Source organism: Callithrix jacchus, chromosome 16, assembly GCF_049354715.1.
Source record: "Callithrix jacchus isolate 240 chromosome 16, calJac240_pri, whole genome shotgun sequence".
Classification (NCBI taxonomy): Eukaryota; Metazoa; Chordata; class Mammalia; order Primates; family Cebidae; genus Callithrix; species Callithrix jacchus.
In genome coordinates this window covers 25,478,944-25,736,288 of record NC_133517.1, presented here as the reverse complement: position 1 = coordinate 25,736,288, position 257,345 = coordinate 25,478,944, and the positions used below count along the sequence as shown (strand labels likewise).

The following is a 257,345-nucleotide window of genomic DNA, read 5'->3' as shown; positions in this document are numbered from 1 at the left end:
CTAAGTTCCTCTCCTGTAAAATGGAGTTGATAACAGCCGTCTCGTAGGATTGCTGTGAAGATTAAATGAAGGCCTGGCACAGTGGCTCATACTTGTAATCCCAGCACTTCGGGAGGCTGAGGCAGGTAGACCACCTCAAGTCAGGAGATCAAGACCAGCTTGGCTAGCATGGTGAAACCCCCTGTCTCTACTAAAAAATACAAAAATTAGCCGGGCACGGTGGCTCACGCCTATAATCCAGGCACTTTGGGAGGCTGAGGCGGGTGGATCATGAGGTCAAGAGATCGAAACCATCCTGGTCAACAAGGTGAAACCCCGTCTCTACTAAAAATACAAAAATTAGCTGGGCTTGGTGGTGTGCGCCTGTAATCCCAGCTACTCGGGAGGCTGAGGCAGGAGAACTGCTTCAACCCAGGAGGCGGAGGTTGCGGTGAGCCGAGATTGTGCCATTGCACTCCAGTCTGGGTAACAACTGCAAAACTCCATCTCAAAAAAAAACAACAAAAAAAATTAACCAGGCGTGGTGGCGTGTGCCTGTAATCCCAGCTGCCCCGGAGGCTGAGGTAGGAGAATCACAGGCGAGGCAGTTAAAACTCTTACTTTTATTTTCTTTTTGTTTCTTTTCTTTCTTTCTTTCTTTTTTTTTAAAGACAGAGTGTCACTCTGTTGCCCTGGCTGGAGTGTAGTGGCATGATCTCAGCTCACTGCAACCTCTGCCTCCTGAGTTCAAGTGATTCTTGTCCCTCAGCCTCCCAGGGTAGCTGGGATTACAGGTAGGTGCCCACAACCACATTGAGCTAATTTTTGAGATCAGCCTGGTCTTGAACTCCTGAACTCAAGTGATCCGCCGGCCTTTGGCTTCTTTATATTTATTTATTAATTTTTTTAGATGGGGTTTCACCATGTTGGTCAGGCTGGTCTTGAACTCCCAACTTCAGGTGATCCACCCGCCTTGGCCTTCAAAGTGCTTGCATTACAGGCGTGAGCCACCATACCCCGCAGAAGGTCTAGCTTCATTCAAGCCATGTGGTATGAACAACTGGTTTCATATTGTTGCAAAGAACCAAGTACAGAGTACAGGGTGGCTAGAGATACTTCCTACAGCCTGTTGTCTCAGGCTATAGGAAGTATCAGGAGCCGTGTTCACAAATGAAGTGGCAGAGTGGAGACAACAACCAGGCACACGCATAGCCAGAGAAGGAACAAAATTCAGAACTCATGCCTGGCCAGGCATCACGAGTTAGCAGAAAACTTGCAAGTATTGAGATCTGAGTAATATGAGGGAATTTCTGCTTCTTTATTCCATTTACAGACCTAAAGCTTGTTGGACATTATTTCTTTCTACTCAAATTTTTATTCTAGTAATGTTAAGATTAAAATGTTATCAACAGTTTTGACTGGATTATGCTCATACTTTTTTTCAAAAAGAATATTAGAAAGACAGGAAGCAGGCTCAGAGCAATGACTCACACCTATAAGCTCAGCACTTTGGGAGGCCAAGGTGGGAGGATCACCTGAGGTCAGGAGCTCGAGACCAGCCTGGCCCAACATGGTAAAACCTGGTCTCTACTAAAAAAACAAAAAATTAGCCAGGTATGGTGGCGGGTGCCTGTAATCCCAGCTACTCGGGAGGCTGAGGCAGGAGAATTGCTTGAAACTGGGAGTAGGAGGCTGCAGTGAGCTGAGATTGCACCACTGCATTCCAGCCTGGTGACTCTGTCTCAAAAAAAAAAAAAAAAAAAGTATGGCTCAAATCTGTAATCCCAGCACTTTGGGAGGCCGAGGCGGGTGGATCACGAGGTCAAGAGATCGAGACCATCCTGGTCAACATGGTGAAACCCTGTCTCTACTAAAAATACAAAAAATTAGCTGGGCATGGTGGTGTGTGCCTGTAATCCCAGCTACTCAGAAGGCTGAGGCAGGAGAATTGCCTGAACCCAGGGGGCGGAGGTTGCGGTGAGCCAAGATCTCGCCATTGCACTCCAGCCTGGGTAACAAGAGCGAAACTCCGTCTCCAAAAAAAAAGTAGAAGTGTGAAAAATCCAGTGTTCCTGCCAGGAGCGGTGGCTCATGCCTATAATTCCAGCACTTTGTGAGGCCGAGGTGGGTGGATCACCTGAGGTCAAGAGTTTGAGACTAGCCTGGCTAACGTGGTGAAACCCCATTTCTACTAAAAATACAGAAAATTAGCCGTGCGTGGTGGCGCGGGCCTATAATCCCAGCTACTGAGGCAGGAGAATCACTTGAACCCAGTAAGCAGAGGTTGCAGTGAGCCGAGATTGCATTGTTGCACTCCAGCTTGGGCAACAAGAGTAAAACTCCATCTCAAAATAAATAAATTAATTAAATTAAAAATCCAATGTTCCAATCTGGGCCTGTTTTGGGTAATAGCTTCATGGTAGAAGGACTCTGATCAATGCCATTAATATGCACCAGATATCCCCCTGTCACCGGCACATCTGTTTGGCATTCATAGAGTGATAGTTATTGCCTGCTCTCTGCCCCTGATGGGAAGCTAACTCCCAAAGCTCTCATTTCTCTACCCATCACCTGGGGTAAGATAAAGCCACAGTGGACTGTGTATTTGGGAATTACGTTGGCTCCATGTGAGAACTTTTCTCCAAATCGTGGCTAGACCATTTTCTAATTCTAAATTTATGTTACTCTGAGTCCTAAAATGGTTGAAAAGAAACACTGTTTAGAATTGTTTCCTGTATATCCCATTAAATAGCATCAACATAAATTAAAATGTGCTGCTTTCTTTCTTTTTTTTTTTTTTGAGACGGAGTTTCGCTCTTGTTACACAGGCTGGAGTGCAATGGCGCGATCTCGGCTCATCGCCATCTCCGCCTCCTGGATTCAGGCAATTCTCCTGCCTCAGCCTCCCGAGCAGCTGGGATTACAGGCACGCACCACCGTGCTCAGCTAATTTTTTGTGATTTTAGTAGAGACGGGGTTTCACCATGTTGACCAAGATGGTCTCGATCTGCTGACCTCGTGATCCACCCGCCTCGGCCTCCCAAAGTGCTGGGATTACAGGCTTGAGCCACCGCGCCCGGCTCTTTTTTGTTGTTGTTGTTGTTGTTGAGACAAGGTCTCCCTCTGTCCCCCAGGTTGGAGTACAGTGGCACAATCAGGATTCACTGCAGCCTCAAGCTCCCCAGGCTCAGGTGATCCTCCCACCTCAGCCTCCCAAGTAGCTGAAACCACAGGGGAAAGCGACCACACCCGGCTATTTTTTTTTTTTTGAGACGGTGTTTCCCTCTTGTTACCCAGGCTGGAGTGCAATGGCGCGATCTTGGCTCACCGCAACCTCTGCCTCCTGGGTTCAGGCAGTTCTCCTGCCTCAGCCTCCTGAGTAGCTGGGATTACAGGCATGTGCCACCATGCCCAGCTAATTTTTTGTATTTTTAGTAGAGATGGGGTTTCACCAAGTTGACCAGGATGGTCTCAATCTCTTGACCTCATGATCCACTCACCTCGGCCTCCCAAAGTGCTGGGATTACAGGCATGAGCCACCGCGCCCGGCGACTAATTTTTTTATTTTTAAGTAGAGATGGGATTTTACAATGTTGGTCAGGCTGGTCTTGAACCCCTGACCTCACAATCCACCCGCCTCAGCCTCCCAAAGTGCTGGGATTACTGGCTTGTCTTTCTTTTTTTTTTTTTTGAGATGGAATTTTGCTGTTGTTACCCAGACTCCAGTCTGGGTGCAATGGCACGATCTTGGCTCACTGCAATCTCTGCTTTCTGGGTTCAAGCAATTCTCCTGCCTCAGCCTCCCGAGTAGCTGGGACTACAGGCGCACGCCACCATGCCCAGCTAATTTTTGTATTTTTTAGTAGAGACGGAGTTTCACCTTGTTGACCAGGATGGTCTTGATCTCTTGACCTCATGAGCCACCCACCTCAGCCTCCAAAAGTACTGGGATTATAGGCGTGAGCCACCACACCCGGCTGACATAGACATTTCTAATCCCTACACTTTACTTGCTTTCCTATGAAAATTATAAACACAGATTTGTTCAGATCTTCCTGAGTCAGGTTTATACAAACAAGTTAGAGTGAGAGGTGATTTAGTGAACTGGAAGGAAAGTGAATGGACTCGACAATCACTTTGTTTCTCTGAAAATATATTTGCTGGGGGATGTTACACAGGTGGTTTCAGAAGCTCATCAGGCTTTCCAAAATTTCCCTGTGCTTCCCAAAAGGTCTTTTCTACTTTAAACCTATTTTCTCCAGTAGTAAGGGAAGGTCTAGAGAACCCATCCATTGCTGCTGCCTCAACAGCTCATTGAAATAAAACCAGGATGGGGCTCCGAAGCTTCCACATAAAAAATAGCATGGCAGCTATTATTGCCTATTTGTCTCTGATGCCGTGTGTTTCTTTAATGCAGCAAAGAAACTTTAAAAAGTATGTGCAGAAGACATGAAGCATCTACCTAATGAGATATCTGATGTGTTAATTGTGAGTAGCAGCTAAAATTAACTGACTAGTAGTCTTTGTATTCCATTTTATTGGTCAGAAATAAACAGGTTGGTAGTTTTTTTCAACAACATCAGAGCAGGGAGGGCGGAGGAGACAGTGCAGCAACAGAGAAATGTATTATATTATTCTTTTTTTTGTTTTGAGACGGAGTTTCGCTCTTGTTACCCAGGCTGGAGTGCAATGGCGTGATCTCGGCTCACCGCAACCTCCGCCTTCTGGGTTCAGGCAATTCCTGCCTCAGCCTTCTGAGTAGCTGGGATTACAGGCACGCGCCACCATGCCCAGCTAATTTTTTGTATTTTTTTAGTAGAGACGGGGTTTCACCATGTTGACCAGGATGGTCTTGATATCTTGACCTCGTGATCCACCCGCCTCGGCTTCCCAAAGTGCTGGGATAACAGGCTTGAGCCACTGCGCCTGGCCCTATATTATTCTTTACACACTTGCACAGACACACAGCGAGACTACCAGAGGAAAAAGTATCACATTTAAGGGTGCTATTAATGGCAAATAATGGCCATCAATAGACAGTTTAGGGAAATGAAAGCAGAAAAGGCCTGCAACATATGAAAAGATGCTCAATTTCACTCACAATGAAGAAAGTATTTGTGGGTTAAACCTCCCTGGAGATATTATAATGTCTTATCTAACAGGCTGGCAAAAATTCAAAATTTGGGCAACACACTCTGTGGGTAGGGGCATAGGGGAAGTATAACCCCTCCGGAGGTAATTTAGCAACATATATTAAAATTACAAATGCACTGATGGGTTCATGTGGCAAGGGTGCTTTTAGGGATTTCTCCTAAATGATCCCGTTACATTCTAAACAAGCAAGATGATTAATATCAGTATGACTTCTTCTTCTTTTTTTTTTTTTGAGATGAAGTTTCGCTCTTGTTACCCAGGCTGGGGTGCAATGGCGCGATCTCGGCTCACCGCAACCTCCGCCTCCTGGGTTCAGGCAATTCCTGCCTCAGCCTTCTGAGTAGCTGGGATTACCGGCACGCGCCACTATGCCTAGCTAATTTTTTGTATTTTTTTAGTAGAGAGGGGGTTTCACCATGTTGACCAGGATGGTCTCGATCTCTTGACCTCGTGATCCACCCGCCTCAGCCTCCCAAAGTGCTGGGATTACAGGCTTGAGCCACCGCGCCCAGCCCAGGCTGGTCTTGAACTCCTAATCTCAAGTGATACACTACACCCAGCCCATCTATAGAAACTTTTAAATTAACTACAGCACATTCAACAATGGAGAAATGAATGGGGAAATACTAGGCACAGTGGCTCATACCTGTAATCCCAGCATGTTGGGAGGCCAATTGGTGGGCAGGTTTCTTAAGCCTAGGAGTTCAAGACCGACCCAGGCAACATAGTGAAACCCCGTCTCTAACAAAAATTAAAACAGAATTGGGCTGGTGCAATCACTCATGCCTGTGATCCTAGCACTTTAGGAGGCTGAGGCAGACAGATAACTTTAGCCTAGGAGTTCAGTATCAGTCTGGGCAACATAGTGAGTGTAAGGGCGATAGCCTTGCTGAGAGCCAGATGAACCACACCCACCCCTCTCTATGTCTGATAACAGTTTATCAGGCAGAACACATTACTCAGCATCTGGCTCCTCCATGCGGGCTCCTCTCACCCACTTCTGCATTCTGCCCCCAGGTCTATATTCAGCACTAGACTAGGCACTCTCCGCACCAAGCTATGCATTTGAACCTCAGCACTAAACTGTGCACTCTCAGCACTAAACTATACAGTTGAACCCGTGAAAAATGAAATCCTGCCAAGCCTTACCCAATGGCAGCCCACCCCGTGCATCCTAGGCCAGCCCCTCCCCCAACCCCCATAAAACCCCCTGCCCTGAGAAGTCAAGCGCGACTTCTCCGGCCCCCTTTCCTTAGGACCACAGAAACTCACCCGGGAGATAAATAAATTGGCATCTGATTGTTCTTATACTGGCTTCAGTTTCCTCATTTTAAACTCGGCAGTAACCATTACAGTGAGACCCCCATCTTCAAAAATAATTAAAAATTAGGCCAGGCACGGTGGCTCACACTTGTAATTCCAGCACTTTGGGAGGCTGAGGTGGGCGAATCTCAAGGTCAGGAGTTTGAGACCAGCCTGTCTAATATGGTGAAATACAAAAATACTAAAAAATACAAAAATTAGCCAGGTATTTTGGCACATGCCTGTAGTCCAAGCTATTCGGGAGGTTGAGGCAGGAGAATTGCTTGAATCTGGGAGGCAGAGGTTGCAGTGAGCCGACATTGCACCACTGCAATCCAGTCTCGGTGACAGAGTGAGACTCCATCTCAAAGAAACAAAAACTAAAACTAAACAATAAAAAAAGAATGGGAAAGCTTTATATGTACAGACATTTAAAAATCTTCATGATGCATATTGGTCCCTTTTAAATTTTGCCAGGACCAAGACTTTCCAAGAAAAAAAGGTGCGAAATAATTGTTGTGGTATTAAAGTATGTGTACAAATTCTTGATACTTCTCCTTTCAAGAGGTGGAGCCTAATGCCCCTCCCCTTGAGTAGAGATTGGGCTTAGACGCTTGCTTCTCATAGAACGAGAGAAGTGATGATGTATGCTGTAGAGACTCCATAAAAAGCACTAAAAGCACTATAGCTTCCTCCTTGCCCTTTCTGTTGTATCACTCACTCATGGAAGCCAGTTACTATGCCATGAAAACATGCAGACGGTCCCATGTGTCAAGTCACTGAGGACTCCAGCCAATGGCCATGTGAGCAAGTCCTGTTTGGAAGCAGGTCTTCTATCCATGGTTAAGCTTTCAGATGACTGCAGCCCTGGCCAATAGCTTGACTGAAACCTCCCATGAGACCTTCGGCCAGAACCACCCAGCTGAGTCATTTATGGATTCACGAGAAACTCCATCTCTACTAAAAATACAAAATTAGAAACTCAGAAACTGAGAGAAGTAATAAATGTTTGTTGTTGCATGATGCTGAGTTTGGGGAAACTTGCTATGTAGCGATAACTAAGAGTGTTAAGCAGGCTACTTTTTGTGTAATAAAGGAGATAACAGAATACAGGCACATCTTGTTTTATTGAGCTTCACAGATACTGTGTTTTTTACAAATTGAAGGTTTGTGACAACCTTCCATTTTCTTTTTTCTTTCTTTTTTTTTTTTGGAGACAGAGTCTTGCTCTGTCTTCCAGGCTGGAGTGCAGTGGCACAATCTCATCTCACTGCAACCTCTGGCTCCCAGGCTCAAGCGATTCTGCTGCCTCAGTGTCCTGAGTAGCTGGGATTACAGGCATGCACCACCATGCCCAGCTAACTTTTTTTTTTTTGAGACGGAGTTTCGCTCTTGTTACCCAGGCTGGAGTGCAATGGCGGGATCTCCGTTCACCACAACCTCCGCCTCCTGGGTTCAGGCAAGTCTCCTGCCTCAGCCTCCTGAGTAGCTGGGATTACAGGCACGTGCCACCATGCCCAGATAATTTTTGTATTTTTAGTTGAGACGGGGTTTCACCATGTTGACCAGGATGATCTCGATCTCTTGACCTCGTGATCCACCTGCCTCGGCCTCCCAAAGTGCTGGGATTACAGGCATGAGCCACCGCGCCCGGCCCAATTTTTGTATTTTAGTAGAGACGAGGTTTCACCACGTTGGTCAGGCTAGACTTGAACTCCTGACCTCGTGATCTGCCTGCCTTGCCTCCCAAAGTGCTGAGATTACAAAAGACAGCCACGGCGCCTGGCCCTATGGGCACAATTTTTCATTGTTGTTTTGTTTTGTTTTTCAGAGAGAGGTTCTCATTCTATTGCCCAGGCTGGAGTACAGATCATAGCTCACTGCAGCTTCGAACTCCAAACTCCTGGGCTCAAGTGATTCTGCTGCTTCATAGCTGGAATTGCAAATATGAGCCCCTGTTCCTGGATAATATACATGTACACATTATACATATGAAAGCTGAAAGAGGTAAGGAAGCTGCAAAGAAAAGTGTGAAGCTAGCAGAAGTTGCCATAAGGAAGGAAGCCATCTCTATAACATAAAAGTGGAAGGTGGGTCAGGCACGGTGGCTCACCCTCTAATCCCAGCACTTTGGGAGGCCAAGGCAGGTGAATCACCTGCGGTTGGGAGTTTGAGACCATCCTGACCAACATGGAAAAACCCCATCTCTACTAAAAATACAAAATTAGCCAAGCATGGTGATGCACGCCTGTAATCCCAGCTACTCAGGAGGCTGAGGCAGGAGAATCACTTGAACCCAGGAGGCAGAGTTGCAGTGAACAAAGATTGTGCCATTGTACTCCAGCCTGGGCAACAAGAACAAAACTCTATCTCAAAAAAAAAAAAAAAAAAAAAAAAAAAAAGTGGGGGTCTAGGCACAGTGGCTCACACATGGAATCCCAGTTCTTTGGGAGGCCAAAGTGGGAGGATCACAAGGTCAGGAGTTTGAGACTAGCCTGACCAATATGGTGAAACCCCGTTTCTACTAAAAATACAAAAATTAGCTGGGCATCACTTGAACCTGGGAGGTGGAGGTTGTAGTAAGCCGAGATAGTACCATTGCATTCCAGCCTGGGCAACAGAGGAAGACTCAGTCTCAAAAAAAAAAAACAAAAAAAAACCTAGTCCAAAAGGGCAAATAGCATTTTTTTGGTTTTGGTTTTTTTTTTTTTTTTTTTTAATTTTATTTATTTGTTTATTTTTTTGAGATGGAGTTTCGCTCTTGTTACCCAGGCTGGAGTGCAATGGCACGATCTCGGCTCACCGCAACCTCCACCTCCTGGGTTCAGGCAATTCTCCTGCCTCAGCCTCCTGAGTAGCTGAAATTACAGGCACACGCCACCATGCCCAGCTCATTTTTTGTATTTTTAGTAGAGACAGGGTTTCACCATGTTGACCAGAATGGTGTTGATCTCTTGACCTCGTGATCCACCCGCCTCCGTCTCCCAAAGTGCTGGGATTACAGGCTTGAGCCACCGCGCCCGGCCTGGTTTTGTTTTTGTTTTTGAGACAGGATCTTGTTCTGTTAACCAGGCTGGAGTGCAGTGGTGCAGTCTTGGCTGGCTGCAGCCTCAAATTTCTGGGCTCAAGCAATCCTCTCATCTCGGCCTCCCAAGTAACTGGGACCTCAGATATGTCACCATACCTGGCAATTAAAAAAAATTTTTTTTGTAGAGACAGGGTTGCTCTATGTTGCCTAGGCTGGTGACTCCTGTCTTATATGAAGTTCCTAGGATAGTTAAATTTATGGAAGCAGAAAATAGAATGGTGGTTGCCATTCTAGTTGGGAAGGGGGAACGGGAGTTAGTGTTTAGTGGATATGAGTTCCCTTTTGGAAAGATGGCAAAGTTCGAGAGATGGATGGTGGTGATGGTCGCACAACAATGTGGATGTATTTAATGCTACCGAGCTGAACACTTAAAAGTGCTTAAAATCACAACTGTAGCTCCCATTATTTTCCTATACATATCAATAAAAAATGGTTAAAATGGTAAATTTTATTTTATTTTATTTTTTGAGACGAAATTTTGCTCTTGTCGTCCAGGCTGGAGTGCAGTGGCATACTCTCAGCTCACTGCAATCTTTGCCTCCCATGTTCAAGCCATTCTCCTTCCTCAGCCTCCCAGGTAGCTGGGACTATAGGCAGGCACCACCATGCCCGGCTGATTTTTGTATTTTTTTTAGTAGAGCAGGGATTTCACCATGTTGGCCAGGGTGGTCTCGATCTCTTGACCTTGTGATCCATCCACCTTGGCCTCCCAAAGTGCTGGGATTACAGGTGTGAGCCACTTCGCTCAGCCAGCCCTTGGTTTTCTAAACAAAACTATAATACCAGGAGACTTTTTGATATTGAGAATTTCCAATGAAAACAAAAATCCATTATCATGAAAAAACTGGTAGGTATCTCACTCACTCATTTGTCAATGCAAAATAAGAGACCAAAAAACTGTAGATTTCTAATTCCAGTCAAGCCTATGCTCTTCATAAAGGCTCCCTGTCACCTCTCTCTGCAGCTCTCCTGTGATCACAGGTAGTTGTCAAGTTGAAAATGGTAAACGACCCTCAACCTTTGCTGAGAAACATTATCTATTCAATTAATGGCCCATAAAATGATTTAGGTAAAAGACAAGACTGAAATTTCTTCTTCCAAAGGAGAAAGACGATACTGTCTAATTTACCAAACTTCAAGCTTTTAAAGCTTTTAGGAAATGTAAATTTCTCTTGCACAGAGTTATAGAGGAAACCAGGAGCTATAAGGCAAAGAGAAACTATATTCTAGAGGTACATTCCCTTCTGCGTATGTGACTCCTCCCTCCTGTCTGCCTTTCTGTAGGCAGATTGCTAATTTAATTTGACAAAACATTGATATGGAATGAGGCAAACACTCTGTGTATTTAAAAATTAGGCCAGGTGCGGTGGCTCATGCCTGTAATCCCAGCACTTTGGGAGGCTGAGGCAGGCAGATCACAAGGTCAAGAGATCAAGACCATCCTGGTCAACATGGTGAGAAACCCTGTCTCTACTAAAAAATACAAAAATTAGCTAGGCATGGTGGTGTGCGCCTGTAGTCCCAGCTACTTGGGAAACTGAGGCAAGAGAATCACTTGAACCCAGGAGGCAGAGGTTTCAGTGAGCCGGGATCGTGCCACTGCACTCCAGCGTGGCAACAGAGTGAGACTCCATCTCAAAAAAAAAAAAAAAAAAAAAGATAAAGGCCGGGCACGGTCACTCACGCCTGTAATCCAAGCACTTTGGAGGCCAAGGTGGGCGGATCACTTGAGGTCGGGGGTTCAATACCAGCCTAACCAACATGGTGAAATCCCATCTTTAAAAAAAAAAAAAATTAGGTTAGGCGTGATGGCTCACGCCTATAATCCCAGCACTTCGGGAGGCCGAGGCAGGTGGATCATGAGGTCAAGAGATCGAGACCATCCTGGTCAACATGGTGAAACCCTGTCTCTACTAAAAATACAAAAAGTAGCTGGGCATGGTGGCACGCGCTTGTAGTCCCAGCTACTTGGGAGGCTGAGGCAGGAGAATGGCTTGAACCCAGGAGGCGGAGGTTGCGGTGAGCTGAGACTGTGCCATTGCACTCCAGCCTGGGTAACAAGAGCGAAACTCCGTCTCAAAACAAAAAACAAAAACAGGCCGGGCTTGGTGGCTCAAGCCTGTAATCCCAGCACTTTGAGAGACCGAGGCAGGTGGATCACGAGGTCAAGAGATGGAGATCATCCTGGTCAACATGGTGAAACCCCGTCTCTACTAAAAATACAAAAAATTAGCTGGGCATAGTGGCCCGTGCCTGTAATCCCAACTACTCGGGAGGCTGAGGCAGGAGAATTGCCTGAACCCAGGAGGCGGAGGTTGCGGTGAGCCGAGATTGTGCCATTGCACTCCAGCCTGGGTAACAAGAGCGAAACTCCGTTTCAAAAAAAAAAAAAGTAAAAAACCCCCACAAAACAAAGCAAAGAAACAAAAAAATCAAATACGCCAGACACTGTGGTTTATGTCTGTAATCCCAGCATTTTGGGGAGACGGAGGTGGGAGGATCCCTTGAGCCCAGGAGTTTGAGACAGCCTTGGCAACATAGTGAGACCCCAATCTTTATAAATAATAATAAAAAATATTAGCTGGGTGTGATTGTACACCTCTGTGGTCCCAGCTACTCTGGAGGCTGAGGTAGGAGGATCACCTTAGCACGGGAGTTCAGGGCTGCAGTGAGCTGAGATCATGTCACTGCATTCCAGCCTGGGTGACACAGTGAGACCCTATCTCAAAAAAGAACAACAAAAAAAAATTAAATGTAGAAAAATGTGACATTCATAAGGAATATACGCAGACCCTTTGCTCTTTATCACATACACTGTAGATGAATAAAGTTGCATAATCGAAACAACCTGGCATGAAAGGAAAGTGTGTAACACCCCCAGATGGATGGTAGGAAGGCACCACTGTGAAGGGAGCATGGTATGGACTCTGGAACTCTGTATATGTGGTTTTTTGGTTTTTTTTGAGAGGGAGTCTTGCTCTGTCACCCAGACTGGAGTGCAGAGTCACGATCTCAGCTCATTGCAACTTCCACTTCCTGGGTTCAAGCAATTCTTGTGCCTCAGCTTCCTGAGTAGCTGGGATTACAGGTGCCCACCATGCCCAGCTAATTACCGTATTTTTAGTAGAGATGGGCTTTTACCACATTGGCCAGGCTGGTCTCGAACTCCTGACCTCAAGTGATCTTGGCCTCCAAAAGTGCTGGGATTGCAGGTGTGAGCTACTGAACCATGCCTGTTTTTTTATTTTTAAAACATTGGGTTTCACCATATTAACCAGGATAGTCTTGATCTCCTGATCTTGTGATCCACCCACCTCGGCCTCCCAAAGTGCTGGGATTACAGGTGTAAGCCCCCACATCAGACCCCCTGTTTTTTTTTTTTTTTAATATGGAATGCTTCACAAATTTGTGTGTCATCCTTGTGCAGGGGCCATGCTAATCTCTGTATCATTCCAATTTTAGTAAATGTGCTGCTGAAGCAAGCACTGTTTTTTTTTTTGAGACAGCAATTCTCCTGCCTCAGCCTCCCAAGTAGCTGGGACTATAGGCACATGCCACCACACCCAGCTAATTTTTTGTATTATTAGTAGAGACGGGGTTTCACCATGTTGGCCAGGATGGTCTTGATCTCTTGACCTGGTGATCCACCTACCTCGGCCTCCCAAAGTGCTGGGATTACAGGCTTGAGCCACTGCGCCCGGCCTTTGTCTTTTTTTTTGAGACGGTTTTGTTCTTGTTGCCCATTCTGGAGTGCAATGGCGCAATCTTGGCTCACTGCATGTCTGCCTCCTGGGTTCAAGCCATTCTTTTGCCTCAGCCTCCCAAGCAGCCGGGATTACAGGCATGTGCCACCACGCCCAGCTAATTTTTTGTATTAAGTAGAGATTGGGTTTCATCATGTTGGCCAGGCTGGTGGTCTTGAACTCCCAACCTCAGATGATCTACCTGCCTTGGCCTCCCAAAGTTCTGGGATTACAGGCATGAGCCACTGCGCCTGCGTGGCCTGGATGTCTGTTTTAATGAGACTTAACTTTATCAACATCTGAAGAGGTTCTTTAATTCAGGACCTTAAAATAACATCAAAAGTGTTTGTTGAGACCACGGCGGTGGCTCACACCTGTAATCCCAGCACTTTAGGAGGTGGAGGCGGGTGCATTACCTGAGGTCAGGAGTTCGAGACCAGCCTGGCCAACATGATGAAACCCAATCTCTACTCAGTACAAAAAATTAGCTGGGCGTGGTGGCACATGCCTGTAATTTCTACTAAAAATACAAAAATAAGGAGGGCTTGGTGGCAAGCACCTGTAACTCCATCTACTCAAGTGGCTGAGGCAGGAGAATCCCTTGAACCTGGGAAGTGGAGGTTGCAGTGAGCCAAGTGCAAGTGCCATTGCACTCCAGCCTGGGCGACCCAGGAGACTCCATCTGAAAAAATAAAGTGTTCTTTGAGAATGTCTGAACTACACAATGCAGTAAGACTTCTGTTTTCTGAAACCACTGGCTTAAGCGTGAATGTATATATCACAAACACCGTGTTGTGTGGCTTTGGCATTAAGCCCTAATTCATCCTGAGGCAGCTGTGGGGCCCTGGACTGGGCATGTCCGGAGACGTCTTTGTCAGTCACACCCAGAACCCTGTGGCTGCCCTGGTTCTTTACTGGCTCTTTCTCTGCAGCTCCCTGATGGTAGGCACTAGATCAATACCAACCATTTCTCTCTGCAGTTGCTCAGAGCTCTGAAGAGTTGAGGTGTGCTCACTTTTGGAAGTCCCTGCTTCATCCTGGGAGGGTTGGCGCCTGGCTGCACTCTCTGCAGCTGTCTCATCTGATGTCTCTGAGTTCTCCTGAGCCAGGTGCTGGTGTGGGGGGGATGCAATGGAGATACTGCTCAATTTTCGGATACTAGCACAGGGCAGCTTCCAGTTTGAATTGTACCTGAAAAATCCTCTTTCCCAAAGAAGGAATTATAGACTTTGGAATTCATTCAGTCTTTTTTTTGAGATGGAGTCTCGCTCTTCACCACGCTAGAGAGCAGTGGCATGATCTCAGCTCACTGCAACCTCCGCCTCCCGGGTTCAAATTAATCTCCCGCCTCGGCCTCCCTAGTAGCTGGGATTACAGGCGCCACCACTATGCCCAGCTAATTTTTGTAGAGACGGGTTTCACCATGTTGGCCAAGCTGGTCTTGAACTTCTGACCTCAGGTGATCCACCGGCATCAGCCTTCCAAAGTGGTGGGATTACAGACGTGAGCCACCACGCCCAGACTCTTTTTCTTTTTCTTGTACCTTTGTCAATACTGAGCCTAGTATTTATTTCATTCTGGGTTCTCAACTGCTGCTGCTGCTGCTGGGGGTGGAGGTGGGCGATAATGGGACAAATAAGTCCTCACCCAGAAGCTTCCTCAGTTATTAACTATTCTCTCAGGGGACTGCCCCAGGAGTTCTTTGTCTAATGCTCACCTTTCTGAGGCTCCATGTAGGTCTTTATAATATGAATCCAGGGCCCTGATCATGCTGACACCGAACTGGTGTGTTCTAACCACAGCTTTAAAAGCTTCATTGGAATCATAATGGCCAATACCCAGGGAGCACTTACTTTGCGGCTGACTTCCTGCCGATCTCTTTCTGTGCTTCAAGTATTTTCAGTCTCACCCCTCTGACGTGATATTATTATCGTCTCCCATTTTATAGATGTGGCAGCTGAGGCTCAAGGTCACACAGCTGGTGCAAAGCCAACCGAAATGGGAACTCAGCCCACCCCATCCCACGATGCTACCCTTTGCTACAGTGGACCCCTGCCTGGTTCCAGAAAGGCCCTCGTGTTGGGAAGCAGGTTTCCGTTTTCCCACAGTCCAAGCCCCTATTTCAGCCTCTACTGAGATGTTGGTGCCTGCAGGCAATATTCTTCTTTTTAATTGTTGCTAAATGGTTGTCTCAAACCCCTGTCAGGTTTCTGTCGCTAAGAAGCTTCCGGGACAGCACGGAAATCTCAGACTTCCTTCCTCCTGTCTCAAGGCCCAGAGAAGAACCAGCTGGAATCCATCTGTTCTGGTCCTGCTTCCTCCAACCTGGGCCCCACGGGGGTCTTGCGGGGCCTGTTAGAGCTGAGGGCACCTCACAAGCTGGAGGGTTCCTAAAGCGCCTCTTTCTTGCACTGGTTTCTTTTTTTATTTTGTTTTTTTGAGATGGAGTCTCACTCTGTCGCCCAGGCTAGAGTGCAGTGGCAGGATCACGGCTCACTGCAACTCCACCGTCCAGGTTCAAGCAATTCTCCTGCCTCAGCCTCCTGGGTAGCTGGGACTACAGGCGCACTCCACCATGTCCAATTAATTTTCGTATTTTTAGTAGAGATGGGGTTTCACCATGTTAGCCAGGATGGTCTTGATCTCTCGACCTCATGATAAGTGCTGGGATTACAGGCACGAGCCACCGCGCCCGACTCTTGCACTGGTTTTATTGGATGGCAGGGCTTCTGAGCAGTTTCTGCTCCCATAGAAAGTTCTACCCTCCAGTAATGTCACTAAATTATGCATCTGCTAGAACTTAGTAAGAGGCCTCCTTCCCTCCTGTATTGAAGGGAGGGAAAGATTTTGTCCTCTGTCAGAATTCCTCTTTAGGAGTGGGAATACAACAGGGAAGAAGCCTTGGCCTCTTCCTCAAGGTTAGAGGGTCTGACCCAACACAAAGCAACATGCATTTGGACTCAGTTTTCATTTCAATAAAGAGGTGATGATTTTCCAAAGTGACATATAATCATTAACCTAGTTGGATTGGAAAATGGATCTCTCTTTGCAGCTTCTATGCTCAAACCACTTCATCACACTGTTGTCTTTGCGTAATTTCAATTAGAGTGTAGACTGTCTAGCAGAGTATCATGTCCCCAATGATACGGTGGCTGGATGAAGGACGGGAGAGTTGAGGGAGTTGTGTAAATCATATTCTGTTTCCTACAACGTTTCCTAGAGTATACTGTTTCCTCGGTTTGCGTGTCTGTGGGTAAGCTAGGGTGCTTGGTGACTCACATCCGCTTATACATTCAGATCTTTGTGAGAGAGTCCTATAACGCTGAAGTTCAGCCAGGTATGCACAAATCTATACATTTCGCCAGTAGGATAACATTTGACTGAAACACTTCTTCAAGGACCAAAGACTTTACCCTATCCAGGGAGCTGAAATACAATTTTCCCAAAAGATCTGGTTTACTCCTAAGAACCACATTACTGAATATCGAGCCTCAATTGTCAATTTCCTGGGAACCTGGGGAAAAGATATTGTGATTCTTTGTCTGTCTCTGTCTATCATGTGTGTAGACTGTGGTGCAGAAGTTCAAAAACAGAACAGTTCTTTCAGTACTCTGGCTGCACATCCCATAGACCCACAGGGGAGAACTAAAGCTTGTACAAGTTTATGCTGTTAAAAGATTCATGTTTTCGGCCGGGCGCAGTGGCTCACGCCTATAATCCCAGCACTTTGGGAGGCCGAGGCGGGTGGATCACGAGGTCAAGAGATCGAGACCATCCTGGTCAACATGGTGAAACACCGTCTTTACTAAAAATACAAAAAATTAGCTGGGCATGGTGGCGCGTGCCTGTAATCCCAGCTACTCAGGAGGCTGAGGCAGGAGAATTGCCTGAACCCAGGAGGCGGAGGTCGTGGTGAGCCGAGATCGCGCCATTGCACTCCAGCCTGGGTAACAAGAGCGAAACTCTGTCTCAAAAACAAACAAACAAATAAATAAATAAAATAAACAAAAATAAAAATTTGAAAAAAAGAAAAAGAAAAATTACTATTATTATTTTTTATCTTCTCCACAGGTAAAGAAGGACCTTGTCTCTGTTATATATGCATATTCAGTTATTGAGTATATATAAACTGAATATTCAATATTCGGTTATGGAATGCATATAAATTTAGTTTATATATATATATATTCAATAACTGAATTGTCTGTTTTCACATTTAAATGATATAAAACTAAAAATGTGGCTGAGTGTGTGGCTCATGCCTGTTATCTCAGCACTTTGGGAGGCCGGGGTGGGTGGATAGCCCTAGGTCAGGCGTTTGAGCCAGCTTGGCCAACATGGCGAAAGCCTGTCTCTATTAAAAATACAAAAAAATTTAGCCAGGCCTGGTGGCTCACACCTGTAATCCCAGCTACTTGGGAGGCTGAGGCAGAAGAATCACTTGAACCCGGGAAGTGGAGGTTGCAGTGAGCTGAGATCACACCATTGCACTCCAGCCTGGGCAACAAGAGTGAAACTCCATATCTCAAAAAAAAAAAAACCCTGAAAATTCCATTTCTCAGTTGCACTGGCCATATAGCCAGTGCCCAATAATCACATGTGATTGGTGGCTACCATATTGGATCACGTAGATGAAGCGGTTTTAGTTGGTTAGAGGCGTTTAGGAGTTTACTAATAATGTGAAATAAAAGTCCAGTATTTTGTTTTTTTTTTTTTGAGACAGAGTTTCGCTCTTTTTACCCAGGCTGGAGTGCAATGGCACGATCTCGGCTCACCGCAACCTCCGCCTCTTGGGTTCAGGCAATTCTCCTGCCTCAGCCTCCTGAATAGCTGGGATTACAGGCACACGCCACCATGCCCAGCTAATTTTTGTATTTTTAGTAGAGACGGGGTTTCACCATGTTGACCAGGATGGTCTTGATCTCTCTTGACCTCGTGATCCGCCCGCTTTGGCCTCCCAAAGTGCTGGGATTACAGGCGTGAGCCACCGCACCCGGCCAAGTCCAGTATTTTGAACAAGGAAGTTTACAGTTCTGTTCTACTCCATTTTAGTTAAACTTTACCTGAAGTGTTTCACTCACTTCTAGGTAGTAGAGTTTAAAGGGACAAAGACAAATTGAGTGCGTATGTGTGCGCTTGGGTGTGTGAGTATAGAAAGTGGCCCTTGGAACAGGGGTGAGGCCAGGGCTTGGGAGCCCACACAGGATGGGTCGGTGTATGATGTAATGGACTGATGACTCCTGGTGGACAACTTTTTCGACTCCTGGTGGACAACTTTTTCGGAGACATATGGTACATTTCTGAGGGCAGAATGGCTTTTTGAGCTGGATTCCCCTCATAGTCCCTTTCAACTCTGATTTCATAAGTTCATTCCTTTTACTAAGGGTCCATTCAGGATTCGTTTTGGGGGAGAACAAAGTAAAGTTAATGAGTTAGAAGGGACTTTATTATTATTAGAGACAGATTCCTGCTCTGTCGCCCAGGCTGGAGTGCAGTGGCGCCATCTCGTCTCACTGCAGCCTCCTTAACCCAGGTTCAAGCCATTCTCGTGCCCCAGCCTCCTGAGTAGTGGGATTACAGGTGTGTGCCACTACGCCCCGCTAATGTTTTGCATTTTTAGTAGAGATGGAGTTTTGCCATTGCCCCCTGGCTGGTCTCAAACTCTCGACCTCAAGGGATTCACCCGCCTCGGCCTCCCAAAGTGCTGGAATTATAGGCCTGAGCCACAGTGGCTGGCCTCACCCTTCTCATTTTCTAGATGAGAAATTAGGGACCCTAAGAAGTCAGGTGCCTGCTGAAGGTAACACGGTTGTTTGGCCTTAGAGAGGTGCTTGGAAGTTGGCACTTCTCCCGCAGGGGCATGGGTTATGTCCTCTTTGGGTGGCTGAGAGCCTTGTTAAAGGGTGAATTTTTAGACGAAGGCACAGGGAGCGAGGCTATGGTCTTTCTCTTTTACTTAGAATAAAAGGAGTCATTTCATAAGCTGCATCTGTGCCTAGTATGATTCCTGAAAGGTCAATGCGTTCTTTCGGTTGAAACCAGTACATGGGTGCCACCTACAGGATTTGTGGAAAGAGACGTTCAGCATTTTCCTATCATACACTTGACTTTCAGTACAAAAGTATTAGACATTCATGTAAGGCAGTCGGAAAATTACCATTATTAATATTCAAATCAACACTATTAACATTCAAAACAAATATTAATATCAAATATTAACTTTCAAAACTTGAATATTAATATAGAATATTAATATTTAAAACTAGTGGTTTTGCTGAGGGAAAATGTATAGCCTAGGAGACCTAGGAGTGATGGAGAAGGCTGTGTGCCTCTGGGATGTGACATCAGGACCATCTTAAGACTCTTCTTCCCTATAAGGACCATGATTTACCAAGGCTTTGCTCCTTTGCCTCTTAATTTCTTCAAAACACTGTTATTTAGGCTGGGCGTGGTGGCTCACACCTATAATCCCAACACTCTGGGAGGCTGAGGTGGGTGGATCACGAGGTCAAGAGATCGAGACCATCCTGGTCAACGAGGTGAAACCCCGTCTCTACTAAAAATACAAAAATTAGTTGGGCATGATGGTGCACACCTGTAGTCCTAGCTACTTGGGAGGCTAAGGCAGGAGAATTGCTTGAACCCAGGAGGTGGAGGTTGCGGTGAGCCGAGATCGTGCCATTGCACTCCAGTCTGGGTAACAACAGTGAAACTCTGTCTCAAAAAAACAAAAAAAAAACAAAACACTGTCATTTAGTGAAATACAATTCCTAGGAAGTATTGCTTGAGAGAGAGAATGGGCTGGGCATGGTGGCTTATGCCTGTAATACCAGCACCTTGGGAGACTGAGGCAGGTGGATCACTTGAGGTCATGAGTTTGAGACCAGCCTGGCTAATGTGGTGAATCCCCGTCTCTACTAAAAATACAAAAATTAGCAGAGCGTGGTGGCAAGTGCCTGTAGTATCCAGCTACTAGGGAGGCTGAGGCAGGAGAATCCCTTGAACCCAGGAGTCTGAGGTTGCAGTGAGCTGAGATGGTACCACTGCACTCCAGCCTGGGCAACACAGCGAGACTGTTGAGACAGAACGGAGTAATGAGAACAGCTCAGGCTTTTGACTTCAATACAGACTTGGGTCTAAATTCCGATAATGATGACATTTAATACATGACCACTGCCCTTAGTGTCTTCATCTGCAAAGAGAGACTAATAGTGTTTACCTTGTTGGGTAGACAGAGGACTGAAGATACACAAGGTTCTAGTGGCAAGTCTGGAAGTGCTACAGGGCTAACAGTAATGATTTTTTTTTTTTTTTTTGAGACGGAGTTTCCCTCAAGTTGGAGTGCAGTGGCACAATCTCAGCTCGTGGCAACCTTTGCCTTCTGGGTTCAAGTGATTCTTCTGCCTCAGCCTCCCAAGTAGCTATGATTACAGATGCCAGCCACCATGCCTGGGTAATTTTTTTTTTTTTTTGAGATGGAGTCTCTCTCTGTCACTCAGACTGGAGTGCAGTGGTATGATCTCGGCTCACTGAAACCTCTGCCTCCCAGGTTTAAGTGCTTCTCCTGCCTCAGCCTCCTGAGGGGCTGGAATTACAGGTGCGTACCACCAGGCCTGGCTAATTTTTGTATTTTTAGTAGAGATGGGGTTTCCCCATGTTGTCAGGCTGGTCTCAAACTCCTGACCTAGTGATCCGCCTGCCTCCCAAAGTGCTGGGGTTACAGGTGTTGAGCTGGCCTATTTTTCCATTTTTTTTTTTTTTAAGAGACGAGGTTTCACCATATTGGCCATGGGCTGGTCTCGAATTTCTGACCTTGTGATCCGCCCACCTCGGCCTCCCAAAGTGCCGAGATTATAGGCGTGAGCCACTGCGCCCGGCCTATTTTTCCATTTAAAAAGATAAAACCTAGGTGTCCATTGCTATCCTTATGCATGGTAGTTGTCAGTTCAAAGGGCCTGTCACCACGAATCGTTATGGTAATCTCTCCAAAAGCCTGTGTGAACACCTTGGGTGCTTTGTCAGAGCTCCACCCTGCAATTTTCACCACTCATCTGGAGTACTTGGTCCCCAAATCTCAGAGCAACCAATGAGGCTGGAGAATTAGCCTGGACTAGCTGAACAAATATACCGTGATCTATTGATTTAAGCCTGAATCCAATTTTTCCATCTTAATCCTTACACAAAATGACTTCACGTATCCCTTGCTTAATTTCCGCTCTACGAATTCCAGCATCATTACCCTACAGGAGCCACCATACAGATCAAGGTCTTGCAACCAACTGCCTCTGAACTGGTGCACCAGAAGCCATGCCGCATTTGCATGTATTTCTTCTTCATTTACACGCCGGCCTAGACATGGAGAGAGCTCCGGATATAGTTTGGGTTAGAGATTTCCATCCTGAGAGATGGGAGCAGAAGCTTGAGAAAACTGCTGGTTTGGCAGGGTTTGCGGAAAATGCAGTTGGAGCCTGAATTACCTTGTCTACCTTCAAGTCTTCAAGAGATAGAGAGACATTTTTGCAGGGTTCTTCTAACCCACAAGGATCGGATCACCGCCGACGCAGCCGCCTCCGGCACCCACCCTCAAGGACTTCTGAGGTCAGAGGGTAGGAGAGCCGCACGCGTCTGAGAACCGCCCCCGAGGCGCATCGCGGCGCTGCCTAAAAGAATTCTTCGCAGCTGGAAATATTTTACACGTTTTTGACGACGTTCTAAGGGGTGGCTCGTTGGGAAGGGCTGCGGAAGCTGCAAGGATTTCTCTGGGCAATTGCAAGCCATCTCCTCCTATGCAAGCATACCTTTGAATTCCTTCGGGCTTCCATTCAGAATGTTGTCCCAAGCCCCTGCGGACAAGTTCTGGAGCTAGCCAGGCAGGACATCTAACCGCCAGATTTTCCTCAGGAGTGAGTGACGCTGCTGTTCTTTCTACCTATACCAGAGCGCCATCTGCTGGACACACCCAGGAGTAATTCTCAACACTCGATATTTGGAATTGGCCCTTTCCCTCATTTGTCAGGAAAGATGATCCCTTTTCCTCTTGTGGGAGAAAGGCAAGTATTTCACTTCCTCCTGCTTTCCCTCACCCCTCGTCCCTCTCTTCCACCAAGACAGAGCTCTTCCCATGAAGCGAGTATTTCTGGTAGAAAGGTGGCTCTGAGCCGGTGAGAGACCCTGTTTTGTCCTGTTGCTGAGCCCAGCTTCCAGGTGACCTTGTTCACACTGAAGTGACACCGTGCAGACCACTGGCTCCTTGGGAAGGGTACCTGGGAACTCTAAACTTATTTGCATTGGGATGGAATCTTTACGAAGGATGAGGTTAGAGTGCAGAAAGTACAGTCAGATGGAGGGCAGAAAACTCCCTTTGAGAGTCGCTCATGATGGCTCATGCCTGTAATCCCAGCACTTTGGGAGGCTGAGGCGGGTGGATCACGAGGTCAGGAGTTCGAGACCAGCCTGGCCAACATGGTGAAACCCTGTCTCTACTAAAACTACAAAAATTAGCCGGGCATGGTGGTGGGCGCTTGTAATCCCAGCTACTCAGGAGGCTGAGGCAGAGAATCGCTTGAACCCAGGAGGCCGAGGTTGCAGTGAGCCAAGATAGTGCCACTGCACTCCAGCCTGGGTGACAGAGTGAGACTCTGTCTACAAAAAAACAAATCAAAAGCAAGCAAGCAAGCAAACAAACAAACAAACAAAAAAATGTCTCCCTTTGAGCTTTTTAGCAGGCAGCCCGAGGAGGACGGTGTGATCAGACGAAGAGCAAAGCTGTCCTAACTTGCACTGGGGTGTGAGGCTCACTCATTAGCAACAGTTTCATTGGCCGGGCACGGTGGCTCACGCCTGTAATCCCAGCACTTTGGGAGGCCGAGGCGGGTGGATCACGAGGTCAAGAGATCGAGACCATCCTGGTCAACATGGTGAAACCCGGTCTCTACTAAAAATACAAAAAATTAGCTGGGCATGGTGGCGCGTGCCTGTAATCCCAGCTACTCGGGAGGCTGAGGCAGGAGAATTGCCTGAACCCAGGAGGCGGAGGTTGCGGTGAGCCGAGATCGCGCCATTGCACTCCAGCCTGGGTAACAAGAGCGAAACTCCGTCTCAAAAAAAAAAAAAAAGAGTTTCATATCACACCCTGTTAAACAACTGACATGTCCCTTTTGAGCAGTTGAACATGCAAAGATCAAACTGCAAATGTCAGGAATCTGTGGTTCATGGTGTGGATCTAAAAATAAACTGGCTACTAAGGGGAAGTACAACTATCCCTGGGCTGAAACCAAAGATAATTTCTACTGTGTAGTAGAGGATGTCATATTGTGCAGTGACCAACATCCTCCACAGCGTTCTTGTGATAAATAGGAATGCCAAGTGGTTATTTCTTTTAATATTTCCTCATTGTAGACTGAAGTCATGCTACCAAAGCATAATTCACTAGAAAGAATTCGAGGGTGAGGCAGGGTTGTGTTTGGTATAAAAAGAATGCAGTCCAAAACACATCAGGAGGAGGACTATTCTGGCGAGGTGGTAAGTCACTGGACGTTTGCCTGGGTACATTTTCTTCCATAGTAAACCTTCCAAGCTGATTGAGGACACTATTTTCAGCAATGGATTATCCTCTTTCCTAGTTGCTAAATGATCATTTTTATTTCTTAATACTCGGCAAAGACCTACTCCATTCCACTTAATGAACACAGGATCTTTCTGACCTTGAGCAGAAAATTAGATTATTTAAATCAAAATGGAGAATGCTGAAAAATTTGTGGTCTTGCAGGGAATGCAGAAGGTTCATAAGGCAATGATTGAAGAACTCTAAGCTATTATGCTGTTTTCATCATTTGATTGATGATATATCATCTAATGGTGGGTAAAACACACGGAAGGTCATGTTGATTTAACCCAGACAAGATCATTTGTCCAGGCTCATCTTTTCAAAAATAATCAGTGATGGGGTCTCACTGTGTGGCCCAGGCTGGGTTCTAACTCCCAGGCCCAAGCAATAGTCTCACCCTAGCCTCTGGAATGGCTGGGACTATAGGCATGAGCCACCTTGCCTGGCATCAATGATAATTCTTTTCTCTTTCAAAGTGAAGGAAAGGCTGGGTGTGGTGGCTTAAGCCTGTAATCCCAGCACTTTGGGAGTCTAAAGTGAGAGGATTGCTTGAGCCTCACAGTTCGATACCAGCCTGGGCAACACGGTGAAACTCCATCTCTCCAAAAAATACAGTAATTATCCAGGCATGGTGGCATGTGCCTGTAGCATGGTGGTGTGCATCTGTAGGCCCAGCTGCTCAGGAGGCTGAGGTCAGAGAATCACTTGAGCCCAAGAGGTCAAGGCTTCATTGAGCCGAAATCACATGACTGTACTCCAGCCTGGAGTGATCTCCTGCCTCTGAAAAAAAAAAAAAAAGAACGAATTGCCTTAATTTGCATATTTGTTCTTGTGGAGGTTTTACATGTCTGAATTGAGGCTTTTTTTTTTTTTTTTGAGATGGAGACTCACTCTGTTGCCCAGGCTGGAGTGATGGGGCCTAATCTCGGCTCGCTGCAACCTCTGCCTCCTGGGTTCAAGCAATTCTCCTGTCTCGGCCTCCCAAGTAGCTGAGACTACAGGCATGCCACCACACCTGTAATTTTTGTATTTTTAGTAGAGACAGGGTCTCACCATGTTGGCCAGGCTGGTCTTGAACTCCTGACCTCAGATAATCCACCCAGCTTGGCCTCCCAAAGTGCTGGGATTACAGGTGTGAGCCACTGCACCCAGTCGAGGCTGGGTTTTAAGTGGACGGTCCTACATCTGAATGTGGCTTGCATAGGCAGTGTTGTACAGAGGAACCACATTGGGGTGTGGGTCTTGAAGACATGGAAGAGAGGCCCACCAGAGGATTTCCAAATAATAGAGACAAAGCCTTCTTAGGAGGGAGGCTTGAGAGGGTGGCGGGGGCAACATACTTAAGAGGCAGGAATTAATTCTGGGGATAGAAGGGAGAAAAACATCACAGATATTCAACAGATGTCACAATGGGAGAACTATATGACAAAATTCATATAAAGTGCATAGTAAAATGCTCACTAAATGGGCTGGGCTGGTTGGCTCACACTTGTAATCCCAGCACTTTAGGAGGCCAAGGAGGGCAGATCATGAATTCAGGAGTTTGAGACCAGCCTGGGCAACACAGGGAAACCCTGCCTCTACTGAAAATACAAAAATTAGCTGGGCGTGGTGGCAGGTATCTGTAATCCCAGCTACTTAGGAGGCTGAAGCAGGAGAATCACTTGAACCTGGGAGGTGGAGGTTGCAGTGAGCCAAGATCACACCACTGCACTCCAGCCTGGGCGACTGAGTGAGACCCTGTCTCAAAAAAATAAAAAAATAAATAAATAAATAAAATTGCTGAATAAATGTTAGTTATTATTATAATTATTATATTAAATATAATAATATATTTAGGCCAGGCATGGTGACTCATGCCTGTAATCCCAGCACTTTGGGAAGCTGAGGTGGGTGGATCACCTGAGATCAGGAGTTTGAGACCAACCTGGCCAACATGGTGAATCCCCATCTCTACTAAAAATACAAAAATCGGCTGGGTGAGGTGGCTCACGTCTGTAATCCCAGCACTTTGGGAGGCTGAGGTGGGCGGATCATGAGGTCAGGAGTTCGAGGCCAGCCTGGTCAACATGGCAAAACCCCCGTCTCTACTAAGAAAACAAGAACAACAAAAACATTGGCAGGGCATGATGATGGGCGCCTGTAATCCCAGCTCCTCAGGAGGCTGAGGCAAGAAAATCACTTGATCCCTGGAGGCAGAGGCTGCAGTGAGCTGAGATCACACCATTGCACTGCAGCCTGGGCAACAAGAGCAAGACTTAGTCTCAAAAAAAAAAAAAAAATTAGCTGGGCGTGGTGGCAGGCACCTGTAATCCCAGCAACTTGGGAGGCTGAGGCAGAAGAATTGCTTGAACCTGGGAGGTGGTAGTTGGAGTGTGCCAAGATCACATTATTGCATGCCAGCCTGGGCAACAAGAGCGAGACTTTGTCTCAAAAACGAACAAACAAAAAATATATTTAATACATATACTATTTTAAATACAATCAATATATATCACATCTATAATATAAATGTAAATATTATAATACATTCTATATGTAACATAAAGATAACAATTATAATAGTTTGCAATATATAATACATATAATAAAAAAGTTATTATTGAGTGCTCTTTACCACTTCCCCATCTTTACCATCTGTGCTCTTTACCACTTCCCCTTTTGTTTCAGCTAGAGTGCTACACTTGTTTTCTTTCTCTCTCTCTTTTTTTTAAAGATGGGGTTTCTCCATGATGGACAGGCTGGTCTTGAACTCCTGACCTCAGGTGATCCACCCACCTCAGCCTCCCAAACTGCTAGGATTACAGGCGTGAGCCACCGCACCCGGCCTTTCTCTCTCTCTCTCTTTTTTTTTTTTTTTTTTTGAGACGGAGTTTCACTCTTGTTACCCAGGCTGGAGTGCAATGGCGCGATCTCGGCTCACCGCAACCTCCACCTCCTGGGTTCAGGCAATTCTCCTGCCTCAGCCTCCTGCGTAGCTGGGATTACAGGCATGCGCCACCATGCCCAGCTAATTTTTTGTATCTTTAGTAGAGACGGGGTTTCACCATGTTGACCAGGATGGTCTCGATCTCTTGACCTCGTGATCCACCCGCCTCGACCTCCCAAAGTGCTGGGATTACAGGCTTGAGCCACCGCGCCCGGCCTTTTTTTTTTTTTTTTTTTTTTTTTTGATAAGAGTCTTGCTCTGGTGCAATCTCAGCTCACTGCAACCTCTGCCTCCCGGGTTTAAGTGATTCTCTTGCCTCAACCTCCTGAGTAGCTGGGATTACAGGTGCGCACCACCTCACCCAGATAATGTTTGTATTTTTAGTAGAGACAGGGGTTTCACCATTTTGGCCAGGCTGATCTTGAACTCCTGACCTTACATGATCCGCCTGCCTCAGCTTCTCAAAGCTCTGGGATTACAGGTGTGAGCCACCGCGCAGCCAACTCCTATTCTTGATAAACATCAATAAATATGCCTTTAGGGATAATAAACTGACATTTTAGGGTATAGCCAAGCACACATGCAATAATACTCAATTTCATATATGCTGATTTAGCTTTTAAATATATTTGAAATTTGAAATTCAATAAAAGCCAGATGACCAACTTAAACATTTTTTTTCTACATATATGAAAGGATTGGTATAATTGATAATGCAATTGCTTTTACAAATCACTAAGAGATGACAACTCTTCCAATAGAAAAATAGGCAAAGGACAGGATGAGGCAATTCATGCCAAAAAAGGAATAAAAATGGCTAATAAACAGGTAAGCAGTGTTAACCCTGACAACAATGAATTGTCTTTTTTTTTTTTTTTTTTAGAGACTGGGTCTCATTATCTTTTTTTTTTTTTTTTTTTTTTTTTGCGATGGAGTTGCGCTCTGTCGCCCAGGCTGGAGTGAAGGACTCACTATCTTACCCAGGCTGGTTGAGAACTCCCAGACCAAGTCATCCTGCTGCCTTGGCCTCTCAAAGTGTTGGGATTAGAGGTGTGAGCCACTATGTCCAGCTGAACTGTCATTTTTATTCATAAAATTGGTGAAATTGAAAATGATCATTATATCTCTTGGTAGTGAGAATGTGAAAACATGAGCAATCATACACTGTTGTTGGCAGCATAAAATAATTTAACCTGTTAATAAAAAGCAGAGCTGTTTTTGGAGGAAAGTTTATGTGTATCAAAAGCCTTGCAAATTATGCAAAACTTTTCATATTTTTTTTTTTTTTTGAGACAGAGTCTTACTCTGTTGTCCAGGCTGGAGTGCAGTGGTACAATCTTGGCTCACTGCAATCTCTGCCTCCCGGGTTCAAGCAATTATCTGCCTCAGCCTCTTGAGTAGCTGGGATTACAGGCACCTGCCACCACGCCTGGCTAACTTTTTGTGTTTTTAGTAGAGACTGGGTTTCACCATCTTGGCCAGGCTGGTCTTGAACTCCTAACTTTGTGATCCACCTGCCTTGGACTCCCAAAATGCTGGGATTACAGGCGTGAGCCACTGCGCCCAGCCAGGAATTTATTTTAAGGAAAAGCTATTATCCTTATATTTTCATCTAAATGCAAAGATGTGTGTATAAGGATTATTGTTGCAGCTATCTTTATGATAATAAACAGAAACAGGTTAAATACTGGCTGGGTGCCGTAGCTCATGCTTAAATCCTAGCACTTTGGGAGGCTGAGGCGGACGATTCACTTGAACTCAGGAGTTCGAGACCAGCCAGGGCAATGTGGTAAAACCCCTTCTTTACTAAAAATACAAAAACTAGCCACATATGGTGGCATGCGTCTGTAATCCCAGCTCCTCAGAAGGCTGAGGCATGAGGATTGTTTGAAGCCAGGAGGTGGAGGCTAAAGTGAGCTGAGCTCTTGCCACTGCACTCCATCCTGATGACAGAGTAAGACCCTGCCTCAAAAAAAAAAAAAAAAAAAAAAAAAAAAGAAGCAAGGTAAATACTTAGTAATAGCTATTTCAGTTATTATTGTCAAAGACACTATTGTTTAATCAAATTGAAAGATTTTTCTTTTCTTTTTTGAGAAAGGGTCTCATTCTGTTGCCCAGGCTGGAGTGCATTGGCACAATCATGGCTCACTGTAGCCTCAATATACTTGGTTCAAGTGATCCTTCTGCTTCAGTCTCCCAAGTAGCTGCAATTACAGGCGTGTGCCACTAGCTTACCTAATTTTCATATTTTTGGTAGAGACAGGGTTTCACCATGTTGCCCAGGCTGATCTCGAACTCTTGGGCTCAAAGGAGTCATCCGCCTTGGCCTCTCGAAGTGCTGGGATTATAGGCATGAATCATAGCACCTGGCTGATTTTTCTTTTTCTTTCTTTCTTTTTTTTTTGAATGGAGTCTTGCTCTGTCACCCAGCCTAGAGTGCAGTGGCGCGATCTTGGCTTGCTGCAGTCTCTGCCTCCCAGGTTCAAGTAATTCTCCTGCCTCAGCCTCCCAAGTAGCTGAGATTACAGGCACCTGCCACTGCGCCCGGCTAATTTTTGTATTTTTAGCAGAGATGGGGTTTCACCATCCTGGACAGGCTGGTCTCGAACTTCTGACCTTGTGATCCATCCGCCTCCCAAAGTGCTGGGGTTATAGATATGAGCCACTGTGCCCAGCTGGTTTTTCAAATAATGTCAAGGTCAAAAATCAGTGCATAGAATGGTATCTGTGCTATGATACTGTGCTTGCTTAAGCAGAAAAATGTGTGCATATGGGCATAGAAAAATATTGGAAGCACATGGCTCAAAATGTTAAATGCAATTGCCTTTGCGTCTAGAATTACAGGTGATTCTTTTCTTTTTTGGCGTTTCTGAAATGAGCATGTTTTATATTCTAGTTATTATTGCTACATTATAAACCATTGCAAACTTAATGATGTAAAACAACAATCATTTTATTATGTCAACAAGTTTTGGGATCAAGAATTTGGAAGGTCAGAGTAGGGATAGCTTGTTTCTGCTTCATCCTGTCTTAGACCTTAGCTGGGAAGTGACTCAAAAGCTGGAGGCTGGAATCATCAGAAGGCTAATTTGCTCACCTGCCTGACACCTGGGCTAGGAGGACATTAAAGACTGGTCTGATGCCAGGTGCATCGGCTTATGCCTGTAATTCCAGCACTATGGGAGGCCAAGGCAGGTGGATCACTTGAGGTCGGGAATTCGAGACCAGACTGACCAACATGGTGAAAACCCATCTCTACTAAAAAAAAATACAAAATTAGCTGGGGCGTGGTGGTGCATGCCTGTAATCCGTGCTATTTGGGAGGCTGAGGTGGGAGAATTACTTGAACCTGAGAGGCGAAAGTTGCAGTGAGCTGAGATTGCATCATTGCACTCCAGCCAGGGAAGGCAACAAGAGTGAAACTTTGTCTCAAAAAAAAGAAAAAAAGACAGAATCTCTGACATCAGAATCATCAAGGTTTAGGCTGGGAGTGATGGCTCATGCCTGTAATCCCAGCACTGGCAAGTTACTTAGGCTCAGGAATTTGAGACTACCCTGGGTAACATGGTGAAAATACAAAATACAAAAAATTAGTTGGGCATGGTGGCATGGGCCTGTAGTCCAAGCTACTTGGGAGGCTGAGGCATGAGAACTGCTTGAGCCCCCAAGATGGAGGTTGTAGTGAGTCGAGATTGTGCCACTGCACTCCAGCCTGGGCAACACAGCAAGACTCTGTCTCAAAAAGGAAAAAAAAAAAAAAAAAGACTGGTCTGCCTCATGTAGCCCCTACCTGTGGCTTTTCCATGTAGCCTGGCTTCCCACCAGCATGCTGGCCTCCGTGTAGTCTGACTCTTCTGACAGCTCAATAGAAGTTGAACTTCTGCAAGACACAAGCCAATCCATACTTCAAGTCACAAACTCATCCATATTTAAGCCATGTATATTCAATTTGAACTTCTACAAGTCTTAAGCCTGTCCATATTTATGGGGAAAAGGACACAGACACCACCTCTTGGTAACTTTGTGGGAAAGTAGAATGGGAGACATTGTTGCGGCCATCTTTGGAAATACATATATATTACTTTTGTAACTGAAAAAAAATCCATAAATATCCTTGCAATTTAAAAAAAGCTTATAAAATACCTAGAAACCTATTTCTCTGAGGTATGGACTGCAGAATCGTTTTGCACAATGAATTGAGAAGAACTTTCCTAGGTTTTGGGAAGAAGGACATCTGTGTGCTGCTCCTTGTGTCCTGGGTGAGGGTGTTGTCCTTGAGATACTCCTGTGTGTGGGTTCGAGGGTAGATGGGGAGCATGAGGAGGCGGGATTGCCAGATACAACACAGGACATCTGTTCAATATTTTTTTTTTTGAGATGGAATCTCGCTCTGTTGCCCAGGCTGGAGTGCAGTGGCACCATCTCAGCTCACTGCAACCTCTGCCTCCTGGGCAAGCAATTCTCCTGCCTCAGCCTCCTGAGTACCTGGGATTACGGGTATGCACTACCATGCCTAGCTAAGTTTTGTATTATTAGTAGAGACGGAACTTCACGGGATTGTTGGCGAGGCTGGTCTCAAACTCCTGACCTCAGGTGATCCACCTGACTCGGCCTCCCGAAGTGCTGGGATTGCAGGCATGAGCCTGCCCAGCCCATTCTGTTAAATTTTAATTTTAGATAAGTAACAAATGTTTTGTGTAAGTAGTATATCTCAAATATTGCATGTGCTGTACTTATCCTAAATAAATTTTCTTTGCTTATCTGAATTTCAGATTTAACTGGGTATCTCATATTATTGTTTTTGCTAAATCTGGCAGTCATAATTGGGGGCAATTCTGAAGACAAGCTGAATGGCCATTGACACCTTCTTGTAACTCTCCCACTGCGGGGCAGTGACAGGAAGAGCTCTGGCAGTGGTAAGGAGATTCTATTTTCAGCGTGGGCATCAACACAGTCTGAGAATAGAACAGGGCAAGGGATGGGTGAGGGAAAGAATGTTTTCCAGTATGTGATGGGGGATCTGCCAGGGGGGCTGGAAACCTGGACTTGATTCCTGGACTTGCTAAAAACTCACTTTGACCTTGGACAAGTCATTAAATCCCTCTACGGCCAAGTTTCTTGTATAAATCCTACTAGTCCAATAGAGGGTTCTTGGGAGGATGAATATGAGCTGAGTAAAGCTGCTTTGAAAGCCTTAGAAAGGAGCCCTGGGAAGGACATTTAAAGCATTGGTGCTAGTTCCCTCATTCTGTCCTGGTCAGCACAGGACAACTGAAGGGTTTTCTCTACAAACTTTTCCTGGATGAACTCACATCATTGTTTTTATTTTTCTTAGAGATGGGTCTGTCTTCATCACCCAGGCTACAGTGCAGTTGTGAGATCATTGCTCACTGCAATCTCAAATTCTTGGACTCGACTGGGTGCAATGACTCATACTTGTAATCCCAGCACTTTGGGAGGCCAAGGTGGGTGGATCTCGAGGTGAAGAGATTGAGACTATCCTTGCCAACATGGTGAAACTCCATCTCTACTAAAAATACAAAAATTAGCCGGCGTGGTAATTTTTGTGGTGCTCGCCTGTAGTCCCAGCTACTTGGAAGACTGAGGCAGGAGAATTGCTTGAACCCGGGGGCGAATGCTGCGGTGAGCCGAGATCGCACCATTGCACTCCAGCCTGGCAACAGAGCAAGACTCTGTCTCAAAAAAACAAAACAAAACAAAACAAAACAAAAAAACCCCAAAACTCCTGGGCTCAAGCAGTCCTCCCACCTCAGCCTCTGAGTAGCTGGGACCCCAGGGATGAGCCACCACACCCTGCTATGTTTTAAATTAAAATTTGTTTTTGTTTGTAGAGACAGGGTCTCACTATGTTGCCGGAGCTGGTCTCTAACTCCTGGTCTCAAGTGATCCTCCCACCTCAGCCTCCTAAAGTGCTGCGATTACAGGAGTGAGCCACCACACTTGGCTAATATTGTTTTTAAACAAAATTATGAAGCCAACATGTTACTGCTTTTCAAAGTCAATCCCCTGTTCCTCCTTGGACTACATAAGCCAGGACACCAGCAGACGTTTCTGCCAATTAAAGAGGTAAATGTGCTGTGTCCTCAACGACTGCTTTTTCTTCGTCTTCATTTATCTACTATGACTAGTCTGCTGTGGAGTTCACACTAGTTAGATGCATAATGTGCTCTAAAAAGCTGTGTTCTTTTCCTTCTCTCTGCTAAGATGCAATTCCAGTAGCTAAAGTAAGACTAGTGAATTTATGCCTGTTTCCAAATAGAGATCTGGCCAATGACAAAGGTTTTTTTTTTTTTTTTTTTAAATTTTTAATTTACTGGTTGCTAACTAGAAAAGGATCCTGCATGGCTACAGTCTGACATAGTTCTGCACAGCAAGAGGGAGGGAGGCAGCTTGCATTACTAATAAGAGGAAGTCATTTTTACATAATTTTCACAAAGATAGAAGGGTCTTCGATTTTCTTTTCCCCTTCCCTCCCTCCCTCCCTCCCTCCCTCCCTCCCTCCCTCCCTCCCTCCCTCCCTCCCTCCCTCCTTCCTTCCTTCCTTCCTTCCTTCCTTCCTTCCTTCCTTCCTTCCTTCTCTTTCTTTTTTTTTCTTTCCTTTCTCTCTCTCTTTCTTTTTTACTATTCGTACGGTTTGTGATTTAACTAGCGCAAAATCTCTCTCTCTCTCTCTTTTGAGACAGAGTTTTGCTCTTGTTGCCCAGGCTGGATTGCAATGGTGTGATCTTGGCTCTCTGCAACCTCTGCCTCCTGGGTTCAAGCCTCAGCCTTCTGAGTAGCTGGGATTACAGTTGCCTGCCACACACCTGGCTAATTTTGTACTTTTAGTAGAGATGGAGTTTTATCACGTTGGTCAGGTTGGTTTTGAACTCCTGACCTCAGGTGATCTGCTCATCTCGGTCTCCTGAAGTGCTGGGATTACAGACGTGAGCCACCACGCCCAGCTAAAACCTCTGTTGACTAGGAACCAGTTTCTGGAATCTTCACATTAGCCCCCCACTAAGTCTACATTTTAGCATTTAGTGCATTGTTTATCAAATACTCAAGTATCTGCTGACTACTGATTTAGTAAAGCAAGCCACTCTTAAGAAAGTCACATTGTAAGTTCATTAAAAATGAATAAGTAAAAACAGTCTTAAGTATCTCCTGAGGTGGCTATACATTCAGCTCAGTTCCTTACTTTTGTATTTTTTATTTTGAGTGTAGCAGCTGCATTATAAAGAGAGAATGCATAGTGAGACTTTGTGTCCAGCGCTGACTCAAGGCTGGCAAGATCCCCAGGATTAAATGCCCATGTATTTTCACTGTATAGGTACTTAATCAGCCAAGGGAAATGCTTTTGTTATAAACAAAGTTTTTCCCCATAGTTAAATAAATAAAAATTAAAAAAAATTCGGAGGTCGGTCGAGGTGGCTCACGCCTGTAATTCTAGCACTTTTGGAGGCTGAGGCATGTGGATCACAAGATAAGGAGCTGGAGACCATCCTTGTCAACATGGTGAAACCCCATCTCTACTAAAAATAAAAAAAAAAATATATAAAAAAATTAGTGGGGTGTGGTGGTGCTTGCCTGTAGTCCCAGCTACATGGGAGGCTGAGGCAGGAGAATCTCGTGAACCCAGGAGGCAGAGGTTGCAGTGAGCTGAGATTGTGCCACTGCACTCCAGCCTGGTGACAGAGTGAGTGTCTGTCTCAAAAAAAAAAAAAAAATTCGGGATCCAGTTCATAGGCTCATTTCACAGAAATTTAATTTAAACAATTGCATGAATAACATCTTCTTCATAATCACAGCTTTACCATATGCTAGGCAACATGAATATTAACGCTCTCCTATTGCCATGACAACAGTGATCCAGTAAAACACTTGCAAAAGTCATATCTCATTGAAAATACGTATCGGATATTTGAAAGTTGTTTGATGATGAGCTAGACGCTGCTTAGACTGTACCTTGAGCGCACAAATACTGTTTGCACATTAGGTCCCATGGAGGTGGGACCTGGTTCTCCTTATTGTCCAGGCACTGATAGATAATTGAGTCTTACTAAATATTTGATAAACAAAGTAAATAAACTGAAGAGTAGTATTTCTTAAATTCATCTTTTTTTTTTTTTTGAGACGAAGTTTCACTTTTGTTGCCCAGGCTGGAGTGCAATGGCACATTCTTGGCTCACTGCAACCTCTGCCTCCTGGGTTCAAGCAATTCTCCTGTCTCAGCTGCCCAAGTAGCTGGGATTACAGGCATGTGCCACCACGTCCGGCTAATTTTTGTATTTTTAGTGGAGACGGGGTTTCATCATGTTGGCCAGGATGGTCTCGATCTCTTGACCTCGTGATCTGCCTGCCTCGGCCTCCCAAAGTGCTGGGATTACAGGTGTGAGCCACCGCGCCCGGCCAAATTGAGCTTATAACTAAGGCTTAGAGAGGTTAAGTAAATTCCTCAAGATCACACAGTAAGTGACGAAGTCGGGATTCCAATCCCAGGATCCCAGGGCCCATGGCCTTAACTGTTACTGTCAATTGCCTGTTGTGGTTAATTGCTTCCTTAAATTATACATTCATTCATTCATACATACATACATATGTACATGTGTGTGTGTATACAGTCATGTGTTGCTTAATGATGAGGCTATGTTCTAAGAAATGAGTTATTAGACAATTTTGTCATTGTGTGACCATCACAGAATGCACTTACCCATTTAGATGGTAGAGCCTACTACACACCTGTGCTCTGTGGTATAGTTACACGCTTGTATAGCATGTAACTGTGCTGAATACTGTAGACAACTGTGATGCAATGGGATGTGTGTATCCAAACTAGAAAAGGTACAGTAAAAATACAGTATAAAAGATAAAATATGGTACACCATATTTTAGTGTACCTCTTGATCACAAGGTCAAGAGTTCAAGACCATCCTGACCAACATGGTGAAACCCCGTCTCCACTAAAGTGTGTAGAAGCACTTAACCATGAATGGAGCTCGCAGGATTGGAAGCTGTTCTGGGTGAGTTGAGTGACTTTATTATAACAAATCATTTAATAATAAATTATTATTACTAGTATTGTTAATAATATAAAATTTAATTTATAAAGCAACACTCTTCTTTCTTTTAAAGCCTCTAGCACTCAGCAGTCCCAGGAGTCTCTTATCCAAGTACTAACCAGGCCTGACCTGGCTTAGTTTCTGAGATTAGAAGAGATTGGCTACAGTCGAGGAGGTGTGGCCGTAGGCAAATACTCTTCTTTCTTCAATAATGAATTTACTTAGCTTACTATAACTATTTTTTTTGAGACAGAGTTTTGCTCTTGTTGCCCAGGCTGGAGTGCAGTGGTGAAATCTCGGCTCACCACAACCTCCGCCTCCCAGGTTCAAGCAATTCTTGTGCCTTAGCCTCCTGAGGAGCTGGGATTACAGGTGCCTGCCACCACACCTGGCTAGTTTTTGTATTATTAGTAGAGACAAGGTTTCTCCATGTTGATCAGGCTGGTCTTGAACTCCTGACCTATTAGAGGCATGAGTCACCGCTCCTGGCGTTTTGTTCTTTCTTTTTTTTTTTAGACAGAATTTCACTTTTGTTGCCCAGGCTGCAGTGCAATGGTGCGATCTTGGCTTACCGCCTCCTGGGTTCAGGCAATTCTCCTGCCTCAGCCTCCTGAGTAGCTGGCATTACAGGCATGCTCCACCTCGCCTGGCTAATTTTTTGTATTTTTAGTAGAGATGGGGTTTCACCATGTTGGCCAGGCTGGTCTTGAACTCCGGACCTCAGGTGATTCACCCACCTCGGTCTCCCAAAGTGCTGGGATTACAGGTGTGAGCCACCGCACCCTGCAATATTTTCTTTTTATTTTATTAAATAGAGATGCCAGGGTCTTAGCCTATTGCCCAGGCTGGTCTTGAACTCCTGGACTTAAGCAATCCTCCTACCTTGGCCTTTCAGAGTGCTGCGATTACAGGCATGGCCAATTTTCTATCTTTATGTCCTTATTCTATAAGCTTTTTTTCTATTTTAAAATTTTTATTTTTTAAATTTTTTTGTTAAAAATGAAGACACGTAGGCTGGGCGCGGTGGCTCATGCCTATAATCCCAGCACTTTGGGAGGCCGAGGTGGGTGGATCACGAAGTCAAGAGATCGAGACCATCCTGGTCAACATGGTGAAACCCCGTCTCTATTAAAAATACAAAAATTAGCTGGGCATAGTGGTGCGCGCCTGTAATCCCAGCCACTCGGGAGGCTGAGAATTGCCTGAACCCAGGAGGCGGAGGTTGCGGTGAGCCGAGATCGTGCCATTGCACTTCAGTCTGGGTAACAACAGTGAAACTCCGTCTCAAAAAAAAAAAAAAAAAAAAAAAGAAGACACAAACAAATTAGCCTAGGCCTACAGAGGGTCAAGATCATCAATATCACCATCTTCCACCTCCACATCTTGTCTCACCGAAAGGTCTTTGGGGTACCCTAGCAGCTGTCATGCATTTCTATGATAACAAAGGTATTCTTCCTCTGGAATACCTCCTGAAGGACCTACCTGAGGCTGTTTTTACAGCAAACATTATTATTATCATTATTATTTTTTGAGATGGAGTCTTGCTCTGTCGCCCAGGCTGGTGTGCAGTGGCGCCACCTTGACTCACCACAACCTCCGCCTCCCAGGTTCAAGCTATTCTCCTGCCTCAGTCTCCCCAGCAGCTGGGATTACAGGCACGTGCCACCACGCCCGGGTAATTTTTTGTATTTTTAGTAGAGACAGGGTTTCACTGTGCTAGCCAGGATGGTCTTGATCTCCTGACCTTGTGAACTGCCTGCCTCCATGTCCCAAAGTGCTGGAATTACCAGGGTGAGCCACTGTGCCCGGCCAGTAAATTTTTTTTATAAGTAGGAGTACACTCTAAGATAATAATATCATAGTAAATACATAAACCAGCAACATAGTAATTTATCTTCATTATCAAATATTATGTACTACACATGATTATATTTGTTATACTCTTCTGCTGGCGGCACAGTGGGTTTGTTTATACCAACGTCACAACACACATGAGTAATGCATTGTGTTATAATGGAGTTTTCAGCTCTATTATAATCTTATGGGATCACCAAGTCCATGTTATGGGAACATTATGGGAACACCATTTAATGTTTCACCACATTACTGAATACTGTAGGCAACTGTAACACAATAGTAATCATGTTCATATATCTAAACATGTCTAAGCATAGAAAGGTACAGTCTAAAATACAGTATTATAAGCTATAGGACCACTGTCATATATGTGGCCCCCAATGACCCAAATGCTGTTATGTGGTACATGACTATAACTTAGTTCTTTGCCCATTTTGTTGTTTCTCATGAAAATACTTGTACAAACAGCCTTAGTGAAGAGTATGAACATAGGCTGGGTGTGGTGGCTCACACCTGTAATTCCAGCGAGGTGGCTCAAGCCTGTAATCCCAGCACCTTGGGAGGCTGAGGTGGGCGGATCATCTGAGATCAGGAGTTAGAGACCAGCTTGGCCAACATGGTGAAACCCCGTCTCTACTAAAAATACAGAAAATCAGCCAGGCATGGTGGCTCACGCCTGTAGTTCCAGCTACTTGAGAGGAGAAGTGCTTGAACCTGGGAGGTGTAGGTTGCTGTGAGCCAAGATTGCACCACAGCACTCTAGCCTGGGCCTCAGAGCAAGACTCCCTCTTGGGAAAAAAAGGTATGAACATGAGTATAAGATACATTTCTTTTTATTTTATTTTTTAGGATACATTTCTAAATATGAAATTGCTAGTTCATATTTGGAAATCATGTGTTTCCAAATGATTTCTCCAAAGAAGTTGTATACATGCCATCCAGCATTGGCTGAAACCTTGTTAGGTGGTGCATGACTGTGTACATAATGTTAAATGTGTTAGAATTCAGAGATATCGCATGAGATTTGCGTGCTCAGAAGAGGTTGGGGAAGAGGCTGGTATTTGGAAAGGGCCTTGAAGGTTGGAAGGAGTTTAATAGGAATACTGGAAATGAAGTATCTTGTTGGGGATGAGGTGTGGAAATGGGGCTGGATCAGCCGAAGTGAGGAGGTGGGAAAATGCTAAGTGTCACAGGGGATGAGTGAGAGATAAGACTGGAGGCTGGGTGTGGTGGCTCATGTCTGTAATCCAGCACTTTGGGAGTCCAAGGTGGTGGATCATGAGGTCAGGAGTTCGAGACCAGCCTAGCCAATATGGTGAAACCCTGTCTCTACTAAAGATACAAAAATTAGCCTGGTGTGGTGGCATGCACCTATAATTCCAGCTACTCAGGAGTCTGAGACAGGAGAATCACTTGAAACCAGGAGGTGGAGGTTGCAGTCAGCCAAGATTGCACCACTGTACTCCTGGGTGACAGGGCGAAACGGTCTCAAAAAAAAAGAAAAAAGACTAGAAAGGTAGGCTAGGAAAAGACCCGTAACCAGTTTGGTGTTATATTTGCTGTTGTGTATACCAGTATTTCTTGTATGCTAATAAAAAGTAATATAAGTACACTTAACAGCAGTGCATTATCAATAATTACAGCATACTCATTTATCAGAAGTGTTCTGGGAAATAACAGTTCTTTTCTCAGTTTTTTAATCTTTTGGTCTGAACCATGTCAAGTGTTTTCTGTTACTCTCTTAAGGACAAAACTTCTTCCCATCTGTTTTATGGTTGTTAAACTGTTCTGCGGCTGACGGAGAGATGGAAGGGACACACGACCTGCCCTGGTCACATCTGCCTGGTGCGGCTGCCTCGGCTTCCTCTCTCAATGGATCTGCCGGGGTCTCCCTTGATTTCCTTGGAAACAATACAGTGATGTGGGCTCCAGCTCTGTATTACTTTGGTTAGGGAAGCCAGGTTGGTCTTAGTAGTCAACCTTTTCTATAAACAATAAAGCAAAACTAATGTCCTTAATGGCCAAATTGGAAGGGTTGTTAGCTACTTGCCACACTGACTTTTGAGATAAAAAGTAGTTCTGATTATTGATAACTGCATTCCTGGGATTAGAATGAGGTTTCAATATTTTTATATCAGAAGGATGGATCAGGCGTTAGTAAGGAGGGAAGGTGAGAGCTGTGTTTGAAATCTACATAAAACTTACTTCTACATGAAAATACTTTAAAAAGTTTTCGTTGTCTAAATATGGACTGGCCGGTATAGTGACTCATGCCTTTAATCCCAGCACTTTGGGAGGCTGAGGTGGGAGGATCACTTGAGGTCAGGAGTTTGAGACCAGCCTGGCCAATGTGGTGAAACCCTGTCTCAACTAAAAATACAAAAAATTAGTAGCACGTGGTGTCAGGTGCCTGTAATCCCAGCTACTCAGAGGCTGAGGCAGGAGGATTGCTTGAACCTGGGAGGTGGAGGTTGCAGTGAGCCAAGATTGCACCACTGCAGTCCAGCCTGGGTGACAAGAAGGATACTTTGTCTCAAAAGAAAAAAAAATCAAACTGCATTTTATTTTATTTTTTTGAGATGGAGTCTCTGTCACCCAGGCTAGAGTGCAGTGGCTCATTCTCAGTTCACTGCAACCTCTGCCTCTTGGGTTCAAGCAATTCACCTGCCTCAGCCTTGTGAGCAGCTGAGACTACAGGCACCAGCCACCATGCCCAGCTAATTTTTGTAGGTTTAGTAGAGATAGGGTTTCACCATATTGGCCAGGCTGGTCTTGAACTCCTGACCTTGTGATCTACCTGCCTCAGCCTTCCAAAGTGCTGGGATTACAGGCATGAGCCACCTTGCCTGGCTGTTTTATTTTTTAGATGAAGTTTCACTTTTGTTACCCAGGCTGGAGGGCAATGGTGAGATCTCTGCTCACTGCAATCTCCATCTCCTAGGTTCAAGTGATTCTCCTGCCTCAGTCTCCTGAGTAGCTGGGATTACAGGCACACGCCACCATGCCCAGCTAATTTTTTGTATTTTTAGTAGAGACGGGGTTTCACCATGTTGACCAGGATGGTCTCGATCTCTTGACCTCGTGATCCACCTGCCTCAGCCTCCCAAAGTGCTGGGATTACAGGAGTGAGCCACTGTTCCTGGCCTATTTATTTATTTGTTTATTTGAGATGTAGTCTCGCTCTGTTGCCCAGGCTGGAGTGCAGTGGTGCAATCTTGGCTTACTACAACCTCTGCCTCCTGGGTTCAAGTGATTCTCCTGCCTCAGTCTCCCAAGCAGCTGGAATTACAGGCGCACACCACCATGCCCAGCTAATTTTTGTGTTTTTAGTAGAGAGGGAGGTTCCCCATGTTGGCCAGGCTGGTCTTGAACTCCTGACCTCAAGTGATCCACGCTCTTCGGCCTCCCAAAGTGCTAGGATTACAGGGGTGAGTCACCGCACCTGGCCATGTTTCCTTTTCTTTTCTTTTTTAATTCTTTCCTCTAGTGTTGAAACTGAATATGTTTCCTTCTCATACTTTTATGGTTTCTTCTTCTTTTTTACACTTAGATCTTTGATTCATTTAGAATTTATGTAGGATAAAGTAGGGATCTCTTATTTTTAATTTTTATTTTCCAGATGGCTACTCAATTGTCACGATATTATTTATTGGGTAACCTATCTTTTCTTTGCTTATTTGAAAGTCCACCTTTACCACAAACTTAAATTTTCTTCTTCTTTTTTCTCCCACATTCCTTGTGAATATACCTTTACCATATACTAAATGTCTATATAAGTCTGAGTTTAGGTTTTACTCTTTTCTGCTCTATTGATGATTCCAAACAAATCTGACAACTTTTAAGGGATTTAAAAAATGATTTGGAATTTAATTGAAACGCAATGTTTTCTATTATTTTAGACAATTAAAATAATCAAAAATTTAAGAGACTTGATCTGTGATTTATTACTATTCCACAATTAACCTTTTGTTATATTCAATATTTTGAACCCAACTTTATTAAAAAACACCTCCATTTTGACTCTCTTAGTGAACATTGTGGGTTCCCATGGGAACATTAAGCCAGAAAACAAACTATTTCAGATTCGTTTTACTCAGTCTTGTTTGCTGTTTTGTTATTTAATATTTAAATATACATATTTGTGTAAAATTATTGCTGTCAGCATAATTCCTCTGCACTTTATTGTTAAAGTAGCAACTTTGAAATATGCCTCCATTTACTTTTTTTTTCCCCAAGTAAAACATTTCTTTTGGGGGGGGAGTACGGAGTCTTGCTCTGTTGCCAAGGCTGGAGTGCAGTGGCTCGATCTTGGCTTACTGCAAACTTTGCCTCCCAGGTTCAAGCGATTCACCTGCCTCAGCTTTCCGATTAGCTGGGATTACAGGTGTATGCCACCACACCCAGCCAATTTTTTTTGTGTGTGTTTTTAGTAGAGATGGGGTTTCACCTTTTTGGTTAGGCTGGTCTCAAACTCCTGACCTTGTGATCCACCCGCCTCGGCTTCCCGAAGTGCTGAGATTTACAGGTGTGAGCCACTGTGCCCAGCTCAAGTAAAAACATTTTGAAATTATGGTAAAATATATGTAAGCGAAAATTTACCCTTTCCAGCCTTTTCTTTTTCTTTTTTTTTTGAGACAGAGTCTTACTCTGTCACCCAGGCTGGAGTGCAATGGGGCGATCTCAGCTTACTGCAACCTCCGTCTCCTGGGTTAAAGCAATTCTCCTGCCTCAGGCTCCTGAGTAGCAGGGATTAAACAGACATCAGTTACTGCACCCATCCCATTTCCAGCCATTTTTAAGTGTGTATAGTTCAGTGGTGCTAAGTACATTTACACTGTTGTGCAACCGTCAGCACTAACCATTTACTTTTTAAAATAAATTTAAAATTCATCTTTAAAAAGGCAGAGATAAGCTTAAAATGGCATGTTGAATTCTTGGGAAGCAAAAGCCAGTCAGTAATTTGAAGCTGACATGTACGGCGTCTCCCTGGAAGACAAATGTGTTCTATAAAAGGAATTTGTTTCTTGGCTCTAAATGGCAATACATTAAATTTGGCCATTTAGAAATTGATCTGAAAGCTGATTCTTAAACTCTCAGATTCAGCATGAGCTCAGAGGCCAAGCTGCGGCCTCAGCTCCTCCTGTTCTTAGGACAACAGGACATGCCAGTATCCTCTACTTAATCACTGTAGCCTTTGTGAAATTGTCCAAGGCCTGGAACTTCTCTTTTTTTTGATGAGGGTCTCTCACTGTTAGAGAAATGAAGAATGCCTCTTTCACACCTCCCTAATGCTGATCCCTGCCCCCTTCTCACCTGGCTGCATGTGTCACTCCTATTCAATGAGCCAATTAATCTGGGAATATCTTTTTTTTTTCTTTTGCATGTAGCCACATGCCATGGAGCTCCAGAAGTAGAGGTGCTAGGACGCCATATTGTGGTGCACTGCCGCATAAAAGGTGCTATTCAGAGCAGACTCTAAGGGCTATCCTTCTGAGTGTAGAGGCACCTTTAAAAATGGAGTGCTTTCCTTCTTGGACTTGTACAGTGACATATGTTAATGAATGGGGCAGAAGAGAGTCAATTAAAGGAAGTCGTGGCCTCCCTCAGCAGAATCAGCGCTCAGGTGGTCCTTGCTTGGAGCCAGATTGGGAGCAGCTGTGTAGTTCTTTCTCAGCAAAATCCTAACCCTTTGCACATTGAAGAGGCTGCTTTTCAACAGACTGCTGCGATAATGGAACACGGAAGGGGCGTGACTTGCCCATTTTCCTGTAGCGATTATACTTTATTTCATGCATCATTTTTGGCTATGCTTATTGCATAACTTGTCTCACAAAACTTACAAATCGACATTATTGTGGAAAATTATAGGACATAACAGATTATAAGTATTACTGGAATTAATATTTGAATGAGAAAGGAAGGAAGATTTCCCCTCTCTCCACTTTTGCAACCATGCTCAAAGAAGCTGGAAAGAAAAAGAATTGGAATGAGCATTGATCCAACTAAGGAAAGTCATTAAGTGCAAGAAACAATGGCAGCGTCTTGGTCATTTTTTTTCCTGTAGATAACTTGAAGCTAAATTGATCAGTTCTTCTTCCTTGTAAAATGAGAACAGTAATAGTATCTTTCTTATAGGGTTGTGGTGAACATTAAGCAAATGAGCAGACAGTGCTCAGAACAGTGCCTACAGTGGAGTAATCTAAGTGCTAGTTATTGGGATAGGCATTATCATTCTTACATCATTTCTTAGTCTATCTCTAAGTATATTTGGGGACATTGTCATTTTTGAGAAACTCTTATTTTTCTTCTATTTGAGCATTGCTTCCATTTGTTTAGAGGAAAAAGGTACCACACCCCCCCATCTCACCATAAAACAAAACAGCAACATTACCACACATTATATTTTGATTTGAATCAGAGATAGAGATTATATTGCTTTCTTTTCTTTTTCTTTTTCTTTTTTTTTAGACAGAGTCTCACTCTGTTGCCCAGGCTGGAGTACAATGGCATGATTTCGGCTCACTGCAGCCTCTACCTCCTAGGTTCAAGTGATTCTCCTTCCTCGGCCTCCCAAATAGCTGGGATTATGGTCATGTGTCACTGCCACCACACCCCGATAATTTTTTTATTTTTAGTAGAGACAGGGTTTCAGCGTGTTGGTCAGGCTGGTCTTGAACTCCTGACCTCAAGTGATCCACCTGCCTTGCCCTCTCAAATTGCTGGGATTACAGGCGTGAGCCCCCACACCCAGTCTGCTTTCTTTTCTTTAATAAATATAGTAATTCTTTATTTAAGCGCATTTGCTCATAGAAAGATATTTTGGAAGAGAAAATGAGTCCTGGAAAGTTAGAGTTGGAGAGTACCTTTTCTTTTTTTTTTTTTTGAGACAGAGTTTCGCTCTTGTTACCCAGGCTGGAGTGCAATGGCGTGATCTCGGCTCACTGCAACCTCCGCCTCCTGGGTTCAAGCAATTCTCCTGCCTCAGCCTCCTGAGTAGCTGGGATTACAGGCACGCACCATCATGCCCAGCTAATTTTTTGATTTTTAGTAGAGACGGGGTTTCACCATGTTGACCAGGATGGTCTTGACCTTGTGATCCACCTGCCTTGGCCTCCCAAAGTGCTGGGATTACAGGCATAAGCCACCAGGCCCAGGCAAAGTAAAGAATCTGGAGTTTGTTCTAGGTGGAATGTGAAGCCATTTGAGGGCTTCAAGGAGAAGATCATGACCTCATTTGCATTTTAAATTGGTCTAGTTGCTGAACAGAGAATGAATTATAGTGGGGGGCAAAGAGTGGAACCAGGGAGTGGGGTCAGGACCCTGTTGCAGTGGTCCTGGTGACAGAGATGATGGGTGTTAGGGTCATGATGCAGGAGAGAATGGTCACTCTGGGGACATGCTGTGGTCATGGAATCAACATGACATGCTGATGGCTGGGTGTTGGGTGGAGAGAAGGAGAGGACTCAAGAATGACCCTCAAATTTTTGGCTTCAACAACTGGATCAACTCTGAGTTCATCTAGTCTAGTAATTCCCCAGTTTAAATTTAATGAACCACTGACATACGATGAAATTGGTGTGATGAGCATATTGATGTTATTGCTTCTTTTGCCAAGTAAATTTATTACCAAAGCCATAACTCTCATCATCTCCTGCCACCATCATTTCCTAGAAGAGAGGATACTCTAATAATGAAAAAGGAGGAAAGGTTAATTTTGAGCAATCATAGAATTAAGAGTAATCCTTTTAATTCAATCAAGTGAGTTCTAGGGAAAATTTGTGACCTTGTTCTTTGCTTTTTTATTGTTTTGTCATTGATCAGTAGAAATGCTGTCATACCTGGAAAGGTACTTGGGAACCATCAGTCTATTTGATCCTTCCAATCCAGACAGAAATCCCAGGTCTGGCATCCTGGACAGTGCTCTTCCAGTTTCTGCATGAACACTCTTCATGAAGGGGTACATCTCACTAGGCAGCCCATTTCATTGTGGAAGAATCCTAATTAATAAATTAATACATGGTCCCTCTGCCACCTCCATGCCCTTCCCTTGGCCTCTGGAGGTACAAGGAGTAAAGTTAATCTCCAGCATCACAGTCTTTCAAACCTATGAAGAGGTCGGTCATGTCTGCCTTCTGAAAGGGCAAACATTTCTAGCTCTTTTAAATAATAATTCCCTCTTGAAACGAATTCAGAGTATATAAATAACATGGTGTATTAGTCCGTTCTTGCATTGCTATAAGAAACTACTTGAGACTGGGTAATTTATGAAGAAAAGAGATTTAATTGATTCACAGTTCTGCAGGCTGTACAGGAAGCATGGCTGGAGAGGGCTCAGGAAACTTACAATCATGGCAGAAGGTGAAGCAGAAGCAGATATATCTTCACATGGTGGAGCAGGAGAGAGAGAGAGAGAGAGAGAGAGAGAGCGCAAAAGGGGAAGTGCTACACACTTTTTTTTGGTTTGTTTTTGAGACAGAGTCTCACTGTCACCCAGGATGGAGTGCAGTGTCATGATCATGGCTCACCGCAACCTCCACCTCCTAGGTTCAAGTGATTCTCCTGCCTCAGCCTCCCGAGTAGCTGGGATTACAGGTGCCCACCACTATACCCAGCTGATTTTTGTATTTTGTTTTTGAGACAGAGTCTTGTTCTGTCACCCAGGGTAGAGTACAGTGGCACAATCTCGGCTTACTGCAAGCTATGCCTCCCAGGTTCAGGCAGTTCTCCTGCCTTAGCCTCCTGAGTAGCTGGAATTATAGGCACCTGCCACCATGTCCAGCTAATTTTTGTATTTTTAGTAGAGGCGCGGTTTCACCATGTTGGCCAGGCTGGTCTCAAACTCCTGACCTTGTGATTCACCAGCCTTGGCCTCCCAAAGTGATAGGATTACAGGTGAGCCACCATGCCTAGCCAATTTTTGTATTTGTAGTAGAGACAGGGTTTCACCATGTTGCCAAGGCTGGCCTCAAGCTCCTGACCTCAAGTAATCCACTGGCCTTGGCCTACCAAAATGCTGAATCATAGGCATGAGCCACTGCACCTGGCTTGCTACACACTTCAAAACAACCAGATCTCGGGCAGGGCGCAGTGGCTCAGCCTGTAATCCCAGCACTGGGAGGTTGAGACCGGCAGATCACCTGAGGTCAGGAGCTCAAGACCAGCCTGGTCAACAGGGTGAAACCCCATCTCTACTAAAAATACAAAATAAGCTGGGCGTGGTTGGTACGTTCCTGTAATCCCAGCTACTCTGGAGGCTGAGGCAGGGAGAATCGCTTGAACCTAGGAAGCGCAGGTTGCAGTGAGCTGAGACTGCACCATTGTATTCCAGCCTGGGAAACAAGAGTGAAACTGCGTCTCAAAAACAAAACAACTAGATCTCATGAGAACTCACTATCACAAAATAGCAAGGGGGAAGCCCGCCCCTGTGTTCCAGTCGCCTCTCACTAAGCCACTTCTCCCATGCTGAGGATTATAATTTGACATGAGATTCAGATGGGGACACAGAGCCAAAAAAAAAAAAAAAACAACCACATGGCGACTGAGGTTCCAAGGGCTTGCTGCTCTAGAAGTCACCCAGTAGTCATTCTAGGGGTGTTTGGTATCTGTCTCATTGTCTAGTTTCACACACAGGAGAGAGAATACTGGAGGAAAACCATCTTCCTCAAGAGGATTTAAAGGCGAGATACCTGGATATTTATTCTGGAATTGAGGCAGGACGAGGAATCTGACTGCATACAGAGATCTTGATCTCATAACTCTCTCGAATATTAACATCATTTGTTTAAGAGAGACCTGGATTTAGAGGATGAATTAGTTCATGTTCAAAGCTTTAGGGCTTAAGAAGAATCTGGCCCTGCTCATTGTGATGAATGTTAGAGAGACTATTTCTGACTTAACAGGCATGTAATTTAGAACTCATATTTAAGAAAGTACCTAGCGTCATGTCTTGCTACTTGGTGAAGGTTTATTTCTTCTCTTTCCTTTCTCCCTTCCTGACTTCTTTTCCTCCTTCCCTTCTTCATTCTTCTGATTTGAATCTGTTAAGAGAACACTGCTAGAGTTCATTTTTTTTTTTTTTTTGAGACGGAGTTTCGCTCTTATTACCCAGGCTGGAGTGCAATGGCGCAATCTCGGCTCACTGCAACCTCCGCCTCCTGGGTTCAGGCAATTCTCCTGCCTCAGCCTTCTGAGTAGCTGGGATTACAGGCACTTGCCACAATGCCCAGTTAATTTTTTGTATTTTTAGTAGAGACGGGGTTTCACCATGTTGACCAGGATGGTCTCGATCTTTTCACCTCATGATCCACCTGCCTCGGCCTCCCAAAGTGCTGGGATTACAGGCTTGAGCCACCTCGCCCGGCCTAGAGTTCATTAAATATCTCAAGCATGTCAGAGCACCATCTGCACTGGGAAATATCTGACTTCAACTTGGTAGTCCTTTGACCCTTATATGCTTAATGACAAAACTATGTTCCATTAAGTAGTTTTCTTTTCTTATGTATTTATTTATTTTTGAGACAGAGTCTCACTCTGCCATCCCCTCTGGAGTGAAATGGTGTGATCTCGGCTCACTGCAACCCCCAGCTCCGGGATTCAAGCGATTCTCCCACCTCATCTTCCCAAGTAGCTTGGATTACAGGCACCCAGCATCATGCCCAGCTAATTTTATTTTATTTATTTATTTTTTTGAGACAGAGTCTCGCTCTGTGGTCAGGCTGGAGTGCAGTGGCAAAATCTCGGCTCACTGCAATCTCTGCCTCCAGGGTTCAAGTGATTCTCTTGCCTCAGCCTCTCGAACAGCTGGGATTACAGGTGTGTGCCACCACACCCAGCTAAATGTTGTTGTATTTTTAATAGAGATGGGGTTTCACTATGGTGGCCAGGATGGTCTTGATCTCCTGACCTGTGATCCACCCACCTTGGCCTCCCAAAGTGCTGGGATTATAAGCTTGAGCCACCGCTCCTGGCCGGGTAGTTTTCTAAGAATGCTATTTCTAGGTTGTATACATATTGGACTTCAAGAATCCTAAATATATAGATAGAGTTCGCCTAGATTAGATATTTGCACTTAATAGTAAACAAACTCATAGGCAGAGGATGAAAAAAAAAATTCCACCTGGACGTAGTGGCAGATGCCTGCAATCTCAGCACTGTGGGAGGCTGCAGCGGGTGGATCAGCTGAGGTCATGAGTTTGAGACCAGCCCGAGCAACATGGTGAAAACTTGCCTCTAGGAAAAATACAAAATTAGTCAGGCGTGGTGGCACATGCCTGTAATTCCAGCTACTTGCGAGGCTGAGACAGGAGAATCACTTGAACTTGGGAGTCAGAGGTTTCAGTGAGCCAAGATTGCGTCACTGCACTCCAGCTTGGGCAACAGAGGGAGACTCTGTCTCAAAAACAAACTAACAAACAAACACAACAACCCCCCCCAAGCCCCCTCAAACACCAAAAAATTCCATGCAGGAGACAGAGAGAGCTCCCATAAAGTAATGGTGGGTCTTAGCTTTTCCTTGACCAGGATGGTATTTCCTTGTATTTCTGTTTGTTTTTTATTTTGGGGTGCTATGTAGTAGAGTTTTTTTTTTTTTTTCCTGCTCTGTTGCCCAGGCTGGAGTACATTGGCACAATCTTGGCTCACTCTAACCTCCACCTCCTGGGTTCAAGCGATTCTCCTGCCTCAGCCTCCTGAGTAGCTGGGATTACAGGCGCCTGCCACCACACTGGGCTAATTTTTGTATTTTTAGTAGAGATGGGGCTTCACCATATTGGCCAGGCTAGTCTCAAACTCCTGACTTTGTGATCCACCTGCCTCGGCCTCCCAAAGTGCTGGGATTACAGGCGTGAGCCACCGTGCCCGGCCTGTAGTGGAATTTTTAAAGGCCAGGGATGATTGTATATTTCATGTGGATAATACATTTTGCCAATATAAAGCGTGCCTTAAACCTTGTGACTGGTATTCCCCTTTTCCAGATGTTAAACTTGAACTCCCTTTTCGTTTTCCATAATGACCTGGCCTGTCTATCCCAGTGTTCCTGGTTAATGTTGGTGGGTGCTTGTTGACGTTTCAGAGGGGAGCAGGGCTTGGGGAGGGCGAAGTGGCCAATGCCAAATGAGCCTCTTCTAACAAAGCTTTCCTGCCTTCACTCTCCGTTCGCCCTTTACTCTGCTTGCACTCTGCTGTCTGTGCATGCTTGGTGAATATATTTAACTGTGGACATTCTGTCATTGGACCTGAAGCTGTGTTTCCTGATGACAGGGTTTTTTCATACGAACACTGCGGAAGATTGCAGTCCATCCTCTGATTAACTTTCATGTGTAGGGAACATTTTCTTTGGCAAATGCTTCAAAGTTGAACAAACCACCTCCTCTCCTGAGTAATCTGCTATTATTCTGTGCTTTCTGTCCATGCAAAAATGCTAATTCTACAAATCAAATGCAATATCAAGTACATGGTAGCTACAAAAAATTCCATTGTAGAGAATCGGGGGTCCAGTTAACTGCCAATAGGATATTTACCATTATTTATACTTTTAAAATTAAAGTTATTATTATTATTGCCAGGTGAGGTGGCTCACACCTGCAATCCCAGCACTTTGGAAGGCCAAGGCAGGAGGATCTCTTGAGTCCAGGAGTTCAAGACTGGGCAACATTGTTAGACTCCATCTCTATTAAAAAAGTTTAAAAATTAGCTGGGCATGGTGACATGTGCCTGTAGTTCCACCTACTTGGGAGGCTGAGGCAGGAGGATCAGGAGGTCAAGGCTGCAGTGAGCCATGATCGTGCCACTAAACTCCAGACTGGGAAACAGAGCAAGACCGTGTTTCAAACAAAACAAAACAGAAGGCTGGGCACAGTGGCTCACGCCTATAATCCCAGCACTTTGGGAGGCCGAGGCGGGTGGATCACGAGGTCAAGAGATCAAGACCATCCTGGTCAACAAGGTGAAACCCCATCTCTACTAAAAATACAAGAATTAGCTGGGCATGGTGGTGCGTGCCTGTAGTCCCAGCTACTCAGGAGGCTGAGGCAGGAGAATTGCTTGAACCCAGGAGGCGGAGGTTGTGGTGAGCCGAGATTGTGCCATTGCACTCCAGTCTGGGTAACAATAGCGAAACTCCGTCTCAAAAAACAAAACAAAACAAACAAAATAAAATAGATATATTAACTTGTGAAAAAAAAAAACAGATTACAGCATACTATATATGACTTTATTATAGTTTTATAAAAAATTTTACATCTTCCTACAATTTTGAACAGGAACATTGCAAAATATTAGCAGCAGTCATCTCTGATCATTTTTTCCTTCTTATCACTTATCCATATTTCCTAGATTTTCTACTTTGAGCACACATTTTGTTGGTAATAAAAATAAGAATTTCTTGGCTGGGCGCAGTGGCTCATGCCTATAATTCCAGCACTTTAGGTTGCTGACATGGATAGATCACCTGAGGTCAGGAGCTCGAGATCAGCCTGACCAACAATGGTGAAATCCTGTCTCTACAAAATATACGAAAATAAATAAATAAATAAATAAATAAATAAATAAATAAATAAATAAGCCAGGCATTGTGGCAGGCTCCTGTAATCCCAGCTACTCAGAAGGCTGAGGCAGGAGAATCGCTTGAACCTGGGAAGTGGAGGAGGCACTGAGTCAAGATCTCGCCAGCCATTGCACTTCAGCCTGGGTGACAAAGCAAGACTCTATCTAAAAAAAAAAAGTTTCTTTTTTTCTTTTTATTTATTTATTTTTTTAAAGATGGGGTTTCACCATGTTGGTCAGGCTGGTCTTGAACCCCCAACCTCAGGCGATCCACCCGCCTTGGCCTCCAAAGTGCTTGGATTACAGGCGTGAGCCACTACGCCCGGCCAAAAAAAGAGTTTCTTAAAAAATATTTTCTAGGTATTTCTGAAGCTCTGCCAGAATACATCAATTTATTAATAATTTTTATTTTGATTTTTTGAGATAGCATTTTACTTTGTTGCTCAGGCTGGAATTCAGTGATGTGATTATGGCTCACTGCAGCCTCAACCTCCCAGGCTCGAGCGTGTTCCCACCTCAGCCTCCCAAGCAGCAGCTGAGACTACAGGTGTATGCCACAATCCCTGGCTAATTTATTTTCATTATTATTTTTTAGAGACAGAGTTTTGCTTTGTAATTGAGGCTGGAGTGCAGTGGCGTGATCTTGGCTCACTGCAACCTTCACCTCCCAGGTTCAAGCGATTCTCCTGCCTCAGCCTCCCAAGTAGCTAGGATTACATGCCACCACGCCTGGCTAATTTTGTGTTTTTAGTGGAGATGGGGTTTTACCATGTTGCCCAGGCTCGTCTTGACCTCCCAGGGATTTGAGATGCCATGGAGGGAGGGGGCCAGGAAGCCAAGATGGTTCTGTTGCAGTTGGTCACAGAACACACTGTTAAAACACAGCATTGTATACATAATGAACTGTTAATAGAAATATATACTTATGAGGGCAAGGTCACAAAATAGCTTTTGTCTGGGTTTGGTGGCTCATTCCTGTAACCCCAGCACTGTGGGAGGCTGAGGCAGGAGGATTGCTTGAGCCCAGGAGTCTAAGACCAGTCTGGGCAACATAGTGAGACCCAATCTCTATTTTTTAAAAAAAAGGCAAAATAACTTTCAGAGTGTCTAGTAATGATATATATTTTTTCTGTTTAAGATATATTTCACACAAATATGCTTCTTCTTCTTCTTCTTTTTATTTTTTTAGACAGAGTCTTGCTTAGTCGCCAGGTGCCAGGCTGGAGAGCAATGGCATGATCTTGGCTCACTGCAACCTCCGCCTCCAGGGTTCAAGCAATTCTCCTGCCTTGACCTCCCGAGTAGCTGGGACTATAGGCACCTGCCACCATGCCTTTGTATTTTAGTAGAGATGGGGTTTCACCATGTTGGCCAGGATTGTCTCCATCTCTTGACCTGGTGATCCGCCCGCCTTGGCCTCCCAAAGTGCTGGGATCACAGGCATGAGCCACCGTGCCTGGCACAAATATGCTTCTTATATCTCCCTAAACCTCCCAGCTGGAGTAACTCATTTGCGCATTCATTTAATATTTTTGGGCATGTAGCATGTGTTGGGCACTGTGCTACATTGTATGTACCTGTTGGGTGTGTACCTGTTGGGCGCTGCACAACTTCTCAAATTTTGGAATCAGATGAGACACAGCCACCTTCATTTATTGTTCCACACTGTGAGGTTTTTTTTTTTTTTTGAGACAGGGTCTAGCTCTGTTGCCCAGGCTGGAGTGCAGGGGCACCATCTCGGCTCACTGCAGCCTCCACCTCCGGGTTCAAACAATTCTCATGCTTCAGCTCCTGAGTAGCTGGGATTACAGACATGTGCCACCATGCTTGGCTAATTTTTATATTTTTAGTAGAGACAAGGTTTCACCATGTTGGCCAGGCTGGTCTTGAACTCCTGACCTCAAGTGAGCCACCCACCTTGGCCTCCCAAAGTGCTGGGATTACAGGTGTGAGCCACTGTGCATGGCCTGATTTTTTTTTTTTTTTTTTTTGAGACACAGTCTTGCTTTGTTGCCCAGGCTGGAGTGCAGCGGTGGGACCTCGGCTCACTGCAGCCTCCACCTCTGGATTCAAGCGATTCTCATGCCTCAGCTCCCGAGTACCTGGGATTACAGGCCTGTGCCACCATGCCCAGCTAATTTTTTTTTTTTTGTATTTTTAGTAGAGACAGGGTTTCACCCTGTTGGCTAGAATGGTCTGGATCTTCTGATTCTGTGATTCGCCCACCTCAGCCTCCCAAAGTGCTGGGATTACAGGCATGAGCCACTGCGCCCGGCTCATGATTTTTTTTTTTTAATATCAAAGCAAAAAACCTAGCTTTGAAAAGGTATGACATCACTGAAACGAATGTAGCTGTCTAATGTTGAAATTGTGAAATGCCTCAAGTTAGCAATTTGCCTGGTGTCTGACAGATACCAAATGGCTTCAGAAAACCTTAAATATTCTGTTCACTGTGGTGCCACAGAGTGTCTATAATGTTCCAGAACAGAATCAGCTCTTTAGGGATCCTTGTTCATGTAGGATTACTAATTCCCTAAATGAGCGCAAACTGCCATTATCCTTAGACTTGTTCAATTAGTTCACTTAGGATGCTTGAAGGGTAAACCCTTGAACTCGTCTTTTATTTATTTATTTTGAGACAGGGTCCCACTCTGTCACCCAGGCTGGACTGCCGTGGCGCAATCTTGCTTCACTGCAACCTCAACCTCCCATGTTCAAGCAATACTCCTACCTCAGCCTCCTGAGTAGCTGGGACTACAGGGACAAGCCATTATGCCCAGCTATTTTGTATTTTTTGGAGAGACAAGGTTTCTCCATGTTGTCCAGGATGATCTTGAACCTTTGAGCTCAAACAATCCTCGCACCTTGGCCTTCCAAATGGACTTTTGAAAACGCTGAATGAGGCTGGGCATGGTGGCTCACATCCGTAATCCCAGCACTTTGAGAGGTGAAGGTGGTGGGTCACCTGAGGTCAGGCGTTTGAGACCAGCCTGGCCAACATGGTGAAACCCCATCTCTACTAACAATACAAAAATTAACCAGGTTTGGTGGTGCACCCCTGTAATCCCAGCTACTGGGGAGGCTGAGGCAGGAGAATCACTTGAACCTGGGAGGTGGAGGTTGCAGTGAGCCAAGATTGCGCTATTGCACTCCAGCCTGGGTGACAGAGTGAGACTCACTCTAAAAAAAAGAAAAAAAAAAAAGAAAGAAAATGCTAAATGATTCTTAAACTTCAGGATGTCATTAAGTTTCAGATTTTTTCCCCCCTTTTCTTCAAGCTCCTAATACATTAGGAGAAATGAAACTTCAAATATTGGAGAAGGTTGTTTTTGAATTTGGCAGTTTGATAGGCATATGATAATAAAATGAAATAATATTGGAAAATTAACATGGGTACCTTTTATTTATTTATTTTTTATTATTTTTTTCTTTTTTAAGGTGGGGGTTCCACCATGATGGCCAGGCTGGTCTTGAACTCCTGACCTCAGGTGATCCACCCACCTCGGCCTCCCAAAGTGCTAGGATTACAGGTGTGAGCCACCGCGCCCGGCCTGGGTACCTTTTTTTAAGGTCTTCACTCTTTACTGCCTCTGTCCCAGTAAAGGAACCTTAGTCATTGAGAACCACATTGCACAGACTTGACAGACAGAATATAAACACGTGCAGCCACTTACCTTATGTAGCTCAGCACATATAGAAGCTGCTGTTCCCTGCAGGGAATGGCTTCCCCCAGGTTAGGCATGCCAAGCCCATGCCCCCTAAGTGGATTCAGAAGTGCGTTGGACTTGTGGCCTGTCCAGCCAGGCTCTCTGTGGTGGTTTGGGGTTCGCTGTTGAGTCAGCCCAAGAAGGATTCCCAAGGCTACTCTTGGGAAGGGTAAGTTGGGTAAAGTTGGGAGTGGCCTGAAGATCTGGTCTCTCCCGTAGGAGAGGGCTGCACAGAGGCTCTTCCTGAGTCTGGGGGACGGTATGAAGTCAGGCTGTGCAGAATGGGGCAGCTTCAGCTCTGTGGCGAGAACTCCTCCTTGTAGTGTCCTGTGAGAGACTCCAGAGGTGATCCGGTGGGGTAGGTCCTCCTCCCACTTCGGGGCTTGCTCTCTGGCCTTCGGGGTGGCCAAGCCTAGCTTCGAGTTTCCTTGTCTCCCCTTCCTCACTATTCTCTGAGCCCCGGTTTCTCCTTCTCCAGTAAGCCAACCTTGTTCCCACCTCAGGCTCTTTGCAGTTGCTTTTGCTATAGGCTTCTGCTTTCTAAATTTATTTTTCTATTTTTCTTCATATTTATTTATTATTTTTTGAGACAGAGTCTCACTCTGTTGCCCAGGCTGGAGGGCAATGGCGCAGTCTTGGCTCTCTGCAACCTTCACCCTCCAGGTTCAAGCAATTCTCCTGCCTCAGTCTCCTGAGTCGTTGGGATTACAGGTGTGTGCCACCACACCCGGCTTATTTCTTTTATATCATTAGTAGAGATGGGGTTTCACTATGTTGGCCAGGCAGGTCTTGACCTCCTGACCTCAGGTGATCCACCTGCCTTGGCCTCCCAAAGTGCTGAGATTATAGGCGTGAGCCATTGCGCCCAACCTATTTATTTTAATTGACAAATAGTAATTATGTATATTATGGGGTACAATGTGATATTTTGATCTATGTACACATTGTAGAAAAATTCAGTCAAGTTAATTAACATGTCCATTACCTTACCAGCTTATCATTTTTTTTCTTGTGGTGAGAATGTTAATTTTAGCTGCTTTTTTTTTTTTCTGGGACCAAGTCTATTGCCAAGGCTGGAGTGCAGTGGTGTGATCTCAGCTCACTGCAACTTCTGCCTCCCAGGTTCAAGTGATTCTTCTGCTTCAGCCTCCTAGTAGCTCAGATTATAGGTACATGACACAAAGCCTGGCTAATTTTTTGTACTTTTAGTAGAGATGGGGTTTTGCCATGCTGGCCAGGCTTGTCTCGAACAAAGTGATCCGCCCACCTTGGTCTCCCAAAGTGCTGGGATTACAGGCGTAAGGCACTGCACTTGGCTCTTTTAGTGGTTTTGAAATATACATTATTAATAATGTGGGCCAGGCACAGTGTTCATGCCTGTAATTTCAGTACTTTGGGAGGCCGAAGGGGTGGATCACCTGAGGTCAGGAGTTGAAGACCAGCCTGGCCAACATGGTGAAACTCATTTCTACTAAAAATACAAAAATTAGCCAGGCGTGGTGGCATGTGCCTGTAATCCTAGCTAGTCAGGAGGCTGAGGCAGGAGAATAGCTTGAACCTGGGAGGAGGAGATTGCAGCGAGCTGAGTTCGTGCCACTGCCCTCCAGTCTGGGTGACAGAGCGAGACTCCATCTCAAAAAAAAAAAAAAAAAATATGGTTAGCCAGGCGCAGTGGCTCATGCCTGTAATCCCAGCCCTTTGGGAGGCTGAGGCAAGTGGATTGCTTGAGACTGGGAGTTCAAGAGCAGCCTGGGCAACATAGCAAAACCCCATCTTTATGAAAAAAAAAAAAATTAACCAGGCATGGTGGTGCATGCTGCTAGTCCTATCTGCTCAGGAGGCTGAAGTGGGAAGATCACTTGAGCCTGGAAGATTGAGGCTGCAGTGAGCTGTGATCCTGCCACTGCAAACCAGGGTGGCAGAGCAAGACCCTATCTCAAAAAAAGACAAAAAACAAACAAAGAAACCAACCACTGTGGTCATGATGCAGTACAGTAGATTACTAAATCTTATTTCTTCAGTCAGAGACTTAGTACCTTTTGATTAATGCTTTCCTTCTGCCCATCCCTCCGCTTTCCCTCCAGTCTCTAGTAACTACCTTTCTACTCTCAGTTTCTATGTGTTTGATGTTTTTAGATCCCGCATATAAGTGAGACAATATAGCATTTGTCTTTTCGTGCTTGGCTTATTTCACTTACCATAATGTCTTCCAGTTCCATACATGTTGTGACTGACAAAAACTTCCTTCCTTTTAAAGACTGTATACTATTCCACTGTGTATATATACCACATTTTCTTTCTCTCCCTCCCTCTCCGCCCCATCTCCCTCTCTCTCTCTTTCTTTCCTTCCTTGGTGGAGTTTTTGTTTTTTTTTTTGAGACAGAGTTTCACTGTTGTTACCCAGGCTGGAGTGCAATGGCACAATCTCGGCTCACCGCAACCTCTGCCTCCTGGGTGCAAGCAATTCTCCTGCCTCAGCCTCTCGAGTAGCTGGGACTACAGGCATGCACTACCATGCCCAGCTAATTTTTGTATTTTTAGTCAAGACGGGGTTTCACCATGTTGACCAGGATGGTCTTGATCTCTTGACCTCATGATCCACCCGCTTCGGCCTCCCAAAGTGCTGGGATTATAGGCGTGAGCCACCGCACCTGGCCGGAGTTTTGCTCTTGTTGCCCAGGCTGGAGTGCAATGGCGCATCTTGGCTCACCAAAACCTCTGCCTCCTGGGTTCAAGCGATTCTCTTGCCTCAGCCTCCTGAGTGGCTGGGATTATAGGTATGCACCACCATGCCCGGTAAATTTTGTATTTTTAGCAGAGACAGGGTTTCTCCATGTTGATCAGGCTTGTCTCAAACTCCTGACTTCAGGTGACCCACCCGCCTCAGCCTCCCAAAATGCTGGGATTGCAGATGTGAGCCACTGCACCCAGGCTTCTTCTTCTTCCTTTTTTTTTAAGAGACAGGGTCTTTCTCTGTTGCCCAGCCTGGAGTGCAATTGTGTGATCTTAGCTCACTGCACTCTTGATCCCCCTGGGCTCATACAATCCTCCCACCTCAGCCCTCAGCCTCCTGGGTAGTTGGGACCCCCAGCATGTGCCACCAAGCCCAGCTATTTTTTGTATTATTTTGTTGAGATGGGGTTTCATCCTGTTGCCCAGGCTGATCTTGAACTCCTGGGCTCAAGCAATCCACCTGCTTTGGCCTCCTAAAGGGCTGGGGTTATAGGTAGGCCTGGCCTACCACATTTTCTCCATTTATCTGTTGATAAATACTTAGATTGCTTTCATATCTTGGCTATTGGGAATAACCCAGAAATGAACATGGGAATACAGATATCTCTTTGACACTGTGATTTCAATTCCTTTGGGCATATAATCAGAAGAAGGATTGCAGATCGTATGGTAATTCTAATTTTAGTTTTTTTTCTGGAGGAAATTCCATCTGTTTTCAAAATTGCTTCAATGTAAGAGCTGAAACCATAAAACTATTAGAAGAAAAGCTCAACTTTAATCTGGGTAGTAATTTCTTAGATAAGACTCCTAAAGAACAGGCAACAAAACAAAAATAGACAAACAGGGCTGGGCACAGTGGCTCACGCCTGTAATCCCAGCACTTTAGGAGGCAGCGGTGAGTGGATCACCTGAGGTCAGGAGTTCAAGACCAGCCTGGTCAATAGGGTGAAAGCCTGTCTCTACTAAAAATATAAAAATTAGCTGGACATGGTAGCAGGTGCCTGTAATCCCAGCTACTCTGGAGGCTGAAGCAGAATTGCTTGAACCTGGGAGGTGGAGGTTGCACTGAGTTGAGATTGTGACATTGTACTCCAGCCCAGGTGACAGAATGAGACTACATCTCAAAAAAACCCAAAAACAAAAGCAAAAACAAACAACCCAAGACAACTGGGATTTCATTAAACTAAAAATCTTCTGCATAGCAAAGGAAACAATTAATAGAGTGAAGAGAGAACCCATGGAATGAGAGAAAACATTTGTAAACCATACATTTGATTAGGGGCTAGCATGCAAAATATATTTTAAAAAGTCAAACAACTCAATAGCAAGAAAACAAATAACCTGATTAAAAAATGCTCAAAAGCTGGGCGGGGTGACTCACACATATAATCCCGGCACTTTGAAATTACTTGAGCCCAGGAGTTTGACACCAGCCTGGGCAATATGGTGAAACCACAGTTCTATTAAAAAATAAAAATAAAAAAGGCCAGGTGCTGTGGCTCACGCCTGTAATCCCAGTGCTTTGGGAGTCTGAGGTGGGAAGATCTCCTGAGGTCAGGAGTTTTAGACCAGCCTGGCCAATATGGTGAAACTTTTTCTCTACCAAAAATTCAAAAATTAGCCAGGTGTGGTGACATGGGCCCATAATCCCAGCTACTCAAGAGGCTGAGGCAGGAGAATCACTTGAACCTGGGACGTTGCAGTGAGCTGAGATTGCTCCACTGAATGACAAAGTGAGACTCCATCTCAAAAAAAGAAAAGAAAAGAATGCTCAAAGGATCTATATAGACATACGAATAGCTAATAGATACATGATAAAAAGTTTAACGTCTCTAATCATCAGGGAAATGCGAATTAAAAACCACAATGAGATATCACTCATGCCTGTTAGGATAGCTGCTATCAAAAAGATATACAGAGCCAGCATGGTGGCTCACACCTATAATCCCAGCACTTTGAGAGGCTGAGGCGGGTGGATCACCTGAGGTCAGGAGTTTGAGACCAGCCTGACCAACACGGTGAAACCCCGTCTCTCCGAAAAATACAAAAATGAGCTAGGCATGGTGGCAGGTGCCTGTAAACCTCGGAGGCTGAGGCAGGAGAATCCTTGAACCCCAGAGGCAGAGGTTGTAGTGAGCTGAGATCGTGCCATTGCACTCCAACCTGGGCAACAGAGCAAGACTCCATTAAAAAAATATATGTGTGTGTGTGTGTGTGTGTGTGTGTGTGTGTTGGCGAGGATGTAGAGAAGAGAGAACCATTGTACACCATAGGTGGGGATGCAAACTAGTTTAGCTTTCTGCCACTTTTAGATATTCACATGGTCAGTTCCATTATTTCACTCAAGTTTTGCCTCAAGTGTCACTTTCTCAGAGAATCTACCTTGATATCTCCCATCATCCCTTTTGGGCACAATGTCCTGTTTTCTTGTCTTCAAAGCAGTTATTTTGCACATTTATATACTTATTGTCTTTCTTCTTCCACTAAATACAATCACCAGAACAGCAGAGTTCACACCTGTCTCATTCAGTGTTGCATCTCCTGTGTCTAGAACATAAAAGATTCTCAGGCTGGGTGCGGTGGCTCACGCCTGTAATCCCAGCACTTTGGGAGGTGGAGGCAGGCGAATCACTTGGGGTTGGGAGTTCGAGACCAGCCTGACCAACATGGAGAAACTCTGTCTCTACTAAAAATACAAAATTAGCTGAGCGTGGTGGTGCATGCCTGTAATCCCAACTACTTGGGAGGCTGAGGCAGGAGAATTGCTTGAACCTGGGAGGCAGAGACTGCAATAAGCCGAGATTGCGCCACTTCACTCTAGCCTGGGCAATAAGCGCAAAACTCCATCACAAGGAAAAAAAATAAATAAAAGATACTCAACATGTGTTCCATGGATGGATGAGTAGATAAGCCTCTCGGGAGTTGAATTGCTCTAGAAGACTGTCCAGGTCCATTTTGGGAAGAGAGGCACGAGAGGATCTAGCTTTAGTGACTTCTCAGAGCCTAGGGAACTTCTCCATGATGTGAGGTAAAACAAGCCCCCTTTTCCCCTTAGGGTCTGATATTGTAGGTGGGCAGTCTGCCAATGGAGAGAACTACTCAGCTGACTTCTCTTGTAAGTTCTTATTTGGGATAATAGCCTAGCGTCCAGTGGGACGTGTGTGTGAGTGTGTGTGAGAGTGTCTGGCATCTCAGCTTTGTCATGATAAAGCTTCTTTCTTCTTCCTGTGATGGAGTAGGGGTGGAAACTTTACTGTAAGAAATCATCTTGGGGCCTGCCAAGGGAGGTGAAACAAGATGGAAATATGAGATAGGCTAGTGTACAAGACCACAGTGTGGGTTCTTGGGGGTACAGAGGGTGACCTCTTATCTCCCCTATCTGTATTGTGGGCTTTGTTCAATGGCAAACTTCTAGTCGAATTTCTTGGTAGCCATAAGAAAAACCAATCATAGCCAGGTATGGTGGCTCATGCCTGTAATCCCAGTACTTTGGGAGGCCGAGAGGGGAGGATCACTTGAGGTCAGCAATTCCAGACCAGCCTGGCCAACATGGTGAAACCCTATCGCTATTAAAAATACAAAAATTAGCTGGGCACAGTGGTGGGTGCCTGTGATCTCAGCTCCTCGGGAGGCTGAGGCAGGAGGATCGCTTGAATCCAAGAGGGGGAGGTTGCAGTGAGCCAAGATTGCACCACGGCACTCCAGCCTGCGACAGAGTGAGACTCTGTCTCAACAAACAACCCACGAAAACCAGTCATAAGCAAGAACGTTATATCAGAAAGAGAAGGGGAATAAAAAAATAAAATAGAAAGAGGTAAAAAGCTAGAGGAATTAAAATCAAGAATCATCTAAGAAATAAATAAAAAAAATCCAACTAAGGGCTAAAAGTTTAAGACAGGTAAAAGAGTAAGACCTTTTGAAAATGAGAGGTGATATAAAAGAGTTAAAATAAAGGACATGAAAAGCTAGAAACTGAAGTGAAAAGGTAAGTATAAAAGTGAGAAAGATATGTTAAACATAAAGCTACAGAGTTGAGAATAAAAATAGTTTTTTTTGAAAAAAGTGTCAAAATTTAAAAAAGAAACTTTAAAAAGTCATCAAAAGATAAAAAATAAGAGTTTAAAGTAAAAGAAAAGAAAGACAAGTAGGCACAAGAAATCTAAAAGGTGACAAAACTTAAGAAACCAATTATTGCTAGCAGCTGAAATGGGAGAGAGGCTGAGCTTCTACTTTCAGGGCAAAGGGCACCTGACCTCCGGAAACAGCCACTCCAGGGCTGCCAGCTACCCTTAGGGAATATCTCACACTGGCATTTGGGTAATGTGCTACATGTGTCGCTCAGTAGGGCATGAGTCTTCCTGGAGTGAAGTTGGGCTAATCAGGTACTCTGAAGTCTAATGTAAGGCTTTAAAAACGAGGTGAAGAATTCAGCCAACCTTCATTGTGCAAAATTGAGAGCCTTCAAACATTTGTCACAGGAAGTCATTGGGTTTGAGAAATATTAAACCTGAAAATATTTGAGACTAAAAGCTACAGAAGAGCTAAGAAGCTACACTACTGACTAATCCAGAAGTGAAGTGTTATGTAAGAGCTTCGTTTGGCAATGGGAAGTTTAGGGAAAGGAACAGCTGGGTGGGAGAATTTAAGAATACTTGATAATATGTAGTGAAGGGGCCGGGCGCGGTGGCTCACCCCTGTAATCCCAGCACTTTGGGAGGCCGAGGCGGGTGGATCACGAGGTCAAGAGATCGAGACCATCCTGGTCAACATGGTGAAACCCCGTCTCTACTCAAAATACAAAAAATTAGCTGGGCATGGTGGCGCATGCCTGTAATCCCAGCTACTCAGGAGGCTGAGGCAGGAGAATTGCCTGAACCCAGGAGGCGGAGGTTGCGGTGAGCCGAGATTGTGCCATTGCACTCCAGCCTGGGTAACAAGAGCAAAACTCCGTCTCAAAAAAAAAAAAAAAAAAAAAAAAAAAAAAAAAAAAAAGTAGTGAAGGGTTAGAATATAGGAGGGTGTGTTTGGTATTTTAATAGGAACTCTTGTCTCAACTGACTTAATAAGAAAAGTGGATCACCTCAAATAAAAATAAATCTGCTTTTCTTCTTGGATTTGTTAATTAAATGACTCAAAGTCAAAGGCAGTATCAAGGACTCATTCTCTTTCATACTCAGTGAGTTGGCTCTGCTGAGTATGACTTTTGTTGGTTTTCTTTATGGTCCACATGACTGCTCTATTCCCATCTTTATATACAGATAAAATTTTTTTTTTTTTTTTTTTTTTTGAGGCAGAGTCTTGCATCATTGCCCAGGCTGGAGTGCAGTGGCACAATCACAGCTCACTGTAGTCTTGACCTTCTGGGCTTAGGTGATCCTCCCATCTTAGCCTCTCGTGAAGCTGGGACCACAGGTGTGTGCCACCATGCCCAGCTATTTTTTTATTTTTAGTTTTTGTAGAGACAAGGTCTCTCTATGTTGCTCAGGCTGGTCTTGAACTCCTGAGTTCAAGAGAGCCTCCTGTCTCGGCTTTCCAAACTGCTGGAATTACAGGCATAAGCCATCATGTTTGGCTCAGAAGATAAGTGGTTGAAGAGGAGCTGTCTCTCCTCTTTTTTTGAGACAGAGTCTCCCTTGTCAGCCAGGCTGAAGAGCAGTCACATCGTGTTGGCTCACTGCAACCTCCGCCTCCCAGGTTCAAGCGATTCTCCTGCCTCAGCCACCTGAGTAACTGGGACAACAGGTGTGCGCCACCAAGCCCCGCCAATTTTTTATATTTTTAGTAGAGATGGGTTTCACCATATTGGCCAGGCTGGTCTCAAACTCCTGAACTTGTGATCTGCACGCCTTGGCCTCCTAAAGTGCTGGGATTACATGTGTGAGCTACTGTGCCAGGTAAGCTGTCTCTTTACCAGTGGAAAATCTTTTTTAGAAACCCTCCTTCTTCCCACTGCAGACTTTCCCTCTTGTCTCATTGGTCAGAATCGTGCCACATGCTCATTATCTAAACCAATTATTAGTGAGGGAAATAAGAGTCTGATTACACCAGTCATGGTTAGAAGAGTCTCGACTCATCTGAAATAATGGGTGTGCGCTACCCAAATGAAATCAAGATACCATTAGCAAGGCAGAAGGTGGAGGCATGACTGTGAATGCAGGCAACCACCAGTGTCTGCTTGGATGTCTGACTGTGGAATGTTTTCAGATTTGACGAGAAGTCAGGCTCTAAACATTTTGTCCAAAGACTTAGTATTACAAATGTGACCACTATGAGAGAACAGCTTGTCAGGAGCCCGAGAAAAGAACACTCCATATGGTTGGAGATGGCTTTAATCATTTCTGCTTCACTCTGAATAATATTAGTCCTCTTCCATTGCTCTCCAAATCTTTTTTAAACCTTTTAAATCATAATTGTGGCTAAGCTCAGAATTTTTCTAAGTTTCAAATGGGTAGGAAAGAACTTAGGAAATAATACATTCTGTGTGTACTGAACTCCAGGAAAAGAGCAAAATATGGCTTCAAATTGCTGACATTATATGATATATCTGTAAACCAGAAATGGTAAAAATAGTGTGAAGTTAGCCAATCTCTAGGGCTCACATCCCAGGCAGCCGAGCGTGGTGCCGTCATCCAGGGAGGAAATGGTCTCTTAAAGGGGACCCTGTTTTTATGCCTTCCATTAGCCACTGTAATTCTGTGCAAAAGCCCTCATGCAGACAGTATGAACGCAGCAGATATAATTAAATGAAACTTAGGAAATTAAACAGAAAGAGATTTCCCCCCATATGAAGTCATTTATATAGTTTTTTTGGGAACCTTTTTCCTTTTAGCTGTGTTTAGTTTCCCACTATATTTACCCAGCATAAAGTGTTTTTATTTATGTGAAACCCATAGATTTATTTTGTTACGAAGTCTATGGGAAGTGTGTGTGTAATGTCATATTTGTTTGTTCCAACCTTGACGTAGTGAAAATATGAGGATTGGAATCTGAAGGCTTGGAATGTGTCTCAATTTGGCCACATGTTGCCATGACTTTATCAGTTAGGTGAGATAATACTTCAAGGGCATTTATCTCAGGGCCTGTCATATGATGATTACTCAATGCCAACCACTATTAAATCTCATACATTCTATGGTAGGTAGTAGGGTTATCCTTACTTTACCTACAAGGGGATTAAGGCTCATAGATAGCAAGTAATTTATTCATAGGAAGTGGCAGAGCTGGAATTTGAGCTTTTAAGCAAGTGAGGTGACACCAGACAGATATCCCTTTGAACCTGTTTTCTTAGCTGCATGAAGAAGATATTGGCTGGGTGCAGTGGCTCCCTATTTCCTCATGGTTACACTTCCTTGGGTAACAACTGCAATAATGTTGAGAGTCCCAGTTCCCTTCTGGCTCCTTCCCTTCCTCCACTGGGTGCTCAAGCCCTTTCTTGAAGTTCGCAGCTTCAGGAGGGGCTATTCACAGCCCTTTTCCTTGTATTTCTATCAGGGTCCCCTTCTTTTTGCTCTTATTTTTTAACTGCTTTTCTTATTTTTATTTATTTCTATTTTTTGAGATGGAGTCTCGCTGTGTCACCCAGGCTGGAGTGCAGTGGTGAAATCTCATCTCATTGTAACCTCTGCCTCCTAGATTCAAGCAATTTCTCCTGCTCCAGCCTCCTGAGTAGCTGGGACTACAGGCATGCGCCACAATGCTCAGCTAATTTTTACATTTTTAGTTGAGATGGGGTTTTGCCATATTGCCAGGCTGGTCTCAAATTCCTGACCTCAAGTGAGTCACCCACTTTGACCTCCAAAATGCTGGGATTACAGGCGTGAACCACCGTGCTGGCCCTGCTTTTCCTTTATTTGTTTGTTTGTTTATTTATTTATTTATTCTTCACAGATGTATTTATCTGCTTTTCTTGCAGTTGGTGGGATTGAAGGAAGTTCTTGTTCTATACTCACTGATTATATCCACTTTCTAGGACTTTGAAAAGTAACCCACCACTTTTGGGGACAAAGCTTATTGGGGCTAGGGACTGAAGTCATATGAAGGACACCACTCAGTCTACAGCCTGATGCATTCCTTGCTGGCTACTTATTCACTTAATAATTTGCTCTGATGTGCCCATGTGTTCACCATGGTCATTGTTATTTTTTCCTTCTTGTATCCCAGATATTCCCTCTGGTATCACCTTTTTTTTTTTTTTGGAGATAGGGTTTATCTCTTGTTGCCCAGGCTGGAGTGCATTGGTGAGATCTTGGCTCACTGCAACCTCTGTCTCCCAGGTTTAAGTGATTTTCCTGCCTCAACATCCCAAGTAGCTGGGATTATAGGCACCCGCCACCATGCCAGGCTAGTTTTTGTATTTTTAGTAGAGACAAGGTTTCGCCATGTTGGCCAGGCTGGTCTTGAACTCTTGACCTCAGGTGATCTGCCCACTTTGGCCTCCCAAAGTGCTAGTATTACAGGCATGAGCCACTGCGCCTGGCCTCTTTTTTTTTTTGAGACACTCACTCTGTCACCCAGGATGGAGTGTAATGGCATGATCTTGGCTCACTGCAACCTCTTCCCCCGCCAGGTTCAAGCGATTCTCTGGCTTCAGAGGAGATTCTCTCCTGAGAGGCTGGGACTACAAGCTCCTGCCACCATGCCCAGCTAACTTTTGTATTTTTAGTATAGATGGGGGTTCACTATGTTGGCCATGCTGGTCTCAAACTCCTGACTTTGTGATCCACCTGCCTAGGCCTCCCAAAGTGCTGGGATTGCAGGCATGAGCCATCGATATCACATTAAAAGCCTGATATCACATACTTTTGACTTGGAAAGTAAAGCTATGAAAACTTCCTTTAGTGAAGATTTGCTGGTGGTAAATTCTGTCTTTGTTTGCCTGAAAATGTCTTTATTTTCTCCTTGTTAAGGCTACCTTTGGTCAGTATAGAACTCTGTCTAAATTGATAGTTACACTTTTTCCGTAACATTGAAGGTATTCCACAGCTTTCTGGCTTCCACTATTGCTGCTGGGAAGATGGCTGTCCTAACTCTGTTAAAGTAAATTTGTCTTTATTCTTGGATAACTTAAAAACTTTTCGGGTTCGTTTTGGCCTACTTCTATTTTATTATGATGTATTTATTTATAGATTTGTTTTTGTTTATCCTGCTTGGAATACATTGGGTTCCTTGAATCTGTGTATTGGTATATTTGATTATTTTGGAAAATTACCAGCCATTCTTTCTTCGCGTATTACCTCTCTTGTGTTTTTCTTCTCCTTTGCTCCCAGAACTTTGATTAAATGTGGGTTAAACCTTCTCTCTCTATCCTCCATGTTTCTTCCCTTCTCTTTAATATTTTACATATTTTTTTTCTCCAAGCTGTAGTCTGGCTTCTGATGTACCTTCTAGTTCATAAATTCTTTATTTATTTTGCTTTAAAACATATGCAGTGAGCATTAAATACTGTCATTGTGTTTTTTATTTCTAGAAGTTCAATTTTGTGTTTGTGTGTTGCTAGTGTTATTTGCTTATTTATTGAAACAGAGTCAAACATTGAAACATTCCCCAAGAATATCTTAAAAGAATTGCAGGACAGGTGCATGGCTTGTGCCTGTAATCCCAGCACTTTGGGAGGCCAAGGTGGGTGGATGATGAGGTCAAGAGATTAAGACCATCCTGGCCAACATGGTGAAACACTGTCTCTGCTAAAAATATAAAAATTAGCTGGCTGGGCATAGTAGTGTATGCCTATAGTCCCAGCTATACTGGAGGCTGAGGCAGGAGAATCCCTAGAACCTGGGAGGCAGAGGTTGCAGTAAGCCGAGATTGCACCATTGCATTCCAGCTTGGTGACAGAGCGAGACTCCATCTCAAAAAAAAAAAAAAAAAAAAAAAAAAAAAAAGAAAATCGTAGAGAGCCCATACCCCGATTTTGTGCTTGCATTAAATGTTCTCAGCTTTGCACCTTATCACCTCATGTGTTCTCTCTTTTTTAGGCCAATACTATTCACATATACCAAAGAGACATAATGCATCTCCTTTTCCTTATGCTTCTCCTTATGCTATCACCCACATAGGCCTTATCTGTAACTCATTTTTTCAAAAGTTAATCACCCCTTTAATCCCAGCACTTTAGGACTCTGAGGTGGGCAGATTGCTTGAGCCCAGGAGTTCAAGACCAGGCTGGGGGGCAATATGGCGAAACTCTGACTCTGCCAAAAATACAAAAATTTAGCTGGGCATGGTGATGTGCACCTGTGGTCCCAGCTATTCAGGAGGCTGAGGTGGGAGAATCACTTGAGCCTGGGAGGCAGAGGCTGCAGCGAGGTGAGATCACACCATTGCACTCCAGCCCTGTTGACAGAGTGAGACCCCATAAAAAAAAAAAAAAGTTGGGAGCGTGAAAGAAGGGCTGCACATCAACGCTCTGAGAACAGCAAACAGTAACAAATTTGAAACAAATTTGAATGAGAGTCTACTCATAAGAATTCTAGCAACGGGTAATTTCTCACTGGCCTATTTCTCACCAGCAATTTTCTCCTAGGCCTTCTCTCATGATTTCTTTTTTCATTCTTCTTTTGCATTAAGAGCCTTCAGCAACTTTAAAATTTATGTTCATTTTTCATACTGTACAGTTTTAGGCCCCCAACCTTCCGACAAAGCACCTCCAACATTATCTTCAAATATCCAAGAATTCACGAAGATGTTTTATTGATTAAGTCTGAGCTGTGGTTTAAATATTTGTCCCCTCCAAAACTCATGTTGACATGTAAACCCCAAAGTGGTAGTATTGAGAGGAGGGGCCTTTAAGAGGTGATTGGATTATGGGGGCATTCATGGATTAATGGGTTATCACGAGAGGCCTGGTGGGCTTATACAAAGAGGAAGAGAGACCTGAGCTAGCACGTTAGCCCTGCATCACCTTGGGACTCTGTAGAGAGTCCCCGCCATCAAGAAGGCCCTCTCCAGTTGTGGCACCTAGACCTTGGACTTAGCCTCCAGAACTGTAAGAAATAAATCCCTTTTTAAAATAAATTACCCAGTTTCAGGTATTTTATTATAAGCAAAATAAAACAGACTAGGAAAGTTGTTAAATTCCTTCTTTAACATAATCAAAGTTTTGTTTTTTTTTTAGACGGAGTTTCGCTCTTGTTACCCAGGCTGGAGTGCAATGGCGTGATCTCGGCTCACTGCAACCTCCGCCTCCTGGGTTCAGGCAATTCTCCTGCCTCAGCCTCCTGAGTCGCTGGGATTACAGGCACGCGCCACCATGCCCAGCTAATTTTTTTGTATTTTTAGTAGAGACAGGGTTTCACCATGTTGACCAGGATGGTCTCGATCTCTTGACCTCGTGATCCACCTGCCTCGGCCTCCCAAAGTGCTGGGATTACAGGCTTGAGCCACTGCGCCTGGCCCATAATCAAAGTTTTAAGGAGGCTTTCCCTCCCTCATCAGCATTTGTTTTTTTGTTTTTGTTGTTTTTTTTTTTTTTCAAGATGGAGTCTCTCCGTGCTGGCCAGGCTGGTCTCCAGCTCCTGACCTCAGGTGATCCGCCCACCTCGGCCTCTCAAAGTGCTGGGATTACAGGCATGAGCCACCGCGCCCAGCCTCAGCATTTGTTAATAGAAGGAAATAGTATAAAGTTTATCTGCCTACTGACGTGAATGGTAGTGTCACTCGTTTTTACTTATAGGGATAATTATTAGCAATTGGATTTTTTGTTGAAAATAGACTATTTCCCCCTTCTCATTAAAATAAATAAATATATACTTATGTGTGCATGAATGTATATATACTTGTATACCTCCCCCTCTGAAAGATAACCTAGCAATATATCTAAGATTTTCCTAAAATCTCCAGTTTAGACTTACTACAACATCAGAATAAACAGGTGACAGAGACTGCCAAGTCCTAAGTCATGGATGAGTGATTTTATTTTATTTTTTTGAGATGGAGTCTCTCTCTGTAGCCCAGGCTGGAGTACAGTGGCTCAATTTTTTTTTTTAGATGGAGTTTCGCTATTGTTACCCAGACTGGAGTGCAATGGCACGATCTCGGCTCACTGCAACCTCTGCCTTCTGGGTTCAAGCAATTCTCCTGCTTCAGCCTCCCAAATAGCTGGGACTACAGGCATGCACCACCATGCCCAGCTAATTCTTGTATTTTTAGTAGAGATGGGGTTTCACCTTGTTGACCAGGATGGTCTCGATCTCTTGACCTAATGATCCATCCACCTTGGCCTCCCAAAGTGCTGGGATTATAGGTGTGAGCCAACATGCCTGGCCCAGTGGCTCAATCTTGGCTCACTGTAACCTCAGCCTCCTGAGTCCCTGTTCAAGCAGTTCTCCTGCCTCAGCCTCCTAAGTAGCTGGGATTACAGGCATGTGCCACCATGCTCAGCTACTTTTTTTGTGTGTATGTGTGTTTTTAGTAGAGATGGGGTTTCACCAGGTTGGCCAGGCTGGTCTTGAACTCCTGACCTCAGGTGATCCACCTGCCTTGACCTGTAAAAGTGCTGGGATTACAGGTGTGAGCCACCACACCTGGCCTTCTGCTTTTATCCCTTTGGGCAGAGATTAATTATATGGTCACATCTAGCTTCAAGGGAGCCTGGGAAATATAGCCTTGATTCTGGGCATTCCTGTGGCCTGCTAAAAATTTGGCAATCAATTATATGGTAGAAGTGGAGATTGGATATTAGTGTCTCTATTATAGCACAGAGCATCAACTCATTAACTAATTTATTTGTTCAGCCTCCTACCCTGTGCCAGGCACCCTGTTAAACACTGAGAATATAAATTGGATACAACACGGTACATTTCCTGGATGAATTCAAATTCTAGGAATCTTCTCATATTTTGAATGTCTCCTAAGGGCTTTTCCAACCTCTTTGGTCTTGATTCATTGCAACCCAATGTTAGCTTTTTTTTTTTTTTTTAATTGGCTTGCTTAGAACTGCATGGTCTTGACCACTGTCAATTGTGCATTCAGACTGCATCTTTTACCTTAAAAAAAAAAAAAGCTTAAGAGTTCTAATGCGCAGGTTCTGAGCAATGAACATGGAGTTCTTTGTTCTTCTGCTATCACTGTTAGGATGTTTGAATTATTCTATAGGTATCCATCATTCTGGAAGTAACATTGATACATCCACATCGGTCCTGTACTGAGAAGCAAAGCAAAAAGTCCTGAAGAGGATTAAATGGGGCCCTTTATTTTTAACTTTATACAAATTTGCATTAGACCAGCGTTCATTAAACGAGTAAAAATGCTGCATACTCAGTGACGACAGGATGCATTTATAAATGGGTTAATCTCTGTGTCAGATGAGGGATATTCTGGGAATCTTTTGCCAAAACCCCTCAAGCTCAGATGTATGGTGAGTGAGTTAGGGCTTTTATCCTTTTCTAGGCTGACTCATGTAATTCTAAACTCTGATAACAAGGGATATACAAGGGAAGGGGTTGTTTAAAGTGAACAAAAGTTTTTGTTTAACATATGTTTCAATCATGGGTTTCATCAAACTGGGATGTTTCCTCTTATCAAAAATTCCTCAAGCCACTGAAATATTTGGAATATCACTTAAGGTTTATGAGGTTGACTTTGGTTAAATAAATGCATATCCTATTAACATTCAGGCACTTTGTATTCACAAATCATTTTACCAGTAATTCTGGTTTTCAGGGATTTTTTTTCCCATTTCTTTTCTTCCTCTTGCCTTTGTTTTACTTTGCCTTCTGAAATGTTTTCTGCCAAAAATCAGGTCAGCTCTCAGATGAGAGGTGAGGGAGTTGGGAAGACGAGACATAATTACACTCTATATACCAATGCCAACTCAGTGACACTTTGACAACTGCCCAGTTTAATCTCAGAAGTATCAAATGGCTAATGTATTTTGGAAGGCAAGTATATCAGGACGTTGGAAAAAAAAAAAAACTAATTTAAAACATACCTAGGCTAGTCTTGTCATGCTCTGTCCCCCAGGCTGGAGTGTGGTAGCATGACCTCAGCTCACTGCCACCTCCGCCTCTTGGGTTCAAGCAATTCTCCTGCCTTAGCCTCCCGAGTAGCTGGGCTACAGACGTGGGCCACCATGCCCGGCTAACTTTTATATTTTTAGTAGAGAGGGGATTTCACTATATTGGCCAGCCTGATCCCTGATCTCCTGACCTCAGGTAATCCTCCTGCCTTGGCCTCCCAAAGTGCTGGGATTACAAGCATGAGCCATGCGCCCGAACTAGACCTGTAATTTTTAACATTCGTGGTGATATGTGGTATGAAAACCACAAATTGCTTATTAAATACATTGCTTTAAAAACGATTTTTAGTTTTCTGGCCAGGAGTGGTAGCTCACGCCTGTAATCCCAGCACTTAGGGAGGGCTGAGGAAGGTAGATCACCTGAGGTCAGGAGTTTAAGACCAGCCTGGCCAACATGGGTAAACTCCATCTCTACTAAATAGAAAAAATTAGCTGGGCATGGTGGTGCACACCTCTAATCCCAGCTATTTGGGAGGCTGAGGCAGGAGAATCGCTTGAACTCAGGAGGCAGAGTTTGCAGTGAGCCAAGATCACTCTACTTTACTCTATCTCAAAAAAAAAAAACATTTCTAGTTTTTTAAGAAATAAGAATAATAGTAATATAAAATCATATAGAATGTTTCCATATGAAAAATCTTTTTATGATTTAGCACAAAATGGCTTTGTTAACAAAAACAATACTACATAATATTCAATTCCAAGATTTAACCCTTTGGGACCTGAATGTTGGTTTATTTCCTTTTCTCTATTGTTTTTTTAAGACAGGGTCTCTCTCTGTCACCCAGGCTGGAGTGCAGTGGTATAATCTCTGCTCACTGCAACCTCTCCTTCCTGGGCTCAAGCAATTCTCCTGTGTCAGCTTCCCAAGGAGGTGGGACTACAGGTGCAAACCACCATGCCTGACTAATTTTTGTAATTTTAGTAGAGATGGGGTTTCACCATATTGGCCAGGCTGATCTTGAACTCCCGACCTCAAGTGATCTGCTCCCTTTTGTCTCCCAATGTGCTGGTATTATAACGTCACTGCACCTGGCCAAGAGTTTGTTCTCTTTAAATTGCTGACTAGTAGTCCATAATCTGGATGTAGTATAGTTTGTTTAACCATGCACCTGTTGAAGGACGAATGGATTGTTTTGAGGTTTTGACTATTATGAATAAAACTGCTGTGAACATTGGTGTACAGATTTTTGTGTGTACATAATTTTCATTTCTCTGTCATAAATGTCCAAGTGTGCAATTGCTGGATCAGATGGTAGTTGCTTGTTTAGCTTTACTAGAAAGTGATTGCACCGTAACACAGTCCCACCAGCAGTGTAAGAGGCTCAGCTTTAGACATTCTAATAGATGTGCAGTAATATCTCATCAAGGTTTTAATAGAATTTTTCTAATGACTAAAGATGCTGAACATCTTTTTATGTGTTTTAAAAATTTTATTTATTTATTTTTTGAGATGAAGTCTCACTCTGTCACCTGGACTGGAGTGCAGTGGTGCCTTCTTGGCTCACTGCAACCTCTGCCTCCTGGGTTCAATTAATTCTCCTGCCTTAGCTGCTGGAATAGCTGGGATTATAGGCATGTGCCACCGGGCCCAGCTTTTTGTGTTTTTAGTAGAGACAGGGTGATGGGGTTTCACTGTGTTGGCCAGGCTGGTCTCGAACTCCTGACCTCAAGTAATCTGCTCACTGTGGCATCCCAAAGTGCTGGGATTATAGGTGTGAGCCACTGTTCTTGGCCTTATGTGCTTCCCCCCACTTCTTCTTTCTCTTTCTCTTTTTTCCATAGGCAGGTCTTCTTTGGTAAAATATCTTTCCAAATATTTTGCCAATTTTATTATTTGGTTGTTTGTTTTCTACTATTGAGTTTTAAGAGTTCATTACATATTTTTATTAAAGTTTTTTTACCAAATGTATGCTTTGAAAATATTTTCATAAAAATATTATGTTTTTATTCTTTCTAATCAGTGTCTTTCATAGAGAATTTTTTTTCACCACTAAGAGTCGTACGAGAGAAGATGTTTTTATTATTGAAATGCAACTTACTGGTTTGTTTTTTATAGATTATGATTTTGGTGTTACATGTAAAAAATATTTGCTTTACCCAAGGTCATGAAGGTTTTCTCCTAAATGTCTTATAGTTTTAGATTTTATGTTTAGGTCTATTATATTAGTCTGTTCTCACATTGCTATAAAAAACTACCTGAGACTGCGTAATTTATAAAGAACAGAGGTTTAATTGGCTCACGGTTCTGCAGGCTCTACAGGAAGCATGGCTGGGGAGGTCTCAGGAAACTCACAATCATGGCGGAAGGCAGAGGGGAGGCAGACATATCTTCACATGGTGGAGCAGGAGAGAGTAAAAGGGGAACTACTAGACATTTTTAAACAACCAGATCTTGTGAGAACTCACTCACTATCATAACAGCAAGGTGGAAGTCCACCTCCATGATCCAATCACCTCTCACCAGGCCCCTCCTCCAACACTGACGATTACAATCTGAAATGAGATTTGGGTGGGGACACAGAGTCAAACCATATAATCTATGTTGTATTTTGAATTAATTTTTGTATATGGTACAGGTATCTACAAAAGTTTATTTATTTATTTTTGAGACAGGGCCTCACTCAGTTACCCAGGCTGGAGTGCAGTGGCACAATCTCATCTCACTGCAGCCTCAACTTCTGGGCACCAGTGATCCTTCCACCTCAGCCTCCAAAGTAGCTGAGACTACATGCCTGGCTAATTTCTGTATTTTGGTTTGTAGAGATAGGGTTTTGCCATGTTGCCCAGGCTGTTCTCAAATTCCTGGGCTCAAGCAATCCACTCGCCTAGGCCTCCCTAAGTGCTGGGATTATAGGCAGGAGCCGCTGCTCTTGGCCCAAAGTTTCTTTTGTTGCATATGGATATCCAATTATTCCAACACCATTTGTTGAAAAGACTATCCCAGCTCTACTAAATTGTTTTCATATCTTTGTTGAAAAGCAATTGTTCATTTAATTGTGTGTCTGGTTCCGGACTCTCTGTTCTGTTCCATTGATTTATTTGTCTGTTGTTATACTAATACTACATGGTCTTGATTAGTCCAATCAGATATTATACTATAGTGTGTATTCTTCTTTTTCAAAGTTGTTTGGCTATTTTAGATTCTTGGCATTTCTTTATGAGTTTTAGAATCTGTTTGTTAATCTACATAAAAGCCTGCTAGGATTTTGATTGGTATTACACTGAATCTAAAGATCAATGTGGGGAGAGTTGATATCTTAACAATCTTGAGTCTTTGGACCCACAAAGAAGTTATATCTCCCCATTTATTTAGTTCTTCTTTATTTTATCTCTGAAATGTTTTGTATATTTTCACTGTACAGGTAAAAATTTTGTCAGATTTATCCCCAAATACTTAATTTTTTGAGTGCTATTGTAAATGATATTGTTTTAAAATTCTAATATCCAATTACTCACTGCTAATATAATAAAATTGACTATTGTAAATATATCTTGTATTTTCAAACCTTATTAAATTTACTTATTAGTTCTAGTAGCTTTTTGGCAATTGCATCAGATTTTCTACGTAGATGATCATTGATATGCTTTGGCCATGTCCCCACGCAAATCTCATCTTGAATTGTAATCCCCATAATTTCCACATATCTAGGGAGAGACCTCGTGGGAGGTGATTGGATCATGGGGATGGTTTCTCCTACACTATTCTTGTGATAATGAGTTTTCACAAGATCCGATGGTTTTATAAGGGGCTCTTCTCCCTTCGCTCCTCACTCTTCTCTTTCCTGGTGCCATGTGAAGAAGGTTCTTGCTTTCTCTTTGCCTTCCACCATGATTATAAGTTTGAGGCCTCCCCAGCCATGTGGAACTGTGAGTATATTAATCCTCTTTCTTTCTTTTTGTGAACAATTATTTTATTAGGAGAAATTGAAGAAACACTGTTTTAACAGTTTAAAGTAATCAGCATCAAATTAACCTTGCTTAGTCCTGTTCTCAACTAGCAGCTAGTCTTCTGACCAGTCCCATGACCAAGTCCCCACATTTGTCACCAACAGCATAATATCTGACATAGCCATCTTTGAGTATTTACCTGGAAGCCTCTTAAATAAATTATGCAGTCTTGAGTATTTCTTTATAGCAGCATAAAAACTGACTAATACAATCATTTTGCCTGCAAATAAGACAATTTTACTTCTTCCTTTCCAATCTGGAAACTTTAAAATTTCTTTTTCTTGGAACCTTTCCAATCTGGAAACTTTAAAATTTCTTTTTTTGGACCTATTTTATGGTCTAGAATTTCCAGGCAAAGTTGAATAGAAATAGTGAAAGCCGGCATTCTTGCCTTGCTCCTGATCTTTGGAGAAAAGTGTTCAGTTTTCCACTATTAAGTGTCATGTTAGCTGTAGGGTTTTTTTGTAGATGCAGTTGCCTGTGCTGCTAGAGCCTGGGTCCTGGGGAAGCTGTCTATGCTGCAGTGACCTGCTCAGCAAGCACACCTGATCCAGGAAACAAAAAACACTTTCTTCCCGCAGTGTCTCGTCTATGCCCCCAACTGACAAAACTTAACATTAGTCAGCTGACAAAGAGAAAAGACATAAAGGGCCTATTCCTCATTTTGTAGGTTAGTCAAGGAAGGGCAAATATGGAGCCAAGAGGCAATAAATTCCAAATTGGAATACTGTCTTTCAGGGATTACTATCTGTCATTACTTCATGTTCCGTATCTTGCAGACTGTTGTTTCATGTATTTTGTCCACTGTTTGGTTGCTTTAGGCAGGAGAGTAAATCTGGTCTTTCCTATCCCATCTTGACTAGAGGCAGAAGTACCCCCTGTACTACTTTTTTAAAAAGTAATTTCAGCATGCCATCTGTTTCCTTCTAGAGCCCCAATGGATGCATGCGTATTTCTCCTATATTTGTATATGTAGTAGTTAGGTTGAATGGTTTGCTTAGACTCAGGTTAAACACTTTTTTTTTGCAGGAATTCATTCACAGGTCATGTTGTGTATCTCATGTTGCCTCATAGGAGGTTGTTTCACTTCTAGGCATGCTAACTTTGATCACCTGGTTAAAATGATGACCATCAGATCTTACTGTGATAAAGGGACTTTCCCCTTTACAGTTAGCAAGGAGTAATACGATGGGGTGACACTTTGGCACCTTGTGACTGTCCTGTTGCAGAAACATTTCACCTGGTATTTTTTTAGCGTGCACTAATGATCCTTACCTGAATCAACTCTTTATTAGGGTTTGGAAAACAGTAAATTTCCAACTCCCATATTTATTGGCTAGCATTCTTCTGTAAAAGAGAGCTTTCCATCTTCGGCTCGGGATGAAATGTTGATTCTCCTTAAAAAGATAGCGTAAATGCGTATTTCTCCCCATTTATGACTAATTTTTAGGGAAGTGAGTTAGTTTAACAGTCACCTACAGTGACGAATGAGTTTTCTTCTCTCTCCCTCCTTTTAGTGTTACTATGGCATGCATTTGATGTGTCCAATATTTAAGAGTAAGCTATAGTTATACTCTAAGAAAATTCTTGTATTGTTCCGAATTTGGCCATGGATATGCTTCCAGTGGTGTCTGATCCTTTGCATGTGTCCCCTTAACCCTTTCACATTAATCTTTAGTAGCATCTTTGTTTTCTGGAATTATACACCCATCTTGTTCATTCCTTGACCTACACCTGGAATCACTGTTTCTTCAAGGAGTCTTGAAGAAAAGTTTTTGGAAAAGGATCTGAGTGCTAGGTGAATGTGTTAGAATTCTCCAGAGAACAGAACCAGTAGGATGTGTGTGTGTGTGTGTGTGTGTGTGTGTGAATGTGTGCGTTTATTATGGGAATTGGCTTATATAATTGTGGAGGCAGAGAAGTCTCATGATCTGCCTTTGCAAATGGGAGAACCAGGAAATGAAACAGGAAATTTACTACCAGGAAGTCATGCTCTAAAGAGAAGGCAAAGGTGTGGCTGGCTGGACAACATTTTGCTGAAGAGATTATATGTGTATATCTCATAGATTCAATCAGCCATCTGAGCAGAAGCCAGGAGTAGAAATGTGATTATCCAAGAAGGATCTGTGAAAAACCCTCTTATTTATTGGTAGAAATCTCTATGGCATACATAGGAGGTCCACAAGATTTTTGAGAATGTTATATTCAGTAGGAACATTGCCAGCTTGGATGGAAAGGGACAGAGGCTGGGCTAAATGAAAGAAAGCTGTTGGACTTCCAACATTCTACAAGCAGGAAATGAGCTGATACAGCCACTCAGTTGCAAACATGCTACTTTCAAGGAAAAGAAGGAATGACTCCAAGGATAGAGCCTTGGGCTCAGAGAATGAAGCCACAGGCACAGGGGCAGAGGCCAGAGAAGCCATGCCTGCTGACGCCTGTAGAACCACGGCCACAGAAGGTTACTTTGTGGTCTTGAAAACTAATGAAACTTGTTCTTTGGGTTTCAGATTTGCTTGGGACCAATGACCCTTTTATTCTCTTCACTTTCTCCTTTTACAATGAGAATGTTAAAAAGTGTTATCTCATGTCTGTCCCACCATTGCGTTTTGGAAAGAGATAACTTATTTTCTATTTCACAGGCCCACAGATGGGGAAGAATTTTTCCCCAGGATGGTTCATATTGCAGAGTCTCACTCAGACCTGACTTAGATACCAAGATTTGAAACTTTTGAGCTGATGAGATTTTGGACTTAGAGTTGATGTTGCAATTGCTGACTTTTTGAGGATGTTGGGATGGGTGAATGTACTTTGCAGGCAGGACAGATGTGAATTTTTGGAAGTCTGAGGATAGACTATAGTGGGTTGAATAAGCCCTCCTCAAAAGATATATTTATGTCCTAATCCCCCATACCTGTGAATGTTACCTTATTTGGAAATGAGGTCTTTGCAGATGTTCTTAAATTGAGGATCTTGAGATGAGATTATCCTAGATTATCCAAATAGGCCCTAAATTCAGTAACAAGTGTCCTTATAAGATTCACACAGAGGGCAGAGAAGAGGAGAGGGCAGCGTGACTATGGTGGCAGAAACTGGAGTGATTTGGCCACAAACCGACGAGTGCCTGGAGCCACCAGCAGCTGAAAAGGAAAAAAGAACAGATTGTCCTTCTGTTTGAGCTTTTGGAGGGCGTGTAGCCCTGCTGACACCTTGATTTTAGACTTTATTTATTTATTTGTTTTTGAAATGGGTTCTCCCTCTCACCCAGACTGGAGTGAAGTGATATGAACATGGCTTACTAAACCTCAGCCTCCGGGGTTCAAGCAGTCCTCTTGCCTCAGTCCTTCTGAGTAGCTGGGACCACAGCCGTGTGCCACCACACCTCGCCAATTTTTTTGGGGTAGAAATGAGGTCTCACTATGTTGCTGAGGCTGGCCTCGATCTCTTGGACTAAGGAATCTTCCTGCCTCATCCTCCCAAAGTGCTGGGATTACAGGCATCAACCACCATGCTCAGCTCCTTGATTTTAGGCGTTTGGCCTTGAAAACTGAGGGAAAACAAATTTCCGTTGTTTTAAGCCACCCAACATGTGGGGATTTGTTACAGCAGCAGCAGGTCTCAGTTGTGTATGATGTTATTTATATAAAATGTTACAAAGCCAGTTACAAAGGTATCAATATTGTATGATGTTATTTGTTTAAAATGTCCAGAATAGGCAAATCTATAGAGACAGAAAGTAGGTAAGTGGGGTAGAGAATGGGAGTGACGGCTAATCAGTAAGAGATTTTCTTTTGGGGTGATAAAGAAAGATATTTTCTTATAGTGGTGATTGTTGCACAATTCTGTGATTATTGGTAAGTTTTGTTCTTCATTATTTACTTTTTTAGAGATGGGCTCTTGCTGTGTTGCCCAGGTTTATCTTGAACTCTTGGCCTCAAGTGATCCTCCTGCCTCAGCCTCCTGAGTGGCTGGCTTGCAGGTGCAATCCACCACACCTGGTTCTGAATTTTGTACTTCGTCTTTTGACAAAACCAAGTGGCTTGTGGAATGAATGTTGTGCTTTAAAAGGTTAATTTTTTGGTATGTGAATCATAATTTAATAAAGCTGTATAAAATATTTTGGCCAAGTATGGTGGTTTACACCCGTAATCTCAATACTTTGGAAGGCTGAGGTGAGATTGCTTAAGGCCAGGAGTTCAAGACCAGCCTGGGCAACATAGTGAGACCCTATCTCTACAAAAAATATAAAAAATTAGTCTGGCATGTTGGGGCGCACCTGTGGTCCCCAGCTACTTGAGAGGCTGAGGTTGGAGAGGAGCACTTGAGCCTGGGAGGTCGAGGCTGCAGTGAGCTGTGATTGTGTCACTGTACTCCAGCCTGGGTGACAGAGCAAAATCCTGTCTCAAAAAAATATTAATCTGGTTTTCTTAACTTATTGATTTTACTTACATGTTGTTAAATTGGAAACTAAAAAAATAAGATTAACAAATTTATTTGCTCGATCCTAGTAGACACATAAAAGGGGTAGAAAATTCCAATATCAATATTATTGCATCATTACAGCAATAAAAATATGAGGTGAAGTTTCGATAATATTTTAGGTAGTTCTTTATTTTTAGACTACATCCCACTAAAGAAGGTACTGTCCAAATAGGTGTCTAAAAATTCCTCGAAATACATACTTGCTTTGTGTCAGTATGTTGCTCATTGGATATAGAATTAAGTTTTCTTTTGCCCAATTTTGGGATTTCTTTCCCTTTTTGATGTAATTTTATCTATTTCATGAACATCAAAACTAAAAAGCCATATTCAGAAAACTCTTACTTCCATCTCTATCCTTCTCCTGTTCCCCATTTTCTAACCCCCATACAGCTAACACTATTAGTATCATTTCTGATGTATCTTTCTAGAGTTTCTGGAAAAATAAGCAAAATTAAAAGCACACATATATAGTATGTGTATATATCTTATGGATATATAGTCTTATTTTACTTCTTTTTTTCCCTTCCTCCCTCTCTTCTTCTCTTTTCTTTCTTCCTTTATTTAAAAAAATTATGTAGAGTTCCCATGTCATTCAGGCTGGTCCTGAACTCCTGGGCTCAAGTGATCCTCCTGACTCAGCCTTCCGAAGTACTGGATTTACAGGTATGAGCCAATGTGCCCAGCCTATCTCTTTTCTTACATAAAAGATGGCATTTTATGTACACCGTTGATAGGGTTTGGCTGTGTCCCCATGCAAATCTCATCTTGAGTTGGAGTTCCATAATCCCCATGTGGGACCTGGTGGGAGGTAATTAAATCATGCAGGCAGTTTCCCCCATCCTATTCTCATGCCAGTGAGTTGGTTCTCATGAAATCTCATGGTTTTATAAGGGTCTTCCTGCTTCGCTGGGCACTCATTCTTTCCCTTCCCGCCATCATGTGAACAAGGATGTGTTTGTTTCCCCTTCTGCTATGATTGTAAGTTTCCTGAGGTCTCCCCAGCCATGCTGAACTGTGAGTCATTCAAATCTTTTTTCTTTATAAATAACCCAGTCTCAGGTATGTCTTTATTAGCAGTATCAGAACAGATCAATACAACCGTGGTTGTATTAATTATACATTTATTTTCTGCTTAATATATGCTGGACACTACCCTTAACAATACATAGAAATCTTACTTATTTTTTCCATAAGGGCCTATACTTCATTGTGAGGGTAGTTTATTGAGTCAGTTTTTTATTGGTGAACATTTGGGTTGTTTCTAGTCTTTTGCTGTCACAAACAACTCTGCAATTACTATCCCTGTGAACATTTTGTTTAGTATTTATGTAGATTCAGGACAGATTCCTAGAAGTGAGATTGCTGGGTCTAACGGCAAATGCTTCTTTAATTTATTCCTGTCAGCAATGGGTGAAGGGGAGAAAGGAAGCAAAACACACTGCCATGTGTGTACCTATGCAACTGTCTTGCATGTTCTGCACATGTACCCCCAAACCTAAAACGCAATAAAAAATTAAAAAAAAAAAAAAAGAAAAGAGACAGCTAATTTTTCCCCAGCCTTATCAGCCAAATGAATTGTCAAGCTTTAGATTTTTGCCAGTGTGACATGTAAGAAATTATATCTCACTGCATTTTGAATTTGCATTTCTCTTATGAATTGGGGTTAAGTATCTTTTCCACATGTTAATAAGAAAATGACCTGTGTTTTTCTGAGATGTCTTTATGTTTTGTTTTTTAGAGATGGCATCTCACAATGTCACCTCGGCTGGTCTTGAACTCCTGGCTTCAAGTGCTCCTTTTGCCTCAGCCACCTGAGTAGCTGGGACTACAGGCTGTTTATGTTTTTAAAAACTTTTTCTATAGGTGTCTTTGTCTTTTTTTTTTTTTCCCCGAAATACTTTTTTTTTTTTTTTTTTGAGACAGAGTCTCGCTCCATCGTCGGGAGCCATGCTGGAATGCAATGGCCAGACCTTGGCTCACTGCAACCTCCGCCTCCCAGGTTCAAGCAATTCTCCTGCTTCAGCCTCCTGAGTAGCTGGGACTACGGGCGCGAGCCACCACTCCCAGCTAATTTTTGTATTTTTAGTAGAGACGGGGTTTCAGCATGTTGGCCAGGATGGTCTACATCTCTTGACCTCGTGATCCGCCCACCTCAGCCTCCCAAAGTGCTGGGATTACAGGCATGAGCCACCTCGCCCGGCCTTTTTCCTGTATATTCATTCGTTGTGATGTAAGTTGTAAATATTTCCTTGTAGATTATCATTTATCTTTTAACCTTTCCTTACTGTTTTTGAAATGGCAAAAATAATATAATAAAAATTAAAGAAAAAGTCATATTATTCCATGGCCTCAACATAACTATTTTTATTTTGCAAATCCCCTCCTAGATATACCTAGATTTATGTTTAGGTCTAATTAATTATAATTACTGGTCACATCTTTCGGATTCTGCTTTTGTTACTTAAGATTAGGAGATAATCCACTTGGATGGGTCTCATTCTAACAGATTAATTTGTTGACACATGGCAATTACTTAAAATCAGCGTGCTCAGGTGTCTGGAGTTCTGATTCACTTCTGCACTTCTCAAGGTCACTGGAAATTGCAGGAGGGAATCAAATCCTCCCCAGCACTTGGAAGGCTGAGTCAGTTCTGTGGCCAACAACTGGATGCCAGACTGCCATTTGGAGTTTGAGGGCTAGTTAATTCCAAGGCTTTTATGTCTGTCTACAGTCACCACCCACAAGTGCCAGCAATCGGAAGACTTGGTCCATCCTCCCCTGTTTTCTCATTTTAATACGACTGCTGCTTCCAACATGTACATAGTGATCTATCTCTCTCCATGACTCCTCTCTTCCTCCTCCCCTCTCTGAGTCTTGGCCTTTTATAAAGAACATCACATTTATAGTTGTTAATGGTATGTAGATAATTTATTGTGTTTAAATGTGCATAATATAATTTTTCAACTGGTAGTAGAGGAGGTTAGCATTTTTGTCTGTAGGTGCCCTGACTCCCTACAATCTTGCTTTCAATATATATATATATATATTTTTTTTTTTGAAATGGAGTTTTGCTCTTGTTGCCCAAGCTGGACTGCAATGGCAGAATCTCAGTTCACCGCAACCTCTGCTTCCCGATTCTCCTGCCTCAGCCTCTCGACGAGCTGGTATTTTCAGGCACCACAATGCCTGGCTAATGTTTTGGATTTTTAGTAGAAACGGAGTTTCATCATGTTAGCTAGGCTGATCTTGAACTCCTGACCTCAGATGATCTGCCTGTCTCAGCCTCCCAAAGTGCTGGGATTACAAGCCTGAGCCACTGCGCCCAGTGCTTTCAATATTTTTCTTTGGTAAGTGCAAGGTGACAAGATTCAGAATTCTCAATAAATAAAAACCCCAATTATATGATTTTTTTAAAGCTTAAAAGCTCTTTTGATATATTATAAACACCTTGGGCATCTAAGTAATCTGTAGAAAATACACTGAACTTGTTTTTACCTCTTATTTTTAGAATGACAGTTACAGAAGGATTCTAACCTTATTTTAATTTCAGTGCATTTCTCATTGTCCCTTTTTTTCTTCATGTAAAATAGGAGAATATATGTATATATACACACATATACGTATCTGGGGAGTGATTCTCCTGCCTCAGGAGAACTTAAACTAAAAACTGAACAGCTTGTCTCAAGTGTTTGTGAAGACTTTAAATCTTAACCTTCACTCAAAATCTTGAATTGTCTCGGTAGGTGAAAAAGATAATGGACCACAAAACAGCCTGTGTCTGGCTTTGCATCTGGCACCATTTATCTGTACACATACACGTATTTGTATGGATATATACATATATCTTGGGGAGGTAGTTTTTTAAAGATGACAGTATAGGACACACTTCTTTTCCCGGTGCCTCTATTTCTTCTTTAGTCGCACTATTTCAGAAGAACTTTGAAAGCTATGGTACTATTAACAGTGGGGCTACCTCTCTAGAGTATGCCATTGTCCCCAAATGCTTGAGTACATTATTTTGCTGGACTCCAGACGGTTATTTCTCTGATAGCTTAATTAACAGAATTTGTCAAACTTTAAAAACGCTGAAGATCTTGTCTAAAGTGTTTGCAAAGACTTTAAATCTTAACCTTCACTCAAAATCTTCTTGAATTGTCTCGGTAGGTGATAAAGATAACGGACCACAAAACAGCCTGTGTCTGGCTTCGCATCTGGCACCATTTACCTGTACTTCGACATGGGCAGGAACTGCTTTACATATGGACCTAAGCGTTTGCAAAGGCTTTTTACAATTTTGCTTTTCAAGGTCTAAGGTGTTAATTGGGAGATTACTGTGGTAATCCAGTGACGATAATCATTATCCTGAAAAATTAGGGAAGACTTTTCTTCTAACCTGCTTACAGTGCTCTTAATTAAAAAGAAGAGCAGATGATGTGGCTATTTCTATCTTAATGAAGGTTCATTCATTAGTACCACTGAACAGCTTTGCTTTAAAAATGACTGGGCCCATTCGCCAGTTTGTTAAATGGCTGTTTTTATTTCTGTCTACGCTGTATAAACTACGCACTGTGATTTTTATAACCTAAACGTAATATGTTTTTCCATTGATGTTCTTGCCTGGGGCATTCTCCTCCCTGGTATTATAATAGCATCCTATTTTTGCCTCTGCAAATTGATGTAAGAGTGGATGAAGAATGGAAAATAGGGCTCTTTTGTTTGAGGCTACTTAGCAGTTATCATGAGTGTATAATTTCTGGAACTAGGCAGAGCCAAAGGGCACCCTAAACCCTTTAAAAACACCAGAAAGAGATATTTTTCCTTTGTTGCTCTATCATTACTGTGGGGTCATGACATTTTCTGCTCACATGATTAAAAAACTCACAGCTGCCTGGGAAGTCCACCTGCCAAGGATAAATGGTTTGAGACAGTGCATGACTTCACTGCTTACTGTGCAGTGTAACCAGCTCTCACTTTTTCAGGCTAATGAATGTTAACCGAGAATCCCCTGGGGTTTATTTGAGCCACGAGTTTTAGCCTTCTACTCTCTTGAATGTCTCATGAGCACTGCTCACAAGAATGGGTCACAATGAATGAAGTGGAGTTTAATTTCTTTCATTTCCCCTGACCTCACTCCTAACTGGCAGATTCAAAAGATATTTCCCCATGTTATCATTGGTCTCCTCACCCATTTGAAAACATGGTAAGAGTTTCTTCCAAAAGCTTCCTCCTCTCTGCTCTGGTTCTTTTTTTGTTGTTGTTTTGAAACAGAGTCTCTCACTGTTGCCCAAGCTGGAGTGCAGTGGTGCGATCTCGGCTCACTGCAACCCCTGCCTCCCGGGTTCAAGCAATTCTCCTGCCTCAGCCTCCTGAGTACCTGGGATTACAGGTACCCGCCACTATGCCCAGCTAATTTTTTTTTTTGTGTTTTTAGTAGACAGGGTTTCGCCATGTTGGCCAGGCTGGTCTCAAACTCCTGACCTCAAGTGGTCTGCCTGCCTCAACCTCCCAACCTGCTAAATTACAGGTGTGAGCCACTGCGCCCAGCTTGCTCTTGTTCTTTAGGACTTGTTACTCAACAAATTTCCATTTATCCTTCTGGCTGCCACAACATCTACTTTGTCAATGTCTCCTTGAGCAACAGCTTCTAATGGCTGAAAATCCCAGGGGCTCCTTGATCTCCTTGATACCCTATGGGAGTTTGGACAGTGGGATCAGTTGCCATAGATGCAGGGACTACCTGTGACAATCGAATCAACTTGCCTGCATTTGTCTCCCACTTTGCGTACCTCCCTGATTTAGGCAGCTTCTCCAACTGAAGTCTCGCAGTCTTTGAATCTCATTTCCTTGGGGCTTTGCTCTTTGGAGGGCCAAGGCCATCCCTTACCATGCTACCACCTGCCAAGTCCTGTCTTAAGCACTGTGGACACAGAGATGAATCGGATGCTCTCCCCTGAGGAAGAGGACGCAGACGACAAACAAATGAGAAAATCATGTTCTGCTGAGGATGCGGAGTGCCTGGTGGGGGAATATGGAGGGTGTGGGTCAACTCCTGGTGGTTGCAGGGAGAGCTGTGGTTAGGAGAGGAGGTGGCTGCTGTGCTGTCTTAAAGGATGCTAGTGGGTTAGTTATGCAGACAGTGGGGAGAAGGATAGTCTAGGCAGAGCAAAGCTTGTAGGAGAGTTTAAAGAACAGAAATAGTTTAATATGGTGCAGCACAGGAGGTATATGTGTGTGAAACATATCGAGTTGCTGTTGAAGCAGAAAGAGGGGGTCACATGGTGGACAACTTTATATTTCTCCCGTGGGCAAATGGGAGTTATGGCGGGAGGGTAGGAGGGAGATGGAGGGGATGCTGTGATGAGAATGTATTTTTCTTTTATTAAAATGTATCTAGCAGCATGTAAGAAGATTGGAGAGGAACTCAAGGAGAACAGAGGGCTTAGAATAAGTTATTATAGTGATGCAGGAGAGAGGCTTGAGAGCCTCCACATGGCAGCAGTAGTAGGAAAGGAAATAGCAATGGGTAAGAGAGATACTGAGAACGCAGAGTGCTATGAGCGTGAGGATGGGAGTAGTTAAGGAAGAGTAAAAAAAAATCAACCATAGGTCTCACCTGACCAGATCAGTGGCGACGTCTCCATTAATATGCCTCACTTTGTGAGAATAAATGTCTTAAAAAATTGCCTGCAGATAGAATTTTATAAGCATATTTCTTCTGGTAAACAAAATTAGGCTTTTCCTGTAATCCCAGCACTTTGGGAGGTGGAGGCGGGTGGATCACCTGAGGCCAGGATATCGAGACCAGCCTGGCCAATGTTGCGAAACTCCATCTCTACTAAAAATAAAAAACTTAGCCTGGTGTGGTAGTTGTAAACCCAGCTACTTGAGAGGTTGAGGCAGGAGAATTGCTTGAACCTGTGAGCCTAGATAGTGCCACTGCACTCCAGCCTGGGCAACAGGGTGAGACTTGGTATCAAAAATTTATTTATTTATTTATTAAATTGACAAATCTTTAAATGTGTCCCAGGGATTCTGGCATGTTGTGTCTTTGTTCTTGTTGGTTTAGAAGAACTTCTTTATTTCTGTCTTCATTTCATTGTTTATCCAGTCAACATTCAAGAGCCAGTTGTTCACTTTCCATGAAGCTGTGTAGCTCTGAGTTAGTTTCTGAATTCTGAGTTCTAACTTGATTGTGGTCTGAGAGACTGTTTGTTATGATTTCCGTTCTTTTGCATTTGCTGAGGAGTGATTTACTTCCAATTATGTGGTCAATTTTAGAGTAGGTGTGATGTGGTGCTGAGAAGAATGTATATTCTGTGGATTTGGGGTGGAGAGTTCTGTAAATGTCTATCAGGGTTGCTTGTTCCAGGTCTGAGTTCAAGCCCTGGATATCCTTGTTGATTTTCTGTCTGGTTGATCTGTCTAATATTGACAGTGGAGTGTTGAAGTCTCCCACTATTATTGTGTGGGAGTCTAAGTCTCCTTGTAAGTCCTTAAGAACTTGCCTTATGTATCTGGGTGCTCCTGTATTGGGTCCATATATGTTTAGGATCATTAGCTCTTCTTGTTGTATCGATCCTTTTACCATTATGTAATGTCCTTCTTTGTCTCTTTTGATCTTTGCTGCTTTACAGTCTATTTTATCAGAGATGAGAATTGCAACTCCTGCTTTTTTTTGCTCTCCATTTGCTTGGTAAATCTTCCTCCATCCCTTTATTTTGAGCCTTTGCGTGTCCTTGCATGTGAGATGGGTTTCCCGGATACAGCACACCGATGGGTTTTGGCTTTTTATACAATTTGCCAGTCTGTGTCTTTTGATTGGTGCATTTAGCCCATTTACATTTAGGGTTAATATTGTTATGTGTGAATTTGATACTGCCATTTTGATGCTAGCTGGCTGTTTTGCTCATTAGTTGATGCAGATTCTTCATTTTGTTGATGCTCTTTAGCATTTGGTATGTTTTTGGAGTGGCTGGTGCTGGTTGTTCCTTTCTCTGTATAGTGCCTCTTTCAGGAGCTCTTGTAAAGCAGGCCTGGTGGTGACAAAATCTCTGAGTACTTGCTTGTTCGCAAAGGATTTTATTTTTCCTTTACTTATGAAGCTCAGTTTGGCTGGATATGAAATTCTGGGTTGAAAGTTATTTTCTTCAAGGATGTTGAATATTGGCCCCCACTCTCTTCTGGCTTGTAGGGTTTCTGCCGAGAGATCTGCTGTGAGTCTGATGGGCTTCCTTTTGTGGGTGACCCGACCTTTCTCTCTGGCCACCCGTAGCATTTTCTCCTTAAATTGACAAATCTTTATAGACAGTTTATTAGGTGCATAATACTTTGGTAGATGCAAAGTTGAGGATTTATAATCTCATTATAGAAAAAGGCATACATACATAAGATTTCCTGACTGTGAAATGAGATGGAATGAAATTAATTACTAAAATGCTATGTATGGCCAGGAGTGGTGGCTCATGCCTGTAATCCCAGTAGTTTGGGAGGCTGAGGTGGGTGGATCACTTGAGGTCAGGAGTTCCAGACCAGACTGGCAACATGGTGTAACTCTGTCTCTACTGAAAATACAAAATTAACTGGGCACAGTGTCATGCGCCTGTAATCTCAGTTATTTGGGATGCTGAGACAGGAGAAACTTTTGAACCTGGGATGTAGAGGTTGCAGTGAGCCAAGATTGCACCATTGCACTTCAGCCTGGGCCACGGAGGGAGACTCTGTCTCAAAAAAAAAAAAAAGCAATGTGTATTAAAAATTTTTAAAAAGATTGCTATGTGCAATAAAGGAACCATTTAAAACCATTTATAGAATAGCAACTGTTAAAAAAACCTAACTGTGCTCCATCCACTGTAGACTCCCATTAAAAATTAAGTCATAGTAACAACATCAAGGAAATAATAGGCTAGCCTTATTTTATAGCACAAAACAGTTTTAATGCTGGATAGGATATTGAAAATCACTAGGGTCTGGTGAGTCCCAGCCTTGGAAATTCAGGGAGGGAGAGGCTGTTACAGTTTCTCCTTTGGGCATTTAAATGGAAATTCTTCCTAGGATGTGCTAGTGGTTTTGTTCATTTAAATAATAGGACCTAAACAAGGCCTTAAAAAAGTAAAACATATAGAACAAACCTTATATGAAGCTATGGAAACAGAATAGATTATTTTGCTTAAAATAGAACACCTGTATTTAGGAGTTTTTAGACTGGAATGACCTTAACATTTAAGGCAACACGGTAGTTTTAAGTCTGATCATCAGTCTTCACGTTCTATTCTTTGTCTCTAAACCACTCCATGGGCTTAACTGTGTTGCTGTAGAAGAATAAAATTTGAATGTAAACAATACATTTTCTACTTCAGGATTTGAGAACATCTCTCTTCTTCTCTCTGGCCAGCAAACCTTTTAGAGCGTGCACTACTAGTAATCTACTGTAATACTGTTCGTGATCGTTCGTAAAACTGAGCAAGGAATGGGCCAACGTTGAGTTCTGGTCTAACCAGAAGACCAGGAGATTCCTGGTCTAAGGCCAAATCTACCTCACACTCACTGAGCCTTGAGACAAGCTGTAGCCTCTCTCTTGTCTTTAGGTTCATCTGTTAAATGAAGAGATTAGGCTGGAACAGCAATTTTCTACCTTGGATGTACAGCAGAGTCAACTGGGAAACGTTTAGAAAATACATTGGCAGGCCCCATTTTCAGAGATCCCAGGCCTTCACAACTTGAAAATCTTATTCTACAAAATTCTACCTCTTGAGAAGCTACCTTAATGAGCCTCAAGCAATGTCAGGGACCATCTTCACTAAAAAGAATACAAAATTTAGGCCAGGTGCAGTGGCTCACACCTGTAATCCTATCGCTTTGGGAGTCCGAGGCGGGGTGGATCACTGGAGATCAGGAGCTCGAGATCAGCTTGGCCAACATTGTGAAGCCCCGCCTCTACTAAAAGTACAAAAATTAGCTGGGCATGGTGGCAGGTGCCTGTAGTCCTAGCTACTTGGGAGGCTGAGGCAGGAGAATCGCTTGAACCTGGAAAATGGAGCTTGTAGTGAGCTAAGATCGCGCCACTGCACTTGAACCTGAGTGACAGAGCGAGACTCCATCTCAAAAAAAAAAAAAAAAAATACAAAGTTCAGTATAAAAAAGATTTATTGGCCAGGTGTGGTGGCTCATGCCCGTAATCCAAGCACTTTGGAGGCCAAGGCAGGCGGATGACCTGAGGTCAGCAGTTCAAGACCAGCCTGACCAACACGGTGAAACCCAATCTTTAAAAAAAAAAAAAAAAGATTTATTTAGAATGAAAAAGAAATCCCGGCCAGGCGCGGTGGCTCAAGCCTGTAATCCCAGCACTTTGGGAGGCCGAGGTGGGTGGATCACGAAGTCAAGAGATCGAGACCATCCTGGCCAACATGGTGAAACCCCGTCTCTACTAAAAATACAAAAAATTAGCTGGGCATGGTGGCGCGTGCCTGTAATCCCAGCTACTCAGGAGGCTGAGGCAGGAGAATTGCCTGAACCCAGGAGGCGGAGGTTGCGGTGAGCCGAGATCGCGCCATTGCACTCCAGCCTGGGTAACAAGAGCAAAACTCTGTCTCAAAAAAAAAAAAAAAAAAAACGAAATCCCAACAAATTACACATTTTTAAAAAGTCAACGAATTCATCAGACATAAAAATCCAGAAATATAAGATAACATTTTTATTAATTAACTACCAGACATGATTTGTATACTTTTTTCTTCTATATTCTTTGATTGCTTACTCTTCCGTTGTTCCTTCATTTAACAGCAATTTCGCAGTATTTTCTTATCTATCTATCTATCTATCTATCTATCTATCTATCTATCTATCTATTTATTTTTCATCTTTGGCTAATATGCTTAACTTTGGAATTTTTGCAAAATTTTCTATAGAGACAATAAAAAGAAAATTTAGTCTTTTCTTTTGCGGTTGATTTTTAAAATTATTGCTAGTTTAAAAGTTTATTTCAACTGGGAGCAGTGGCTTCTGTCTGTAGTCCCTGCTACTCAGGAGGCTGAGGCAGAAGGATCTCTTGAGGCCAGGATTTTGAGCCCAGCCTGAGCAACACAGTGAGACCCTGTCTCTGTATTTTCAAAAATTTAAAAAAAAAGTTTGCTTTAGCTTCACACTTCGTTGTTGGCAATATCACGTATATTTTCAGGATTGTTGTCAAATTTGGGAAAAATCTCTGCTAAGATTTTGTCATATGTGAGCTGTAACATTCAAAAGGAATTTCTAGCTTAGTACACGTAATGGTTAATTCTGTGTGCCAGTCTGACTGGGCTATGGGACGCCTAGAAATTTGGCCAAACAGTATTCCGAATGTGTCTACAGGATTTGTCCAGATGAGTTTAACCTTTGCATTGGTAAACTGAATAAAGCAGGGTGCCTTCCCTAATGTGAATGGGCCTCATCCAACCAATTGAAGGCCCAAATAGAACAAAAAGGCTGAGTAAAAGGGAATGCCTCTGGCCAGACTGTGTGAGCTGGGACATTCGTCTTTTCCTGCCTACGACTGAAACTGAAAAATCAGCTCTTCTTGGGTCTTGAGCTTGCCAACTTTCAGACTTGGACTCGTACCATCGACTCCCCTGGTTTTCAGGGATTTGGACTCTGACCAGAACTATACTACCAGTCTTCAATTTGGCAACTATAGATCTCAGCACTTCTCAGCCTCCTTAATTATGTGAGCCAATTCCTCACAGTACATCTCCTTATATAAATTATATGTCTCTCTCTCTATATCTATATTTGTACCTGTGTCTGGATATCTATATTTCCTTTGGTTCTGTTTCTCTGGAGAACCCCAACCAATACAGTACACTTGAAAACTTACTTCTTTTCTTTCTTTCTTTTTTTTTTAGAGATGGAGTCTCACTCTGCTGCCCAGGTTGGACTACAGTGTGGCGCAATCTCAGCTCACTGCAACCTCTGCCTCCTGGGTTCAAGCGATTCTCCTGTCTCATGCTCCTGAGTAGCTGGAATTATAGGCATGCGCCACCACACCCAGCTAATTTTTGTATCTTTAGTAGAGATGGGGCTTTCACCATGTTAGCCAGGCTGGTTTTGAACTCCCAACCCCAGGTGATCCACCCGCCTTGACCTTCCAAAGCACTGGGATTACAGGCTTTAAAATTACTTCTCTATGCATCTGTAAAGAGAATTTGACCACCTGAAAAGAGAACTAAGTCTGAACTCTGAGTAAGGTTTTGGATCTTATCCAAAATTTTGTATTGGCAGAGCAAGATCACACAAGTTCTAAGCACTGTTTAAGAATATGCAGTGGATTGTATAAATTAAAATTTAATTTTGGGTCATTAGAAACTTACAAAGGAGGCCAATTCAACTGAAGGGAGACATGATCATTGTTAAGGCAATATGATTTTTTGGAGCATACTTGTTTCATGGGAAGTCTTCCATGTAAATATTGAATCATTACAGTGCTTTTATTTGCAAGATCCACTAATCAAAGGTGTTTTTTGAAAGGTTGATGGTTGTAAGAATTCTGGCAGGAAGCCAAGATGGTGATGGCTTTGCTCACCATCAGCTGTTTGACTGTCTTCCTTGGAGGAAGCTGGAGGGTAACTCCAGTGAGGTAGGTCTATCACTAATAGGGCTGCTTGAAAAGGAACATTTTGGAATGTCTCTATCCTAACGAGTGCTGCCCCTTTCAAAGTAGGATGCTACATGGTACTTTCAATACTGCTGTTAGCCCCAGTGGTTTTGGCATCTTTTGGAAGAAGCTTCAGCTCTTATGGCACAATCTTTAGAATACCGTCAGTGGTTGACACCATCTTTGGGGTTGGATTTTATTCTTTGGGGATTAAAAAGATTTTCAGAGCCAACAACACAAATAAAGTGTCTGATCAAATCTACTAACTACTTTTTCTCAAAAAGCAAAATGTGACTATAAAATAATTAACGTGCTAATTGCCGTTAGACACATGCTCATTTCAGTCTGAAAACCAAAAAGGTAAAGCTTAGACAGGTTGAATAACATCCCTGCCATCACACAGCCAGTCAACGGCCAGCCTAGATTTTCAGCAGGTTTGTCTAGTTTCAGAATCTTGCACTAATTGTGTTATATGAAAGACCTGGGAAGATCTAGGTTTGAACCTTGTCTCCACCACTGACCAGCTGTGTGACTTTGGGGCCATTACCTAATCTTTCAACCCATTTCCTCTTCTACAAAATGAGATAATGATATTTATACCCTTACGGGCTTGTGAGGAACAGAGATCATATATGTCAAGTTGCTGTAAAAAATGGGACTGGCACTATGTCACCTCATCCTTGCGGACTCTGCCGCCACCTGTCAGTAAAACTTTGGGAAATTCCTTATCTTCCTTGGGTTTCAGTGTCTTCATCTTTAAGATTGGCATATGAATGGCAGGATAGGAATGGAACTAAATCAAGTGATGTCAAACTTAGAGGCTCATGGGGAGGAGGCCAGGTGAGGGCTTTGAGCCCAATGTGACAATGCCAAAATTCAAAAAAATCCAGAAATCTGGAGTTTTCATCTGAAATCTCCCAATTTAAAAATTTTGGTAACTAATTCAGAAAACTAAAAAAATTTTGCCAAAACAATTCCTAAATTCTTTTCAATCTAAAGTCTTTTGATTTGACATCAGAAAACAACAGTGCTTCAATACCTAGTCTTGACTTACATAGCTGAGCCCAAGGTCATGCTTCAGGCTTTTGCCTGTGTTGTTCTAATAGCTTTGAGAATGGTCTTTCCACCTGCAGTTTCCATCCTATTTCAATCCCTCCCAGCTATTCCTGAAAAATCAATCAGTTTTCATAAAGTCCTGCATGATCCTGTTCCTGTTCTGCTTAGAAACCTTTGATGAGTTTCTATTGCCTACATACTAGAGTCCAAACTTGTTGGCTAAGGGGAATGGTGTTTTCGATCTTCCTGTTTTTCCCATTCACATACCCTAACTGTCCCAATGATTTGAGCATCTCTGAGACATCCTGCCCAAGAGTGCTTCTGCTTTGGTCTCCTTTATCAGGGTTGCTTTGTCTCAGAGGCTGTGGGTTTCATTCACAGATGTGAAAATTCTGCTTACTCTTCAGGGTCTAACTCAAGTCTTTCATCTGTATGTAGAATGTTTCTCTTCATGGGTTTTGCACCTTACAGAAGTCAGAGTCTCAGTCTTATAAATGCAGAAGGCTGATAGCATTTTGTCTTGGAGGCATATGAATAAGCTAATCTTATTAGATTTTCAATAGCTTGGATTACTTGTCTGTTCGTGGTTTTGCATATTTGTCATATATGTTTCTAAGACTAGTAAAAATAGTTTCCAAGACTTCAGACCTTTCTTCCTAGGAGGATATTTTTTTTAGGGAAGATTGAGGAAGGATGCACATAATACAGAGAGAAAATGCATGTTTTCATTTACCTATAAATCTCTTCTTTTTATTTATTTACTTTTAAGGCAGAGTTTTGCTCTGTCTCCCAGGCTGGAGTGCAATGGCACAATTTTGGCTCACTGCAACATCTGCCTCCTGGGTTCAAGCGATTCTCCTGCCTCAGCTTCCTGAGTAGCTAGGATTACAGGCATGCATCATCACGGCACCTAATTTTGCATTATTGGTAGAGATGGAGTTTTGCCATGTTGGCCAGGCTGGTCTTGAACTCCTGACCTCAAGTCCTCAAGTGATCTGCCCGCCTTGGCCTCTTAAAATGCTGGGATTACGAGTGTGAGGCACCACACCTGGCCTTTTATTTCTTCTTAGAGCACATTTCTTTTTCTCTTCTAGAGTTGATTCATCCCAAGTCTAACGTGAGCTAATTTTCACAATATTTCTTTCTGGTTCAAAAAAATCACACTTGTCTTCTCATGTGAAATTTCTCAAATAATGACAACTAAAGGAAGAGAAAAAGATCTTGACATTTAGATGTTGTATTTCTACTGACGTGACTGTTTGCCTGGTCATTTCTTGACGCTAAACCCAGACTTCAACAGCTTTAATTTTCACAAAGGGATTCACACGAGACAGTTCATTTATCATTCAGATCTCATTATCTGATGACAGGTTCTGCAGCCTCCAAATGGAAAGCTGAATCCTGTAAAATCACTCTCTTGATGTTCCAGGTGGTACATTCTACTATGGGGTTATTTTGTATTCATCAGTTACAACAAAAGAACTAGAATAATTGTCATGTATCCCTGAAATCCAATGGAGCATAAATGTCAGGCCCAAAATACAGGCACCTGTGTATGCATATGCTGAAGCCAATAGCAGTGATGAGTGAAGATATAGCACTTCGGCCAGGCATAGTGGCTCAGCACTTTTGGGAGGCTGAGGAAGGCAGATCACCTGAGGTCAGGAGTTCAAGACCAGACTGGCCAACATGGCAAAACCCCGTCTCAACTAATAAGACAAAAATTAGCCAGGCATGGTGGTGGACGCCTGTAAGCCCAGCTACTCAGGAGGCTGAGGCAGGGAGAATTGCTTGAACTTGGGAGGTGAAGGTTGCAGTGAGCCGAGATTGCACCATTGTGCTCCAGCCTGGGCAACAGAGCAAGACTGTCTCAAACCAAAACAGCACTTCATCCTGGCTTTTGAAGTTTTTCTGTAATCAGATAATTATAAAAAAATGTAATCAATAATTACATTATTGGGTAATGTGAGAGGGAATTCAAATAGATTTTGTAAAGAGCTCTTTCCAGGTATCTCAATATAAAGAAAAGGCTGTTTGAAAAGATATGCTGGCCAGGCGTGGTGGCTCACACCTGTAATCCCAGAATTTTGGGATTATATGCCAAGGCAGGCAGATCATGAGGTCAGGAGTTGAGACCAGCCTGGTTAACGTGGTGAAACCCTATCTCTACTCAAAATACAAAAATTAGCTAGGCATGGTGGCAGCTACTCAGGAAGCTGAGGCAGGGGAATCACTTGAATCTGGGAGACAGAGGTTGCAGTGAGCCGTGATCATGCCATTGCACTCCAGCCTGGGCAACAAGAGCAAAAGTCCATCTAAAAAAAAAAGAGGTTATGCTAAGGGAAGTCAAGCTCAGTGGTGCACACCTGTGGTCTCAGCTACTCAAGAGGCTGAGGTGGAACAATTGCTTGAGCCCAGGAATTCTGAGCTGTAGAGCGCTATAGCGATTGGGTGTCTGAACTAAGTTGGGCACCAATATGGTGACCTTCTGGAGCAGGGGCCATCAGGTTGTTTAAGGAAGGGTGAACTGACTTCGGTCAGATGTGGAGCAGAATCAGTACTGGGACTGTGCCTGTGAATAGGCACTGCACGCCAGCCTGGGAAATATAGCAAGAGTTTATCTCTCTCTTTTTTGAGACAGAGTCTTGCTCTGTTGCCCAGGGTGGAATGCAGTGGCACGATCTTGGCATACTGCAATCTCCGCCTCTGGGATTTGAGTGATTCTCCTGGCTCAGCCTCCTGAATAGCTGGGATTACAGCCATGTGCCACCATGCCAGACTAATTTTTGTGTTTTTAGTAGAGACAGTATTTCACCATGTTGGCCAAGCTGATCTTGAACTCCTGACCTCAGGTGATCCACCCCACCTTGGCCTCCCAAAGTGTTGGGATCACAGGAGTGAGCCACCATGCCTGGCTGACCCTGTCTCTTACATTTAAAAAAAAGCAAGAAAAAGAAAATACAGGACACTCTGAGTGAGTTCCCTACCTTTCTATAATATTATTTAGACAGGGTGTCCCTCTGTCACCCAGGCTGGAGTGCAGTGTGCAATCGTGGCTCATTGTAGCCTCTAGCTCCAGGGCTCCAGTGATTCTGCTGCCCCAGTCACCCAAGTAGCTGGGACTACAGGTGCATGCCACCACATCTGGCTAATTAAAAAATTTTCTTTAGAACTGGATTTCCCTTTGTTTTCCAGGCTAGTCTTGAACTCTTGGCCTCCAGTAATCCTTCTGCCTCAGCTTCCCAAAGTGGTGGTATTACAGGTGTGAGCTACCACATCTGGCTCCATGATTAAAAAGCTAATATGTGATGTTTGCGATTTGGAATCTCAGGAAGCCAGGTTTGATTTTATCTGTCTTTTGCAAGACAGGCCATCAGAGAATGAGGCTAGGTTTTCTCTATCATCACTAACAATCAGATATTTCTCAGCCTTACCAATGGAATGTAGGCTAGAGAGGGCCTGTGGTGCTCAGAGGGTGAACTTCGAGGGAAGCTTGTTCCAGGAGTGGCTCACTGCATAGTAAAGAAGAGGCAGGCAGAGAAAGTTTGGGAAAAAGTCATGTGTTGGAAATGAAACCAGAGCTAGTGACTCTAAGGTTCAGCAGTCCTGTAACAGGCCAAATCCTAGACACTGGAGATCTTGGCTGTATGGTATAGCTTATTTTGTATTTTTATTCAAAAGCTATAGCATGTATTCTTTGCATTTGGATTGCTTCATCATACTTAAATATCATACTATAGAGTAATGTTTTATCTTAATCAATGGATGAGCTCCTAAAATCATCATGGCATCTTTTTTTTTTTTGGAGAAAATTGAGCAAGAGAGGCAGGAGTGTGGGTTCTGGAGGGAAGCTGCTCTGAGTTTGGCTCTCTCTCCATACTTTCCATGCTGTGTGATTTTGGGCAAGTTGGTGATTGGCTCCAAATCTCAGTTCCCTCCACTACAAAAGGGTCTGGTAATACCTCCCTGATGGTGAAGATGAAATCATGTTTGTGAAATATGTAGTGCTAATATGGTAAATCAGGGGGTCTTTTTTGTTTTACATTTGTGAATACTTGAGTGGTGGTGGAATTATTGATAAGAAGGGGATTCTGGTGATTGAAAGGTGAACAGACAAAAACAACCAAATACTGGACCCCCAAAGTTAGAATATTTTGTTGGCCTGACAATTTTCTAGATGGGAGCTAAACGTAGAGAAGTGTGTGACCTTCGTGAAATAAGAGATACAGGGTCCTCTGCCCTCTGACAAGCAGAGAGAGAAAAAAATATGATTCAGAGGAATGCAAAGACAGCATGGCATAACTATAATGATAGTTAACATTTAAATTTTATTTATTTATTTATTTATTTAAAGATGGGGTTTCACCATGATGCCCAGGCTGGTCTTGAACTCCTGACCTCAGGCGATCCACCCACCTCAGCCTCCCAAAGTGCTAGAATTACAGGCGTGAGCCACCACGCTGGGCAATGATGGCTAACATTTAAGTGCCTGCCTTGGCCCAGGCCCTGGTCTGTGTGCACATTCAAAGCCTGTGTTGCATGCGTTATCTCATTTGATGCTTTGAAATAGGTACTGTGTATAACCACAACTTGGAAACTGAGAAAAAGAGCTTTAGGGAATTTCCCAAAGCCACCCTGCCATAAATGACAGAGCCAGGACTAAATTTAGGTAGTTTGGCAACAAAGTCCACTTTTTCTCTCTAATCCTTAAGACATGTGTCATTTAATTGGCATTTTTTTCCTTCTTAGTGGTCCATGAAATAACAGTGCATCTTAAAGTTGAGAGTGTCTTGCTTGTAATGAAAAATGATATAGTGACACCCACAGACTCACCACAAAGATTCAATCATGTTGGTTTGCTATGAAGTCCTTTAAAATTGTTTAAAATGAATGTATTTTTTAAGAGGTGGGAGTCTTGCTGTGTTGCCCAGGTTGGTGTTTAACTCCTGGCCTCAAGCAATCTTCCTGCCTCAGCCTCCTGAGTTGTTTGGATTACAGGCTCCAGCCACTGTGCCCAGCCAGAATCTTTGTTTGTCATCATTCTTTTCTGTCTGTCCTTCAAATGAAGCAAGCCTTCTGAAGAGGGGTGGGGAAGTCAGGAAGGATAACAACAAGTCTAAAATGATACATTTATAACTGTTAGAGCATCCATTCTTTTCCAGAATATAAGGAAATGATAACCTGCTGCCCTCCCATCTTTGTAGAGGGATTTCAATAGTGTGTCATTGCAGTGATTGTGTTGTTTTGTATTGTCTTGTGTTAATTCTTCTTCTGTGCTCTGGGATAAGATTACCACATTCAGGTTCCCCTGAAACGCGGATCTTTCTACAGATCTAGGAAAGATGCATGTCCTCAGATAGGCAGCGGAAATGCAGAAGGTAGGATGGAGAGAGAAATTGCAGCTTTCTCTGGGCTTTGCTCGCTGGATCTAGATTTTGAGAAATCTGCAATTCTGGGTTCTCCATGAAGTAGGTTCTAAAAGGGACTTCTGCTATAGAGAGGCAAGCTGACAGCAAGGCAGAGGGACCTCAGACTGTGATTGATTAGCTGTAATTTTCTAGCTGATGACCTAGTATTTTGATCCTTGTCCAGGGGCAGGATAGAGCAACCATTCTGCATTTTTAGGCAGAAAGGGATTCACTACAGGAGGTTAGCGCTTACAGAATATCCAGAAGACCTGGACACACGGTCTCTAGGTTGAGTCACCAGGAGTGATGCTATAACACTGCAGACCCATCCTGTCAGGAAAGCAGGTGCTTCTGCTACAATCTGCAGGGTGAGGAGTCAAAGGCATTCACTGGTCTCTTGACTTCAGGACATCTTGTGGTGGATCTTGTGGGGGCTGAATCACATCTTGTGGTGGCTGAATCCAGAAATCAGAAAGTGGCCAATACTGCAACTGCCTCTCAACATCTAGAAGCTGGAATTTGGACAGAAGAATACCGAAGCAGAAAAATGCCATGTCTCCATGACCTGCTTGCTGGCATAGACAGCCACAAAGGATATGGTCTGTGCCTCACTCTGCCTTCCCAAACGGGCCAGAGTACACCAGTCCTTGTCCAGGACCTGATATGCAGGGAATCTGGAAAAGGCAGTTTTATAGCTTTTCAGACTCTGCTATTTAAGAAAGAACAGAAAGGTAAGAAGTGCACACTGAGTGCCAATCAACCACATCTAACAGTTAGTTTTGCTTCATCGTATGAATTTATTTTCCTTTCTTAGCCCTTAGCCTTGAGGAAAGACCTGTTTAAAAGCTCAGACCTTAGGCCAGCTGTACGGTAGAGTGTAAGTGGAGCTAATATCTGAGTGGGAGCATCAAATTAGGCAGTGCCGGTCAACAACTGTGTAGGGTCTAGGATTTTACTCTTCTTCCAAGACGACAAGTTATCCTGCTAGGGTTTCATGGATATGGGGGAGAAAAGACTCCAGGATCAGAGACAAAGGATATTATTATTTATGGAAAAAGAAGCAGCCGGAGGGTGAGAATGATGCTTGTGCCAGCTCCCCATGCCCCACAAGTCCCACGGGTGATGCAAAGAGTTCATTATAGATGCCTGTGCATGCGATGGGTTGCATCATGGGAGAGGAGCACTGAGCTTGGAGGATACATTGCTTTTCAATAAGCAGAAGCAGCAAACCTCTTTGCCCAGGGGAGAGCATTACCTCATCCCTCCAGGTTGCTGGCTGCAAACACAACTCTGAGAAATGGCCTGGGTAAAGAGTGGTGTGACATTACTACACTCACATACACACACAGACAGACAGACAGACACACACACACACAGACACACAGGTTTTCATCCTTGGCTCTTGGCTTATAATAGTCACTTGTTCTGATGTTGGGGCATTGCAGACCTCAGAGCCAGGTCTCAGGAAACAAATCTTTCTGACCTTCCCCTGCCCTCTCTTCACCTGCTCAAGGCAGTCTTTCTGACTGGAGATCATCAGACTCTCATTTCAGATAGAGTCTTGTCCCATGCCCTGAAGGCACAAATACTGCACAGAGAGGCCAAGGAGAATATGGACAGACAGGCCTTGCTGGGTTTCCCCACTCAGTCTATCAGTACTAGATCATCTACTTTTTGTCCAATCACAGTCTGGTGCGGTTGCCTTCAGTCCTATCCATCCAACGAAGTCTCCATAAAAGGCCCAGGAGGACGGGCTTCAGAGAGCTTCTGGGACAGCTCAACAGGTGGGGGTTCCTGAGGGGCGGCGCACCTCGAGCGAGTCTGGAAGTTGCGTGCGCCTCCCGCATGCCTCCCTTCTATGTGCCTCTTCATCTTTATCCTTTGTTTTAAACTGGTAAATGTAAGTGTTTCCCTGAGTTCTGTGAGCCTATCCAGCAAATTAATCAAACCCAAAGAGGGGCTGTGGGAATCGCAAACTGAGGGTAGATGGTCAGAAGTTCCGGAGGCCCAGACTTGCAAATGGTGTCTGGGGGCGAAAGGAGGCAATTTTGTGGGACTGAGCCCTCAGCCTGTGGGATCCGACACTATCTCGAGGTGGATCGTGTCAGAATGGAATTGAATCGGAGGATGCCCAGCTGGTGTCTGCTGCGGAACTGATTGCTTGTTTGTTGGTGCGGACGCCGCCCCGACATCTGACCACAGATGACACTTCTGTGTTGATTGTTGCGGAATGAGAGCAGAAAACAACACAGTTTGAGTTTTTCCACAGTCAGAAGTGGTTAGGGCTTTGCGTTCTAGGTACACCCAAGAAAAACATGTAGAGATGCTCACAGCCATGGAGGAATGGAGGACTGCCTCTCCTAACCTGCTTCCCATCCGACCTCATTCTTTTCCAGGCCCAGGTGGCAGGCCCAAGTGGTAATTATGAAACAAGGGAACGTGACTTCTTTTTTGAGACAACTGTCTTCTCTTCACAGGGAAGTTCCTCCCCATTACTAGCCTTGGAATATCCGGCTTAATTATTTTTTGTTGTTGTTGGTTTTTGTTTGTTTATTTTTTTGAGACAGGGTCTTGCTCTGTTGCCCAGGCTGGAGTGCCTTGGCTTGATTACAGCCTATTGCAGTCTATACCTCCTGGGCTCAAGTGATCATTTTGCCTCAGCCTCCCAAGTAGCTGAGATCACAGGCACATGCCACCATGCCTGGCTATTTAATTTCTTTTTCTTTTTTTTAGTAGAAATGGGTTCTCAAGGGATCCTCCCACCTCAGCCTAGTAAAGTGCTGGGATTACAGGTGTGAGCCACAGTACCCAGCTATGCTGGCTTAATTATATGAAGGGAGGTGGCAGTTTCTTTAAGGCCCTGACTGATAGGATCTTGACTTCTCCCGACTGCCTACCAGAGGTGCTGCTCAACTGCTCTACTCCCTCCTTTACAGGGAGCTATGTGTGCAGATGTTCATGGAACTGTGGTGTGGGACTTGCAGTGCTAAGTCTTCGTTTGGACTGGTCACTATACTCCTTTAGCATTTGCGGGGCCCTCGAGCCACAGGGCTGGAGTGATTGCCTGCGTTCAGTGTATCCCAGGGCCAGATCTATTCCTCCCCTGTTTTGCCCAACCTGAAACTCACTTCTAAGGAAGGGTATACATGCCAAGTCCTATTAAGGGGCTACCTTAAAGACACAGTGTGTCTCCTCTTTTTTTTTTTTTTTTTGACATGGAGTTTTGCTTTCATTGCCCAGGTTGGAGTGGAATGGTGCGATCTGGGCTCACCACAACCTCCGCCTCCCGGGTTCAAGTGATTCTCCTGCCTCAGCCTCCTGAGTAGCTGGGATTAGAGGCGTGCGCCACCACACCTGACTAATTTTGTATTTTTAATACAAAATTGTCCGTGTTGGTCAGGTTGGTCTCAAACTCCTGACCTGAGGTGATCTGCCTGCCTCGGCCTCCCAAAGTGCTGGGATTATAGGTATGAGCCACTGCGCCTGGCCTCAATGTGTATCCTCTTAAACAAACAATACCTAATTCAATTATGGTACTGGTAACTATGTATTATGTTTTATACCCACAAAATATTCTGAACCAAAAACTCAGTTCTTGTTGTATCTGGGAGACCTCTGAAGTGAACCCTCTTTAAGGAAGAAGGGAAGGGAGGTGGGAAAAGGCTCCCTTCAGCTTTCTTCTGCCCATTCTCCAGGATAGTCAGATTTTAAACCTGTAGACTGCTCTAGGAATTCCAAAGGCTATTCTCTTGTTACATGAAGATCAGTAAAGGAGTCATTTATGGATAAGCTTGATGGCTTAGAAGAAGCATAGCAAGCCTGAAAGTTTGAAGAGGGTTTGCAGTCAGATGCTTCTTCTCCCCAAATCCCAAACAAGCCAGGTGTTCTGGTCAAAGTAACTATAAAACATTGAGTGAAATAAACCATAGGGGTAATAGAACCCCATGATGTGAGTCCATTTCTTTCTATTAATCAGATGATTAGGGCTAATGAGGCATGCTGGTCTTTTTCAAAGTCATATTTAACTGGAAAGATAAAGCAAAAGAAATGTTTCTTGCTGAACGTTTTCTTCTTGTTTCTTATGTGAATAGCTGATTGGATCTTTTAAAATTTTGTCTGCAATTCATGACCTTTCTATTAGTGGCAATAAAAAAATCCATAGGTTCTTATGGTTGCGTCTACTTTAACTATGGTAATTGACTATGAATAAACACAGTGTGTTCCAGGGACATGATTGCTTGATTTTCAAGTAGGGAAGTCCTGTGACGGCACCCGACGCAACGCATTGAATTTGCTGATGTCTGGAACTGAGACTGAAATGAGAGAATGAGGCACAGAGCTTGGAAGGAGGTGATAGGAGGTAGGTTGATTCTGTTTGGATTTGGAATAAGCTCAGAAGAGTATCTGGGTACATATCTTTGCCCACTTTTTCAGCAGTGGAGGACTAAACTCTGGGCAGGGTGGCAGCTGGTCCTATTGCCTGTTTGTAGAAAAGTGACTGGGACTGATGGCTATCTCAAGAGAAGGAGACAATGGCAGGGAATGAAGAAATGCCTCGGTTGAAAGGTCAGTCTTGCCGCTACCAGAAGATTGATGCTGTCTCAGCATGGACTTCAAGTACACACTGACTGTTCTTTTCGGTCAGCTGGCCTTAATTGTTCTCTAAGGATCAGCTGTAGATACAATGGTTGTTGAATTAAAGGGAGATAAACAGCAGAATCAAGGTGCATTGGTGAGTCAGGATGCCAGGGGAGACAGTGGAGAGTCAGGGTGAAGACGTTAAGGAAGAACATGGTCTTTTGGAGCACATTCGTTCATATTGTCTACAAACTAGCTGTGTGCCTATATAAAGCTACTTAACCTATCTACACTTGTCACATCTGTAAACTGGAGACAGTGCTCTCATTGGATAAGGCCAAGGGCCAGTGGAGGGGTCTCGACCTGGAAACCGTGGCTGGCATAGTCACTGGCACTTGTGAGCAACCTCCATTCCTCCATTAGAGCGCGTTACCCTGCTCTGTCAATGGTCACCAGTGCCCTCAGATAATCTTTTTTTTTTTTTTTGCAGTTATCATCCTGTTTGTCTTCCCTGCAGCCTGTGTGCATTTGACCCTTTCCTTCTTACAGCCGTCTGCTCTTTTGGCTTTTCTGATTCGTCCCATACCTCTCTGACCCTTGCTTCCAGTCTCCTTCCTTTAGCTGTTTCCTCTCTCCCAAGGTCTCTCCGCAGTTTGGATGATCTTCCCTATTCATCTCATCCTTTCTCATGCCGCCTTCGGGCTGATGACCTACTGATCAATATTCCTAGTCCAAACCTCCTGTGTGTCCCAATGGCTTATGCGACATGTAAACTGGGATGTCCCCCAAACATTTCAAACTCAACACATCTAGATGAAAGTCATCCTTCCTCTTAAGCATGTTTCTCTCCCTGTGCTTTTATTGGCTATCAGGCACCTAGTCACCCAACTTGGTGCTAGAAACTTGGGGGTCATCCTACCTTGACCTGTTTTCTCCTTTTGGATTGCATCAGCTGCCCACTTCCCTCCTCTCCATGCCCCTGCCAATGCCTCATCACATTTTGCTTTCACACGGCCTCCCAACCTGCTTCTGTCCACGCAGTGTGGCCTCACATCTATCTACCTATTACTGTCAAAGCCAGCTCTCTGGTGAGGAAGTCAGAACGTCACTGCTTCCGCGGTATTGACAATACACAACTTAGGAAGCCCGTTGTGTCCTTTCCTACTCAGCCACTCTTGGAGTGTGGTCCTCTGCCCCAACCCTGCAATTTTCCCTGCAGCTCATCCACCTATTGACTGGCAGCACAATGCCCCTGTGCCTCTCTGTTCTTCCTGCTGCGTGGAAATGAAGGCTAATGGATATTGGCTTCTCCAGTAGCAGGTTACACAGCACGTCCCACGTTGTTTTAAGCCATTTACGTGAGTATTTCCCCCACAAGCCGGAGGTTTCCTCCGACCAAATATCTTGTCTTGTTTATCTTTGGTCCCAGAACCTACTATGGTGAGTGAGACATGGTGGGTGCCCAAGGCACTGAATAAACGATCAGAAATGATTTCTTTATTCAGAGTGGGCTGTCAACCTCAGCCGCTGACTTTTCTAGAGACCGGCTCCCTCAGGGTTTCACGCTCCTTGGCCCTCGCAGCCGCGCAGGTGAAGGGCAGCGGGGGGGGGGGGGGCTGGCTGCGGAAGGGCTGGGCTGGGTGACTGCCCTCGCGCCTGCGCCCTCGGCTGCTCTTCTCCGGGCGCGTCTCTGTGCGCGTGTGTCTGTTTGGAGCGGAGGAGAGGCTTGGGTGACAGGCGAGGGGTGGGGGGAAGAGTTCAGTCTGAGTCGCAGTCTCATTCACTGATTTCTCTCCAGCTGGACGGAGGCTGCCTCGGCACGCGGCTTCCAACTACTCCCGTAGCTCAGTACCCACTCCAGCCGCTCTACTCAGCCAGGCAGACAGACAGACAGACTCGCTAGTGAGTAGCGGCGACTTGAGCGCCCGGGCAGCGCGGAAGGCTGTCGCTGGCGGTCTGGTCCTCCCACGGTGTGTGTGTGTGTGTGTGTGTGTGTGTGAGATGGGAGCGCAGGGGGTGTCCCTGGGATTCCACGCCTGCTCCAAGAGCTCCCTGCCGGGATCGGCGTGTCCATCCGAGTCTGCGCTGCAGTGAGGGCGCTCGCCCAGGCAGGGGGTTCGGACGCCCCCTGCTCGCGGAGGGAGTTTGCCGGGATTCCCCCGCTCCGCAGGCAGCGGCTGGTGGGGTTCCCCAGGAAGGCGCCTGGGCAAGGCGGCGGCGGGGAAGCCCGGGATTGTGAGTGGCTAGCAGGCCGGGAATCTGGGAGCGGGTTTGGCCCAGCACAGCCGAGGAAGACGCCGGAGCGGCCACCCTTGGCAGCCCAGCCTCTCCGCCGTTCTCCCTGGCTCTTCCTCCTTTCTTTTCTCAGCAGCATCACAAAGGCGCGCCGCAAAATGAAACCCAGTGCAGCGAAGCTCGGCCCTCTCCCACCTGGTGCATATTCCGCCCCCAGTCCCGGCCCTGGGCTGGAGGAGTGGAGTGAGGGTCCCCAAGATTAGGGGCGGGGGCTTACTCCAGGGGCACACCTGTTTTTGATTTTCGCTGAATTCAAGCTGGATGAGGGATCGCGAGAGCGGTTCCAACACTTACACTCCGGTGTGTGTGTGTGTGTGTGTGTGTGTGTGTGTGGTTTGTGGCCGCGCACGCGCGCCCGCTCCCCAGGCCCACGCTCGCGGGGTGCGCTCAGTCAATAGCACACCTCCCCGCCGGCCCGCGTGCGCCCAGCCGGCTCCGTGGGCTCTTCGCGCGCGCTGTGACAGCGTGCCTGCATCTCTTTGTTTGGTTGTGGCTTCCCTAGCTCTCCGCAAAGAAGGAGGATTTTCGGCTTCGCTTGATACTGCGCGCTGGGACTTAGTGCGGGCCACAGCCTCAAATGCCCCTGGTATTTGTAATTGAAGAGTTCTTTCGGGCAGAGGGTTATTTTTAGTGTTGGAATAAAGAGGCAAGCATGTTGACCTTTTTTGCTGCTGCCTTTGGCTTTGAATGCGTGTCTCTGGTGGAGCAGGCAGATTCGAATCTAGTCGCGCACACGTGCCAGCGCACACCGGTGTGCATACACATTTCTACACAAGTAGTTTACCCCCACCCTCTTCTTTCCTTTTTTAAAAAATTGGGCCAGGGAATACATTGTGTGTCTGTGAAAAAGTTTCCTTTGTTCTTCTGGGCATTTTCTATTTTGAGTAATGGAGTAGGAGTACGAAAAGGTTGCAATTAGTTCACTCGAATAAAAGACATTGCCTCTGAGTCAGAGCTGCCAGGTTGATATTTATTAACATATAAAAGCAAATGCACTGTTTAAGGCAAAAGGGGCGGGGCGAGGGCAGGTCCTCGGCAGACAATGAGGGAGAGTCTCTGCCAACTGCCTCCTGCTTATTGTTCCGGGACTAGAGACTGCAGCCAGTGGCTGCCTGGTCTTCCCGGGCTCAGCTCCTCGTTCGCTTCTCCGTCCCTCTCGGGACCGTTCGGGGTCACCTAACTCTGGCCCCTGGGGCACCGGGACGGCAGCCCCAAGGCGCAGCCGCTCATCGCTGACCGCTCTCTCTCTCTGCCTTGCAGGTTGGCAGCTTCACTCCCGAGGGTGCTGGGAGCCTAGGCGACGAGGACCCGGCACCCCTAGTTCAGGGAGGTGGGATGCGGTGTGGACAGCAGCGCTAAGTACTCCCCACTCCCAGTGCGAGGCGCACTCCCTCCTGGCCTCAGGCCGAGCAGCGGCAGCGGCGGCGGCGGAGGGGATGAGCCCGGGACGCGTGAGGCGCCTGCCTCAAGCTACTGCCCGGAGGGGGACGCTGAGCAAGGCTCATCGCAGGACCCCGCGGACCCCTGTCCCCAGTGGCACACGGCTGCGGAGCCTTGGAGCCGCGTCTGTGGTCAGGATGCACTAGGCACCTCCTTGCTGGTGAGGATGTCCTGCTGCGAGGCCCTGCGACCCCAGCCCCAGTCCCAGTTGGGCAAGACTGAGTGGGCCCGGCTTCGGCCCCTCGTGCCGGTGGATGAAACGTTTCGGAGTGCTTGGGTGCCGTCAGCTATCGAATCTGAATTCTAAGCGCCATGGACGAAGGCACTGGACTGCAGCCCGGGGCGGGAGAGCCGCCGGCCACCGCAGGAGCTGTTCAAGAGAGATGCGAGCCGGAGACCCTCAGGTCTAAGAGTTTACCTGTCCTCAGCAGCGCCTCCTGCCGGCCGAGCCTCAGTCATGCGAGTGTAGACGCCAAGCCGGCCTTCGGCTGTAGGGATTCTTCGGGCCACCAGGAGTTGAAACAAGGCCCGAACCCGTTGGCCCCCAGTCCCTCTGCCCCGTCCACTTCGGCGGGGATGGCGGGGCTCGGGGACTGCGATCACAGGGTGGACGTCAGCAAAACCTTCTCGGTGTCCTCTGCCCTGGCCACGCTCCAGGAGAGAAGGTGCCTCTACGTGGTCCTCACGGATTCCCGTTGCTTCCTGGTGTGCATGTGCTTTCTGACCTTCATCCAGGCGTTAATGGTCTCTGGGTACCTGAGCAGCGTCATCACCACCATTGAAAGGCGCTACAGTCTGAAGAGTTCCGAGTCAGGGCTGCTGGTCAGCTGCTTTGACATCGGGAACCTGGTGGTGGTGGTATTTGTCAGCTACTTTGGTGGCCGGGGTCGGCGGCCCCTGTGGCTGGCCGTGGGTGGACTCCTCATCGCCTTTGGGGCAGCCCTCTTCGCCTTACCTCATTTCATCTCGCCCCCCTACCAGATCCAAGAGTTGAATGCCTCGGCCCCCAACGACGGCCTGTGTCAGGGTAGCAACTCCACCGCCACTTTGGATCCTCCTGCCTGTCCGAAGGACTCGGGAGGAAATAATCACTGGGTCTACGTGGCTTTATTCGTTTGTGCGCAGATTCTCATTGGAATGGGCTCCACACCCATTTATACTCTGGGACCAACCTACTTAGATGACAATGTCAAGAAAGAAAACTCCTCCTTGTACCTAGGTAAGACTTTCCTGTTCTCTCAGATACATTTCACTCAAGCTGAAACTTACTTTCCTTACAAAAATCAAAAGGAAACATTATCTTTCACATTTTCACGTATATTGAACATTCAGATTCACTTTATGCTTTAGCCTTGATGTGGTGTGTTTTCAGTTTGGGAGAGAATCAATTAGTTGAGAGTTCTCAAAACTAATTTTCAGACTCATACTTCATGTTTGTCTTTTCCCAAGTAACATAAACTTTAAACTGTGGGCTGATGCTTCTCTCTGTTGCTACCTACCTTTGGAAAAGCTCCAATTTGTCAAGTTTATATTCTAATACACTTGTTCAGGGAGCAATAGAAGTGCCTTGTGTGTAAAGTTTTGAACGATTTCCTGCTTCTATCTGCTGCTGCTTCTGATTTCTGTCCACAGCATCAGGGATGGTGGCGTGGCCACACTACACGCATCATGCTTTATTGACTTCAGACCTGTATTTCTGTGTGTGTTTTTTTTTTTTTTTTTTTTTTTTAAGACAGAGTCTCACTCTGTCACCCAGGCTGGAGCCCAATGGCATGATCTTGGCTCACTGTAACCTCTTCCTCCCAGGTTCAAGCGATTCTCCTGCCTCAGCCTCCTGAGTAGCTGGGATTACAGGCACCTGGCATCATGCCTGGCTAATTTTTGTGGAGATGGGGTTTCACCATCTTGGCCAGCAGGCTGGTGTTGACCTCCTGACCTCAGGTGATCCTCAGTCTCTCAAAGTGTTGGGATTCATGCCTGTATTTCTTATATGTCACCTGCATCACTATCTAAAAACAACAATAAAAATTTGAATGATGTCAAATGAAGAAGCAACGCCACAGGTCATAGGTTTATCCAAAGCTATTTTTTATTGCTGTCGAAGACCCTCAATTATATCAACTTGGGAGAAGAATCCATTTTTATTTCTGAAAAGCTGTGGCTCTGGGCTTTTGGTGTGTTGACTTGCATAAGTCAGCACCAGTGGATGGGGTGCTTAAGTTAAGTACAGGGGGCTCATGTGAGGCTAGGCAGCAGTTGCAGAGGGTAGGAAAATTTATATCCTAGAAATTCCAGGTTGTCAGCACCTCCCTGTAGTAGCTGGTTCTACAAAACTGAACTTCTAAGGGATGTATTTGAATCTATAAGAAGGATCAATGACTGTCATACCAGATGAGATTTTTGTTTTTCTGTTTCTCTACTGGAGTGCACCCTGAGCAAGCTAAAGGATTTTACTTTATTAAAAAAAAAAACAAAAAACACCTGAGACTGGGCGCAGTGGCACAAGCCTGTAATCCCAGCACTTTGCAAGGCAAAGGTGGATGGATCATGAGGTCAAGAGATCAAGACCATTATGGCCAACATAATGTTGATTAGTTCCTCATTTAAAAAATATGAAATTTAATTGGGCATCTCTACTAAAAATACAAAAATTAACTGGGTGTGATGGTGTATACCTATAGTCCCAGCTACTTGGGAGGCTGAGGCAGGAGAATCGCTTGAACCTGGGAAGCGGAGGCTTCAGTGAACTGAGATTGTGCCACTGCACTCCAGCCTGGGTGACAGAGCGAGGCTCCGTCTCAAAACAAACAAACAAACAACAAACCAACCAACCACTGAAATGGGAGCTGGGTGTTGTGGTGCGCACCTGTAGTCCCAGCTACTCAGGAGGCTGAGGCAGAGGATTGCTTGAACCCAGAGGCTTGAGACCAGCCTGGGAAACAGTGAGACCCCATCTAAGAGATGGTAAACTAAAATGGTAAATAAGCAAATATTAGCTATATTCAGCAATTTATTAGCCATGTGCTGATAGAATCCTTGATTTGGGAATAGTAAGATCCTCAAAGGACAGTGAAAATGACATCCAATGTAAGAAGGCTAGGTTTTGTCCTCAGTATAGTTACTGTCCCCAGAAGCTATTATAGAGGGGAGCTTAAGACCTCAGTAATCCTCAGTAACTGTCCCAATTGGTCAGGATGAGAGTTTTATAACTAATTTTCATTACTACATGCAAATATAAAGAAATTTTCTTACTGGGTAGAGAAGAATAGCTTACTTATTACCTTGCCTCCGTGTTTTCTAACATTTATTAAGACAAAATTTTAAACACACAGAAAAGTTGAAACAACAGCATAATAAGCACCAGTATATCCATCACGTAGATGCAATAATTGTTTATTTTGTCATGCTTGCTTTGTCAACCTATGTGTGAGTGTATGAATATATGGAAATATATTTTGGGGGATGAGAGGCTAAGCCTTCTAAAAGTGATTGCAGACACTGCTAGGGACTCTTCTAAAAATGAGGATATTCTTTTATATAGCTGAAGGAACATCAACATCCTAAGAAAGTTCATAATCATTACCTAATATTAAATATTCAGGCCATATTCAGATTTCCTCAATTGTCCTCTGAAAGTCTTTTATATTGATCGATGGATTGATTGAGACAGGGTCTTTCTTTCACTCAGTCTGGAGTGCAGTGGCATAATCTCAGCTCACTGCAACTTCTGCCTCCCAGACTCAAGCAATCCTCTCACCTCAGCCTCTCAAGTAGCTGGGACTATAGACCTGTGCCACCATGCCCAGCTACTTTTTTGTGGAAACAGGGTTTCATAATGTTTCCCAGGCTAATAATAATAATTTTTTAAATGAGGAACTAATCAACATTCATTCATGCAGTGCATTTGGCAGTACCTTGTTCCTCCATTCCCTGTATTTCTTTTATGGTAGAAGATCAGCCTAGAGGCTTGACTAAATTCAGACAAAACGTTTTTGGTCAGACTATATCAGAGGCGATGCTGGGTGTTTTATATTACACGCACCTTGCCGTTAATTAGTGGTATTAAGCATAATCATTTGGCTGAGTGAGTGAGTGGTGGGTCTTTCCATTGTAAAAATACAGTTCTCACTTTGGAAATAATAATCTGTAGAGTGATACATCTGTAGAGTGATACCTGGAATCTGTGTAAATATGCCAGTTATTTTTCATATTCTTGCTGGTCTTGGTTCTATTTACTTTGAAAACTTGGATCTTCCTTCCATCCCACCCTTGGTAGCATCGATGCAGACATGCTTTGTCAAAATTACAGGCAGAACCCTATTGAAAGGGAGGACATCCACGTACAAGAGCCCTGAGATTGAACTTTTCTGGTAGTGGTTGCCCACCAAGAAGAAAAACAGCAAGTGAATATGAAGTGCATATTCTGTGCTAGGTACTCTGCTAATTTTGGGAAGATGGAAAATGAGACACAGTCCCAGCATTTGAGGTGTTTTTAGTGTTAGGTCAATACTGCCGATTCAAGGCTGGGGAGTAAAATGACGTGAGCAAGGGGAGGAAAGCAATAGAAATGTTATTCACTTTCCTCCATCTTTTCTTTTTTAAAGATGTTGATTAAATTGCTTTTTTCTGGAAAAAAATTTGATGAATGCAATAGGACACATTCTTTTCAAAATTGAGAGAATTCTGCTTCCTATTAAGTGGATCTCAGTAAAAGCTACAGTAGTTTGAGTATCAGAAATCTCACATATATTATTTCACTTAATGTTCTCAATGAACTTACCAGGTGGAGATTTTTTTCCCCTGTGTAACAGATGAGGAAACAGGCTCAAAGAGTTTAAGTAACTTACTTAAGGGCCTCAACCCCATGCCTTTCTGACCCCGGGGCCCTTGAGCTTCCTTCTACAGTGCATGACTCCTTGGCAAGAAGCCCTGAGAGCCAATGGAAACCGAAGGATGTGCCAGGTTCAGTAGAGTTTTCCAACAGCACAGAAGAATGCAGAATGCAGAATTGCGTTGAAGTTGTCAAAACATGATCAAAATAAGATTATTCTCTAAACCCTTTAAAGTAGGTTTGATAGACCTACCTCTGTACAAATTAGAATCAGAGACTATTATACCCTTAGAACATGAGCAGTATTGACCAATTATGATGTGAGACCTTTCCCAATACATAACAGGTTAAAATACCTTTCTTATTTTTCACAAAGCTATTCTGTATTATATTTTTCACCACCCATCCCTTTCTTAACCTTCCTGTTCATCTTTCTAATTTCTCATTATAACCTCAGAGGAAAGAAAAAAGATCAGGTAGTAGGTTAGTAATTATCGGCAGGAACAAATATCTGTAGTAACATAAAAATCATTGAAATGGAATGTAAGTATATATCTTTTTTTTTTTTAATTTTTTATTGGATTTTAGGTTTTGGGGTACATGAGCAGAGCATGCAAGACAGTTGCGTAGGAACACACATGGCAGTGTGCTTTTCTTTCCTTCTCCCCTTCATCCACATTTGGCATTTCTCCCCAGGCTATCCCTCCCCACCTCCCCCTCCCACTGGCCCTCCCCTTTTCCCCCCAATAGATCCCAGTGTTTAGTACTCCCCTTTCTGTGTCCATGTGTTCTCATTTTTCATCACCCGCCTATGAGTGAGAATATGCGGTGTTTCATTTTCTGTTCTTGTGTCAGTTTGCTAAGGATGACGTTCTCCAGATTCATCCATGTCCCTACAAACGACACAAACTCATCATTTCTGATTGCTGCATAATATTCCATGGTGTATATGTGCCACATTAAGTATATATCTTAATCTTTTGAAACTTCCATGTTAACATTCTGCAGCCTTAAGTGTAGAAGAGTTGTGGTCATAGATGAGATACAGAAGCATTTATAGCAACTAAATGCCTTAACCTCTGCAAGGAGAGAGGCTTAGGGTTGTTGAGGAGCATATAGAAAGCTTTGGAGGTATTAATGAGAAGGAAGGTTAGAACTAGACCATAATTTGTAATTATATCTTACATATAAAGGGAGAGAGAAAAAGCAATCCTTTGGGGGCAAGAAATTCATGATTCAACAGGGAAAAGAGTAAGAATGGCAAACTAGGTGGGAAAAGGAGGAAAAGGACGTATTTCTAGAATATGAAGCATCAACTCTGATTTGCTGAAATTCAGTATCATCAATGGTTGGCATGGGTCACCCATCAATTAAGTGGAGTGGGTGCCGGCTCTTCCACTAACTGTCAGCGCTGACTTCACCTGGCAGAGAAGGGCTAGAATTGGCCCCATGTCTTAGAAAAAGCACCGGATATAGAGGCAGAAAAATTGTACTTTAGTCCCACTCTACCAGAAACTGGTCATGGAACTTTAGACAAATCCTTTGGCTTCTCCCAGCCTCTATTTCCACATGGCGATTAGCACATTTGTTTCTCTTGCTGTAACATTTTGAAAACCAAGTGGGATTCCGTGTATGCAAATGTGCTGCAAACTGTAAGGGATGAGGCTCTGTTCTGTCCAAGTAGAATTCAAACTCATCCTAGGGTGTGGGCAGAGAGGGGAGTGAGAGATAGTTTGCTCTTTCCAAGTATGAAAAACCTTAAATATATCTTTTTTTATAGTTAGAAAAAAGAAAACAAACATTGTGTGGGAAATTCAAACATTGTGTAAGAGAGCATTCCTGGGAAACATTGTACAGAAACATTTTGATCAGTGTTTTAGTAATGTTATAACCTGATTAATTGAATTTTCTCGGGACTCAAGGTTTTATTATGAGAATTTTCTGCAGCCAGCATTTGGAGATCATCTTTCTTTACTGTATTGAAGTAATGCATATTTGCATCTAGCATAACATAGTGAAATTTCCTTTGAAGTTTGAGGGGCCTGTAGTTTGCCATTTCACCCCGTGGGTCTATGTTTGTCAACGTGGACTACGGCAGGATGTATGGCGAACAAGGACAGGTCCCAGGAGATGCTTGGAAGTAATCATTATTGCTTTTATTTTTTATTTTATTTATTTATTTCATTTTATTTTGAGACCAAGTCTTGCTCTGTCCCCCAGGCTGGAGTGCACTGGCACTGTTTTGTCTCCCTGCAACCTCTCCTTCCCTGGTTCAAGCCTCTGCTTCCCTGCCTCAGCATCCTGAGTAGCTGGGATTACAGGCACCCACCACCACGCCCAGCTAATTTTTGTATTTTTAGTAGAGATGGGGTTTCGCCATGTTGCCTAGGCTGGTCTCCAGCTCGTGACCACAGGTGACTCACCCATCTTGGCCTCCCAAAATGCTGGGATTATAGTCATGACCCACTGAGCCTGGCCATATTGTTTCTCTCTCTCTCTTTCTTTCTTTCTTTTTTCTTTCCTTCCTTCCTTCTTTCTTTCTTTATTACTTTCTTCTTTCTTTTTTATTGAGAGAGTCTCACTCTGTTGCCTAGGCTGGAGTGCAGAGGTGTAATTATGGCTCACTGCAGCCTCAACTTCCTTGGGCTCAAGTGTTTCTCCTAAGTCAGTCTCCTTGAGTAGGTGGGACTACAAGTGTGGACCACCATGCATGGCTAATTTTTGTATTTTTTGTAAATATGGGGTTTTGCTATGTTGCCCAGTCTGGTCTTGAACTTCTGGGTTCAAGTGATCTGCCCTCCTTAGCCTCCCAAAATGCTGGGATTACAAGTGTGAGCCACTGTGCCTGGTCTATTCTGGCCTACTTCTCCTTCTTCTCTTTCTCCCTCTTCTTCTCCTCTCCTATTCTTTTTCCTCCTCCTCCTCCTCATTCCCCTTCCCCTTCCTCCTCTTCCTCCTTCTTTTTCTTCCTCCTCTTGTTCTCCCCTCCTCCTTCCCTCCTCTTCCCTTTATCCTTCTCTTTCTCCTTCCCTATCCCCTTCCCCTTCCTCCTCTTCCTGCCCTCCTCTTCCTCCTTCTCCTCTTCTTCTCTTCTTCTCTCCTCCTCCTCCTCTTCTTCTTCTTCATTTCTTAAATTTACTTTACTTTCATTTAATTTTTTGAGAAACAGTCTCACTCTGTTACCCAGGCTGATCTCAGCTCACTGTAACCTTCACCTTCTGGGTTCAAGTGATTTTCCTGCCTCAGCGTTCTGAGTATCTGGTGTGTGCCACCATGCCTGGCTATTTTTTTTTTCCTTTCTTTCTTTCTTTTTTTTTTAAACATTTCTTCAGTCTTCTAAAAGTAGAATGAGCTTCGAATTAGTTGAGTTGGGTTTCTTCAAGATTTTATAGTAATAGAAATAGCTATGTTAGAAATATTTATAGACATATATATAGACATGATTTTAATATATGTACAGATATATTTGCTCTTTTTGATATTTTTCCAAATATGAGAAATATTGTATGGAAAAATCTTTTTTAAATTTTATTATTTTTTAAAAATACTTTTTTTTGTAGACACAGGGTCTCGTTATGTTGCCCAGGCTGGTCTAGAACTCCTGGCCACAAGCAATCATCTTGCCTGAGTCTCCCAAGGTGCTGGGATTGCAAGTGTGAACCATGGTGCCCAGCCTGTGGAATGATCTTGATCAGTATTTCAGCAGTGTTATATAGAGCAATCCCCAGATCAATGTCGATATGATTTTATTTATAGTAATGTGTACAGTGAGAGATACATACGTGTGCACTGTTCTCTGGAACCATATAACCATGTGTACCAGTGGTTTGACAAGTTAGGAGTTTCTTTGTCTTGAATTATATAAGCCAGCTAAGGTGGACAGTCAGGGGCTGGCACAGCCTTGAGTGCTGCCAGGTCCCTCTTCTCTTACTCCTGGGCTGTTCATAGTGATGGCTGCCATGTCTCGGGTATCACGCAGCTGTTTCCACAGAAGGGAAAAGTGGAGGAGGCAGAGCCTGCTTCCTGTAGAGGATGTCCTATTGGCCAAACAGAGTCCCCTGGCCTATTCCAGTTAACATGATTTTGAGAAGGCAGGTTTTAGATTTTCCAGGTTATATGGGAGAGGAAGACAGGTGAGAGGAGGGTGGAGTGAGTGCCGAATGGCTTCCGTCATATCGACCACACTAGTCACCTTCACGCGATTGCCCTAGTAGCCAGAAAATTCAGGACTGTTTGTTTTGTTTTCGAGACAGAGTCTTAAAATGTCACCCAGGCTGGAGTGCAGTGGCATGATCTTGGCTTACTGCAACCTCCATCCCCTGGGTTCAAGCGATTCTCCTGCCTCAGCCTCCCCGAGTAGCTGGGACTACAGGTGCGTGCCACCATGCCCAGCTAATTTTCATATTTTTAGTAGAGATGGGGTTTTGCCATGTTGCCCAGGCTTGTCTTGAACACCTGACCTCAGGTGATCCACCCGCCTTGGCCTCCCAAAGTGCTAGGATTACAGGCATGAGCCACTGCGCCTGGCCGAGAACTGTTTTTTTCTGACGAGTATTAGCAATTATCCTAAGCACCCTGTAGTATTAGTTTTTCTGATTCTTTTTGTTGGGATTTTAAAGAAGCTCAGTAAATAGCACCTCTTTCTTCACCTTGAGTTCTGAGTTAATTGAGAAATATGACAAAGGGAGCACATGGAGGCCAAAACATCACTTTTAAAAACTGATAGAATGTAGCTCATATCTTTTTGCCGGTGGACTTTCTAATAAGAGCTGAAATAAATACGCCTGCCCATCTAGCCATGGGCAATGGTAGACCCAAGCAGTGTGGTTGCCTGATGTCTCCCATGGGGAGCAGGGGGTGGCGGTGGTGTCTAGGTGGGACTTATGCCAGAAATGAGCAGGACTACAGTTTCACTCCCCATGTGCATATGTATTCCCAAGGGGTGAAAAAGAGGAGCTGGGCTGAGCATGCTCAGTTTATTTCACATTCATCAGTCACATTAACCCCCTTCTCCCTTCCCAATGAGGAGCAGCAGATGCAGAGAAAAGGTGAGAAAGGAGACATCAAGAGTGGGAATACACATTGTCTCCTAAGACTAGGAACCCATTTAAAAATGCTGCTTTAATTTTGTTGTCTTGTTTACAATGTGCTTACTTTTGTAAACCACATAAAATCCTTTTTGGAAATAGCCTCCTTGCAAATCATAAATAAATAACAAATAATCTCCACTGAAAACTAATATGAGGCTGAATGATGATGATTGAGGGATTTGGAGGGATGATTTCGGGACACAGAATCACCTGGAGTGATGTGGTGCCATGAGTGGAAGACTACACAGCATCAGCTTCTTGTTAGGGTGCTCATAAGTTTTGAGTGTGCTTCAGGGAGCTAATTTGTGCCATAGCTATGTCTTCTGTACAACAGCAATAATTGAATTTTGATCAGCTGTGTGATGGTCATTTTTGGCCTCTATGACAAATTCATCTACGATGCTGGGAAACAAACCCATTTCAGGGTCTAACTGCAAAACAAAGGATTTTACTGCCTCTCTGTGGAAAAGACAGTGGGTGCGCATTGATTCATTCAGCCCACCCACAAATAACAGAGAGCAGCATTTTTAGTAACATTTATCATACAGTTTTCAATCAGGGTTTTATTGATCTCTCCTCTCATGTTGCTATGAATTCTGTTACCTGTGTGGTCTGAAACCGTCCTTCTGAAACCTGAATGTGTATGAGACTCAGGGGATCTTGTCAAGATGCAGATTCTCTTCCTATAAATCTGGCTTGGACCTGAAAGTCTGTGCTTCTGTTAAGCTCCCAGGGGAGTCCATCGCTGCTGATCCAAGGGCCACATTTTGAACAGCAAGGACCGAAAGACCAGAGACATTTGGCCCCTTTCACTGGCAAGAAGTCTCTCTCTCTGGATTTGGGGTTGGAACTACTTTTGGTAAAATCAGGGGCTAATTGCAGTTCTACTTCATCAGGAAAAATATCTTTACTGCATTTGTGAAAGTAGATGTCAGTTTTGGGTATTCTATTTCTTAGAATTTCACAGTTGCATCATATGATCACTGATATGTTCGGTGAGATAAATGACCTGAGGTGAATGGTGTCCATTTTGATATTCACCAGAAGAAAACCACTTTCTGTCTACTCCCCACTCAGAAGGCTCTGTACAGTTGGGTTTCTCCCTTTTAGTAAAACTCTGAATGTCAGAGATGAGTCTGCAAGCCATGTAACCCTAGGTGAGCTCACCTTCTAAGGCCCCTTGATGGGGGAAAAGCAAACAAATCCACATACTTGGCTCTGCTTTTTTTCTTTAAAGACAATCTAGAAATGTTAGCAGTGAATTGGGAGTTTGGTGACAGACAAATGTAAGGTCCATATGGAAATGATTTTGGAGAATAAGAATCAGAAGTTTTTCTACTGCAAAGACTTGATCACACAGAGAAAGGGGCATGCTGGCATGGTTGGCTGAGGTTCTCTCCAGGGGTGCTATTCAAGCCAAGATGTTTCCTAGAGATCATCTCACTTGATCTCATTTGTCAAAATGATAATTTGGCAGGCAAGAAAACCCAAATTCCAAAAGGTGATTTGAGCAAGGGAAAACAGGATGGTGGCTCCTCAAAAAATTAAGAATGGAGTTATCATATGATCCAACAATCCTAGTTCTGGTATAGATCCAAAAGAATTGAAAGCAGAGTCGTGAAGAAATATTTATATACTGGTGTCCATAGCAGCATATACACAATAGCCCAGAGGTGGAAGCAAGCCGAGGGTTCATCAGCAGAAAAATAGATAATCAAGAAGCGATATCTAAATAATATTATTCAGCCTTAAAAAGGAAGGAAAGTCTAGTACACAACAGGAATTAGCCTTGAGGATGTTAATGCTAAGTGAAAATAAGCTATTCGTAAAAAGACAAATACTATATCGTTCCACTTATATGAGAAAGTCAAATTCATAGGAATAAAAAGTAGAATAATTGCCAGGGGCCAAGGGGAGGGGCAAATTGGGAGGGAGTTGTTCTTTAATGGGTTTAGAGCTTTATTCACACTTTTGCAGATGAGAGAGTTCTGAGAGATCTGTTGCACGGTGATGTGAATATGCTTAACACCACTGTATACACTTCTACACGGTTAAGATGGTTTTAAAAATTAAGAAATCCGTCTTGGTTATACAGTCAAATTGACTTGAGTCTGAATGGATATATGGACCATAAATCCATCTGAATTAAAAAAAATTATGATATAAATGGAAATTTTGAAAAGTTCAAGTCTTCGGGGGTAAAGTCACTTCTCCCAGCCTATGCAACATTCTAGCCCATGTTAAATAACATGAGTCTGTACTTCAGTTATTAGAATTGTTTTCTCAAGTGTGTGGGAATTTCAAGTCATTTTTTGGGGGCATACTTTTAAAAAGAAGAAATAGGAATTTGGGAAAAGGAAAATGAAGGCTAAGTGGATTTTTATGGTAGGCATGTTAAGATTAAAGTCTTCAGGGAGAGAAAAGAAGGTGAAGAAAGGTACCTGTGGGTTTGCGTTGTTCCACAGTGTGTTTCTGGGGAAAGAGATCGGAATACTTGGAGGTAGAGACTATGGGTTCAGGTCGATGTGTTCTGCTGTGTTGGGTGCTCCTGCAGTAGCCCGCGCTTGCACCTGTTTCCTGTGTTTTCAGTTTCCTTTTGCTGGAGAAAAAGAGATGGGGGTCCCACAGCTGCCTGGTTCCCTCCTCAACCACCATTTGCAATTTTACAATACTCAGGTGTTGCAGGTTCTTCACTGCCGTTCTCGTGGAAACTTTGTAAGTTTCAGGTCATTCTAAACTAGTGGTTCTCAATCAGGGATGATTTTGCCCTCTGGAGACATTTAGCAATGTCTGGAGTAATTTTTGATTGTTACAACTTGGAGAGAGTCTATGGTATTTCATCGTGTTTAGGCCGGGGATGTTACTAAACATCCTATGATGTCCAGAAGAGCCCCCAATATCCAGTAATTATCCAATAAAACATCGCCATTAGGGATGCTCTAAACTTTTTTCATCTTAAGCTTTGAAGTTACTCAATATCTTGAGTTCCTTGTATCTTGGAACTGAAAGTCAAAATCTCTAGTTCATAAAATCAGCAAAGTATTGAATATATATGGATGGAGGAGACTTAGGAAAAATATCTCTTTGTAAATAAGAAAGTCTTTTAGCAAGCAAGGGATAGGAAATAGAAATTAACTGTGTGTTATTCGTTGCTACATCGTAGATATTGTAGTATCTATACTATACTGTGCTGTTAGTAGTTTAGAGAAGATACTATGGTGTGCTCCAGTGGATTATTTTTAGTGGGTGCAAAAATATCAGGGCTTTCCTGGTTTCTAGAGTTACTTTAGTTCCCATCAGCTTAAAAAAATTTAACCATGGGGATTTTCTGGACCATATTTTTGGAGTTGGAAATACTGGAATCCATGAAGAGAGAATGATGTAATTTTGTGTGTGTGTGTGTGTGTGTGTGTGTGTGTGTGTGTGTTGATATCGTAGCTCTCTTTTAGTTGTGGTCACTTTAGGCAAAACATCAAGACAAGGAATTCTGGAAAGCTAGAAAGCAGTTAATCAGCAGTCTAAAGCAGAGCTCATCAATGAAGTAAATGGACATCAAGAGGAGCTGTAGGATAGGTTTAACGAGGAGTTATAAGACCTAGAATTTTTCTTAAAAGTAAAGGAGAGCTTAATTAACAACAAAAACCCTACAACTGTGATATGGTTTCACAGGTGGAGGTCTAACAAGGGCTATTTTAACAGCAAATTTTTTCAAGTGTTTAAAATATGCCAGGCATTGTGTTAAACACTTTAATTTAAAAAATTATAATTTGATAATTTATAACAGCATAAATTTATGGGTACAAAGTGATGTTATGATTTATGAATACAATGCAGAATAATGAACAGGCTAATGAACATATCTATCATTTCAAATACTTAGCATTTTTATGGTGAGAATATTTGAAATTCCCTTTTAACAATTATGAAATGTACCATGCTCTATTAACTATATTCAACATACTGTGCGATAGAAATTTTAAAAAATTTCTCCTGCCTGAAATTTTGTACCCTTTTAATCATCATCTCCTCACTTCCTCCATCCCAAAGCCTCTGTAACCATCGTTTTACTCTCTGCTTCTATGAGTTTGATTGTTTTAGATTTCACAAGTGAATATGATTGTGATGCTTCATAAGTGAGAACAGGTGATGTTTGTCTGTCTCTGCCTGGGTTATTTCACTTAGCATAATGTTCTCTGACACCATGTATTTTGTCGGAAATGACAGAATTTCCTTCTTTTTTCTTTAAGTGGGATAGTTTTCTATATCCCACCTAAATGATACTATATCATTTATTGATGGATACTTGGGTTAATTCTGTAACTTGGTTATTGTGACTAGTGCTGCAATGAACACGGGAAAACCTCCATAAAACTTTCCATGATGGCTGTGCTAATTTACATCCCATTAACAGTGTACAAGTTTTCCCTTTTCTCCTCATCCTCATCAAAACTTCTCGATGATAGTAGCCATTCTGACAGGTGTGAGGCGATAGCTCACTGTGGTTTTAATTTGCAGTTCCCTAATTATTTGGAATATTAAGGATTCTTTTCATGTCTGGTGGTCACTTGTATGTGTTCTTTTGAGAAATGTCTATTCAAGTCCCTTGCCTATTTTTTAATTGAATTTTTTGTTTTCTTGCTAGTGAGGTATCTGAACTTGTATATTTTGGATATTAACCTTTCGTTGGATGTATTACTTGCAGTTGTTTTCTCCTGATCTGTGGGCTGTATGTGCACACTGTTAATTGTTTCCTCTGCTGTGCAGAAGCTTTCTGTTTTGATGTAATCCCATTTGTGTACTTTTGGTTTTGTTGCCTGCACGTTTGGGGTCATATCCACAACGTTATTGCTAAGATCAATGTTATATAGTTCCTTCTCTATGTTTTTTTTTTTTTCTAGTAGTTTGTTACAGTTTCTGGTCTAAATATGTATCATTTCATTTTGTCCTCAGAACAACTCTACATAGTAGTTACCCTATTTCCCACATTTTATAGATGAGGAAATTGAAGTTAAACAATGTGCTGAAGGTCATCTAAAAAGTGATAAAACCGGGATTCAGGTCTTCCTCCAGAGCCAAGGATCTAACCATTGGCGTTATGAAGAGGAGAGGGAAAAGTCCATAAACTTCTAGTGTGACTTTGGCTGAGTTTTTCTGATTTTATTATCTGTAGAGGAAATGAAGGGGTAAGGCTAGTAGTGGTTTCTTAGACTCCTGTCGCCTCTTAAGTGTTTCAGTACTTTGGTTCTGTGCTTTGTTCAGTCTGACTTGACGTGGTCTTTTTCTGGAACTTGGGACTCAGGTCTCTAGAGGAATCCTTGAACCATCAGAAGCCTATTCATTGAGCACTTTTTCCACCTCTCGGCAGCTTGAGAGATGTTGTGGCAGGACAGCTGTCCCTGGGGAGTCAGGCATTCCTTTCGCTCCTTTTCTTCCGGCAGCTGGGTATTACCTGATGGTGAATTCAGAGTCCACTTCCCCTCCAGTTTAGTGACTGCTCATTAAACTGTCACCCTGCAAACACGCTAATCCTTGTTCCCTAATATAACTTAAAAAGACAGGTGCAATTTACCCTTGCTTAAAAGTAAAAAGCATATTTATATAATTAATATTCTCAGCAGAATGAAATGATATAATTTGCAAGTGTGTGAAATTGAACTGTACAGTTCCTGGTTTTCTAGCACGTGAGAATTCTTAGCAATAATACTTTAATGAGTCTTGGTTTTGTCAGGTGTTTTCCTAGTTTTTCACCTTAAATTCTTACAAAGGTCATAGAAGTTTTAACATACTTTTTTTTTTTTTGGAGAGAGAAGTGAGAAATTTAAGTGAATATGACTGCGTAGAGTGAATACCCGATCTTAGACTTCCTGGTTATAAATCAATTTCTGATCAATGTACAATGACGGACCAACAATCCTCATTTGCAAAATGTCTTTACATTTTTTGGGGAAGATATTTGCCATGCCAGTATTTTGTCTAGAAAGATGCTTATGTCTCTGGTGTTTAATTTCGGCTGGGAAGGAAATGTGTTCTGATTCGAGCTGCATTTTAATGGCTTTCCCTTAGGTGGAGGACAGCAGCAACTTTTAACGAGATGCAAAAATCTTCGTAGAGGAATCTGAAAAATTACCTGTGACAAAGACTTAATGATATATATACATTTTAAAAAAGGATTCCAAAATTTGGTTTTGCTGCTCTCTAAGGTGTCTCCAGTTATTTTGTTATTGTTAAACTCTCAAAAGAAATTAGTTTGAATGTCTTCACATAGGATTGATGGAAGGCAGTGGTAATGAATGCAAGCTACAGAGAGTGATGGGTAGTGTTACTCCAAATTGCTGGCTTCAGGTTTTTGGTTGTGCAAAGTTCTCCTCTGTACACTTTCCTTTCTTTTAGGTTCCAGAACCATTGTTGTCAGGGAGAGGTCCACAGGGCCCTCACGTGGATTCTGGTGGGGCACTTATTTATTTACTTATTTGAGACCTATATTATACTTTGTAAATTATTAATTTAGGACATAAAGCTTGCAGGTCATCCAGTTTTGTAGAAATGGTAAACTCTCCATAGATGACTCATGTGCAACTTGACACAAACTAGTCTGCAATTACTGACGTGACTTTGACCAGATTGCATAACCTTTCAGGACCTCAGTTTCTGAGGACAATGTTTGACCCATGTCTTCTCAGAAGGCTTCTAATCTAAGCTGTGATTTTTTTGGAAAGCTTGCTTAAGGTTAGGAACAGTGGGAGAGGGGAGTTGCTATACCATATGTACTGTGTTTCTAAAACTAACCTTAAGAAATACCTCCTCATCCCAAAGGCATTCAAAATCTAGTTTGTTTCTTTTTTTTTTTTTTTTTATTATACTTTAAGTTCTGGGGTACATGTGCAGGTTTGTTACGTAGGTATGCATATGCCATGGTGGTTTGCTGCATCCATCCTCCCTTCATCTACATTAGGTATTTCTCTTAATGCTATCCCTCCCCAGCGCCCCCCCACCTTCTGTTATCCCTTGCCTAGCCCCCTACGACCACCCAACAGACCCCAGTGTGTGATGTTCCCCTCCCTGTGTCCATGTGTTCTCATTGTTCAACACCCACTTATGAGTGAGAACATGTGGTGTCTGGTTTTCTGTTGTTGTGTCCGTTTGCTGAGAATGATGGTTTCCAGCTTCATCCATGTCCCTGCAAAGGACATGAGCTCATTGTTTTTTATGGCTGCATAGTATTCCATGGTGTATATGTGCCACATTTTCTTTATCCAGTCTATTATTGATGGGCATTTGGGTTGGTTCCAATCTTTGCTATTGTAAACAGTGCCGCAATGAACATACGTGTGCATGTGCCTTTATAATAGAACTATTTGTAATCCTTTGGGTATACACCCAGTAATGGGTTGTTGGAACAAATGGAATTTCTATTTCTGGATCCTTGAGGAATTGCCACAGTGTCTTCCACAATGGCTGAACTAATTTACACTCCCACCAACAGTGTAAAAGCATTCCTATTTTTCCACATCCTCTCCAGCATCTGTTGTCTCCAGATTTTTTAATGATCTGCATTCTGGATGCATTTAATGATTGCTCACTGGTGTGAGAGGGTTTCTTTAGCACCATTTATTCTGCATGATTTAAGATGATCTTTGAGCTTCTTGACTTCCAGCAAGTCACTCGACATCTCTGGTTTCAGTTTTCACATTTGTAAAATGATGGAATTGAATTAAAGGGGCTGCAAAGGGCCTTCTCAGAACCATACTTGGTTTCTTCTAAGCCTACTGTAGCCTAGGTCCAGAAGCTAGCATACTCGACGTAGTTAAATCTTGGTAAGAGATTTAACTGTGGTCCAGCTGCCTGAGTTCGTATCCTGATTGTTTTTGGGTCAGGGCTGCAAGCTGGGGCAGCTTCTGCGGCCTCTCTGTGCCCAGTCCTGCCTTTGTTAATGCAGAGATCATGTGGGCCAGTGCCCGGGATGCACTTAAAGCACGGCCTGGCCTGGCCTATGGTTAAACACTCAAAAACGTGGGCCGTCGTTACTTTTAAAATTTAATTCTGTTCAGGAAGAGAGTGGTGTTAGCTTTCATTTTAGCTGGCAGGGTACAGTTCTTCTTGTGGCTTTTCTGAATGGGTTGGTTGCCTGCCTCATATGATAAGCTTGCTCAGCACACCCGTGATGACTCTTGCTTGGGTGCTGTGTGTTTGGTCGACTCTGAGCCAAGAGGTACAAGAGATGTGGGTTTTGTTACATCAGAGTGTTCTTGGCTGGGCTGAGCTGCTCCATTAGGCATCCACCCCATCCGCCATAGTGACTCATGGACTCTCTGCTTCCTTGTGTCTGGAGAGTCTGTTGAGAGCTCCCCTACAAAGCAAAGAGTGACCATGGTAGAAAGAACATAGAGCTTTCAGGTTATAAATAGCTTCCTCACGAGATGCTCTTGCTATAGGCTTCTGGTAATTATGATGGGAGCTGTTGGTTATAATCAAGTTTACTTGCTGAGGAGCATAGGGAGATAGCCCTAAACACATAAGCTCATGGGCTGTCTTTATGCTTTCTCTATCCAGGTCTGGACTTTAAAATCTCTGATTATGTCTCCAATCAGCAAGATCTGGTTGTGTATGGGAGTAAGTCCAGAGCCCTTTGTGGTTCCTGGAGAGGGTCTGGAACTTTCATGGAGAGTCTGCCTGCTGAGATGTTGGCTCATGAAGTTTATTTGAAGTGGGAAGGTGGATGGATGCAATAAAGGAGCAGAGAGCCAGTGCCCTGGAAATGCAGAAATGGGCCTTTTTGCTTAACCTCTCATAGAGGCACAGGTCTGTGTTCATGGGTGCACATGACAATGTCTGCGTGTATTGTGTTTGGAGGTGTAGACTGAAACAAAACACCAGTGGAAGAAATAGCCACAAAGCACTTTCAGAGTTTGTTTCATAGTGTCTTCCAGAAATAGGACCTAACCTTGCTGCTGCTGGAGTAGGAAATTTTAGATTTCTTTGATTACTTCTTTATCTAAGGTCAAATTATAGTTTGTAAATTATTATTAAAGTCTCTTGTTCTTCCTTCTCTATCTAACTATGGTGAGTTTATTGTCTATTGATGCTCCATTCAGAGTTTGTATGGGCAAAGAAAGGAAATTAAGACCTCATCAGTTGATTTTCTTCTTAATTACTTTTATAAAACAATTTGCCTAAAAAGTTGAAAGCAATGTCTGAAATAAAGTGTGGATTCCTGAAATTGGTCACCATCATTCATGCCACGATATCACATACTTGCTGAGTGGTCAGTGTTAGAATTTGGCTTTCTTCTGTCTTTACTGTGGGAGCTGGAACTGTACCCCTCCAGCTTCCTTTCTCTCCACTTTTGAGGCCTCAGGCTATGATCACAGCTTTCAAGTGGCTCAGAAGACCTCTGCAGGCTCCGCTTCTTACCCTCATTCCTCCACCATCTTGCTCTGCCCTGCTGCTTATGCCCACTGCTCAGGATCCAGCTTTCTTCCCCCAGCCCAGTTCCTGTGGATGCTAGTGCACTCTCTCCTTGGATCTTAACTGTGGCTTTTGCAGAATGCTAAGCTTTGATCGCTATTGGCTCTACCCTCCAGCATGGCCAGTTCCACTAAATGCAGTGCCTCCTCGAGCTCTCACAACCCCACCTGGGGCTGGGGCGCTGGAACCTTTTTGTCCTGGCATAGAAATCAGATGTCTAAGCCATGCACAGGTGCTTTGCTGTACACAGCTATAATTCTCAGTGGGGGTTATCTTGTCTCTGTAGCTGTAGAGCTCAGTGGTTTAGGCAATAGACCAATGTTAGTGAGACTTGTGATCATGAGCATGAGTTGTGTGTGAGTCAGTCACCATCGTTGTGCTCCAGATTCCCCTGCTCTCGTCTTGTCAGCTTGCAAATGATGTTACTGATCTCCAGGAGGCAGGGAATCGGAGCAATGCTCACCCATCTTAGCAAAGAACAAAACACAATCAAAACAAAAAAAGTGCTACTTCCTTTTCCCCTCCTTGCAAAACTCACACACACATACATACTCACACCCACACACACTCCTTAGGTCAGTAGCTGCCTACTTCCATACATGGAAGATAGCATAATAATAATAATAATCATCATCATCATCACAATTAACTTGGCATAATACTGATGATATGGTAATTATAATCATCATCTTGTAAGTAGCCTTGGGGAGGCAGGCTGCTTAAATGATCTGACCAGGCTGCTTTTAAATGACTCAAAGGATTCCAAATCTTTTCAAATTTTCTTTTGACAAATTTGACTATATTTTAATGAATTGCTTCCCTTTTTTTCTTTTTAAAATTTAGGTGCCAAACAAAACATTTGCACATTTCCTTGGCAATTGTATTTAAGTTAAAAAAGAAATACTCGTTTTTCTCTTTGGTATTGGTATCTTTTCAGATACTTAAAAGATAACTTGTCACTCTGAGTTATTAAGCTAAAAATACATTTTGATTATTGTGTATTTTTATTAATCAGTTGATTTCAGATTATGTTGACTCAACTTTGAACCTTTAAGTTTGTCTTGCTTAAGAAAAATGGATATACAAAAATGGAAACTTAAAATATGTACATTTTTCAGGAGGAAAGGTAAAGTTTTTACATTGTAACAAAGTCCTCTGCTTTATTATGAATTCCTTTATTTACTTATTTTTTTTTTGAGATGGAGTTATGCTCTTGTCCAGGCTAGAGTGCAATGGCATGATCTTGGCTCACTGCAACTTCCTCCTCCCTGGTTCAAGCAATTCTCCTGCCTCAGCCTCCCAAGTACCTGGGATTACAGGCATGTGCCACCATGCTTGGCTAATTTTGTATTTTTAGTAGAGATGGGGTTTTGCCAAGTTGGTGAGGCTGGTCTTGGACCCCCAACCTCAGGTGATCCACCGGCCTCAGCCTCCCAAAGTGCTGGGATTACAAGGATGAGCCACCATGCCCAGGTCCTTTAGTTACTATTATCAAAATTTACTCTTGGTATATAGCTCTCAGGAACATATTCATCCATGAAAATCTCAGACATTGAGGCAATTCCTCAAAGACTTAAAGACAGAAATACAATTTGACCCAGCAATCCCATTACTGGCTATAAACTCAAAAGAATGTAAATTGTTCTATTATAAAGACACATGCACTTGTATGTTAATTGCAGCACTATTCATAACAGCAGAATTGGAATCAACCTAAATGTCCATCAATGGTAGACTGGATAAAGAAAACGTGGTACATATATACTGTGGAATACTATGCAGCTATAAAGAAGAACAGGATCATGTCCTTTGCAGGAACATGGATGGAGCTAGAGGCCATTATCCTTAGTAAACTAACATAGGAACAGAAAACCAAATAGCGCTTGTTCTCACTTATAAGTGAGAGCTAATCAATGAGAATGCGTGGACATAGAGAGGAACAACACACACTGGGGCCTTTTGAAGGGTGGAGGGTGGGAGAAAGGAGAGGATCAGGAAAAACAACCAATGGGTATTATACCTGGCTGATGAAATAACCTGTACAACAAACCTCCATAACACAAGTTTACATATGTAACAAACCTGCACATGCACTCCTGAACCTACAATAAAAGTAAAAAAAAAAACAACTCTCATAAAAAAACTCACACATCTATTCATTATAGCCAAGACATGGAAACAACATAAGTGTTCATCAATGGATGAATGGATTTTCAAACGCGGGACAATGTTTAAATATACAGTGAAATGCTATGCAACCTTAAAATCCGGGAAATTCTGTCCCTTGTGACAACACGGATGAACCTAGAGGACATTATATTAAGTGAAATAAACCAGGTAAAGAGGAACAAATCCTACATGAGTTCTCTTATATATGGAATCTAAAAGCGTCAGACTCATAGCAGTAGAGAGTAGAGTGCTGTGTGCGAGAGGCTGGAAGTGGATGGAACAGGGAGTGCTAGTTAACCGGTACAGAACCTCAGTTAAACAGGAGGAATAAGTATTGGTATCTGATTGCACAGCTCAGTGACTGTAGTTAATAGTAGTGTATTGTATATCTCAAAATAACAAAAAGAAAGGTTTTTTTTTTTTTTTTGATTTTTAGTAGAGATTGGGTTTCACCATGTTGGTCAGGCTGGTCTCAAACTCCTCGTGATCTGCCTGCCTTGGCTTCCCAAAGTGCTGGGATTATGGGCATAAGCCACCATGCCCAGCCGCTAAAAAGAAAGGTTTTTAAATGTCTTACCATAAAGAAATGATGAATATTTGAGGCAATAGGTTTGCTAATTATCCTGACTTAACCATTCCACAATGTGTACATGCATTGAAACATAGCATTGTACCCCATACATGTATACAATTATTATTTGTCAGTTAAAAATAAAATAGAATGTAAAAAAAAATCCTCACACCTGTATATTTCTAATTCCAGATGTTTATTTCTCACTGATCACAGACGTGGCCGGTAAATGGTTCTTTGTGTCTTGTGAGTTTCTGTAGCTCTGTAATACAGCTTGAAATCGGGTAACATGATGTCTCTGGCTTCGTTCTTTTTGCTTAGGATTGCCTTGGCTAATTGAGCTCTTTTTTGGTTCCATATGAATTTTAAAGTAGTTTTTTCTGGTTCTGTGGAGAATGTCATTGGTAGTTTGATAGGAATAGCATTGGATCTGTAAATTGCTTAGGGCAGTATTAGCCAGGATTTTCTAATGAACTTTTTCCCCACTCTATATCATATTTATTGTTTCTTTGTTAAATGCATAGAATGTGTTCAAGGTTTGCCCAGAAGCTCCTGAGGACTTATGCTTCTCAGTTGCACAGTTGTCTGCCAGGCAAATAAATATAAGACCTTGAGACATAGGCACCAGCTCTTCAGCGAGTTTGATATTAATAAACTGGAGCCAAGGTTTGATATTCTCTAAAGGGAGGTGGGGGAGAAAGTAGGAAGGGAGTGAAGGTGCATCTGGAAGCCTGAGCCTGGGTATTGGACTTGCTCCTGCAGGTGCTCCTCTGCAGTCCTGAGCCACTCAATTGTTGTGGTTCATTTCATTAATTTAGGTGTAATAACTTTGACTCCACCTATACACATAGAGATAAGATGTAACGAGACCAAAGGATACAATGCACTTTCATTCACCAAAGGTGATATACACGTGCTCTGTGTTAGATGCTGGGGTCTAGCAGGAAGCAGGACTGCCTTGTTGGAACTTAGACCCTCAAGTGGAAGACAAACAATAAACAAGTAAACAATAAGGAATTACAAATCAGGGCAAGCACTATAAATCAAGGAAACAATATAGTGCGTTTGGGGAGGGGATGCTTAAATAGGAAGATCATTAAGAGGATCCAATGTGTAAGCCAAGGCTTAAAGGATGCTTGAGAATTGTGATGTTTAGTGTAATATCAGTCCACGATTCTGGTATCAAGAACCGTAGAGTGGATGCTCACACATATGTGAACATTACAGTCACCTGAGGTGCATCCTTCAAATGACAGATTCATGGGCCTTCCTCTGGCAGGGGTCGGGGGGGGGGCATCTAATTTAGTAGGACTGTGGTCAGGCTCTGGAATCTAGAATCTGAATTTTTTAAAAGCATCCAGATGATCCTAATGATCTTTTAACTTTGGAAGCTATTGTCTTGGAGAATCCTAGTCAGAAAAAAAGAATTTCCTCTGAGAGGAATGACTGTGGCTTAGTCTTCCTTCATTTTGCTTCTCATCTGCCATGCTTTTCTTCTTGCACCAACCTGCACGATTTAGAAACTTGTGTGATCTAGGACCTGAGCCTCCCCAGTGCTGCTACGGGACTTGTTCACTTTTTCCCAGCAGATGCACTATATGAGGGGAAACTTCTGTATGCTATTAAGTGGGAGAAGGGGCTCTATTTCTGGTGCATATATTGGAATTCTGGTTTGTACCATTGTATGTTGAGTCAATTGCTGTGGGCTTGGTTTGGCAATCTAAGTGCTTTTTGTAATTTTATACCTGCAGGAAACATGTCTGGAATTCCATGAAAGTAGGCATGAAGAATTCTGACACCAGAATTCATTGTATTTTTGCCCTTTGCCTAGTTTTAATATAACTTTAATATACTTTGTATACATATTTAATATATTTAATATAATTGACCGGTTTTAAATTGAGTGGTTTCTTGAGTGGCTAGGAATAGCTCTTCTCTTGGGGTTCTGCAAAAGTCCATTTGAGTCTTGGGGAAAAGGAGCAGAAGCTGCTTCCTCTCTTCTCTCTCCCTCCTGGGGGATTTCAGGGGAGCCAGTAGCAATTTATTTGAGAATGTTAGAGAAGCCATTGGGAGTTACCTGTGAGAGGTTTTATAGTTTGTTTTAGAAATTGTCCTTTGCTCCAAGCTCCGTTTTAAAAAGATTGGTTCCTAGTAGTCTGGTAGGCTAGTGGCTGGCAGGGTGTGGCTCGTGTCAAACAATCTTTTGGAACACAACATGTCACCTTCTGCTTCAATGGAGAATGGCCTGAATAGTGATCCTTACTTATGTCAGATGTGCACTCCGTCATTTTTTATGCTCAATCGTTGCTGCCTGTAGGACCACCCAAACCTGAATGATGACTATCATTCTCTGATAAGAGGAAGGAATTAACACCTGGTTTCTGAGCATATTTATCTTAATAAAGCACAGGGGCTTGTTAGAGCTCATCCTTTTCTTTCATGCAGGAGAATCCAGAAGTGTCAAGGTTTCTCGGGCAAGAGCCCAGCCTGCAGGTTGGGCGAGAAACTCACGAATAGGACTCTGACATGTGTGTTTACCTCTCCGCTGGGCTGTCTCATTTTATTTCAGCACACTCCCCATGTTCCCCTCTGAGGTGTAAGGTGGAGTGGGTACCCTCCTGCTTTGTGTGCTAATAACCATAACAGATAACCAATCACCTTCCCTTTGTTTTTCTTGGCAGTGCTGAAAAAGGCATACGCAAATACTAAGAAGAGCATCAGAGAAATAAACTCAATAGAAAATACAAGAAGCAGGCCGAGCATGACAGCTCACACCTGTAATCCTAGCACTCTGTGGGGCCAAGGCAGGTGAATCACCTGAGGTCAGGAGTTTGAGACTAGCCTGGGCAATATGGTGAAACCCCGTCTCTACTAAAAATACAAACATTAGCTAGGGGCATGGTGGCATGTGCCTGTAATCCCAGCTACTCAGGAGGCTGAGGCTGAGGAATTGCTTGATCCTGGGAGGTGGAGGTTGCAGTGAGCCAAGATTGTACCACTGCACTCCAGCCTGGGTGACAGAGTGAGACTCTGTCTCAAAACACACACACACACACACACACGCACACACACACACACACACACACAAAGAAGCTTACAACTTGGGTAATTTTAAGGTATAGATCTTAGCAAAAATGTCTAGCTTCCAGGACTGATTTTATCTTATACCCTTTCTTTAGAATTCTAATGTCTAGTCTTAGACGACAGTGAAAAACTCATACGTATCTAGTTACACTTAACTTTTGCATGGTCTCTTGCTTGCTCCCAAAAGGAAGGCAATTCTCTCCTAACCTTCTTTTCCTATACTCAGGATTCTTATTTTTCAATATTTCTTCTTGGCTGCTCTCTCAGATTTCAGGTGAGAAAGGGAGTGTGGAACTCAAACTTCATTAATTTTTATTTTTAAGAGACAGAGTCTTGCTCTGTCACCCAGGCTGGAGTGCAATGGCGTGATCACAGCTCACTGTAGCCTCAAATTCTGGGGGTCAAACGACCTTCCAGACTTAGCCTAAGTTTTTAGTTTTGTAGAGACAGGATCTTGCTGTGTTGCCCAGGCGATCTTGAACTTCTGGCCTAATCAATTTTTTCACCTCAGCCTCCAAAATGTTGGGATTGCAGGTGTGAGGCACCAGGCCCAGCCATACACTTTAGTGAGCTTCAGATTTACCTAAAGGGCTTGTTCAGACCCAGATTGCTGGGCTGGGCTCTACCCTTAAGAAGGTAGAGGGGAGCTGAGAATTTGCATTTCTGAAAAGAGTCCAGGTGATGCTATGCTAATATTGGTTTGGTGACAAGGCTCATGTTCTTTTTTTTTGAGACAGAGTGCATGGCTTGATCTCAGCTCGCGGCAATCTCCGCCTCCCGCATTAAAGTGATTCTCCCGCCTTAGCCTCCTGAGTAGCTCGGATTACAGGTGCCTGCCACCATGCCTAGCTAATTTTTGTTTTTTAATTTTCTTTTGAGACACAGTCTCATTCTGTTGCCCAGGCTAGAGGGTAGTGGCACGGTCTTGGCTCACAGCAACCTTCGCCTTCCGGGTTCACGTGATTCTCCTACCTCAGCTTCCTGAGTAGTTGGGATTACAGGTGCACGCCACCATGCCTGGGTAATTTTTTGTATTTTTAGTAGATATGGGGTTTCACCATGTTGCCCAGTCTGGTCTCAAACTCCTGAGCTCAGATGATCCACCTGCCTCAGCCTCCCAGTGCTGGGATTACAGGCTTGAGCTACTGTGCCTGGCCAATTTTTTGTATTTTTAGTAGAGGTGGGGTTTCACCATGTTGCCCAGGCTGGTCTTGAATTCCTGACCTCAAGTCAGCCATCCATCTTGTCTCCCAGAGTGCTGGGATTACAGATGTGAGCCACTACACCCAGTGGGTAATACTCTATGTTCTATCGAACTTGAAGTTCACAGGCTTCATTCATCAATTCATTAATTCATTCAACAAGTATTTACTCACTCCAACTATTCTCAGGCAGTGCTGTGGGTGCTGGAGGTTATGCTGAGGCACAAGATGAAGTTCTTACCTCTGGGAGCATCTATGCTGGTGCAAGAGCAGACATACATCACATGTTTGGCTGGGATAAGGGCTATGAAGAAAAAGCAAAGTATATACTCCCCTTTGTAGGGGAGTGGTGGCCAGGGAGGATCTCTTCCAGGAGATGAGCCCTCCAGGCAGAGGAGTGGCAGAGCTAAGGGCCTGAGGTAGGAAGGTGTTTGGTGTGTTGGAGCCTCAGCAGAAAGAGGCTGGTCTTACCAGGCGGGAGTTGAGAGAGAAATAGTAGTCAGAGCGGGCGGGAGAATGTTGGTAAGAGTCACTCACAAAAATGTTCCTGTGATCAGATACATTCAGGAAATGCTCATTTTGACAACATCAAAATGTTTTTTTTTTGTTTGTTTGTGTTTTTTGAAACAGGGTCTTGCTCTGTTGCTCAAGCTACAGAGCAAGCTGTAGGTGCAATGCCAGCTTACTGCAGCCTTGACCTCTGGGGTTCAAGTGATCCTCCCACCTCCGCCTCCCGAGTAGCTGGCATTGCAGGCATGCACCACCATGCCAGGTTAATTCTGTTCTTTTTTTTTTTTTTAATAGAGATGAGGTCTCACTATGTTGCCCAGGCTGCTCTTGGACTCCTGGACTCAAGTGATCCTCCCACCTTGGCTTCCCAAAGTGCTGGGATTATAGGCGTGAGCCACTGGCCTGGCCGACATTAAACATTTTTCTTTATTGAAAAATTTCCCTAAGCCTTTTATTGTGCTGATCTCCATTATTAATCTTCAGGAGAAGGATAAGGTTTTTTTTTTTTTTCTTAAATTTATGTGACCATGAAACATTTTCTCCCACAATTACCTTGGAGACTGATGTTCTTTGAAATGCATTTAGGAAATCTCGATCTAGCAAGCCCTACTCCCTCATTTTCTGACTGAGAAAACTGAAGAGCAGAGAAATGAAATAGGCTGTTCCAAATAATAAAGCTTATGGAGACACGAGGCGGTGGAAAGAACACTGAGTTTGGAGGTGAAAGATGAGGTTCGAGGCTTTGCTCTTGTATTTTGTGAATGAGGGACCTGGTGTCTGTTGCCTGAACTTGGTGGGTCTTCGTTTCCTCAGCCGGAATGAGAGATTGCACTGTTTGCTCTGTGAGGACCCTGGTGTGACTACTGACTTTTTTTGACTAGGGAGCTTTGTCTGCTAAGCCAAAGGAAAAGCACTGGGAAATACACATAAATGCATTCATCAAATACCACCATCTAGGTTATTTTTGCTTTCAAATGAATGTACTTTCCAGACAAGTAATTAAAATAAAATCTGTCAGAGAATGTAAAACTCTAAATCATAAAATGTTGGTTTAAAAAAAAGAAGCAACAGAGAAAGACTAAAATCTATGGTAATGTACTTTGCTCTAAAATATTTTAGCATAGATTTCCATTTTTATGAAATATATAGTTGATTTGAATACATGCAGTAAATCTCACAACAGGTGAAATCTATCTTTTTCTTGTTTGCTTTCTGAGGAATTGTTGAGGACATAAAAAAAAGACTCTTGGATTTTAGTTTTTTACTAGCTATAAGAGTTACTTTGGATTGATGTTTCCTTATCTATAGGAGAAATCCAAATACTCCTTAAGGTCTCTACAGTTCTACTAATTTAAGATATCTATATTTGACAATTTTTGCTTTGAAGGGATGTTAGTAATAGAATCTTGGTCAAGGTGCAGCTGGGACTTGAGGGTTCTGAGGACCTAGAATGTGAGGTGCGTACAGATAAGGTAAAGTCATGGTAAATAATTATGTTAAAGAGAAGATGCCAGTTGGGAGCTCTTCGGTGGGATTTTCCTAAGGAATTCTGCTGTTCCTATACAGCAGTAAAGTTTGGGAATTGTTTAAAGAAAGAATGAAGGTGTATAAGTTTCATTATTATCTGTTCACAAGCATGGGTTCTCACCATTCTGGGCCCAGGGTAGGAATGTACTTTCTGGCCCCCTTGGGGTTGGATGGGGCCATGTCACCAGTTCTGGCCAAACAGTCCTGTGTAGTTGTGCAAGGGATATATCCAGGCCAGAACACTTAACTGCCAGGGAACATCCTTTCCCTCTGCCTTTTCCTCTGTCACAGGGGTGGCAACATTCTGGTGCCATTGGCCTCGGTTCTGGAATCAGAAGTCATGGAGGAGATATCCCAGATGACTCTTGAATGGATTATGAACTGTGACCAAGGAATAAACCTTTGTGATTATAAACCCCAAGCCTGCTTGTTATTGCAGCATAATGTAGCCTAGGCTGACTACCGGATTCAATAAACTGAGAAGTCCCAATGAATCAAAGGGAGAGCAGCTATTTGGTAAACAATTATGTTTAAGAAAAGATGCCAGTTGGTAACACTTTGGTGAGATTTTCTTAAGGAATTCTGCTGTTCATATAGATCAGCAAGCTTAGAGACTTGGTTAAAGAATGAATGAATGAATGTGTATAGGTTCTATTGGTATCTGTTCAAACTGGTATAAGCTATAAAGCACATCATACAAGAGGCAGTATGCTAGTTTGGGCAGGCCTCTCCTCCTCCTCGTCCTTCTTCTGGAAGGTCAAGGCTGCAGTGATCTGTGATTGTGCTACTGCATTTCAGCCTGAGTGACAGATCAAGATCCTGTCTCAAAAAATAAAACTAAAAAAAAATTGAGCTTCTGTGAATTTTCAAAATGCGAAATACCAAGACTTTTCCAAATCAGATAAATCAGGAATGTTCACATTTACATCCAAAAACAACAAGAACAACGACAACAACAAAAAAACAGAAAAATGTTCAAGTAGAAGTTCAGCAGGAATAATGTAAAATATGAAATAGGTGACCAGAATTTCAAATTATCAACAGATAGCTCAAATTGATGGATCTTTCAGTAAACTTTAGTTTGAAACAACAACAAAAATATACTGTTTATCAAAACATGAAAAATATTTTCAGGAAATTATTATCTAATTTGAAAAATGAAAAATGTCATTCATAGAAAATAAGAGAAATACAAAAAAGAAAACTAATCTTTGATATGGTTTGGCTGTGTCCCTACCCAAATCTCATCTTGAATTGTAGTTCCCATAATCCTCACATATTGTGGGAGGGACCCGGTGGGAGATAATTGAATTATGGGGGCCGTTATCCTCATGCTGTTCTCATGATAGTGAGTTCTCACGAGATCTGATGCTTTTATAAGGGGCTTTCCCCACTTTTGCTTGGTACCTCTTGTTGCTGTTGCCATGTGAAGAAGGATGTTTTTGTGTCCCCTTCTGCCATGATTGTAAGTTTCTTGAGACCTCCCTTCCCATGCTGAACTGTGAGTTGATTAAACCCTTTTCCTTTATAAATTACTCAGTCTCAGGTAAGTCCTTATAAGAGCGGGAGAATGGACTAATACAACCTTTATAGGAATCAAGAGAGTATTATGAACAAATAAAAACTTCTTTTTTTTTTTTTTTTTTTAAATTTTTTATTGGATTATAGGTTTTGGGGTACATGAGCAGAGCATGCGAGACAGTTGCGTAGGTACACACATGGCAGTGTGCTTTGCTTTTCTTCTCCCCTTCACCCACATTTGGCATTTCTCCCCAGGCTATCCCTCCCCACCTCCCCCTCCCACTGGCCCTCCCCTTTTCCCCCCAATAGACCCCAGTGTTTAGTACTCCCCTTTCTGTGTCCATGTGTTCTCATTTTTCATCACCCACCTATGAGTGAGAATAGGCGGTGTTTCATTTTCTGTTCTTGTGTCAGTTTGCTGAGGATGATGTTTTCCAGATTCATCCATGTCCCTACAAACGACACGAACTCATCATTTCTGATTGCTGCATAATATTCCATGGTGTATATGTGCCACATTTTTCCAATCCAGTCTATTATCAATGGGCATTTGGGTTGATTCCAGGTCTTTGCTATTGTAAACAGTGCTGCAATGAACATTCGTGTACATGTGTCCTTATAGTAGAACGATTTATAGTCTTTTGGATATATACCCAGTAATGGGATTGCTGGGTCAAATGGAATTTCTATTTCTAAGGCCTTGAGGAATCGCCACACTGTCTTCCACAATGGTTGAACTAATTTACACTCCCACCAACAGTGTAAAAGTGTTCCTTTTTCTCCACATCCTCTCCAGCATCTGTTGTCTCCAGATTTTTTAATGATCGCCATTCTAACTGGCGTGAGATGGTATCTCAATGTGGTTTTGATTTGCATCTCTCTGATGACCAGTGACGATGAGCATTTTTTCATATGATTGTTGGCCTCATATATGTCTTCTTTCATAAAGTATCTGTTCATATCCTTTGCCCACTTTTGAATGGGCTTGTTTGTTTTTTTTCTGTAAATCTGCTTGAGTTGTTTGTAAATTCTGGATATCAGCCCTTTGTCAGATGGGTAGACTGCGAAAATTTTTTCCCATTCTGTTGGTTGCCGATCCACTCTAGTGACTGTTTCTTTTGCCGTGCAGAAGCTGTGGAGTTTCATTAGGTCCCATTTGTCTATTTTGGCTTTTGTTGCCAATGCTCTTGGTGTTTTGTTCATGAAGTCCTTGCCTACTCCTATGTCCTGGATAGTTTTGCCTAGATTTCCTTCTAGGGTTTTTATGGTGCCAGGTCTTATGTTTAAGTCTTTAATCCATCTGGAGTTAATTTTAGTGTAAGGTGTCAGGAAGGGGTCCAGTTTCTGCTTTCTGCACATGGCTAGCCAGTTTTCCCAACACCATTTGTTAAACATGGAATCCTTGCCCCATTGCTTGTTTTTGTCAGGTTTATCAAAGATTGTATAGTTGTATGTATGTTGTGTTGCCTAATAAAAACTTCTTAAATCAATAGCATATCCTGCATTATTGTGTAGGAAACTGTAGTTAATGTAGGTAGTTTTTGTTAGTTGCATAATCTAAAAGTATGAAAAAAATTTTGATTATATCTCTAAATAGACCACAGAGTTGTCATTGAAATACACATTGCTTGAGACAGTGGGCAAAGTTCCTATTTGTAGGATATTTCTTTTTATCTGTGGGAAATAGCTTCCTCTTTTCATACAGTGATATAAAGAAAAATTGTCCCAGATGAGAAATCTTTTTTTCCAAAGTAAGCTTCTTAAATACCCCAAATAATGCAATACTTATAAAATATTAATTTTTAAAACTCAGACTTGAAACAGATTATTCTTAAGCAAACACAAATCTTATTGCTTGGCACCAGATTTTTCAAAAATGAAAGAACTATTTATACCACCACACTGTGCTTAAATCATATTTCAAACTTTTATACTTAGTGCTTTTATGTTCTGAATGTAGACTTTCAATTGAATGACAGTCTAGTCTGAACCTTGCAATGTATATACAAGCAAGTCACAGTTCACTTCAAACCAAAATAAATATTAACCTTCTATTTTTGTCAAAATCATAATATTAAAGATAACGACAGAAATTAGGATTTATCCATGGTCAATTTATGGCATTCTGTGGAAAGTCTTTCTTTATTCCTTCTTCACTTTCAGCTTCCTCTTTGGAAACTTCTTCATCCACATCTTGTTCCTCCTCACATTGTTCAAAGGGTGAGAAGATTCTGGTAATAATTTTTTTGGACTGGTGCTATGGCTTGGATCTGTGTCCCCACCCAAATCTCATATAATCCCCAGTGTTGGAGGTGGAGCCTGGTGGGAGGTGATTAAGTCATGGGGGTGGTCACTCATGAATGGCTTAATACTGTCTCCTCTGTGCTGTTCTTGTGCTAGTGAGTAGGTGAGTTATTGTGAGATCTGGTTATTTAAGTGTGTATCGCATCTTCCCTCTCTTCCTCCTGCATTGGCCATGTGAAGTGCCAGCTTCACCTTTTGCTTTCACCATAATTGTAACTTTCCTAAGGCCTCCTCAGAAGCCAAGCAGAAGCCATCCTATTTCCTGTACAGCCTGTAGAACCATGTGCCAATTAAACCTCTTTTCTTTATAAGTTATCCAGTCTCAGGTGTTTCTTTAGAGCAGTACAAGAAAGGACTAATTCAGAAAATTGGGACTGAGGAGTGGGCATTGCTATACAGATTCCTGAAAATGTGAAAGTGACTTTAGAACTGGGTAATAGGTAGTGGCTGAAAGAGTGGGAAGGGCTCAGAAGAAGACAGGAAGATGAGGTAAAGTTTAGAATTCCTAGAGACTTGTTAAATGGTTGTGACCAAAATGCTGATAGTGATAAGTACAATAAAGCCAGGCTGATGAGATCTCAGATGGACATAAGGAACTTATTAGGAACCAGAGCTAAGGTTACTTTTGCTATGCATTAGCAAAGAGTCTGGCTGCATTGTGCCTCTGCTCTAGGAATCTGTGAAACTTTGAACTTGAGAGAGATGGTTTAGGGTATCCAGTAGAAGACATTTCTAATCAGCAAAATGTTCAAGATATGGCCTGGCTGCTTCTAATATTTTATGCTTGTATGTGTGAGCAAAGAAATGACCTGAAACTCATATATATATACACACATATGTATACATATATACATATGTATATGTGTGTACATATACATTATATATATGTATATGTACATATACATTATATATACGTATATGTACATATACATATATATAATTTAATTCTGTTCCCCTGGTTGGAGTGCAATGGCATGATCATGGCTTACTATAAACTTCTGCCTCCAAGGCTCAGGTGCTCCTCCCACCTCAGCCTCCTGAGTAGATGGGTTTATAGGCATGCCTGGCTAATAATTTTGTATTTTTAGTAGAGGCAGGGTCTTGCTATGTTGCCCAGGCTGGTCTCAAACTCCTGGTCTCAAGTGATTTTCCTCCCTTAGCCTACCAAAATACTGTGATTACAGGTGTGAGCCACTGCACCTGGCCCTGGAATTTATGTTTAAAAAGGAAACAGAATATAAAAGTTTGGAAAATTTGCAGCCTGGCCATATGGTAGGAAAACACCCTAATTTTCTGGGGAGGAATTCAATCAGGATGCATAAATTTGCATAGCCAAAAGTAAAACAAATACTAATAGATAAGACAACAGGAAGAAGGCCTTGAAGGCATTTCAGAGACCTTTATGACATTCCCTCCCATCACAGCTCAGAGGCTTAGGAGGGAAAAATGACTTCATGGGCCAGACCCAGGGCCCCCCTGCCCTGCGCAACCCCAGGACACTGCTTTCCACATCCCGGATGCTCCAACTTCAGCCATGGCTCAATGGGTCCCAGGTACAGTTTGGGCCACTGCTTCAGAGGGTGCAAGCTGTAAGCCTTGGAGGCTTCCATGCAGTGTTAACTCTGTTGGTGCACAGAGCATAAGAGCTGGGACTTGGGAGCCTCCACCTAGATTTCAGAGGATGTATGGCAAAGCCTGGATGTCCAAGCCAAAGCCTACTGCAGGGGCAGAGCCATCATGGAGAACCTTTACTAGAGCAGTAAAGAGGACAAATGGGTTAGTGCCCCCAAACAGAGTCCACTGGGGCACTGCCTAGTGGAGCTGTGAGAAGAAGGCCACCATCCTCCAGACTCCAGAATGGTAGATCCACTGTCAGCTTGCACCCTCAGCCTGGAAAAGCCACAGGCACTCAGTGTCAGTCCATGAGAGCCGCTTTGGGGACTGAACCCTTTAAAGTCACAGGGCAGAGCTGCCCAAGGCCTTGGGAGCCCATCCCTTGCATCAGGGTGCCTTGGATGTGGGACATGGAGTCAAAGGAGATTCTTTTGGAGCTTTATGATTTAACAACTGCCCTGCTGAATTTTGGATTTGCCAGACTTATAAGGGGCCTGTAGCCCCTTTTAGCAAATTTATCTCTTTTGGGATGTGAGTATTTACCCAATTCCTGTACCCCATTGTGTCTTGGAAGTAACTAACTTGTTTTTGATTTTACATGCTTATAGGCAGAAGGGACTTACCTTGTTTCAGATGAGACTTTAGTCTTTGGACTTTTGAATTAATGCTGGAATGAGTAAAGACTTTGGGGGGATTGTTGGAAAGGGACAATTGTATTTTGCAATGTGAGAAGGATGTGAGATTTGGGAGGAGCTAGAGGTGGAGTGATATGGTTTGAATCTGTGTCCTTGCCCAAATCTCATTCCAAATTCCAATGTTGGAAGTGGGGCCTCGTGGGAAGTGATTGATCACAGGGCCGTCCCTCATGAATTGTTTAGCACCATCCCCTCAATGGTGTTCCCCCGTGAGTGAGGGAGTGAGTGATTGTGAGATCTGGTTGTTTAAAGTGTGTAGCACCTCTTCCCTCTCTCTCTTTCTCCTTCTCTGGCTATGTGAAGAACCAGCTTCCCCTTTGCCTTTTGCCATAATGGTAAGTTTCCTGAGGCCTCCCCAAAAGCTGAGTAGAAGCTGTCGTGCTTCCCGTACAGTCTGCAGAGCAGTGAGCCACTTAAACCTCTTCTCTTTATAAACTACCCAGACTCAGATACTCCTTTTTTCTTTTTTTGAGATGGAGTTTTGCTCTTGTTACCCAGGCTGGAGTGCAATGGCGCAATCTCGGCTCACCGCAACCTCCGCCTCCTGGGTTCAGGCAATTCTCCTGCCTCAGCTTCCCGAGTAGCTGGGATTACAGGCACGTGCCACCATGCCCAGCTAATTTTTTTTGTATTTGTAGTAGAGACGGGGTTTCACATGTTGATCAGGATGGTCTTGATCTCTTGATCTTGTGATCCACCTGCCTCGGCCTCCCAAAGTGCTGGGATTACAGGCGTGAGCCACCGCGCCCGGCCCAGATAATTCTTTAGAGCAGTACAAGAACGGACTAATACAGTATGTACATCTACAGTCTGCGCCTTTTTGAAGGACAAAAGCAATCTGCCACAAATATCATACAGAGTCCTAAAAACAGTTCTGAAAGAAGAATTGCTAAAGCAAAAGCTGTATACAATTTCAAAACCGGTAATTCAAAGTTTTCAATAAGTTAGTTATGGCAAATCCTGATCCACATAGAGAGCTGAAAGAGTGCTGACATATTGTTCATCAGAAAGGAACCCAAACCAAGCCATGATGGAACTGATTCAATACTCTTCTACTCTTTATCACTTACAAAGTTTCTGAAGTGTTTCATAGTCCTTGGACCTTGATGGTGCCTAAATTCACCATCTTTACAATGATAAATAGTAGGAGAGCAGTTATGATGAACTCTCTACTCAGTCCTGGCTGCCCTGTGACATCTACTTTTGCAACATTAACGTCAAGATCTTTTCCCCATTCAGCAAAACTTTCCATTCTGGTTGAAGATTTTGACAAGCAGGGTACCATGAGGCCTAAAATTCTATCATCCAATCTCCTTCCAACAACTGTCTTAGGTTCTCATCTATGATAATGTGTACATCTCTCTGCCACCTGTGCTGTTTCTTTCTGTGCCCTCCAAAGCAGTACCACTGGAACTGGCAGGGAAGCCATGACTCCCAGTGGGCGCCATGTCTGCTGCTTGCCCACCTCACAAAAGTGTGGCAGCCATGGCAGACTTGAGCTTTCTGGGCCCCGGTTTCTCCATCTGCATAAAGGGATAATAATGTTACCTAGCTCATAGAGTTGTTGCAAAGAATAACTGTTAATATATGTGAAGACCTTAGATTAATGCTTGGAATGTAATAGGCAGTCAATAAATCTTAGTCATTCTTCTCTCTCAACTCCCTTTCCCTCTCATTTAAAAATTATTTATTTATTTTGAGACAGAGTCACCCAGGTTGGAGTGCAGTGGGGCTATCTCAGCTCACTGCAACCTCTGTCTCCTGGGTTCAAGCAATTCTCATGCCTCTGCCTCCCAAATAATTGGGATTACAGGAGCGCACCACCAGACCTGGGTATTTTTGTATTTTTAGTAGAGGGGGGTTTTGCCATGTTGGCCAGGATGGTCTCAAACTCTTGACCTCAAGAGGCCTGCCTAAGCCTGATCTGTCTGCCTCAGGCTTCCAGAGTGTTGAGATTACAAGCGTAAGGCTGTATTATTATTATTATTTTACTTTATTGACATAGGAAAAAAAGGACTCAAAGGATAGACATGTGTTAAAGTAGCCATCTCTGGGTAGCAGGATTCTAAATGATTTTTCTTTCTTCTTTTTTTTTTTTAATACCAAATTTGTGTGCATTGAACTTAAGTTGCTTTATAGTTAGGAAAAAATATTATTTAAAAACAGTATATTGGCTGGGCACAATGGCTCATGCCTGTAATACCAACACTTTGGGAGGCCGAGGCAGGTGGATCACTTAAGGTCAGGAGTTTGAGACCAGCCTGGTCAGCATGGTGAAACTCTATTTCTACTAAAAACACAAAAAGATTAGCCAGGCATGGTGATGCATGCCTGTAGTCCCAGCTACTTGGGAGGCTGAGGCAGGAAAATTGCTTGAACCCAGGAGGCATGAGCCGAGATCATGCCACTGCACTCCAGACTGGGCAAAGAGCAAGATTCTGTCTCAGAAACAAACAAACAAGCAAAAAAACCCCAAAACAGTATATTTACTACGATTTTTTTTCCAGAGTGTATACCACTCAGTGCATTAAGTCCTATGATTACTGCTTTACCTCAGTTTTATGACCTACTTCCATTAGCTTTCATCTACTTTGAAACGTCTTCCATCTTGACTTTTTAATTTCATTAATGATTTTTTCCTTCCCTTGGCCACCAGTTGTTGAGATCAGTGAATCTCTTGATCTCTGATAACTCATCAAGTCTTATGAATCTTTTCTCCTAAACCTCTCACACTGCTGTTCACTGTCCCAACCTACTTCTAATCCTTACTACTTCACATCTGAACGATTGGGTTTTCTTTTCTTTTCTTTTTTTTTTTTTGAGTTGAAGTTTCTCTCTTGTTGCTCAGACTGGAGTGCAGTGGTGCAGTCTCAGCTCACTGCAACCTCCACCTCCCAGGTTCAAGCAATTCTCCTGCCTCAACCTTCTGAGTATCTGGGACTACAGGCATGCACCACCATGCCCGGCTAATTTTTGTGTGTTTTTAGTAGAAATGGGGTTTCACCATGTTGGCCAGGATGGTCTCAATCTCTTGACCTTGTGATTCACTCACCTCGGCCTCCCAAAGTGTTGGGATTACAGGTGTTGAGCCACGATGCCTGGCTGACTATCGGGCTTTCTTATCCATCGGCTTCCTTTTAATTTTTACATAGTAAAGCCAGACAAATGCTCTTAAAATACCACTTTATATCGCTCCTTTGCTCAAACACCTGCAGGGGCTCTTTCCATTCCCCATTGCCGAGCATAAAATCCAATTTTCTGGCTCAACATTGAAAGCGCTCCACATTACTCTATCTCTGCTATCTCAAATAATTCACTCCTTACCTTATTTATGGTCTTTTCCTACCATATTTCTATACAGGGACATTTTTGTTGTCCTGCCTTCCTTGTGTCCAAATTTTACTTGTCCTTCAAGATCTTGCTTAAATACACACTTGTCTGAAATGTTCATGCTTTTTTCCTTTGTAAATTACAATAGCGCTGCTCCGTTTGCCCAATAATCATACACTGGCTTGAGATTTTCTTATATTGAAATGGTATTAATCTGTATCTTTTAACAATTCTGTTGTCTATTTCTTCTCTGCAACTGAATTGTAGTATTTCTAAGGGTGCTTACGTTTTCTAGCACCCTAGTTCTCTACAGAAGTGGATGGGTAATAGGGTATTGACAGATGAATTAGTATGTCTGTAATATTTGACAGAAATAGATGCTAGAATAAAAATATTTCATTTTATTTAAAAGCAACGACATAATCTTGACTTGAACCTTCTCCTTGTTGACTTTGTTTTGACTTTACTATTTATAATATTGTTTATCCTGTTAGTCTGAGCTTCTCTTAATGGTCAGATCAATATTTGCTTGAATATCTCCCAAAGCAAGCCTTCTGTAATTCACTTATTAGAAAAGGCCTTTAAATTGTTGGGTATAGGATTTTTAAAATGAAATAAAACTCCAATTAGTAAAATCCTAGTTTCAGAGCAAATTCTTCTGTGGTTAATGACCTGGAGGCTGTTCCACTGGATTCGGCTCCTTGAGGGGAGTTACTATTTCTCAGTCATCTCCATGATCTCAGTACCTAACACAGCCTCTGGCACATGGTGGGCACTTGCTGTGTCAAATGAAAACTGCCGAGCAGCACTGCAGACTTGAAAGGAGGGAAATATTACATCTCAGATATTTTAAAATGTATTAAATATTTGTCATGAATTTGCTATTTTCCTTCTAAACGGACAAAGCACAATCTTTAATGACTGCAATTTAACAGTCTAGTGTCGCTCCCCCACATCTCTTATCTCCTGACTCAGTACATCCGCGCCTTGGATTTACAATGTCTACTCATTTTACCGTGATTCTGGTTTTGCAGAGGTTTCATGTTTCTCTGTCCCTGCAGAGTGATCATGCTGGGATGGCTCTGTGTACGTTGCAATAGCCCTGCTTTTGCCCCCAGTTTCTGCTCCTTTGAAATGTACCCTAGAACACCCAGGTGGTGGGTGGTGATAGGAGCTCAGCTAGCCAAGAATGAGGGAGAAAGAGGATGTGATCAGGGGACCTTGAGGGTGCAGGAACAGAGGGGCAGGTACAGGAAGCCTCAGCTCTGCGCCCACTGACAGCCAGCACAATGGGGAAATTCCAGCCCTTTACTCTTTTCCCTCCTCTCTCCCTTCCTTTCTCCGTTCCTCCCTCTCTTCCTCCCTCTTTTCCCTCCTTCAATATAGGTAACGTTAGAAGGGAATATGCTATGTGTACAATGGCAGTCCTGGCAACAGCTCTCTGTTCTCTTCAAATCCCCTGAAGTCATGATGTGCCTCTGGCCTTTGTTCTTTCTGGTTCTACTCACCCAGTTGTTGCTCAGTCTTCCTGGGCTGCAGTTGTGTTTATGATGCTCTCAGAATGTCAGCAGGCTCCCTTCACCAATCCCATGTGACTGCTGGTCTTCACCCTCACTGTTCTTTATTCTTTTTGTTTTAGTTTATACTGCTCTTGTTTATTGTAGTTTAAAGCCGCATATTATTTTGATGTATACATGTATTATAGTTTCTTTCCACAGTTAATTTCTTTTTAAAATTTTAGAGATAGGGTCTCGTTATCTTGCCTAGGCTGCAATGCAGTGGCTATTCGGAGCACAAGCATAGCTCACTGCAGCCTCACACTCCTGGGCTCAAGTGCTTCTCCCTGCTCAGCCTCCCAAGTAGCTGGAACTACACGTGTGTGCCACACCTGGCTCTCCTTCTTCAATTTTAATACTTAAAATTTATTAGGCATATTAGATCTTTATGTGAGATAAATGTTACAAATATATTTCTCCCACTTTTTTAGTGTTTTTCAATTTTTAATTGTTGTGGGTACATAGTAGGTGTATATATTTATAGGGTGCATGAGATGCTTTGATACAGACATGCAGTGTGAAATAAGCACATCATGGAGAATGGGGTCTCCATCCCCTCAAGCATTTATTCATTGAGTTACAAACAATCCAATTACACTCTTAGTTATTTGAAATTGTACAATGAAGTTATTATTGACTATAGTTACCCTGTTGTACTATCAATATTTTTATTATTTTAAAATAAATTTTATTGTATATATTTGAGCTTTACAACATGTTGTGGGATAAATATATTAATAAATAGTAAGAGGGTTACTGTAGTGAAGGAGATTAATATATCTATCATCTCATGTAGTCAAGTTTTTGGTGATAAGAGCAGCTAAAATCCACTTTTTTAACAAAAAACCCGATATACAATATAATTTTATTAACTTTAGTTTCCATGTTGTGTGATGTCTAAACTTTTTCATCGTACTCATCTGCTAATTTGAATTCTTCGACCTACATTTCCTATTCCCTGACCGCTCCCCCACCCAGCAGGTGGTAACGACTGTTTCATTCTCTTCCTGTATATTTGAGGTTTTTAAAAAATTCCACATAAAACTCCACATCACTGTCTTTGGCCATTTACCTGATGATGCATCAAGGGAGATAAAACTTCTTGCCTTTCAATGTTCAGGTTGATTTTCTTTCTAGATTTTAACGTTTGCCACACATCCAGCACTGTTACTTACATACTGTTTTTGGGCCAGTACCGGTCAAAATTGTTCACAAAACACAAAATAAATGGACAAAAGAGAAGCCAACAATATGAAGACATATTTGCTTTGGTAGATTGGCTGAAGGTGGTGGTGCTATAAAGTATATGTGATAGCTAAGGCCCATTAGCCAAGCAGGACAGTGTTGTATCCTGGGCCAGTTTTACTGCTTGAGAATGTGTTATGTTTCTTGGGGCATGAACACACACACAATACTGAAATAGATGACTATATGTGTGGAAATAAATACACATGTTTGGGGATTTTCAGAGATAGTATTTAAATGAGTCGGCACAGGATGTGGTATCCTAAGCATAGTAGATATGGATTTCAGAATCATGCAAATTACTTGCATTCAAATCCTTTAGGCTTGGCTTCCGAAGGAACTCAACCTAAGACACTTGCAATAGCAAAGACTTTCATATTTGTAAGAAGATAATTTTAGATTATACTAAGACCATAAATTTAGTTGGGATGCTTTCCTTGTTCCTTGATTAAGATACACAGTAGGGAAGCATCTTATTTAAGGAATAAAACTTTAATGCATTATATTGTTATAGTATCTGATTCATTGTTTGAATAAGATGAACATTAAAAATGATAATTATTTGAATAATCAGTTTATACCAAGGTTGTTAGAGTGAATTGTTTACTGGAGATATGATTAGTGATTATCATATCACTGTAGCCTCATATATTTTGTTAATAATTCTTAGAGTAATATGTTTATAAAAACTCCACAGGATGAAATCTGGACTTGCACTTTGCAAGCTGAGTTGGCATGATTTGGAGGAGATTGAATCCAAATTAATAAGCTAAATGTAGAATACACAGCTAGGAAGAGTGAAGGCCACTTAAACCACATATGGAGACAAAGGGCTAAGATAGGTAATGAGATTTTCATGGGTCTCAGTATACAACTTCCGGACTCAACAGATTACCATCCAATTCTATATTAACACTTGGAACCCTTGTACCGTCTTTTTTTTTTTTTTTAAATCAAGTTTTCCCTTGTAGTGGTAAACATAAATTTCACATGTATGGGATGAGCATACAGACACTCATGAAAGGAAGCGAGTCTCCTTAATGGGATAACTGTTAGTGTGTAATTTTGGTCTGAGTTGCTGAACTAGTGAATAATCTCAGAGTTGCCCCTGTGGCTGCCTGCACCTCCTGAAATAATTTGAAATTGTGTGATTTTTAAATTTTATTTTAAATCTACCTCTGGATATGTTATGTAGGACTCTAATGATATTAAAATCCTATAATCAGGGACAGGAATGTTATTCAAAATGAGAAAGCCAATAAAGAATGGGCTAATAACAATATTGGATTTGATTCATGATTTGGGAGAGAGGTTTAAAACATTTATATATCATGTACATTGTGAAATCAGTGTTTTTAAGTCACTTTGTGTAAAACACCCTTTTGAAAGTAGTTTTAACCTCAAGGTTGTTGGGGAGATTAAGGAGATCATGTATAGCTAGTGCCTGGTATCTGTTTGCATATACAAGTACTCATAATGATTGCAAACATTTTCCACTACTATTATTCCTCTGCGACTACTTCTGTATTCTGCTAAAAGCTTTGAGATCCAATAGTTAGTTCACAACTCATGTGATGGCAAAGTTTAATCTGACCTGATTTGAGGCTATTTTCAAAATCATACTTAGTGTGAATACTAATTCATTTTTTGAAGAAATGTTAGGATGTGTGATTTTGGAATGCCATTCCAGACTTCACTGGGATATTACATAACGTACATATCAGGTACATTTTTACTTTTGTAAAACATAAAAATTTCTTAATTCTAAGACACATCCAGCTTTAAGGGTTTAGGCTGAGGGATTGTGGACCTGAATTCATGTTATCATCCAATCTGGGCAACCTTGATTAATTACCATGGTGCATAAGCACAAGTGGATGCTGATAACTAGGGCTGTCTGCAAAACTAACAGCTTCTGCTTCTTTTGGGTCAGTGGCTGGATACTATTCAATTGTGATGATCATGTGACATAAAGAGAAAGTTATATATTTGAAGCACTTCCAATGGGGGAAAATGATATGTCAATTTAGGGCATGAATGCATCTGAATCTTGATTGGTCAGAACTGTATCAGAAGTGGAAAGATAAAGGTTACTCTTTGTAAGAAGAGGTTTATGTGTTAGTGCTAGATGCCGCAAACTGAAATGATGTAAGGCTCCTTCTGATTTCAAGCTGTGGGTGATGGTGTGGGACCCTGGCTGTATTCGTGGGGAGGGGATAAGGACAAGTCGGCAGGAGGCAGCCACTCAGCCCTGGGTCATAAAGGCTTCCCTTGCCTTCTGCCACACAGACAGCTTTACAAATTCAATCTACTAACATTTTAAATGCACCTTCACTCTTTCTTCCAAAATTATTGGGAAGGATCCTTAACTATTCTCTATTTTCTTAGACTGAGTTTTCAAGGCTTTTACTTAATTTCTTTCAGACTGTTTAAGTAATCAAAATATTCATTACTTTAGAGCTTTCTCCAAATATTTGACACAGACATCATTATTTCCTCAATTATCTAGATAGTTCTCTGCAAGATAATTTTTTGAAGGATTCTAGATGACCAAATATGTACATTAGCTCTCCATTTTATAGTAATAGTTGTGTATATTTGTGTGCCCACATTTGCCAAATCATGGGAAGATCACTTTCTTGGGGAGAACAAAATAATGGATGGTTTCTAAGTTTTCTTACTAATGAATAGCATTACCCAAACTCCATTAGATGAGCTGCAAAGATGCATGGCACTTGTGAAAATCTGATACACCATATTAGTTAAATGTAGCTTAAGCACTGAAGCCTGCTAGGCACAGTTTAGGATTAATTTTTTAACATGCTCTTAGTATTTGTTTTTTGGTCCCTCAGCATATTTGCCTATTAGTCAAACTCCTGATAGTATTTGAAAATTGAAGGATTGGATGGGTCATGAAGTTTATGAGATCATGATAAAGCTGTACATTGAGAATAAGCTAAACAGTTGCCACATATGAAATAATGTTACTTATTCAGGCCACCCCTGGTATGAAATGCAGAACTCTTAAAGAGAGTGTGAGATAATTAGACACAGCTAGAAGCAATTTTTAGTGATCACAGTTGACATTTTAATATACTAGTTTCCTTGGTATTTTTAGAAGTATGTTAACTTTCCATTTTGAACTATTAACTATTACATAATAGCTATATTATCTGTAGTCAGGCCTCAGAATTAATGCTCTATAAGTGATGAGATTACTCCAGAAGTGTCCTTGAGAATTTGATAAAATGTATGAGTAAATTTGAAAATTTCACAGAGTATTTATGCAAACATCTCTACAATAACTTTGCTCTGAAAATTATAATAGCTTCTATGGCCATTCAGGATTCTCTATTTGAAAGATTAGGACTTGGTGTTGAGATTTCTTATGAATTATTTGGCTGTTGCACAAATTAATATCATTAGGAGAACAGTAATGGTGGTTTGATTTTTTTTTGGATGGTTTACTTTTGATATTTGTGGGGTTAAAGAGTGATTTCGTTTGTGGCTGCATCTAAATTATATGGGAAGCTATGTGGTGCAGTGTAGTACCTGGATTTCCAAATCGGACAGACTTGGGCTTGAATATACTGCTTACTAGTTTCGTGACTTGGATACATTTCTTTTTTTTTTTTGAGACGGAGTTTCGCTCTTGTTACCCAGGCTGGAGTGCAATGGCGCCATCTCGGCTCACTGCAACCTCCGCCTCCTGGGTTCAGGCAATTCTCCTGCCTCAGCCTCCTGAGTAGCCGGGATTACAGGCACGCACCACCATGCCCAGCTAATTTTTGTATTTTTAGTAGAGACGGGGTTTCACTATGTTGACCGGGATGGTCTACGATCTGTTGACCTCGTGATCCACCCGCCTCAGCCTCCCAAAGTGCGGGGATTACAGGCTTGAGCCACAGCGCCCGGCCCTGACTTGGATGCATTTCTTACTATTTCACAGGTCAGACACTTTCTTCAAAGTCCAAACTAGCTAAACTTGCCTTTCAGATACTTTGTTGGCAGGACTTCTATTGTGTTTAAAAAGCACACAGGAACCACTTTATAAGTATTCATTCTCGTCTTCCTTTTCTGTCTCCTGAAGTCTGTATTTATTGGAACCACTGTAGCATTTATCATCGAATAACTTATGTCAATAATTATATTTTTGCATCAATTTTATTGAAACATAATTTTAACATACAATACGATTTACTAAATTTAAGTACAGAATTTGATATGGTTTCACAAATATCTATAGTCCTATATTTATCACCACCATCAAGATACAGAATGTTTCCATCACCCAAAATGTTTGCTTGTGCCATTATGCAATCTCCACCCCATTCATGCCTCCCAAAACCACTTAAGATGCTCTCTAGCACTAGTTGTGTGAACATGTATTTTAATTTATCTTGGGTAATATAAGAATGGAATTGCCGAGTCATATGGTAAATGTATATTTAACTTCCCTCCCTCCCTTCCTCTCTCCCTCCCTTCTTCTTTCCTTCCTTCCTCCCTCCCTCCCTCCCTCCCTCTCTCTCTCTCTCTCTCTCTCTCTCTTTCTTTCTTTCTTTCTTTCTTTCTTTCTTTTCCTTTTCTTATTGCTCTGTCACCCAGGTTGGAGTGCAGTGGCATGATCTTGGCTCACTACAGCCTCTGCCTCTCGAATTCCAGCGATTCTCCTGCTTCAGCATCCTGGATAGCTGGGATTACAGGTGCACACCTCCATGCCTGGCTAATTTTTGTCTGTTTAATAGAGACAGGGTTTCACTATGTTGGCTAGGCTGGTCTTGAACTCCTGACCTCAGGTGATCTGCCCACCTTGGCCTCCCAAAGTGCTGGGATTACAGACGTGAGCTACTGTGCTGGCCTGTATGTTTAACTTTCTAAGAAACTACCAAATTATTTTCCATCATGGTTGTGCTTTCTTTCATTCCCACCAGCAATGTATGAGAGTTCTAGTTGCTCCACATCCTTGCTGCTACTTGGTATGGTCAGCCTTTCTAATTTTAGCCATTCTAGTGATAGTAGTATCTCCTTGCTTTTATTTTCACTTATCCAGTGATCAATGGTGTTAAATATCTTTGCACAGATTATTTTCCATCTTGATACCTTCTTTGATAATATAGCTGTCCAAAATTTTTGCCCATTCTCTATTAGTGTTTTAATTTTCTAATTATGGAGCTGTAAGAACTCATTATGAATCGTTGCAAATATTTTCTCCCAAACTATGGTCTTGCCTTTCTAAAAAAATAGACTTTAATCTAGGTGTAGCTTTTTAGGTTAAAAAATATCTTATTTTGTAGAGTTTTAGGATCACAGCAACATTGAGAGAAAGGTACAAAGATTTCCCATGTATTCCCTGCCCTTGGGTATAGCCTCCTCCATTATTCATAGTCTCATCAGAGAGGTGCATTCATTACAAGAGATGAACTTACATTGCCACATCCTTGTCATCCAGGGTTCATAATTTACATTAGGATTCACTCGTGGTGTACATCTTATGGTCTTGCACAAACGTGTAACAGTGAATCTCTATCCCAATTATCATTTCATTCTCCATATCATTTCATTCTCCAATATTCTTTTTAGGAAGTGGCATGGCCCTCTTTATCACTCATAATATTTAACACAAGGTATTTTACATAGTATAATTTCAACAAATAACTACGGATTGATTAATGATTTGGTAATAGGGTGTTTTGAGTAATTGACTATTCCAATTATCTGACAACCCGATATGTAAATTCCATTTTTGAAGATTTTGGTAACAAAAAAAATATACAGTTAACTGTAAAATTGACATCATCATCATTATCATCCTTTTGTGGTTCTGAAGATACTTTAAAAATATTTTTAAAAATTATTTAAAAACATTATGGAGTACCTGAGATGTTTTGCTATAGGCATGCAATAGGAAATAAACACACAATGGAGAATGGGGTATCCCCTCAAGCATTTATCCCTTGAGTTACAAACAATCCAATTGCATTTTAAAACTTATTTTAAAATCATACAATTAGTTATTATTGACTGTAGTCATCCTATTGTGCTATCACATAGTAGGTCTTTTTCATTCTTTCTATATTTTTTTAGTACACATGAATCTGAAGATACTTTAAGACTTATATAGTCTCAGAATAATAATTTTAAATATGAAGTTATATATAATAATAGAAGTAATATTAATGGTCATTGTTATAGCTGACATGAATGAGCACTTAGCGTGAAAGGCTTTATGTACATTATCTCATTTACTCCCTCAATTATTCTTGGAAGTGGATAAATTATGATCTGCTATTTATAGATAAGAAGCGCATCCAGTGGGATTACGTAACTTGTCTAGGATCACAGAGCCAGTTCCTGATAGAGACCTACACAGACATCTGATGCTGAAGCCAATATTCTTACAAACCTCTTGAATATGAGTTGAGTCATACGTGCCCTGAGGAAACTGAACATTACTTAAAAAATTTTTTTAAACAAAATGCCTGGTATTAGGTGGGTCATTTGGCCCTTTTTGTTTTTCGTAAGAGTAGGGTGTAGACTACTCCACCTTCTAAATAAGAATTTTTTTCTACTACCATAAGTTGAAGTATTGTGTGATAGAAGAAATACAAAAAGCTTAGGCACGTTAACTTAGGAAGTAGAACTGTATTTATAAGTTATCTTCCTTATGGTTAGATAACAAAAACACAGGGATTACCTATTCTTTTTTTTTTTTTTTTTTTTGAGACAGGGTCTTGATAGGTGTCCCAGGCTGGAGTGCAGTGGCAAGAACATGGCTCACTGCAGCCTTGACCTCCTGGGCCCAAGATATCCTCCCTCCTCAGCCTCCTGAGTAGTTGGGACCACGGGTGCATGCCACCACATCGGCTAATTTTTAATTTGTAGATATGGGGTCTTGCTATATTGCCCAGTCTGGTCTTGAACCCCTGGGCTCAAGCAATCCTCCCACCTCATCCTCTCAATGTGTTGGCATTACAGATGCCAGGCTGGACTATCTATTCTTTTTTTTAAACTTTTTTGTATGACTTATAATTTTTTATGTTTATTTTTTATTATACTTTAAGTTCTGGGATACATGTGCAGAACATGCAAGTTTGTTACATAGGTATACATGTGCCACGGTGGTTTGTACCCATCAACCCATCATCTCGGTTTGAAGCACCTCATGCATTAGGTATTTGTCCCAATGCTCTCCCTTCTCTTGCCCTCAACCCCCCACCAAGCTCTGGTGTTTAATGTTATCTATTCATAGTTCAGATGAATTTATTTTATCTTTTCATTGATGAAATGGTTACAAAGGAAAATACTTTTAAGTTAGGATAATAATAGTACCTATTACATAAGGTTGAAGTGAAGATTAAATAAGAAAATACATATAAAGGCCTTAGCACAGTTGTCTTACAGACAGTAGATGCCCAATGTTATCTTCTAGTAACAGTTCTATTCACAAGGACTGTTGACTTTGACTACTAACATGTCTGTGAATTCAAGAATAAACTTTATGAGGAATCCTAGTGCTGCCAGCCTTACTTAAAGTGTACCAAGACGGATTCCTATGGATTGATGCCAAAAACAGATTCATTAAAGATGTCCCAAAGGGTTGATATCACTCAAATGTCTATAAAATCCAATGGATGGCCATGGCGATGCCAGTGACTCTAGGGACATTCGCACAAGACATCTTTCCAGTTGTGCATCGGTGCTGCTCTGAACTTGGATCTTTCCGATGGAAATCATGCTTCTTCAAGTGCATGGAAACATAGTGTATCACACAGATGCCTGTTTACCTGGAAGGTGCTTCCTAGCAGTGACTTAGCCTTCCCAGGAGATAAATTTAAGTTGCTCTTAACAGCTGGTATGCTCTTCTGAGGCTTCACCATAATTACTGAAGTAAATGGCATGCGACATATTTGGCACATATTTTCCAGATAATGTACATTTCCCTGCCATCCTTATGGCAGCCAATTAGTGATAAAACTGGAAACAGAAATCTAATAAAAAGCTTCTTTTTCATTTAGAATGCTTTTAATCCTCTTGCTACAAACAGCTCCAAAAATATTTTGAGATTTTCAGCTCTTATGTGATTATTTTTTTCAGAAGCAGAGCTCTGTATGCTTCTCTTTTATTTGTATAAATTTATGGAGTACAAGCGTAATTTTAGGGTGTTTTTGGTAATTGGGTAATACATAGCTAGATGGCATAGTGATGAAGTTATGGCTTTTAGGGTATCCGTCATCCAGATAGCATACACTGTACTCATTAAGTAATCTATCATCATCCACCACCCACTCTTACCCTTCTGAATCTCTATTGTCTATTATTCCACAATCTACGTCCATGTGTACACATTATTTAACTCCCATTTATAAGTGAGAACATGTGGTATTTCTCTTTCTATGTCTGGCTTGTTCCACTTAGGAGGTTAATGGACTCCAATTCCATTCATGTTGCTGCGGAAGATATGATTTTATTTTTTATGGCTGAATAGTATTCTTTGTGTTTATGTACCACGTTTTCTTTATCCAGTCCTCCATTGATGGACACTTTGGTTCATTCCGTATCTTTGCTATTGTGACTAATGCAGTGATAAACATTTGAGGACAAATATCCCTTTGATATATTGATTTCCTTTCCTTTGGGTAGATACCCCAGTAGTGGGATTGCTAGATCAAATGTTAGTTTTATTTTTAGTGCTTCAAGAAATCGCCATACTGTTTTCTATAGTGGCTATACTAATTTACATTCCCATGAACAGTGTATAAGAGTTCCCTTTTCTCTGTATCCTTGCCAACATCTGGTATTTTTGTGTTTTTAGTAATAGCCATTCTGGCTGGTATAAGATGATATCTCACTTTGATTTTAAATTGCATTTCTCTGATTATTAATGAAGTTGAACATTTTTTTCATATGCCTGTAGGCTATTTATATGCCTTCTGTTGAAAAGTGTCTATTCACGTCCTTTGCCCACTTTTTAATAGGATTATTTTGGTTGTTGTTGTTTGAGTTCCTTATACATTCTGGATATCAGTCCCCTGTTGTATATAGAGTTTTGCAAATATTTTCTCCTATTCTGCAGGTTGACTGTTAACTCTGTTGAAATTTCTTTTGCTGTGCAGAAGCTTTTTAGTTTAATTAAGCTTCTTATTATTAAAATTTTGATACCTTTTTGTGTTTTGGAGAAATGTGCCCCTAAATGAAAAGAGAACAGGCTGTGGGTTCAGATAAAGTCAAGTTCTAATTTCGGTTCTATAACTAATTGCTGATCTCCTTAACTTCTCAGGGACTCAGCTTTCTCATTTGTAAATCAAAAGTGACAGTATTTTTTTTTTTTCCGTAAGGTTGTTAGTGTTGATGGCACAAGTAATGTGAAGTACCTAGTGTAGTTTCTGAAAGGTAGTCATTAAATAACAATTATGATTCTATTTTACTTCAGGATGAATTATAGTTCAATTAAAATACTGCTTTTGGCTCACACCTTTATAAGTTGAACCTTTGAGATACTGTCAGCTCTGAAAAAATTGATTTTACAAATAAATTTTCTTTTTTGCAAATAGTCTTTTGATTTCCATGCATAATTTTATTCCGCATAGTCAACACATGAAAAATACAACCTTAAATAGAGAAATGACTTTTTCCTATATGCATCGAAACAAAAATTTACTTATACTTCTGTGGTTTATAGTCACAGCTTAAATAATTATAACAACCTTAGGGGTGAAAAGTAAAATAAATAATGTATGCAAACCTTTTGCTGATACCTGGAACACAGTAAATGCTCAATAAAAGACTGTCATGATTTATTATAAGGGTCAGCAAACATTTTCTATAAAAGGTCAGATAGTAACTATCTTAACTTTATCTTTGTGGACCGTACCATGTTTGCTGCAGTCACTCAACACTGCTGTTTTAGTGTAAGTAGCCACACACAATACATAAATTAATCTGTATAGCTCTTTTCCAATAAATCTGTATTTACAGATCTGCTGGTAGTTTGTTAACCTTTGACTTGTTATAATAGTTTAGCCTATAAGAAGTATCTTGAAGTACTGGGCAGATCAATCTTATGGAAAATGGGAGGTGGGAGGATTGCTTTACAAATACTGTTCTATACAAACATTCCTCAGAGATGATTGGTGTTCAGTACGTGTCAGGTGCCCTTGCAAGAAATGCTATAGAAATAAGATCAAATAAAACAAGTTGATTCACCTGCAAAGGCCTCCTTCAGGTTAAAAAAACCTGATTTGTCCCAAGTTTATAAAAAGACAATACATTTGATTTCTGGAGTATCAGTAGCTGAATAACATAAAGGTACCAATTCCCAAAGGTACATTTAATATTTTTTGCTTATTTTAACATGTATTCAATTAGAAAAGCCTAAAAAATAATAAAAGTTGTAAGGAAAACACCAAAAAAATACCCATTGTAATTTCACTATCCTGAGCTAACAACTTTTAACACACGCATACGTTGCCTTCTAGTCTGTTTTGTTTTTTTTGAAATGACTTTCTGGAAGCATACTTTACATACCATGTTTAGCCACTCGAAGTATACAACTCGGTGATTTTTAGTCATGTATAGAGCTGTGCAACCATTTCCGGAATCTACTTTTAGATCTTTGGTCCTCCCTTTTATTCCTGAGATAAAATTGACATAAAATAAACTGTACATAATTAAATATACAATTTGAAAAGGTTTAACACATACACATATACACACACCCATATATATATATATATATGCACTAGTCCCCCATTGTCTTCAGGGGATACCCCCAATGAATGCCTAAAACCTCATATAGAACTGAATCCTATATATACTGTATTTTCCTGTGTAGACATACCTATAACAAAGTTTAATTTATAAATTAGTCACAGTAGGACGTTAACAACAATAATGGAACAATTGCAATAATATACTATAATAAAATATATGTTAATGTGGTCTCTCTCTCAAAACATTTTATTGTACTGTACTCACCGTTCTTGTGGTGATGTGAGATGACAAAATGTCTATGTGATGAGATGAAGGGAGATGAATGACGTAGGCACAGTTGACAGTTGTGCACAGTTGACCTTCTAACGACACTCAGAGGAGGAACTTCTGCTTCCGGCATCCAGTCATGACGATGTTGTTGGTCAAATGTCAGGAGCAGATATGCTGATGACTAATATGTGGGTAGCATAGACACCATTGGGACGCTGGACAAAGGGAGGATTCACGTCCCCAGTGGGGACAGAGCTGAACAATGTGAAATTTCATCAGGCTACTCAAAACTACGTAGGATTTAAAACTTAAGAATTGCTGATTTCTGGAATTTTCCATTAATATTTTTGGACTGCAGTTGACTGTGGGTAATTGATACTACCTTGGAAAGTGAAACCAAGGATAAGTGAGGACTACCACCACCACCACCACCACACATACACACACACACACACACACCCAGTGAAGACATCACCAGCATCAAGATGGCAAACAGATCCAGACCTAACATAGCCAAAAGCATTTCTGGGCTTGTTTTTAATCCCTCTTTCTGCCTGGCCTCCTCAGTCCCCAGGTACCAGTGTTCTGGTTTCTTATTACTGTGGGATCATTTGTGTTTTCTAGAATTTCATAAATTGAATAATCTAGTGTATATTCTTATGTCTTCTTTCTTTCACTCAACATAATTATTTTGAGATTTCTCCATATCTTAGCAAGTATCAGTATTCCATTGTGTGTGCATACTACAATTTGTTTATCCCTTCATCTCTAGATAGATGTTTTGGTTGTTTCCAGTTTTTCACTACTACAAATAAGGCTTCTTTGAACATTTGTGTGGACATATGTTTTCATTTCATTTGTGACCATACCTGGCCAGGAATGATTGAATCATGTCATATATATATGTTTGACTCATTGAGACACCACTGAAATGTTCTCCAAAGTGGTTGCACCAATTTTACATTCCCACCAGCAGGGTATGTAGTTTGCTTCACATCCTCAAGAACACTTGGTATGGTCTGTCTTTTTAATTTTAACCATTTAGATAGGTGTTTAGTGTTATGTCATTGTGGTTTGCATTTGTACTTCACTGACGACTAATGATGCGGAATATGTTTCATGTGCTTATTTGCCATTTTTTGGTAAAGTGCCTGTTCAGGAATATTTTCTTCAGTTGTTTCCTGCTAGATGGTTTTTTTTTTTCCTTTGACTTGTTTGTTTTTTTGAGATAGGGTCTCACTCTCTTGTCCAGGGTGGAGTACAGTGACATGATCACAGCTCACTGTAGCCTCAAAATCCTGGACTGAAGTGATGCTCTCACCTCAGCCTCCTGGGTAACCAGGACTACAGGTGCATGTCATCACACTCAGCTAATTTTAGTATTTTTCGTAGAGATGGGATCTTGCTATGTTGCCCAGGCTGGTCCTGAATTGAGCTCAAGCAATCCGCCCACCTTGGCCTTGCAAAATGCTGAGATTGCAGGTCTGAGCTTGCACCCCAGTCTTTTTTTGCAGGTTTATATAATCATGACCACATTTTCAAATAATTTTGTATCCTTTATTTTCACTTAAATTTTAAAATAAGCATTTCTTTAAGCTATAAAAACTCTTCATAAACATTAATAGCCACATTGTGTCTCAAAATTTAGTTAATAATCATTTTATATTATTAATGTTATTTCTATTATATATATAAGATAATGATAAATGTCACCATAATACACACACACACACACACACACACACACATATGAATTATGGTCTAAAAGCTGGATCGTGTAACTTTGTACCAGCAGTGGATAAGAATAACTAACTCACTGATTTTGTTTCTGCGCTGAGTAGTACTTCAGTTTTTGTGAGTTTATTAAATTAGAATTGAATCTCATTGTTTGCAGCTTCTTTCTCTCTTTCTTTCCCTTCCTTCCTTCCTTCCTTCCTTCCTTCCTTCCTTCCTTCCTTCCTTCCTTCCTTCCTTCCTTCCTTCCTTCCTCCTTTTCTTCTTTCTTTCTTTTTCTTGAGACGGGTCTTACTGGGTCACCCAGTCTGGATTTCAGTGGACAATTACAGCAAACTGCAGCCTCGAATGCTAGTCTCACTCCATCTTCCTGTCTCAACCTCCTCAGTAGCTGGGACTACAGGCGTGTGCCACTACGCCTGGCTAATTTTTAATTTTTCTGTAGAGAACAAGGTCTCACTATGTTGCCCACGTTGGCCTCAAACTCCTGAACTCAAACGATCTTCCTGCTGCGGCCTCCCAAAGTGCTAGGATTATAAGCATGAGCCGCCATTCCCAGCTGCAGCTTCTATTTCTTTGATAACTTGTGAGGTTAAAGTTTTTCATGAGTTCATTTACATTTTGATGAATCCCATCCATTTTCTGTTTGTGTTGTAAGGGAATTCATTCTTAACTTTTTTTTTTTATGAAAAATGTTTTTTTCCAAAATATAATTTTAAAAATTTGGTCTAATATTTTTCATACCTTCCAGATAACATGCTATGGCCCTTCTTGAGGATCTGATGGAGTGTATTGACAGTGGTCACTCACAAGTGATCATCTGATGTTTTAAAGCCACAGCACATTAAACCCGTTCCCCTTCCATGCCCCAGATGCTAATTAAGCATAACTGGCTGCTACTTTATATGTTTGTTTGTTCCCTTTAGGGAACACATTATTCTCTAAATAATTTTCAGATTACTTTGAAAATATTTCTAAAGGAAGTTAATGAATTTCAATCAATGATTTCTCTCTGTGGCAGTGAGGAAAACGCTCTCCAAATCTACTGGAACCCTCTTCCCTCTCATTTGTGACCTGAGATGCCCCCGGGATGTTTCAGCACAGGGATAGACTATTCCCCGACTGCCATGGCAGCTGTTCTTTTGCTGTCAGGCCTGTGTCAAAATAACTGAATCACTTATAACTAAAAAAAATTGCTGCTCAAAATAACTGAGATCAAAGGCCTCTTATCTGCCTGTGCTTGTGAGTGGAAGGAATGAGTTGGAATTTTTTCTTTAAATACGGGGCTCTGGTTCTTAAAGTACTTTGGCCATTTTCCAGGGAATATGCAAGTTGAAAGAGAGTTGATATTACTGTTGTGGTATCATGGTGACACAAGTATTGTTCTTCGGGTCCTCTTGTTATCAGCAGCACTGTGTCACCAAACACATACAAGAGGGTGGCCTCCTCTCCTGATGCCCCACAGCAGGGTTAATAGTCATTTGAAGACTTAAGCATGTGCATAAACTGTTTTCCTGTGGCACCATTCTGGGTGCAGTCCCAGACCCTGAGACTGGACCTATATTACACTTGTAACCTTAAACGACTGTAGGTAGGCACAGTTCTCAGCAGCGTTCACTGCCATGTGTGTCAGCTGAGAAAGTGGGTTCCACACTAGAGGGAATATGGGGGAGCCACGGGCAACGAGCAGTGAGCAGGGGATGGGGTGTGACTTGGAATCAGAGGGTGATAATTTAGAGACTGAGTTCAAATGAGGGAACAGTAAACCTAGGTCAGCTATAAGGAGACTCTGAGGACCCAGCAAATGCACCTTGGATGGTGGTATCCTGTGGAGAGCCTGGAGAAGGTAAGAGTCAGGGATCTGTGACTGGAAACCATAGGAGCCAACTCCGTAAAGCAAGGACTCTGTTGGGATGGGATTGGGGGAGGTAGAGATGCTCAGTGTGGATCTAGCACCAGGAGCCTATGGATGACTCTTCAAGACTCTGCTGTAAGGACGAAGCTGCAGCTGCTTCTGTTATTTCACCCAGGATTCAAAGTCCATGTCTTCATCCCTTCTCCATTCAATGAATGTGTTATTAGTGCTTATAATCAGCATTGCTTAGGCACTGATAATGCATCAGTGAGAAAAACAGTCATTGTTCTTGATGAGCTGACCTTCCACTAGGAGAGGCAGACGATGAGCAGATATATAAATGTATGTGGTGCAGTGGTGTGCACTCTAATGAAAATTGCAGCAGAGTGGGTGACAGCAGGATGGAAGCAGGTGGCAGGTGCCATGTGTAGATGTGTGGAACACTGTGGCTTCTGTGAGAGGTAATATTTGAGCAGAGATATGAAAGAAGTAAGGGACTGAGCTGTGGGCATTGAGGGGAAGGTCATCTCGGGAGAAGGGCGTCTGAGTGGCCTGGGTTGGTCACCAGCCTTCTGATGAATCATGGAGGATGGGGCCCCATGAATGACACATTGTCAGGACTGTGTGCAATAGGGATGATCCCCCAACGTATTAAAATGGAATTGCTTTTACAATAGAAATTCAATAGGCAGAAAGGAAAGATACCCACCACAGTTGAGGGTGGTGGTTCTTTCAGTGAATTCTGTCCCCAACAGAGAGAATGAATGAAAAGGGGAATTTTTTCCACTTCCAAGAGATGGGGACAGCAGGAATGAGGTGGACAGAGAGGCTTTGGACAGCGTCTGGTACTCTGGACTCAACTGAATCCCAATGACTGGTGCAAAAGCAGAAGGGAAGAGGGTGGGGGAGGAAAGATACAGGTGTTCAGGAGACCCAAGGATGAGTGCCCAGACTTCCCATTCTACATGCTGGATGGAGCCTGCCGTCAATAGCACAGTGGAGGTGATTTGTTCTTCTACTGCCATCTGGAAACAACAGAAAACCATTTCTAGATGACACTGCATGGTAGGGGAAGCCAGTTCCATGCTGCTATCACCCTCCGGGGCACTCAGAGAAGAGGGGCTGGCAGGCTGCACACAGCTGTGTTTGCATGGTGGCCTCAGGATGGGACTAGGGTGCAGGAGGTGGTGGTCACTCTTCTCTGCCTCTCCCTGAGTGCGGTCACTTGCAATTCCCTGAATACACCATGCACTTTCAAATCGGTATGCCTTTGCCCATGTGTGCTGCTCAGCCTTTAGTGTCTAGTGTTCATGAAACCGTCTCTGTCCTCCATCCCCAGCTAATTACTACTCGTCATTTTTCTCCCATGGTCCACAGCATATTATTGGTGCTTATTGCACCTATTCACTGAATCTTGGATCATAGTGAGTTTTACACATTTCTTTCCTGGAAGACAATACATCAGTTTTATTCACCTTTGCAGTGACCCCTCCTTGTCCCAGTGCCTTGCATTACAGATTGCATGGATGAGTGGGTGATCTCTGACCTCGCAATGTGAATCGTTATTCAACCTTTTATATATAGCTAATACACAGTTATATATATAAACATACACACATATATAGTCTGTATGTATGTATATGTATGCCTGTGTATGTATATATGTATATGTATATAAACACAGGCACACATATACATACATATATATACACACAGGCATACATATACACACATATATACACACAGGCACACATATACATATATATACACACAGGCACACATATACATATATACACATGCATACATATACATACACAGGCATACATATACACACAGGCACACATACACACATATATACACACAGGCACACATATACACACATATATACACACAGGCACACATATACATACACACAGACACACATATACATATACATACAGGCATACATATACATACATATACATACACAGACATACATATACACACAGGCACACATATACATATATATACACAGGCACACATATACACACATATACACAGGCACACATATACACACATATACACAGGCACACATATACATATATATACACAGGCACACATATACACACATATACACACAGGCACACATATACATATATATACACAGGCACACACACACACACATATACACACAGGCACACATATACACATACATACACATAGGCACACATATACATATATACACAGGCATACATATACACACATATACACACAGGCACACATATACATATATACACAGGCACACACATGCATATATACACACAGGCACACATATACATACATATATACACACACAGGGACACAGATACATATGGGAGTGATTCCATTGGACTCGCTTGCTTTATGATGGAAATAAATGTTTCTGGTTAAGTTGCCAAATTTTAAAAAGCTTTATCTATATTTTAGGGAGTAGTTGAAGATTTTTCTTGGTGAATGCTATTTAGTTAATTTTCCTCTCACTGGATAATTGTGTGTCTGGCCAGTACACATCCTGCACAATCCCGCTTGCCACTCCAAGATGTTGCACTCAGGTGCCCCGGCATAAACAGTATGGCAGAAATACCCTTTTCCATGTCTGTGTTTGTAAGATAGCCTCTTCCATACCAGAAGAACTATTTTGGGAGAATGATTCATGTCACATTTTGGCCTCATTACAGTTTTAAGTTGTAAATGATGCGAGTTTGCCTGGAGGTGTAAACATAAGTGTTATCTTTATATGCACATGGGAATACCTGTAACAGAAAAAGTACTTTCTATTCTTGAGTTACAGTCTAGGTTATAAACAAAGAGATTAATAGGATCTTTATCAAAATTCTAATTTTATTGATGCGACGTCTGCTTCTGAAAAAGTACCAATTGCTTGTGGCTCTGCCTCCATTCTCCATTTCCAGACACAGATGGAGAGTCAAATAACTTAATGTCTTATTGTTATAAGCAGATGATTCTATAAAATAAACACTGTGCTTTCTCTTTTGAAATAGTGTGAAAAGTGAGAGCAGGTGTTAAATTACTGTCTCGCTATTTGTGGTTAAAAGTAACAGGAGGTACAAAATCATTCAAAGTGTACTTAGGTGTGAATGATTAAGGTGAAGCCATTCTAATTATTTCAGTTTGCTTTCTGGTAACTTTAAATGATATGGCAAAGCGTCCTTATTTACTCAGTGGTTACAATGCATGATGACAGTGGAAACGAGGAACACTTAACACCTGAGTTTGTTATCAGGCCTTGTACACAACAGTGCCTTACAAGTGTTTATTGATTTGTCCCCAAATAACTGCGTTCAAATACGAAAAAAATTAGGTTTGGAATGTGCTTAGATTTTTCTATGATTCTCAAGGAATTCCATATGCTATATTAAAATTTTAAAATTGACAAAATACTACTTATTTTAGAATTTTAAATTATAAAAGTGAAAATTGAAAAATAAAAAATTAAAGGAATGCGAATGAATTTGTTGTTGTTTGTTATATGCCCATTTTTTTTCTTTTCTTTCTCATATGCCAAATACATTCAGCCCTTTTTTTTTTTTTTTTTGAGATGGAGTCTTGCTCTGTTGCCCAGTCTGGAGTGCAGTGGTGCAATCTCGGCTCACTGCAACCTGAGTTCACTGACACCGCAGCCTACCAGGTTCAAGCGATTCTCCCACCTCAGCCTTCCATGTAGCTGGGATTACAGGCATGCACTACCACGCCCAGCTAATTTTTGTATTTTTTGTAGAAACAGGGTTTCACCATGTTGACCATGTTGGTCTTGAATTCCTGACCTCAAGTGATCCTCCTGCCTCAGCCTCCCAAAGTGCTGGAATTACAGGTGTGAGTCACTGTGCTGGCCTGGTGGTTTTTTTTTTTTTTGAGATGGAGTTTCACTCTCGTTGCCCAGGCTGGAGCACAATGGCGTGATCTCATCTCTCTGCAACATCCGCCTCCCAGGTCCAAGTGAATCTCCCGCCTCAGCCTCCCAAGAGATTAAAGGTACATGCCACCACATCCAGCTAATTTTGTTTTTTAGTAGAGATGGGGTTTCACCATGTTGGCCAGGCTGCTCTCAAACTCCCAACTTCAGGTGATCCACCAGCCTTGGCCTCCCAAATTGCTGGGATTATAGGCATGAGCCACCTCACCTGGCCTATATGCCCATTTTGATGGCAAGTTTTTTGGGTACAGTGACAACCTTTTGATTCACTGACAGTGAGACATATTCTCCCCATCCCCCTTGGACACGTGCTTTAAAAATTATTTTCTGGTTCATCTGTGGTTGGTGTTTTCCATTTGGAATTTTTGACCCATGCCATTTAGGGAGATTTATTCATATTTGAATAAGATTCTTCAATTAACAATAAACAAAATGCACTGTAAGATCTTATTTAATTTTAAAATGGTGGATTGAAAAAATATTAGCAATTTGAGGACAGTTCAGCGGTTTTGTCAATTCAGCAGAATCCAGCCTCATGGCAAAATCTGGCCTTGAATTTGCTCATCCTGCTAGAATCTTCCAGCTATGATGTGTGACACCTACTTTTTTCTTTGTTTTTCCTTATCGTAAGACTTAAAAAAATATCTTCTCTTCATTATTCAATGACTGCCTCATTAACTAGCCTGGGTCTCTACTTTTAGAAATTCGAATTTAGTGGTTCTGGCGTGGGGCCTGAGCACTTATATTAAAAAAACAAAACAAAAGCAACCAAATGCTCTCCCAATGATTCTGATGCTCTAAGAAGACAACAGGTAGATAAAAGGTAAGCTTCAAAACCAAGATGTCAACATGGACACAAATCTCTGAAGGTCCCCATTTTTGGAAGTTAACTGGATTGAACTGTGGCATGCCTATGGTATGACAGTGAAATGAGAGACCTCCTAACATGTAATGAAATGTCGCTGTATTTCATATTTCCCCTTCTGTCTTCTCAGCCATCATGTATGTCATGGGAGCACTTGGCCCGGCGGTGGGATATTTATTAGGTGGACTTCTTATTGGTTTTTATGTTGATCCCAGAAATCCTGTTCACCTTGACCAGAACGACCCTCGTTTCATTGGAAACTGGTATGTCCTGTTTTCTATTTTTTTCATTTCACTTCTTACTAATAATAGTGAGAGTTATAGTACACTTGGATTTAAAATTTGCCCAATGGGAGACAAAAAATAGCGGAAAGGTGCCTGGGAAGGGTTGATAGGCAGGATAATAACATCCCAAAGAAAGCTATGTCCTAATCCCTAGAACCTATGAAGATGTTATCTTACATGGCAGAAGGGACTTTGCAGTTGTGATTAAGGACTTTGAGATGATTTTAGATGACCTGGGTGGGCCCAGTGTAATCAAAGGAAAGGGAGAGGCAGGAGGGAGGGCAAGGATCAGAGAAGGATAGCTGATGGTTCAAGCACAGGTTGGAGTGATATGCCTTGAAGATGGAGGAAGGGGCTGTGAGCAAAGAATGCAGATGGCCTCTAGAAGCTGGGAAAGCAAAGAAATGGGTTCTTCCCTCAGCCTCCGGAAGGCATCCAGCCCTTTCAATCATTTTACACTTGTGATCTCCAGAACTATAACATGAGTCAGATTGTGTTGCCTGAAGCCACAAAGTGTGTGGTACCTTCTCACAGCAGGGAGCTTATACAGAGGGTTTGGGGACAGTAGCTTAATCCGCATTCTTTAGGATCGGGGTGCTTTCTTTATAGCAGAGTGAAGGAAAAGGACTGCTGTGGTTATGTGAGGACATTCCTGTTGACTTTAATCACACCTTTCAGTATCTTTCCCTTGCCTTAAAAAAATATATGTTATTTCCACATTCTTATTGTATTTGCGTGTCTGCTTTACAACCCTCTCCCACTGCCTGGAATGCCAGTCCGCTTTTCCACTTACATTCTCAGTGAAGCTTTTTTCTTGCTAATCTTTTGTTTCCCCACATGTGCTAGAGGTTTAGCTGCTTTCTCAGTTGTCCTGCAAAATCAATAATGCTTAGGACACAGAATGAGAACTTCAACTTTGAATGGCATGTTATTTATCCAAGTAAGAGAGTTGTGGTTGAGCTCTTACAGTCCTCAACTTGAACATAATATGTTATTTCTTCAAAATTGCAAGCACTAATTGAAAATATTGGAGTCCTGAATTCATTTCATGTGGATTGACAATAGCTATACATTGATGAGGCATTTTCATTTTATAGCAGAGAGAATATTTCAGTATTAGAAAACATATGTGCCAAGTAATTACTTACTTGTTTTTTTAACATAGACACAGATAAAGAAAGCAATTACTTTCTAAAGAGTGTCTTAGAGTGCTTTGTTCTCTGTGTTTCATTACATGATAATAACATTGTAACTCTGAGGTTGGTAGGAATCTTATTTAACACTATTGATTTTCAAAGCAGCTAACAGATATTAATTGTTATCCAGGCTTCCTCTTTTCATGAGTAATGCTCTTTGAAGCTGGAAGTGTTAAGTCTGGTAGAATTTTAAAATCGTACAGAAAGGAATTCCCCTGTCAGCATTAGGGGAATAACACAGGAGTTTTAAGTTCTTCACTCATAGTGAAATTTTTGGTCTTCTCTGTTTTCTTTCCAGTTCTGAAATAAATCAGAGTAGAGATATTTTTTCATTGTCACAAAACCAGATAAATTAACTCTATTTATGAACATCCAGCATGTCTTCTGTTTTCTATTTAGGGGTCCTTAAGGAGGGCACAGTGACAGGGAAACATCTGGAGGGAGAGAACCAACTCGGGTAGGAAGAAGGAGGGAGGGCAGGAACCTTAGTCTAACAGTGCTTTATGCTGTCTTTTAGGAGATGTTAGTTCAGTTGGCAGCAAAATTGAGAGATGAGGGCCGGGAATGGTGGCTCACCCTGTAATGCCAGCACTTTGGGAGGCTGAGGCGGGTGGATCACTTAAACGTCAGGAGTTCGAGATCACCCTGGCCAATGTGGCGAGACTCTATCTGTACTAAAAATACAAAAAATTAGTCAGATGTGGTGGCACATGCCTGTAGTCCCAGCTACTCCAGAGGCTGAGGCAGGAGAATTGCTTGTGGGAGGCAGAGGTTCCAGTAAGCCGAGATCACACCATTGCACTCCAGCTTGAGTGAGACAGTGAGACTCTATCTCAAAATAAAAATTAAAAAAAAATGGAGAGATGAGGAATATAGACCCTGAAGCCATATTCCCGTGGGTTTAAATCCTAGTCTGCCACCTAATACCTATGTGACTTTGGGGAATTACTCTGTGTCTCAGTTTTTTAATCCATAAAAGAAGGTAGTTACGGTACCTATTTCACAGGGTCATTGTGAGGAATGAATGAGTTTACATGTGTAGGGGGTAAGCAGTTCCTGCTGTAAAGTATGTGTTAGCTATTAATTTAATCAACATTCAAATAATTTTAGCCATTTTCAGTGGCTCAGTGTTAGTTCTGTAAATGATAAAGATTGTCAATATAGAGATATATAATGAGAGTCTATTTAAACGTGAATTCAAATTTTATTGAGTAACTGCTTGTAATAGACTTCCACCTTGAACAACAACATAGTTATTTGTTGCAATGCTATTTTATACGATGTCTAGCAGCAGTGATAAATTTTCAATAGGTATATGCTGAAAGGACGAAGGAAGGAAGGAAGGAATAATGCTAAATGTAGTGGGTGCTTATTTTGTGTCAAGCATTATACTAAGCTCTGTAAACATTCTCATCTAACCCTTGTAACAACCACAGACAGTCACTGGTGTTATGTGTGTTTTGCAGCTGAGGAAGCTGATGCTCAGGGAGTTGAATAATTTTCATAAGCCTCAGAGCCAGTGAGAGCTGGGCTAAGAAACTTACTCCGGAGCAGAGCTCTTAGTCCATTCTCTTAACTGGCCTCTTTGTGAATGGTCTCTGAGTCATGGTTCATGAAAGGGATTTAGGTAGCCTGGCTTTTCAAGTGTCGCTATTATTGACGTGCCTTTTTCCAACATGTACTGCACACTTTTGGTCTTACTCAGCTTTTCTCAGGGTCCTCTTTAGCATCGTTGTTATATCATGTGTTGTGTCAATGTTATTGGAGACTGTTGAAGAATGTGAGTCGGTTTGCTCTGCTTTGAAATGACCCCACACTTTAATGTTATTTTTGTTTATTTGCTATAATCCCCCCATTTTCTGTTATGCACCTTCACTTTGGCTATTACGCATATATTTTTAATGTTTGCATATAATTTTAAGTCAATGGCTGGGGCTGGGATGGGCAGGGAGGCCGAGTGCAATGCTATGTAAAAAGCATGCCGGGCGCAGTGGCTCACGCCTGTAATCCCAGCACTTTGGGAGGCTGAGGTGGGCAGATCACTTGAGCCCAGGAGTTTGAGACCAACCTGAGCAACGTAGTGAGACCCCCTGCTTCTCTACAAGAGAGTAAAAACATTAGCCATGATGCCTGTAGTCCCAGCTATTTGGTAGGCTGAGGTGGGAGGATCACTTGCACTTAGGAGATCAAGGCTACAGTGAGCCATGATTGTGCCACTGTACGTCAGCCTGGGCAACAGCGTGAGACACTATCTCTAAGGAAAAAATCAAAATAAATAAATAAACAAATAAAAGGCAAATCAACCACACAAAACTATCATGAACTGATTGCTAATTAGGGGGCAGACGTTTTATGACGTCCATTCAAAACACTGTCTTATTTAATTTTAATGACCCCCAAAATACTTATTACCCCTCTTATAGATAAGAAGGCCTACTTGGAAAAGCAAAATAATTTTCCCGGGATCCTATAGTTAGCAAGTGGTAAAGATAGAATGCAAACCCAGGTCTGTCTGAAGCCACAGCCCATGAGCTGTCCCCTATACTACACTGCCTGCCCTCTTCTGGATAGAGTGTGAGAGCCAGGGAGCTGCAGGGATTCAGGGGACTGGAATGGAGAGACTCCAGAGGTAAGTGAGCAGTGCCTGATGGGTAAGGACCTCATAAGCAGCCAAGTATTAAGGGGGCTAGGCATGATCAGAGCTTGTTCTCTGTAGACGCATCACTTTCTTTTCTTTTTTTTTTTTTTTGATATGGTTTCGCTCTTGTTGCCTAGGCTGAGGTGCAGTGACACGATCTCGGCTCACCACAACCTCCGCCTCTAGGGTTCAAGCAATTCTCCTGCCCCAGCCTCCCAAATAGCTGGGATTACAGGCATGTGCAACCATGCCCAGCTGATTTTCTAGTTTTAGTAGAGACAGGGTTTCTCCATGTTAGTCAGGCTGGTCTTGAACTCCTGACTTCAGGTGATCTGCCCACCTCAGCCTCCCAAAGTGCTAGGATTACAGGCATGAGCCACTGCGCACGGCCGACAGATGATCTTTTTAATTATTATTATTTCTTTGAGACAAAGTTTCGCTCTTGTTATCCAGGCTGGAGTGCAGTGGCGCAGTCTCAGCTCACTGCAACCTCTGCCTTCTGGGTTCAAGTGATTCTCCTGCCTCGGCCTCCTGAATAGCTGGGATTACAGGCACTTGCCACCACACCCAGCTAGTTTTTGTATTTTTAGCAGAGACAGGGTTTCACCATGTTGGCCAGGCTGGTCTCGAACTCCTGACCTCAGTTGATGCACCTACTTCGGCCTGCCAAAGTGCTAGCATTACAGGTGTGAGCCACCGTGCCCAGCCAACCTTTTTAAAATTAAAACTGTCTCTTTCAGTTTATTATTTAGCAGATATTTTTGAGTACCTAATCTGTGTCAGGCACTGGGCTGGTGATTACATTCTGAATAACTGAGATTGCTGGAAGTCTGCCCCAAACAATCTTCTCAACATAAAGCCCTTTCCTATCTTAAAATCTTCATTTGATATAACTTTAAATCTTTGAAAATAGCACACTGAATTATTAATGACTAATTGTGGGAATCATTCTCTCAACTGTGACCTTTAGCAGCTGAAAACAGGATTGCATTAGAAACATTATTTTATAAAATGAATTTTCCCTTTGCAATGGATCTATATTCTTACTGGATTGAATTCAACGTTAATACTTACAATGCTGCTTGCATTCTGGTTATAATTGATGTGAACGTGTTGAGCATTTATGAACTTGGAAGCTTGAATGGCAGAGTTTGGAAGTGAGGAATCTTAGTTAGAATATGGCTGCCCTGTTAGGTAGGGTCAGGGGCCTCTGATCGCTAAGGAAAGGTTGAAAGGGGACTGAGAAATTGCCTCATGGGGAATCATGCAGTCAAGAAGCCCAAGGCCCTACCACTACAATTTCAGTTCTGCTCTCTGTGGTTGCTTCCTAATGCTCTGCAACGTGACAACCTCAGGTAAATTTAAAGACAGAAATCTGAGTCTAACAGCTCCTGTTCTACTTTTCTTAGGGTGCTTTCTGATACTCATTAATTTTCCCTCTCTCAATTTTGATAGCACTCATAATCTATACCATATAATCTGACATTTAATTACATGCATTTGCATTTCTTAGAGGTTGTTTCTTATATTTTGGTTTGCTTATGAATAGGTTATAGGTTCTTGAAGGCAGGGACTAAGTCTAAATGTCTTTGTCGGTAAACCACATACTTGGTTAAGTATTGTGAAGGCCAGCTAAGTGGGTGGTGATGCATTCTTTTTTTTTTTTTTTTTTTTTTTAGACAGAGTCTCGCTCTGTCACCCAGGGCAAAGTGCAGTGGTCTGATCTCTGCTCACTGCAACATCCGCCTTCCGGGTTCAAGCAATTCTTCTGCCTCAGCCTGCCCAGTAGATGGGATTACAGGTGCCCATCACCATGCTTGACTAATTTTGGTATTTTTAGTAGAGACAAGATTTCACCACGTTGGCCAGGCTGGCCTCAAACTCCTGCCTCAGCCTCCCAAAGTGCTGGAATTACAGGCGTGAGCCACCGCACCCGGCTAGTACATTCTTAAGTGTTTGCAGAAAAATACTTGAATACTATCAACAATTTAAAACATATTTCACATGGAATATTAATGCCTTTCTTCTGAGAAAAAACGTTTATATTGGTCCGCATAACATGCTATAGTCTACATTATTTTTCTATTGAATTTATAATTTAGTCATTTATCATAAAATACACATTGTAGAAGGTTAACAATGCTAGCAGAACTAACCCATTGGTGCCCAAAAATACTTGAATGAAATTCTAATTAGGTTGCTGATTATAATATGCAGTATAACACTAATATAATTGCAGATTTCTCATTTCTATCACAGAAAAGGAGAATTCCTTCATTTTCCTAGTTTGCCCAACTTCCTATCTCTTTACAATTGATTATAAAGTTTCCTCGAGAATTTTATCACCACGAACTTCTACTTTACTAGTTTAGTTATTTGTTCTCAGCCACAAAAGAAAAGCCATAAATGCTATTCACATTTTCCAATTTTTAGGTGGAGTGGATTCCTCCTTTGTGCCATTGCAATGTTTCTTGTGATATTCCCAATGTTTACTTTTCCAAAAAAGCTTCCACCTCGACACAAGAAAAAGAAAAAGAAAAAATTTTCTGCTGATGCTGTTACTGATGATGATGTTCTGAAGGAGAAATCAAACAACAGTGAACAAGTGGACAAAAGAGTTTCTTCTATGGGATTTGGAAAGGATGTCAGAGGTAACGTATCTCTCTTGAATAAATACGTGCATGGTGCTTTGATCAGTGCTACTCAAAGTGTGGTCCTAGGCCACTGCTGTCTACCTACCATCTGTGGGTTGGCCTGTGGCCAGATAAATACTAAGATTGAGAGTAAATGTTGCAAAACTCTTTTAGGAACTTGACAGAGTAATTTTTTGTCCGTTGTATCTAATAATAGTTTAAAAATTAAGCTTATATTTTGTATGTTGTTTAAAAAATTAGTTTTAAAATAATTCATCATTTTTGTCTTTGCAAAAGTATTAGTAGATGATAGACTAGAAATAATAATTTTAAAAAATGATTCCTCCTCACACACATTTTTTGAGAAGCACTGATTTAGATCATAAAGAAACAGATGTCTATATATGTTATTTACTATAATTAGAGAAGTCTGATTTTTAAAATATTAAAAATCAAGTGCGTTGTGCATTGGAGGGTTTGTTTCAGGGGACCAGTGACTTTGGTAGTGTGGTTTCATGCATACCTAAGTATAAAACCTACCACTAGAAAGGGATCTCACTTAACAGCGGCTTTCTCAAGTGCCTGCATGTGGCCCCAAAGAAGGGAGGCCAGGAGATGGGCCTCTAAACCCAGTGTGAAAGCATTCAGAAGGTCTTGGTGATGTATGGTTTATTTTTTTCATTTTTATTTCTTTTAAAAATGCTAGTTATATTAAATCTAGATTAGGCCATCTATAGCCTGAACAACTTGAAGTGATCATGACCAGACAATATTTATTCAGTATTTTGTGTATCTGTTGAATGACAACAAGTTCCTTTAATTCCAGAAAACTATAATGCTACACTCCTATTAATTTCAGTTTAGTTCCCAACATTCTGTAAATTGATTTTTTTTGGTATAAATTATGAAGCATAATATTTACTGAGTGCTTTCATGAATCAAGGTTGTGTTAGGTAAAATGTACCTGGGCACATTATTGTCTCATTTTGACTGTATACACACTGTGGCAAAGAGGAACATTTCCAGCCTAGAATAAAGTTACTCATATGTTACAGACATGTCCCTACAGCCTAAGAATAGTAATAGTTAGATTAGACCATTTTTAAAGACGATATTGTTTGAAAGCAAATGAAATGCTACTTCATTAAAAATGCTTCTTTGCAGTTACATTTTAGATTTGGCCCTCTCCCTTTCCATGATGTTGTGACATTGTGCTGTTTTGGAACTGTATGTAACTTCTTATGCTCTAATAACATAAAGCGTTCTCTGGACACTGGCATGGCCTGGTCTCTTCCAATGTGTACCAGCCCATCACTTTTTTGTGAACCTATTATAGACCATTATGGCTACTATCAAAAGAGTGATTTTTTTTTTCATAACTCAACTGAGATAAGCTTGATGTCAAAGAATTTAAAACACAGCAATAGACTTTGAGGTTTTTTTTTTTTTTGAGTTGGAGGCTCACTCTGTTGTCCAGGCTGGAGTGCAGTGGTGCAATGTCCACTCACTGCAACCTCTGCCTCCCAGGTTCAAGCGATTCTTCTCCCCTAGCCTCCCGACTAGCCGGGATTACAGGTGCCCACCCACACTTTGCTAGGTTTTGTTCTTTTTGTTTAGTACAGATGGGGTTTTGCCATGTTGGCCAGGCTGATCTCAAACTCCTGACCTCAGGTGATCCACCCTCCTCGGCCTCCCAAAGTGCTGGGATTATAGGTGTGAACCACTGTGCCTGGCCAGCCTTTGAGTCTTCATTTATGGAGACTATGAAAGTAGATTCAAAGGGAGAAATAAAGTCATAGGTAAGATAATATCATGTATTTTATATAAAATTTCATATGAATGTGAAACATAAATCACCTAGCTTAGGGTTGGGTGACTTGTATGTGAAATACGTGATTTATTGGATAGTAGAAAATGGGAAGAAGATTGGTATCAAATATCAACAGCAGATACAACTGTTGATAGGATGAGGTTCTTTTGGAAGATGCAGTGTAGACATGCTATCAATGGCCTGCCTGCATTTTTGCACCCTACCGTTTTCATGGCAGAGGTCCACTAACTGCCAGGACTGAAATGATTTGCCTGAAGGGTTTTCTTTGTGAGCTGGGGAAACTGCTTGCCTCCTGCTTGAGGTGGTCTTCAGGCACCACGAAATGAAACCCCTGGCCTCCCATGCTCCAGAGAAGTTTTAACCACATGACTGATAAACACTGCAGCTCCTGCCCCTCGTGGGGAAGGGAATTCTGAGGTGTGTTTCTGTGTCTTTCGTGGGCTCTTCTTCCTTCTAGTGCACTTTGATTGCACGCCCCACCCAGTGTTTCCTGAGTCGCCTAAATAAATTACCTGGATGTGAACTCTTGTCTCAGGGCCTGCTCCTAGGGAACCCACACTTAGATATGCTGGCTCAAAAGGGATCAAGGCCATTGAGAATTTAAAAGTGATTTTTGGGTTTGCTTTTCTGTTTTCTCTATGCTCAATTTGATGGTTCAAGATATTTTCTTTTAAAAACAAGAATAAGAGGGGTCTTGGAATGATGATGGGTAGTTGGCTTATAAAATCTGTTTCTATTCTGATTTTCTTGTTAGTCTTTTTGATAAAGTCTCCTTTTTTAACTCTATGCCTTGATTATCATGACTGATTCTACTTCTGTAGCCAAAGCTTCTGATTGGGACACACAGCTGATTCATTTCATTATTTCCACTTGTACTGGATTCTCTAATCATATCAAGACTAGAACTTCAAGAGACACATTATCTTGTTAGAAAGAAATACCATTTTAATTGAATTACACTAAAAATGTTTTGCTAAAACGACATTGATGGTATTAAAATAATGTTCGATTAGAATATTTAAAATTAATTTATTTTTATCTTGTATACATTGATTTCCTTTAGTGTATTTAATACATATCACCTGAAGAAAGTGACTAATATTTAATATAAGTTTCCAAAGGACAAATTAAATTCTTAGGAATCATTCTGCTATTGACATAATTTTAACAAAGCTGAGATGTATTATTGAGGTCTTGCTTTAAAGAATGGTTCATAGAAAGGCCCATTTGGAGTTAAATTTGAGTTTCAGTCCCAGATCCTCTTTTCTCTTCTATTTTCTAGAATAGGGCTTCTTTTGGTCTTAATTTTAAAATTATTTATTCTATTTTATTTTCTTGAGACAGAGCCTTTCTCTGTCACCCAGGCTGGGGTTCAGTGGTGTGATCTTGGTTCACTAAAGCCTCAACCTTCCAGGCTTAAGTAATCCTTCCTGCCTCAGCCTCCCCAGTAGCTGGGACTGCAGGCCTGTGCCACCACACCTAGGTAATTTTTGTATTTTTTGTACAGATGGGGTTTCATCATGTTTTACAGGCTCATCTGGAACTCCTGGGCTCAAGTGATCTGCCTGCCTTTGGCCTCCCAAAATGCCAAGATTACAGGTGTGAGCCACCACACCTGGCTTCTTGGTCTTTATTTTATATTTGAAATTTGGATACCAGTATTAGTACCTTCAAAGAGGAGGTAGAAGTTGGTAACTTACACTTCCTTAAAAAGACAATTATTGGTGAGGTGTAGTTGCTCATGTTTGTAATCCCAGCACTTTGCGAGGGTGAGGTGGGCAGATCACCTGAGGTCAGGAGCTCGAGACCAGCCTGGCCAACATGGCAAAACCCCATCTCTACCAAAAATACAAAAATTAGATGGGCATTGTGGTGAGCACCTGTAACCCCAGCTACTTGGGATGCTGAGACAGGAGAATCACTTGAACCCTGGAGGTGAAGGTTGCAGTGAGCCAAGATAGTGCCACTGCACTCCAGCCTGGGCGACGGAGCAAGACTCCGTCTCAAAAAAAAAAAAAAAAAAAAAACCAAGAAAGAAAAGAAAATTATTTGAGCCATACAGAATGGTGCCCTTTTGGGAATTTCTACTGCAGAGAATGATAAAAGGAAATATACTCCACCTCCACATTTTAATGACAGACATTGAGAAAATCTGACTCAGTGTTTTCATACTCTTATTATAAATTATGCAGGAATAACACTGATTTAAGACACCACAAAGGGGAAAGTAGAATTTTCAATATGTCTGCATTACATTCCACAAAGAGATTAGCATTGATTCCATCAAAAATCTTACCAATAAAAATAAACACTTAAAATATTTAAGTGAATCCATTTCCCCGAGCTTTGAGGTCCAGCATTTTAAAGCATTTCAAATTTAACCGGGCAGCTTTCTATCTAAAAAACTTTTGGTGGCAGTTAATCATAGAAGGATTTTGCTTTCTATGTCCACTTTTTAATCTTTGAAGCTTAATTGTGTTATTATTATTATTTTTTTTGGGAGGAAGGCAGGAAGGGAGGGAAGGAGGACGGTGGGGAGAAAGGAAGGAAGGGAAGAAGGGGGGAGGGAGGGAGGGAAGGGAAGGAAGGAAATCAAGCAATGAGAGAGACATTGCCGACCTGGATCTAGAGGTTTACAAGTTGATTTCTTTTTTTTGAGAGAAGGAAAGAAAACAAAAATAAGTAAAGGAGAGGAAGAAAGGAAGAGAAAGAGGGAGAGTAATGGAAATATTGCTTTATTCTGAAAAAAATTGGGTTTTAATAATGGCCAATCAATGTTTCATTTAATCTTATGAGTAGGTGTGATGTGGTATTGACAAGAATGTATATTTTGTGTATTTGAAGTGGGGAGCTCTATAAATATTTATTAAGTTTACTTGTTCTGGATCTGAGTTCGAGTCCTTGATATCCTTATTAATTTTCTGTCTCATTGAATCTAAGTCTCTATGTATCTGGGTGTTAGGATCGTTAGCTCTTGTTGCATTGATCCTTTTACCACTGTATCTTTGTTGCTTTAAAATCTATTTTATCCAATACGAGATTTGCAACTCCTGCTTTTTATTTATTTATTATTTATTTTTGCTCTCCCTTTGGTTGGTAAATCTTTCTCCATCCCTTTTTTGAGTCTTTGTGTATCCTTGCATGTGAAACAGGTCTGGATGTAACATGCCGTTGGGTTTTGGCTGTGTCTTTTGATTGGGGGATTTAGTCTATTTAAATTTAGGGTCACTGCCATTTGATGTTAACTGGCTGTTTTATCCATTCGTTGGTGTAAATTCTTCCTTATGTTGGTGCTCTTTACTTTTTGGTGTATTATTAGAAAGGCTAATACTGGTTGTTTCTTTCTGTGTGTAATGCTTCTTTCAGAAGCTCTTGTAACCACTGTTTCTACCCCCTTGTTGTAGGTAACTGTCTCGGGCTCTGTGTGCTAAGCTGCGAGGTGACTGTGGCGTGCTAGTGTCATCTAGTTCCTGTCTTTTCTAGGCAAGCAGCAAATGTCATTTGCCGGCATGTTCTGGATGGGAGGGAGGACTCAGAGTACTTTCATGGGGCCGTGTGATTCGGAAATCTGCGGGGTCATTTCTTTCAGAGCAAATGAGCAGGAAATGAGGGCACATAGGTCCTCTGTTGGCCATGTTGCATATGATAAGCAGCCTTGTTTTTGCTTTTACAGAAAACCCTGACTAAAAATAGTTTGATTCTTCTGGATTAAACTCATGGAAAAGTTGTATCTGCCATATGCTCAGGAACATACAGGATCATGCGAGACTCACTGGCCATAAAAGTTACGAAGGTTTTCACTGCAGGATGATCATATTTTTTCACCAGCTTTATGATGCACCAGAAGGCTTTAAAGAATACAAAAAACAGGAACTACAAGATTAGAGATAATAGAACATTTAAATACAGTCATCCCTTGGTATCCATGGGGGACTGGTTCCAGAACCCCTCCTTGGATACCGAAATCCACAATGCTCAAGTCTCTGATATAAGATGGTACAGTATTTGCATATAAGCTACGCACATTCTCTGGTAAACTTTAAATCATCTCTTGACTAATTATAATACCTAATACAATGTTAACGCTATGTAAATAGTTATTATATGGTATTGATTAGGGAATAAGGACAAGAAAAGAAGTCTGTATGTGTTCAATGCAGATGCGCCCACTAATTTTTTTTCTGAATATTTTCGATCCGTAGTTGGTTGAATCCATGGATACAGAGTACATGGATATAGAGAGCCAACTGCACTTTCAGTACTTATAAAAGAAGGAGATCAAAGAATTTCAAGAGATGTTAAAGGCTGCTCACTAATTTGCACCCATAGGATTTTAGTTTTTAGATATGTCTGAGTGAGGACATGATGGGGTTAATACCACTGGTAGGAGAAAAAATACTTACACTTCCTAAGAGAAGGGAGCATCCCCTGCCATCCAAGGTCGTGGAGGGAGCATCAGGATTGGTTAAGAGCCAGAATTGGAGCAAGGCCAGAGTCCAGCCCACAGCCTTTACTGGGGTTTCCTTGGGAAAGAGCATAGGATTGGCTAGTTTGAATAATGTCCGCAGGCTCTGGTCTGCAAGGATGGTCTCCAGTTGTCTGGTACCTGACCCTGGGTGATTTAGGACAGGTGAAATGTGTGTGCATTAGATAGGAGGTAGTCTGGGCCACAACTTGGGATTGTTTGGTTTGCATATGAAAGGTTAGCTTCCAGTGGCAGCTGAGCCCAGTGCTGTGTCTAAGAAGTGGCTGTAGTCCTGGGAGGGCAGTCTCTCCTTGACCAGCAAGCTTTTAAAGAAGTCAAAAAATTATAAAATATAGAAACTTACAAACATGATTAATATAGAAGCTATGTGTTCTAGCTGGAGTATCCGTCCACTGGCCTCCTTCAGCCATAATTATCATGTGGCATTTCCTCCCTCTGCCTTTATTACACCACTTTTCTTCCTCCCACTTCAGGAGGCCTTTCCTATGCCCTAAAGGCAAAGGCCTTGGTACTGCCCATGTGCTTTGCAAAGCACCCTGTATTTTGGCAGTATCACATTATTCTAAAATTTATCAACAAAAATCCCCGTCTTTTATGTAACGATGACCTTCCACTCTGGTTGCTTTCATCTTCACTCTTGGTTTCTGTGACCAATGTGAATTTTATGCCTTCTTCGACTTTAGTCCCTTTAAGCTGTCTTTACCTGCTTGTTCAATCACTCTTCTCTCAAATTGTACTTTTATATAAGCAATGGGTGTTATTTAAGACTTTTAGGAAAGGACCAGATGGGTTTCCGAATATCACGTAGTTATTGACATGGCTGGCTGGCAATATCAATCTTAAGGAAATTTCTCCTTTTTTTGTTTTACTTTCTTTTTCACAAACATCTTTATTGAACAGTTACTACAGGACTAAGAACTCAGGATTCATACATGAAAGGTTACAATTCTTGCCCTCAAATGGAGGGAGAAAGGAAAATAGACACAATATTAATATATCAACTCCTAAAATAGAGGTATGCACATTCTAAGGAGGTGGAAGGAAGAGGAGGAAGGAACTCATGTTGGCTGCCTGAGTCAAGGAAGACTTTCGGGGATGACACATGTCTGCAGCCTTTTAAAATTGCAGCTTTTTAAAAAAGACCCTAAAAGTAATAGATGTTCATGACAGAAAACTTAAAGAATAAAATCTAAGTGAATTCCAATCCCATTTCTGAAAATAAAATGCTTAACTTTTTCTGATAGTAAGAAAGTGTTTATATTCTGAAACTAGATGGACCTGGTGGTTTTATAACACTGTGACTTTACTAAATTCCACTACATTTTTCACTTTAAAATAGTGAATTTATGTTCTCTGAATTTTGGCACAATAAATTATTTTTTAAAAGGGTATGTATTTTAGTTGAATTTACACATAAGGAAAATAAACTGCCTGGGCTACTCAATTTTAGGTAAATGTCAGTATGTCTGGATATATCCACGTCAAAAATTATAAAAAGCATTAAGAGGGGTCAGCATGTTTGTTTGGTATTTAATGCTCATAATTTATACCTGGGTAGAAATCTACATTTCCAGATAATAAAATTTAGTCAACTCCTTCATAGTAATACTAATTTATCTATTCTGTATAATAATAAAACAAGCGCTAGTCCTCATCTCACCCCTAGTTTAAATTTTAAAAAAAGATGTAAAAGGAACAAAATTAATAGTTTATGTTTACCTCTAGAAGGGCTCTTTAGAAGGACATAAAAGAGAAAAGTTGGTTTGGATGTGCAATGTCAGCAGGTGAAAACAAACAAACAGACAACATGCCCTGGGGAAGGAATTTTCTTGCAACCAGAAAAAAAAATCAGAAAATTAATGAAGGTTAAACAAAATGAAACTAATGCATATAGAAATTAGTAGTCATAATTATGACTTTGAATCTTGAAGAAAATGTCAAATTGTGCTATGCATTATCTAGTATTACCAGTTAATACAACAAAAATATTTAAAGCTTTGTTGCTTAAAGAGGCAATCACTCAGATATCTGAAAAATTAAGCATACCTCTTTCCTTATATGCTGGATAAAGGATAATACTGTATATTTTCTGTTTCTCCTGTTAGTATTTTAATTTTTCTTTAATGGACTTTTTAGTTTATAATCTTATCTAATGCCATTAAGGATTCTTTAGCATTAAAGAACCATGCTTTAAAAAGGAGCATAATTTTCTGTTTTCAGTGAGTCCGCCATTGTGGACCACCTTTTATCTTATGACTTACGCTGTCTTGGCTCTTAACCCACTCCTCAGAAGGAAATTATGCCTCTTTGGAATGGACTTCATTTTCTTACAAGGATATGGATATTGTTTTATTATACATTACTGCAGCGATATAATAAAGAATGTTAATAAATACATTCCAAGTATATTTTTGGAGTGCCTCTTGTAGGCCCGATGAATGATGGGAACGGAAGATGCACAGATACCCCAAGGTCCTGCAGTCACAGCTTTTATAGTCTCCTGAAAGGAAGAGACAGGTAAACACATGTAGCTGCCTAAGAATTGGTGACTAGAGATATGGACCAAGTACACAGGAGCACAGAGAGGGAACCTAGTCTGTCTAGAGAAGCTGTGATGCTTCCTACAGGGGCAGATGCCAATCCTGAAACTTGTTGGATGAGTTTGACATTTGCCAAGGAGACAGGTGGGGAATACCATAAATAGTACAGAGATAAAGAAGACCATGCCATGGATGGAGCTTGGGACTTCAGGGCAGAAAGGGAAGGCAGGAGCTTATTCCATAGGCCTGGCGCACCCAGTGGTGTTCATGGTAGCTGGGCCTTCTTATGCTTGGTCAATCCCTTTGTTGGCATAAGTTTTTCAAATATATCATTAAAACAAAGTTTGTTTCAGTAATCTAACACAACAGGAAAAAGACATGATACAGGTCCTTTCAGGTTGTGAAGAACAGAAACCAGTTTAAGCCACCGGGGATACTGAGGTTTTTTAGTCCAAGGCTCCATGGGAGAGCAGAAGCCCCAGTGGCCAGGCCCCTGGAAGATAGGGATGTGCCCATTGCCATTAAGCCCCACAGTCACTCTGCAGACTCCAGTGTGGCTCCAGGCTCAGTTTTCCTTACTTTCGTGTCTCATTCAATCTTCATACTCCCTACCTAGTTATCTCTTTCTAGTCTCTAATGCAGACACTCTAAGGGAAACAAAGTCAAGGGGTTTTGGGCCAGTCTTTGCTCACATAGGGTGCCTCTGGTGGTTGTTGGGTTGCCTGTAGGTAGCACCTCTGAGTCCAGCCTCCTTCCCTGGTCCAATCAGCGTGTTTGGGGATATCAGGTACTATGGAGAAAACCTTGCAGCATTTGTAAAAGGAACCATGGAAGAGGGGTCTTCCAGTGTGGCAGGGACTTGCAGAGCCCTCTCCAGCCTGGGGTACATTTCTCATCAAATTAAATAAACTCCCAGAAAGTTTCTCTCTCTGTCCACTTGAAAAGATGATTGCACCTTTCAGGTTCACTGAAGTTGGTGCTTGTTTAAGCTTTGCTTATCCAAATAAAGGCCTTTTATGGTCCTAGTTACTCTGGAGGCTGATGCGGGAGGATGGCTTGAGCCCTGAGTTTGAGGCTGCAGTGAGCTAAAATCACTTTATTGGATCCTGGCCTGGGCAAAAGAGGGAGACCCCATCTCAAACAACAAGCAAACATGTTCACACATGCCAGAATACGTTTGGCTAGTTGTTGAAAAATTACAAACATATCAATATCTGCTGCCTTAAATGATGCTGTGATCAATGAAGTTTGGAGGATAAATTATGGCCTCTGTCCTCGCTGAGACTGATCCAGTCTCTCCTAAACACCATCCCTTATCAGCTTCCATAAGAATCCACTCACACTACCCATCTCAGATTTTCTGAATTTTGACCAAAGGTTTTGGAGGCCACTGGGTGCATCAGATTTGTTGCAGCACAGCCCTGTTGTGATTGGAGTGCAATCTAACACCAGGTCCACGTGCACGTGATGATGGGGCCGCCTATACTGCCATCAGTGTGCATCTGGAAGGCACAAATGATCTGCCAATGCTATTAACACTTCTTTGAAAAGTGATTTCGGAGTATAGTCCACTTTAAATTACATCCTCTTGAATTTGGGGGCTTTGTGTTGAATTTTATTCCTACTTTATCACTGTTTAAGGCATTTCCTGGTTTTAGTGTCAGCTTGAATTTGTAGGATTTCCTAGCGTTAAATGATCAAAAAATGATAATCGCTGTCATTATTTCATCACCTCTCCTTCATCATGCTTTTTACTGCATCTTTGGTTTTACAATGACACAGTTATAAATGACATCAAGAAATTGATCTAAAATATATTCTGCAGCATATAAATGAAGTATTTGGTTGCAAATTTATGAAGGTTTAACAACTTCTTTGCTAATTTAGTCTTCCAAACTTTGTGTTTTTGAAATAATTTTGAATTTACATGAAAGGTATAGAAATAGCAGAGGGCACCAGTGTACCCTACACCCTGATTCCCCAATTGTTAACATTTCTGAGAAGTTGAGGGTATGATACTCTACTGTTCCTAATACTTCAGTATATATTTCCTAAGTACAGGAACTCTCCTATATGACCACAGGGCAACCATAAGAATCAGGAAATTCACACTGATCTGGTGCTACCATCTAAACCATAGGCCTCAGTCATATTTTGCTGATTATTCTAATAATGCCCATTAGGTCCACAATCCAATCCAGGATCATATGCATTTAGTTTTTGTGTCTTTTAGTCTCCTTCAATATGAATCAGTTGCTCATCCGTTTTTGTTTTGACCTTCATTTTTTTTTTTTTTTTGAGATGGAGTCTTACACTGTCACCCAGGCTGGAGTACAGTGGGGTGATCTCAGCTCACTGCAACTGCTGCCTCCCACATTCAAATGATTCTCTTGCCTCAGCCTCCTGAGTAGCTGGGATTACAAGCTCCCGTAACCACACCTGGCTAATTTTTTTTTTTTTTTTTTTTGTATTTTAGTAGAGATGGGGTTTCACTATGTTGGCCAGGCTGGTCTCGAACTCCTGACGTCGTGGTCTGCCTGCCTTGGTCTCCCAAAATGCTGGGATTACAGGTGTGAGCCACTGTGTCCAGCTGATCTTGTACCTTTTAAAAAAGGTACAAACCAGTAACTTTGTATATCCATTAACTTTGAATATCCCTCAATTTGGATTTGGTGATATCTCCTGATTTATGCATCTTTGCAGATACACCACTAAAATGAAGCTGTGCTCAGTACAGAAGAGCAGAGACACATAGTGTTAATTTGCCGTATCACCAGTTTGGCTAACTTTTATCACTAGGATAAGATAGTATTTGCCAGGTTCTAAAGTTATTCTAAAGTTAATAAGTATCATGTAATTATTAATCAGTGAGTAGTTAAAAAGTACTCTGTGGGGAAATATTTTGAGGCTATGTGGATACAGTCGACACCCATTATTTGTGGCAGATATGTTCTATAAAGTCACTGTGAACACTGGATTAACCTGGACTAAGCTTCGCTCCTATGGGAGGTACGGGGTTTGGTTCCAATGACAACATAATCCTCAACAAATCAGTCAATACATGACCTTGCTTTATGTATCTTTCTGTTTAAAGACTCCTTATTTAGTATATAGGGTTGATTCATTATCATTGAACTTATGGTCAATTACACTGTAACTCATGCCTGAAGGAAGCTTAGCTAACATGAAAATTTTCTCTATAAAGCACATCACAACCTCTACACTTTAGGGACCATAGACAGCACTGCAGAACAAGGGATTTTAAACAATGAGATCACCAACGAAAAGTACAAAAATGCAAAAAATATGAGTCAATGTATTATGGAAAGGACACGAGTTAACAATATGAGAACTGAAACAAGAAAGCAGAGTGTCACCTTGTTCCACCTTAGCTGAGAATGTGTGTGTTGGACAACTCGAACTTTTTTCTGGTCTGCTTATGACTGTGAAAGTGCTACAAGAATTATTCATTTTGGGTTACAAATAAATTTTAGCAAGTAGACATCTTTGCAAATATGGAATCTGTGAGTAATAAAGACCGACTGTATCTCATTCTTATTAGACTTATGCTTACTGGTTTTAGTATCTACTGAGGTCAAATTGTCCCAGATTGGCCAGTGAGAACCCTTCAAGCTGTCTTCTGTGTCCTTCTGACATTCCCCCACCATTCCATGAACACATTTTTGCTTTCTTGTTCAACAAGGTTTTCTAGGCTTATCTTGTATTTTCTCTGCCCCAGTTGTAAAGTTAGACATTTTTTCCAGGGAGCTCTGGTTCCTTTTAGTAGAAGATGATTTTTAGAAACCAAGAATTGGGTGCAGATAGATGCATTCCTACCAGGGTGTCATTACTTCTAAGCCTTGTGAGCAGACAGAGGAAGATCTATATTTATACCCACACACAAACACACACAGCCTATCATCAATGTATGTATCTTCATCTAATCTACTTATCTATCTGCCTATCTGAACCAGTACCTCCAGTTCCAATCTGATGTAGAACAATCCCCCTTTCCATACTTGTAACCCCCTTTTTTGGCAGTTAGAAAACTGATTTTCATTATTTTCAATGTACTTATAAATTGCTAAGTTTCCTTTGATGTTAAAAAAAAAACCACAACACCCAGCCCCACCAACCAAAAGTATAACCCTGGATACCGTGCTCCCACCTCAGCTCCTGAAGGGCTGTAGGCTGAAAGCTTAGCCCCAGTAAAGGGAAACAAGAAAGGTAGGAGAAAGAAGAAAGAAACTTAAGAGTCGTTGAAGGTCTGAACTTCTGCTATTTTTTCTTAAATAACAACAGACTTCTTTAACAAGAGAAAAACCCATTTGATATAACTAGTATTTCTTAGAATAGTCATGTGATAGTATGTTTTTTAATGTTAAAATTTATTTTATATTTTTCCCAGGTTAGAGTCAACACATTGGCTTTTAATATATGGCTAACCTTAATTTGAATCTTTAAATGTTGATAGGTATTCTTAATTTTCAAAGTTTTAAATTTTGGATATGACATTTTAATTTACAGTGTTTACAAGAGGCTGTAGGATGATTTTATGAAACACTTTGATTATGTTTTTCTCTGTGTGTTTATCCATGTTAAAAAAACAAAGCATGCATCTTAATTTTTCTTTTAGATTGTTAATTTAAACTTTAAAAATTAAATTAAGATATAGAACATTAAATTTAGTTTAAATTTTAAAATGATGATGGTGAGCAGTCTTAACTTTCTAAGTTCAAATTCTGGTGACTAGGAAGCTATGAATTATAGCTTTAAGAAAAGCTGTTGGTTAATTTTAATGAAATGACTTTATTATGTGGCAAGAGATAACTGTTCTGAGATAACTGTATTGCCAAAAATAATGCAGCTTCTCTGTTCTATGAAGATACATACGGTTACATAAATATACATTCATGCACATTATAGCCATGTAAAAATACAGAAGTATATACACAAGAATCTCCGTTTATTCCCATTTTCCAAACTTAGTCCCATTCATAGAACATAAACCCTTAGTAGTCTTATATATATTGAGAAGTATATATGTGACCATATGTAAATATATTGTTTTGGTTTGTTTTTTAATTAAATAGAATTACATATATGCACATCTGTTTTTGCAGCTTGCTTTATACATTAATACAAATACTTCTTGGAGTTTTTTTATGCTGTACATACAGCGCTATTTCACTTTTAACCACTGTATAGTTTTTCATTATATGGCTGTGCTACAATTTATTTAAACATTTCTCATTGATGGAAATGTAGATTCCCGTCTATGCTATTATAAACTGTGCTCCAATGAAAATACTTGCACATATATCTTGAAGCATATAGATGGCAGGTTCTGTGAAATAAATGCCTAGACTCAAGGGTGAGACTTGCCTTTCTTTATTGCAGGCAGCTCAGCAGGTGCTAAGCCCACACCTTTGGGCTCTCCTTCCCCTTTGGAGCTCTTTGTTCCCCAATCCTAGTACCTCAGAGTGTCTGACCTGATGGCCTCATTCTTTTAGCTTTTTGAACTGTGACTATTTCCTGTTTCATAATGAGACTGGACAATCAGAAGTCCAACATCATGCAGATGCCCACAGAAGCAGAATAACTACATTATAATGTTGGTTAGGGGAAGTGGAAATTGTAATTTAAGGCTGCATTGTAGGCACTTTACACATCTAGTGGACGTTGAGGCCTTTACAATAAAAATATTGTTTTAATCAATGAAGAAATGCAAATAATTCTAACAGTTTTTGAAATAGGAGTCATCAGTTGGGTACTGCTTATAAGGATATTCATATGTGAGTATGTTTTTAGGTACTTTACTTAATTTCCATATCCTGGTTGAAAGTAAAAAAAAAAAAAACCCGAAAACAAAATTTATTTAATAAAGAGAATGGTTTCTAATCATCATCGAATCTATTTTTATTCTTTGGTGGCAAATGTTGCTGAATGGCTATTTCCAGTTCATTTCAAAAACAATTCAGTTTTATTTTGTTTTCCATCCATTGTTTATAACATTCGTTTGTCATTTTTGTCATTTTGTAGACCTACCAAGAGCAGCTGTCAGGATCTTAAGCAACATGACATTCCTTTTTGTGAGTTTGTCATACACAGCTGAGAGTGCCATTGTAACTGCTTTCATTACCTTCATTCCCAAGTTCATCGAGTCACAGTTTGGTATCCCAGCCTCCAATGCCAGCATCTACACTGGTAAGGCACTGCCGCTAGGGCTGCTTGAAAACATGATCATTTTGACCATGAAATGGAATGGGTGAAGAGAAAGTTCAATCTAACATCGGAGTGTTAAACAAATTCATTAACAGCTACCTTTCCCCCTAGATTCTAGGAGGAGAAAATCCTAAAACGTGTTCTCTTTGATTCAGATTGTATTACCATGTGACACATTTCCCAACTGTGTTTTGGGAAGGGAGAGAATTTTGCATATTTATATTTCTATGGTTAAAAAAATGAAACAGGCAATGACATTCAAATTTAAATCTAAATAGGCCTTTTTATGGGTTGGCATGGGTCTTAAAGTGTTAAGTTAAAAAAGTTGATAACCTGAAATATAGAACGGTTTAATGGTATCAGGATTTCCCCTTCAGAAATGTGAACAGATTTTAATTGAATTACTGGAGATGTGTGAATTTAAAAAGGAAATGTATGAATTTTATTTTAGATGTTTGATGCCTGGGCAAACTGATTTTTAGGAGACTTTGATGCACATACCCACAGTACTTAGTGTTCAAATCTTCTTTCATAATAAATTGGATGCTTAGAAATGTGGAAAGATGTAAAGACTTAGAACCATGCCAAATGCCCATCAGTGATATACTGGATAAAGAAAATGTGGCACATATACACCATGGAATAATATGCAGCCATAAAAAGGGTGAGCTCATGTCCTTTTCAGGGACATGGATGTAGGTGGAAACTATCATTCTCAGCAAACTAACATAGGAACAGAGAACCAGACACCACATGTTCTCACTAATAATTGGGAGTTGAACAATGAGAACACATGGACACAGGGAGGGGAACATCATACACTGGGACCTGTCAGGGAGTTGGGGGCTAGGGTAGGGATAGCATTAGGAGAACATAGATGACAGGTTGATGGGTGCAGCAAACCACCATGCCACACGTATATCTATGTAACAAACCTGCAGGTTCTGCACATGTATCCCAGAACTTATATAAGAAGTATATAAAAAATGTGGAAACATTAATTCTCAGATATTGGAGGCATTTTCAGTATATTATATCATGTAATATTCTAGATATTTTCTTAGTGGTATCAAATATGGCTGGTTGAACATATCTTCCTAAAGGCTTAATTTATTTAATAAAGAATATTTCAACAGTTGAAGTATATTTAAATAGTGTAGAATTATGATAACTTTTCAGATTACTTAGGCTCCTCCTTTCTCCAATTCCACACTCAAGTCCAGTAAATTTGAATTATCTGAAAATGAACAGGCAAGATTACGTTACTGTAGAAAGAGAAACTGATTTGAAAGATTTGGGTAATCACTTTGTTCTCTACTTCATCTTACACATTGAAACACATACAACATTGGTTTGTGGGTTCAGGATAGCACATGTTTTTGTAAAGAATATACTGCTGTGGACTATTGTAATTGTGACTTAAAATATGTTGTTCTTGATCTTGGTTGCAAAATACATGCTTAATCTGTATTAAGGTAAAATTTCCAGATTATTTTCCAGTGTGGTTATGAGAAAATCTAAATCTTCCATTTGCAGTTTAACTCTTCCAGTAACCCTTTGTTGAGCAATGATTTTTGGACAGGGAAATCAAAAGTTGTCTTGTAGTTAGATTCAAAGCCACACAGCCGTTAATTGTAGAGTCCCCAGCATTTCCCAAACTAACTTTCAATATTCAAAGGTGTTACTGGAAAGAAGGTTCATAGTAAAATAAATTTGGAACTTGCTGAGTTAAAGAATGTATCATAGGATTTTTTACTCTAGGCCCTTTCCTTTCCTTTAATATACTGATAAGCGCTGTGAAACTCCCAGAAGACAACTCAGACAACAGCCTTTTCCAAAGTCATTTGACCATGAAACCAGAGTTTTTTAGAGGCATCTTTTTCATAAACAGTGTTCCCCAGGATTCACATAGGGAAGCCCTCCTGTGTGCCCTGGTTCCAGCCAGACTAGGGAGCAGAGCTGCCTAGATCATTCCATTTCTCTGTAGATGCACCACTTTCACCTCCAGGGTTAGTGGGAGAGTGGGGCAGTGCTGAGCTGGGTAGCACTAACGCACCTTGAATGGTTACTGACTAAAACCATCTCTTGGTTACTGGTAGAGGCTGAGGCAGGAGGTGGTGACACCAATGTCTGACAAGGGCATCATTGCAAGGTCACAGTCAATCCCACTTCACTCCTCTTGTGTAGTGTGTTTCTGCTGAACACTAGTGTCTGTGTCACACTGCACTCTCCCTGCTTGTGTTCTTTCTGCTAACCCATTTGGGGTCATATTTATCTTTTAAACTAGTTAAATATTATGAAGTTGGTATTTTGGAGAAGCCTTAATGATGGGAAGAACCCTTGTATTAGTCTGTTCTTACACTGCTGTAAAGATATACCCAAGACTGGGTAATTTATAAAGAAAAGTGGTTTAATTGATTCACAGTTCTGCATGGCTGGGGAGGCCTCAGGAAACTTACCGTCACAGCGGAAGGGGAAGAGGCATGTCTTACATGGTGGCAGGTGAAAGAAAGAGCAAGAGCAGGAAAAACTGCCTTATAAAACTATCAGGTCTTGTGAGAACTCTCACCATCATAAGAATAGCATGGGGGGAACCATTACCTCCCACCTGGTGCCTCCCTTGATACATGGGGATGATGCGGATTACAGTTTGAGAAGAGACTTGAGTGGGGACACAGAGCCAACCCATATCAGCCCTGATGGAGCAGTTACACAGGGTGCCCTTGGAATCTGTTCACGGCGGCTGCTCACCAGTTGCGTGACTTTGATCAAGTCACTTTCCTCCCTAAATTTCAGCTGAAGCTGGAGTTTATCTGTAACTTGAGGATAATCTCTTCCCTGTCTTTCTGTGTCGGCATTGCTGTGAGGAATAAATGAAGCAGTGAATAGTGATTCGTTTTGAAGCTTACCTAACTTCACGTAGGTACCACAACATAAATGGAAAAATACAACCTGATTATATCACAGTAAAGAAAATGGTTATTTATGGTGACAGTATCTTCCATCTGAAGTTGTGCAGTTTGAACGGCTCTGAACATAAAATCTCTGTAATAATAATGATGATAACGATAATAAAAGCACTGCTGACATGTACTGAATGTTTACGAAGTGCAAGGCTCTACCTAACCAATTATATGTGGATAACATCATTTAATCCATGTAACTAATGCCTATGAAGTAGATATTATTAATGATGCCCATTTTCTAGATGAGAAAAAAAGGCCCAGAGAAGTTTAAATAACTTGATTAAAGGCAAATAGTGTTAGAAGCGCATGCTAGAATCTTGTACTCCTTGGAGTCTATAAATATCGCCAAGTGGTTTTTACTGAAATATTTAGTAGGTATACACTGTTGTCATCATTTCGATTTAGTTGTTTTACTATTTCCACAAAGACAATATTCCAGTGGTTTTAGGATTCCATGCCCACCCACTCAGCCTCTGAGCCACGGTTTACAATGTCCGTTTTTGGAGCACAGTGATCTTTCAACATTGCTTTTGCTTGGGCTCTTGGCTTTTGATGTGTAGAATTACAAAGAGTTAGAGCAATTGGTTTGTCTACAAGGAGAAGTAGGCTTGGAAACTTCCATTTTGTTTTTCACTGTAGAATAATTGAGATACTTATTTCTGTGGTAAAAGAATTAAGTTGGGATGTAATTTTAAAAATTACTGTAATTTTTATTGTTGTCTAAATAACCAAATATTTGCCATCTATCTTCAGCCACTGATTTCGGGTTTGGTTGAAGTGATTCACAGCAGTGCCACTGAACTCAAATTGCAGCCTTTGGGAATCAAGAAACATATGAATGGGCTTTGATTTGCTTCATTCTTCTAAGGTCATCAGTAGCTTTTATGTAATTTTATGAGCAGTTTTTAAAATCCATTTTTACACTGGTTTTATAAATGTATACATAGATTTTTTAAAATGTTGAGATTAAGTGTTTAAATACAAATAGAGTATTTTAGGTATAGATGTCCACTGTCACCAGCCATTTCCAAGGTCAGGTGATGACACTTGACCCTGAGATGTGTGCCGACACCACACTCAAGAGTGGTGGCTCTGAGAAAGGAGAAAGGTACTTGCAAACCAACATTCTGTAGCGGCTGCTAAACTCTTCCCACTTATATCATTTGAATCATTATTGAGATGAATAGAAGCTATTAGGAACAAAAAGTGACAATTATAGGCTCTTTGTCTTTTGGACAGAGAGGTATGTATTAATATGATGAATTACATTTGTTTTTTTCAATGCTAATGAGAACTTTTGTAAAAGCTTATGGTGGACAAAAAGAACACTCAGATTCTCTTTATTTATTTATTTAGCATTCGACTGATTTAAGGAATGCGTCCGTGTCTACCATGTGGCAGGTTCTTAGCCAGTACTCTAATGATGACGGTTAAACGGTTCAGTTGCTGTTTAAAAATGTCTTTAAGACAAAATGACAAGAAACACATCAGCATTTCTTGCAGGAAAAGATACCACATGGCATCAGCATTAAAGTAAAGATGTGTTAGGCTGATGCAAAAGTAATTGCAGTTTTTGCTGTGCAAGTAATGACAAAAACTGCAATTACTGGCTGGGCATGGTGCCTCACACCTGTAATCCCAACACTTTGGAAGGCTAAGGTGGGTGGATCACTTGAGGTCAGGAGTTCAAGACCAGCCTGGCCAACATGGCGAAACCTTGTCTGATGACACGCGCCTATAATCCCAGCTACTCAGGAGGCTGAGAGGCACAATAATTGCTTGAACCCGGGAGGCAGAGGTTATAGTGAGCCAAGATTGTGCTACTACACTCCAGCCTGGGAGACAGAGTGAGACTTCATCTCAAAAAAAGAAAAATATGGCAATTGCCTTTGCACCAACATAATACTTTGCAGCCACAGGCCATCTTTCACAGCAAGAGGCAGGATCCACTTGTCCCCCTCAGAAGCGAGTGGCAGGACCCACTTTCTCTCTTATACCAGGCTCACGATGTGTGCATGGATGACCCAGGGACCATGGAGTTCAAAATGCTATTTTGGCTGGAGTCTTATCTATTTTTAAAAGTATTTTTTATGTTTTAAAATATTTGAAATACTTGAACATTTTTTATATTATCTTGGTGCCTTGGTTCCTGCTATGTAACCAGTCTCACAGCCGAGCTCTTCAGGGGTCTTAGTGAGACCGGTTACAAATCATCATGCTCATTTTTGTCAGTAAACAATGCTGACAAGCTGGTACAGACCATCCCAACCACTTCGGAACTATGAGGCAACAGTGTTCATGAACGTGCTTTGTGCCTCGGCTGGGAGTCAGTACCCTGCAGATACACTTTGATGATTTGGAAAGACAGCTCAGGCTAATTCCAGGTCTGTGTTGTTACCCCTCTCAGGAACTCCCCGGCTTTTTGCAGTACGTAAGGTGGACAATGTTTTTCTCTCTAGGTCTCTTGTCTAGTCTAGAAAACAATAACTTGAACTGGAATGAACTCTATAATTTCTTCCTTCTCTAAAATCTTAGATTAAATAATTTTCCCAAAGCCATGTGTACCAAATAAATATTTATTCTTACATTCTCTATAGAGTTATATTGTTTTCTTAAAAGGGACTAGTTATTAACCAATGTATCACTCTGGTATTTGTGGCAATGTTGCATCCTGCACAAACTCCGGCCATGTCCAGAATCAGTATTGGCTGTTTTGTTTTGCTGTGGGCAGCCTGATGTAGTCCACAGACCTCTCTGTGAATCCCAGATCTGTGACTTGCCTAGATGTATGCTTTTAGCCACATTGCTTGCCCACTCAGCATCTCAGTTTCTAATTTGTAAAATGTGAGTGATCATTCCCCAGGGCTACTGTAAAATATTCAGTGAGGTAATTAGATCTTAAAGCATTTGGTATACAGTAGATGCTCACTAAAAATCAATTTCTCTTCCTCTTCTGTTATGAATCTGTGTTAAATTTAAATTTCCTTTAGAAAATCTTGTTAGGTTTTCTGATTGGAAAACAAATTGTATTGGTCTAATTTACAGTGGTAATTTGGCTTTTTGTTAAATCCCACCTGCTGAGAGGTAATACGTTCACATAAAATGGAAAGAAGTGACTATTTTCATCTTAATCATAGGAGTAAAGTAGCAGAAACTTTCTTGGGCAGGAGACAGTAAGGAGGTGTTAGGGAAAGATGTCCATGCTTGCAGCACATTACGAGTCTCTCACACACTCTCTTTGAATTGTTCCCATCAGTTCACCAAATGATCAGCTCCTCGTTTGACCAGTTCCCCAAATGAACTTAATTTCTTATGTGATTCTTTCTCCTTATTTACTAGTTTTCAGAGTAAGCTTCTATTCCAGCAAATTTATATAGTGGCCAATAATTTGTTAAAAGTATTATGAACTCATTCTTCTGTGCTCGATATGCTTTACTCTGGTGCAGTTGTTACTCTTTCTGATAGTCCTGTTGCCCATTGGCCATTGGGAGCCCCTTAAAGTCAGCACCTGTGTCCTTTGGCTCTACCTCGGTAGTCTTTGTGGCTTCTGTCATGGCAAAACATGACTCTTTTATCTTCCATGTTTCCTGCCCTAGACCTGGGATCAGTCGTAGTTTCCAAGGAATCTTGAGAGGAAAGATTTCTTGAAAGGAAAATGGTACTTGGATACCATCATCTGGACACTCGGGATGCTCATTGACAAAGATTGTCATTGTTTCCGGGCTTTTTATAATTAAAAAAAATCATGAGCTTATAATGATATTTGCACTTCAAATGTTAAGATGACAAGTTATTACTTAACTTTTTTGATATTATATTTTAATCTCTTTTCTCTAATGATAAAAATCTATTTTTCTAATGATTTTAACCTAATATTTTATTCAAGTGTGTGTGTTTGTATGCATAATAATTTCAAACCAATTCTCAGTATTATTGCTAACCACAAACTATAAGACATATAGCACAGAAGCTGTATACCAAATACAGCTTTAGACTGTTGTCCAAAGGCCATTTCTTACTATAAATATGCAAAATACTGTTCTGAAGTTATTTGAAGTAATTCTTTTCTGTTTGGTTTTGTCTGATATGTTGTGATGTTTGTTTTTCTTAATTGGGTTTGGGTTTTTAATTTTAGGATTACTTTATTTTTTTATTTAGTTAAATTCATATTTAAAATTATATAAAACATTTATATGGTTTGAAGGTCAAAACTATAAACAAAGTACACTCAGAGAGGCCTCACTTCCATTCCAGTTTCTTCCAATTCTCTTCCTCCCGCTATAGGAAGTCATTAAAAAAATTAGTTTATCCTTCTTTTATTTCTTTTTAAAATGTGTAATAAATATATATATTACATATGCCATATTTAATATCTACATCAGTATTTTGCATTAGTGTTTTTCACCTTTCTTTCCAGCGGTTGGCATGCTATATGCCCTGTTCTATGCCATACAGTCTAGAGATCTTGCTCATTCTGTACAGCTACACAGTACTTTATTGTGTGAAGTCTATTTGGTCCCCTAATGATGGACGTTTGGTTGTTTCCATTCTGCTGCTATGACATGATAGTGATAGGTGAAATAAGTAACGTTGTACTAAATAACCCGTTTGCCTAGTATATTATACTAGTTCCTTTTTAACTAGCTGATTGCCCAGCATTCAGTTTGCCTTCGCCCTAGCAGAGAAGCTGATTCCAGAAAGGTAAAGAAGACTGAGAGGCTATGTATGTGTTTGTCACATAATACTCAGGCTTCATCCTTCCCATGCTCTTTCCTGCCCAAGATTTAGCATTTACCTTCAGATTCTTATAAAGATCAAAAGAGTGAATCTTCGTGAAAGTGCTTTAAAAAGCCTGTACAGCTTTTGGGAATCCAAAGCAAATTGGCATCTTTCCTTCAGTGGAGCGCATGCTGTGATGGTTAACACAGGTGAGCTTTAAATCCACTCCGAGCCAGCCATGGCGTTAGGCGCCTTTCCGGCATGGTTTGCAGTGTTCACCACAATACTGCTGTGGGAGGGAGTCCTCTCTCCAGTGAAGAGTTGATGAAAATGAGGCACACAGAGGAATTTTTGCAAGGAGCACACCTCACAATCCATTATAGGTTCATATGATACGGATTGAACTGGTCCTCAGAGAAGCTGCTTACAATTTGGAATTTTTATTGAGTCAATTTTTTTTTTTTTGAGACGGAGTTTCGCTCTTGTTACCCAGGCTGGAGTGCAATGGTGTGATCTCGGCTGACCGCAACCTCCGCCTCCTGGGTTCGGGCAATTCTCCTGCCTCAGCCTCCTGAGTAGCTGGGATTACAGGCATGCGCCACCATGCCCAGCTAATTTTTTGTAATTTTAGTAGAGATGGGGTTTCACCATGTTGACCAGGATGGTCTCGATCTGTTGACCTCGTGATCCACCCGCCTCGGCCTCCCAAAGTGCTGGGATTACAGGCGTGAGCCACCGCGCCCGGCCTGAGTCAATTTTTTTCTTCTCCAACCTTCATGTATTAGGTAAGACATATAGCATAGAGGTTAAGAGGGTCAGTTGAGGAGATAGATCTTGTTGAAATTCTTACTCTGTTTTTTCATCTGTCAATCCATCCAGCCATCCCTTCACCCATTCACCCATCTATCCACCCACCCATCCACCCACCCATCAATGCACAAATATTTATAAAGCTTTTGCTATGGGCCTGACACTGTGTACAGTGAAGCCAGATAAGAACACAGAGGCGCTCCATCCTCAAGGTCTCACAGTGTAGTGAACCTCATAGGATGCCTGTGACCTTGGATGAATCCATTAACCTCTATGAGTAGCAAAGGCTCTGAGGATTCAATGAGAGAATATATGTGGTGGGCTTTACACAGTCCCTGGAAAGTAGCTATTAGTAATAAATGTATTGCTCACTTTATGAGATCTTCCAGGAAGAGGAATATAAAACAGTAGAGTACAGGCAGGATTTAGGACAGGTGGAAGACATTCATAGAAAAGATTATCTGGAGGGAATGCCTTTTAGAAAGAAGAAGAAAAAGTGTGGCTAATAGGAGGTAGAGGCCGGGCATGGTGGCTCATACCGATAATCCCAGCACTTTGGGAGGCTAAGGAGGGCTGATCACTTGAGGTCAGGAGTTCTAGACCAGCCTGGCCAACATGGCAAAACCCCATTCTTTATTAAGAATGCAAAAATTAGTTGGGTATGATGGCACATACTTGTAATCCCAACTACCCAGGAGGCTGAGGTGGAAGGATCTCTTAAACCCAAAAGGCAGAGGTTGCAGTGAGCCGAGACTGAACTACTGCACTCCAGCCTGGGCAACAGAGTGAGACTCCATACTCCCCCTGCAAAAAAAAAAAAAGAAAAAAAAATAGGAGGTAGGAAAATGAAAGAGAAAGCAAGAGACTTGATACTGAAGTGAAAGGCTGAGGGATAACCTCATCTGAACTGAAGGAGGCTGGAAGGTGTAATATCAATGATTAAAGTGTAATTGCTTTAAACATGTATCAGCTGCATCAGCGTAGGGTCAGGGTCAAATTTTTTATCTCTGATTTATTTACTCTGTGTTTATTTTTCCAATATAAATGGCTGCTCTTCACAACTTGTAGCGGGAAAAAAGAAATTTTAAGTGTTTTAATTTTATATATTTGGGCACAGTGCAGGAAAATGTCCCTTGACTAAATCTTTCAATTAACTAAAATGTTTTTTTGCTTCACTCGTCTTTGATGATTAATAGCACAGTCCATATGTCTGGGATTTGTTTCCCAAGCACATGTGTGCATGCTCACACTGAAAAACAAAGACGACCATGACCTACTTATGAGGATATATTCTGTGCTCCGAGGACGTTCCCCTTGGTGCTCTCCACATTGCTACATCTGTGGTCACAGCCCTGAGGTGTTTCAAATAACCCAGAGCCCCTTGAGAGCCTTAGTCGTAAAAATACTGTATTTCGTTCACAGAGCAGGGTTTATTTGTGAATAAAAGTCAGGTTGAGAAAGATTAGAGAGCTTTTTAAAAAGACTGAAAACCCACAGGAAACACTGAAGTGTCAGGAGGAGCATCTCTGCTACTGAGTGCATCTTATCATTGGTTGAATCAACAAAGAGATGCCCAATAGATTTGATGAAGGAATAACAAAAACTTTCATCTTCCTGACACTTAGGGTCTGCATCTCTACAATTAGGACTTGAATTAGACAACGTTTCACTAAAGGGCAACTAGCAAACATCCCACCATCCCCCACGACCTACAAAATCCTCTGATTTTTATAAGTAGCTTCTTTATCTAGGCATTCAAGTTAGTCACTATTTCACCACTTTACTTTGGATCTATACCTTTACCTGGCGTTTAAATTTCTTTTGTGTATATAGTTACATACATGAATACATACATATTTATTCTTTTTCTCTCTTAGTTCATGAAATTACTTCACTTTTTGCCTTTCTAGGGGGACTTTACAGGAGTAAGGTAGCTTGATGGTTAAATTTCTGCTTTTGAGAATCCAGGAACTTCTTACTAGGCATGGTCCCATGTTAGCAGGCCCATACTCTGCGAAAGTGAGTGATCCCTGCCTGCTCTGTACCGAACCAATGTGCCATAGGAGAAAGGTTGTGGGTTTTGGCATTGGAAGTTCTGGGTTCAAGATCTGCCTCTGCCACTTACAAGCTGTGTAGCCTCGAGTGATTTAACTCATTTGGCCTCTGTTTTACTGGCTGTGAAATGCTATCATTGTATCCATTTTAGGGGGCTTTTGAAGTTTTAAAAACTAAGTATTACTTAAGTGTAAAGAACAACACAAATATTAATTATTAAGGAGGATGACCCTGGCTTTTCTCCCTATTCATCAAACAGACCATCCTCCATAAAAGGACAGGAGAATGAGGATTATTATTGAGAAAAGATTAGGGAAGGGGAAAAGAAGGAGACAAAGTAGATAATTAATAAAGATACACACGTGAATTCAAGCATCCATGGCCTCACAGATAGTGGCACGCTGCAGCTATTGACAAACTGTTCTGACTCCCAGCTCATGCTGCCGCCTCTTATTTCCCCAGAGACGCTTTCTGTTTAGTCATAAAGATCACATCCTGAGCTAATGACTATCCTGGCCCTTAAATATGGCCAGGATAGAGTTATTATCACACAGGCAGGAAATATCTTACTCTTTTTTTCTAAAGAATGAAACACGTGCTTAGACATTATTAGAAGTTGAAGTAATGTCCTTTTGCTGAGCCATCTCAGAATGGATCTCAGCAAATTAGCTTTGCTGCCAGGCTCAGCTTCCTGGTGTGGCATCTTTCCATTGTCCAGAAGGGAGAACTTGGGTTTATTTGGATATGTTACTGTTAGACTGATTGAATTTCAGGCTAATAGCTAATATTTTCAAGTCATTGTGCTGAAATTCTTCTAATATCTCTATTTGCAATAAAGATGAATATAATTTATGTTGGCTTTTGATTAAAGTGGATATTTAGAAACAGGTGCACACTTCTCTTATTACCTAGGCAAGGGACAATTTGTGTATGCTCATTTTATATAGAGTAGTTAAATATTATTTAGTAATATCTTCCTTAAATTTGTTTGAAATATATACTGTATAAATACCAAACCCTTTTGAAAATGCAAAAAATTGAATAGGTATTTATATATTAAATGCAAAAATTGAATACGTACATATTACAGTATCCTTCTAGTCACTTGGCATAGACAGCTGTTTCTAAAAGAGCATACTGGGCTGGGCATGGTGGCTCACACCTGTAATCCCAGCATTTTGGAAGGCCTAGGTGGGCAGATCACCTGAGGTCAGGAGTTCAAGACCAGCCTGGCCAACATGGGGAAACCCCATCTCTACTAAAAATACAAAAAATTAGCCAGATACGGTGGTGCATGCCTGTAATCCCAGCTACTCAGGAGGCTGAGACAGGAGAATCGCTTGAAACTGGAAGGTGGAGGTTACAGTGAGCTGAGATTGTGCCACCGCACTCAGCCTGAGCAACAGAGTAAAACTCAGTCTCAAATATATTATATGTATATATATATATACACACACACACACACACATCTATATTTCATTATATATATATATTACAAAAATAAATAGCATACTAAAAGTTTGTTGTTAAATAAATAAGCACCTATCCTATTTTTTGGGAAAAATACTTTAAGGAAAGAGATTTTACAACTTTCCTTAGCTTCCTTTTCTATTAGTTAATAAACCTGCTCGTGTTCTTTAAAGTATGAACCTTTTTCATCTCACCTTGAATTTTTTTTTTCTTTTGAGGGATATAAAGGATAAATGAATTTTGACTTTGAGAAAGATGTTGAATTTGGGCTGGGCATGATGGCTCTGCTTTGTAATCCTAGCACTGTGGGAGGCTAAGACTGGAAGATGGCTTGAGCCCAGGAGTTGAAGCCTAGGTAACACAGTCAGACCTCATCTCTATAAAATATAGAAAAAAATTAGCTGGGCATGGTGGCTTGGGCCTGTGGTCCCAGCTACTCAGGAGGCTGAGGTGGGAGGATTGCTTGAACCCAAAAGGCAGAGGTTTCAGTGAGCCGAGATCACACCACAGCAATCCATCCAGGGTGACAGAGTGAGATCTTGTCTAAAAAAAAAAGTGTTTAATTTATATTCAAACATTCATCTGGCACAACATTAAATTATTAATAAAATCTACCTTATAGACAGAACAAAATGTAGTTTTAATGTTACACACAAAAAATACATCTTTATAAATATTTCAATATAGTTGAAAATCAAAGTGCTGGTCTTGTGCTATACTTTTCATGTTGTGGTCAATATAAAATTTAGATTCTTCAGTAAGTTTATCTTGTTGTGTCTTATACTAACATGAGGTAAACTTAAAATGCCAATACTTTTTCAAAGGATATGTATTTACTATAGTCTCATATGTTGTGGCTAAATTATGGTTCAAGACTAGTCACTCACTGCCTCATCTCTGTGTCAGCCAAATTAATTGTTACTTATATATGTATATATATGTATGTGTACATTCACAAACAATACATATGCTCATACACAAATATTCACACACACACACATACACCATGCATATGTTAACAAATCTCATCATTTTTGTCTTGAAGATTTGAGTTTGTTTTAGGAGACAGTGTAACTAATTGAAAAACAGGCAGGAGTTAAGAGACTAGGTTTCAGTTTTAGAGGGAACAATGGACTTGGAAATTAGGCAGCAGATTTTTCTCATATCAGGCCTGAAAGAGCTTGCCTTTGAAGTCAGATTTTTGTACTCTTTGTTTTGTTTGCTTTGTGATCTTGGGCAAGGCATGTCATTCTTGTACCTTAGTTTCCTTATACAAAAAAATAGGAATAAATAGTTATCCATAAGATTAAATAATATTAAGTGTAAGTACTTTAAGACTTGAAGTACTCCAAACATTTATCTTGATTATTGTATTGTCATTTCATTTTCTCAGTCTGTTTTCTTATCTGTATAAGCAGATAATACTTGTTTATAGAGCTGTTGTATTGATCAATGAAATAATTGATGTGAATGTGCTTTGAAAAAGTCATAAGGGCTTATTTCCCTCCATGAGTTTAGATTGTTGTTAGTAATCTTGATTAAAGTTAAAGTTAGCTCATTTTAACATAAACGTATTTTTAATTTTATTTATTTATTTATTTATTTTGAGATAGAGTCTCGCTCTGTCACCCAGGCTGCAGAGCAGTGGTAGATCTCAGCTTAGTACAACCTCTGTCTCCTGGGCTCAGGTGATTCTCCTGTCTCAGCCTCCCAAGTAGCTGGGACTGTAGGCATGTGCCACCATGCTTGGCTAGCTTTTGTATTTTTAGTACAGATGAGGTTTCGCTATGTTGGCCAGGCTGGTCTCGAACTTCTGACCTGAGGTGATCCACCTGCCTAGGTCTCCCAAAGTTCTGGGATTACAGGAGTGAGTTATTGTGCCTGGTTTACAAACACATTTCATCTTTTAATCATAGTTATTTTATTTTTTGGCATGTACCTCAGGATTGAAGACAATAAAGGGGTAAACCCTTTGAAAAGAATTTTGTTTTCTGCTGATTCAGGTGGAAAATTAGTCTAAAATATCTGCCTTTCTGAAATAAATAGGATATGAAAGAACTGATCATAAAGCAAGTTTCTATAACTAAAAATATTTTTCTTCACTTTTAGAATAAAACTGAGTACCTGTTCCTTCAAAAATAAAGTGGCTTAAGTGACTGAAAAACATCTCGCAAAGAAAATAAGAGACATTTGTAATTTAAATGTATGTTTATGGGAGCACTAGCTTCATATAAATCTAGAAAAGCATAGGATTTAGAATTGGAAAACAGTTGAGGCCTTGCTCTGGCGTTAATTAGTCATTGATCGGAGGTGAATCACTCATCTTTTCAGAGCCTCATTTTAATGTTGTCATCTATAACACAACGGAGTTAAATACATGATCTCTGGGTTCCTGTGTTAATTTAGGATTATATATTTTTTGAGCATATCAGAGACTCAAAGGAACAGAGGCTTGAACAAAAGAGATCTTAATTCTCAGTGACGTAAAATTCTGGACATAGCTCAGAGCTGGTTTAGGGACTGTAATAACCCATAGTGCTTCCAATTTCTTCTCCATTGCAGATTCTTTTCCTTTTAGCTCAAAGTGGCAGTCAAGCAGCAACATGGAAGGAGGAAGGAGGAAGAGCATGGATGTACTACTTTTGCTTACATCACTTTGGCCAGAACTTGCCACATGGCCACACCTAGTTGCAAGAGAGGCTGAGGAATGTAGTCTATTACAAGCAGCCATAATCCAAGCTGTTACTCTAGAATGGGGATCTTGGGCCAAAGTTAGCCTGCTTCTTGTTTTTGTAAATAAAACTTTATTGGAACACAATCATGCCCATTTGTTTACACGTCCATGACTCTACAATGACAGAGATGGCTAGTGTAATAGACACTGTCTGACTCACAAATTAGAAAATACTTGCAATCTAGCTCTTAGAAGAAAAACTTGTCAATTCTTGCTTTAAGAAAAAGAAGTCATTGGAGAGTAAGTAGTAATCTCTGCTCTAACGCACTTCCAAATTCTATGATTCTGTGACACACAAACAAAAAATAAAAAGCCCAAATACTTTATTTCATATGATGTCGTAATAGTTTTGAAAATGTTAGTAAATACTAAAACACGAAGTCCTCTCTTGTTCTAATGGGTTGAAACTTGAGTTGCACCTATGAAATTGTCCTGTTTTTGCTCTGTCCACTTCCTAATCTTGTTATGCCTGCTCTCAGTTCCCGTCTAATTATCTAAGATGTTAGCTACTCTCCTGCAACTTGGAGTGTAGAAATATTAATACTTTATTTGGCTTGTGCCTTGCATAGTCTTCATTTTGGTGAAAATAAAAATGTGAAAAGATTCAGGCCACCTTTGATGCGGGTGAAGCCTTCTTTTAATATCTGGGGTTGGTGAACCCAATGAGCATCACACCATGAAAGAAGCCCATGGTGTCAGTGGGAGATACATTACATTCACAGTTGCTACACTGTATTGTTTTCCTTTGCTGGTTGATCTGTATCTTTGGGGTTAAATTTTAAATATTTATTGCATTTACTACTTATAGCTTTTCAAGTTATATTGTTGTCTTCCAAAGAGAAATTTTATCTGAAACATGTGATTTTATTGTTAAAAACCAAGAATAAATAAGGTCTGAGCAATAAGAGGAGACAATTAGATGATTTGCTGAGAGATTTAGAGATGGGTCTAATCAAATTTAAGTCTTTGTAGACACACAGGAACCATGTCATCTGTTTCCTTTATAGTAACTTCTACTCAATGACTAGTTTTTATAAGGTGAATTAGTTAATAGATTTCTGAAACCTAAGTTCCATAGACAGTAGGGTTGATGTTCTCCACAAATGCTCCAACCATTAGATTCCTATAATATGTTTGCATTTGTAAAACTTATTTTGTGGATTTTATTATCTGGTGGAATTGTGCATGTCTTTTGAAACAAACAAGCAAACAAAATATTTGGGTTAAAAGTGCAGTATGTAGCACCCTGGTTAAGGTTTTCATCCCATCTGTCACTGCCTTGTCTAAAGATCTTATCTTTTTTCTGGCTTAAGCTACCTTATTCATAGAGCAAGGTGAACTGATTAATTTTTTGAAGTTTCTTCTTGCTACAAAATGTTTTGATTTTTATTATCCTGGATTCCTGGTAAACTTTCTTTGATGAATAGATGGGGGCAGTATACAACTGGAGTATCATTTAATCCCCCAAATGCTGCACTGATATTCCTCCAGGTTTTCGCACGAATGGCCCTTGCCAATGAGACTTCATCCAGGATACTCCAGTTAAAAATGCAACTCCTTTTCCTACTCCTCATTTTCCTTACTCTGATGGGCATTTTTCTTTGTAGTAGTTTTTACCTTCTAACATTCTGTACAATTTGCTTAAATACTGGTTTGTCTGTTTCCCACATTACACTGTAAACTAATCTGGGCAGCAATTTTAGTCACTTTTATTCCCTGTGTCTCTCTAGAGTTTAGAATAGGCCTTGGCACAGAGTGGATGCTCAATACATACTATCTGTTAAATTAAATGTAAACTTTAAAAATCCAAAATTTTTGTATTTAAAAATCCCAAGTTTTCTGAAAGTTAGTCTTAAAAACATGTTTGTAAATAAGACAAAAATGAATTTTAGGTCAACTATCATTTAAGTAATTGAAGATTTAGAACACAACATAATAAGGGGCATCTATGGAAAACCCACAGCTAAGATCATTCTTAATGATGACAGACTGGATGGTTTCTCCCTAAGATCAGGAACGAGGAAAAACGCCTGCTCTTGCTGTATCTATTCAGTGTTACACTGGAGATTATACCCAGGGCAGTTAAGGAAGATAGTGAAATAAAAGGCATTCAGATAGAAGGAAGTAAAACTATGTCTGTTTGCAGATTATGTGATCTTCTATAGAGAAAATCTTAAAAACTATTAGAACTAATGAATGTGTTCAACAAGGTTGCAAGATCTTATAAGATCAATATACAAAAATGTATTGTACTTCTATACACTAGCAATGAATCGAATATCAAATTAAGGAAACAATTACACTTACACTAGCATCAAAAGAATGAGGTATTTAGGAGCAGATTTAACAAAAGTAATGTAAACCACGAAACATTGTTTAGAAATAAAACATTGGTCAAAGGATACAAAATTTCAGTTATGTAGGAGGAATAAATTCAAAAGATCTGTACGACAGGGTGACTATAGTTAATAAACGATGCAGGGGGCCGGGCGTGGTGGCTCAAGCCTGTAATCCCAGCACTTTGGGAGGCCGAGGCGGGTGGATCATGAGGTCAAGAGATCGAGACCATCTCGGTCAACATGGTGAAACCCCGTCTCTACTAAACATACAAAAAGTTAGCTGGGCATGGTGGCGCGTGCCTGTAATCCCAGCTACTTAGGAGGCTGAGGCAGGAGAATTTCCTGAACCCAGGAGGCGGAGGTTGGGGTAAGCCGAGATTGTGCCATTGCACTCCAGCCTGGGTAACAAGAGCGAAACTCCATCTCAAAAAAAGAAAACCAAAAAAACAAAAAAAAGATGCAGTGTATTCTTAAAAATTGATAAAAGAGTAGAATTTGTGTGTTCTCACTACAAAAAATAAGTATGTGAAGTACTACATATTTTAATTAGCTCAACTTCGCTATTACACAATGTTTTGTCATTTCATAATGGCATGCTGTACCTGGTAAATGTATATAATTTTTATTTATCAGTTAAAAAATTAAATGTTAAAAACTAAGGAAAATGTAAATAAACAAAAAGACATTGCATGTTCATGGACCGGAAGACTTAATATTATTAGGATGTCAATATTTCCCAAATTGATCTATCTGCAGATTCAGTACAAGCCCCATCAAAATTCCAACTGGCTTCTTTGCAAAAATTGGCAAGCTGCTTCTAAAATTCAGGTAGCAAATGTAAGGTACCTAGTGTAGCCAAAATAATCTTGACAAAGAACAAAGATGGAGGACTCATAATTCCTAATTTCAAAACTTACTAAAAAGTAACAGAAATCAAGACAGTATGGTATGGGGTTAAAGCAGACAAAAACATCAACAAAACAGAATTGAGACCCCAGAAATAACCTTATATATTTATTGTCAGCTGATTTTTGAGCCCAGATCACACCATTGCACTGCAGTCTGGGCAACAAGAGTGAAACTCTGCCTCAAAAAATAAAAATAAAAATGGGCCGGGCATCGCGGCTCATGCCTATGATTCCAACACTGGGAGAATAAGGCAGGACAGTTGCCTGAGCCCAGGAGTTCGAGAGCAGCCTGGGCAACATGGGCTGTATAAAAATATAAACATTAGCTAAGAGTGTTGGCATGTGCCATAGTCCCAGCTATGTGGAAGTCCGAGGAGGGAGAATCACTTGGGCCTGGGAGGTTGAGGCTACAGCGAGCCATAGTTGTGTCACTGCGCTCCGGCATGGGTAACAGAGCAAGGCCCTGACTTCCAAAAAAAAAAAAAGTAAAAAGGCAGCTTGTAGAATGGGAGAAAAATTTGAGAATCATATATCTGCTAAGGCAGTAATATCTAGAACATATAAAGAACTCTTATAGCTCAATAATAAAAAGACAAATAAGCCAATTAAAATGGGCAAAGTATGTAGACATTTCAGGATGTAGCAACGTCCAACAATAAGCACATGGGAAGACGCTCAGCCCTGTTAGTTACCAGGAGAATGCAAATCAAAACCACAATGAGATACCACCTCACACTCACTCAGATGGCTAAAATAGAATATTGTCTGTGATAATAACAAGAGTGGGTGAAGATGTGTAGAAATTGGGGCCCTCATACCGCTGCTGGGAATGTCAAATGGTGCAGCCACTTGGGAAAACATTGTGGCATGTCCTCAAATACAGAGTTTTTTTTTTTCTTTTTTTTATTGAGTAGAGGTGAGGAACTAGGATGTTGAAAAGTAAGAAAAGGAGAGAAGGAGAGGAAGAAAGAGGAAGAAAAAGAGGGAGAGAGAACAGGAATATTGCTTCATTCTAAAAATGGGTATTATTAATGGCCGATCAATATTTTGTGTATTTAAAATGGAGAACTCTATAAATATTTATTGAGTTTACTTGTTCCGGATCTGAGTTGAAGTCCTGGATATCCTTATTAATTTTCTGTCTCGTTGAGTCTAAATCTCGTTATGGGTCTTATGTATCTGGGTATTAAGATCTTATTGTTGCATTGATCCTTTTACCACTGTATCTTTGTTGCTTTGAAATCTATTTTATCAAATGTGAGAATTGCAACTCCTGCTTTTTGTTTATTTATTTATTTTTGCTCTCCATTTAGTTGGTAAGTTTTTCTCTAATACTTTGTTTTGAGTCTTTGTGTATCTTTGGATATACCGTTAGGTTTTCCTAACGGTAATCAGAGTTAACATATGATCCAGAAGTTCCATTTCTAGGCATGTATCCAAGAGAAACAAAAACATATGCTCACACAAAACTTGTACACAAATGTTCATAGCAGCATTACTCATAATAACCAAAAAGTGGGAACAACTCAAATGTCCATCTCCTAGTGGGTAAATATTATTAATAAAATGTGATCCAGAAATACAATGAAATGTTATTTGTCCATAAATAGGAGTGAAGAACTAAGACATGAGTCAACATAGATGAATCTTGAAAACATACTAAGTGACAGAAGCCAGACACACATGTTGTATGACCCCATTTATGTAAAATGTCTTCAATATGCAAATCTGTGGCGGTAAAAATTAGAGTGGTGATTCTCTAGGGCTGGAGCAGTAAGGGGCGAGGGAGGGCTGAGTGTGATAGTTAATGGATATGGCATTTCTTTTTGAGGTGATGAAAATGTTCTAAAATTTTAGAGATGATTACATGTGTCTGTGAATATACTAAAAACATCAAACTGTACCCTTTAAGTAGGCAAATTGTATATACATGAATTATAGCTTAGAGAAGCACTCAATTAAAAGAAGAAAAAGATACACAATGTGTCTAATTACTGATTGGACTATATTTCTGGAACGGCTACTCTGGTCTTCCCTGCTCACTCGGCAGAATGAATATGGTTTCTCAAAGGCAAAATTTCCACCTGGCCCTCATGGGGCAAGGGCATTCTAATAGGTATAGTTCAGATGTGCAGAGGTTTCTCTTAATTTTTTTTTTCCAGATACAGAGTTTGAAAAGTCTGCTTACTTCTCCCAGGGGAAGGAGAGCTTTGTCAGCGTTTTGCAGTTCTGCCATTAGTGGGCGTCATGACGATGAACTGTCTTGATGGGAAAGCTCCGAGGGCTGTTGGATTTGGGCAACAATAAACAGAGAAGTTGCAAGTTGCTGACAGAAAATGAATCTTGCCCAAAGGGCCTCCAAAGAGGGTTTCGCACGCAGCATGGGCGGCATCTGTGGGCTTTACTTCTGTGAATGGAAACCCAGTACACTACATTGATACCAGTGTCGTTTGAGGCTTATTTTGATAGTTGAAAAAGTTAATAAGGTACTATTATTCTCCTGCAAAATTTCCCCTACCTGCCTTTCCAGTAGTTTGCTTAGAGCTTTTCACCTTCAGTTTCCCAGCACTAGGGAGATCAGAAGTAAACACTGAGATTTTTGCATTTCATCATTTCAAGTGGTTTTTGCCCTCTGTGGGTTTATCGCTTGGATGCAGAAAATTCTTTTAGGTTTGTAAGCCATAAAAGATGAAATATTAATTTGATTTGATTTTTGAATCCCTTTCATAAAACAGCTCAGCATTCTCTTTTATGCATTATTTCAGTCAGAGCTTTACAGAAACCTGAAGTGAAAAGCACGGTTGTTTTCTCTGTTGAATGTTCCCTTTTATTACCTTTCCTTCAGTGATCCCCAGACCTTGAATCCTGAGATTGGGTTCTCATGTTTCTCTCCTACTGCACAGTATCTCCCAGTGTTGGCAAAGAGTTGAAGAAGGTGTTCCTGGGGTGAATGAGATCCATTTGGCCTCAGAGGAGTTAAACATGGGCTTTATATAAATAGCTCCCTGTTGAAGTCATCGAGGCTAAGGTTTTTAGGAGTGTGTAATTCCTTTGAAAGCCTTTACCAAAAATTTCAGCAAGGCTATGTTAGAAATCCAAGGGCATTTTCCCTTGCTTAGCTGTAAGTGGTCCCATGGGAGCCACACTGTGATTGTTATGGGGAACTTGATAGAGGACACTGAAGTCTACTTCTGTCCCCTCTTACTGAAGTTATAGAGGGGCAAAACGTGGGACAGCTGGGGTGCAGCAACTTTGAACTAGGCAAGCTATCCCCCCAGCTTATCTGCCTCAAAAGGAAATTCCCAAAAGAACTTACTGTAAGTTCTTCTACTATGCTTAAAGGCTTCTTCAGGTACTGGCAACTCTGATTGTAGCAAATAATCAACACATACAGGCTGCCTTTCCTAATCCAACGTCCTAGCAGGGGGCTTTGCTACCCCTTCTTTAAGTTTTGGCTTGAAGCTATGCCATGAAATATTATGGCTTTAAAGAAATAGTTTGCAAAACAGAGGCATCAGAGACAACACAACATATCTACAACCATACAATCTTTGACAAACCTGACAAAAACAAGCAATGGGGAAAGGACTCCCTGTTTAATAAATGGTGTTGGGAAAACTGGCTAGCCATGTGCAGAAAGCAGAAGCTGGACCCCTTCCTGATACCTTACACTAAAATTAACTCCAGATGGATTAAAGACTTAAACATAAGACCTGGCACCATAAAAACCCTAGAAGAAAATCTAGGCAAAACCATTCAGGACATATGTGTAGGCAAGGACTTCATGACCAAAACACCAAAAGCATTGGCAACAAAAGCCAAAATAGACAAATGGGACCTAATCAAACTCCACAGCTTCTGCATGGCAAAAGAAACAGTCACTAGAGTGAATCGGCAACCAAGAGAATGGGAAAAAATTTTTGCAGTCTACCCATCTGACAAAGGGCTGATATCCAGAATTTACAAAGAACTCAAACAAATTTACAGGAAAAAAAACAAACAAGCCCATTCAAAAATGGGCAAAGGATATGAACAGACACTTTACAAAAGAAGCCATACATGAGGCCAACAATCATATGAAAAAAATGCTCATCATCACTGGTCATTAGAGAGATGCAAATCAAAACCACATTGAGATACCATCTCACGCCCGTTAGAATGGCAATCATTAAAAAATCTGGAGACAACCGATGCTGGAGAGGATGTGGAGAAATAGGAACACTTTTACACTGTTGGTGGGAGTGTAAATTAGTTCAACCATTGTGGAAGACAGTGTGGCGATTCCTCAAGGACCTAGAAATAGAAATTCCATTTGACCCAGCAATCCCATTACTGGGTATATATCCAAAGGACTATAAATTGTTCTACTATAAGGACCCATGCACAGGAATGTTCATTGCAGCACTGTTTACAATAGCAAAGACCTGGAACCAACTCAAATGCCCATCGATGATAGACTGGACTGGGAAAATGTGGCACATATACACCATGGAATGTTATGCAGCGATCAAAAATGATGAGTTCGTGTCGTTTGTAGCGACATGGATGAATCTGGAGAACATCATTCTCAGCAAACTGACACAAGAACAGAAAATGAAATACAGCATATTCTCACTCATAGGCGGGTGATGAAAAATGAGAACACATGGACACAGGGAAGGGAGTACTAAACACTGGGGTCTATTGGGGGGAATAGGGGAGGGACAGCCTCAGGAGAAATGCCAAATGTGGGTGAAGGGGAGGAAGGCAGCAAAACACACTGCCATGTGTGTACCTATGCAACTGTCTTGCATGTTCTGCACATGTACCTCAAAACCTAAAATGCAATAAAAAAAAGAAATAGTTTGTTCTCTGTCTTAAACAGCTACTGAGATCAAAGAAAAAGGTACCTTAAATTAATTATAATGATACATCTTGTTCATCATTTATGAAGGGATTGCTGAAATGTTTTACAACAGTAAGACTGAGATATACAAAAGAGAAAGAGATACACTTTGCTTTATACTTTGTGGAGTTATGTATACTTTGTGAGAATATATTCTTACAGTACTGTCTGCTCTCAGATCAGTTAAAATTTGCTAGCTTCAAGGTTTGGATTTTTAAAATAATCTTTTTAGTTGTTTCCTCCTGACAGTAATTGATACTTATTTTCTATTAGGAAATGTTTGCAAGAGAAAGTGGAAGCCTAAAAGGGCAAGATCATTTATTCTGAGCAAGAGGAAAAGATGTCTTTTGAAGCATCGGGTTAAAAGTTTAGGCTTTAGAAAAGTGAAATAAACTTGAGTCGGTTTCCTTGCTCTAGCACTCTTTAGTTGTTTCTTCCTCTGTGATGTGGAGAGAATGCTGTATTCCTCCATCCAGTCTAACACACCTTTGCTGGGAAGGTGCACCATGATTTTGAGTTGCTATGAAAGAAAAATGCTTCTAATTAGATCATTACATAAAGCTTGCATACTATTGATTATAAGACACACTTTGGGTTCAGAGCATAAAGATCTGTAACATTTTGAGAATTAAAGGCGATACAATATTTAGAGTAGTTATTACACTACCTGGGATGTAATCAACATTTGTGTGTGGTATGTGGTTGTTTCTGGGTGTGTGTATGCGGTTGTTTGTGGGTGTGTGAATGTGCATGCCTGTGTGCACTTGCACATAAAAAGAAAAAGGGAGGAGGGCAGGAGGGGGAGAGAGAATGAATGAGTGAATAAATGGTACTTCTTTTCTTGGTACTCATTCTTTCTTGCTCCTCCCATATGCCCAGCCAGGCAGCAGCAGAATCCACATGTCATAATGGCTTACAATGATATTCCATATTTGTTGGTAGTCTCATGTTTGCAAGCCATTTATTTTCAACAGAACGTAAGGAAACTTTGGACACAGAAAACACCGAAAGGGCAGTGTAACTAGAGCAAAGAAATGATAATGTCTGAGATTCTGAGAGCCTGTCTGTATCAATTCACCATGGTGGGACATTCTGCACCTCTGTAATTTCACAACAGATAAGAGGTTTCAGAGACCTGATATTTTACTCTTTGTTTCCTTTGGGGACTTCGCAGTTTAAGCTTTTGCTAATAATGTTCAATTCAGAATCTTGGTAAAAGATTTTTCAGGCATCAATCTAGATATTAAGTGCTTATCAGTTTTCAACTGATTTTAGCAATTTATTGTAATCTCAAATTACATCTTAGATTTTCTGTTTGTAAAATGGGATATAACCTAGTTGCAGGAATAACTGAAAACAGAAATTAACGAGTAAATCATTTGAAGATTTTATATATTAAGTTCAAAGTTATATAAGATTTTATATAATAAGTTCAAGATGATTTTTTTTTTTTATCCAAACACACACACATGGTGTTGGTCAGTGCTAAAGAAATAGGAAGATGCTGAAAATATAGACAAGAACCTTAAAGAAAGATAACAGAAAGACAAGGAATAAACACATTAGGTGTGGCAAGTGTGATAACAGGGGCTGGCACTGGCTACCATAAAAGCACATTGTTGTTGTCTTAGCAATAGCAAGGACAGCACAATTGAAGCTCCCTGAACTTATAATACATTCCTGATAATGAATGGATTGCCCCATTTTGTTCTCTTCTTTGGTTCAAGTTTCCCTGTGCTCCAAATCATGCTTTAAGCTTACGTATATTTTCTGTGTCTATTTACAATATACAAATTGGCAAAAATTGGAGCAAAAGAGGAAAAATTCAGCCATTAGCTTTTATATTTGGTAATTAAATAATATTATTTTTCATAAAGACCTTTCAGCTTCATGGAGCCACAAAAGGCAAGCAATATTGGGACCCAGAATAAAAATGTCAAAATCTAATGTTGCGGCATAATAGTGCTTGACAGAGAAAGAAAGGAAGTAGGACAATTAGTGTCTATTTGCTTGGATAAATAAGTAGATAAAAGATTTCCAGCTGGAAAGCAGCAGGATATTCCCAGATCCTTTATGAGCAAAGCAGAATCTTCTGCATTGTCAGCACTTAACGTTGCAGTGAGTTCTTTAGATTCAGATAAAAGACACGCTGCTAAATATCTAAGAGAGGTTTGTGTGTTAAGAACACATAGTAAATATCAAAGGTTTGTGTGTTTCAGAAACATAGAGATTTATGTTGGCCCATTGATAGATTGCTTAAATTCAATTCTATAGATTAAAAAGCATTTAGGAATTTGCTTAATTATAAGTCCAACATATGTGTGCTGAGTTAAACTCATAATATGAGGCAGATAATGAAGTTCATACTTGTTAAAATGATGATGATGATGGCCAGCATTTGTTGATTGTATGCTATGAATCAGACACTGTTCTAAGCCTTTCACAGGTCTTAATTCATTTAATCCCAACAACCCTACGAAGAAGATACTATTATAATCCACGTTTCAAAGAGGAGAAAATCTGAGGCCTGGAAATTTTCAGTAATTTGCCTAAAGACATGCAGCTTGTAAGTGGCTGAGCTGAGATCTGAACTCAGGGGATCTGGCTACAGAGCCCACACTCTTACCCAGATCTGTCTCTTGAACACCTGGAATTGCGTTGGGCTCTTTCCTCTATGGCTGGCACCTCGGGCCTCGGGTGCCTGGGCTTGGTGCAGACATTCCTATCTTCCCCGCTCTGCCCCCGTCGCCCTCCCCACCGAACATACCGAGGTGTCCTTGGGCATCCATCCATCATTTGATGGCTTTTTCCCCCGCTTGCTTCTCCCCCACGCTCCCCAGGTCTTGGCCATTAGAGGGCGCGGAGAGCAGGAACTCAGGGGTCCTTCCGAGTCTGGGAACCCGGCAGGGTCAGGCGCAGAGGCGCAGAGAGGTGAGGGGTGCAGGGGTAAGAGGCGCAGCGGGCTGACTCTCTGGGGTCTGGGGACAGAGTGAAGGGAAGGAGGGCACCAACCAGGGACGTGAATTTGAGCTCAGACAACAGAGCTAGCGAGAGACAACAGACAAAGTAACTTTTGCTGGGAGAACCCATCTTTTATATTTGTTTTTTCCACCCCCAACAGGGAATGGGCAGGCGGGGTGGCGGGTGGAGAAACTGACTACCAGACCCTCCATAAGCTCACTACAACCTCTGTACTTGGAGCCAGGGGCTTTGAGGGTGGGGGGTGAGGGACAGAGAAGGCTCTGAACTGTCCGACCCCATCCCCGCTGCTCTTCCTGAGATGTGTATGATTACCCAAAGCAAACTTTGCATTGTTCTCTGACTGGAGATCTGAGCAATGTCCATATTCGCGTAATGAGTGGTCAGATCTTTCTATTTTAATAGTGCAGCGAGATGGAGATGATGGAGGCGCAGAAGAACATTTTCATGGGTTTTCACTGTGGTGTACCCTCATATTTACTGATGACAAATGTTCTGTTTTTGAGGGCCTAATGCTAATTAGGATGCATAGTCAAATAAATTCTGCTGCTTTTTAATTATGACTCAGCTGCCAGCATGGAGATTTGTTGTTATCCTGAGGGTCTAGTACACTATCTGCTGCTCCACAATTGCTCAGTTGAAATGGAAATTTTATGAATAAAACGTTTTCATTCTAAAGGCAAATTAATCACATTGATAGTATGTATACGTTTTCTTGGTGAGGAGGGTACTTTCTTTCATTCACCAGCTCATCTCACTCCAGAGCTCTGGGTGAGATTTCATGGACTGGTTGGGTGTAAGAGGCAGATGTGATAATGTGGGCCCAGTGTGGGGCTGGGAACAGAAAATGTCAGTAAGCAGGCCACTTTCCTGAGCCTTCAATCTCCTCATCTGTAAAAGGGCCATTGCCGGCCAGGCTCACTCCTGTAATCCCAGCACTTTGGGAGGCCAAGGTGGGTGGATCACCTGAGGTCAGGAGTTTGAGAACAGCCTGGCCAATATGGTGAAACCCCATTTCTACTAAGAATACAAAAATTAGCTGGGCATGGTGGCCAGTACCTGGAGTCCCAGCTACTTAAGAGGCTGAGGAAGGAGGATCACCTGAACCTGGGAGGCAGAGGTTGCAGTGAGCGAAGATCACACCACTGCACTCCAGCCTGGGCAACAAGGGTAAAACTCTGTCTCAAAAAAAAAAAAGCCATTGCTGATTTCACAGGACTCTGGTGAGGATTGCAGGATGAACACTGGGTGCCAGGCAAAACTGGCTTTCAGTTAAGCTCCCTGTCTTCCTCTGCTCCTCTTCGCGGGTTGCTGAACATGCTGGAGCATGCAACGGTGCGTGTGAATGCAGCTGCAAGCTTCTGGTGTCCAATATCGTCTGGACCTGTGTAGTTCTGACTTCACTTTCTCACCATGGTTTTTCCAACCCTTGGCCACATTTAAAGTTCTCAATATCTCTTCCTTCTAAGAGTTGGTTTTATTTTCAATTGTACAGAAAAAAAAAATCAAAGCTATAAAAAAGTGAATCTCCAGCATGTTATGAATTCTCGGAGGAAAAACGTCTGCAATGAAATATGCCAGAATGCAATCAGTGGATTTTTGTTCCTTCCTATTTTTCTGTTTTCCTTCTTACTTTTCTGTGTTTTTCTTCCTACTTTTCTATGTTTTTCAAATGTTTTGTTACAACATTTCCTACATTATATTTACAAAATAATGGAAAAATATAACAGAAAAACTAACATTGTAAAGCTACTGCTCAGCCATGGATTTAACCCCTGTTCTAGCCCAGATGAAGGAGTCTCTCTCTCTCTACTGAGGGCCAAGTTGATTATCTGGGCTATTAATTCTATCTTTTCCTGACTTCTCAAGGATCTTGTATTGTCATTCACTAAACTTTCCCCTCCACATTCAACCATTCATTTCCTTTTTAGTTTATTTTCCTCAGTATATAAATATGCTCAAGTCCTCTCTGCATCCTAGGAAACAGATGAAACCCTCTAAACCCCAGCCCTACCTTGGCCCCAGTCTAATTTTAGACTCGTATCCCCTTTACATGCCAAGTTCTAGAAAGAGCTGTCTGGATTCCCAAACTCTAGGTCCTCGTGACTAACTACTCCTGCATGACACTCTTAAAACTGCTCTTGTCAGAGGTCCAGTGACACATTGTCTCATTTCAGTCTTTCTTACCGGATTTCTCTAAGGCACTTGATAATGTCATTTTCTCCTTGAAACTCTCTCCTAGGTTTCTTGGGTTTCTTTCCTTTTCTTTTTTTTTTTGAGATGGAGTCTTGATCTTTCACCCAGGCTGGAATGCAATGGTGCGATCTCAGCTCACTGCAACCTTGCCTTTTGGGATCAAGCAATTCTTCTGCCTCAGCCTCCTGAGTAGCTGAGATTACAGGCACATGCCACCAAGCCCCGAGACAGGGTTTCACCATGTTGGTCAGCCTTGTCTGGAACTCCTGACCTCAAATGATCTGTCCATCTCGGCCTCCCAAAATACTGGGATTACAGGCATGAGCCACCGTGCCTGGCTGAGGCATTTCCACCTGATTGTTCCTCAGGTCCTTCACAATCAACCAAGTCTACAGTGGTGGCCATTGAGCTGCTCTGCACACACATTCCTCCTCCTATTCCAAATTTCTCCCACCATCTTTGGTCATGCAGTCATCCTTCCTCTCTCTCTGTCTTATCTAATTTATTGGGCCATCTTTGTAGGGCCCTACTGTGGCTCACAGGGACCTTCACAGTCATCCTCCTGACCTTTCCTCTGAGTTGAGTTGTGACCCCATCTAAGCTGTCTTGCATCTCATTTCAGGGATGATCTTTGTAATACACAGCTTCCATCCTTTCAATCACAGCTCACGATTCTTCAGCGGCTTCCTTTGTCAGAGCTACAATCTAAGCTCCTTCCATGGTCTCCTTTTTCCCTACCTCTCTTCTCCAGGTCTCCAGGTCTTTCCACCTCCCAGCTGCTTGCTATTCATACTCAATGTTTTGGATTGTGTTGAATCCTCAATTTTGTTATCTCATGCCTCTGTGCATGTATTTTCTTTGTGTAGGACATTCTCTCTGCTGGTTCATTGGGCAGATTCTGTCTCATCTACTGAGAGTCAACTCAAATACTGCCACTTATGCGAAGCCTTCCTGGATTTCATCCAGGGAAGACTCTTCCTCCCCTTCATGTAATTATTTTATTGTATCCCAATCCCTATTAAGTAGTTTGTTTCTCTTTTAGATTGTAAGGTTCTTGGGGGCAGGCATCATGATGATTTCTTTATTTTATTTTACGTTTTTGAGATGGAGTCTCACTCTGCGGCCCAGGCTGGAATGCAGTGGTGCCATCTTGGCTTACTGCAACCTCTGCCTCCAGGGTTCAATCAAGTGATTCTCCTGTTTCAGGCTCCTGAGTAGCTGGGATTACAGGAATGTGCTACCACCCTTGGCTAATTTTTGTGTTTTTAGTAGAGATGGGGTTTTGCATGTTGGCCTGGCTGGTCTCCAACTCCTGACCTCACCTGATCCGCCAGCCTTGGCCTGCCAAAATGCTGGGATCATAGGTGCCAGCCACTCTGCTTGGCCACTTGCTTTATTCTTTACAGTGAAAAATAACATACCCAGAAGTACATTACACACAATTTAGAGATAATCATAAAGTGAATGCTGTGTAACTGTCTTAGTTCATTCAGGTGGTTGTAACAAAATTACCATGCACTGGGTGGATTATAAACAACATAAATTTATTTCTCACAGTTCTGGAGGTTGGGAAGTCCAATAACAAGGCCCTGGCAAATTCCGTGTGTGGTGAAGGAGGGCCCAGTTTCTTACAGAAGGCTGTGTTCTCACATGTACCTCCCACCATGTAAATTCACATGGAAAGGCGAGGTAGCTCTTTCAGGCCTCTTTTATAAGGACACAAATCTTATTTATAGGCCTCCCACTCTTGTGACCTCATCACCTTCCAAAGCCTCTACCTCCTAACCACCTTGGCGATTAGGATTTCATCATGTGAATTTTCGAGGACACACACATTCAGACCATAGCAGTAACTGTTACCCAGGTCACGGCATGAAGTATTTTCCAGCACCAGAGGATCCTCCGTATCCTTTCCTCTGCTATCTTGGCTTTGATGTTGATTACTCCTGGGTTTTCTTCATCGTCGTACCATCTGTGTGTACATTCCCAGACAATGCAGTTTAGTTTTACAAGTTCCTGAACTTCATGCCAATGTAGTCATGTCATGTGCATTCTGTTGCATTTGGATCCTTCCGTTCAACATTGTCTTTGTATGATTCATCATACAAAGTTGTGTGTAGCTACCTTTCTTTCCATTTAATCAGTGTATAGAAGCACTCCTTTAAATAGATATACTAAATATGATATATCTGTTGATGGACATTTGGTTTATTTCCAGTTTTTTTCTATTATGATGCTTCAAATATCTTGTCCCTGTCTTATGGTACCCATGTGCACAAGTGTCTTCAGGGCATAGATCCAGGAATGGAACTGATTGTCACAGGGCATGTATATCTTCAACGCTACCAGATAATGCCACACTGTTTTTCAAAATGAGCGTTGTGATTTACATCCTGCCAATGTTTTGAGAGTTCTTAATCTGCTACATTTTTAACCTGTGGTATTGTCAGACTTTGGTGTGTAGTGGTATTTTGCTGTGGGTTTTACATTAAAAAAATTCTTTTATACATTATATTCATACATGTTTATGAGGTACATGGGAAACTTTGTGACATGCATAGAATGTGTAATGGGTATTTAGGGTGTCTGTCACCTGAGTATTTATCATTTCGATGTGTTAGGTGCCTCATCTGTATTTCCCTCTGTGTAATGGGTATTTAGGGTGTCTGTCACCTGAGTATTTATCATTTCGATGTGTTAGGTGCCTCATCTGTATTTCCCTCTGTGTAATGAGGTTGAGCCCCTTTCATGTGTTTATTGTTGGTCTGGATTTTGTCTTTGGTGAAGAACTTGTTAAAGTTTTACTCACTTTTCTAATGGATTGCTTGTCTTTATTTTCTTGCTGTGTAAAAGATTTTTTTGAAATCTGGATGGCAGTTCTTTGCTGATTATATGTGTTGAAAATTATCTTATATTGTAAAATCACACACAGTGAAGATATATTGATTATGGTGATTTTTGATTTTTTGCCCTAGTACTATGAGCAAGAGACAGAATAGATAAGATGAATAATAGTGTACACAAGTTCAAATTAACTCTCTCTTTCTCTTCTCCCCAGGGGTTATTATCGTCCCCAGTGCTGGTGTTGGTATTGTTCTCGGAGGCTACATTATTAAAAAATTGAAACTTGGTGCCAGAGAATCTGCAAAACTAGCAATGATCTGCAGTGGGGTGTCTTTACTGTGCTTTTCAACCCTCTTCATTGTTGGATGTGAGAGCATTAATCTAGGGGGCATAAACATCCCTTATACAACAGGGTAAGTAGCTCTTTGTTTTTTTTTAGTAGTTACCAAAAATATATGGTACTTTATTTGCTTCTTTAGTAACATACTAAGTAATAAGATTTATTGGTGGATCTAATAACTACCATTATTTCAAAGTGGTGATGGGTGTAAATGCTATTTTGAGGCATCTGCAATAACAGTAATAAAATATCAAAACATCTGGGATTGCTATCGGTATTTTTACACCCTATTTTGATTTGTTTTGTCATTAATTATTATCTATTTCAGATGTGAATGTTCCCTGTATGCAAATTATATAAACAAATGTCTCCTACTTACAAAGGTGCATAATAATAATACTAACAATTTTTATACCTTAGCTTTTTGGTGTGTTCTAAAAATAGTCATAGAAATCAGGTCTACCTGAGAGTACCAACTTTCTGTGAGAATTCCAGAACCTTGTGTCTAGAGGTTACCTTTTATTTCACATAAGGACTTGAGGCCTTTCTTCAGCGGGGACAGAGCTTGATTCTGGAATAAGAAATTTGGGTTGAAGTGTATCACATTGCTATTATATGCATTTTGCAAAGAAATATTTATGAGCTGTTTTTTTAGAAAAAATTTTTTAAATTGTACTTTAGGTTCTGGGGTACATGTGAAGATCATGCAGGCTTATTGCATAGGTACATATATGGCAATGTGGTTTGCTGCCTCCATCCCCCCATCACCTATATCTGGCATTTCTCCCCATGTTATCTGTCCCCAACCTCTCCACCCCCTGCTGTCCCTCCCCTAAACCCCCCAACAGATCCCAGTGTGTGATACTCCCCTCCCACAACATGGTAAGTACCTCTTAAGAGCTGCCTCATATCTGCATGATGGAAATGCAAGCCCTGTGATGTTTGTGCATCTGCAGTCAGACTCATACCTGTCCCACCAAACTGTTCTCCCTGTGTGTGCTCTGTGTGCTCTGCCTCTCCAAGTGGAGCATGCACTCCTGCAGGGCAGAAGCCAGGGTCTCGCCTTCCTCTCTGCCCCTTCTGACCCTCACAGAGGGACTTCCATAGTGTTTTGATTACAGCAGATTAGGATGAAATGCTTATTGGATTAATGAAAATTGTTCAGTTTTTAGTGTAATGTTTTCAATAGGGAATGTGTTTCTGTAGCTCAAAAACATAAAATTCAGTGAAAATACAAGGTACGATGAAACCTCTTGCTCTTACCCAAGTCCTCCATCCACCTAGCTCTTCCCATTCCTCCAACCGAAGATGAAACAGGTAACCCCTTTAATTTAATTTTTGCATATCCTTCCAAGGCTTCTTTATGTAAGATGCTGTGGATATGTATTTTCAATTGTCCCTCTTTTGTAGCTAAAATAGAGCATTCATACATGCTTTGCTGAGCTTTAAAAAAATGGAACAATATAGCTTGGAGATTTTTCCGCACTGGGAGTAATGATCTGAAGCATAACCACCCCTTACATTGGCTGTATTGCACGCTGAGCACTCTCATAAATGCTTTACATATGTTAACCCATGAATCCTCTTAATAACCCTATCAAATAGGTGCTGTTATCATCCTGGGCTTACGGGTAGCAAAACGGATGTACCCATCACATGTAACCAGTGGAATGCTGACAAACGTTTAAATGACTCTCTAAGACAAAAAGCCTCATGGCTGGTGCGGTGGCCCAGACCTGTAACCTCAGCACCTGGGGGAGGCTAAGGCAGGAGAACAAGTTGAGACCAGGAGTTCAAGACCAGCCTAAGCAACGTAGTGGTAACTCACTTACACAAAAAGTAAAAAAAATTTAAAAAGCCCTGATTTGTAGCATTTGGCAATTCTGAGATGTGAATACACCCTTGTGGCTGATTTCAAGTCACCAACTTGTTGACCTTGAACACCAAGTTGGGAGGAGGTGCTGTCACACACCATTGTAAATGTTTCTATCATACAGGTAGAACAGACTTACATAGCCTAGGCAAGAGCATAATCATAAAATAATCAGAAGATGATGAGTTTTATGTATTTATTATCCTTGTCTTTATTATTTAATTTTAAAAAATGGTTGTGTTAAACAAACAACTGACAAAATCCCTTAGAACTTCACATTAGAGTCTTGTCATCCAGGGTGGCTGCCTCCAGTGCAGCACTGCCCAGAACCCAGGACTTAACCCCAAGCAATTTGGCTACAGTGTCTGTGCCCATAAGCACTGCTTTTGACCACTGCATACCATTCCATTATATTCCACTTTGTATTTAACCTGCCCACAGTTGGGTTGTTTCTAATCTTTAATTCTATTTATTTATTTATTTATTGACATGGTCTCACTATGTTGCCCAGGCTGGTCTTGAACTCCTCATCAAAAGTGAGCCTCCTGCCTCTGCCTCCCAAGTAGCTGGCATAGGCAGATGGCACCATGCCCAGTTAATTATTAGTTATTAAAAGCAATGCTGCAATAAATAACTCCAAGGCATTTATCACTTCTCTTGTGTGTTCTGTATGTGCAGGACAAATTTCCAGAAGTGAGATTGAATAAATAGTACCAAATTATCTCCACAGGTGTTATACCAAGTTTTGCCCTCACCAGCAATGGATGTGAGTGCTGTTTTCCCCACAGCCTCACCAAAAGAAGGTGGAAAGCTCTTCTTTGAGAGTTATGAAAACCTTCACTTTTTTTTTTTTTTGAGAGAGTCTCTCTCTGTCCCTCAGGTTGGAGTGCAATGGTGCACTCATGGCTCACTGCAGCCTCAACTTCCCAGGTTCGAATAATCCTCTATCCTCAGCCTCCCGAATAGGGAGGGTCTACAGGCATGCACAACCGTGCCTGGCTCATTTTTTTGTAGAGACAGGGTCTCACTTTGTTGCCCAGGCTGATCTCAAACTCCTGGGCTCAAGTGATCCTCCCGCCTCCACCTCCCAAAGTGCTGGGATTACAGGAGTGAGCCACTGTGCCCAGCCAACCTTTACTTCTTAACTACATGTAGGATCTGCTACATGTTTGTTAGGATCTGCTCATTTAACAGAGCTGCATTGTCCAAGTTTTGGTGCTTGGTGCCAAGAAACACTTCTGTTTCCTTTTGTTTCTCAGTGGAGTTTTATGTCATAAAATGTTCCACTTTGCATTTGAATAACAAAAGCTTTGATTTCATCTAGCCAATTTAGAATGTTTCAGGGTGAGGAGAAGGAATAGCAAATCAGAGTTTATTTAGATTACAGAATATTGTGCCATCTTTTGTCCTGGGAGTTATTTTTCCACCAGAAGATATTGGTGTGTGTGTGTGTGTGTGTGTGTGTAAGATGCATGTACTGGGTATGTGGCTTCTTGATAGTGCCTAAAAGGATGGCATAAACAATAATCTTTAAAAATGGAGAAGCAGTATAGAATAAGAGCTCAGGTCTGGAGTTGAATTTGAATTTGGATCTTGACTCTGCTCGGCTGGTTGCTTAGCACTAAACCTCAATATTACTCCTGTAAATTGAGGTGATGTTAGCAGCAATCACCTTAGAAGATTGTGGGCAAGGGTTATGTGTGTAACACGTGTGAAGTTCTCAGCTCAGGGTGAGGCACTGAAGGCTAGCTGTTGTCATTAGTCATCACTAATAAGAATAATTTCTATTTCTATCAAATTATTTTTCTTAAAATTAGAAAACACAAATGGAATTAAAAGTTCATAGCAAAAACCCAGCAGTCTCATAGCTGACTCTGATTTTCAGGGGCAATACTTTTAAATTCTTTTTAGCTGTTTCTTCTGGAATGTGTCTCTGTATTTTTCAGAAATATTATATAAATTAACTGAACGAAGGTATTATTTGTGACTTCCTAGCTTGGCAAATGAGGAGCTTAACTTTCTCTTTACAAATTGCTGTCAAATCCTTTTCTGGTACTTTCATGTTATATTTATGACATGCATATTGTCAATGAAAAGAGCCAAACTCTGTAAAATATTTGAAGAGTTTTATTCTGAGCCAAATATGAATGACCATAGCCTGGGACACAGCCCTCACTCAGGAGGTCCTGAGAACATGTGCCCAAGGTGGTCAGATGCAGCTCGGTTTTACGCATTTTAGGGAGACAAGAGACTTAATCAAATACATTTAAGAATATATTGGTTTGATTCAGAAAGGAGGGACAACTCGAAGCAGGGGCATCCAGCTTATAGGTAAATTAAAAAATTTCTTGGTTGACAATTGGTTGAGTTTCTCTAAAGACCTGGGATCCACAGAAAGGAATGTCTGGGTTAAGATAAAGGACGGTGGAGACCCAAGTTCTTCTTTGCAGAGGAAGCCTTCAGGTAGCAGGCTTTAAAGAGAATGGATTGTAAAACGTTTCTTATCAGACGTAAAGTCCGTGTTGATGCTGCTGTTGGAGAGGTCTAATGAGGTGTGTCTGACCTCCAGTTCCCATCCTGGTCTGAACTAGTTTTTCAGGTTATGTTTTAAAAGAGCCCTGGCTAAGGAGGAAGTCTATTCAGATAGTTGGGGAGCCTTAGAATTTTATTTTTGGATTATAGTATCATGATTAGATTTCCTCATTTGTGTAACGTTGATTTTCCTGGAATTAATAATTGCCTTATTTTCATTGACTTTGTTTTCTTTGAATCTGTGTCTAGCTTCCTACACCTTCTGAGAGCTCAAAAAATATCTCAACCTGACCTTCCACCTATTTGATGAGCTCCTGGTTCCATTTCCACTCCTTGCAGTCATCTGTGCAAGGCCCTCAGCCCCCTACTCTCATCTGGACACGGTGTTTCTGGGCTGGCTGCCCTGCTGGCATCCTGAGAATCCTTTGCCTCTCTCTGTGTTGATCCTTTGTTTTTTGGACTCTGTGGAGTCCTCTTTTTTGATTTACTCCCTCATTTTGATGGAGTACATCCTCCAGTACCTACAAAAAGACCGTATAGGCTGTAACTTTGTTCTTTTGGGAGACTTTTTATTATATATATTGATAAATATTATATAGAAATATATATACGCACATACACACTGTTACATTTGATTGCCAAGTTGGCTGAAATTTTGGATGAGTCATTTTTACTCAGAATTTTGAAGTTTTGTCCCATTGTCATCTAATTTTAATGCTCTTGCTGGAAGTCTGGCTTTTCTTTTTCCCAATGCTTTGTATGTGATGTCTTTTTCCTTCCTGGGTGCTTCTTTTTATTACCAGTATTCCAGAATTTTACCATGATGTGTTTTGAGATGGATTATTTTTATTTTTTTCTAGGCACAAGGTGATTTCTTTCTGACTGAAGACTATATACTTCAGGTCTGTTTTAAACTTTAATTTCTGTTTTCTCCTTGCCATTTTTTTCTCTTTGTCTCCTTCATTGATCTCTTCTTTTCTTATTCTTATTTGGAGGTACCGGCAACGTTTTGTATGCCTTTGACCAAATAATAATCCTCCTCTATCAGGGAAGGTTGTTCTGTTGTTCTCTTTGACCAAGTGTGCAGCTTCAGGGGGGATGCGCGTGGAGCATAGAGGGAGGCAGGGGACACCCATCTATCCAGCCAGATCAGCCGAATCAACCCTGACATCAATGTGGTGGCAGGTGTCACAGCCAAATTACTCTCATAGCTTCCTTTCTGTATTATTTATTACCTATTTCACGTGTCCTTTTTTGTTTTACTTAAAAAAATATTTTTTTTACACTTTATCTTCTAAGTCCTCCATGAATTCTTTATTTTGGCTATCATTTTAATTTTTTTGAAACAGAGTTTTGCTCTGTCACTCAGGCTGGAGTGCAGTGGCATGATCATGGCTCACTGCAATCTCTGCCTCCTGTACTCAAGTGATCCTCCCACCTCATCCACCTGAATAGCTGGGACTACAAGTGTCCACCAGCACACTGGGATAATTTTTTATAGAGATGGGGTCTCTCTATATTACCTGGTCTGGTCTTGAACTCCTGAGCTCGAGCAGTGTGCCCACTTTCACCTCCCAAAGTGCTGGAATTATAGGCGTGAGATACCACACCTAGCCTATCATATTTTTTAATTTAGAAAGTTCTTGCTTGATTTCAGATTGTCCCTTGTTTCTAGCCATCTTGATTTATGAGTGGAATATTTTCTCTTACTTTTCCAACTTTATTTAAAGTTCCTTTCTTTCCTAATTTGTCTCTGTGTCCTATGGGTGCCTACTTTCTGTTTATTTTGCTGTCTTGATTGTGTTAGCAGCTCTGTTCAAATTTCTGGTGATCCTTAGCTTGCTTTTGGTATTGAAGAATGAGAACTTAAAAAGTTGAGTAGTTGCTGTGTGTGTGAGGGGAGGGCTTGTCATCTGTTGGGTCTTGCTGTGGGAAGTGGATACAGCTGAAGTTTTCATCAGAGTGCTGCAGTGCCAGAACCTGAGGGCTTATCTCTGAGATGCTTCAGTTCCTCAAGAGACAGATGCTCCTTTCTCTCCTGCTGGGGAAGGCTACAGGATTGTAAGGCTCGCTGCTGGCAGCCTAGAGGTAAGAGTTGGGGGGACAGGCCTGTGTCCTCACTGATTCTTTTGCAGGCTTTTACCTAATTTCCCTGTCATCATTCTAGCATCTCACCGAACTTCTCCTTTATGTGTGGTGCTCTTAAGCCAGAGCCTTTGGTTCATTTTCTCCGGAAAACAGGGAGTATGAGGGAAGGAGCAGTTACCTAAGTAGAGAGGGGATGGGAATTTCCTTCAAGTTGTGTCATACTTGGACCGTATCTTTTTTGTGTCACTGTCTTCGACGTCTAAGGGCGTCTGCTTTCTCTTGCTACTTGCCTGGATCATGCCCATATGTTTTTCTAAGTTCTCAATCATGCTTTCCGTTTTACTGGATCTTCCTCTTTCCCCGAACTCCATCTTCCTGCTTCACTGTGGACCGCTTGCTCTGTTGACGTAACTTACATCCTAGGACCTCCTTTCAGAAGTTTCCTCAGTTGTATTCACCAGCTTTTGTTTGTTTATTTGGTAAGTCTTCATTTTGCCAGAAAAAAACCTCAGATAACTTCCTTGGAAAGGGTACATGGGAAGAAAAACTTTCTGAGCCTGTGAGTATATCTTTGTTCTTTCACATTGAAGTGGTAGTTTAAGCGGCCATAGAATTCTAGGTTAAAACATTATCAGCCCCATTAAAAAGTGAGTAAAGGACATGAGCAGGCACTTTTCAAAAGAAGACATACACACAGCTAACAAGCATATGAAAAAATGCTCAACATCACTAGTTACTAGAGAAATGCAAATCAAAACTACAGTGAGATACCATCTCACGTCAGTCAGAATGGCTATTATTAAAAAGTAATAAAATAACAGATGCTGACAACATTGTGGAGTGAAAGAAATGCTTACTGCTGTTGGAAGTGTAAATTAGTTTAGCCATTGTGGAAAGCAGTTCGATGGTTTCTCAAAGAACTTAAAACAGAATTGCCATTCAACCCAGCAATCCCATTATTGATTTTGTATCCAAAGGAATATGAATCATTCTACCATAAAGTCAACCATAAAGACACATGCATCACAGCATTAGTCACAATAGCAAACACATGGATCAATCTAAACACCCATCAATGAGAGACTACATAAAGAAAATGTGTTACCTACACACCATGGAATATTATGCAGCCATAAAAAAGAATGAGATCATGTCCTTTGCAGCAACATGGAGGGAGCTGGTGGCCATTATCCTAAGCAAACTAACATGGGAACAGAAAACCAAATACTACATGTTCTCACTTATAAGTGGAAGCTAAACATTGAGTACACATGAACACAAAGAAGGGAGCAACAGACACTGGGGCCTATACCGGAGGGTGGGAGGAGGGAAGGATTGAAAAACTGCCCATTGAGTACTATGCTGATTACATGAGTGATGAAAAATCTGTCCACCAAACCCCCTTGACACACAATTTACCTATGTATCAAACTTGCACATGTACCCGTGAACCTAAAGTAAGTTTAAAAAATAAATTAAAACAAACAAGTAAAAATAAAAAATAAGTATCCTGGGGACTTTGAAACCATTGCTTTATTTGTCATCTAGCATTTTCTGTGGCTGATAAGAAATGTAATTTCAGCCCTAGTTCTCATTTCTCTGGCTAACTTTATTTGGAAGTTTTTAGGATACTTTTTTTCAAGGTATTGTGAAATTTCATAAGGAATACTTTACCCTCAGATTTGGTCATGGCTGGACCCTTCTTATGATCCCAATGCCACCTTCTCAGAGAGGCTTTCCCTCTCTGCCAAATCTAGGGGAACCTACTGTCCCCCAACTCTTGATCACATTATTTCTCCTTCGTTTCCTCATGACACTTAACATTATCTGAAATGATCTCATTTAATGATTTGCTTTGCTTTTGACCTGTCTAAAATATGAGCTCCTTGGGCATAGTTTGTAGAGTTGTCTCTCTCTCTCTCTCTCTCTCTCTCTCTCTCTCTCTCTCTCTCTCTCTCTGTGTGTGTGTGTGTATATACACACACACACACACATATATACATACACACACACACACACACACACACACATATATATATGTAATTTTTTTTTGACACAGAATCTTGCTCTGTCACCCAGGCTGGAGTGCAGTGGCATAATCTCGGCTCACTGCAACCTCCATCTCTCGTGTTCAAGAGATTCTCCTACCTCAGCAGCTGGGATTACAGGCATGTGCCACCAAATATGGTGAATTATATATATATATATATATATATATAATTAATTATAATTATTATCTCTCTTAAGTAGAGGCAGGATTTCACCATGTTGGCCAGGCTGGTCTAGAACTCCTGACCTCAGATGATCCACTCTCCTCGGCCTCCCAAAGTGCTGGGATTAAAGGTGTGAGCCACTGCACCCGGCCGAGCTATCTATATAACTGTTGCATCCTCACCATCTAAAACATGTATGATATTTGTTGTGTGAATGAATGAATGAATGAATGAATGAATGAATGCCTCCACACAGGGCTTTGTTCATTCATTGTACTAGGCACTTTCTGAACCCTTTTAATGCAATGCATGTCTTTTTTTTTTTTTTTAACTCATTTTCTCTTTTCCCTGTGTTCTCTAGTACTCCTGTTAGTCAGATACTGGAATGTATGGACTGGGTGCCTATGTGTTTAATTTGTTCTCTCATATTGCATGCTTTTGTCTTTTATTATGAGAGTTTTTTTTTTTAAAAACCTTGTTTTCTATCTTCATGTACAATTTTTATTATAAGAATTTTTCTTCTTTGCTGTATTCTGAGCATTCCCTTTCCATGGTATTCTGGTGTTGTTTTACGGAGTAGTGTCTTCTCAGATCTCTCTGCACATATAATTAGAATTTTTTTAACTTTGTTTTCATGCCTTGCATTTATCATTTGGTTTCAAAGAACCAGTTCTTCTGTTTGTTTATTGTTGGCTTTGCAGGTGACAATACTCAGCCTAGCTTCTCTCGATGATGTCTTTCCTCTCCCTGTACTTCAAATATCAGAATGAGGGGATTTTATTCAGAGTTGTCAACATCTAGTGTAGAAGTTCAGCTTTTAAAATTTCTTCCAGTTTCCTTAGAGAAGCACTTCCTGATGAATTTCTGGGCCCTAAATTGGAGATGGGAGGGAACGGATAACGGAGACTGGAAGGACTCACTGGTACAGTTTTCTCTTCCTCAGATCTCCAGGAAGTCCCACGGTTTTCCCTCCACATCTCACTTTTGTCCTTGTCACATCTGCTGACTTTGAGCTTTGAACCCATGGAGATTCCATCGATCAGGCTGGCTCCTCTTTCTCCAAGGTGGCCTCTGCCTGTTTCACATAAACCCATGCCTGTTTACTTGCCATTTTTTTGAAGTTTGGTGTCACGCTTTCCTTTTAATCTTACTCTGCTTTTATTTCAAGTATGTTCTCAGAAAGGAATGGAAGGCACAGTCCACGTCTTACCTGCTTTTAAATAGCAAGTTTCCTCAAGACTCTTAAAGCCCTTGCTTAATTCCACACCTCCCTCTTCCAGCCTGAATCAACTGCTGCTGGGCTTGCCCAGCACCACTGGGAAAAATTATATAATTGTGCTGATTGGCTCCATTACAAATGTATGAGTTCCAATCTTAGCAGGCCCTCGTCTTTGCTGAGCAGCCCATTTACTTCATCCCAGTCAGCTTCCTTTCTCATGCCCGTGACAGTGGCTCTGTTTTTATTTTTAAACCCATTTCTTCAAGTCCTTTATCTTATCTTACCCTGGCCTTGTTTTTCTTAGCAGACAACCTAGTAGCCAATGATAGTGACAGATGAAGTTATCAAGAATGAACTTTCTGAACTTCTTTCTTCTATCCCCTCAAACTGATTTGTCTAACACAGTATTGTTTTCAAAGGCAAGTACTGGCTGTATCATTTTCTAGCTGTGTGACCTGGCAAAAAATTACATAATATTGTTGAATCTTGGTTTTCTCATATATAAAATTGGAGAGAATGCAACCTCTCCCAGTTATGAGCATAATTAAAGTTCATCTCTCCTGGTTACAAGCATAATTGCAAATACATTTGGTTGAAAACATTAAAACAGCGCAGAAGGGTAAAAGTAAAAGTGTCTCCTTCTCTTATCCTCATCCTTTAGTTTATTTATTTATTTAAGACAGAATCTTGCTCTGTCACCCAGGCTAAAGTGCAATCTCCGCTCACTTTAACCTCCGCCCACTGGGTTCAAGCAATTTTCCCTGCCTCGGCCTCCTGAGTAGCTGAGATTACAAGCACCTGCCACCATGCCCAGCTAATTTTTTTTTTTTTTAGTAGAAACGGGGTTTCACCAAGTTGGCCAGTCTGGTGTTGAACTCCTGACCTCAGGTGATCTGCCGGCCTTGGCATCCCAAAGTGCTGGGATTACAGATGTGAGCCACCACACCTGGCAACCTTTAGTTTAAATCGTTTGAATATTTTAACCAAATATTTGTAGTTTGGATAATGAGGATGATATGGAGAAGGTTCGCATATTTCCTAGCACAGAATCTAGCACTTTACATATGTTGAAAAAAGTTAGTTTCTTATCTCTACTCCCTTCCCTTCTAGATCATGCAAAGCAACTACGTTTTCTTCTTTAATAGATGAATGAATGTGTGGCACCTGTCTCTGCTCAGGGATGTTACTCATATAGTGAAGCTGCAACTCTGATGAACTTGACATAAATTTACATCTATATGATCTAATCCATGAAATATGGTGCACCTTTTCTCACTTAGTTGCATTCAGTCTAGAAAAAGTAACCCGATTAAGAGTGCTGGAAGCTGCTTCAAGGACCCAATTGTTTAAATATTTGCAGTCTGATTTTAAAGGAAGTTTATACATTGTAGCAAAAGAAGAACCCAGTTTCCATGGAGAATTTGTCTGGTTCCCCAAGTTCTAGTAATATAGTCTAGAATGAATTAATGAGAACACTACTGGGTGCTGCAGCTGCGTAGGTATGCCACTTTTAGAGTAGCAGATACCTTTGTGTGAACAAAAATGGAATCCTTTCTCCAAGCAGGGTGCGAGCTACATTTCAGCTTTGCTCCCTTAGCTGGGTGCCTTTGTGCAGTGTACAACCTGCTCAACAATATGGGTTTGCCTGCCTAGTAAAAACTGTTTCTTGTTCTGCATGATTTTATGACTTGCATGTGGCTCTTTTCCCCTTTGAAGTCAATAAAGAGAAAGATGAAGGGAGTGGCAGTGAAGAGAGGAGTCTTTGTAAGCTACGTGTTTGGCTTGGTGTGATTGGCACTTACATGTCTTATGCTTACAACATCCCTCTACTGTTCATATTATTATCTATATTGTAGTGAAAGAATCTGAGGCTCAGAAATTAAGTGATTTGTCCAAACTCATCAGTTAATAAGGAGTGGAGCCGAATCAGATCTAGATGATTGATATCAGAGTTTGCGTTCTTTCTGAACACCACACTGAGGTGCTGTTTTAAATTGTGTGATTTATAGAGGTATGCACTTGCATGCACGCACCACCTACTTGCTGGATGAACAACTGGGGATGTATCTACTTCTCAGTATTGCACAGTTTTCTGGTATTTCAAAGCAGCTGAGTGACAGGCATCATGCTACCTGCTCTGCATGCCTACCACATTTGCTCTGTGGCTCTCACATCAGCCAGTCTAGATTTTCCCCTCAGTCTTGCCACATACTGGCTGTCTGAATATAGGCAAATTATTTGGCTTTCCCGGGCTTGTTTCCACATCTTTAAGGTGAGACGACAGATAGTATCTATCTAGTTGGATTGATGTGAGGATTGAATAAAATACTTGGCCAATTCTTTAAGCTTTCTGTGCTTCAATTTCCTCAACGTTAACATGTGATCAATTATAGTACTCATCTCTCAGATTAAAGGAAGGATAAAATGGGATAAAACACACAAATAGCAAGCAGTTGATAAATAACTATTTAAGGATATTTTTCTCTTTATTAATGAGGAGAAAGTCTCAGAGAGTTTAAATAACTTGCTTGAAGTCACACTAGAAAATGGCTGAGCTAGGGTTCAAAATCAGGTTTCTTTGATTCCAGATGCAATACTGCATGCTTTTGATTATTAAACTATTCTGACAGAAGAAAAAAGAAAACAACAAAGAAAGCTGCTATACAAGCCAGTTCCATTCATTAAAGTTTATGTGAGGGGCTCCAGGTTTACTGGCATGGTGAATTTTCTAACATTAAAAGGACTTAATGACTGACCCATCTTTGATTAGCATCACGTACTTATGAATCACCTAAGTACCTGGGATGGGGTTGGGATGTTTTGGGAGAATAAGCTTTTCCTGTGGAGCCAAAATGGAATCAAGGTCTTTAGTAGAATGAACCTAATGTGTTATTAGTGGTTTTCTAAGAAAATTCAGATTTGATAGCCAAAATATAGAAATAACTTAAATGTCTATAGACAGGTGAATGGACAAAGAAAATGTATGATCATGCATCACATAATGATGTTTCAGTCATTGATGGGCCACATAGACAATGGTCATCCCATAAGACTGTAATGGAGCTGAAACATTCCGTTGCCTAATGATGTTGTAGTCATAAGGTCAAAGTGCAATGCGTTGCTCACGAGTTTGTAGTGATGCTGGTGTAAAGAAACCTACCGCGCTGGCAGTCCTACAATGCTACCACACACACAGTTGTGTAGAGTACATCGTACTTGATAATAAACAACTGTGTTATTGGTTTATGCATTTACTATACCATACTTTTAATTATTATGTTAGTGCATATTCTTTCTACCTATTAAAAAAAGTCACCTGGGAAACAGCCTCGGGCAGGTCCTTCGGGAGGTATTCTGGAAGACGGCATTGTTATCTTAGGAGGTGACAGCTCCATGCATGTTACAGCTCCTGAAGACCTTGGGATAAGATGTGGAGGTCACTGCTGATCCTGACACTGTGTAGGTGTAGGCTAATGTGTGTGTTTGTGTCATCATTTTTAACAAAAAGTTACAAGTTACAAAAAGAAAACAGTTTATAGAATAAGGATATAAAGAAAAAATACTTTTGTACCACAGTACAATGTGTGCTTTGAGCTAAGTGCTATTACAAAGTAGGCAAAAAGCAAAAAAATAATTACAAAGTTGATAAAGTAAAAGCTGATAATAAGCTAAGGTTAATTTATTATTGAAGAAAGAACAGTGGGGTTTTTTTTTGTAACAGTGGTTTTTAATAATTGAGCATAACCTAAGTGTGCAGTGTTTACACAGTCGACAGCAGTGCACAGTCATGTCCTTGGCCTTCCCATTTACTCACCACTCACTCACTGACACCCACAGGAACTCCTAGTCCTGCAGGCTCTATTTGTGATAAGTGCCCTATACAGGTGTATCATTTTTTATTTTTTATACTTTATTTTTCCTGTACCTTTCCTATGTTTAGACAGACAACTCCTTGCCATTGTGTTATAATTGCCTACAGTATTCAGTACATGAACATGCTGTACAGGTTTTTAGCCTAGGAGAGATAGTCTATACTGCGTAGCCTAGGAGTCTAGTTGGCTAGACCACTTAAGCTTGTGTTAGTGCATTCTATGATGTTTGCGCAGCGGTGAAATCATCTGATGATGCATTTCTCAGAATGTCTCCCTGTCATTAAGTGACATGACTATATACATACAATGGAACACTATTCAGCCTGAAAAAAAGAAGGAAATTCTGCAATATGCAACATGGATATTGTCATGGATGAACCTTGAGGACATCATGCTGAGTGAGAAAAGCTGATCACAGATTTTACTTACATCTGGTGTCAAGTTCATTGACTCAGAGAGTTAGAATGGTGGCCACCAAGGCTGGGGGGATTGGAATATGGGTTGTTACTAATCAGGAGCCAATACAGTTTCGGTCAAGCAAGATGAATAAGCTCTAGGGATCTGCTGTTCAACGTTATGTCTACAGTCAAAAATACTGGACTGTACACTTAAAACTTGGTTAAGAAGATAGATTTCACGTTAGGTATTCTAACCTCTATAAAATAAAAAAGAAACTTTAGACTTAAAAATCTGATGAGTTTTCATTTTGAAAGATCCTATGAGCTCTAGCAAAATCCTGGCCCATTTCCAACTCATGTAATTACATTCCCAGCACCCACAATTTCCCTCTAGTTTTAATTAGGAAATGTGTTTTTGCTTCCTCTCTGTGGCTGCCAGACTGTACTTCACACAGGTGTGTCTTAATCATCTTGGACCCGAAAGAGCTGGCATTGACCGTGAAAACTGGTTAAGTGATGCCTTACATAAATGCATCATGTAATGTGAGTTATTGCCCCCTACTCTGCCTTTTCTTCAAATAATTGTTTTAAATGGAGTTAAATCTGATGTCCACGTGAAGACTTTATAACCAGCGCTGTGTGCTGATAGATCACTTAGTAGTTCTAGCTTTACTGTCTACTACTTTCATTTATCAATTGCAATCTTTTTGGACTTAAAGCAAAATCTGTTATATTATCTGGTTTTGTGACTTGAGCTACTGAGCTAAACTTTTTCCGGGGGTGATTTCTTCAGCTACCAAACGACCAGGAAGCGTTTTCTCAGTTTTTTGCTCTGGGCAGAGACTGCTGGACAAGATGATTCACTCAGTCCCACCCATCTCCAAAATTTTTCCCTAAAGTATCTTCTTTGAGTATAGCTTTATTGCCCCATCGTATTCAGACTACAGAAATTAACTAAATACAGTTTGTTAATTTAGACCTTTGCCACTGGCACAACTCCACTTCCTCTTCACTACACCTGAGTTTACCACAGGACAACACGGTGTCTTTAGGCAGTGGGCCAGCCCTCCCTGGTGACTTGCATTTCCGGCCAGGTCAGTCCTAAATTCTCCAATTATATCTTCAAACCATTCATCTCCTTGCCTGTGTCTCATGGGCAGCTTAATCTGCTTAAGTTTTTTTCTCCATTGTTTAAATATTTTGGCACCATTCAAAATCATTTATTGTAGATATCAGTAATTTTCACAGAAGTTTCTGAGAATTAGAGGGGAACAATGTTTGCTTGAAAGATCACAGATATACACGTTTTTGAATTATCCTAGCTACTTTTATTAATAGGTTTAGAGTTCATTTCTAGATGTAAGTACATGAGTTCATCTTTTTTTTGGCTCTATTTGGAGACACAAACAACATTTGTTTTACTTCATTTCGGGAGTATCAAGGGGATATAAAGTATAAACAAATTTTCTTTCTGCTAAGTATTACATTTTGAGACTGAGATATAAACAAATCAACTTAAAGTCTATAAGGCGTATATCTTGAAACATGATAAGGCTTTTTATTTCAAAAATACCTGTGAATATTATTAAACTTAGGACCAAGCTTACCAGTCTATGCTTATATTAACATAGTTGATAGAGAAATGTTTATTATGTAATGTTATCAGGAGATAAAATAGAATTTAAAATTTTACATATAATCTTGGTAGCAATATATTATTAATGTTAATCTATATGCACACTGAAAAAAGACCAGAACAAAATATACTAAAAGCATTAAAAGTGGATATAGCTGGGTGTAGCACTATGCATAAGTTTAGTTTTTTAGTCTTTGTGTATTTTTAAAAATTTCTACAATGAGTAGAAATTTATTTAATAATAAATAAAGGTATTTTGAAAAGCCATATAAGGGACACATTATTTTATTCAAATGATTCTAGACTTAAAGAGGTAGTGTGTACACATTGTGGGTTATTACATGTAAGTTTCAAGTTATACCTGGTTTAAATTTGTCATCTACAAAGCCGAGGATGCTTTAACAATAAAAATAGCAATTAGACACAGTAATCACAACTTCCATGAATACAGTCCTCTTCTAAACCTATGCTAGCACACATGCTATTATATACCGTGCTTTGTTGATCATTCTTGCTCTCCTTCATGTAGCCTGGAGGGGTGTTTAATAGCCATAGACAGAAAGATTTGGTCCAAGGTCACATAGCTACTAAATGGCAGGCCTGAAACTAGATCTTCATCTAGTTTTTTTTCCCACTGTTCTCTGTAGGAGTAAATAAAAAAGCTACTTTATCCTTTTTGAAAGGAAAAATGTCATGGTAGCCTTTTGCACTCCTCACGTTTGTGATTCTGTTACTTCTATTCATTCATGCTTCTGTTAAGTGTGGAAAGACACACACCGATATCTCAGTGCATATTATGTCCCAGGCACAATGCTGGACGCTGGCCATACATTCACCCACCTAATCCCCCACAACAACTGTGTGATGCTGACATTTTGATCTCTGTTTTACAAATATGAAATCTGAAGTTCACAGCACTTGTGAATTGTGGATATGAAATTGACCCAGCTCTTTCTGACTCACACTCAGAAACACTGAAATCAGAGTGCCACAAAAACTGCATTAGAGCTTTCTCCAGGAAGAAAGCGAAATAAGCCATCTGGAAGACCTGTGCCAGAGGAAGTAAAATGAGGGACAGTTACAAAAAGCTTCCCTGCCAGTGTTGGGGCTTACAGATGCACACTATGAAATAAAATTGGGCTTAAGTCCATTTCTGACCCTTACTAGCTGTGTGACTTTGGCAGAACCTATCCCCTCAAACCTTCAATTTCCTCACCTGAAAGATGGAAGCATGGCAATAATAATGACAATTCTCACAGGGAATGAATGAGACAACTTACTTTGAGATCTCAGGGTGCAATTCATGGAGTAAAAATAGGGTTCTGCTGATGCTAGTTTTAAATGGTAATGATGATTATGATGATGAGAATAATAATTATAAACCTGAAGTTACATAGCTCTGTAGAGCCCAGGAAGGGTTCCAATATGAAGCCAAAAATTTAAGTGGAGTTGAAAAGAAACGTTCTCATTGAAATCTTCTCGAAGACTGAGATAAATTGATGAAGATTAAGAAATTATGAGAAAGATATTAATTTTTTTCTAGTATATTAATATATTTTGCTAAAGAGGTTTCTTTCTTTCTTCTTCTTTTTTTTTCTTTTTGTTGTGTGAACCATGTTCTTTTAGTCCACATGGCTTGAGCATAGTATGTGTGGTTTTCTACTTGTCACATCTTTTAACAGAGAGAAACCTGAAAGGAGGCAGAAGTCCCTTAAGAAAGTTAGCGGGCTTTTCTTTGATTTATAGAGACCAATAGAAGTATGTAGTAGAAGTATGTTTAGATGGGGAAGTTCAAGTGTTCTTTAGTCTTGGGGTAGAGTGATGGGACACAGTGCTGGGGTGTGAATGGGGTTTAGGGCCGCTGTATTCTTACATATGTAGCTGTGATGGCCCTATTGCAGAAATGGTTTGAATCATGTTTAACAACCATCCGTCTTGCTGTTATGTATTACTTTAAATAGCATCCCTCCCTGAGTGATTGATTTAACAAAGATTGGATAACAAGGTTGTTGTTTTTACTTCTTGTTTCCTTTTTTGCCGTCTCCCCAGGGCTGGTTTTCTTGAGGCCTCAATGATTGTGGGTCTTGCCATGATACCTCTTATAGTTTCCTGTTCTTTGAAGTTAGCAAGTCTGCTGGATCATCTCAGAGATCCTCCCTCTCTCTAGCTCTGTAATTCCATGATTTTTATGTCAAATATTTTGGACCATGCAGTTTTAAGGTGTTTGCTATCAAGGCCCTGTACCTTACTCAAAATTAACACATTGATTCTTGAGTTAACACGAGCCTCTTATTTGGAGGACTACCTTTAGCAGGAGGCTTTTGTGCAGTTTTATATCTTGCCAGAAATGCTTTCCGTTTGTTGGGAAGGTGATGCACAGTCCCTTTGCACAAGGACGAGTGCCGCTTTCAGTAAGTAGTCCTTGTGTGTTGTGTGCTCTCATGATGGGTTCACTTCGGGCTAACGAGAGATCGCTTAGTGTTACTCAGGTTTAAACTTGTGCTATTATTAGAATCCAGTCTGCTTTCTGGAGAGTGAATGACCACCGGACAGGACATTATTATTCTTAAAAGTGATTTTCAGCACAGTGTAAAGGATAAACCATGTCAGCAGCTTTTCGTGTGTGTACCATGATCACCTTCTCTCCTGATAACTTTTTCATGAATGCCCACTTCCTTTCATTGCTATTTATATTTGTTCATGTATTGATTTTCTTAGAGGTTTTCATTTTGTAGAATTCATTCCTATCGACACCATGATCTCATAAGAAAAGCAAACATACCCAAGGGTGACCTGGGACTGTGCTAGCTTTCTAAACTCAGGAAAGATTTTGCTTCCCTGCAATCACTGTGTTGTGAGCATCTGTAAATATTTTCTTTAGGTTGCTTTCTCTTGCATGGACACACTCATAAAGGAGAGGTGTTTGGAATCTGTGGCTATCACAGATGAATGCAAAGCATGCTGTTAATAGGCAATGCCATGTAACTTCTAAATAATAATGATAATAACCATCGGTACGGGATTGTAGCTTGTCATTTTTATGACTAACCATGCAGACACATACAAGTCCTTTTATTTGGTTATGACTTGCAGTTTAGTTCTTCAAGTGCTGGTGAAGAGAATACTGATGCACACTGAGTACTTTTCATATGACCGCAGCTAGCATCTTACTCACCAGCTTCATAGTGGATAGCTTCGCTTGCTTACACCTCAGTTTCATCGTCTGAACAACGTGAAATTGGTCTAGAACAGAGTATTCATCCTCAGCACTATTGACATTGGGGCCAGATAATTCCTTATTATAGGAGGTGGTGGGGGCCTTTTGGGGCATTGTGGTGATGCAGGCAAAACCCCAAAATTGGGTCTCAGCTTGGGAGGGTTCTTATCTTTGCACAGGAAAGAATTCAAGAGCAAGCTGGCAGTGAAAGAAAGCAAGTTTGTTAGAGCAGCAATGTATAGCTAAATGGCACCTCCATAGAGAGAGCGTAGGTGGAGTGGCCCAGAGAAGCACTTGTAGACTGCTGGCTGGCTGTATTTACATCCAGTGTTAATTATATACTAAATAAGGGGCAGGTTATTCACAAACTTTCTGGAAAAGGGGCAGAGAGTTCCCAGAACCATATAAGGTAACTTTTAGGCCATTGCCATGGCATCATTTATAAACTGCCAGGGTGCTGGTGGGAGTATCTTATGTAAATGCATTATAATTAGCATATAATGAGCCACGAAGGCAACTAGAGGTTGCTTTGGTTGCCATCTTGGTCCTCCTGGTTTTGGCCAGTTTCTTTACAACATCCTGTTTTGATCAGCAGGGTTGTGACCGGGGCTCAGAAAGCAGGTGCTGCTGATCTCCTACCTCAGTAGGAACTAGTGGCCCATTAGATGCCAGTAGCACCCCCTCAGCTGTGAGAACCAAAATTGTCTCCTGACATTGCTAAAGGTCCCCTGAAGGCAAAATTGACCCAGTGGAGACTCACTAGTCTAGAATAATATATTTTTAGGCATATACAGACTTTAAGATGGTATGACACTAGGAGTTTGTGGCTGTAATGATTATAAGAGTCTTGTAATAATTTTTTTTTCTGTGGAGTGACCTGATTGAAAAACAGAATTTATTTGCCTTTTGCCTTTTGCCTTGTTAGAAGGCTTTTTTGATAAGACTATAATATTGTTTTGAATTTGTTTTCCCCATTAAAATTTAAGGACTCAATTACTGAAGTATGAAAAAGGCCACAGGAGAAAAACTTTGAAAAAACAACACTCACCGATTAACATGCATGGGTGGGATGAGCTGTACTGCTGTATACGTGGTAATAACATAGTCACTAAAGATACATCTTGGTGGCGGGGGAGGGAGTTGAGGGATGAGAAATTACCTACTGCGCACAATGTACATCAGTCAGGTGGTGGGTTCACTGAAGCCCAGACTTCACTACTACACAATATATCCGCGTGACTAAACGGGACTTTTACCCCCTCTAAATCTATGTTAAAAAAGATAATGTCTGGTACATAGCAGACATTCCAAAATATTTGTTGAATGGATGGATAATGGATAAATGGATGAAGGATCTGCTATTGCTAACTCGTATAGTTTTGGGAACAACATTTCATCCGTGAAACACAAAAATGGTGGTCACAAAAGCAAAAGAGGTCATGGGGTATGAGCAGTATGGCGCCCTTTCCTTCTTCTGTGGATCCACCAGGTGCTCCTCTGCTCTTCCACCGCCTTTGCTCACACGTCTCTCCCTGGCCCTATATCCTTACCTGCCTTTCCTTCCCTCTTTATTTGTTGCCTGAATTTATTTTCTTCGAGTTTTCCATATGGCATCGTTTCATTGTATCAGACACCATGATCGCAAGAGAAGAAATCCACCATATTTGATTGTGGATCCACACCTGGGCATTCCCAAGGGAAGATCTGCTTAATCTTTATTCTCTGGTTATTTAAGTCAAACTAGCAATGTGACTCCTAATCATCTTTGAAAATACTTCCTTTTGATTTTCTAGAGTCCCATGTCCCATGTCTTTCTTTGATAATTTATTCTAGAATAAAAGTTTTTGGTCAAAGGAACCTATATTAGTAACTGTGGCAGACGGCTTTTAACTGTAATCATATGTTCACAATGATGTTATTGATTCAATACTAAAACGTATTTCCTCCATTTTATAAGAAAATTGAGGTACAAATTTGTTAAGATGTAGAGTCAGGTGCCTACAGTAAGTGACTAGTTATATTAGGGTTAGAATTACAGAGCCACATGTTGAGACCAGATTCATAGCACCAAGAGGGAGGGTAAAATTTAGATGAGCCAGTCATTTGATAAAAAGCATTGAATCTGTAGTACCAGACAGTTAAACATTTTTCTTTATGTTTTGTTTTAAAGTCAGAAAAATAATTTTCGAGGGTGGCTGCTTCAGATATCATGGCTTTGATTTGATAGGAAGAATATTTTCTCTAAATGTACAAATGATTAATTTCAAGACCTTTCCTACGAGTTTTATTTTGGTAAGTGTTGCTCATGATCTGCTTCTCTTCTCTCTTAGACCTTCTCTCACCATGCCCCATAGGAATCTGACAGGAAGCTGCAACGTTAATTGTGGTTGTAAAATACACGAGTACGAGCCAGTGTGTGGATCAGATGGAATTACATACTTTAACCCGTGTCTGGCTGGCTGTGTTAATAGTGGTAATCTTAGCACTGGGGTGAGTATATTTCACAAGTTCCTCTTCTGTTAGTCCAACATCCTGTGAGAAGGATGTGAGGAAATTCATATGCAGCCACAACGACTTCAGTCTTTCTTTTCAAGAGCTTCCAAGTAGCCTACAAAATGCCTCTGACGCAAACCTAGAGGAAAGAAAATTATGCATTGCTATTATTTTTTTCCCAAGTATGACTGGAACATTTGGATGCAGGGATCTGGTTTCATATCAGCCCTCTTCTACTTTACATTCTGTGCCAACTCAGTGAAACGTGATAAGGTTGAGCTCTAGGCCTCCCGTTTGTTTCTCTGACAGTGCCCTTGTGATGGATTTGAAGGTCAAGATGACCACATTTGGTGCTGATAGAACAGAATAGGAAAGCACCTCCCCTGACTGGAGTCTGTGAAGATGGGCGATGGCCATTTTTCATAGACTATCAGTTCAGTTCAGGCTTAAAAAAAAAAAAAAACTTTGAAAGCAAAGATATTTCTGACAGTTCAAGAATAGGCTATTTTGAGAATTCCCTTGCCTGTAAATTATAAATGGGCTGTAATGCTGTGGGAGAAGGTTTTCATATTCTGCTCAGTTTCTTATGAAGCCTGGTTTGATTCTTTGCGGAAGAACAGATTGTAGGAATTTCTTTCATTAAAAGGTTCAAATGCATGTGCTTGTTCTGTCCAGGTGATAAGGGACTATACCATCCATTGAGTGTTTTGGGGATATTGTTTTTGAGTCTCAGTTTTAAACTGCAATGATGAATTGAGAATTCCTGTTGTTTGTTCCCCATTATATAATTGGTGAGCTCCACTGTGTCACCATGTTGAAAGAGGCAGTGAGATCTGTTCTTTTGGTGGCTAAATCCTTCCTTGGGAGTGAATGCTTATCCTTTAAAAACTGCCAAGCAGTCTTTTGAGCATGACAGCCAAACAGTGTCTCATCTTCACACATTTTCTTACGGCTGCTTCAAGTGTTCAAAGGTTGCAGTGGGAGCCAGTTCAGCTGATGTCCATTCAGTGAAGAGAAGCATAATAGGAAGGTTAATCGGCTGATTTAACATTTGTTGGTTTTGTTTGTTTGTTTATTTGGTATCCTGTGACACCCCTCAGTGTTTTATCTTTCTCTTTTTATTTGCCTTAAGCAGAAATTTCAGTAGTTAACACAGAAGACTTGGACTCTTGCTCTTCTGTATCCTCAGTCCCCTAGAATGACACCTGGCATGTTAGTGTAGGGGCTCATGAATATTGGATGGAAAAAGTAAACAAGTGAATTTGAGCTCATCGTCTGACTCTGTCAGAGTCCGGGAGCAGTACTGGGTGGAGACTGCAGTAGCTAGACCCAAGTTACATCCACGGAGTTGGCTGCTCTTCTAGAGGGTGTAGGGCACCAGCTAACTAAAGGGACTAAAAAGATGTTTAAAATGGATGCACCCAAACGTACATTAACTTAGCCACTGTGGAAGGCAGTTTGGAGATTACTCAAAGAGCTTAAAACAGAACCACCACTCAACCCAGCAATCTTATTACTGGGCATATATCCAAAAGAAAACAAATCGTTCTACCAAAAAGACACATGCACCTGTATGTTCATTGCAGCACTGTTCACAGTAGTAAAGATATAGAATTAATCTAGTTGCTCATCAGTGGTGAATCTGATAAAAAAAGTGTGATAATATACACCATGGAGTACTACACAGCCATAAAAAAGAATAAAATCATGACCTCTGCAGCAACATGGATACAGCTGGAGGTCATTATCCTAAGCAAATTAATGCAGGAACAGAAAACCAAATGTCACATGTTCTCACTTATAAGTGGGAACTAAGCATTGGGTACTCATGGACACAAAGATGGAAACAATAGACATTGGAGACTCTTATAGTGGGGAGGTGGGGAGGGAGGTGTGAAAAACTGCCTGTTGGGAACTGTGCTCACTACTTGGGTGATGGCATCATCTGTACAACAAACCGCAGCATCGCACAATAGACCCATGTACTAAACCTGCACATGTACCCCCATATCTAAAATAACAGTTGAAAAAGAAAAGAAAATGGAACACCAATGAGATGTTCACTAGTACTGGTGCTGAAGTCATTACGGTTGCATTATGAACTATCTGCATTTACTAGATGTTTACTTTAGGGCCCACTGTGTGACCAGAGTTGTGCTTGGTTCTCTGTGAACACAAAGAAAAATAAAGTTGGTTCTGTTTTTCGAGGGGCTTCTCTAATTGGAGAGCCCAAGAGTGAACAGCAACTGAGGCAGAATGTAATGATGACAAAAGTGAGCATGTGGAATGTGAATGGTATTGAATGTTGAAAGCTTCTCAGAAAAGTTTAGGTTTAAACACTTTTGAGCAGCAGACTGGTTTTGTTAGACGCACACTTGAGATCTTTACTGTTATCAATGAGGAAGCTATTTTCAATGAAATATTTTGTGTTTTAAAGAATATTTGAGCTATTTTAGAGTATTTTAACTCAACTTCATCTTTACATTCCTACGCCACAGTTAGCTTTCGAGGGGCACACCACTGATCTTTATTTTGCTCACTTAGATACGGAATTATACAGAATGCACCTGTGTCCAAAGTCGACAAGTGATTACTCCGCCCACTGTGGGACAGCGCAGTCAGCTCCGTGTGGTTATTGTCAAGACTTATCTCAATGAGAACGGTTACGCCGTGTCTGGGAAGTGTAAACGGACCTGCAATACCCTTATCCCATTCTTAGTTTTTCTTTTCATAGTCACCTTCATCACAGCATGTGCGCAACCATCAGCCATCATAGTAACACTCAGGTGAGAACAGCATTCCACTTCTCGGGTGGGCTCTGTACTTAGAATTTCCAGAGCACATAATCCAGGACAAGGGGCTGATGTGGTAAATCAGAGAGCAAAGCAAAATTAGCATGTGCAGGAGGGCACTCAGCTATTTGCCTGGTGAACTTAGGAGGGATTTTTCCCTATCAGGAAGGGAAAGGAAGGTTGTAACGTTTCATGCTTTGGAACTTTCTTTACTCAGTTGGGTTATATTCTTACTGTGTAATGAAACTTCTTTGGGGTGTTTTTGATTCCTGAAGTCTCTGCCCGATGAGATTCAGCTTCAGGAGTTGAAAGTCATCACTGTTAGCTATGAGAAGCTGGAACTCAGAGGAGGGCAGGAAGTAATTTGGGAAAGTTGCTAAATTGTGCATACAGCAAAGGCTATTATCTTCAACCTTGTAGATAGTTAATACCTTCGAGATCAGTGGTGGTTTATGCTGGGCCTGCAATTTGAAATGCTGAGTTCATTAATTTTACCATCAGAGTTAAGAAAAGGGTATACTGGGGAATGTAATCTCTCTCTCTCTCTCTCTCTCTTTTAGTTTTTAAGGCTGTGCTTTCTTTGCAGTATCTTGTTTGGAATTTTTTTAATAAGAGGACATGGAAGCTACTTTTGTCCTATTAAAAATGGTGGCACTGATGTTCCTGGACCAAACTGAGGGTTGGGCTGCTACTTTCTGCATTGCAATAATGAGATGCAGATGAACAGGGGAGGAAGAGAGTTTTTATTTCTGTAACTGGTCACAGGGAGAAAGCCTGGAAATTATCCCCAGACCAACTCAAAATTACAAAGTTTTTAGAGCCTATATACCTTCCAAGCTATATGTCTATGTGTAAGTGTGCATTCATCTAAAGACATAAGTGATGAACTTCTTTTAATCTATAACTAAGGTCTGAATCCCGAAGACCTTCTTCTGGAGCCTCAGTAAATTTACTTAATCTAAATGGGTCCAGGTGCTGGGGCGATTACCCTTATCTTGTCTCCTGGTAAATCACAGAGGTTTGGGTAGTTCCTTCATACCCCCAATAAACTTGTCTGTGGAGGCCTGGGGAGTGTTTTCAGATCCCCAATAAAACTTGTTTAATTCTAAATGGGTCCTGTTAAGAATTCCTTCATTATTTTGTCATGCTTTAAGGCCCAGGAAAAACTCCTGGTGGGCTTTTTGTTACATTCCACCCTTTGTGTAAGGGCACTGGCTTTTTTTTTTTTTTTTTTTTGACAGAATCTTGCTCTGTTGCCAAGGCCGGGGTGCAGTGGCATAATTTCAGCTCACTGCAACTTCCACACCTCCCGGGTTCAAGCGATTCTCCTGTCTCAGCCTCCCGAGTAGCTGGGATTACAGGCATACGCCACCACTCCTGGCTAATTTTTTTGTATTTTTAGTATTGTACTGTTTTGTATTTTCACCATGTTGGCTAAAATGGTCTTGATCTTTTGACCTCATAATCTGCCTGCCTCAGCCTCCCAAAGTGCTGGGATTACAGGCAGGAGCTACTATGCCCGCCCTAGGGACTGGCTTTTAACATTCAACTTAAGCAGTCACTACTGAAACAGTTGTTATGGAGACCTGTCACACTGATACATTCACATCAGTGTGTTCATATTTGCAGTAGGGTCTGCAGTGGACAAAGGAAGGAACTGGGCAGCGTGGTGAAGCCAGAAGAGCACACCCATGGGTCTGGGCAGCTTCAGGGGATTTAGGGGGTGCAGTGCAAGAAGGGAGTGAGGAAAGGGAGTCAGTTCTTACTCTTCCTCCAGGCTCCTCGGATGCCACAAGGTTGGGCACCTTGCAGGAAGCGCCTGCTGTGATGTCACTGCAAGGGCGGTGGGCTGAGGCAGGCATGTTCTGGGTTCTTTTCTGCTTGGTGCTGAATCAGGCATTTCCCAGCAAAGCTGTTCATTGACAGCCAGATAGTAGCGCATGAAAGGCCCACTGGTTTTTTACTCAGTTTTTCCAGCAGCAGATATTTATGGAATAACAACCCGTGTGCAGTGCTGTGCAAATTGCTATGAGAAATAAGGAAATTGGGGAAGAGATGACAAGGGCACTGGTCTTGGCAAAGTTCCCATTATGTACCATAGTCTCATGGGTATGTGATGAAGAGGATAAGGTACTGCAGCATTTAAAAAGATACATGAATCATTCATAAATTTACTCAAATAATCTAATTCTTTGCACTTTAATTCTTCAAGAGATGTTAAATAACCCATAGACAGGCTACTTTTTCTTTTAGTCTTCAAACATGGCAAATCACCAACTGGCTTCTCACCTAAACTTTCAGAAAAGGAGCCCTTTAATCTTTGCTAATTACAAAACCAGTAGGCTTCAGTCTTCCTGTCACATGGGAATAACTTGGAGCATAAATTTTTAAAAAAGAAAAAAAGACCCAATTGGAGGGCTTATGCTTTCTCGGATGTTTGCCTTGTTTCCTATATACTTTTGAAGATACTCTTATTCTGTACTCTTTTTATTGTTCTGGAGGAATTATTGGGGTAATTCTCACTGTACATATCTACTATTCTGGAAGATGCAGGTAGCCAGTGAAAAAAAAAAGACCCAGTATTGAGGATGAAATTCTACAATTAAAAAACTAGGGCCAGGCGCGGTGGCTCAAGCCTGTAATCCCAGCACTTAGGGAGGCCGAGGCGGGTGGATCACGAGGTCAAGAGATCGAGACCATCCAGGTCAACATGGTGAAACCTGATCTCTACTAAAGATACAAAAAATTACCTGGGCATGGTGGTGCATGCCTGTAATCCCAGCTACTCAGGAGGCTGAGGCAGGAGAATTGCCTGAATCCAGGAGGCGGAGGTTGCAGTGAGCCGAGATTGCGCCATTGCACTCCAGCCTGGGTAACAAGAGTGAAACTCCGTCTCAAAAAAAAAAGAGATCTGATTTTGGAAGCTCAGTTAGGGGCATTTCAGCTTCTTCAACCAAGAGTCTTTGACCCCCCTCCACCAGTGTTTATGTAGAAACAATTAGAGTTAGTTTCTTTCGTGTCTTCAGTGGGGAGACCTTTATTCAGTGATTTAGCCAACAGCAATCTTGGGTGGCTATTGTTAGTAAAATGTATTGAATCAAATATTTTGGTATGGCATCTCTTTAGTCCCTGCTCTGCACAAGGCAGACTTGATTTATCATTCATTTTCTTGGGGCTACTATTTAAGAAACATTTCTTTCTTTCCCTTCACTGTAGGTCCGTGGAAGATGAGGAGAGGCCTTTTGCACTGGGAATGCAGTTTGTTTTGTTACGAACACTTGGTACGTCCCTGAATTTCCAAGGGTGCCTCTTAGTTCCTCTTTGCAGATAGCAAATTTTCACTGTCTTTTAAAGATGGCAAGTCGTGTCATTTATTATCATTAGTAAGATTTTACACGTTAGTGATGAGGGTACAACTTCCTTGTTTTCTGATTTGAACTAGAAGCTGACAGGCTCTGTCTCTTGATGAAACAAAGCATAACCAAAGTTAAGGTAGTTGCTTTTTCATTATGAACATAAACTTGGAGAAAATTCCCCAGAGTTTTACACAGTAAGAAATAAGAAATCAAGCAATTTGTCATGGATTTTTAATTCTGACATTTTGATCCCTTTATGGGTTAGTATGAAAGCAATAGAAATTGGTGTTTATTTGCGAAGTTTTCAATTCCTTCCTTCTTTATAGTAATTTTATTGGACTAAGCAAAGAGTATACCTATCAAGTTTTCTAAGAAAAATAAAAAACTTTAGATAGGAAAAGAAAGGTCCCCTAAGTGACTATAGAGACTGCCTTATAAGTCTGTACTTATCAACAAGAGAAACTCAGTTGTGCTGTGTCCATGTGATAAACCACAGAGTCCATGTGTGCAGGAGGAATATAGGTCTTATTTTTACAAACACCACATCACTCTGTGAGTTCTTGAGACAATGAATGGGAAATAGGCATGTAAAGTACAAAGTTCCTTTGATCAGTTTCAGTGTATTTTTAATTGACTTCCTGGTCATCAAGCTCATTTTTCCTTTTATAATTTTTTTAAGTGGCAGTCTGTCATTTTCTTCAGCTGTTATTTTCTCCCCAGTAAACAGTATCATTGTCTACAAGACGAAAAAATTGCTTTTTGATTCAGATTTCTTATTTCCGTTTTGAAGAGGTAATGTTTAAAAAGGGCATTGTCTGACCCCTTGAAGCACTAATCCCCTGGCATTCTCCATTTGTCATATGTCGTGGTTGATAGCTGAGTCCAAGAATAAGCACTTTTCAACAAGCCCCAGAAGGAAAATGCTTCTAGTTCCATTTAAAGAGTGGCTTGTTTTGTCGGTACTAATAAGACTTCAAGGGTACCATTTTTTAAAAAGCATGCTGTTTACAGGAAATCCTGACACACTTAGATACAATTAAAAAGTCTGCCTTGGGCTGGGCACAGTAGCTCATGCCTATAATCCCTGCACTTTGGGAGGCTGAGATGGGTGGATCACCAGAGGTCAGGAGTTCGAGACCAGCCTGGCCAACATGATGAAACCTCATCTCCACTAAAAATACAAAAAAAAAAAAAAAAAAAAAATTGGCTGGGTGTGGCTGTGCATGCCTGTAATCCCAGCTACTCAGGAGGCTGAGGCAGGAGAATCACTTGAACCCAAGAGGTGGAGGTTGCAGTGAGCCAAGATCATACCACTGTACTCCAGCCTGGGCAACAAGAGCAACACTGTCTCAAAAAAAAAAAAAAAAAAAAAAAAAGTCTGCCTTATTGTTCTTGTTAAAAGTTAAACAGTATTATTTAGAAAGAAGAAGATTTGTTAACCAAAGAGGTGACTCAATAAAAAAAGAAAAAAATTTTTTTTGAGATGGTGTCCTGCTCTGTTGCCGAGGCATAATCTCGGCTTACTGCAACCGCTGCCTCTAAGGTTCAAGTGTTTCTCCTGCCTCAGCCTCCTGAGTAGCTGGGATTGCAGGTGCTCACCACCATGCCTGGAAAATTCTTGTAGTTTTTTTTTTAGTAGAGACGGAGTTTCAAAATGTTGGCCAGGCTGGTCTTGAGCTCTTGACCTCAGATGATGCGCCAGCCTCAGCCTCCCGAAGTGCTGAGATTACAGGCATGAACCACCATGCCCAGCCGGAATAATAATTTCTTCTTTTTGCTGTGCCCCTCTCTGATACCATGGAGTTGGGGTCATTTGATATGATTTGGAGGTGAGGGTGAGTCGATATATGTATGCCACAGCATCAGGAATAAGTGGAGGGAGGGCATTTATTATTTAATTCAATTTTATTTTAACTTCTATAGATTGTCTAGTTGGGCCAACAAGCCATTTTTTTTTTTTTTTTTGAGACGGAGTTTCGCTCTTGTTACCCAGGCTGGAGTGCAATGGCGCGATCTCGGTTCACCGCAACCTCTGCCTCCTGGGTTCAGGCAATTCTCCTGCCTCAGCCTCCTGAGTAGCTGGGATTACAGGCACGCGCCACCATGTCCAGCTAATTTTTTGTATCTTTAGTAGAGACGGGGTTTCACCATGTTGACCAGGATGGTCTCCATCTGCTGACCTCGTGATCCACCCGCCTCGTCCTCCCAAAGTGCTGGGATTACAGGCTTGAGCCACTGCGCCCGCCACCCCCCCTCCAAATTTCAAAGCTGAAAAAGAGTTAAAAAAAAAACCAAAAACTGCAGTAATGTTAAAATTAAACCAATAGATCTTATTTTAAATAAAAACAACCTATTAAAAATGTATCACTCACAGTTTCCTGGGTTATCAGCTCACCTGTCCTCTCTGCCTTCCTCTTTTCTGGCTTTCTTGCTGGCTCTCTTCCTCTTTTCTCACTTTTTGTTACTTCCTTCCTCCTCCCTCCTAGCATTATCTTCTGTACATTTTTATTGAGGTCCTTGGAATGCAAAGAATAAAAGGCACAGCCCCTCCTTGAAGAAGTTTACAGAGTAACAGATTTGCAAACAATTAAAATGCTATATGATAGTTAATAAAACCAAGGTAGATACAAAATGCAGTGAGGATATGATGGCACCTGAGTGAATCAGGAATTTAAAGGGGGTGTAGATATTTGCAAGGTGAATGAGTTTGGGAACATCTTGGCAAAGGGAATAGCATGTGATAAAAGAGTGGATACACTAGGTAGAGTTTTTTCTTATGGTAAGGAAATGTCTGTATCATAGGCCAAACGACGAAGCTGCTATTCATCTCAGATGCTTTATAAGCTTCAAAGATGAAATTTATGCCATAATAAAGTTCCTTTATAGTTTCTTAGATATATAAGTGCTTCTATAAAGTTGCCGTTTTATGTGGTGTCTGATTTACAGGAGATGCTGCTTTTCTTATATTCTTCCTGCATCTGAGGACTAGAACCCAACCCACAAGAACTAAGTGTATTGAATTTTGGTGGGTAAGAAAGGATTCTAGTATAGCCTCTTGGATATTTAATGACAAGATCCAATTTTTAATTTTAAAAGGATTCACTAGTTGTATTTTTAGCAATACCCCTTTTTAGCTTTATTGTGGTATAAATGACAAATAAAATTTATCTATTTAAAGTATACAACATGACGATTTGATCCTAAAAATCAAGAGCACATTCTGGGTTGCACACTAGGGTTTGAGTGTTTATCATGTAGTGAATGCTTTTGTGATAAATCTATTGTGATCAAATGTGATGTGTCTTAAAAAGAATCAGGTAACACAAGAAAATCCCCCCCCACCCCCCCGTTTTTAGAGCACACCTTGCTAGTTTACGAATCTGTTCTCCCTTGTAAGAGACGCTGAGTCTTGTGTTTTCTTCTTCTCCACCCTGTAGCATACATTCCTACTCCCATCTACTTCGGAGCAGTCATTGACACCACCTGCATGCTCTGGCAGCAGGAGTGTGGCGTGCAGGGTTCTTGCTGGGAGTACAACGTGACGTCGTTTCGTTTTGTCTATTTTGGTTTGGCGGCCGGCCTCAAGTTCGTGGGCTTTATTTTTATTTTTCTGGCCTGGTACTCCATAAAATACAAGGAGGATGGCCTGCAGAGGCGGAGGTGGAGAGAATTCCCCCTGAGCACTGTCAGTGAGAGAGTGGGCCACCCCGACAGCGCCCGGACTAGATCTTGCCCAGCTTTCGGCACCCAGGGAGAATTCCACGAAGAGACTGGTCTGCAGAAGGGGATCCAGTGCGCAGCGCAGACCTACCCGGGGCCCTTCCCGGAAGCAATAAGTTCCTCCACAGACCCGGGGCTGGAAGAGAGCCCCGCTGCCCCGGAGCCACCCTCCTGAAGCTTGAAAATGGAAGTATTTAGTTTTGTTGGTTGAGTTGAAAATGGCGACTTGAGAAACAACCGTGCCTTCTATTCTTTCTTTTTTTAACCTCTACAGACACAATCCTCAAACCAACAAAACTCAGTATACACAGCCGCTATTCATTGAGGGCTGGATACCTCAACAAAACTGAGAGCCTTTCCCCGCTTCTCTCCAAGGAGCCGTTCAGCTAGATTTGTTCCCATTTCCGTTGTGTTAATTTCAAGCGCATGCTCCCCTACGGTATCGGCTGACGTACACGGTTAGCGAAATCGTGGGTAGGGAAATGGCGGTGCATATCATTAACTAACACTCCAATCACAGGTGAGCTTGCCTAGGACTTTGCATTTCCAAATCAAAGTTTTTAGAGATGAACACCTACTGTGAGTTCTGCTACAAAGCACAAATGAATTTGTCTCAACTATGCAATTTGATTGGGAAAATGTGCATGCAGCATGTTACGTTGACTTTCACAGAATAAAGCAGATCTGTTTTTGAAAAGAGGAAGCTGAACTTTCCATCCAGTACTGTTAATAGCATTTTAAGCCATAGCAGAGTTATAAATCAGGTAGAATTTTTCAAATGCTTCAAAGGAACCATAGGCATAGTGTGGTAGAAGGAACAGCTATTTCATGTCATAGGACACATTCTCTTTTAGTCTGCCTGTCCCATCATAAGGTAAAGAGGCTGCTGAATCATAAATCTGATAGCTTGAATATAAACTCCAGTATTCTTTCATAAGGGGCTTTAAAACTAGTGTGCTAAACAATATGGCTAGAAACTGAAATTTGAAATGTATAATAAGGAAAGAAAATGAAGTCTTTCTTATCTAAGGAAATTGTTGCAGAAATTTTCTTTAGCTCTTATGGGCCCACAAAGTCACTGGGAAAAGTCCCACTGAATATTTTAGTTATGTCTTGAAAGCACTGGCAAATCTGTGTGGTTTTCTTTTTTCTGGACAGAAAATTGCTGTGGTTGCTCCTGAAAATGAGTATTTATATCAGGAAACTTGTGCCTGGGAAATGAAAACCACTTGGAGGCTGGACGTGGTGGCTCATGCCTGTAATCCCAACACTTCGGGAGGCTGAGCCGGGTGGTTAATGAGGTCAAGAGATGGAGACTATTCTGGCCAACATGGTAAAACCCTGTCTCTACTGAAAAATGCAAAAATTAGCAGGGCGTGGTGGTGCACGTCTGTAGTCCTTTGGGAGGCCAAGGCAGTTGAATCACCTGAGGTCAGAAGTTTGAGAACCAGCCTGGCCAACCTGGTGAAACCCCGTCTCTAGTAAAAATACAAAAATGAACCAGGCGTGGTGGCGTGCGCCTGTAGTTCCAGCTATTCAGGAGGCTGAGGCTGGAGAATCGCTTGAACCCGGGAGGTGGAAGTTGCTGTGAGCTGAGATGGCACCACTGCATTCCAGCCTGGTGACAGAGCGAGATTCTGTCTCAAAAAAAAAAAAGAAAAAAAAGAAAAAAAAATCAATTTCAATATAGGAGGAGGAAGATCTGTGCTCTGGACCAAAATATGATCTTAAGTAATTGTTGAAAATTATGTAAAATAAACCAGTCCGTCCTATTGGACTCTACTTTATCATAGTTAGAATTGTTTTACACTCCCCTTTGATTCCTGCCTACTGTAAGTTTCCAGCGGTGATTCCGAGAGAGGAGTTGTCTGTTCCTAAATGCACTTTGGGTTCACTATGTATCATTCTTTTCAGTACCTCCCAGCACACTGCTTTGACTTAAGCACCATACAGAATGCTTTCTACATGGGTCTTTAGATAGATGCTTCCTGACACCACTAACGGTTTGATAGCAAGTTAGCTCATGGGTTCTGGCTGCAAGGGAGTGTAAGGGCCAAATCCTGATATAATTGTGAATTGTTTTCGCCAAGGAGCCTATGCTCATGGAGGGCTAATTAGGGAATCAGCCTGTTTTCCTATTCCGGTTTACCCTTATTCCCAGAAGAGATGTGATTGACAGGCTGTTCCATGATTGAGGCTTCTGCTGTCCATCTCTGCTTGACTGCACAGGTGGAATTGTGCAAATACTCCTGGTTATAAGGCTGTTTCCCTCTCTTCCTAGGAAGGACATTGGTCAAACATTTCTCTTGGTTGCATGCAGTTTGTGTTAATACTGTTAGACTGAACAATGTCTACAAGGGGTGGAGCTAGTGGTCTCAGGGGCTAAGGGCTTCCTTCTGGCTCTTGGGCTTGGTTCTCTGGGAGGTGAGGAGTCTTGCTTGGCTCACACTGTAATTGCAATGGTAACTGTCAAACTCTGGCCAATGTGGCATATATTGGAAGTATTTAAAAAAATCCTGCTGATTCAGAAAACCTTGCTGATTGACCTAGTTTCTCCTCTGGGGCCTCAAGATTCCCCTTTACACTCTATGGGAGAGCCTTGGTCCTTTAGAGGAGAAAGGTACCTTTGGTGTGGGAGTTAAAGCCAGTTCGGTGATCACTGACCAGGTGCCAGGTATCTTCAGGTGTCATTTTACTTGATTACCATCTGCCACTGCATGAAATCCTTTGGGATGCTTAGGCCAGAACTCAAAGAAATGGGTCTGAAATGTGCACCGCAGTGTGAATATTGTCCTTCCTCAAGTATCTGCTCCTTATAAATAGCAGGTATTTCATTCATGTGTTGTTGGCAAATGTAGACTAAGTAGTAAAAATCATGAGGAAATAAAGTTTTGGAATATGTACCAATTAAGAGTTGTGCCCAAAACACTCAGGGCAGTGGTAGCATCATTGGAATATGACATAGTCAACTGAAGTGACTATTTTGTAGATGATACTATTTAATTGTATATATAGGGTCTTATATGCTTGTTAATAAATTGATTACATTACTTTATAGTCACAGCTCCTATTAGAAGTTTTCATGAAGACTCTCCATGAGCTTAGGTTCAAATTACTTGTTTTGGAAAAGGTCATCTTGTTCTTTTGTAAGCTGTAAATTCATATATTATTTAGCCTTAATATGCAAATACAATATCCATGAGTTCAGCCTATTAATTTAGAAACTCCCAGGAGGTTAGATGGGTGGTTGGGGCATATTCTTTGGTTATTTTCATTAGCACGACATCCTTATGCTTTATAGGTGGATTTAATTCTTGAAAATATTCAAAAGTCATTCAGAATCAAGGTGTTGGGGATGGAGAGAAAGGAGAAACAGACAGGAAACAATTTAGCATTTGTTGAGTGTTGACGATTTGTAGAGCATTTTGTCAAACACTTAATATACATCATCCATTTTAGTTCTCTTAATTACCTTGCAAAGATTTGCTTTTTATTTTTTGAGACAGAGTCTTGCTCTGTCACCCAGGCTGGAGTGCAGCGGTGCAATCTCAGCTCACTGCAACCTCCATCTCCTGGATTCAAGTGATTCTCCTGCCTCAGCCTCCTGTGTAACTGGGATTACAGGTGTGTGCCACCACACCCAGCTAATTTTTTTCTGTTTTTGTTAGAGAAGGGGTTTCACTGTGTTGGCCAGGATAGTCTTGAACTCCTGACTTCAAGTGATCCACCGTCTGGGACTCCCAAAGTGCTGGGATTACAGGCATAAGTCACCACACCTGGCTGATTTTATTATTATTTTTTAAATAAAACAGATATGAAGCAAGTCTCAGAGAGGTAAAAAACTCATTTAGGATCGTACAGAATGGCAAAGTCAGGATTCAGACAGAGATTTATCTGACTCCATTATTCATTTTTTACACTACAGAATGCATACAATAGCTTTTGGTTAACAAAGGCAAGGTGTGACTATAAAATAGGAAGGTTAAAGCATTTCATTTTTTTGGTGTATTACTGTTACTGAAGAGTAGAGAGGTTTTTTGTGTAAATAAAAAAAAAACTCTAGGAAACATCTGTAGGAAATACCAACATTTAATGTTTAACTAGATTTTTAAGGTAAATTTACATTGATCTAGCTAAGTGTTATATTAAAGTTGTTTGTCATAACATACCTCAAATATTTATTTATAGTTCATATTTAATACAGAACAAATCCAGCCTTCGGGTTAACATCAGGTCTTGGCAGAGTTTCTGAAATGAAACACTATGAAGAAAGGTAGTTCAGATTTGCTGAATCTGAGCTTTGGGGATTTCAGGTGTATGATGTTTTTCTTTCTTTCTTTCAGAATATTAACATTTCTATTAGTTTTTTTGATGAAAATGAGTTTTAAGATTCTTAATGAGGGTTTTAAATGAACACATACAAAATACATATCAAGCCACTGATCCCGACTGTTCCCTTTAGTCGCTGTGACATTGTGACCTTTAGTGGCATGCACTTGGAAATGTCAGCCTTCAGAGAAGGGGGAGTTGGTTACCTTGAGTAAGGCCTCGTGGATGTCATGGCAGTCCTCCATGTTCACCAACCACCAGGAAAATTCTTCTTCAGTCCACAATGCCAGCTTGCGTTCTTTGGTGGACTTGGAGCCAGAAAGTTTCTTTTTGGCCCTGTTTTGTAGAAATTGTGCATGTACCAAAGAGAAGCTTTAGAGTTTGAATAGAGCTGAAGGGAATTCCCTAGTGCACCCAGGAGCAGGAGGCAAGCCCAAACCTCGGGTGGTAGCCAATTATATTTTTTGATGGTGTATGTTCTTAAAACATCAGAGATGGCACAGCACATGAATATAACTATCGATATCTAGGTGCATAGTGAGCATTCTAAGTAGCAGATAGATACCAAAATACTGTTTAATCCCAGAATTGCCTAAACTGCAGGGTTTCTCGTTCTCTGTTACACAGACCAGTGGGTAGCCTTTCCACACATCCGTGTTTCCTCCTCCGTAGTAAGAGAGTGCCGTGGCTGGCAGACAAAGTTAGTTGCCTCCTGCACTTTACCTTTTCGTCTTTTCTCTTCTTCACCTTTTGGGATGCTGCTGACTGTATCTGTCCCAAACTTCTTTTTGCGTTAGAATCAGATCTGTGTATGTTTGAGGAGGGTTTATTTTAAAGACTTCATTTTTACTCAGCCCTAGGAAGGGTCAAATATGACAAAA

The 257,345-nt window shown here is 41.5% G+C and overlaps 1 protein-coding gene, 1 non-coding gene and 2 pseudogenes across 3 annotated transcripts; 1 reads left to right on the top strand and 3 right to left on the bottom strand.

The window, feature by feature from the left end:
- Window positions 1-12,905: 12,905 nt before the first annotated feature.
- Window positions 12,906-13,009, bottom strand: LOC118148649 (U6 spliceosomal RNA). Its single transcript, XR_004735570.2, has one exon. It is a non-coding gene; the product is annotated as a U6 spliceosomal RNA (small nuclear RNA).
- Window positions 13,010-14,851: 1,842 nt separating this feature from the next.
- Window positions 14,852-21,915, bottom strand: LOC100397945 (syntenin-1-like; annotated as a pseudogene).
- Window positions 21,916-105,591: 83,676 nt separating this feature from the next.
- On the top strand, window positions 105,592-252,832 carry SLCO5A1 (solute carrier organic anion transporter family member 5A1). Of its 2 annotated transcripts, XM_002758977.5 has the most exons (10): window positions 105,592-105,715; window positions 107,369-108,767; window positions 167,779-167,911; window positions 174,200-174,417; window positions 189,299-189,463; window positions 220,601-220,799; window positions 242,105-242,264; window positions 244,812-245,053; window positions 248,276-248,340; window positions 251,853-252,832. In XM_002758977.5, the coding sequence occupies exons 2-10, from the start codon at window positions 107,861-107,863 to the stop codon at window positions 252,308-252,310; spliced, it is 2,547 nt and encodes an 848-aa protein (XP_002759023.3). In that variant the 5' UTR covers window positions 105,592-105,715; window positions 107,369-107,860; the 3' UTR covers window positions 252,311-252,832. The 2 variants fall into 2 exon arrangements, with proteins under 2 accessions (XP_002759023.3, XP_002759024.3); XM_002758978.5 differs by lacking the exon at window positions 189,299-189,463.
- LOC144579815 (thioredoxin-related transmembrane protein 1 pseudogene) lies at window positions 142,935-159,372 on the bottom strand (annotated as a pseudogene).
- Window positions 252,833-257,345: the final 4,513 nt, after the last annotated feature.

Bases quoted from the DNA above. Each gene is read 5' to 3' on its own strand.
- SLCO5A1 (XM_002758977.5), top strand. From the start codon at position 107,861: ATGGACGAAGGCACTGGACTGCAGCCCGGGGCGGGAGAGCCGCCGGCC. The intron at 242,265-244,811 runs GTGAGTATATTT...TTGCTCACTTAG, and splicing joins GTGGTAATCTTAGCACTGGG to ATACGGAATTATACAGAATG. The intron at 248,341-251,852 runs GTACGTCCCTGA...TCCACCCTGTAG, and splicing joins TGTTTTGTTACGAACACTTG to CATACATTCCTACTCCCATC.